Genomic DNA, 288358 nt, shown 5'->3' on the forward strand with positions numbered 1-288358 from the left:
TACCTCCACTGTAACCCGGCATGCTTTGCAGAGTGTTGGCATGTTGCCTTAGATTGCTCGATCACCAGATGTGTCTCCAACCGAGCACGTATGGGACATTATCAGAAGACAACTCCAACGTCATCCACAACCAGCATTAACCGTTTCTGTACTGACCGACAAAATGCAACATCCAAAAAACATCCGGCACCTTTACAACAAAATGGATGCACTTTTGCATGCTTGAATTCCACAATCGATTTAACCACACCGGTTATTACAGCACCAGCCTTTCACATCTGTAATAGCTTACCCCGCACTTGCATTAACCTGTGGTCTTGCAATGTTAATCACATAAGTATGTTGCCTAGACAAATGTATTCCGAAAGTGACATTACACTATATTAATTATTTCTTGGCGTCGGGATTTTTTGGTCAGTATATATTAACACATTTCAATGTCTGATGTCCCATAAGAATGTCAATACCATTTAGCTCCTATGTTGGAACTGGTGTTTGCAAAGGTTATGCAAAATATTTGCCCGTTGGATATTCTTGAGAACACTCTCTTATCTGTAGCAGCTGATATGAACATGCTCCAGCCATTTACGAGCCTGAAAAGTTTTCATTGGAGAACCATAGAAATACTACAAAAAATTGTGAGTTTAGTGACAGAGGTAGTGGAACTTCTGTTGACAACATGGTTTTCAGGGGCACGTATTTTAGTAGAAAAAGCTTAATCGGAAAATTGAATAAAACGTGAACCTTTGAACAGATAGGAGTTGAAATGAGTTGTCAAATGTCACACGGTGGCCTCCTTCCGTCACAAACATATCGGTATCTCAGCTGCTTCGATTAATGACTTGCATAGGGATAGTAGCTATCTCGGTAAAATGATTAGGACCATACCAATAGCACCTCTACTGGTAAAATAATTTACCACTTGACTTACACAACAATAGTATCTCAAGGCCACACAAGAGCAGATACCACGGTGTACGTAATACAACAGACAAATATTTTGTCCATTATAATTATCCGGGCTGTTATGCTGTGGTCGGTTGATGAATTGTGTGTCGATTCCCAACGTTTGGTCTCCGACTGCGGGAGACATCTTCAAGGGGGTCCGTACCTCGATGGGAGGTCCAACACACCCACTGGCTCGCTACTGCCTGCCGCTAAATTCCGTGTCCGCGCGCTCCCACGCCGCGGGGTGACGTCACGTGTTTTGAAAACGTCAGTACAATTGGCCGCTGTCGCCGTCGATCGCAGTTGCCATCACCCAGTAGTGGACGGGTGGTACACATCTTCTTTAACACCGGCATCCATATACCGCTTAATTTCACGCCCTCCTCCTTTCGGTTGAAATTATTTGGGTGTTTAGCGATTTTGATTGCCTCCCTGTAGAGCCTTTCGTAATATCCGTTTGTGGCCGCTAGTACTTGCGTCTCCTCGAAACGAATATTGTGGTTCCCTGCCTGGAAAGCATGCTCCGCAACAGCTGATCGTTCCGTTTCTCCTCTTCTACAATTTCCCTTGTGCTCTTCCAAACGTTTAGAAACCGTTCTTTTAGTGGTACCCGCATAAAAATCACCACAGCTGCATGGGATCCTATACACTCCAGCTTCTTCCAATGGCTTGCGAGCGTCCTTGGCAGGGTTAAGGTATTCCTGTATCTTCCTGGTGGGCTTGTAAATTACGGTAATATTCCGCTTCGTCAAGATCCTCCCTATTCTTTCCGTTACATTTTTAACAAACGGCAGGAAAACCTTAGATTTTGCAGTAGCCTATACGTCAGTATGATTTCTGCGTGGCTGCCTCAACGCACGTTTTATTTCGGCGGACGAATATCCGTTCTTCCTTAGTGCATTGTGGAGATGTTCCATCTCAGCGTCGAGCAACTCAGGTTCACAAATGTTTCTAGCTCTGTCCTCTAACGTCTTGATAACAACCCGCTTCTGTTGTGGGTGGTGGTTCGAATCCCGGTGCAAATAACGGTCCGTGTGCGTGGGTTTGCGGTATACTGAGTGGCCCAAACTACCATTTTCGTTTCTAAAAACAAGCACATCGAGGAAATGTAATTGGCCGTCTACCTCCTCCTCCATTATAAACTGAATTCTCGTGTTTATACTGTTCAGATGTTCGTGGAACCGGCTTAGTTCGTCCCTACCATGTCTCCACAGCACAAACGTGTCATCCACGTATCGGAACCATACATTTGGTTTTTTGCTGGCAGTACCTAAGGCCTGTTCTTCGAATTTCTCCATCAAGAAATTTTCAATTACGGGACTTAGGGGGCTTCCCATAGCCACGCCATCCGTTTGCTCATAAAACTGTTCATTCCACTTGAAATATGTGGTCGTCAAACCACATTTAAACAGTTCTGAAATGTCGGCAGGAAAAATTCGATCTATCTGTTCCAATACATCATTAAGTGGAACCATGGTAAACAGCGATACCACATCGAAGCTGACCAATATGTCCTCCGGCTGGACCACTATGCCATTCAATCTGCTGACGAAATGTGTCGAATTCTTTATATAAGAGCCCGAACGGCCTACATGTGGTTTTAACAGCGTAGTCAAAAACTTGGCTAACGAGTAGGTGGGCGAACCAATGGCACTTAGTATCGGTCTTAACGGCTCGTTTTCTTTATGAATTTTGGGGAATCTGTAAAGCCTCGGTGGTAGCGCAACCGAATTGCAGAGACCTTTCTGTACACTCTCTTCAATGGAGGACTTTTTTATTAACCGCGACACAGTTCTGAGAACGTTGTTAGTGGGGTCCTTATTCAGCTTCCTGTATGCTTGCGGATCCAGTAGATCAGTAATTTTACTCTGATAGTCGGCCACATCCATAACCACCGTTGCGATTCCTTTGTCAGCTGGGAGAACCAAAATACTATCGTCGTCATTCAGGAGGATGAGCACAAGGGAAATTGTAGAAGAGGAGAAACGGAACGATCAGCTGTTGCGGAGCATGCTTTCCAGGCAGGGAACCACAATATTCGTTTCGAGGAGACGCAAGTACTTGCGGCCACAAGCGGATATTACGAAAGGCTCTACAGGGAGGCAATCGAAATCGCTAAACACCCAAATAATTTCAACCGAAAGGAGGAGGGCGTGAAATTAAACGGTATATGGATGCCTGTGTTAAAGAAGATGTGTACCACCCGTCCACTACTGGGTGACGGCAACGGCGATGGACGGCGACGGACAGCGGCCAATTGAACTGACGTTTTCAAAACACGTGACGTTACGCCGCGGCGTGGGAGCGCGCGGACACGGAATTTAGCGGCAGTCAGTAGCGAGCTAGTGGGTGTGTTGGACCTTCCATCGAGCTACGGACCCCCTTGAAGATGTCTCCCGCAGTCGGAGACGAAACGTTGGGAATCGACACAGAATTCATCAACCGACCACGGCATAACAGCCCGGACAATTATAATGGACATGATATTTCCGGCCGTGAAAGTCTACATTGTAGTATCAGACAAATATTTTCTACTAGGCATTAAAATTCTGAGCTAAACAAATTTCATTTCGGGACTCCATTTGCTGCACAGGATCGTTTTAGCATCGTTTTAGGTGCGTCAAATGTTTATGTGTTCTGTTTTACTTGTTGCTTTTAGAAAATTCATTTAGCAAAACATTTGAACGTCTTTTCCTCAGCTTACAGAATGCATCGTGCAGTACACGTGAACAAAGCTGTTTAGGAACCGTGTAATCGCTAACTATGCCAAGACACAAAGGGAATGAAATGAGGCAGATGGTGTGCAGGGTGGTATTTGATGATGCTGACTAATTAGGGCTAACAATAATACAGTCCGGCTGGAAATTACAGCAGCGGAGCTCTGAGTAACAGACACGATACGTTGACGGGACCGCATTTCTGAGTTGCAAAGTGTTAGTCTAGTGCATTCGAGCACATTAATAGTTAGCGCCTGACACATTTCGTGATGTTATGTACGGTCGTCTAACGCGGACATAGTGTAAAGCACACATTCTCAGACGTCTGAGGCGACTGTATGTATTCTTCTGTTTGTACAAGAAGAGACCCCTGTGGCAGATTTACGTCTGATGTCACCTGTAAACGAGCCCTGTGCGTAGGTCGCAATGCCGCTGTCAAAGAGCTGATGAAAGACTTTCCCCGGTGACAGAGCTTGATTAATGGAACGAGTGGAGTACATGACGGGCTTAATTATCTCGCTCTGCGGGCTCTGCAATCGCGCGGGGGCGGAAGCGGAGGCGGCGGTGAAAGCGGCGGTATTCAGCTGTCGGTCGCCACCGACGGCGTGACGTAACGTGGCGCGGGGTGCTGTACCCTGTGTTCGGCGCTTTTCGCAGTCGCTGCCGTCCCGTGTCTGTCGGAGCGGGGTTTTTTTCCGCTCGCCTCACCGGCTCTCAATACCACCGACGTTTACATCTCACTGTGCAGCTCGCGAAATCGCGGACGCCGACGTGGGGCAGATTTAAGTAGAAGCGTGCAGTTTCGAGCGATTCATCATCTGCCACCAGAGCTGAATTGACACATTTTTCCGACTGTTTCATCGCTCTGTTTAACAAAAGCGAACAGTCAGGTGCAACTACATATACGGAAGTTTGATCGGTATATTTGTTTTAAAATTTTCTGTTGTTCAAAAGTCAAAAACAACTTGAAATGTGTCTAAGAACAGTCAAGAGTGCACATTAAACTCTCCCTCTTTCTCTCCGTCCGAAAATGCCTTGGAAGGCGCAGTGGCACCCACTGACCGCCATGTCATCCTCCGCCGACAGGCGTCACTGGTGGCTGATGTGGAGATGATGCGTGTGGTCAGCACACCGCTCTCCCGGCCATTGTCAGGTTTCGTAACCGGAGCCGCCATTTCTCAGTCAAGTAGCCCCTCAGTGGACCTCACAAGGGCTGAATGCACCCCACTTGACAACAGCGTCTAACAATACCACAACTTGCAAAGTAGGTTAGAAATCAGATTAATAATGTTTCCTACGCTGCATATGTTCGCTTTATCGGGCAACAACAAAGGTATTGACTGTGGGTGGTATCGTCAGAATGGAAATAATTAAGTCACTGTAAAAAAGTCATTTACTTTGGCACTTATCTTGAATGGATATCCACGTCGATTTCGTCGAAGTTGTTATGGCAAATCTTGTTGATTCTAGGGTGATTCCACTTTGACTGCTAGAAGGTCCATATCTGTATTGTATCAACATTTGAAGACCTAACAAATGCGTTTTTCAGGAAATTCCTAAAGATCATGGCCGTGCGGTTAAAGGCGCTGCAGTCTGGAACCGCAGGACCGCTACGGTCGCAGGTTCGAATCCTGCCTCCGGCATGGATGTTTGTGATGTCCTTAGGTTAGTTAGGTTTAACTAGTTCTAAGTTCTAGGGGACTAATGACCTCAGCAGTTGAGTCCCATAGTGCTCAGAGCCAACCTAAAGATCAAACAATCCCAGATCAGAACAATTGTATGGTAGAAATAATTTTTGACTTGGTGTTCATGATCCACATTTTTACTAAACTTCTTGTAAATTCACATGTAGTTCTTCTTAATTGTCACATCATCAACAAAATAGTGTTGTATCAATCTTCATATATTTAATTTTCACTTTAACCAAACACAAGACTTGACTGTTCTATTACAAAGCGAAATAACAACTTAACTTCTGCAAAGTGAAACAAAGACTACTGTGTGCGCATTAGAGCCAAAACGGTTACAAGTAAGCCAAAGATTATGACAGTCTCACAGAAATGAATACCCACAAGAACCTGTCACTGTAATATATCGATACATCGGAGTACCTATACTTTAATAAAACCAAATGTGAATATTGTCACAAAAATATATCTGTTACTTCATAGAAAAGTAGTACGATATTACTGGTATCGAGGCCGGTCGATGTTTCCGAGCGGTTCTAGGCGCTTCAGTATGGAACCGCACGACCACTACGGTCGCAGGTTCGAATCCTGCCTCTGGCATGGAAGTGTGTGATGTCCTTATGTTAGTTAGGTTTAAGTAGTTCTAAGTTCTAAGGGACTGATAACCTCAGATGTTAAGTCCCATAGTGCTCAGAGCCACTTGAACCACTGGCATCGAAAACTGGGGTTGGAGTGTCGTAATGGTCACGTAAATAAAGAACCATTACAAGGGCTCGTCAGACACAGACGGTCACCCATGCAAGTAATAGCCGAGCCCGAGAGCGCTTAACTTAGGTGATCTGACGGGAACCGCAGCACTGCAGCAGACCTTTGGCCACGTTGAACACAGGGTGCGCCAAAATTAAAAGACACGAACAACGCTTAGTATCGAGAATGAGATTTTCACTCTGCAACGGAGTGTACGCTGATATGAAAGTTCCTGGCAGATTAAAACTGTGTGCCGGACCGAGACTCGAACTCGGAACCTTTGCCTTTCGCGGGCAAATGCTCTACCATCTGAGCTACCCAAGGACGACTCACGCCCCGTCCTCACAGCTTTACTTCTGCCAGTACCTCGTCTACTACCTATCAAGCTTTAGAGAAGCTCTCCTGCGAACCGCTGCAGAGTGAAAATCTCATTCTGGAAACATCCCACAGGCTGTGGCTAAGCCATGTCTCCACAATATCCATTCTTCCAGGAGTGCTAGTTATGCAGGGTTCGCAGGAGAGTTTCTGTAAAGTTTGGAAGGTAGGAGACGAGGTAGTCGCAGAAGTAAAGCTGTGAGGACGGGGCGTGAATCGTGCATGGGTAGCTCAGCACTTGCCCGCGAAAGGCAAAGGTCCCGCGTTCGAGTCTCGGTCCGGCTCACAGTTTTAATCTGCCAGGAAGTTTCAACGCTCAGTATGTTGTGTGGGATCGCACACTGTTCGGTTTTCAAGAATGATCGCATACCCAGAAACGCGCGGCTTTCGAGCTAGGATGCGTCGAAGGCTGAAACGGATGTACGTTCCAGATTACCCAACGTAAGTAGCACATCGCGATATCTACATTAGAAACGGGCTTTGAACTACGTACTTCATATGTCAATGCACAGCGTATTTGGGGTTGCTGAGCCTCACGCACATGAGCCAATACGTGCGATTTTCTTTCAAGTATTTCAGTTCTCCATTGGACTCGAGCATTAAGGTACCCCACTGTACGTTTCAGCTGTGCCATACAGCATGTTTTTAATTTTGCCCCACACAAAAAATGAGTGTCAAATCTTAGGGGACTTAACTGCTGCCATCAGTCCCTAAGCTTACACACAGCCTAACCTAAATTATCCTAAGTCCCATGCCCGAGGGAGGACTCGAACCCCCGCCGGGACCAGCCGCACAGACCCCACACAAAATAACTGAGATGTGTCTACAATTATTTTGTAGACCCTGCTGGCCATACGACTGGTCCACCCTTACGAATCAATCGACTGGGATGTGCGACGTCGAGATGATTCCGCACATCGACATCAAAGTGTGGTAGTGCTCTGTCGTGTTGCAGCCACCTGTCCACACAAATACTTTGTGGTACTACATCGAGCGGGGCAGGCAAAACTTTTCTAATGAGACTCACCGCTCCTCTTAGTCTATTTTGCAGTACATGTGTCCCAATGATAAGGTGGCAAAGAACGCCAACCAGATATTATTACCACCCAAGTGTTGATGACTTTGAATCGTCTGAGAACGCGAATTATCGAAACATTTTTTGGAAATTTGTGGTAAGTTCCTATGGGACCAAACTTCTAAGGTCATCGGTACCGGCTCACACATATTTAATCTAATTTGAACTAACTTAGGCTAAAGACAATACACACACATCCATGCCAGAGGGAGGACTCGAACCTCCGACGGGGGTAGCCGCGTGAACCGTGGCAATGCGGCCTTCGACCGCACGGCTACCCCGCGAGTCGCGAATTTTCGTCCGTCCAAACATGCATCCTGAGCAAGTTTAATATAGCCTCCCAAGTAAATGTGCATTTGTCTGTGAATAGCACCAGACTGGGGAATTGTAATCGGAGTAGCCTTCCTCCCGCAACGCCTGGAATTCCTGCTGACGGTATGGATGGAACCGGTGTTCACGGACAACACATCACACGGCACTTTTATCCCCGTGCAGTGTTCGAGCTACCTGTCAAATGCTGGTGGCTGGTTCCTCTTCGAACATTGTCGGCACGTCCTCCTCCAACCGTCGTGTTCGATCTCAGCCTATCACGTTTTGACTTCTAAAAGTACATGTCGCACTGCTATCAACAATGTTACTGCTTCAGCAGGCCACACATGGTCCACAGTAGGATGCACCCAGGGGCTGTGTGGGAGAATGTAAGGCATGTGCAGGAATTTTATTAGACTCTAGTCGTCCATCTATAGTACATAGATGACTAAAGGGCGGCGTACCTTCCGTATCCACAGACCAAAATAATTCGAGACAAACGATGACAGCCTTCCTTTCTCAGTCTTAGACGCTCTCCAGTTCCCATTCCATGCGTTTCCGGTTATGGGCTCCTTCTTGAAAACCGATGAGCTTGCCATTTTTTTTTTTTTTTTTTGGGACACGCTATATACTGATCCAAATAAATTTGATGTCTATGAAGCGAAATATCAGAATGTTTGTCTGTTCGAAACGCATCACATAAAAACTGGTGAACTGTTTAAAATTAAGTGAATCTTTGGCATGAAAATTTTCTCTACTTTAATAGTCATGTGGACGTAAAATGTCGTACATATCCATCTTTTTCTTCGAAGCATTTACAAATTAAAGTTTCCCATCCATCCGCAGCTTTTACCTGTTTTTTAAGGCCAAAAGCAGGAATCACTGTAGGGATTTTGAAACAGTTTCCACTGAAAGACAGACTGATCCTCGAGGAAAATCTGTGTATATAAATTACAAATGTATTGTATAAATTGGCTGAACTATGATGAATGAAAACATCACGGAATAGCCTCCATAGTAGAGGGTGCCGTAGAGGGTTTAATGTCTCTGTGCCTGCTGTAATTAATGTAATCTTATCCTCACGATTCCTACATGAGTGATACGTAGACGGGTTGTAGTGCGTTACTGGAGACATCATTTGAAGCTGTTTCCTGGAACTTTTTAAGTAGACTTCCTGTGGGTAGATTACGTCTAAGAGTGTGCCAGTTCAGGTTCTTCAGCAGCACCTCTATGACATTTTCCCCACTAGTAAAACAAAGCTGTGATCATGCGTAACGCCCTTGTATTGCACGTTCAGATTCCCCGGTTACTCCTATTTGAGCAATATTGTAGAATTGGTCTCATGAGTGATTTATAAGCAATTTCCTTCGAAGCCTGACTGCATTTCCCCAGTATTCTATCAATAAACCTATGTTTTGGTTGGCAGGAGAGCCAACACCGTGTTACTAGAGGAGGCCGAAAGGCACGCGTTTTAGCTCACGCAGGCTGGTGTGAGGTCTGTAACAGGACAAGGAAATTAGAATTTAGAAAAAAGGACGTAGCTGGTGGAATACTTAACTGTAATCCAGTAATGGTGAACGTCGGTCTGGACGGTACATGATTCACAATATCAATAGTAACTGATAATGGCGCCTTGCTAGGTCGTAGCAAATGACGTAGCTGAAGGCTATGCTAAACTATCGTCTCGGCAAATGAGAGCGTATTTTGTCAGTGAACCATCGCTAACAAAGTCGGTTGTACAACTGGGGCGAGTGCTAGGAAGTCTCTCTAGACCTGCCGTGTGGCGGCGCTCGGTCTGCAATCACTGATAGTGGCGACACGCGGGTCCGACGTATACTAACGGACCGCGGCCGATTTAAAGGCTACCACGTAGCAAGTGTGGTGTCTGGCGGTGACACCACAGTCTACTACATACTTTACCCACGAATGAGACCACGTGATCAGTCCATTTCACATCCCTACAAAGCATTACTCGCAGGTATTTGTAAGAGCTGGCGGATTCCAACTGTGAGTAGCTGATATTATAGTGAATGGATACTACGTTTTCTCGTTTTGGGGAAAACACATCGTTACATTTCTGGACGTTTAACGCATGTTGATAACTTCCGAACCACTTTGAAGTCTTATCAAGTTGTGACCGAACATTTATCCAACTTCTTTCATTATAACTGCATCATCTACAAAAGCTGTGAGGATACTATTGATATTGTCCGCAAGGTCATTATCCGTAGCAGAACCAAAACATTTTCCGTAACACACGGCACCACGGGGGCTGTTTTATGCCCACCCCAAAAATGGAAAAACGTAGAATTCGTTATTGGTCGTTGACATACCTCAAGACATATCCCAAGACAAGTAGGTATGTAAGTAGGGTTCAGAACATGGAAGTATCTTTCAACACTATCTTAGCAATAGCAAAACACTTTCAGTAACGTAAACTACAAAAGGTGGTGAGGGGAGGTTGGAGGGTACTTCACGCAAACAATAAAAAAAGGAAAATAAAAATGCAAATTTCGTTAATTGTTGATGACTTTTACTCACAACATAATATTTAAAGAGATAGTGATTTGTGAGTGAGGTACTGAACCTGAAAATACTGAGTGAATTGGGGATGCGAAATCTACTCATAAGACTTACATTTTTGGCTTAACTTTAATTGAAAAATTTTTGAAGTCTGGTAGAAAATTCATTAAAAAATAAATATTTCTTTTTAAAAATCTTAAAATATAAGGTAACTTAGTAGATTACAATATTTTCAAAAGGTGGGCAAAAAGTACTACTCCCCTTTTCCCCCTTGGTAATGCGAGAGTTGATATACAAATTGAACACCGAAGGTCCCAACACAATACTCTGAGGCAGAGTCGAATTACTTCTACATTTGACGATCTGAGGTAACATGCAGTATCCTCCCCTCAAAATATCCTCAATCGAGACAAAAATTTCGCTCTCACCCCATACAATCGTGCTTCTGACAATAAGCGTAGTTGTGGTACTGAGTCAAATTCTTATCCGAGATCAAGGAATACCGCGTTTACCTGACGGCATTGACGCAAAGCTTTCAGCGTGTCACGTCAGGAAATTGTGAGATAGGTATCGTAGGATCGATATTTCCGGACTTCATGCTGGTTGGTGAGGAGGTCATTTTATTCAAGAAACCTCATTATGTTTGAGCTCAGAATGCTTTCCAAGATTCTACAGCAAACTGATACCAAGGATATTGGATGGTAGTTTTGTGGATCGCTTCTACTACCCCTCTTGTAAAAGGTTGTGACCTGTGGTTTCTTCTAATTACTGGGTACGGTTTTCTGTTCGAGGGACATACGTTTACAGTCAAAGGAAGGGCTAGGTCAGGCAAAAATTCACTATAGAACCTGACAGGAAGCCGTGGAGATTTTTTCAGTTTTAACGGTTTCAGCTGTTTCTCAGCACCACTGATACTATCACTTATTTTTGTCCATCTTTTTAGTGGTAAGAGAATTAAGTTGGAACAGTTTTCCTGAATTTTCCTTCGTAAGGAAACATCTGAAAGTGGAATTAAGCAGTTCACATTTTTTCTGCTATCCTCAGTTTCAGTAAAGAAAATTACCACTACACCAAGCAAGTCATCTATTTGCTAATAGTTAACGCTAACCATGCTAAAGCGGGGTACGTTGTTAGTTATTAAATGTAACATTTCTCAACGTCTTTCTTCGGTCTCAGTGTTCGGTGAATAAAACCTAGTGGAATACATGGTGCTGTTAAGGCGGTATTCCACGGTTCACACAGAGACTTTTGACCGGATTTACGCTCTTCTTACAGGATCTGCACCTGTTAAAATGCAATGTTACTTAGAAGCTTGCAGCAGGCCAGTCAGTGTCCACATGTGTTGCTTCCGAGATAACCTCTGTCCTACTGGCTGCTGTTCCCTGTGCGCGCGCACACAGCCCGCTCCTCCTGCCTTTCCACTTTGTGCCTCTACATTTCATTGCTCTGCTACAGAGAGTCTTTTACCCCCTTCACCCAACCTGCTCTTCCCACCTTATTGTGTCTCAGCGCTTGAATATCCCAAAAAATAAATCAGTTAAATAGTTTCATAAAATAAATCGTATGCTTATATCCACATGAGATTTTCTATTCCAAAATTTAATTACATTTTCATCAACAAAATTCATTAACAAAAGTAAAAAACAAAAAAAAAATGCTGTGTTTCAAACGGAAGTGTGTATTCTTCCAAACTACAAGTTTGAGAAGCTACAGAGTAAATCGAAACATTGCAGTGGTTGGAGAGATTACAAAAACGGGTCTGTTTTTCATTTTCCTCATTCTCTTCTTTAAATACAAATCCACTAACTCATGTTTGACGTCACGTTGTCCATGGCCTCTATTTTATAATACTTGTACGAGCATTGGTACCTGAACATCATATTGCTTTTTTATTGCCCAATTTTTCGCAGCGAAGACGTAGTGTTTCTTCCAGTTTATCTTCTGACTTCCATTTCTCTTACCATTATCAGCGGTAAGAACTGATATTTACCATTTCACACAGTATCAACGCTATGCAGTCATATTAATGTCACCATCTGTGAAAAGCCTGAGTGACTACCTTTTGCAGCGCGGACGGCTGCGAGACGTGCAGGTAGACAGGCAGTGACGTTCTGGAAAGCAGCGACGTGGGTGTGAGGCTGTGCATACCCTGGCACTGCCGCCAGCTGCCCTAGGTTTCTTGTAGATCGATTTTAAATCCGGTGTGTCGGGTGGCCAGAGGAGTTTGGCAGTCTCATACTGACGTTCTTCGAACCACGCATCCAGAGTGCGAGCTGTGTGACACGTTGCATTATCCTGTCGAAACATGAAAACGTGCCGAGAGAAAACATCCCACATGTAGCGGTGGACAAGTAACCCGAAGGGTAGTTTCGTACTTCTGTTCATCCATTTTGCCTTTAGAACGACGAAGTCAACCAGGAAATACCACGAAAGCATTCCCCACACCATAACGCTCCCTCCTCTGTCCTGGACACTTCCGACGATTGCTGTTGTAACTGGGCTTCAAACATTTTTGACGCTGTACATGGCAAGAGCCATTTTTCCGACGGGACTAAACGTGATTCATCTGCAAAGATCACCTGTCGCCACTCAGTGAACATCCATTTGCGGTACTGGTGTACAAATTCGTAGCTTCGTCGCCAGTAAACAGCAGTCGGCGTCGGTACATTAATAGGCGCCAGCCGTCGAGGCCCATACGCAGTAACGTTTGCTGAACAGTCGTTGAGGCCTCTGGGCGCTCAGTTGCTCAACAGTCGCACATCTATTGGCTCGTACCCATCTCCGCAGCCGTCGTTCATCGCTGTCATCTATGACCGGAGCTACACCACAGTTGCCTCGACACCGGTCTTGGATAGTGTCATTTTTCCATGCACAGGGTACCTTAACAACGTCGGCACTAGCACAGTTTACTTCGCCGTTTCGGAAATGCCTCCACCCTCATCCCAAAAGTCAATGACCATGCCCCCTTGAGTGTCAAATAAACCGCTCCGTTTCCGCTAACACAACGACTGCACCGTTCTCCGCGTTCTCTCCACACGCTTAATACACAACTGGCCATAAAAATTGCTACACCAAGAAGAAATGCAGATGATAAACGGGTATTCATTGGACAAATATATCGTACTAGAACCGACATGTGATTACATTTTCACGCGATTTGGTGCATAGATCCTGAGAAATCAGTACCGAGAACCACCACCTCCGGCCGTAATAACGGCCTTGATACGCCTGGGCATTGAGTCGAACAGAGCTTGGGTGGCGTGTACAGGTACAGCTGCCCATGCAGCTTCAACACGATACCACAGTTCATCAAGAGTAGTGACTGGCGTATTGTGACGAGCCAGTTGCTTGGCCACCATTGACCAGGTCTTTTCAGTTTGTGATAGATCTGAAGAATGTGCTGGCCAGGGTAGCAGTCGAACATTTTCTGTATCCAGAAAGGCCCGTACAGGACCTGCAACATGCAGTCGTGCATTATCCTGCTGAAAAGTAGGGTTTCGCAGGGATCGAATGAAGGGTAGAGCCACGGGTCGTAACAAATCTGAAATGTAACGTCCACTGTTCGAAATGCCGTCAATGCGAACAACAGGTGACCGAGACGTGTAACCAATCTCACCCCATACCATCAAGCCTGGTGATACGCCATTATGGCGATGACGAATACACGCTTCACCGCGATGTCACCAAACACGGATGCGACCATCATGATGCTACAAACAGAACCTGGATTCATCCGAATGACGTTTTGCGATTCATGCACCCAGGTTCGTCGTTGAGTACACCAACGCTGGCGTTCCTGTCTGTGATGCAGCGTCCAGGGTAACCGCAGGCATCGTCTCTGAGCTGATAGTTGCTGCAAACGTCGTCGAACTGTTCGTGCAGATGGTTGTTGTCTTGCAAACGTCCCCATCTGTTGACTCAGGGATCGAGATGTGGCTGCACGATCCGTTGCACCCATGCGGATAAGATGCCTGTCATCACGACTGTTAGTGATACGAGGCCGTTGGGATCCAGGACGGCGTTCCGTATTACCCTCCTGATCCCACCGACTCCGTATTCTTCTAACATTCATTGGATCTCGACCAACGCGAGCAGCAATGTCGCGATACGATAAGCCGCACTCGCGATAGGCTACAATCCGACCTTTATCAAAGTCGGAAACGTGATGGTACGCATTTCTCCACTTTGCACGAGGCATCACAACGTTTCACCAGGCAACGCCGGTCAACTGCTGTTTGTGTATGAGAAATCGGTTGGAAACTTTTTCCATTTCAGCACGTTGTAGGTGTCGCCACTGGTGCCAACCATGTCTGAATGCTCTGAAAAGCTAATCATTTGCATATCTCAGCATCTCCTTCCTGTCGGTTAAATTGCGCGTCTGTAGCACGTCATCTTCGTGGTTTAACAATTTTGATGGCCAGTAGTGTAATTGTACCGTATAAGTCACGGTTTTTGTGTGGCACGCTTATGGACATCCACGTCTTCAGAAATGCGTAACATGTATTACACTGTGCTGTAACGAACGGCGCAATCGATTTTCCTCACTTCCATAGCGTCCGTTCATCTGTCGCGCTTGTGACCCGAGAGGGCGGACTGAGTGAGCTGGGGACAGCCATGTACTACGGATAGTCGGCTGGAACGATTGTAACTATGAACATTTCCTGGAAGCATGTGCCGTGTCCATGGTCGGCGCCTGTGGCATTTTGCTGGCAGTCAGAACGGGTTGCACATGTATGCGGCGGGCGATGAAGGCGGATCCTCTTGGAGGTGGTAGGAGTCATCTGAAGAGACCATCTCCCGGAATCCAGTCTCGTGTCAGTGGTTAATGTTTGCAGCGCAACGTCGACAGTCAGCGCGGGGCGCGCATGGCTGTGGCACTGGCCGAAGCTGGAGGCACAGGCTTTCCTTGGAGATGGACGGGCAGTGAGTCAGCCATTTCCTGGAATGACACGAAAGACGACAATCTGGAGTGGAGAGAAGTCCAATGGCCTCAAGGCGCTGTTGTGCGGGATGAGACCAGACGAGACGACGGGCATCGTGGATCGGGCGGCCGTGTGGACAACAATTTTGTAGAGTAGTTGCTCTCTTTCCAGTTCTACGCACAGCACTGCAGTGGAGGCGATGGGGAAGTTTCGGCACATCATAACGGGAACAACCTAAGGCATTTCGGGCATAGTGGTGACGTCATGGTGACCCTTGTGCTCGGGTGATGCACCATGTTATTTTCGAACTTGTAAAACACTTCCTGAACGGAAATCAGTGAGTGCTGATTAATGTCTCGTTGGTGGTTATGGCACGCAGGGTATAGAACAGTATGTGGTTTTCAACAGAACGGGCCTAATTGTGTCAGTGCACACTAGAGGAGTGATTAAGCAACGGCACCACTAGCGGCGCAAATCCTGATGAGGCTAGAACCGTGCCGCCCAGAGTTGGCTAAATGGCTCTGAGCACTATGGGACTCAACTGCTGAGGTCATTAGTCCCCTAGAACTTAGAACTAGTTAAACCTAACTAACCTAAGGACATCACAAACATCCATGCCCGAGGCAGGATTCGAACCTGCGACCGTAGCGGTCTCGCGGTTCCAGACTGCAGCGCCTTTAACCGCACGGCCACTTCGGCCGGCCCGCCCAGAGTTGCCAGTAGGACTTGAGCCCTGCTGCAGCTCGCGTTGGTGCTGTTTGTAGATTTCCGCTCTCTCTTGGAGGCCAGACAGTATCGTTTAGTTGGCATGGTAGCTGTTTTTTCTCTTCTTCTCGTGTTGAATGGCGCCACTCCGTTTCGCAAGCGTTGCCTTTCCGATAGTGGCAGCAGCGGCGGTTATCGATATGTAGTAACTGTTGCCCTATCTCTGGGGCGAAGTTGTTGCTTTTCCGGTTCGTGTGAGTGGGCAGTTCGGTTGGGGACTCAGGAGAAGCCAGGTCCGCGCAGTACGAGAACACGCCGGGACCGTTGCCCGCACGCACGGACTGCCGGATGGAAGGGCAGTGGTCACGAGGGTGCACGACCTCGTCGTAAACCGGATCCAGCAGCCTTTAAGATGGTGCATTTCAATCCAAGTAGACAAACCACCACCATTATGATATCTCGCGATTCTCCAGTGACTTGGGTTCGTGTCGCTGCTCGTAGTGTCGCCGAGGCGAAGAGCAGCGAGTGGAGTGCTTGGGGAAGGCGGATCGGATTAGCTTTCCTCGACTTCTTATTGACATTTACAGCGTTCAACTTGTTATAATTTGTTATGATCAGCCCACGGTAATTTCTCTTGCCTGGTGGCCACTAACGCCCCAGTTACCTACCGCGGGCGTTAGTGTATGTAACGGCAGTGTACGTTTCCTCGCCCTGACGCTGCTGTCCGGTATGGCGTATAGCTTTGAAAGTTTTCTTGATTGTAAGCCGGTTGGTGATGGTTCTATTCTGGTGGTAGTGATTCCACCTGCACACCGCCGGTTCCGGCTTTGGCGTATTGTTCCATCGTTGCATTTGGTTTATCGGACGTCAGGTAGCTTCAGCATGATTATCATTAGTCATTCGTTAGACTGCCACTAGTCTGAATTACCATCTTATGAAGTGAATGCAACTCTTGGCTGCCTATCTTATCGCTCCCGAAAGTGTTTGTTGCCGGAACTTCTCAGAGGTCGATTCCTGGGGCACCATCTGTGGCCCCTTCGTTTTTGAAAGACATGTGTGTTCTAAAAGGAGGTCTCATGGCCACTAGCTCAGTGTAACGCTCCTTCAGTCCACGCCTTCTGCGCGTATAACCTGCCTCAGTACCCTTTAAGGAACTTATGTACTGGTCCTCGTGTTTATTTATTGTATTAATAATTACAATACCTTGTAATGCCTACATTAAAGGTTTTATATGTCTAGTTAACAGTTCTGGTAGCCTTCTGGAATAAATCTAGCAGTGTAGTGTTTAGTGGAGGTTAAGGGTTGTGTTACAAAGTTTACCATCATCTTATTTCACTCGTTTGGCGATCAGTTGCTTGCATTTTGATTAACCTTTGCTATTCTATTTGCTGTTTTACAGCAGGTTTCTAAATTTTTTATATTGTTACCGTTCCTGGCGTGTGAGGCCTCTAGCCGTGATTGTGGTCACTTGCCTTGAAGTTCTAATTCGGTATTTGTATTTTAGCAGTAAGCTTTAAAACCTTATTTACTACCATTCCTGCTGCGTTTGTGGCGACTTGCCTTTAATATGTGAATACCTGTAATTTGTAAGTTGCAGCGAGTTTTAAACAATTCTTAATTTACGGCTTTCTGCCCAGATTCAGGTGGCTTGCTTTTAAAACATTATGTGCTGTATCTGTATTTAATGCTGATTTGCTAAGTTGTAACTCACTGATAACACTATTATGTACACAGTTGTTTATTCCTTCATTAATAACGTGTGGGATTTTTATTTACTGTTGAGTCTGGGATTACTGGTTTAAAATAAATCGTGTGTAACTGTAAATGGCAACCAGTAGTAACTGATTACGTCCCCGTCCACAACCGTAACTGAATCCTGCCTTCCCTTGACTACCAGGTTTCAGGACTGTTGATATCTCGAAAAATATCGGGAATCCGACGTATCGATATTTAAAGGAATACCCTTAATCGCACTCGATGTCTGTATATTTAAGCATTAATTTGTTATTAGGTACTCTGTACATCAACAAGCTAGCAGCGTGCTTATGCCCCTTAGATAAATAATTGGAAGGAAAGTGGTGCACGTTTACGTTTGGCGATATTCACGTTGCCAACAATGGTAACTGCATGTACGTTTCACAATAAAAGGAGTCCGATGCGTCCGACGTTTGGTTTCGTTACATATCGGATTTGTCTGAACACTTCACGTCGAGTTCACTGTTTCTTCATTTCTATCGACGCCCACGACCTAACAGTTGTAGTACGAAAATCGTGTGGTGTACTTAAACTTTGAGTTCCTGTTGGTAGCGCCGAGCTCCGATTATGTCATAAATTCCCCTATCACGTCTCCGCCCACAGCAATGACCAATCTTGTCATTTATATTTATGTTCTTCATTTTAAAAAACTGTTTTTGAAGACAGCTGACGTGAAGATATAGCACACCTCATAGACCAGCCTTGTAATTTAGGTTTTTGTTCTTCATTTTCAGTAACAGTTTTTGAAGAATGATAACGTGAAGAAATAGAAGACAAGTAGCGTCATAAATTATCAAAAGTGAAAGAGAAAGACTGAACATGATTGAAAGCTCAAAAAGTTGTTAGACTCCATCACACAGTGAAAATAAAATTATCTTCTGCCACAATTTCAAAAGAACAATTTCAGATACTTACAGGAAATTGCGAAAAAAATATAACATAAAATAAGAATATCAGCCCTCGATACTGCCATTTCGATGACGCTTTATCGATACTTATAGAGATAATACGAGGTCAGTATATATCGATACAATCTAACAAGATATCGATATATCGATATTGCGTCATCAGACCTACATGAAATATAGCCTCAACGGCCGGGAGAGATAGTTCTGTCAGTTCCAACCTGGGCTACACGTCCTGCTCGTTTTCTAAAAATGGTTCAAATGGCTCTGAGCACTATGGGACTCAACATCTTAGGTCATAAGTCCCCTAGAACTTAGAACTACTTAAACCTAACTAACCTAAGGACATCACACACACCCATGCCCGAGGTAGGATTCGAACCTGCGACCGTAGCAGTCCCGCGGTTCCGGACTGCAGCGCCAGAACCGCACGGCCACCTGGCCGGCGCTCGTTGTCTATTTCGGCTTCCAGAATACGGAGTCGACGCTGACATCGCTCTGCCATTCTATTGACAGGCTTGGGTTTAGAGAGTGTGTTAATTTGTGTCCCAGGGACAAGTGGTGTTGCAACTTTATTCGGACATTTAAACTTCAAGATCGGGGCATGTCATTTCACACGGCTCTGTGCCTATGGCTGTTTTTTATCTATCAAGAGTTGTATTTCCCGTACTGTTCTATGGGTGTTTGTTTTAGTTGCAGCAGTCTAGAGCAATGCAGATGAGTTTGATTTTGTTATTTCATTGTGGGCTTGACTTTTTTCTGTGTTCTCTTTGTTACACAAGCACAGAATGTTACAAAATGAAATTTTACTGTTTCTTGCTACGGCTGTGAATCAGTTGTTTTTCAATGGTTTTTAGAATAGATTCTGCATTGAAGTCTTGTGACTGAACTAATTATTCGTTCATAAACATTAAGATTTTCTTTTGTATCGCCTTACGTGAAAGTGTTGTCATGCATCTGTGTGTAGCTTGGTGGTGTTGTTGGTAGATGATGTCTTAGCTGGTGTGTGTCGCTTGTAATAATTGGGCAAGAGTATAGTTAGAGGCTATGTCTTTGATCAGATATAAGCTAAGTATTATCTCACTTTGTAAGTCTTCAGTTGTGTGATCACGGTAAAGTACCTATAGTTTTAAATTTTTGTGTTGTTGTTTGATTACCCATCATAGGGCCAAACTGAATTTGTTCTACATTTCACGTTGTTTTGGTGTTGCAATAGGATATTTTCTGTTCGATTATTCTAGCATTTCGTAAGTTATTTTTGGCTACCGAGAATTATACTGTTTTGTTGTAAGTGGTTTCTGTTTTGTTAACTGAAATTTTTGACACTAAATAAATTATTGTTAAACTGAGCTCTACGTTTCCACAGTTCCCAGCCTGAACCCCAGTCCACTGAAATCATGGTTACGTATTATTTGTGGCATCCGCTTAATTCTTTCAAACTAAATCACTGTACAAGGTTACAGTAATTATTGGATTCGTATCTATCGTAGCCATATAATAACGCCAATTGTGGATGTCTTACTCACTACAAACCACACATGACCTCCTATAATGTATTTATTATGATGATATATCCCTGGATGTGTCTATAACAGATAAAAAGAAATGTATAAGGTATTACAAGCTAACCATATTTGTTAGTTTGTTTAGGAAGTTCTGGGTAGTCAAGGTCCAATACGTTTCACTGCGATATCGTTGGAAGCTGTAGTCGACAAAAAAAGTTCGTGGTATTTCAAGTTTACAAGGACAAAGTGGATGGCTACATGTGTTAGGCTCACTGATATACTTTACAATGTCCGAACTTGGCAACTTAAACCATGAAGCTTGAGTTTCAAAAGCTATTGAGACATCCGTCAGGACTGTATTCAAAGCTTTTACTGGGCAGACTCCCACTGTGAGTTTTACAGCTTACGTATTATACTGTAAAGTTTAAGTTATACAGAACGATTTTGAAATTTAATGAACTATTAGATTGTATTGTCACTACAAGGACAATTCTTATTCCGTGGTGCTTTCATGAAGTGAGACTAGAATATTCTAATAGCTCCAGTTGCAGGTTTACAATGAACAACTCTTAATGTCAAAACTGTTACAGTATCGATGCGTTTCGATCATTCCATCCAGGCCATGGCAGAGAAGGGACCAATGTGCAGCACAGTCAGCGCTGACGCTGTGTCTCAGCGTTGATAGTGGGGTGCTACACAGGCGACCAATCATCTCTCCCCGATGAAAGTAGATGAGATCTAGCTGTAGTGGGCACGGGATACTGTTCGCGTTTTGCAATACTAGTCCTCACACAAAGGAGAAAGATCCTAAATCCTCGCATGCGGGAGCCTGAATTCTGGTATTCCTCATATGTAGGGGACATACACCCTTCTCTGAATAAACCACTTGTGTGATAATTATACTTTGTTCCTGCCCCCAAATCCTTTTCCAATTTCGATGTCAACTGCCTAGCTTTACCCTTATCTACCCTGGTGCGCTGAGATGGATTCTGACGAGTAGCCTTTTAGCATAATGATGGCTAGTAAAAGGCTTTCTAACAAGGGGAGGCCGCCAATTGTGAAATTCGGATTCGATTCATACTGCGCATAATAAAAGCTCATGGCCAGAGGTGTAATGTGGCAAAGCACCAAGATGCACTTCTCAGCCGTTGTCGAAAAAATCGGCAGTTAAAAGTAACCGTTGGGGTGAAATACTCTCTACGATTATTACCTTCTACAGCGTTGTGGCGCAGCGGTAAGCGTTCGGGTTCGTAATCCGAAGGTCGCCGGATCGAATCTCACCCCATGCTACTTTTTTTTTATTATTTGTTTTTTTGTAATTCAAATGTATATATATTCATACACACACATACACACACACACACACACACAATTCCCGGCATTCAGTGGTAACAATTATGCATATAATAAGTTGTTGAAAGTCGTTTGTCGTGGAAAAATAAAACTTGAAATGAAACACAATATCACAAATAATATTCAAGTGGATACAATTTATTGATAAGTTCGATATACACTCGCACATAATTAACAATTAGTGACCAGAAGTAGCTGGAGTATCGCACGAACCAGAGTGATAGTTATCATAGAAACATGGAAAGCAGAAAACAGCACGACATCGAGCACATCTGATAAACGATGCGTTTTTACAAGAACAATTGTTTTTTAAATTATCTGTTGGGGAACACACCTGATTGACATTCTGAAAAATTGTTCTATCGTTCGTCAGGTTTGATGCATACCACGCGTATCGTATCATGCCGGCAAAAATCGGAGAAGACAATTGTCTTCTCCGACTTTTGCCGGCATATATATATATATATATATATATATATATATATATATATATATATATATATATATATATATATATATATATATTACAAAAAAGCAAATAATAAAAAAATTTGCACGGTGCGAGATTCGATCCGGCGTCCTTCGGATTAGGAACCCGAGCGCTTACCGCTGCGCCACGACGCTATAGCAAATTAATAAGCGTAGAGAGTATTTCACCGCAGCGGTTTCTTTTAACTCGATTTTCTCGACAACGGCTGAGAAGTGCATCTTGGTGCTTTGCCACATTACACCTCTGGCCATGAGCTTTTATGATGCACAGTATGAATCGAATCTGAATTTCACAATTGGCGGCCTCCCCTTGTAAGTAGCGTCTTCCACGTTTTTACGGTACAAAAGCCTGCTGGATAGGACTGACCCACTATTATTCCATACACGCCACTGTGACGGTTGTTTAGCCGGAAAACGGATAAGAAGCCTTCGAAATATTTATTTCAAATTTTATTTCATTTACAGCCTGAGAGAGTCACGACATGAAGCCTCGCTAGCTCCATTTTCATTGAAGCAGCCTTTGATGACAATTTTTGTTGATCGTTATTGTTTTATTTCCTTCTTAATTGCAGTGTATTTTTATGATATTTATTTTAAGAATTTACACTGAATCAAATAATGGTTAGGACTAGAGACCAGGGGAAATGCGCACATAGTGCAATTACTCAACTCTCGACGGAGTTATTGATAATAAGCATGTTGTGAATAAGGTCAATATGGAGAACTTACAGGACTTGCAGCACACAACAGTTCACATGTTGGAGACCCATCAATTAAAGGAAACATTTAATCATGCCCTAGTGGTAGCAGCCGTGTCTGGTGGGGACGAGAAGATACGAAAAAATCCCAAAATAACTACTTCAACTTCACGAGTACCTGGTATTAGAGGTTCCTTTGACCAGTTTTATACCACCATTTAGGGGAAGACGAATGAAAATTTCCACACGTTCTTACAGAATATTAAATATTTCGGTTGCATGTGAGCGTGGTCAGATGATTCCGAACTGAAAATTACCAGATTTACGTTGTGTGTAATGGCTGAAGCCAGTACTGAGTCAGTAGGTTCGTCTAGAAAGGCCTCCTTCTTCGAAATGTGTTGTTGGTGGAACGTTTCTCTCACATAAAAAGTGTTAGTTTGTATGAGATTAAATTATATACTACGAGGAAGAAGCTTATCTAAGATTCTGAATCATTTGCAGATAGAAATCGTGCCGTTTATCGCCGCACACCTATTTTGACAGAACGTGAAGAACATAAGACATCTTGCTTCAGGAGTCCGAGGTTTGCGCTATAGGAATCTTAAAACGAAACGCTCTTAGAATTAGAGGCGAAATAACGTTTGTGTACTGTCCCTCCTTTCAAAAAGTAGTATGACTAGCTCTATTGAGGAGAGGGGGAAAAGCTAACTTGTAACAAAGCGAGTTGCGGTCGCAGGTTGGAATCCTGCCTCGGGCATGGATGTGTGTGACGTCCTTAGGTTACTTAGGTTTAAGTAGTTTTAAGTTTTAGGGGACTGATGACCTCAGATGTTAAGTCCCATAGTGCTCGGAGCCATTTGAACAATTTGTTGTGCTGTCTGTAGGCCCACGGGCATGTTCTATTACGTGACTGTTACAGTACTTTCCAGTGCTCACTTTCCCGCCATCATTCAGTAGCGCCTGTGAAATGCAGGCCGAATCAAGTAATCGCGATTCAACTAGCTCTTCCGCTAGATAGGCGAGGTATGACTAATTAAATGATTATTGAGGTCTCTCAAACATCACCTCAGTGTTAGTGTACTTCTTTACAAAAAAGGGATTGTTTCGTCATTATTATTCATAGGTAACGCACAGATAGAAAATGGAGGTAGTTCTACTGTCTAACACTAAAATATTAACAAAGATCTGTCAGGTACGTATTACTGATGCAAATTTTGTAGCGGTAGTGCAGCGTTGGTGGGACGAAAAAGACGATACAGACTTAAGTACTGCAGAGGGAACACCCGAGAATTCTGAAAATGAAGAAATATATTACAGCAATCATTCAGAAAAACTTGATTTAGAAGTTCAATCAGTGTATTAAGAGGTATATCTGGATTCCGTGCAAAAAACCCAAAGGAGTCTTTATGGCAGGAACAAGTGGTCGAAGAATGTACGGAGTACAGCAGTTACAACTCCTTCACATAATATTATCAAAAAATTACCTCACCAACGCGGTCCAAAAATGGAAAGCATGAATCTCTTTTCATTTGGTGTAAACTGATGGATAATGGAAAGATGGGTGAAATGTCGAAATGGGCGAATAAAAAAACTAGTTGTTTATAAAAGTAATTTTTGAAACGAAAATCGGCATCAATTCACTGAATTAGGCTCAATGGAACTGACAGCGTTTATTGGTGTATTGTTCTATTCGGCAGCCGGCCGGGGTGGCCGAGCGCATCTAGGCGCTTTAGTCTGGAAACGCGCGACCGCTACGGTCGCAGGTTCGAATTCTGCTTCGGGCATCGATGTATTTGGTGTCCTTAGTTTAGTTAGGTTTAAGTAGTTCTAAGTTCTAGGGGACTGATGACCTCAGATGTTAAGTCCCATAGTGCTGAGAGCCATTTGAACCATTTTTTAAAAATGGTTCAAATGGCTCTGAGCACTATGGGACTCAACTGCTGTGGTCATCAGTCCCCTAGAACTTAGAACTACTTAAACCTAACTAACCTAAGGACATCACACACATCCATGCCCGAGGCAGGATTCGAACCTGCGACCGTAGCAGTCGCACGGTTCCGGACTGCGCGCCTAGAACCGCGAGACCACCGCGGCCGGCGAAACCATTTTCTATTCGGCAATGTTGAAATCAAATCTTGAAAATGCTAACTACATTGTAGCAACTGATGGTGAAATATACCGTTGTGTTACGTGCAAAATTAGATTTCTTGTACTACTGTGCAGCCGTTTCGACAATGCAACAGACAGAAGTGAGCAATTATTTAGTGGAAAGCTGGCGGCTCTCTCGTTTAAATACGAAAAATTTATATCTTAGTCCCAAAGCCCGTAAAATATAGGAGAAAGTGTTTCTCTAGATGAAATGGCGATGCCTTTCCGGGGCCGTTCTGATTTTGTTCTCTATATGCTACAAAAAACTGCCTGTTGCAGCATCAAAATTATAAGTATGTGCGACAGTAAAACTAATTACATCCGTAATGGGTTCGTACGTTGGAAAAAAGCTTCCAATGACAAAAATTTGCCTTCCAAAGAAAACAATTATTGGTACCAACTCAGTCTGTTGTCCGCTTGTGTAAACCAGTTTACGGCTCACATCGCCTTGTTATTGCTTAGAATTGGTTTACATTTATCGAGTTGGTTGATTATGTGATGGAAAATGAACTTGGGCATGTTGGAGCCGTGAAAGAGAAAGAACTACCGAAGAAATTCCTTCCGAACGAGAGCCGTTAAGTAGATGCTGAGTTACTTGGTTTCATAGGCACAAAGGTGTTATGTTACTACTCACCTAAAAAAAAAAATAATTCGGTGTGGTAGTCTCATCAGTGCACCATTCTGCTGAAACAGATGGGCATACATAGAAGTCTGAAATTACTGCCTACTGTATTTCCACAAAGGGTGGACAAGAAATGAGCAATTTATGCGACAGGCCAAAGGACAAGCAGTTTCCTATAGAATTTTAGATATGCCTTGAATAAGTACATATGTGCTTGCAACACTCAGTTTACCAAACCAACGGAAAGATAAGTTATTTCTAAAAATTCTAGCACGTTCTTTAACGTTGCCTCGGACGCAACGACGCGCTGTGAACAACAGGCTATCAGGGGAACTTAAGAGTTCTTGGATTCGGCGCATCTGAGGAACAAGCCCCAGCCGTTGAAGAAGGAGGCAAAAAAAAAAAAAAAAAAAAAAAAAAAAAAAAAAAAAAAAAAAAAACACGAAAATGCTACGCCTGCCTATCAAAACTGAAGAGGAAAACGGCTTATCCTGTAGCACGTGCCAAAAGCCTATTTGTCTGCAATGTGCTACATTTCATTGCAAAACCTTTGGATACTGTTGCGTTACTGCATCTCTTTTACTGTATGATCAAAAATCTAATTTACTCAGAATATCTTATAATTTATTCTTTCAGAGAGTGTAATATAAACAAATTTTATTCTTTACTGTAATCATAATGAGTCGTTACTTCTCGGCTCACTCTTAATACATTTTATGGAACATGACAAGCCAAGTTTATAACAAATACATTTTACAAATAAACAAATATTCCTTTTAGTTAACATGCATTTATATGAAGTAGTTATGTACGTAAAATTAAATAACACATCGTGCTGATGCTTATACGACGCCTGCAATAAAACGGTTACGGCAACCGCACTCACCTGCAGTAGGACAAGATCGGCACGTCGCCAGTTAAAGGTTAAAATGAAAGGCGGAAATGCGGTTCGCCCTCCGAGCAATCCGTCCAGTTTCCCTGGGACGCGCCAGAATCCAGCTAAGGGCCTGGATGTCGGTCTCTGAAAGAAACTCTCTAGGCTCCAGATAAAACTTTGAATTTTCGGAGAGCAAGGAGGACCGTCAAGGCTTGCCATTCGTATATAGAACATTTCATCTCAGCAGACGACAGTTTCCTGACGCATAGGCTTTGGGGTGTTGCTCTTTGCCCTTTCAAGAGCACGGCAGCCACTCCAGAATGAGACTCATCTGTTTGGACCACAAACGGACTCTGGGAATGGCCAAAACGGGTGAATTGCTAAAGGCTTCAAACGATGTCTGATGACTTTCGTCTCACCTAAAAACCACTCCCTTCTTTCGCAGATCATTAACAGGACCAGCCAACTGTGTAAAATTGGGCACAAATTTTCGAAACTAATGGTCATGACAATGAATCTGGCGACACCTTTCTTGTTCTTAGGTGCACGAAAGTAACACAAATCACTAGTACACTTCTGGTTAATCCTGCTGCCTTCCCCAGAAAGTTAGAGGCCCCAAATAGTAAATCTGACTGCGTACTAATGCAGATTTTGTCGGCTTCACGGTCAGTCCCGCCTCTCTAAGGCGGACCAGAACTGCCTCGAAGTGTTGCAGATGTTCCCAAAAGATCGCGCTGTAAATGGCCACACCATTCAAATAATTATAGACACACTTGAAGTTGAAAATACTCAGGATATAATCTAGAAGATGGAACAAGTCGCCAGCTCCTGTTGACAAACTAACGCGAACCTGGTGAATTCGTATACATTCTAATCAGTACAAAAGGCGGTAGTGTGATTGCAATCGTTGGTTGAAAGAATCTGATGGTATGCCTGGTTGAGACCAAGAACTGTAAAAAAATTTAGCTCCAGCAAACAAAGTGAAACAATTACGTAATCTGACAGCGGTATTGGGTCTAGAACTATATTTTCGTCGAGTAACCTGTTATCAACCACTTCACAAAGCTATCCTCTCTAGCCCTTAGGTACCAGAAATATGGGTGAAGCATACGGTTATGTGGAACTCCTGATGAACCTCTCATGCAGCATATCATCCTCAAAGTCATTCGGCAGAGAAACCCTATGCAGAGTTTGCCTCACTGGGATCTCATCAGTGAGGCTGATCTTATGCTCAATTTTACTGGTAACCCACAGTTTGTCTGTCGGCACTTCCAGAAAGTGACTAAGGACTTCCAAAAGCTGCTTTGCGTCGACCAGACGAAAATGATTGACTTGAAATTTTATGGGACACCGTAACACACTACAATTTCCCAACGTAATTCGACTGGAGAATAAGAGCAAGCTCTCAGCAGGACGAAACTCAAACTCAACAACTCTGGCCTGAAAAACCCCAGCTTCGTATAATTTCATAATCCTTAAGTGACTTCATCGATAAATTCTTGAGCACAACCAAGTTTTCTGCCACGAAAATTTCGAAACAGACAATTTCGTTCACAACTCCCCAACCAGAGGCAATGTCTGCACATTAAAATTCCGACATCCATTGGAGAAAGGGTGCAAGTAAGGCAGCTTAGAAACAGTCGTAAATTCCAATTTCCACCGATAGTCAAGGAGGAAAAAAGGGCTACCTGAACCAATAAGTGCACACACAGGCACTGAAGTTGGGCTCGCCACCACATGCTTCATACCTAGACAGCATTTAGGGAAACCACAACCTATACGGCTGTCCTGCCTGAACTGGCATCAACTGTTTCGCCTCACCCTGTATGGAACAGGGCACTGATGCACAAAGTGTCTGTCACCGTTGCATCGAAAACACACGTTGCTCCTATCCTTTCTCAAGAAGGCCGCTTTTGGTTGCCTGAAACCCACGCGGGCATCCTGATAATTACACTCAGTTCCTCTTCCCATCCGCCCCGCTGTTGATTTTTGTAAACCTCGGTCCTTCAAGAGCGGTAACCAAAGCATCTAATTCAACAAGGATGGACGATTCATTGAAGACTGTAATGCGCGAACAGTCCTCTGGTTTCATGACTTCCAGTGTGTTTTCAACCACTTGCAGCTCCGTATACTGCAATTCCAAGACTGAGACAGCAGTCGGAATGTCCTCAATATACCTCGTTAATCTCTCAGGGGGAGGCCTGAACCTCCCCAAAAGTGCATCAGCTCAATTTCGCGCGTAATGCAGGGGGATAGTTTCAATCTGATAAAACGTTTTCCGCAGATCCTTCGCAACCCCGTGTTCTTGCAAAATTTCAGATAATATGCGGCTCAAAACACCACCAATTAATGGGTACAACCGCCGAAGCACAATATTATGGGAGATTTCTAAGTCAGCGGCATGAAATTTAAATATATCTTATCCACAGAATGGATTTTTTTGAGCCATCAGTCTTCTGAATGGTTTGATGCGGCCCGTCACGAATTCCTCTCCTGTGCCAATCTCTTCATCTTAGAATAGCACTTGCAACCTACATCCTCAATTATTTGCTGCCTGGATTCCAATCCCTGTCTTCCTCTACAATTATTGCCCTCGACAGCTCCCTCTTGCACCATGGAAGTCATTCTCTGATATCTTGACATATGTCCTATCATCTTGTCCCTTCTCCTCCTCAGTTTTTTCAACATATTCCTTTCCACTCAAATTCTTCGTAGAACCTCCTCATTCCTTGCATTTTGATGTCTTGACATATGTCCTATCATCCTGTCCCTTATCCTTCTCAGTTTTTTTAACATATTCCTTTCCTCTACAATTCTCAGTAGAACCTCCTCATTCCCTGCATTATGAGTCCTAATTATTTTCAACATTCGCCTGTAGCACCATATCTCAAATACTTCGATTCTATTCTGTTCCGGTTTTCCCACAGTCCATGTTTCTCTACCATACAATGATGTGCTCCAAACGTACATTGTCTAAAGTTTTTTCCTCGAATTGACGCCTATATTGGAGTAGACTTCTCTTGGCCAGGAATGCCTTTTTTGCTAATGCTAGTCTGCTTTTGATGTCCCCCTTGCTCCGTCCGTTATGGATTATTTTGCTGCTCAGGTAGCAGAATTCCTTAACATTATCTACTTCGTGACCATCGATTCTGATGTTAAGTCTCGCTGTTGTCATCTTTGCTGATTCTCATTACTTTCGTCTTCCTTCGATTTACTCTCAGTCCATTATCCGTACTCACCAGGCTGTTCATTCCATTCAGCAGAGCATGTAACTCTTCTTCACTTTCACTGAGGATAGCAATGTCATCAGCGAATCGAGTAATTGATATCCTTTCACCTTGAATTTTAATTCCACTCATGAAACTTTCTTTTACTTCCATCATTGCTTCTTCGCTGTACAGATTGAGCAGTATGGGCGAAAGACTACATCCCTGTTTTAACCCCTTTTTAATGCGACATCTCCGTTCATGGTCGTCCATTTTTATTATTCCCTCTTGGCTCTTGTGGATATTGTTTGTTACCAGGCTCTTCCTACCCCTATTGTTCTCAGAATTTCGAACATCTTGCCGCATTTGACACTGTCGAACGCTATTTCCAAGTCGACAAATTCTATGAAAACATCTTCATTTTTCTTTAGTCTTGCTTCCAGTAACAATTGCATCGTCAGATTTTCCTCTCTGGTGCATTTAGCTTCCCTAATGGCGAACTGATCGTCATCTAACACATCCTCAACTTTCTTTTCCATTCTTTTGTATATTATCCTTTCCAGCATCTTGGATGCATGAGCTGTTAAGCTGATCGTGCAATAGTTCTCGCACTAGTCACCTCTTGCTGTTTTGGGGATTGTGTGGATGATATTTCTCAGAAAGTCAGATGTTATATCGCCAAACATGCATTCTACACACCAAGGTAAACAGTCGTTGTGTTGCCATTCTCCCAATGATTTTAGAAATTCCTCTTGCTGTCTTGGGGATTGTGTGGATGATATTTCTCAGAAAGTCAGATGGTATAGCTCCAGACTCATACATTCTACACACCAAGGTAAACAGTCGTTGTGTTGCCATTCTCCCAATGATTTTAGAAATTCTGATGGGGTGTTATCGATCCCTTGTGTCTAATTCGGTCTTAAGGTTCCAAATCTGTTTGAAATTGTGATTCCAATTCCGGATCCGTTATCTGTTCTAAATCTACCGTAGTCTCCTCCTCTATCACATCAGACAAATCTTCAGCCTCATAGATGCCTTCAATATACGCTTGAACCGCTTTTTCCCTTCCTTCTTTCGCATCACCACATCAGCCACTTGGCGTTGTGTCTTCTTGTATTCCAGCTTGATGTCGAACAGCTGTTAACTGAGCCCTCTGAAATAAAACTGCAGTCACTCTGCATCCACTCATCTTAAATAGTGTGATTTCGTGTACAACTGTAATTGTGCTGCATGATTCATGCAACCTACCAACGGAGTCAATAAGCTACTCCGTATTGCCGATTATTTCCAAATTCAATATTTTAATACTTAGCACAGGTCAGTCCTTAAATCGCCGCTAATTATTTACGCACCACACTATTTTCTATCGCGCGGGTACTCAAATCTGCTTGTTTCAATTAATTCGGCAAAGTCTGTCGCTCACAATGCGTCCGAGCGCGTCCTATACCAAAGTGTTATTTGTGTTCTCTCTGTGACTTTAGACTACGCTCGTAGACGTTACCACGTGACAGAATTGGATTAATGTACCAGTTACCCAATGTAGCACTTTTCCCTAGAAATAATACGGACAAATCACCAAGACGATTTATTGATTCACGGACACGTCTTCGTCCAAGAAAACAGAATAAAGCAAAAGCGCTCTCTCCTCTGTCCACGGAATAAGTGCGGCACTTACATCTCAATTTCCTCTGACGTGAAAATCCAAAACACTTCAATAAAGGTATCTACGCAATTAAAAGCCAGGCAAATGTCGAAATAAATATTCAACTGTGAATAGAATTATCCCCGTAATGAAATCACCGCGTTGCAAAAATTTAATTTCGAGAGCGTCCACTTTGCAAGCAAGAGCCAATTTGATGTTTTGGTACTTACCTCGAGTGCAATTCAACTCCTCCTCGATTTTTTTTTTTGTCATCAGTCTACTGACTGGTTTGATGCGGCCCGCCACGAATTCCTTTCCTGTGCTAACCTCTTCATCTCAGAGTAGCACTTGCAACCTACGTCCTCAATTATTTGCTTGACGTATTCCAATCTCTGTCTTCCTCTACAGTTTTTGCCCTCTACAGCTCCCTCTAGTACCATGGAAGTCATTCCCTCATGTCTTAGCAGATGTCCTATCATCCTGTCCCTTCTCCTTATCAGTGTTTTCCACATATTCCTTTCCTCTCCGATTCTGCGTAGAACCTCCTCATTCCTTACCTTATCAGTCCACCTAATTTTCAACATTCGTCCATAGCACCACATCTCAAATGCTTCGATTCTCTTCTGTTCCGGGTTTCCCACAGTCCATGTTTCACTACCATACAATGCTGTACACCAGACGTACATCCTCAGAAATTTCTTCCTCAAATTAAGGCCGGTATTTGATATTAGTAGACTTCTCTTGGCCAGAAATGCCTTTTTTGCCATAGCGAGTCTGCTTTTGATGTCCTCCTTGCTCCGTCCGTCATTGGTTATTTTACTGCCTAGGTAGCAGAATTCCTTAACTTCATTGACTTCGTGACCATCAATCCTGATGTTAAGTTTCACGCTGTTCTCATTTCTACTACTTCTCATTACCTTCGTCTTTCTCCGATTTACTCTCAAATCATACTGTGTACTCATTAGACTGTTCATTCCGTTCAACAGATCATTTAATTCTTCTTCACTTTCACTCAGGATAGCAATGTCATCAGCGAATCGTATCATTGATATCCTTTCACATTGTATTTTAATTCCACTCCTGAACCTTTCTTTTATTTCCATCATTGCTTCCTCGATGTACAGATTAAAGAGTAGGGGCGAAAGGCTACAGCCTTGTCTCACACCCTTCTTAATACGAGCACTTCGTTCTTGATCGTCCACTCTTATTATTCCCTCTTGGTTGTTGTACATATTGTATATGACCCGTCTCTCCCTATAGCTTACCCCTACTTTTTTTCAGAATCTCGAACAGCTTGCACCATTTTATATTGTCGAACGCTTTTTCCAGGTCGACAAATCCTATGAAAGTGTCTTGATTTTTCTTTAGCCTTGCTTCCATTATTAGCCGTAACGTCAGAATTGCCTCTCTCGTCCCTTTACTTTTCCTAAAGCCAAACTGATTGTCACCTAGCGCATTCTCAATTTTCTTTTCCATTCTTCTGTATATTATTCTTGTAAGCAGCTTCGATGCATAAGCTGTTAAGCTGATTGTGCAATAATTCTCGCACTTGTCAGCTCTTGCAGTCTTCCGAATTGTGTGGATGATGCTTTTCCGAAAGTCAGATGGTATGTCGCCAGACTCATATATTCTACACACCAACGTGAATAGTCGTTTTGTTGCCACTTCCCCCAATGATTTTAGAAATTCTGATGGAATGTTATCTATCCCTTCTGCCTTATTTGACCGTAAGCCCTCCAAAGCTCTTTTAAATTCCGATTCTAATACTGGATCCCCTATCTCTTCTAAATCGACTCCTGTTTCTTCTTCTATCACATCAGACAAATCTTCACCCTCATAGAGGCTTTGAATGTCTGCTTTCCACCTATCTGCTCTCTCCTCTGCATTTAACAGTGGAACTCCCGTTGCACTCTTTCTCGATATTCATGTTAAATGGAGACACTCAAACTTTTATTGATTAGGGGACGGCACACTCAGTCACGTTATCTGTAATGTTGCCATGTATATCGGTGACTGTGCAGATTTCTAAACGTGTACGAGTATGTTACTGTGTCGTTGTTTTCACTGCAGTCATGCAACGACTCATACGACAAACAATTTACAAACAGTTTACATGAAACAATAAATGGGTGAAATAAAGGCCTAACAAAAACTGCCTGTTTAGATGAAATTTACAAGGTCATTGAGTTAATTTTATTTTCACATCTTGATGCGAAGCACAACACAAACACTGATTGATATACTAAATACTGCACTATGTTGACAGATGCCCTATTGACTAGCTGTACTAGGCTGGGATTACACTTACTGTAAGCCTTTATTGAAATAAAATAGTGTCAATGGTGTTAATGAAACATATATATCCTTCGGCTTCATTTCCCCATCTAAAAACATTTCATTACAAAATATGTTAACGTTAGTAATTAACATTTTTGCTCTGACGTTCAGAAATACAGGAGTCCTTATATTTTTTTGTCAACTTATGTCTTTACTTATCCTTGAGATCTCAAAATTTGTCAGGGAAAAATGCTAAAAATGGTCTGGAAAACAGGGAAATATCATGGAAACTCAATTTTGGAAACAAGTGGCATCCCTGTCATCGCATATGTTTAAATCTTGAAGTACATGACAAAAACCCTTAAACAAATGTTTGCAATCAGAAGTCGTATGAAACACGTGATGAACAGTTTTCGATTGGGGTTGACTTTATCTCCACGTCGCAAGAAAGAAACAGTGTTTTTACGTTCGAGCCTACAGTGTCTGAAAATGGACCTCCCCGATGCCGATGATTATTCACGTAGTTTAAAAGAATGGGAGAAAAATATTTGCCATCAGAGACCGATGTTTTTAGTCTGACTGAAGTTGGCAACGAGTAATTCTGCGAATTTTTGGACAGAAGCAGTAAGCGGATCACGCACGAAGAAGAAATCAATACGAAGCTTTGAGCCAAGGGAAATATGTCCAGCGCGCGCGCGCATTGTGTGTGTGTGTGTGTCTGTGTGTGTCGTTCGTGGGAAACGTGACAGGCGGCCACAAACCGCGCAAAACCAGCGGCGTGCGCACCTTTCGTAAGTCGCCACACAAGAAATTCTCCGTTCAGCTGTCCTGTGTCCTGTGCTATTTGCTTGACACGTGCGGTTCAAAAATTACTTTCTCTTAAGATTTTGTGGCCCACCAGTGTTGAATCTGATGTTTTAATTTTCAACGGGAATCGACACTACTACTCATAAAGGAAAAATTAATTATTTAATTAACTTGCTTGCTCTTAGACTTTTTGTCTTTGTCACAGGTAAGACAGGTACTCGATTTAAATTTGCTTTTGATTCTTTTTCGTAGATGGATACATTAAAAAAAATTGTGTCTAAGATAAAAAGTCTGTGAAAAAAATTGTCTATACATGAATGTTTTCTTTGTGGTTGCTGTAAGGACAGAACGGGTTGAGTACAGGACGAGTTGGCGGTCGGAGGTTTCCGCTTCTGCGGTTCTCAGAGAACGCCAGGCAAGGTTGGAGAAAACTGCTACAACTCGTGATGAAGACTCCGTCTCTCTCTTGGCCACAAAAGTGCTGACAGTCACCGTAAGATTTTCTGGAAAACACTTTCAAAACGAGAAGGTTGAACAAAGTGGTCGCTTGGGGAACGTCCTGAACACACAAGCTGACGGCGAAATATTGCGCGTCTTTCTGCCAGTGATAATAGCAGACTCGCCCAGTATTGTTAATTTGCGAAGAAATCACTATGCACTGTATTGCAAAACACACTAAATTTTTTTTTTAAAGAAAGGTCCGGAGGTTCAACACCGAATGATAGTTCGTAAGTGACGTTCACCTTTTTCACAAATTCAGTTTTTATTATTGATAATCACGATTACATGTTGACCTCTGCACTTCACTTTACTTCTATACGCAAACTTATCTCCAACAAAAAAAACTCAATGTCCAATCGGCGTTACTTATTTGCAACAATTACAAGAAAACATAGATGCTCCTCTTTCTTTTCAGCAAAGAGCTTTGTCGTCAGAGTAAAGAGAGTTGTCGTATCTAATTCCGGAGCGTATCATCGCAAGTACTCGCAGCCGGAATGTTAAAATCACATTACGTAGCGACATTAGAATCGACGCTTTGGAGGGTGATTAATGCCAGGTAAGTTTTTGTTTATCTTAAACGGACGTCGGTGAAACCTTTAGGAAGCAAGTTCTCCTCCTCCTATTGCCAATAAGTGCTGAGAGAGAGAGCGAGTTCCTCTTCCTCTCCGCTGGAATCAGGATGTGGCTCGCCCATTATTGGCTTGTATCAATTGGGCAACAACACATTAAGGTTATTGTAATTAATTTGCATTAAAATACAGCTCAAAATACTGTATTTCAGGTAAAAGTAACATTAATAATTATAATAAATAGGCAATGAGCTCGAGAAGAAGGAAAGAGTATTCTGAGGAAGATTCTTGGTGGACACAAAAAATTTGGTGAAAAATGTGTAAAGATGAGCAATGAGAAGATCTACCAATTTATTAAACCAGTCACAACGGAAATGAGAAAGACAAGGCTGATGTTCTTTGGTCATCTGGTGAGAATGGATGATGGCAGATTAACGAAGAAAATGTCCAATATAACTTAACATAGGAAAACACCCAACTCTTGGTTGCAAGGAATAAAGAAAGACCTCGATAAACGTGAACTTACAGAAATGGCCGCAATGAATAGGGACTGATACAGAAAGGCAGTAACTGAATTCGAGGTTTTTTAAGAGGCTCCAAAACCGAAGACCAACAGGAAACTAACAGCTGAACATCTGGAAAAATGGCAGCAAGCAGAGGAGCAGCCCGAGAGAAGAGAAAGAAAAACAGTGAACATGAAATAAAATTTGTAACGCACCTTAGTTGGCCAATTCATTGAATAAATAAATAATACACTCCTGGAAATGGAAAAAAGAACACATTGACACCGGTGTGTCAGACCCACCATACTTGCTCCGGACACTGCGAGAGGGCTGTACAAGCAATGATCACACGCACGGCACAGCGGACACACCAGGAACCGCGGTGTTGGCCGTCGAATGGCGCTAGCTGCGCAGCATTTGTGCACCGCCGCCGTCAGTGTCAGCCAGTTTGCCGTGGCATACGGAGCTCCATCGCAGTCTTTAACACTGGTAGCAGGCCGCGACAGCGTGGACGTGAACCGTATGTGCAGTTGACGGACTTTGAGCGAGGGCGTATAGTGGGCATGCGGGAGGCCGGGTGGACGTACCGCCGAATTGCTCAACACGTGGGGCGTGAGGTCCACAGTACATCGATGTTGTCGCCAGTGGTCGGCGGAAGGTGCACGTGCCCGTCGACCTGGGACCGGACCGCAGCGACGCACGGATGCACGCCAAGACCGTAGGATCCTACGCAGTGCCGTAGGGGACCGCACCGCCACTTCCCAGCAAATTAGGGACACTGTTGCTCCTGGGGTATCGGCGAGGACCATTCGCAACCGTCTCCATGAAGCTGGGCTACGGTCCCGCACACCGTTAGGCCGTCTTCCGCTCACGCCCCAACATCGTGCAGCCCGCCTCCAGTGGTGTCGCGACAGGCGTGAATGGAGGGACGAATGGAGACGTGTCGTCTTCAGCGATGAGAGTCGCTTCTGCCTTGGTGCCAATGATGGTCGTATGCGTGTTTGGCGCCGTGCAGGTGAGCGCCACAATCAGGACTGCATACGACCGAGGCACACAGGGCCAACACCCGGCATCATGGTGTGGGGAGCGATCTCCTACACTGGCCGTACACCACTGGTGATCGTCGAGGGGACACTGAATAGTGCACGGTACATCCAAACCGTCATCGAACCCATCGTTCTACCATTCCAAGACCGGCACGGGAACTTGCTGTTCCAACAGGACAATGCACGTCCGCATGTATCCCGTGCCACCCAACGTGCTCTAGAAGGTGTAAGTCAACTACCCTGGCCAGCAAGATCTCCGGATCTGTCCCCCATTGAGCATGTTTGGGACTGGATGAAGCGTCGTCTCACGCGGTCTGCACGTCCAGCACGAACGCTGGTCCAACTGAGGCGCCAGGTGGAAATGGCATGGCAAGCCGTTGCACAGGACTACATCCAGCATCTCTACTATCGTCTTCATGGGAGAATAGCAGCCTGCATTGCTGCGAAAGGTGGATATACACTGTACTAGTGCCGACATTGTGCATGCTCTGTTGCCTGTGTCTATGTGCCTGTGGTTCTGTCAGTGTGATCATGTGATGTATCTGACCCCAGGAATGTGTCAATCAAGTTTCCCCTTCCTGGGACAATGAATTCACGGTGTTCTTATTTCAATTTCCAGGAGTGTAAATAGCAAACATTTCCAACCATTCTTCAAACTAACTGCCTTTCCGGTTTTTAGGCCATCGTCATGTGACTACTGAATGTCGCAAACACTTACAAACTGACGGGCGACTTAGATATTATTTGTAAAGATGATAGTGAAATAAAAAAAGTGTCCAGCAAAAATAGTTTTTGTAACTAAAAACCAAACACAAAATCTGTTATGTTCACATTAATTTAATAGTTGATCAAGGGTTAAACAAGACTCTGCATTTTTTATCTGGTATTTGCAACTAAACCCTACTTAAATAGATGGGAAAAGGAAGCTGAGTTTGATCTTTAACACCACGCTGGAATTGTGTGTCATATATTTGACGATATCCAACCCTTCCATTACGGTCACCTTTCTGCCTTTCTTAACAGAATGTAAACTTAAATTTCTACATCATATGAATGTTCTCCTGTTAAAAGATGACAGGTATACTTTAAGTCTTTCTTTTTCAATCTCCTTTGCCGGCCTGTGTGGCCGTGCGGTTCTAGGCGCTTCAGTCTGGAACCGCGTGACCGCTACGGTCTCAGGTTCGAATCCTGCCTCGGGCATGGATGTGTGTGATGTCCTTAGGTTAGTTAGGTTTAATTAATTGTAGGTTAGTTAAGCTTAAGTAGTTCTAAGTTCTAAGGGAATTAAGAACTTAGAAGTTAAGTCACATATTGCTCATAGCCATTAGAACCATTTATATTGCTGTGTTTTTGTCTTTGCCGTAATATTTTTATACTTCCTTCTTTTGTCGCTCATTTGAAGTGCTTCGTCCAGTACCCAAAGTTTCTTCACAGTTACCTTCCTTGCACCTGTGTTTATCTGTCCAATATGTGTGAGTACCCGTTTTAGATGTCTGCTCCTCTTTAACTACGCTACCTGCTACGGTGTTCCTTACCGTAGTGTGTTTATCTGTCCGGACACTGAAGGGTTTAAAAAAAGACGTTGGGCCGATGACTGCAGTGGGTCTGGAGAAAATGATTCGGAAATTCGGAAGGATGGTTTTTTTTGTGTGCAACGTGGTAGAGGGAGGAAACTAATAGACTCGACGACAGTGGAAGCAGTGACCACACCAATGCAAGAGGAGACGAGTGCTGGGGTGCAGACGTGTAATGCAAGGAGAATTGCCCGGACATTGGGCATACCGGTGAGCGTGGTGCGTAAAATCCTACAAAACATCCTTCTTTGCTATCAATCCAAAATTACCCATGTGGACGAGTTCCTTCCTGTTGACCTGCCAGCAAGAGAGACCTTTGCTTTAAAATTCCTTGCTCGCATTGAAGTGGACAATTATTGGCCGTGGAAGATTTTGTGGACAGACGAAGCCCACTGCCATCTCACAGGATATGTCAATACACAGAATTGTCGAATATGGGCAACCAGTGCCACTTCATCTTGAGAAGGTCACTGTATTGTGCGGGTTTACAGCATCATTTATCATAGGGACGTATTCTTTCGAATGGGCATGTACTTCCAGTCCTATTACCACTAGCATAGCTAATAAACGCTATGAGTGTCTTTTACCCAACCACATCATTCCAGCTCTCTAACAACGTGGATGCGTGGATGGGAACATTTTTGTGCAAGATGGTGCACCTCCGCAAATCCAGCTGAAGCGCCATTTCGAAAATGCTAAAATTATCAGCCGCCATTTCCCCTTCAGACTGGCGGTTCCGCTCACCTGATCTTAATCCGTGTGACTTATGGTTGTGGGGTTATCTGAAAGATGTCGTATTCAGTATTCCGATTGCAAACTTCGCTGCATTGAAGGGCACGCATTGCGCAACACATTCTGAACCTGACCCCGGAAACACTTCTGTCAGTTGTGGAACGTGTTGTTTCTTGATTCGATAGCAGGAAACAGTGGACAGCATATTGAACATGTTTTGCACCAGTTACACGGAAATTAATAATCCCATTTGATTTGATTGATGCTCTTTATGCGGTTTTTCGCCTCAGAAAAGTTAAAAACCGATGTGATTCATGCTTTTTATGCGGATTTTGGCCTCAGGACAATTAAAAACCGACTTTTCCCATCCGATGTGATATGACCTTGATGTGCTGGATGGACTTACGAAACTAACAGTATCACACCTGTATACCCATGCACACTGAATGGTACAGTTTGTACACTTTAGGCATTGTTGTACGATTCATTTGTCATTTGTAGTCGAACACTTTTTAATTATGATGCTTACAGCGTCATCTATTTCTACATTTTGTAAATTTTTATTTTTCTTCCACCACACGTTTTCCCCCTTCCCGGATAATATTACGTTGCAATTTGACGTCATTCTTACCAGTGGTGTTATTTCTACAGCAGTTTCAAAGTTTAATTTAATTATATCACCCTGTATGTCGCAACTATAGTTGTCGGCGTCCATTTTCTGTCTAATCTGTTGAGAAGAACAGAATCACTGAGCTGATCACAGTAGTTCACTCTGTGCCCTAACTTTCTGTTCACAATGAATCGTACCCCTTGAGAACAGGACTATATCATCTCAGTGTTAACTACGGTGCAAGTCGGACCTGTATCGGAACACTTACTCCGTAATTAACAAAACATGAAAGGAATGAAGTATTTAAAAATGATGCAGCATGATTTTTATATCTTTTATTTGAGTATAGGTGTCAGCCAACTAGTAGAATTTCTAGCACTCAAATATCAGTTTACCTTTTTGTTTGTAAAACACTGAAGTGAATAGGTACATCGTGTCTAATTTAGTGTCAGTTTGTACATACTAACGACAATTAAACGTTGAACATAATGTATTCTCTTCTTGTATTGAGTGACGTGCCCGAGTTTATTTTCAGGACCTCCTACTTTTATGTGATAGTGATCCAAGTGACTGGCATCTATCAGCAGCTGGACTACAGTCTTAAAGCAATAGATTATTCCTGCTGTAATTTTCCTTCCTCCTTGACTGCCACAGTCTCAGTTGCTCGTCCGGATCTGCCGCAGCACTGTGAAGTACGAGAAAGCCCGGCTGAGGGTCTGTAACACATAAAACAGTTCCCTTAAACGACCCACCAGTATCACTGTCACAAACTAACTAAACAAATATCACAAATTTATTCAAGGTAAACAGACGTAGGACAGGGATATCATAATCAAACTCAGTTTCTTTAGGATCCGTAGTTCGTCCACTGATTATCTTGTTACGTAAATGAAGCTTTACGGGTTTCTGATACTGAAAATGAACACTAAAACCTCAGGGGATAACAATACTTATGGCCTGTTTGGAATAAATCTAGGTTTTCAAATGGTTCAAATGTCTCTGAGCACTATGGGACTTAACTTCTGAGGTCATCAGTCCCCTAGAACTTAGAACTACTTAAACCAAACTAACCTGAGGACATCACACACATCCATGCCCGCGGCAGGATTCGAACCTGCGACCGTAGCGGTCGCGCGGTTCCAGACTGTAGCGCGTAGAACCGCTCGGCCACCTCGGCCGGCTAACTAGGTTTTAAATGACTCCATATACGCTAGTTTTGATCATGCAACAAATTTGATTTCCTGCGTGTATGAAAACAAATACCGTTTAACAGCAGCCGACTTGTTTGTTGCTCTGTCAAGCTATAGTTGCCTTTCTTATGCATTACTGCTGCGCGGACCCATATACGTTTACAATTCCAAAATTTTGTCTATTATAATGGCCTATTTCTGACATTATTTGTTATTTTCCCCCGTGCTATTAACTTCAGTTTTCTCTCTGAATTCGTAGTTTCTCTACCACAACCTCATTAAAAAATTTTAGTTGTTTTCAATTTCTTTCAGATAAATGGTAACAATGTTTTTTTTTCTTTTCGTACTGATAAGCGCCGTCATGCAGTAAATGACGTACGAACACCCACTAAAATAATTCACGACTGTGTCTTGGAACAAAAGTAAGCATTATTTGTTCTTGGTTTCTCCCATTTCCGAAGAAGACAGTATATATTACAAATACACAAGGGAAAATTAGCCCTGTATGAAATGAAAATGTTGTGCATCATGTCTCTACTTTCAACTTACTACTCGTAAGAAGGAATAATTGTACATATAGGAGTTCATTATAAAGTGACATTTGGAACAAAATTCGTTATCGATATCAAGAATACATTTATGTGACCCAACTATCTCAATGCATACACAAACAACTATGTAATTGTATGCCTTACTCCTACTAGTGAGGTGTCATAACATGGACTGCGTTCTGAAGCTTCCTTATCCATGATCCGCTGACGATCCGAAGATGATTATCAGTCGGTTCCAAGCGAACATAGCTCTCGCGATGATGTCCCACCAGTACTCAACAGCCTGTAGTAGACCAAGGAAAATAATGTTATGGCTGGCATATATCAGAGGCGGAGGGCAGTGTTACCGGCTGGTAGTCAATTTACCAGATGCTCATGTGATCCATATAAATCACTCACTGTTAAGCTCTTTCCTTGTGTGACGTGCCTCGCTTGGAAACCTAAAAAAGAGGCAACTCAGCAACCGCGTGCAGTTTGAGAAAGGGACCGTGGGCGACTAAATCCCAGCCTACACCACCCGACTGTCTGAAAAGACCATTAAAAAACGAGATGTAGGGCTCACAAAGCAGTATCAAGCCCGCGGAGTGTTTCTCAAATCATTCTTACTAAACTGAGAAGCAGAAAAAATAAACGAACGCATATCTTCAGATATATTGTAAGATGGCCAAACAGATGTTTCAAGCGCTCACTTTCAGCACATGTAGGAATTTCCCAAATGAGAATCATTGCAGTCTCTGTCGGCGGGTTGTCCGCCTCCTTCACTGAGTGGGGGCACTAGGTTCGATTCCCGTACTTCCAGGCATTTTTCTTCGGTTGCTTGACCAACAAGTAGCGGCACCAAGTCTTCTAAGCCGAGAAAGGTCAGGAGACCGTTGTGCTGAACCCAAACCTCAATACCGTATCCAAATGACGCCTAAGGCACAGGGTGACACGGCAGTCTTTCGATCCCGATTGCCGCTTTTGTGATCAGAACAATGGTACCTACCTCGTTATCGGCAGGTTGCCGAGGAGTTATGTTAGATCCAACGTCTACAATAATTTTAAACGCATGCGTGGCTAGGTCGTCAAAATGATAGTCTCTATGCTGCAAAGGTGTGATGTTTAGTCATTGGCACCTATGCTATCCCCTTTTCTATGAGATGTGTGGCGAGCATCGGTACGACTGTAGTTATGTATCCCAAATGGTGGATATGCTTCTGTATACCACGGCTACTCATCGGTTCTTGCTATAAACAGTTAATCTGACAATGGATACACTGCACAGGGTCGGCGTATCGGTTGCTACAATCCGCGACAACCGACATTAACCGCAGACGTCACGAACTCGTTGTCCACTACACTATTATCCGCCAGCAGAGATCTTCCTTCACTGTCCCGAAAAGTTGCGTATAAAAACTCCAAATTCTGATCGAACTTGGAGATACAACTGTAGAAATGCATACCACCAGCCGTTATATTTGAAAAACTTATTTAGGCTACTAGTTTCAGCGCCTCCGTAACGCCTTCTTCTTATGGCCCCCAAAGTATAAAGTAGGTTCAATAATACAATATAACTGCTACATCAGATACATATATGTAATCAATTATGAAATAATATAATATGATCTACAGTAGTTCACAGACATAGGGTACGAGAAAATCAGAGCTTTTAGGATATCTGTGGAATGCAGTGCTGACACTGTAACGGGGCGTAGCGAACCTACATATTCAACGTCCAAGATATGAAATCCATTTAGAAGCGAATCAAAAATAAGATACATCACAAAGAAAATGTAACAGGGATTGTAGGATTGGGTACAATGTGTGTGTCACATCAAAATAAATTATTTTTTGTGCTGAGAAGGAAATAGGAATGGATAATGTCATATACAAAAGTATGCCAAGCTATCTCGTGAAAATCGTACTAGCTGGTAGACACGCCAAATAGAGTGGAAACATGTTAACCGGCAGCGAGAAACAGCGGCCACTCGCTTGAAAGAACATCCCGATCGGTAAGAAACGTACGGAGTACTTGTCAAGTTATATAAGAAAGGAAATACGGCATATGAACTAGTAGGACAAGAATTCGTTCACCATTAGAATGAAGCAATACCATAAAAGGACGGATCGGTGTACCTTATTATTGAGAGTATCCACTGTCCAACGGAAAAGGACACCGTAAGTAGAAGTGATTATGAAAATTAAGTGGAAACTGGATTAAAATAAACGCTTCGTTATGAAAGAGGAAGAACGAAGCAATTGGTAGATAAATGCAACTATAAGAAGGAGGCTATATCAACCGAATAGCGAACGTGATTGTACGAGGTGCGGCTAGAAAAAAACCGGACTGATGCTGGAAAAAACATTTATTTACAATTACTTACAATTTCATGTTATCTCCTTCAATGTACTCTCCTCCTCGGTCTCTACACCGATCCATACGAATTTTCCATTGTTCATAGCAATGCTACAGATCATTTTCGGTAAGTCCATACATTACTTCCGTCGCTTTTTCTTTTACTGCTTCAACAGTCTCAAATCTAGTTCCTTTCAAAGCTGACTTGACTTTAGGGAAAAGAAAAAAGTCACAGGGGGCCAAATCAGGTGAGTAGGGTGGATGATCTACGATGGGAATGTTCTGTTTTGCCAAAAACGTCTTCACTGACAACGCACTGTGAGCTGGGGCATTGTCTTGGTGAAGGATCCATGACTTTTTTCTCCACAAATCGTTCCGTTTTCTCCGTACTCGCTCACTTAGGGTAGCCAGGACGCTAATGTAGTAATGCTAATTCACTGTTTGTCCCTCTGGTACCCAATCAATGTGCACAATCCCTTTGATGTCAAAAAAACAATCATCATTGTCTTGAATTTCGATTTTGACATTCGTGCTTTTTTTTGTCGTGGAGAACCAGGAGTTTTCCAATGCATCGATTGGCGTTTACTTTCGGGATCGTAAGTAAAAAACCACGATTCATCGCAAGTAATAACATTTTGTAAGAAGGTGGGATCACTTTCAATGTTTTCCAGGATGTCAGAACAAGTCATTCTTCGGCGTTCCTTCTGTTCAATTGTGAGACACTTTGGAACCATTTTTGAACACACTTTGTTCATGTTGAAACTTTCATGCAGAATCTGCCTAACACTTTCCTTGTCAACTCCTGTTAACTCAGACACTGCTCTGATTGTTAAACGGCGATCTTGTCGAACAAGTTTACCGATTTTTTCAATGTTTGCATCAGTTTTTGCTGACAATGGTCTGCCAGTGCAAGTGTCATCACTTGTGTCTTCGCGGCCATCTTTAAATCGTTTAAACCACTCAAACACTTGTGTTCGCGATAAACAATCATCGCAGTACACTTGTTGTAACATTACAAACGTTTCACTTGCAGATTTTCCTAGTTTGAAACAAAATTTGATGTTAACACGCTGTTCTTTCTGTACACTCAACATTTTCCGACGCACAGACAAAACGTCAACTACTTAAAACAGACGCCACGGGCAGACTGAGTGCAGGAGGCAGATGAAACTCGAGCAGTAGGCGGAGCGAGAGTCACGTGACAGGCCACGCGACTTTCAGCCTTATTGCATTCGTTTTATTGTTTCACCAGTACTAGTCCGGTTTTTTTCTAGCCACACCTCGTATGTAGCGTGAGAGTGAAGTCAGAATTAAGAAACATCATGTAAGAGATCTATGTAGGGTTTAACTGCAGAACAAGCACTCTGAACATATTAAAGGTATGTGAAATAAAATTATAATCATGGTTAGGTAGAAAGCTTATATTCACTAAAAATTACCTGAAATAAAATCATTTAACTATCGTGTAGACGACGAAGTGTCATTAAAAGTTCTCTAGTTGCACATAATTAATGTAGATATACGACAATTAAGGAATAAACTTACTAGAAAATGCTGTAAAATAACCGCTCGATTGGAAATACCTAAGATGTAAATTCCGGTTTAGTGTGTGCTAAGGTAGAGAAGGCGCAAAGATTGATATCATGTACATAGGTAAAATCTACACATCAAGCGTGTGACCTTACATTAGTAGAGGATAGAGATGTGTTCTGCCCGAAATATACACTTGTAAGTAGGCTGTTTATGTTTTCTTATTGCAACGTTACGTAGCGCTCTGTACGAAAATCACTGGCTGTGCTGTGTGCAGTCTGTGGCTAGTTTGCATTGTTGTCTGCCATTGTAGTGTTGGGCAGCGGCAGCTGGATGTTAACAGCGCGTAGCGTTGCGCAGTTGGAGGTGAGCCGCCAGCAGTGGTGGATGTGGGGAGAGAGATGGCGGAGTTTTGAAATTTTTAAAACTGTATGTCATGAACGGATATGTATATTGTGAGTTTTCAACATTATTAAGGTAAATACATTGTTTGTTCTCTATTAAAATCTTTCATTTGCTAACTATGCCTATCAGTAGTTAGTGCCTTCAGTAGTTTGAATCTTTTATTTAGCTGGCAGTAGTGGCGCTCGCTGTATTGCAGTAGTTCCAGTAACGAAGATTTTTGTGAGGTAAGTTATTTGTGGAAGGTATTGGTTAATGTTAGTCAGGGCCATTCTTTTGTAGGGATTTTTGAAAGATTGCGTCGCGCTAAAAATATTGTGTGTCAGTTTAAGCACAGTCTTGTATTATTGTTCAAAGGGGACGTTTCATATGTCGACCCTTAGCTGAGGATACCTCACTGGAATCTTCTGATTTTTTTCTTGTAGTTTGTGTAATTAGTGTAGCTTTTGTTTATTGCTAGCGCGTAATTATAGAGAGAATTTCCTTTGTAGTTGTAGTTTTTCATTGTTGTACACAGTTGTGGCATGCATGTAGATTTGCACCAAGTATTTCACAGCTGCGCTTGCAATTAACTAGATATTATTTTCAATGCTATGTTAATGTGTTTTGTTATTTTGCTCTTCAAATTGTGCTGTTCTGTGTTATCGTGTGAAATATTTTGACAATAATGGCGTGTGAAAAACGTAACACTAGGTTTCAAAGTAAACTGAGAAATAATAGTGACGACGAGCGTAGCTTATCAGCACCCCCGTGTAGTGAATTAACAGACATTCGAAGTAGTAATTTGGTAATTGTGCATAGGGAAATGGAGCGGGCGGCAAATAATGGTGTAGACAGTGAAACAGGTAGTGAACAGGGAAGCATTATCGATCGATCGGTCGGCAACAGCTCGCCTCAGGAATCCGAAATGACAGGACACAATTTCGCAAATACTGTAGATTCAGGTTTTGGGTCCTCACCGTTTTCTCAAATGAGTCAAGACACATTTTCTGCTTGTCAAAATGTGAATGTTGCCGGTGAAAATGCACTGCCAAAAAGCATAGAGAATCAGATTCCAGACACTAATACATTATTATTGCAATTAATGCAACAAATGGAACAAAATCAGAGACAAATGGGACAAAGTCTTCAAAAGTTAGACACAATGGAACAAAATCAGAGACAAACACAGCAAAAGCTTCAAAAGTTAAACACAATGGAACAAAATCAGAGACAAACACAGCAAAAGCTTCAAAAGTTAGACACCACACTTGAACAAACACGTGAAGATTTAACTACTGAGTTACATAACATTGAATCGAAATGTCAGAAAGTCTGTAATGACGTAAAAACACAGATTTGTGAGCATTTCCAACCTATTTTTTCGCGGCATGAAAATGCATTACAGAATCACGAAGCAGCTATAAAAGAACTCCAGACTATTGTTCATGAAAATCACGACACCTTGCAAGCTAAAATTGACTCAGTTGCATCTACCGATTCGGTTACGCAACTTGCAAAAACTCAGGAAAACTTAAAAGACACAGTAGATACGATTTCAACACAAATGGACACTCTGAAACTTGGTTCAGAAAAACACACAGAGGAAATAATTTCACTATCGGATAAAGTAGCCGAACTTTCAGATCAGTTCACTAATTTATCTACAAAGGTAGATGATGATCTGAATGACACAAGACGTGTAGCCTTCACGGACACTGAAGAGTATGAACAAAGTAGAAAATTCAAACAAAATCAAAATCAAATCAATACACAGTACAAAAGAGAAATCCGGGAAGTACAAGATCAGCTGACACAGGTAATACAAGAATTAGTATTTCAGAGGACACTCGCGCTCCAACATGGGAAGAGGGACTTAGAAATACGGAAAAGCCGCAAAATATTAACACAGGGCATTTCGGAAGTTATGAAAGAAATTGGCAATGTGCACCGAATTTTGAGATTGAACCGCCGACACGACGTAACAATGACCGATATGCGACTCGCCGACATGATGATTTTGACTATAAGCTCTTCATTACTACACGTAAATTCAAAACATTTAAGAATTCTGGCAACGACATTCATCCACAAGCATGGCTCCATCAATTCTCTCATTGTTTTCCTCCCAACTGGTCGTTAGAACACAGATTAGAATTTATGTGTGGCTACTTAGAGAATGAACCAGCTGTAAGAATGCGATCGGTCATTCACGATTGCCACAGTGAAGGAGAATTTTACCATGCCTTCCTCTCAGCATATTGGTCTCAAGCAACACAAGACCGAGTAAAACATGGCATCATAACGATGAAACATTTCGAACAATCTGAATTCTCCAGTCTTGTGAAAAATTTTGAAGACATGTTGCACAAGAATCAGTACCTGTCAAACCCATACAGCCCCTCAGAACTCATCCGCATTTGCTTAATCAAATTACCTGAACATTTACGACATATTATTTTAGCAGGACGTTGCAAAGACGACATTGAAGCTTTTCAGGGACTGTTACAAGAATTAGAAATTGACACAGACAGTCGCGGGATGCGAAAACAGGAAAACAGTCACTACAGGTCACATCCGTCACAATTCTGTGACGACAGAAACAATAACTGTACACGACAAGTCTATTCTTACAACGCAAATCGTGACCGAAACAAACACCACCCATATGACAACCACTGGCAGAGTAATAATAGTTACAGAGAAAGATCGCATTTCCGTAGTAATGACTATCACAGAGACAATCAGAGAAACAGATAATATGGGAACCAAAACAATTATTATCAAGGTAGGCAGAATAACTTCAGACGCAACAGTTCGGCGCACAGTTACGATTCAGGGAAAAATTATCCACCATGTGACGGACAAGGAAGAAACTACGGAATCTACCGACATGACGACAGACGATATATTCGTAACGACAGACCTGAATTGCATCAGAACTGGCGGGATTCAAACAGGGCAGGGCCTTCTCGTCAGAGTGAATTTGTAGAAGCTAGGTCTCCTAATCCCAATAACGGCGCGCGCCAACAAAGAGACAGACAATGACTCGCACAGCAGGCAGCCGCGTGCGCCCGCTGGCTCCGAGAAAAATAACATTAGACGCTAGCCTTGAGAAAAATTTTAGCATTCTTTACCGATGTATACAACATGATAATTGCTTTGAAGTTGAAACTCTGTGCACTAGGAAGAGTAAAGGTTTACACCACATTTCACATGTAAAACCGTTTATTGAAAGATAATCTGCTTTTTAACTTTGTCTTTGCCATAAAACTTTTCACTTCACATTTCTAGTATGCTTTGTCAGACTTAGAATCTGTTAACATACAACAATGTTTCCAATCAAGAACCAAGAGAACTTATTTAAACAGAACTTACGAATGCATTGTTATTGGGAACAGACGACACAGTGTTCTTGTGTGTGTACATTCTTGCTTGTTAGTTGCACGATTACGTAACAACTATAAGGCTCACATACTTAGAACATTTACCAGTACTGCTAATCAGATTTTAATGCAACATTTTGGTTTACTTGAAAATACATTCTGGATTTAAAGTACTTTCTGTGAGATACCTGATGACGCAGTGGTTAGTTTATGTGACAGCTACACGATTTTATCACGACGCAACTAATGAGTGACAATTTACAATGTTGCTTTTGCAGTGTTTCTGTTTTATATCTGCACAGTTTTTTCTGAATTATTCTGGAAAGTAAAACATGTTTTAGTAGTAACTTTTGTGGTATAGCTACAATGAGACAGCCTTTTTCGTAGCACAACAATACGTTACAGTACAGTACTTTCTTCATCATGGCAATAAGCGTAATAACTAAGATATCTATACGCAAAGCATTTCACTTTTGTTTATCATGAGGTAAGTACATTGATTTCTGCAGAACTTAGCTTTCGGAGGACGATAACTACGACACTTCCACAGAGATTATGTTGCAACAAGACGCACATTTAGCGCTACAGGACACGTATTTGAGTGATTAATTTTGCACTTAAATCATTTATTTTTAAAGATATTTGAAGTACAATGATACGAAGGTTTTCCGTGATACATTTCATTCCACTGCTGTAATCTGTAACACCTGAGGGTATAATTACATTAATCCTCAGGGGGGTACACGCTTACTTTGTGTACCATGTGTTTGGCAAGCACAAGGAGCCCTAGCTAATATGGTTTTTGCTTATACAACTTTACACATCGGTACCGTATTTCTCTAACACACAAATTACACAGCTATCTGATCATTTAACTGAGAGATAAACTTTTTTTTACTACATCAGTGACACATGTTTATGCAATCACACAGTTGGGTAACTTCACACTTACGAAATTGCATTTTGTCTGTACTTTGTGAACTGTTCATATTTTTTCGGACCCATTGTGATTTATGAGGACGAATATTTATATGTGTAATAAGGTAAGGAATAATGGGTAGTGGTTAGGGACTCTGGTTTGTGAAAAAGGTTGTTGGAAACCAAGAATCGTACTTTAAGAGTAATGAAATGTATGTAAATGCGTGAATGTATTACAATGCCGACGAAAATTTTTTGGACACTGTTATATTTATAGGATTTTGTTTCTACACATTTGTAACGCAAATTCTCGACCTTTGAAATTTTTATATGAGACTGTCACTGTAGCGGAAACTGCTGTCGTAAATATATCGGTAAGAAAGCTAAGTGACCTTGATGTAATGCATTGTGGCGCCCAGCTGGGCCAGCCGCCTGTAGAAAAAGCCATTAGGTGGAGAAAAAAAGAGGCCATTAACCTCGCTTCTGACATTCCTTTGTAGAAAGCTTCACAAATACGACACGCTCATTACTTGGAAACATATCGTACTTTCTGATATTTAGTGAAATGCCTAATGAAATGACAAGAAATAGTTTGTTTACACACCTGATTATGACTACTGTCTTTCTAGATGAGATATTTTTTTTTACTACTTATGAAATGCTACATGGCTATTGAACGATGTTCTTATGCTTTGCTTTGTACATAGTTGCTTATTTCATTTGATATCTAGTTTCTAGCTGCTCTGCAGCATTGGTTAAAATAAAATTTTATAGATGTACTAATATAAATATTTTCTGTCTACAGATCGAGTAAATAATGTTTTTTTTTTTTCAAAAGAATGAGGGAGCACAAAAAGACATTTACCTTCACAGGAACTGCATTCATAATTTTCTTTTCAAGTACTTGGTAATTTCTTTTGTAGAATAAATTGTGATGCATCACTCTAGTGTTAAGATGTGACATAGGTATTAGACATGGCCATTTTTAGTGTAATATTTTTTCTGCTTGAACTTTGTCATGTTTAGGTATAAGTTATTTCATCTTATGCTGCTGCTTGCCAGGTGTAGTGCTACTAAATTTCACTTTGCATTACTCTGTTAAGCCAGTTTACTACTGATTTATTTTTCTTGTTTGCTGCTCATTGCCTTATATTAGTTGTAATTTATGCTGCTTGCTTTGCCTTTTGTATTTTTTGTCATTGATGTTTGTGTTAATTATTTTGTGCTGCTGCATTGCCTCGTCCCTTTGTTTAGCATCTGAGCTCAGTAGATTTACGTTAGCTTAAGAGGTGGTAGCCTATAAGAGAATGAGTTGCGATGAATTTGAAGAAATGCACTGAGAGGCTATACGAGAAAAGTACAGAAAGCAGGTATAGATAGGACGTTTTGGAAATAATGAAGAACGAAGGGAGATCTCCGAGAAGGAAAGAAAGTGGTGTTTGCAAAATACTGCAGTAAAACAATGTCCTTTTGTGTTATCCCCCTATGTGTTTGTGTACCCTTGTGTATTTGTATTCTTCCTGTCTCTGTGTTCTGTTTCATAGAATTTTTTTCTCTTCTAATACTAAGCTACATTCACTATGATGAGGAATACTGTTATCATCAAATATAATTTGCATTAATAATATGTTATTTACTTTGTAAAGATGTTTAAACATTATTTGTTCTGGTTTGTTTTAATGCTCATGTGTGAAGTTGATGTTTTGAAAGTTATTCTGATCTTTTATGTATGTACTCATGTCATAATTCCTGTAACACTGATGTATATGTTATTTCGATTCTTTTGTAAAGCCTGTACTACAAATGTTATCTGTATTGTTATGTTTTTCAATGATGTATTTTGTACATTTGTTATTGTATTCTTATGTTATAAAATTGTAATTGACACCAGTTCATCAAATTAAGTAACTTGTAAGTTACATTTCACTGCACACGTTTCTGTTCGTCATAGTATATGGACAATATGTGAGAAGTAGGGACTGTTAGTGTTTGCACCTGTGTTAATAATTCAGCAAGGGACTGGATAACAGCATTGCTGGTTCTAAGGACAATTCCAAAAATTTTTTGAGTGCGCAAGTGGTGGTTATGGACTTGCTAAATTATCCGCAAGACTTTTCAATGGTGATTGTGCACCTGCACAGTCACAACAGATGGCTGCTGGCCATCTCTACAAGGACTACAGTGGGTCTGCTCCTCTGGTGGCCCACCAATACCACAATCTCTACCAGGACTACAGTGGGTCTGCTCTGTGATGACCTACCTACCAATACTCTTCAAAATTTCGACTGACTCTGCTGTGGGTTTGCTCTGTTGTGGACCAATACCTGTCTGCATGTCAAGAGTCAGCACTGTCTTTCCGTTGGAAGGACAACACTACTTCTTCAAGACTGCATGGAAATCCACTACTTCCGTGTGCATTTTCTTTTACTGCTCAGCCTTTGAGAAAAACACTGGAATTTTACTGTGATAAATGAACAGGACTGTCTTTATGGACTGTTAGAAAATTTTAGCTGTTGACCAACATTGTATCAATAAGTGTGTGCATTTGATATCTTTGTTATTGTAATTATAAAAAATGTTTTCAAATCTGGATTGGCCACTGCCCAAAACAATTTGTAAAATTTTTTGTGGGGAGCATGGGGGCTACGTAAGTAGGCTGTTAATGTTTCCTTATTGGCAACGTTACGTAGCGCTCTGTACGAAAATCACTGGCTGTGCTGTGTGCAGTCTGTGGCTAGTTTGCATTGTTGTCTGCCATTGTAGTGTTAGGCAGCGGCAGCTGGATGTTAACAGCGCGTAGCGTTGCGCAGTTGGAGGTGAGCCGCCAGCAGTGGTGGATGTGGGGAGAGAGATGGCGTAGTTTTGAAATTTTTAAAACTGTATGTCATGAACGGATATGTGTATTGTGAGTTTTCAACATTATTAAGGTAAATACATTGTTTGTTCTCTATTAAAATCTTTCATTTGCTAACTATGCCTATCAGTAGTTAGTGCCTTCAGTAGTTTTAATCTTTTATTTAGCTGGCAGTAGTGGCGCTCGCTGTATTGCAGTAGTTCCAGTAACGAAGATTTTTGTGAGGTAAGTGGTGAAAGGTATTGGTTAATGTTAGTCAGGGCCATTCTTTTGTAGGGATTTTTGAAAGTCAGATTGCGTTGCGCTAAAAATATTGTGTGTCAGTTTAAGCACAGTCTTGTATTATTGTTCAAAGGGGACGTTTCACACTGACGTGACAAAAGCAACGGGTACCTCCTATTCTCGAATTGGACCAACTTTTGTGGTGACTGCTCATGCCATGGACTCAACAAGTCATTGGAAACCCACTGCAAATATACTGAACAATGCTGCCTCTAAAGGGTAAACATTAATAATATCGAGAAACTGCAGGATCGGATTTCTGACTAGAAATGGAGGAAGGAAGGTAATACGAAAATGTGTTCGGAAATGCATCGTTGCCACAGTAGATGGCGATGGCAAATGAAAGTTTCTTTGTCCACATGTCGTACGTTCTTAGTGTGTGGTCGTCTGTGTGATTGACGCAGCAGACTGTAAGCAGCAGATTGGTCCAGTATTCGTGTCGGAAACAATCGAAGGAGATTGAAAAGGTCGAGAGGCGGCACGGCTATACCAAAACAGCTAACCTCACAAACATCAAGCTCATGACACTACATTTCAAGCCCTTTGGGGCGTTTGTATGATCATGGGTCCTTTGCGGCAAACGAAAGTGCAGGGAGGTAGACCTAGCAGACTGTGAGTACACAAAATTTGGAGACTGGGTTCTACAGGATACTGAGTGTCCCGCCAACATGGTGTATGCCAGAGAACGAGTATGCGTATCCTACATGACAACAGCTACTAGCATTCCAAATTTAAAAGAACGCAAAATCCCCAAGATTGGCAAAGTTTTGCAGAACATAGCGCGTTCTTTAATGCAAGATGGTATTAATAATTTCCGCAACGAAACTCTGCCTCGGAATCTAACATTAAACCCAAAGAGATTCTGGTCATACATAAAGCACACCAGTGACAAGACGCAGTCAGTCCCTTCACCGCGCGATAACAAAGGTTAAGTCACTGATGCCAGTGCCACTAAAGCAGAGTTATTAAATACGGTTTTCCGAAACTACTTCGCCAAAGAAGACGAAGTAAACAATCCGCTGAATTAAAGGCCCATATCACTAACGTCGATTTGCAGTAGGGTTTTTAAATATATACTGTGTCCGAACATTAAGAATTAACTAGAAGAAAACGACTTATTGACACACAGCCAGCATGGATTCAGAAAATATTGTTCTTGTGAAACACAATTAGCTCTTTATACTCATGAAGTAATGAGTTCTATCGGCAGGCGATGTCAAATTGATTCCATGTTTTAAGAACTTGCAGAAGGCTTTCGACACCGTTCCTCACAAGCGTCTTCTAATCAAACTGTGTGCCTATGGAATATCACCTCAGTTGTGCGACTGGATTCGTGATTTCCTATCAGAAAGGTCACAGTTCGTAGTAATAGACGGAAACATCCAGTAAAACTGAAGTAAAATGTGGCGTTTCCCAGGAAAGTGTTATAGGCTCTCGATTTCTCCTGGTCTACACTCATGCTAATAAATTAAGGATAATGCTGATACATGATGAAACAACGCTCTGGTGGGCGGTTTGCGGGTTTAAATTCCCTCGGGGTATGACCATGCGGTGCATTTGCCCAGCAGTCGTCGCACAGTGGCGCTGGCAGCAGTCCACATACGCATAAGTGCGTGGGTGCATGTCAGAATACGGTGCAGCGAGTAAGTGTGCAGATGTTTTCAGACGTGCTAATGGTGACTGTGTGTTGAAAAAGACTCGAAGAACACATATTGATGACGTTATGAGGGGTAGAATACTAGGACGACTGCAGGCTGGTCAAACACAGCAGGTCGTAACACAGGCCCTCCGTGTGCCACAAAGTGTGATCTCAAGATTATGGCAACGATTCCAGCAGACAGGAAATGTGTCCAGGCTCTACAATACGGGACGATGGTTCAAATGGCTCTGAGCACTATGGGACTTAACATCTGAGATCATCAGTCCCCTAGAACTTAGAACTACTTAAACCTAACTAACCTAAGGACATCACACACATCCACGCCCGAGGCAGGATTCGAACCTGCGACCGTAGCGGTCGCGCGGTTCCAGACTGTAGCGCCTAGAACCGCTCGGCCACACCGGCCGGCAGTACGGGACGTCCACAGTGTGCAATACCACAAGAAGACCGATATCTCACCATCAGTGCCAGCAGACGGCCACGGAGTACTGCAGGTAGCCTTACTCGGGACCTTACCACAGCCAGTGGAACTGTTGTCTCCAGACACACTGTCTACAGACGACTGAACAGACATGGTTTATTCTCCCAGAGACCTGCAAGTTGCGTTCCCCTGACCCCTGGTCACAGGAGAGCCCATAAAGCCCGGTGTCAAGAACACAGTAGATGGACATTGTAAGAGTGGTTCCAGGTTACGTTCACGGACGAGTCCAGGTAGAGTCTGAACAGTGGTTCTCGCCGGGTTTTCATCTGGCGTGAACCAAGAACCAGATACCAACTCCCTTAATGTCCTTGAAAGGGGGCCTGTAAGGAGATCGCGGTTTGATGGTGTGAGGTGGGATGATGATTGGTTTACATACACTACTGCTTGCTTTGACAGAGGAACTGTAACAGGTCAGGTGTATCGGGACGTCATTTTGCACCAGTATGTCCGCCTTTTCAGGGGTGCAGTGGGACCCACCTTCCTCCTTATGGATTATAACGCACGGCGCCACCGAGCTGCCATCGTGGACGAGTACCTTAAAACAGAATATATCAGGCGAATGGAGTGGCCTGCCTGTTCTCCAGACCTAAACCCCATCGAGCACGTCTGGGATGCTCTCGGTCGACGTATCGCTGCACGTCTTCTAGCCCCTGCGGCACTTCAGGATCTCCGACAGGCACTGGTGCAAGAATTGGAGACTATACCCCACCAGCTGCTCGACGACCTGATCCAGAGAATGCCAACCCGTTGTGCGGCCTGTGTACGTGTGCACGGTGATCATATCCCATATTGATGTCGGAATACAGTATATGCGCAGATACAGTGGCGTTTTGTAGCACATGTGTTTCGGGACGGTTTTCAACTTGTCACCAAAACCGTGGACCAGATCTGTGTCGTGTGTGTTCCCTATGTGCCTATGCTATTAGCGCCTGTTTTGGGTAGTGCCACGTTGTGTAGCACCACATTCTGCAATTATTCTCAATTTATGAGCATGAGTGTATATTAACGACTTAGGAGACAATCTGAGTAGTCCTCTTAGATTGTTTGCAAATGATGCTGTCATTTACAGCCAAAACGAATTGCAAAATGATTTAGGTAAGGTATGTGTATGGTGCGAAAAGTGGCAACTGACCCTTAATAAAGAAATAATTGTAAATTTTTGGTAAGGTCTCATGGGACCAAACTACTGAGGTCATCGGTCCCTAAGCTTACACACTATTTAATCTAACTGAAACTAACTTACGCTAAAGACGACACACACACACACACACACACACACACATGCCCGAGGAGGGGAACCTCCGACGGGGGGGCGCCGCGCAGGCCGTGGCAAGACGACCAAGACCGCGCGGTTACGTCGCGCGGCGTGAATGAAGTGAAGTGTAAAGTTATTCTCATGAGTACTAAAAGAAATCCACTAAATTTCGATTACGCGATAAGTCACACAAATCTGAAGGCTGTAAATTAAACTGAATACTTCGGGATTACATTTACAACGATCACATAGATAATGTGGGTAGAACACACCATAGACTGCGATTCACCAGCAGAACACTTTGAAGGTACAACAGGTCTACTAAAGCGACTGCTTATACCTCACTTGTCCGCCCTATCCTGAAGTACTGCTGTGCTGTGTGGGATCTGTATCACGTGGGACTGACTGATGACATCGAAAAAGTTCAAAGAGAGGTAGCTCGTTTTGTATTATCGCGAAATAGAGGAGATAGTGCCACAGACATGATACGTGAATTGGAGTGGCAATCATTAAAACAAAGGCGTTCTTTGTTGTGACGGGATCTTCTCCAGTTTTCTCCTCCGATTGCGTAAACATTCTATTGGCACCCACCTTCTTAGGGAGAAATGATCATCACTATAAAATAAGTGAAATCAGGATTGGCACAGAAATATTTAAGTGCTCGCTATCGAGCGCGTCGTTCGAGAGTGGAAAGGTACAGAGACAGCTTGAGGGTGGTTCACTGAACTTTCTGCCAGACACTTTATTGTGAATAACAGAGTAATCACGTTGATGAAGATGTAGACATGACCTGCAACGAGCGTACGGATTACTAGCACCGCACGTCCCTCTATTTTGTCGATGTCTCATGCACCAGACCATCTCAATTACGGCATTTTCGTCATGAGGCATCTTTACCGACGAAGCGACCCTTCACCAGAACTGGCATCATTAGTGTGCATAACTGGCATCTGTGGGCTACGGACAATCCTCAGGGAACGGTTCAGGCATCTCATTAGCATCGTATCAATGTGTGGGCTTGGATTCTTGGCGACCACATACTTGGACCAGTTATTATTCGTCAACCCCACGACGGAGGAACGTACCTGGACTTCCTGCAAAATACTCTGCCTTGACTGGTTGAGCATGTGCCATTGACCACACAGCAGGTTATATGGTTACTGCATGACGGAGCGGCACACCACTTCCGCATTACAGGTGGCCGACACGCAACAACATCTTCCCCGGTGGATAGAACACGGAGGCCGTGTAGTAGATCAACGGACTTCAACCTCATGGATTTTTATCTCTGCGCGTATCTGAAGAGTGTTGTAAATGCTGAACCAGTTCTTGATGTGTAGGCCCTTCACCAGCGTGTTCACACTTGTGGCGCTATTCGAAGACTGGCCGGAACGTGCGAAAGAGTGCGTCAATCCACGATACGACATGTGAACGCGTCAATTGCATCTCATGGAGATCACTTTCATCATCTGTTGTGACGTCGAGAGGACACAGCTCTGAACTGTGTTCCGGGACGAGTTGTTGTTGTTGCATGCACACAGTCTATTGGACTTATTTTCCTCGATTTCCAGTTAGGAGTCCGTCCCGTCCATGCAGTTTGTTAGTTGTATTAATGTTCACACTGCACAGCTGTTCATAATTGCGATTGTGTTTCCGGTGCAGGATTTTGAGAACAAACTGAACCCTCGACTATGTTCGATGAGATTCATGTTGGACGATCTGGATGTCCAAATCATTCGCTCTAATTATTCAGAATGTTCTTCAAAACAATCGCGAAAATTGTGACCCATTCCATCGTTATTTAGGAACACATGTTCGTAAGTGGCTGCGAAGGTTCTCTGTTGCCGTCCATTTAGAGAACTAAGTCCATTCCGTGTAAACATAAGCGACACCATTACGGAGCACTACCAGCTCGCACAGTGCCTTCATGATAACTTCGGTACATGAATTCATGGGGTCTGCTCTTACCAATTGAAATCGGGACTCATCTGATCCACCCACCGTTGTCCAGTCTGTTAGGATCCAATCTACAGGGTGTTTCAAAAATGACCGGTATATTTGAAACGGCAATAAAAACTAAACGAGCAGCGATAGAACTACACCGTTTGTTGCAATATGCTTGGGACAACAGTACATTTTCAGGCGGAAAAACTTTCGAAATTACAGTAGTTACACTTTTCAACAACAGATGGCGCTGCAAGTGATGTGAAAGATATAGAAGACAACGCAGTCTGTGGGTGCGCCATTCTGTACGTCGTCTTTCTGCTGTAAGCGTGTGCTGTTCACAACGTGCAAGTGTGCTGTAGACAACATGGTTTATTCCTTAGAACAGAGGATTTTTCTGGTGTTGGAATTCCACCGCCCAGAACACAGTGTTGTTGCAACAAGACGAAGTTTTCAACGGAGGTTTAATGTAACCAAAGGACCGAAAAGCGATACAATAAAGGATCTGTTTGAAAAATTTCAACGGACTGGGAACGTGACAGATGAACGTGCCGGAAAGGTAGGGCGACCGCGTACGGCAACCACAGAGGGCAACGCGCAGCTAGTGCAGCAGGTGATCCAACAGCGGCCTCGGGTTTCCGTTCGCCGTGTTGCAGCTGCGGTCCAAATGACGCCAACGTCCACGTATCGTCTCATGCGCCAGAGTTTACGCCTCTATCTATACAAAATTCTAACGCGGCAACCCCTCAGCGCCGCTACCATTGCTGCACGAGAGACATTCGCTAACGATATAGTGCACAGGATTGATGACGGCGATATGTATGTGGGCAGCATTTGGTTTACTGACGAAGCTTATTTTTACCTGGACGGCTTCGTCAATAAACAGAACTGGCGCATATGGGGAACCGAAAAGCCCCATGTTGCAGTACCATTGTCCCTGCATCCTCAAAAAGTACTGGTCTGGGCCGCCATTTCTTCCAAAGGAATCGTTGGCCCATTTTTCAGATCCGAAACGATTACTGCATCACGCTATCTGGACATTCTTCGTGAATTTGTGGCGGTACAAACTGCCTTAGACGACACTGCGAACACCTCGTGGTTTATGCAAGATGGTGCCCGGCCACATCGCACGGCCGACGTCTTTAATTTCCTGAATGAATACTTCGATGATCGTGTGATTGCTTTGGGCTATCCGAAACATACAGGAGGCGGCGTGGATTGGCCTCCCTATTCGCCAGACATGAACCCCTGTGACTTCTTTCTGTGGGGACACTTGAAAGACCAGGTGTACCGCCAGAATCCAGAAACAATTGAACAGCTGAAGCAGTACATCTCATCTGCATGCGAAGCCATTCCGCCAGACACGTTGTCAAAGGTTTCGGGTAATTTCATTCAGAGACTACGCCATATTATTGCTACGCATGGTGGATATGTGGAAAATATCGTACTATAGAGTTTCCCAGACCGCAGCGCCATCTGTTGTTGAAAATTGTAACTACTGTAATTTCGAAAGTTTGTCCGCCTGAAAATGTACTGTTGTCCCAAGCATATTGCAACAAACGGTGTATTTCTATCGCTGCTCGTTTAGTTTTTATTGCCGTTTCAAATATACCAGTCATTTTTGAAACACCCTTTATATGGTCACGAGGCCAGGAGAGGCGCTGCATGCGATGCCCTGTTGTTAGCGAAGACCAACTTTTCCACACTGTTCTAATCGAAGCGTTCGTCATACGCGCCACATTGAATTCTGCATTTATTTCGCACGTTGATGCGTATATGTCAGCACTGACAACTCAACGCCGCTGCTCTTGGTCGTTAAATGAAGGCTGTCGGTCACAGCGTTGTCCGTGATGAGAGGTAATGCCTGAAATGTGGTATTCTGAGCAGTCTGTTGACACTGTGGATCTTGGAATACTGATTTCCCTAACGATTGCAGGGATGTATTATTCCCAGCGCCTAGATCCAACTACCATCGAGTGTTCAAATTCCTTTTATTCTCGTCGTCCGTCCATAATCACGTCGGAAACCTTTTCACATAAACCACCTGTGTGCAAATGACAGTTCCGCTAATGCACTGCCCTTTCACACTTTGTGTATACAAACCTACCGCCACCTATATTTGTACGAGGCTCACTCCAAAAGAAATGCACAGTATTTTTTTTAAAAATACAGTTTTCATCTTCCCCCATGAACCATGTACCTTGCCGTTGGTGGGGAGGCTTGCGTGCCTCAGCGATACAGATGGCCGTACCGTAGGTGCAACCACAACGGAGGGGTATCTGTTGAGAGGCCAGACAAACATGTGGTTCCTGAAGAGGGGCAGCAGCCTTTTCGGTTGTTGCAGGGGCAACAGTCTGGATGATTGACTGATCTGGCCTTGTAACATTAACCAAAACGGCCTCTCTGGGCTGGTACTGCGAACGGCTGAAAGCAAGGGGAAACTACAGCCGTAATTATTCCCGAGGACATGCAGCTTTACATGCAGCTTTACTGTATGATTAAATGATGATGGCGTCCTCTTGGGTAAAATATTCCGGAGGTAAAATAGTCCCCCATTCGGATCTCCGGGCGGGGACTACTCAAGAGGACGTCGTTATCAGGAGAAAGAAAACAGGTGTTCTACGGATCGGAGCGTGGAATGTCAGATCCCTTAATCGGGCAGGTAGGTTAGAAAATTTAAAAACGGAAATGGATAGGTTAAAGTTAGATGTAGTGGGAATTAGTGAAGTTCGGTGGCAGGAGGAACAAGACTTTTGGTCAGGTGATTACAGGGTTATAAATACAAAATCAAATAGGGGTAATGCAGAAGTAGGTTTAATAATGAATAAAAAAATAGGAGTGCGGGTTAGCTACTACAAACAGCATAGTGAACGCATTATTGTGGCCAAGATAGACACAAAGCCCATGCCTACTACAGTAGTACAAGTTTATATGCCAACTAGCTCTGCAGATGATGAAGAAATTGATGAAATGTATGACGAGATAAAAGAAATTATTCAGGTAGTGAAGGGAGACGAAAATTTAATAGTCATGGGTGACTGAAATTCGTCAGTAGGAAAAGGGAGAGAAGGAAACATAGTAGGTGAATATGGATTGGGGGGAAGAAATGAAAGAGGAAGCCGCCTTGTAGAATTTTGCACAGAGCACAACTTAATCATAGCTAACACTTGGTTCAAGAATCATAAAAAAGGCTGTATACATGGAAGAAGCCTGGAGATACTGACAGGTTTTAGATAGATTATGCAATGGTAAGACAGAGATTTAGGAACCAGGTTTTAAATTGTAAGACATTTCCAGGGGCAGATGTGGATTCTGCCCACAATCTATTGGTTATGAACTGCAGATTGAAACTGAAGAAACTGCAAAAAGGTGGGAATTTAAGGAGATGGGACCTGGATAAACTGAAAGAACCAGAGGTTGTAGAGAGTTTCAGGGAGAGCATAAGGGAACATTTGACAGGAATGGGGGAAAGAAATACAGCAGAAGATGAATGGGTAGCTCTGAGGGATGAAGTAGTGAAGGCAGCAGACGATCAAGTAGGTAAAAAGACGAGGGCTAATAGAAATCCTTGGGTCACAGAAGAAATATTGAATTTAATTGATGAAAGGAGAAAATATAAAAATGCAGTAAATGAAGCAGGCAAAAGGGAATGCAAACGTCTCAAAAATGAGATGGACAGAAAGTGCAAAATGGGTAACCAGGGATGGCTAGAGGACAAATGTAAGGATGTAGAGGCTTGTCTCACTAGGGGTAAGATAGATACTGCCTACAGGAAAATTAAAGAGACCTTTGGAGAGAAGAGAACCACTTGTATGAATATCAAGAGCTCAGATGGAAACCCAGTTCCAAGCAAAGGAGGGAAGGCAGAAAGGTGGAAGGAGTATATAGAGGGTTTATACAAGGGCGATGTACTTGAGGACAATATTATGGAAATGGAAGAGGATGTAGATGAAGATGAAATGGGAGATAAGATACTGCGTGAAGAGACTGACAGAGCACTGAAAGACCTGAGTCGAAACAAGGCACCGGGAGTAGACAACATTCCATTAGAACTACTGATGGCCTTGGGAGAGCTAGTCATGATAAAACTCTACCATCTGGTGAGCACGATGTATGAGACAGGCGAAATACCCACAGACTTCAAGAAGAATATAATAATTCCAATACTAAAGAAAGCAGGTGTTGACAGATATGAAAATTACCGAACTATCAGTTTAATAAGTCACAGCTGCAAAATACTAACGCGAATTCTTTACAGACGAATGGAAAAACTAGTAGAAGCGGACCTCGGGGAAGATCAGTTTGGATTCCGTAGAAATGTTGGAACACGTGAGGCAATATTAACCTTACGACTTATCTTAGAAGAAAGATTAAGAAAAGGCAAACCTACGTTTCTAGCATTTGTAGACTTAGAGAAAGCTTTTGACAACGTTAACTGGAATACTCTCTTTCAAATTCTGAAGGTGGCAGGGGTAAAATACAGGGAGCGAAAGGCTATTTACAATTTGTACAGAAACCAGATAGCAGTTATAAGAGTCGAGGGGCATGAAAGGGAAGCAGTGGTTGGGAAAGGAGTGAGACAGGGTTGTAGCCTCTCCCCGATGTTATTCAATCTGTATATTGAGCAAGCAGTAAAGGAAACAAAAGAAAAATTCGGAGTAGGTATTAAAATTCATGGAGAAGAAGTAAAAACTTTGAGATTCGCCGATGACATTGTAATTCTGTCAGAGACAGCAAAGGACTTGGAAGAGCAGTTGAACGGAATGGACAGTGTCTTGAAAGGAGGATATAAGATGAACATCAACAAAAGCAAAACGAGGATAATGGAATGTAGTCAAATTAAATCGGGTGATGCTGAGGGGATTAGATTAGGAAATGAGACACTTAAAGTAGTAAAGGAGTTTTGCTATTTAGGGAGTAAAATAACTGATGATGGTCGAAGTAGAGAGGATATAAAATGTAGACTGGCAATGGCAAGGAAATCGTTTCTGAAGAAGAGAAATTTGTTAACATCGAGTATAGATTTCAGTGTCAGGAAGTCGTTTCTGAAAGTATTTGTATGGAATGTAGCCATGTATGGAAGTGAAACATGGACGATAACCAGTTTGGACAAGAATAGAATAGGAGCTTTTGAAATGTGGTGCTACAGAAGAATGCTGAAGATAAGGTGGGTAGATCACGTAACTAATGAGGAGGTATTGAATACGATTGGGGAGAAGAGAAGTTTGTGGCACAACTTGACTAGAGGAAGGGATCAGTTGGTAGGACATGTTTTGAGGCATCAAGGGATCACAAATTTAGCATTGGAGGGCAGCGTGGAGGGTAAAAATCGTAGAGGGAGACCAAGAGATGAATACACTAAGCAGATTCAGAAGGATGTAGGTTGCAGTAGGTACTGGGAGATGAAGAAGCTTGCACAGGATAGAGTAGCATGGAGAGCTGCAACAAACCAGTCTCAGGACTGAAGAACACAATAACAACAACAACAACAACAGTTTTCATTCTGCATGTGCGAAAGTTTTACAGTGTGTAGATACATCCTTCCGCCTTGTTTTCCAACTTAGTTCAGCCTGTTCCTGTGAGTGGCGCTGTCACAGCATGTCTTCAAGATGGCTGCAACACGACGTTCGTCAGAAGCAACGTGCTGTCATAGAACTCCTACGCCGTGAAAACGAGACAGTGGGAAACATCCACAAGAGGCTGAAAAAGATATATGGAGATGCTGCTGTCGATCGCTGTATAGTTAGTTGGTGGGCAAGCAGGTTACGTGATGAAAGCGGGCACGGCAATATTGAGTATTGTCCTCGCAGCGGCAGGCCTCGTACTGCAAAAACTCCAGATAATGTGCAGAGATTTAACGAAGTGCTGACTGCTGACAGACGCATCACAGTGAACGAATAGTCGCGCTACGTTGGGATATGGGAAGTTTTGCAGAATACTGAAAGTGTTGGCGTTAAAAAAGATTTGTGCCAGGTGGGTTCCCAGGATGTTGACAGTGGCTCACAAAGAAACAATAAAAACGGTATGCAGCGAAATTTTGGAACAGTACGAGAATGGTGGTGATTCATTTCTTGGAAGAATTGTGCCATGTGATGAAACATGGCTCCATAATTTTTCACCAGAGACGAAGAGGCAATCAATAGAGTGGCATTATGCAAATTCACGTAAGAAAAAAAAAAATCAAAACCACACCTTCTGCTGGAAAAGTTATGGCTACAGTGCTTTTCGATTCCAAAGGACTCTTCCTTGTGGACGTCATGCCAAGTGGAACCACCATAAATTCTGATACATATGTGACGACACTGAAGGAACTTCAAGCAGAATGTTTTGCTGTTGCACGACCACGCAAGGCCACATGTCAGTCAAAAAACCATGGAAGCTATCACAAAACTCGGATGGACAACACTGAAACACACGCGTTACAGTCCTGACCTGGCTCCATGTGACTATCATCTCTTTGGGAAACTTTCAGTTCCACGAAGAGAGTCTTTCACTCTTCGTGGAACAAGGTTTGAAGATGATTACTTCCTTGTGCACGCTGCCAAACAGTGGCTCCAAAAGGTTGGTCCAGAATTTTACCGTTCGGGTATACAGGCGCTGGTTCCAAGTTGGCGTAAGGCAGTTGAGAGGGATGGAAATTTTCTGGAGAAATGAAAATATTGTTCCTAAAGGATGTATCTACACACTGTAAAACTTTCAATGATGTAAAATAGAAGATGGATTTTTAAAAACATAGTGTGCATTTCTTTTGGAGCGACCCACGTATATATTGTTATCCCATTGTAGGTGATTCGTACTGTAGCGTATCAAGGAATCAGGGTGTCTGTAAGCGGTAAGTGAATATGGACGCAAACCATTAGGTCAACGATAATGAAAATGTGCTCTAATTGAGTTCGGTACGAGCAGGGGGGGGGGGGGGAGGGGATGGGAGGGGGCGCAGTGCTCCTTCTACAGGACAGTATGAATATTTAAAAAATACTAAAATATTGGTCTCCAACACATTTCGTGATTCTGGAACGACGGTAACATTAATGCAGGTATTGATCTTTCCTGATTACAAGATGGCAGTGACGTTTAAATTCCTATCACGGAGATGAAGGGTATCTTAAGGGCTTGTTTTGGTGGAGGCTGTAATAGTAGGAATTTTTTTTTTTTTTTTTTTTTTTTTTTTTAGGATGACAGGCGCAACTGTTAAGTAGCGAGTGGCGTGCCGGTAGTTACCTCGCTGAAGGTGACGAGGTTGAGGGCGACCAGCTTGCCGACGGTGACGCGTTGCGGCAGCCGGGAGCGCATCACGATGATGCCGAGGCTGCGCTTGGCGCTCTGCGGCGCCTCGAACCACCGGGACTCGTACACCGCCCGCGACACCGCCTCCTCCTGCAACAGGCGCCCGCCAGCACTGCCTACAGTCTCCACCTCACACTGGACCGTAGCCTCCGGCAGCCTTGCTGCACGGGTCAACCACGTCTGTCCCTGGACTGAAGCTGTCAATTATTGCGTGTTTTCAATACGTAGAAGTTAGTTGTGCACTTGGATGCAGATTATATTAGGGAGAGTCAAATGACAACTTTAAAAGGGTAACTGAAAATCGACATTTCACTTCACTATTTCGCGTGTTGGCGGTACTGATAACAACGATGTGAATAATTGGAGACGCTAGATTCACCTCGGTAACGTTTCTTTGTGACGTCACTATGACGCATACACGCCCACTTTGGACGGTCGGGCACGTCTATCGACTTCCGTTGTCGTATCGATTCTGCCCATGTTGAGAGTCTCGTGGAACCGGAATCCATCTTGTGTTAACACCACGGTAAGTTTTCACCGCAGTGAGCCTATAGTATCGCGATTTCACTTGGGGGTTAGCACCATCATCGTGTTGATACATGTCACCACAAAGAGGCTGTTTTTGTAATAGCAGTTTACAGATCTCAAATATTGTGACTAGTTGCTGTTTTAAGTTCCCATTTATTTTCAAGCATGATAGTAACATGTGGGTAGCCCGCCCGGTTAGCCGAGCGGTCTAACTTGTGTCGAGGTCCGGTGACCCGGCCAGTCTGCGGATGGGTTTTAGGCAGTTTTCCATCTGCCTTGGCGAAAGCGGGCTGGTTCCCCTGATTCCGCCTCAGCTACAATATGCCGGTGATTGCTGCGCAAACAAGTACACGTACGCGTACACCACCAATACTCTGCTACGGAAACATAGGAATTATACTCGTCTGGTGTGAGACGTTCCGTGGGGAGGTCCACCAGGGGCGGAACCACACAATAACCGTGAAAGAGTGGTTCGTTGTGGGGCGGCGGAGGAGTGAAGTGGACTGCGGTAGTCGTCGTGGAGTTCTGGACCACTGCGGCTGCGGCGGGGACGGAACCTCTCCGTCGTTTCTAGGCCCCCGGTTAACATACAAGACGATACAATACGATATTTTGTTAACAAAGTTGTGTTCTTTTCAGAAATGTTCTGCAAATACCTACCCATTGTGTGCGCCTCATTAATATTAAAAATTTGAAACTGTCTTCTTGGCTAAGTACCAGTTGACAATTCACATCGTCTCTCATTCTGTTTGACCAGTTTATTGACTTCGTTTCAGTTTATCTGTTTATTCATTTGAGGAGCCAATACGTAATGTAATTTTGTTTAGTTTCATATAAAAGTTACTAGAACTTTGCTCACCACAATAACGAATGTAGTACTACCGTAACACTCTTCCGAAACCGTTACGAGATAGTAAATACGGAGTATCATTGTGACTGTGATACTGGTAGCTCTTCATGCTCACGAATGAAAGCAACAAACCATAACTTCAGTTGGTGCATTCCTTACAATTTTGGAAGCTATTGTTGCCTTTTCTTTCTTTGAAAGTAAAAAAAAAATGGCTCTGAGCACTATGGGACTTAACATCTAAGGTCATCAGTCCCCTAGAACTTGGAACTACTTAAACCTAACTAACCTAAGGACATGACACACATCCATGCCCGAGGCAGGATTCGAACCTGCGACCGTAGCGGTCGCGCGGTTCCAGACTGTACTTTGAAAGTAAGAACCCGCCTACTTTATAGTCATTATTTACATACGGTAATTATATATTACAAAAAATAATTGACAATAACTTTCCTCGACAGTAAAAGTGTGGAGGTTGTGCGAAGTACGAGTACGTTCTAAGTCGTGCGAAAAATTATAATTCGCTGGGAGAAAAACTGACTTCTTCACCAGTAGCAGAATACATTTCGCTGCAGGTGTATAAGATGTTCTTGTTTGGAAAAAAAGTAACCTAACGTAATTTTATTGTATACTTTATACACAACTAAGGAAAAGTTACGTCCTTTTCTGTGGGCTTTGTTTTGAGTTACACTCTCTTTGTTTCACGATGCGATGACATATTTGGAAAATTTACTGGCATTTGCACCTTTAACGGTAAATTTGTTAATTATTGAGACTAACAACTCACTCTTGGGAGTTGGCTCTCTCATATCTAAATTACATCAAGTATTAAATACCATACCTTCCCTACATAAATTTGTATGTTATAGTATACCAACTGATGTACCAGCTAAACTTCTTTTCATAATCTGATACCCCGACCACCTCGCCACTGTAGACACTTGGTAACCGTTGCTCTCTTCTACATTTAAATGTCACAAACACTTCAACTGCCGTTATATTTTTACGCGTTCTCTAGAGACCCGAAATTTTTGAAGCAACGTGTATTCGCAGGGCATACATAGTGATTTTAAATCCTATTAAATATCGCTCCTCTCGCTTCATAGAACACAATACGACCACGAAAGACGATAGACGTTCCCAAATGGTCGGAACTGGGGATGTACAAGTCATAGTGCCGTCAAGGAGAAGTGTTACGGTGATGAATTTGGCGTCTCCCTGGAAAGAAAGCCTCAGAGGCGGCGTCATACTACAGAGAAGCGAAACGCGGCCACAATACCAGTTCAAAATGGCTGATCCGCTTGCGGCATGGGCAGTGAAGGTGCCAACCCTACTGAAATCATCGACGAATGAAAGTCCGCTGCCTCGATGAATGTCTATCACTGCAACAAGTTTATGAGTGAAAATGAAGCTGTAAGTTCGGAACTGGCGTAACTCAGATTCCGCGTCCGGCACACCACATTGTGACACCAGAGTATACTGAATTCAGTGTTCCGAAACTGTTTCACTGCGGAAAATCGTAACACGGTCCCTGACTTCAGCCGTCGCACAGACGCCAAAATGGAAAATATTGAAATAAACGATATCGGAATTGAAAAACAATGGCTATCACTTAGTAGCGGAAAAGCATCCGGACCAGACGAGATATCCGTAAGATTCTACAGTGGTTATGCTAAAGAACTTGCCCCCTTTCTATCAGCAATTTATCGTAGATCTCTGGAAGAACGTAAAGTACCTAGCGACTGGAAGAAAGCGCAGGTCGTTCCCATTTTCAAGAAGGGTCATAAATCAGATGCGAATAATTATAGGCCTGTTTCGCTTACGTCAATCTGTTGTAGAATAATGGAACATGTTTTGTGTTCTCGTATTATGACGTTCTTAGATAATACAAATCTCCTTCATCATAACCAACATGGATTCCGCAAACAGAGATCATGTGAAACTCAGCTCGCCCTATTTGTCCAAGAAATTCACAGTGCCGTAGACACTGGCGAGCAGATTGATGCCGTATTCCTGGACTTCAGGAAGGCATTTGATACGGTTCCGCACTTACGTTTAGTGACAAAAATACGAGCTTACGGAATATCGGACCAGGTTTGTGATTGGATTCAGGATTTCCTAGAAGAAAGAACACAACATGTCATTCTTAACGGTTCAAAATCTGCAGATGTAGAGGTAATTTCGGGAGTACCGCAAGGAAGCGTGATAGGACCTTTATTGTTTACAATATACATAAATGACTTAGTTGACAACATCGGTAGCTCCGTGAGGCTATTTGCAGATGACACGGTTGTCTACAAGAAAGTAGCAACATCAGAAGACTTGTACGTACTCCAGGAAGACCTGCAGAGGATTAATGAATGGTGCGACAGCTGGCAGCTTTCCCTAAACGTAGATAAATGTAATATAATGCGCATACATAGGGGCAGAAATCCATTCCAGTACGATTATGCCATAGGTGGTAAATCATTGGAAGCGGTAACGACCGTAAAATACTTAGGAGTTACTATCCGGAGCGATCTGAAGTGGAATGATCACATAAAACAAATAGTGGGAAAAGCAGGCGCCAGGTTGAGATTCATAGGAAGAATTCTAAGAAAATGTGACTCATCGACGAAAGAAGTAGCTTACAAAACGCTTGTTCGTCCGATTCTTGAGTATTGCTCATCAGTATGGGACCCTTACCAGGTTGGATTAATAGAAGAGATAGACATGATCCAGCGAAAAGCAGCGCGATTCGTCATGGGGACATTTAGTCAGCGCGAGAGCGTTACGGAGATGCTGAACAAGCTCCAGTGGCGGACACTTCAAGAAAGGCGTTACGCAATACGGAGAGGTTTATTATCGAAATTACGAGAGAGCACATTCCGGGAAGAGATGGGCAACATATTACTACCGCCCACATATATCTCGCGTAATGATCACAACGAAAAGATCCGAGAAATTAGAGCAAATACGGAGACTTACAAGCAGTCGTTCTTCCCACGCACAATTCGTGAATGGAACAGGGAAGGGGGGATCAGATAGTGGTACAATAAGTACCCTCCGCCACACACCGTAAGGTGGCTCGCGGAGTATAGATGTAGATGTAGATCTGAAACCATTGTGATGGAAAATCGTCGTTTGACGGTGGATGAATCAGCTGCACATTTGAACGATAATGGCTCAGGACCAGCACTTACAAGTTTGGCTGGTTCAAATGGCTCTGAGCACTATGGTACTTAACATCTGAGGTCATCAGTCCCCTAGAACATAGAACTACTTAAACCTAACTAACCTAAGGACGTCACACACATCCATGCCCGAGGCAGGATTCGAACCTGCGACCGTAGCAATCGCGCTGTTGCGGACTGAAGCGCCTAGAACCGCTCGACCACCACGGCCGGCACTTATGAAGTGCTTGAGTTTCCTAAAGCGTCTGCAAGATGGGTGGCATGACAGCTCAGTCCTGCATCTTCGATACTCAGCCACATGCAGCGCACGCATCAGACCTCGAACAGAGCGATCATCATATGGTTGGACCACTGACAGAGATGAGGAGGAAACAAATTTTGTAGCGATAAACAGATATAGCAGGCGATGACCTAGCAAAGTGTTGCACTGGGTAGCACACCAGACTGGCATTCGGGAGCACGATGGTCCAAACCCGCGTCCGGCTCTCCTGATTTAGGTTTCTCGTGACTTCCCTGAATCGCTTCTGGAAAACGCCTTCCTTAGTAAGGGCACTGTCGATTTCCGTCGCCATTCTTCCCTAATCCGATGGGGCCGATGACCTCGCAGTTTGGTCCTCTCCCGCCAAAACCAACCAACCATCGAGCGGGCGATGCACGAGTAACTGCGGAGACGATCTAAATACTTTTTTAAAATTTTTTTAAAGGGCAATCCTTCCACTTCATACGCACTAGAAGAAGTGTGTTAAACGACAAGGAGATTAAATCGAGAAATGATAAGCTTACCTCCCACTTTTGTTCAGCAAAAGAAATTAGAAACAATATTTAATGCTTTCATTCGACTTCCCTTGTAGTTTGTTCTACAAACGATTCCCTTACAGAAATTAGCAATATGGTCTCATCGACTACAAATTAACCTGTCCTAACGCCAGATTACTCTTTAAGCACCATATATGATGAAACACTGCGCTTTAGTACAGTAGTCACCTTATGTGAGAAGGGGTTACTTTGACACAAAATAGCACTAATTCTAGGAATATAGCCTCATATCCCTACCAATATCCTGGATAGTTATGTACTTTGTTGTTTTTACCAGAGAGTGGCGAGGAGCCATAAGGTGCTGTAACGCCGCTTGAAGCGGATTTTACGATGGTTTATCTGAAATTGTGATCACACAATCCCTGTGTCGTTGGATATGCAACATATTATTGGTGTTCTATTTTCTACGATTGTAACACACCCATATGCTTCTTTGCTCCCGACATTCGGCTCGTATACTTGGTGTAAATTCATCGCGAGGTGTGTGTTGCTTTCCTGTTGGAGCTTAGCCGCATCTTGTGACATTTCAAGTTACTGAAATACACCATTTCTTCACTAGTAACAAGAGTCTTTGACTGGAGTGATTGATATTTTTCGCAATGTGTTTCGTTTAGCAAGTTTTTGTGGTTTACAGCAGAAGGTTACAGTAACTGTACAGCAAAAGTATGAACGTTCTCCCTGACACGCAATGCCTGAATGCTCTAAAAATTTCCTGATCTGTTTCACTGTGGGTCAAAATTTACAGAAAATCTTATATACGAGTATAATACGATGGTCGATCAGTGGGTAATGCCCCAAATTTCTTTCTCAGAACATATTAATTGTTAAGAGTCAGATTTTGGTGACAATTTACATCAAAATGTCTTAAACATGTCCTATTTTTCTACGCAGTCTCCATCATGTTCTATGGCCGTACGCCAATGTTGCGGAAGAGCATGTATTCCCTGCTGGTAAAAGCTCTTGTCCTGTAGACGTAGCTATGGTTTTGCTGCATGACTGACTCTCCCGTCGTCTTCAAAATGTGTTCCCTGTAGAGAATATTTAAGCGACCCAAACAGATGGAAGTCTGAGGGTGCCAGATCTGGACTGTAGGGTGGATGAGGCAGTGATGTTCAGTCCAATTTGGCGATGTGGTTCCGGGTTCTCAGACGTGTGTGGGCGTGCATTATCGTGTTGGAGCAAGATTTCTGATGGATTCTTGTCCGACAGAACACGTAGGAAGCGCTTTTCGAGTTAACTCAGTCTCTTCACGTATGCCTCTGAATTGATGGTTGACCCCCTTGGCATCACATCAACGAGAGTGACGTCATCACAGTTCTAGAAGACTGTCACCTTGATTTTTTTGGCAGAGGGTGTTGTCTTGAATTTCTTCCTTCATGGTGAATGAGGATGATGCCACTCCCCTCCTTCGATACCACTGCATTTTTGCTTCCGGCGCAAAGTGGTGCACCCAGATTTCGCTCCCCGTAACGATACGTAAGTGAAAGACCTCTCCGTTGGTCTCAAAACTCTCCAACAATTCAGACGAAATGGCCTTTCTTTGAAGCTTTGGTCCGCTGTGAACATTCGTGGAACCTATCGTGAGCACTTGTTTGAAAATCGGAGAATCTCGATCGTTGCAGACGCACTACCAATGCTGACTGATAAATGCAGAGCCAGTTGTCGAGTTGATATGCACCGGTCGGCACGAATAAAGGCATCCGCACGATTCAGCAAGCCTGGAGCAGTAGCTGTGGCTGGACGTCCAAAATGTGGCCCAACATAGAGCTCCGTTTTATCATTTCCTGAGGCTCTAAATTTCTTTACCCACCGTCCAACTGTACTTCTATCAACTGCAGCATTGATATACACTGCCCACAAACGTTTATAGATCTTCACCATGTTTCTTTTTCTGCACACAAGAATTTAATAACAGCACGCTGCTTGTAACTTGAGTCGCATGTAGACGCCATTTTGACGCTGTACTACGGCTTTGCCATCTGCCAGAACGGTTCGAAACTTTGCCATGTGCCAGAAGGGTTCGAAACTTCACCAGCGCACAGAACAAATATCAAATGTAGATACAGGACATTTGTCCACGTACAATAATGGATTTTTATAAAAAAGGTGGGGCATTACTTATTGAACGACCCTCGTATATATATATATATATATATATATATATATATATATATATATATATATATATATATATTCAGTAGTTCTCTTGAACTTGCTGATTCGCCGATGTCAAGTGGTGCTCCATGAAATGACCGTTCATCTACGTTTCGTATTTTCTCCAGTGGAATTATACATCACGAAAACATTTCGAACTGCCGAGTGTTAAATGTTTCTCACTCCACACTACGTCAAATTAATCAACAGCGACAGTCTTCAAATATTGGATTTCATGGCATTTTCACGAACTCAGTACACAGCTGAAGAAATGTAAATGCAGAAATAAAATATTACCACTATTGAAAACATGTGGTGATATGGGAATGACCAACTTCCTGCGCGGTCTAGTGGGGGAAATCGTTGTAGTTTGAAGATAGTGTAGCCAGGAAACATAATTATTCCTCATCGGTGTTTCAGTCTAGTGCCCGATTTTAGACTCACACAGTAGAGACCGTCATAGAGTTGAGATTGTGTTTGGTGCACCATTTCTAAATATTTTTAGTTGTACACATTTCATTAATGGAGGGAACTCTGATATCACGGACCAGCTATCTGAAAGATTCGCCGGACGGCGTGGAAGTCGCTGACGGCCGCTAGATGGCAGTGCATCGCCGCTGCAGCGCTTTACGCGCAGCCACGCCCCCTTGCCGGCCTGTCGGTGACCTCGCCCGCCGTCTAAAGCTAGTACTGTGGCAGATGCGTCGTTATTCGTGATTCCACTGTGCCCTTGTACTGATATCGCAACACAGCGTTGATTTTGGTTTCTGGATACCCTACGTCATGGATTTTCGCTCTTCGTTTACTCGTTGGGCTTCTTATTCCGCAGTGCCTCTAAGTTGTCCCTCTTCTTGCTGTTGTCTTTCTGGTAACTTTCGGTGACTCGCTGTTGGCGGACCTTGAAGACTCGGACAGTTGTTACAGGTTCACGAGTCTGTACCGGTCTCCTCAGGTTCTGTTCACTATAGAAACACTGTCCTCTATCCTAGCCAAACAATACGGTGCGGCAGGCCGGGGTGGCCAAGCGGTTCTAGGTGTTGTGACTTAGCAAGACAGCCAAGTCACAGCGAGAGGAAGCCGAAAGGCACGCGTTAAGCTCACGCAGATTGGCGTGAGGTCTGGAACAGGACAATGTCTTGAGAATTGCAATAAAGTACGAAAATCTTGTATACTTAACTTTAATCCATAATCGGTGTACATCGCTCTTGTACAGATATAATCTCCATTTTACTATACACTGGTAATGGCGCCTTGCTAGGTGGTAGCCAATGACTTAGCTGAAGGCTATGCTAACTATCGTCTCGGCAAATGAGAGCGTATTTGTCAGTGTGGCTTCGCTAGCAAAGTCTGCTGTACAACTGGGGCGAGTGCCAGGACGTCTCTCTAGACCTGCCGTGTGGTGGCGCTCGGTCTGCAATTACTGACAGTGGCGACACGCGGGTCCGGCGTGTACTAATGGACCGCAGCCGATTTAAAGGCTACCACCTAGCAAGTGTGGTGTCTGGCGGTGACACCACACTAGGCGCTACAGTCTGGAACCGCGCGACCGCTACGGTCGCAGGGTCGAATCCTGCCTCGGGCATGGATGTGTGTCATGTCCTTAGGTTAGTTAGGTTTAAGTAGTTCCAAGTTCTAGGGGACTGATGACCTCAGAAGTTTAGTCCCATAGTGCTCAGAGCCATTTGAACCAATACGGTACGACATCGCAGTACGTGCGTTATTCCGAATTACTGTGCGATGTTCCTCCGGATATGCATGCATTTCCGAGGGAACAGGCACTGCGACGACTATATCCGTTATTAAATACGTTAAAGATATTCCGAGTTGCGAATATGGACAACCATCAGCTGCACCACGGAATGAAGACAACGAAAATTTGTCACGGGTCGGGACTCGAACTCTGATTCCTCACCTATCGCAAGCGATCGCCTTACTATTTGGCTATCCGTGCACGACTGACGTCGAGACCGAAACATCCACATGTCGTCAACCACGTGTCTACAACCTGTACTCGTACAACCATTTTGTATATTCCCGAACAGGTGAGACATTCTAGTTGATTGCGATACTGAATTGCCTACGTTATTCTGAATCACAATGCAATGTTCTTTTCGACACGCCTGCACATGCTTTTAAGTAGAATATCTCCCCTGTACGAGACTGTAAATAATGGATGTAGGAGTACAGTTTGTAGACACGTGGTTGATGGCATGTGGAAGCTTGGGTCTCGTCTTGAGTCGTGGTCAGATAGTCAAATGAAAAGGGGTAAGGCAACCGTACGCGATAAGCCGGAAATCTGGGTTCAAGTCCAAGTCTGCCACAAATTTTCATATCGTCATTCCATTATACAGCTGATGGTTGTCCACATTTGCACTGCTAAAACGTTTATTGTGCTAGCCAAACAATGTCTACCTGATAGGCAGCTTAAGCTCCGTACTGGAAACTTCTAATGTGCATCACATATTAAACGAGTTTGAGAGACGAGCGATATGCTAACGTGTTAACCATATCGCAGTGTGCAGTTTCCACCGACCGCCTTCCATCTACGGCCAACTGATATGATAAACACGTCCATGTTAGCGGAACGAAGCAGAACACAAGGCATTGTATATTTCCTAGAAGAAGGTCGTCGTAAATAACAAAATAAGGCTTACAGAACAATTAGTTTTGTTCATTAATAGGCCTATAGTTCTTCTCTCCTGAAGTATAACTTTCGAGCACTTCAAGCATGCCAAGATGCTCTCTCTCGTTTGTTACATGCCAACTCTCCGTGTTACTACCAGCACTACTGACTTTATGGATGTGTTTTGATAAACATATATGTAGTAGAGTTTTACTTTGTGTAAGTGAATGTCCGTTGCAGCCAGTTTCAAATGTTCGATCCGTCTGTCCAGTATAGTTACCTTAAACGCACCAGAGTGTAAATACTTATTCATTCCCTATGAAATGTTAATTCTTACCGCGTGTACCAAACTATTTTATGTGCTAAGGGCAACTTTTAAGTTCGGTCTAAGTAGGGACCTTCTAGTTGTATCAGAATTTGTGCCAAGGGATGCATACTGACAATATTACATTTCCTCCGTAATGGAGGTACGTGTCGTCTACGTTATAATTTGTTTTAATTGAATCAACTGTGGGTTCTTGATGAAACATTGTTAATTAACTACAGAAACACTGTTTCTTGCCTTGTTTCACAATTCATTATTAATGTAATTGCACAACCTAGGTTTCGGGTTATAAGCCCAATTTCAAATACATACTGATTCCCAAAGATGATAATACACAGCTGAACATGATGACAAGGCAAAGATGAAAATGGGCTCATAACTCGAAACCTAGGTTGTGCAATAACATTAATAATGAATTGTGAAACAAGGGTAAAACCAGTGTTCGTTTAGTTAATTTAGAATGCTTCACCAAGAACCCACAGTTGATTCAATTAAAATGGTTTTGAATGCAAGCCAAGCAACGTTAACCGTGGTGTGTAGAAGATTCCTAACCAAGAAGGCATGAGCATGTCAAAATATTTGGTTTAATAAACAGTGCCTAAAATACAAAATAACACCAAAGAACGCAACCATCGAGATCAAAAAAAGCTCAGCTTCAGCAAGACACGTGAAGAAGGCAGGACAAAACTATGGATTAAACAAGAAATGTCGAATTGGTTCAGAGTTCGTGATAATGTGAGTATGCACCTGAAATTAGTACATGTGCAGCTTACTCACTTGCTTCATCCATGCGAATTTATGTGGTTGGACAATACTGTTAGGGAAACAATTTCAGACATTATTTACAATACGTTTCAGCGTCAAAAGAAGAAGTTAGAACAGTTAGTATCGTTGCAGGAGAGAACCTTAACCCCAAAGATACCGATCCATTTTGCAGACAGAATTGTTAATTAATCGACATTAACCCTGTCTGAGCCAGAAGGAAAGCTATTATCAAAAAGCCATAAATACGCTCCAGACATGATAACAAAACCTCAAGTGTTAGACCATCTAAGGGTAGATCTGGACTATCCCTACAGAAAGGTATGGTAACGAAAGTACAGTGTGTGGAAGAAATCAAGCAGGCACAAAAAATCAACTACAATAACAAGCACAATATCGGAAGAACAACGAATTCTTAATCATGAAAGAAATTGAAACTGGGATTGTAAACAGTAATGTGATTGTGAATAGGGCAGATAAAGGAGGGACTGTTGTGCTGTTAAATAAAACAGATTACATAGGCAAAGTAGAAGATTTTTCCTAATCAGTGCAGCTAAAAAAACTACAGAGAGACCCGACAGCTAGTTACAATGGTCAGGCTAAGCAGGTAGTAAACAAGTGCTCCAATATATTTTCTGAATTTTCCTGTAAGAGCGTGCTGCAAATAAACCTTAGGGCACCATAGCTGTATGGTTTACCGAAGTTCCACAAACCAGAAGTGACAATTCGTCCAGTAGTATCTGCAATACATGCTCCAGCACACAAGAATGGTAGGAAAATCAACATCATCTTGAAGAAGAAGCTGAACTTCAAAGGGAAATACAGGATTGATAACAGTTTATTATTTAGTTAACAAGTTAACACATGTTAAGATTCCAACAAATGCAAAATTAGACTCTTTTGATGTGCATATCTTGTTCACATGTATTCCAGTGCAATACTGTATAGATATTGTGTAACATTCATTGTATTCACACAACATAAATCTAGAAGTGTAGCTGAGCATTGTTAGTACAGTAGAATGTTGTTTATATCAAAATTACTTTTGCTTTCAAAGGAGCTATTATCAGCAAACAGATGGTCTGGTAATAGGCTCACCTATATCCCCCTTACTAGCAGAAATGTTCATGGACAAGTGGGAGACTGATTTTCTGAAGAGAGAACCACTGGGAAAACATGTTGTGCATTGGTACAGATATGTAGATGACATTCTTTGTATGTGGAAAGGTTCCAACAGACAACTCATTATATTCGTGGAAGATATGAACCAGTGGCACGCTAACATAAAAGTCAGGATGGAGTTAGGGGGCCGAAACATAAATTTCCTGGACATTACCCTAAAGATAGAAGACAGTAACCATAAATTTATATTTACCGAAAAGATTCCTTCACTGACACTTTCATCCGGGCTTCCTCCCAACACCCTACAACCTACAAACTTGCAACATTCCATTACATGATCCACCGTCTCCTTTCTATCCCTATGTCCCAAGAAGACTCTGTCCAGGAACTTAACACAATAAAAACAATGGTCTTTAATAATGAATTTGATCCCAACACCATTGATAAAATTTTAGGTAAAAAGATGAAGAAGCAAGCCAGGTCCCTACTGTCCCCAATGAAAAACACGGACTAACAGGAAAATAAGTGGTGTAGATTACCTTTTATAGGTAAAACATCAAATAGAAGAAGTAACATCTTGAAGGCAAAGGGTTTCTCTTTGTTTTTCTATGTTCCTCATACAATAGGTGGTTTCCTGTTCAATGCAAAAGGCAAGCAACCAGCTGTCGCAAAAAATGGGGTTTATAAAAGCACATGCCGGGAGTGTCAGTCTTATTACATTGGACAGACGGGGATAGCAATCTGTACCAGGCTTAAGGAACACCACAGAAGATGGAGATTGAGGAAGCCTGATTCAGCCTTTGCAGAACATTGCCTGAACAATAATCGCAATTATGCCATAGATGTACAAGTCCTACACGTAGAGGAAAAGGGCCCAAACTCGACCAATGAGAAATTTTAGAAATTAAAAAACAGATGTGTATATCCCCACACCTATTATTAAACGAGAAAACCAATTCAATTATTCACCTCTTTTAGATGAGATCACAACCGCAGGATAGAAGCAAGACTTTGAACCCCAGTCCATCGTAGTTAAAATTATCTTAGCTGATGCATAACTTTAGTCCAGTCATTGTGGTATAATTGGTGAATGGGTAATAACGGATGCAATTTGTTAAAAAATGGTCGTTGATGTAAGTTACATTAAGCTATGGATCGAGACCTAAGAAGTTAAAATTATCTTTGCATTTTCATCATGTGTATCTATGTATTATAACTTTTGACAATCAGTAATGTACTTGAAAATAGGCTTATAACCCGAAACCTAGCTTGTGCAATAACATAATAAATTGTGAGACAAGGCTAAAAATAGTGTTTGTCTGGTTGTAATTTATTGTGTACACGTGTAACTGTAGAGTTGCCGTATATATTTCCTCTCGTAATCGGCTTCAAGGTATCAATTTCCTTATGATCCTTTACTGTGATGAAGGGACCCTTAACGTAGTATAGAATACTGAATGAATATAGTCTTACTTGTATCGACTAGGATGCATCGCCGCATGTCAGGTTCCTAAACGTCCCGAAATTCTATTTACTATTTACTTTTGAAATGATTAAGTGTACATTATTAAGGATATTTTCTTTCTTATTTTCTAAAGTAAATTATGTTTTATGATGCATGGTAGACATTTATGCATCGACCTGCCTGTTATATTCCTCATTCGCGTAAAATTTAATTATTGAGTCATCGACGGACTTCATCTACATCTACATCTACATCTACATTTATACTCCGCAAGCCACCCAACGGTGTGTGGCGGAGGGCACTTTACGTGCCACTGTCATTATCTCCCTTTCTTGTTCCAGTCGCGTATGGTTCGCGGGAAGAACGACTGTCTGAAAGCCTCCGTGCGCGCTCTAATCTCTCTAATTTTACAGTGATCTCCTCGGGAGGTATAAGTAGGGGGAAGCAATAAATTCGATACCTAATCCAGAAACGCACCCTCTCGAAACCTGGCGAGCAAGCTACACCGCGATGCAGAGCGCCTCTCTTGCAGAGTCTGCCACTTGAGTTTATTAAACATCTCCGTAACGCTATCACGGTTACCAAATAACCCTATGACGAAACGCGCCGCTCTTCTTTGGATCTTCTCTACCTCCTCCGTCAACCCGATCTGGTACGGATCCCACACTGATGAGCAATACTCAAGTATAGGTCGAACGAGTGTTTTGTAAGCCACCTCCTTTATTGATGGACTACATTTTCTAAGCACACTCCCAATGAATCTCAACCTGGTACCCGCCTTACCAACAATTAATTTTATATGATCATTCCACTTCAAATCGTTCCGCACGCATACTCCCAGATATTTTACAGAAGTAACTGCTACCAGTGTTTGTTCTGCTATCATATAATCATACAATAAAGGATCCTTCTTTCTATGTATTCGCAATACATTACATTTGTCTATGTTAAGGGACAGTTGCCACTCCCTGCACCAAGTGCCTATCCGCTGCAGATCTTCCTGCATTTCGCTACAATTTTCTAATGCTGCAACTTCTCTGTATACTACAGCATCATCCGCGAAAAGCCGCATGGAACTTCCGACACTATCTACTAGGTCATTTATATATATTGTGAAAAGCAATGGACCCATAACACTCCCCTGTGGCACGCCAGGGGTTACTTTAACGTCTGTAGACGTCTCTCCATTGATAACAACATGCTGTGTTCTGAAACTTCCTGGCAGATTAAAACTGTGTGGTCGACCGAGACTCGAACTCGGGACCTTTGCCTTTCGCGGGCAAGTGCTCTACCAACTGAGCTACCAAAGCACGACTCACGCCCGGTACTCACAGCTTTACTTCTGCCAGTACCTCGTCTCCTACCTTCCAAACTTTACAGAAGCTCTCCTGCGAACCTTGCAGAACTAGCACTCCTGAAAGAAAGGATATTGCGGAGACATGGCTTAGCCACAGCCTGGGGGATGTTTCCAGAATGAGATTTTCACTCTGCAGCGGAGTGTGCGCTGATATGAAACTTCCTGGCAGATTAAAACTGTGTGCTCGACCGAGACTCGAACTCGGGACCTTTGCCTTTCGCGGGCAAGTGCTAGAGCACTTGAGCGCGAAAGGCAAAGGTCCCGAGTTCGAGTCTCGGTCGAGCACACAGTTTTAATCTGCCATGAAGTTTCATATCAGCGCACACTCCGCTGCAGAGTGAAAATCTCATTCTGGATGCTGTGTTCTGTTTGCTAAAAACTCTTCAATCCAGCCACACAGCTGGTCTGATATTCCGTAGGCTCTTACTTTGTTTATCAGGCGACAGTGCGGAACTGTATCGAACGCCTTCCGGAAGTCAAGAAAAATAGCATCTACCTGGGAGCCTGTATCTAATATTTTCTGGGTCTCATGAACAAATAAAGCGAGTTGGGTCTCACACGATCGCTGTTTCCGGAATCCGTGTTGATTCTTACATAGTAGATTCTGGGTTTCCAAAAACGACATGATACTCGAGCAAAAAACATGTTCTAAAATTCTACAACAGATCGACGTCAGAGATATAGGTCTATAGTTTTGCGCATCTGCTCGATGACCCTTCTTGAAGACTGGGACCACCTGTGCTCATTTCCTATCATTTGGAACGCTCCGTTCCTCTAGAGACTTGCGGTACACGGCTGTTAGAAGGGGGGCAAGTTCTTTTCATGGCAAAGCATCTTAATTCATATATTTTAACGACAGCAGGTCACTGATGTCTGAAACTTGGTAGATCGACGTAGTACAATATTTATCTAAAACTTTCTGCCTACTCATCGTTCAGTGCGATCTCCACTGAACCTTGGCTAAGTGTTCTCTGGAGAAGATTTTACATTGAGCTACATGCATTACTGAGTTACAAGACGCACCTGCGAGCATTTCTTCTTTCGTAGTAAGTTACACACTTATTCCATGGGAAACTCTCATACTCGTTTCAACATAAACACTGGTCAGCCAGTACATTACGACCACAGACCTACTATCCATATAAGTCCGTCCAGAAGATAGCAGCGTCACCTGGCGAGGAATGACTGCTAGTCACACATATACACATGCGCGGAGCATCAGTGAGCGTGTTGTCGGTTTGTGGAATGGGAAAGGCGCGCGTTCTGTCTGAGTTTGACCGAAGGCAGATTGTGATGGCCTGCTGGCTCGGCCCGAGCATTTCGGAAACTCAACGACGTTTCGGGTGTTCGAAGAGTGCTGTGGTGAGTGTCTTCAAACCTGACGAAATCGAGGTGAAACCACATCCAGACCTCGTGAAGTCGGGCGGCCACCCCTCATTACAGATTTCGCACGTCGTAGTCTGGGCACACTCATAAGACAGGACAAGAGGCGAACCATGGCGGAACTAACTTCAGACTTTAACTCTGGGCTGAGTACAAATATGCCTGCACCGAACTCTCCTAGCGATGGGCCTCCGCAACCGACGACCCACACAAGTGTGTATGTTAACACCACGGCTACTGCGACTGAAATTGGCTAGTAACCATCGTCAGTGGACTTTGATGCAATGAGAAAGTGTTGCATGATCTGATGAATCGCGATATCTTCATCATGCCGATGGGCGAGAATCCATCGTCTTCCAGGGATACAGCTCCTTTACACCTGTGCTGCTGGACGGAGACAAGTTGGCGGTGGCGCCTTTATGCTCTGGGGAACATTCAGGTGGGCATCCAAGGGTCCAGTGAAGCTTGTGCTAGCCATCATGACGGCCGAGGAGTGTCGTACACTGGTTGCAGACCACGTACACTCCTTCATGTTGATCAGGTTTAATGTTTTTTATTCCAGTCTTTGATCGCAATATGGATTCCTTACACGATGACCGATTTCACTCCGTAATTACCATCCTGAGATCTATAATATACAAATATATACACCTAGTGAGCAGTGTGTCTTTCAACATAATACAGCAGTACGTATCACAATATTCTATCACACAACCATTGAGATATACAGAAAATACAGTAAAACGTACCTTTTTTACACCATCTCCTAAAGTGATAAGACCATAATGGCATCGTCAAATCATATAAATATAATCAGCATAGCATCGTCATATAGATCTAAAATAAGGTGTAGAATAGGCCGCATCGTCCACAGAGTCATTATTCCATCTGGCTACTGAAGTACACTAGCGACCAGAAATCTGTTTGCCTACATCATTCCTAGATGTCGCTACTGTCGGCTTAGATGTAGTCATCATTTATACAAAAACATAATCTGATAAAACACATTATGTAAAATACATGTGGCAAATTTTTAAAATTGATAACTACCATAGAAACTAAATTGTGATTCATTAAAAGACGAATACAGTTACCCATAAAAATTATTAAAAGGAATTATATGAATAGAACAGGACCGATACTTTTTATGGTGAATTTACGGCCAACAATTAATATGCGTATTATGTTGCCTGTAGCAACCTGTAAATTGCCTATGAAAGATAAAATGACTATATGACAGCTGAAAAAAGGACAGATCAATGATCAGCGCCCTCTGTTGGGACGGCCGCCATGGTGTTATTTAGGCGTGCACTGATCTTAAGAACTTACATACAACGTGATATATCTCCCACAGCAAACTTTTAAACAACATATTAACAGTCAATAAATATAATTATATAGTCTCGCTATACATTCCATGAATAGGTAGGACATAATCATTTACAGCATTAGAGCGACTAATGTATGGAAGTAAGACAAATTCCTACTGTTCTCGACATAAATCATCAGGTAAGGCTAGGTATAAATACACGAGGCATTATTTGGTTATCGTAGTACGTTATCAAATAAAGCAAAATAGGCGTTGGGCACAAAATCGCTTTATCCATTGAGAACCCTAGTGGGCTCATGCTTTTTCGCATTGTAAATCTCCAACTCCTCCAACCAGTCAAGAGCGCGACCCTTCTCTGCCCTGTGTAGGATACGCATACAACTCTCGATATTGCATAGGATGTGGCCGGTTTCTGCCAAATGCATTCCCACTGCAGTTTTGTTATGTGCCTGCAAATGCTCTCTGAATCCAATTTTAAAAGAACAACCAGTTTGACCGATGTAAAATTTGTCACAGCTACTACAAACGATCTTGTAACCCCCAGAACCGTCAAATTTATCGGAATCTTTACTCAAACTATGTTTTAGACGGAGTTTCAGGGTGTTGATAACTTGAAAACCACATGTAACTTAAGATTTATTCAAACACTTTTCTATTTGTTGGAACATTTTACCGTAAAATTTCATTGGAATAGTTTTCAGGTTATCTTTATTCTTTCTTTTTTCAGGATGATTGTAGGTCTGCCTACTATTTGCTTTCTGTTTTTTATCCAATTGTATGGGCGCATAACATCTTTAGGTGAGAAAACGTTGGCTACTGCAATTTGCCTTAATATACTAAGTTCTTGGGGAATTTCCTTGTCAGCCAATGGTAATCTAAGAAGTCGGTGGATCATAGAGGTGAAAAAGGCCCTTTTGTATCGTGCCGGAAGGCATGAACTGGCTCCGACAATAGTATCTGTACATGTAGGCTTTCTGAAAATCGAAAATTTACGTCTGTTATCAATCTTATTAATGGTAAGGTCTAAATAGTTAATAGAGCCTGCTTCTTCTATTTCTGTAGTAAACGCTAGTATTTGGTGCATGGGCCTATTGCTTGAGCAAATGCGGTAACCTCATTCTCGTCCCCCTCTAACAGTAACAAGATGCCATCGTCATAACGTTTATAATATATAGTCTTGTCTTTCAGTCGTGGAAACATAGCAAAGAACTTACATTCCAAGTAGTTCATGAAAATGTCTGCTAACGTCCCTGTGGTAGTGGTATTTTTCAACTTGATAATGCGCCATTTCAAAAGTCCAGGAGTGTGATAAAGTATTTCGTGGAACAAAATGGCAGGTTCCACTTTGATGTGCAGGCCCCCAATTCATCATATCTCAACCCGATCGCACTCGTATGGGATGTGACTGAGCGTGGTGTCAGAGATCATCACCCCTCTCACCGGAATTTACGGGAATTAGGTGACTTGTGTGTGCAGATGTGGTGCCAACTGCTCCAGCGACCTACTGAGGCCTCATTGCTACCATGTCACGACGTGTCAGACGTAAATTTAAGTACACTCCTGGAAATGGAAAAAAGAACACATTGACACCGGTGTGTCAGACCCACCATACTTGCTCCGGACACTGCGAGAGGGCTGTACAAGCAATGATCACACGCACGGCACAGCGGACACACCAGGAACCGCGGTGTTGGCCGTCGAATGGCGCTAGCTGCGCAGCATTTGTGCACCGCCGCCGTCAGTGTCAGCCAGTTTGCCGTGGCATACGGAGCTCCATCGCAGTCTTTAACACTGGTAGCATGCCGCGACAGCGTGGACGTGAACCGTATGTGCAGTTGACGGACTTTGAGCGAGGGCGTATAGTGGGCATGCGGGAGGCCGGGTGGACGTACCGCCGAATTGCTCAACACGTGGGGCGTGAGGTCTCCACAGTATATCGATGTTGTCGCCAGTGGTCGGCGGAAGGTGCACGTGCCTGTCGACCTGGGACCGGACCGCAGCGACGCACGGATGCACGCCAAGACCGTAGGATCCTACGCAGTGCCGTAGGGGACCGCACCGCCACTTCCCAGCAAATTAGGGACACTGTTGCTCCTGGGGTATCGGCGAGGACCACTCGCAACCGTCTCCATGAAGCTGGGCTACGGTCCCGCACACCGTTAGGCCGTCTTCCGCTCACGCCCCAACATCGTGCAGCCCGCCTCCAGTGGTGTCGCGACAGGCGTGAATGGAGGGACGAATGGAGACGTGTCGTCTTCAGCGATGAGAGTCGCTTCTGCCTTGGTGCCAATGATGGTCGTATGCGTGTTTGGCGCCGTGCAGGTGAGCGCCACAATCAGGACTGCATACGACCGAGGCACACAGGGCCAACACCCGGCATCATGGTGTGGGGAGCGATCTCCTACACTGGCCGTACACCACTGGTGATCGTCGATGGACACTGAATAGTGCACGGTACATCCAAACCGTCATCGGACCCATCGTTCTACCATTCCTAGACCGGCAAGGGAACTTGCTGTTCCAACAGGACAATGCACGTCCGCATGTATCCCGTGCCACCCAACGTGCTCTAGAAGGTGTAAGTCAACTACCCTGGCCAGCAAGATCTCCGGATCTGTCCCCCATTGAGCATGTTTGGGACTGGATGAAGCGTCGTCTCACGCGGTCTGCACGTCCAGCACGAACGCTGGTCCAACCGAGGCGCCAGGTGGAAATGGCATGACAAGCCGTTCCACAGGACTACATCCAGCATCTCTACGATCGTCTCCATGGGAGAATAGCAGCCTGCATTGCTGCGAAAGGTGGATATACACTGTACTAGTGCCGACATTGTGCATGCTCTGTTGCCTGTGTCTATGTGCCTGTGGTTCTGTCAGTGTGATCATGTGATGTATCTGACCCCAGGAATGTGTCAATAAAGTTTCCCCTTCCTGGGACAATGAATTCACGGTGTTCTTATTTCAATTTCCAGGAGTGTATATTTGAATGAGGACGAAATTGGCGCATTGACTCAATGAGAATTATGTCCGCCAGTCGAAGTGAATCTCTCACCATCTTCAAGCAGACACTGAAGAACATGGTTGGAACTGTACGTTCGTTAGCATGAATATTAAAATTTCAGGCCATACTACCAAGGAACTCTTCTACGGATTGAGAGGTAATATCCCGGTTTCTGTAAGACTGTGTAGCCTTACAGGTTTTGAATCGAAAATCTGTGGAAATTAACTATCGGATCCAACGATAAAAACGGAGAAAAACCTATTTGAATGGGTCAGAAAATGTACTTATTTTAGTGTTCAGTATAGGCTCGGTTTGAGGACCGACTGAAGAAAAAAAAAGTAACATACTTCATACAATCCGGACTTCCATATCATGTCTTGTCTCTTCATGGTCTTTTCTCTTTCAGAAACGCTTTATTTTTTAACTTCTCCTAGATATAACATTTTTAGTGATATTTTGATCGATCTCTTTTGTTTCCTCAGATTTTTTCCTTTTTTCTTTTGAAGGCCTTTTGTTTAAGTGTACCATATGGCCCATCATTTCTGCCTTCCTTCGCTCCATTTTTTATGCGAGTAGGAGTTGTGTCGTTTTCCACACCTGTTTCAGGTCTTGCCTTTTGTGTTCACAAACTCTTAGTTAGTTTACTCCGTATCCATATTGTTGTTTCTTCTAAATGGAATTGGTTTTCGTGCTTACAGTGCAGGCTGCAGTTCTATGTATGAGTGCGCTAGAGGCGCAAGCCATTTACTTATTAAGTAAACAAAGATAATTAAGCTTTCTAGGTGTTTATTTATATAGATTTAAATTTTTTCAAAGATGTTTCGTGTCTGTTGTGGACAGCATTTAAAAAATCTTGTAAGTCTTACACCAACTGTAAACTAAAGTAACGACTGTCACAAAATTTTTTTGTCTCTTCTGTTATGAAACAGCGTTACGATTTGAACGATATGGTTTCAAGCGTAGACAGTAGCAACTCAGTTAAAGGTTTAAAATGGTTTTTGAAAATTTTCTGGTATGAGTGTAATATGAGATGCATACGAGTATTAAACATTTATTGTACGTGTCGTTCATCTGTTTCAAAATCAGGTGAATCCAATATGAAGCAAAAATGTAAATACAGCCTTCCTGTCAAAATCGGAACCCCCTAAATCTGCGTTTAACATTCATGACAACCTCGCCTTAAGCTCTTGAAACTGCAAAAAGGGAAAGTATTAGGATCGTCTGTAATACGACAGTGACGAAGTGGATTATGCTTCCAACACTGGTTAAAGTGTTTTAATACCACTCCTGAATCAATTAATTTGTACAAAAAATTTAATGTACAATTGCAGGCCACCAGCAAGTTTTAGATTTTTTAGAGCTTTTTTGTCAGGCCCTAACAGAATATTTCTGTTACACCAATCCCTTCTGCGGTAAAGTTCCAGGGACATGTAGTTGACTGCCGTTAGTTGGTTCAAAATGGCTCTGAGCACTATGGGACTTAACATCTATGGTCATCAGTCCCCCAGAACTTAGAACTACTTAAACCTAACTAATCTAAGGACAGCACACAACACCCAGCCATCACGAGGCAGAGAAAATCCCTGACCCCGCCGGGAATCGAACCCGGGAACTCGGGCGTGGGAAGCGAGAACGCTACCGCACGACCACGAGATGCGGGCTGCCGTTAGTTCTTACTGCTTTGGACCTTAGATCAACTGCACGATTTATTCATAAGTAATGTGTATGGCGAAGTGTACATGCTATGTATAAATATTTTTTATAAGTTAGGCTACATTTCTGCCATTTAAAACTTGCGAAATAACACATTGACTCAAATTTAACGCAACTGGGCGTCATGCTCCAAACGAGACCCTCCTACATTTAAAAACAAATCAGTTATCCATCTACCACACGTGTAACTAGACTTTAACTGAAAATTTGTCTACATAAGAAATGATTTGACTGTAAATCGAAAATTTTGGTTTCCCCCTTGTCGTACGTTTTATATTAATGGGTAAATGGTTATAGACTTTTTTGTTGCTGCGTAATGAATACTTCTCCGTATCTCTTAACAGATTTTTTTTTTGTGGAATGTCAAGATTTTTTGTTTTATTTATATCGTGGCGCCTGATGATAATTATTCCTTCCTACGTAAACAAAGTAACAAAAAGAAGTACTTGCTAAATCACCTAAGCGAAGTATTCAAAAAGAGTTCATATCTTGGTATCTTTGTTTCTGAAACAAATAATAACGCAAAGTACACATTTTCTGAACTTTCTCGATAGAGAATTTCACTTATATATTACTTACAGCTCGTATTTCTTTTTTCTATATACACATACAGATTTTCGGAGCATTGTCCTGTACTCACTGACTCCAGTAGCTGGGTTATATTAATAAATGAGTAAGTGTATATTTACTACGCTTGAACAAGGTTTGAAGATGGTAACTCCCTTGTGCACGCTGGCAAATAGTGGTTCATACAGGTTGGTCCAGAATTTTACCGTGCGGCTATACAGGCGCTGGTTCCAAGATGGCGTAAGGCAGTTGACAGGGATGGAAATTATGTCCAGAAATGAAAATATTGTTCCTAAAGGCTGTATCTACACTCTGTAAAACTTTCGAACGTGTATAATAAAAGATGGATTTAAAACAAAATAGTGTGCATTTCCTTTGGAGTGACCCACGTATCTCTCCATTGCATGCTCTGTAACGTCCACTTCATCAGTGGTTTTCTCATTAAGAGCTGATAGTACATAGTGATTGCAATTCTTTCATTTCAGACCGATAGGAATCTCAGTTCTGAAAATCGTATTTAGATTTCCCAAACATCTCCAAGCCATTATTACCATCTCCTCGTTATCTGTTTATAGCTACACTACTTATGCGTTCCTTCATACATTAAGGGTTCGTCATTATTAAGTGAACCACTGGGAAAAGAATGGCAAATTTAGAGCTGCGAGTTGTAGTGTTAGAGTGAAATTTAGACATACCCCAAATTTAAGTGTTAGCTATAGAGTTTTCTTCGGACTTTTCATTTAAATACTGTATTAAGAAGCACTCATGAAATCCTGAGACGTAGGATGAGAATCGGAAATAGTATTGCAGAGTAGTGTGGCAGGAACACGAAAAGCGGTAGTAGTTAATAAACAGGGACCTGTAAGTTAGCTACCAAGCAATCCATAAAATTCGATTAGAGGTCGCAGCCAACAAGAGACGTACGTGCCGATATTGCAGAGCATAAGAGAGAAATGCTAGTCACGTTGGCTGAGCAAGCAGCTCGAGTAGACGAAGAACAGACGGCGTTGGCAGACAGCAGTGAGAAATGGAATGTTACTGGAAGGAGATACAAGATATAACAAGAAATAGTGAGCAAAACTCTTCTGCGGGCGAAGTGATTTGCTGGCGCTTGGTGGAGGATACTGCCAAATTACATCTCCAGATGGACGAACTCAATAGAAACATATGAATTCTCATACCAGAAGCCAGTATAAGGCACCGAAAACTTGCAACAAAAACTGTGCACTGAGACAGTGACCAAGCCAGAAAGATTTGTTTGAGGTGAGCTGTGGCCGTTAGAGCACACACTTACAGGCCACCTCAGAAGTAATATCGGAATGGGTTTTCGAGAGCATGTTGCGCTATCATTTTTCTTCTTCTCGTCTCATGTAAAGGACTGTCGTGGCCCATATTGTGTCATCCATCGCTCAGTTGTCTGTCCCACTTTGAGAAGCTTACTGTCATCCACGTGCTGTTTGTGGCTTATCCATTTATCCCGGCACTTTTCTGCTGTCTACAGAAAGCCGTGTAGAGTTGTCTCTAAGGATGACCACCTACGTCCTAATCTTTGGATTTCACTCTTTATGTAATGTATCAGTGAAGTAACTTACACAACCCTAAGAAATGCCGTTTCGGTTACCTTAACTCTTCTCCTATCTATAAACGTCGCATTCCGCGTTTCGCTTTAAGTGTTTACAGGGCTTTGCAAGACAATATTTGTGTGTGCGTAATGACTTTAATTCTCAGTATTCTCGTAATTGTTACACAACAGTTATGTGATTAATTTCCACTTCGTTTTGATACTGTAAATGATACACAAGGAAGTCAAAAGTTGACAGCTGAATGATGACACTATTAAAATCTAAATGATTAAAATTCGTAGAAGGAGGAGAAGATATTTACGTAAACCAACCAAATTCTAGACAAGACGAACCACGTCCACAACTAACATTCAAATACAACTCTGATGCTAATACCGGAAATGAGGTAAACGAAGTACAGTTTCAGTACCTGATATAATTACAAATTGTAGCTGTTTCACAAACGACGGAAAACGTATGGGAATGAACAGTAGGTCACAGTCCAACAGAAATCTTCCGCCTTCTCAACTTTCCACCACAAGTTGGGACTATAGTCACCAGTGGGGATATTCCCACTACTGTCGCTCGAAGAGGCATTTCTACGTATACTGACAATTCATACTACAACGAACTCATCCAACATATGATGCCCCTGTCGTATGATTCTGAAGTTCAGCTTACTCATTTCAATCACTCGTGTTATGGTTAAAGGAAACGCTCTGTTTTAGTCTCAAAATAGTGTTCATAATTGGATTATGCATAGAAAAGAGAAAGACTACCTCTGTGCCCGAAACAAATAGTGCGACTTTTTTCCTTTATTGAATTTCAATTCCCCCCGAAGGGGGCGGGCTGGCAGCAGCTTAGTATGCCGCTCTTCAGCCGACAGATTTTGTGACAAAGATCAAGAGAACAAATAATAACAAAACAGGCGATAAAATCGGAGACTTAGAGAGTAACAAGGCGAAAAGAAATCGTGGAACTTAAAACAACAACAGAGGGATGATGATGCTAATAAAAATACATACGAAGCAGACAGGGAAAACAATAGACAATTAAAAAACACGGCGACAGACTGGATTCTGTTCGCAAAAGACATAAAATTCACACCTAGCGACAGCATGGTTTCTGTTCGCAACACGAGAAAGACAAACAACACTGAATAGTCACTGGAACACTGCACTAAAAAGTTGGCAAATGTGACACCACAGTCGAGAGCAGGTGGGGGGAAACTGGACAGAAGATGGGAAAACAAAAGAAAGGCGGGAAAGGAGAGTAAAAGCGAAGGGGGGAACCGGGAAAGGAGCTGATGGAGGATGAGGACCCAGAAGAGGGGTGGGGGGCAGACGCGACAGGGAGTGGGGTAGGCAGAGGAGGGGAATACAAAAGGACTGGGGGGGAGAAGGGAGGTAGGGAGAGGTTTAGTGGGGAGAAAACAGGACGGAAGGGGGGGGGGAAGAGGGAGCCCAGGGAAAGGACAGAGGAAAGGAGGGGGAGTGAGGATCAGAGTTGATAGGAAGGATAAATGAAGGGAGAGAGGGCATCATCCGGGAGGGGGAGCTGACGGAAGCCACCTTGGGAAAGGAGATGGAGGGTGTAGAGATGGAGGGTAGGGGGGACACAACGGTGAAGACGTGGCAGGGGGCGGGGATGGGAGAGGAGAGGAGCAACCAGGGGGTGAGGGGGTTCAAGACGGCGGGAGGTGTAGAGGATGCGGATATGTTCGAGGAATAGGTAGCAGATGGGGGAAAGGAATGAGATCATAGAGGCTCCGCGTGGGGGACGGGAGGCGGATACGGAAGGCGAGGTGGAGTGCATGACGCTCAAGGATCTGGAGGGAATTATAGAATTTGGTGGGAGCAGATATCCAGGCGGGACTGGCATAACAGAGGATGGGACGTATTAAGGATTTGTAGGTGTGGAGGATGGTAGAGGGGTGCAAACCCCATGTCCGGCCAGAGAGGAGTTTGAGGAGTCGGAGGCGGTTGCGGGCTTTGGATTGGATGGAGCGGAGATGAGGTATCCAGGTGAGGTGACGGTCAATGGTGAGGCCAAGGTAGGTGAGGGTGGGGGTGATGCGGACAGGACGTGCGCAGACAGTAAGGGAGAAATCCAGGAGCCGGAAGGAGCAAGTGGTACGACCTACGATGATTGCCTGGGTCTTGGAAGGATTGAGTTTCAGGAGCCATTGGTTACACCATGCAGCAAAAAGGTCAAGGTGATTCTGGAGAAGGCGTTGGGACCGTTGGAGGGTAGGAGCGAGGGCGAGGAATGCGGTGTCATCAGCATATGGCAAGAGGTGTACTGGAGGGGGGGGGTTGGGGCAAATCGGCCGTGTACAGGAGGTAGAGGAGAGGGGAGAGGACAGAGCCCTGGGGCACACCGGCAGAGGGGTAGAAGGTGTGGGAATTGGCATGATGGATGATAACATAGGAGGGACGGTGGGAGAGGAAGGAGGCCACCAGACGGATGTAGTTGATAGGAAGGGCGTAGGTTTGGAGTTTAAACAGGAGACCGGGATGCCAGACACGGTCGTAGGCCTTTTCGAGGTCAAGTGAGACAAAAATGGCGGAGCGACGGGAGTTAAGCTGGAGGGAGAGGAGATGAGTGAGGTGGAGGAGTTGGTCATCAGCAGAGAAGGAAGGTCGAAAGCCACATTGGGTGTTTGGGAGGAGGTGGTTTTGGTGGAGGTGGAGATGGATGCGCCGGGAAAGGATTGATTCCAAGAGCTTGCTGAACACCGATGTGAGACAGATAGGACGATAGGAAGAGGCATCAGATGGAGGCTTATTGGGTTTGGAGAACATCAGGATACGGGAGGTTTTCCACAGGTCGGGATAGAAGCCAGTGGCAAGGATGACATTGTAGAGGGTGGCAAGGAGGGAAAGGAAGGAGGGAGGGCAGTGTTTGAGGTGGCGGTAGGTAACGCAGTCGTGGCCAGGAGCAGTGTTGTGTTTAGTGCGGAGTGTGAGGCTGATGTCCTGTGTAGTGATGGGAGTGTTAAGTGCAGAAGGTGGGGTGTGGCCCAAGTACTGGAAGCTAGGAGCAAGGGGAGGAACAGAGGTATTCGTACGGTCCATGACATCAGGGAAGAGGGAATAATCAAAGTGGGGACCATCTGGGATGGAAAAAACATCAGAGAGGTGGGAGGCAAAGTGGTTGGCCTTACTGAGGTTGTCAGGAAAGGGACGGTCATTAAGGAGGAGAGGGTACTGGGGGGTGGGGCGGTTCCCAGTAAGGCGGTGGAAAGCAGACCAATACTTGGAAGAGTTGATGGGGAGCGTGGTGTTGAGTTGTGTACATGTCTGGCGCCAGGCACGGAGTTTCTTCGCAACAAGCAGGTTGCGGATGTGTCGCTGTAATTGCCGGTGGCGGGTAAGTGTATCCCGGTCACGAGTGCGGAGAAAAGAGCGGTAGAGGCGGCGGGACTCTCGAAGGAGAAGGACGGCCTGTGGAGGCAGGGCGGGGCGGTGAGGGTGGATGGCTTTGGTGGGGATATGGGTGGCGACGGCGTCAGACAAGGTCTGGTGCAGGAAGGCAGTAGTGCGAGAGATGTCATCAGGAAACTGGAGGGTAAGGTCGTGGCCGTCAACCTGGGTGTGAATGGAATCCCGGTAGGCATCCCAGTCGGCACGGGAGTAATCATGGACAAGTTTAGGAGGGACGGCAGGGCGAGGAGCGTGGCGGGGATGGCGACCGTTAGAGATAGTGAGGAGGACAGGAGCATGGTCACTGCCAATGAGGTCAAGGACATCCACGGTGATGCGCTCAAGGAGGTTTGGAGAGGCAAGGACCACATCAGGAGTGGTGTTGGATTCGGGCCGTGTGTGCTGAGGCAGGGGAACCAGGTCTCCCTGGAGAGTGGTGAGAAACTTATGCCACCGCCGGAGGTCGGCAGGATCGCGGCTGTGGATATTGAGGTCGGCGGCAATCACGTAAGTGGAGAAGGTGCGGTCAATGTGGGCCAGGAAATCGTACGGGATGGGGGGCGAGGGCGGACATAAATGGTGGCACAGGTGATGCTAAGGGTGGGGAAGAAGAGGCTGAGGGTGAGATGCTCGGCAGGATTGTTAAGGAGAGGTTGGGGCCGGACAGGGAGGTGCTTGAGGTGGCCTATAGCAACTCCGCCACGTGCGAGAGGGTACGGGTTATCGGTGCGGTGTAGAGTGTAAGGAGCCGTGGAGACGGAGATACGGGGCTGAAGGAAGGTTTCATTTAGGATGAAGGCATCCACGTGGTGCTGACGTAGGGTGTGGAGGAAGAGGAGTTTGTGGGTGGGCAGGGAGCGAATGTTGTGGTAAAGGATACAGTACGGTTTTTGTACCATGGGAGTGGAGAGTTAGACAAGGGTGGTGAGGGGGGTGAAGGTGAAGTGGGCCTGGTTGTGGGAGTATGTGGCATAGGTGGTAATGGGCAGCGAGGGCGATTTGGGAAAGAGTGTGGGAGCGCTGGAAGGGGTGGATGTTTTGGAGCACAATGGTGGTGAAGCGGATGATGTCCTCAGCAGTAGGGGGAGGGCGGAGCGAGTTGTTGGGGTGGATGGGGTCATCAACAGGACGGACAGGCACGGTGAGCTCAGGGGTTACTGGTGGAGGTTTCGCTTTACACTTCGAGGAGTAGGTAGGATGTGGTACGTTGCAAGTGTTGCAGGAAGGGGGAGCGGTGAGGTTGGGGCAATGCTTGAGGAAGTGGGAAGCTTTGCAGTGGGGACAAGTAGGATGTTCTTGCAGGCAGAGGTAATGTGGTCGTTGTAGGTGAGACAGCGTTGGCAGCGGTAGGATTGGACTGGGGAACGGGAGGGGTCCACCTTATGGCGCTTATTGTAGATGAGGGCTCCCTCGGTGAGGAGGCGGTCAATGGAGGAGGAGGATTCGTGAATATCCGCATGAGAAAAGTTGGCCCGGCATCATTGAAGATGCGACGGGCCGAGCGGATTTCAATGTCGGGCCGGGAGTTGAGTTCCGCCAACACCTCAGCCTCCGTGATCACGGGGCTAAGCTTCGTGATCACAGCGGTGAAGGTTGGCGGACGCCGGGGAGGTTGAGGCTGACGGGGAGAGGACGGGGTGTGGTAGGGGGTGAGGGTTGCACGTTGGCCAAATTGGATACGGGGGATGTGGGAGAGGAGATCTGTGTGGAGGGAAGCACTGGGGGATTTTATGAGGACCGAGTCCTTGCGAGGAATCAGTTGGGAGATGGGAGCATTGGGGTAGTATTTCCGGATGGCGAGGGTGAGGGAGCGGGCATCAAGGAATTGAGGGTCAGGATTGGAGAGGACAAAGGTGTGGGTGGCAGGCGTGGCGGGGGCGGGGGTCGGAGCCGCGTCCATGGGGGTGGGTGGGTCACGGGGGTTGGGGGTTTTTTTGGAGGAGACTGCGGGGGAAGGGTCAACATTCGGGCGCTTTGAAGGTTTCGTGGGCACGACCGGGTGGAGAGGGGGCAGGGGTACGGGTTGCAGGGGGAGATGGCGGGGGGCAGGACCACCCTGAGCAGCGGATGACGCAGACGGAGGGGGCGTGGGTGTCACTGAGACTGTGGAACGTCGAGCAGAAATCCGTGTGGGCTTGGAGCATGTCGGAGGCGGTGCGGGGAGCGGCGGAAAGTCAGTAGCTGTCGATGGGGCGACAGTGATAGGGGAGGAGGAGTTGGGTGTGGTTACAGCCGAAAGTGGCGCAGGGGTGGGGTGGACAGGGAGAGAAGGAAGGACGGGAAGTGGGGTGGAGGAGGAACTCCATGTGATGGTGGTTGGAGCAGCGGAGGGAGAGGTGAAAATGATAGTGGTGGTGGTGGAGGGTTGGGACATGGTGGCGGCGCGCGAGAAGGGCGGCGGCGGCGACCAGACGGCGACGGCGGCGACCGGCAGGCGGCGGCGGCGACCAGACGGTGACGGCGGCGACCGGCAGGCGGCGGCGGCGGGCGGCGGCTGCTAGCAGCGGCAGGCGGCAGGCGGCGGCGGCGAGCCCCGGCAGGCGGCGACGGTGGCGGCGGCGAGGACCGGCAGGCGGCGACCAAATGGCGGCGGCGGCGGAGGCGGCGTGCACCGGCAGGCGGCGAGGAGGACCGGACGGCGAGCAGACGACACGGCAAGGAAACGGCGGGAATCTTCCACGTCGAAGTCGCACCCTGACAGTAGCCCAGGCAGTGAAACTCTTCGATGAAGACGAGAGGGAATCCAACCCTCGAATGGATAGTGCGAGTACGTCAGCGGCATTCTAGTGAATGATAATGTTGGAAACTAATGAGCTCGAGTGATCATATAATGCATGCTCTCATGACCCGTATTTACAGGGTGTTTCAAAAATGACCGGTATATTTGAAACGGCAATAAAAACTAAACGAGCAGCGATAGACATACACCGTTTGTTGCAATATGCTTGGGACAACAGTACATTTTCAGGCAGCCAACTTTCGAAATTACAGTAGTTACAATTTTCAACAACAGATGGCGCTGCGTTCTGGGAAACTCTATAGTACGATATTTTCCACATATCCACCATGCGTAGCAATAATATGGCGTAGTCTCTGAATGAAATTACCCGAAACCTTCGACAACGTGTCTGGCGGAATGGCTTCACATGCAGATGAGATGTACTGCTTCAGCTGTTCAATTGTTTCTGGATTCGGGCGGTACACCTGGCCTTTCAAGTGTTCCCACAGAAAGAAGTCACAGGGGTTCATGTCTGGCGAATAGGGAGGCCAATCCACGCCGCCTCCTGTATGTTTCGCATAGCCCAAAGCAATCACACGATCATCGAAATATTCATTCAGGAAATTAAAGACGTCGGCCGTGCGATGTGGCCGGGCACCATCTTGCATAAACCACGAGGTGTTCGCAGTGTCGTCTAAGGCAGTTTGTACCGCCACAAATTCATGAAGAATGTCCAGATAGCGTGATGCAGTAATCGTTTCGGATCTGAAAAATGGGCCAACGATTCCTTTGGAAGACATGGCGGCCAAGACCAGTACTTTTTGAGGATGCAGGGACGATGGGACTGCAACATGGGGCTTTTCGGTCCCCCATATGCGCCAGTTCTGTTTATTGACGAAGCCGTCCAGGTAAAAATAAGCTTCGTCAGTAAACCAAATACTGCCCACATGCATATCGCCGTCATCAATCCTGTGCACTATATCGTTAGCGAATGTCTCTCGTGCAGCAATGGTAGCGGCGCTGAGGGGTTGCCGCGTTTGAATTTTGTATGGATAGAGGAGTAAACTCTGGCGCATGAGACGATACGTGGACGTTGGCGTCATTTGGACCTCAGCTGCAACACGGCGAACGGAAACCCGAGGCCGCTGTTGGATCACCTGCTGCACTAGCTGCGTGTTGCCCTCTGTGGTTGCCGTACGCGGTCGCCCTACCTTTCCAGCACGTTCATCCGTCACGTTCCCAGTCCGTTGAAATTTTTCAAACAGATCCTTTATTATTTCGCTTTTCGGTCCTTTGGTTACATTAAACCTCCGTTGAAAACTTCGTCTTGTTGCAACAACACTGTGTTCTAGGCGGTGGAATTCCAACACCAGAAAAATCCTCTGTTCTAAGGAATAAACCATGTTGTCTACAGCACACTTGCACGTTGTGAACAGCACACGCTTACAGCAGAAAGACGACTTACAGAATGGCGCACCCACAGACTGCGTTGTCTTCTATATCTTTCACATCACTTGCAGCGCCATCTGTTGTTGAAAATTGTAACTACTGTGATTTCGAAAGTTTGTCCGCCTGAAAATGTACTGTTGTCCCAAGCATATTGCAACAAACGGTGTATTTCTATCGCTGCTCGTTTAGTTTTTATTGCCGTTTCAAATATACCGGTCATTTTTGAAACACCCTGTACATCCATGGCGACATACGTTCCTTGGGCCTTAGACCATTGTCTAACGCATGTTTTCCCCCTAACGTGTGTAGCTGGAACCATCCCCAGAGTTACACTGACATAATTCGTTATTTTTCAAAGGTTTAACTTGTTAAAAAAGAGTTTTTACGTTTTAATATTTTAAATGATTCGATTATTGTGAGAGAGGCCATATGGACAGTCACTTTAGCAGACATAAGTTGGCAAATATCCAGAGACGATTAGTATCTCAGAGCTTGGGGTACCGCATTCCCCAGTTGGTGAAGCGTTACATTAGACACATTTTTCTCACTATTGACTCACGATGATAGGTTACCGGTTACGTGACTGGCTCGTAGTCTTCTTGAGTAACAGAAGCCAGTGCGACACATTACATATATCCCTTCAAATGTTTGTTGCTTTCTTGGTTAACTGGAAGAATAGATATAATATGTTGTTCTTCGACTTCATATGCGCCTCAGGGGTAATTGGGAAGGAAACTTTTAGATTTAGAATCCGCTGTGTTGTCCTCGACGGTAAGTGTTCATCAGAGACAAGAGTGAGTACACTAGTGCCATGGTCTGACAGACAGAGGGAGAGATGGAAAGTATCGTCGTTGAGAGCCTGGAAGAGAATACGGACTGACTTATAGGAATTTCTATTTGGTGTGATGAACGGCAGCTCGCTTTACATGTACAGAAATTAAAGTTTGTGAATGCGAGTAGGGAAAACAATCCGCTAATGACTGAATACTGTATCTGTGATATGCTGCGTGACACGGCTACGTCGATTAAATATCCAGACGTAACGTTGCGAAGGAGTATGAAAAGGGACGACTACGCAAGGCCGGTAGGAGGAAAGGCGAATGGGCGGCTTGGTTTGTTGGGCGAAGTTTAGGAAAGCATAGCTCATCTATAAAGTAGACACAACACCATGTAAGTATAAAGGAGTACATCGAAGCAATTCAGAGGCGTGTTGTTAGATTTGTTAGCAGTAGCTTCCATGAAAGGACGAGTATTACGAAGATGCTTCGTGAGCTCAGATCGGAATCTCTGGAGAGAACACGACGTTCTTTATGTGAAATACTACTGATAAACCACATTTTCAACTGAATGCAGAACTATTCTACTGGCCCCAACGTTCGTTTCGGTATGGACCGTGAAGACAAGAGAACTTAGGACAAGAGGAAGCGGGTCTCGTACAGAGGAACACAGTCGTTATTTCTCCTTTCATTCGTGGGTGGAAGAGGAAAGGGGTAAAAGGTAGGAGTGACCATACGATGACTTGCGGATAATGGGTGTAGGTGTGGATGTAGTCTGACGTATCAGTAGTGACTGGATGGCTGGTGCATTTTTAGAGAGCATTTACCAAAATCACTTCCCAGAATTACTCCGCCAAATTTCTATTTTGTTCGTGAATGGTAACGTGTCTTACATTAGGACCGAGAGAGATGGCATAGTGGTAAGACAATGGAGTTGCGTAGAGAAGGACAGTGATTCATTCCCCCCTCTGCCGTATGGCGTTATGTTTTCCTAGCTTTCCATCAATCGCTTAATCACGGGTCACATTGTTTGAAATGGACACAGCTGACTTCGTTCTGCTGTCTACCTTTCGTTGAACTTATGCTTCTTCTCTAATGACCATGTCATCGTCGTGATGTTGTTTATTAATCTTCCTTCCTAATTAATCCCAGTAGGAAGGTTTTTCGAGACCGCGTACTGGACAGTTTTACAATTTCGCATTACTGGCCAGGATGGCGGGTCAAAGGGCACAGTAACATTCCAAGTTTTATTCCTCTCTGAAATGTCTAACGCTCAATATTTACAGCGTTTTCCTTGTCAGCAGAGTATTCATTCTTTTTGGAGCAACCTTAATGTCCCTTTATTGTGCCAATATTAGTTGTACAACAAAATGAAAAATCTCAGTTTCTTGGGTACTACATTTAGTAAAGTATCTCTGCTCCTCTGACGGGTTTTGTGTCACATGAGAAACGGACTGGCATAGAGCTAGGCCTCTATGAGATTGGAACTGGATTTAAAAAAAATTATTGTCGAAGATTCATTATGTAATCTTTTTTTCCTTTTTTCCATTTTCTCCGATTTTGCTCCCTGCGACACATGTCAAAGAACGGGTCGGTAGCAAAATTTGGCGAATTTGGCCTCTTTCGTATTATGCAAGTATTAAGTGTGACAGGCGGCTGCCTCTGCTTCGGGTCAAGAGGTAACGGCAGCTTTCATTCACAGAATTACAAACGACCAGAAAGTATGCAGAATACACGTCACAGCAGTCAATGAAACAATTCTACCTTTACGAACCATATTTGTATTTCTTTGCCCTCTTACTCAGAATGTCACAAATAAAATTCATTTATCAAGCTGTAATACCCGGAAACCGGCAGAAAAACCTATATACACTCCTGGAAATGGAAAAAAGAACACATTGACACCGGTGTGTCAGACCCACCATACTTGCTCCGGACACTGCGAGAGGGCTGTACAAGCAATAATCACACACACGGCACAGCGGACACACCAGGAACCGCGGTGTTGGCCGTCGAATGGCGCTAGCTGCGCAGCATTTGTGCACCGCCGCCGTCAGTGTCAGCCAGTTTGCCGTGGCATACGGAGCTCCATCGCAGTCTTTAACACTGGTAGCATGCCGCGACAGCGTGGACGTGAACCGTATGTGCAGTTGACGGACTTTGAGCGAGGGCGTATAGTGGGCATGCGGGAGGCCGGGTGGACTTACCGCCGAATTGCTCAACACGTGGGGCGTGAGGTCTCCACAGTACATCGATGTTGTCGCCAGTGGTCGGCGGAAGGTGCACGTGCCCGTCGACCTGGGATCGGACCGCAGCGACGCACGGATGCACGCCAAGAGCGTAGGATCCTACGCAGTGCCGTAGGGGACCGCACCGCCACTTCCCAGCAAATTAGGGACACTGTTGCTCCTGGGGTATCGGCGAGGACCATTCGCAACCGTCTCCATGAAGCTGGGCTACGGTCCCGCACACCGTTAGGCCGTCTTCCGCTCACGCCCCAACATCGTGCAGCCCGGCTCCAGTGGTGTCGCGACAGGCGTGAATGGAAGGACGAATGGAGACGTGTCGTCTTCAGCGATGAGAGTCGCTTATGCCTTGGTGTCAATGATGGTCGTATGCGTGTTTGGCGCCGTGCAGGTGAGCGCCACAATCAGGACTGCATACGACCGAGGCACACAGGGCCAACACCCGGCATCTTGGCGTGGGGAGTGATCTCCTACACTGGCCGTACACCACTGGTGATCGTCGAGGGGACACTGAATAGTGCACGGTACATCCAAACCCTCATCGAACCCATCGTTCTACCATTCCTAGACCGGCAAGGGAACTTGCTGTTCCAACAGGACAATGCACGTCCGCATGTATCCCGTGCCACCCAACGTGCTCTAGAAGGTGTAAGTCAACTACCCTGGCCAGCAAGATCTCCGGATCTGTCCCCCATTGAGCATATTTGGGCCTGGATGAAGCGTCGTCTCACGCGGTCTGCTCGTCCAACACGAACGCTGGTCCAACTGAGGCGCCAGGTGGAAATGGCATGGCAAGCCGTTCCACAGGACTACATCCAGCATCTCTACGATCGTCTCCATGGGAGAATAGCAGCCTGCATTGCTGCGAAAGGTGGATATACACTGTACTAGTGCCGACATTGTGCATGCTCTGTTGCCTGTGTCTATGTGCCTGTGGTTCTGTCAGTGTGATCATGTGATGTATCTGACCCCAGGAATGTGTCAATAAAGTTTCCCCTTCCTGGGACAATGAATTCACGGTGTTCTTATTTCAATTTCCAGGAGTGTATTACGTTTCATATAATGTGCCGCATCAGCTTAGTGGGCGAATACTTACGGCTTCCATCAGCTTGTCTCCACAGCGACAGAGCAGAAACAGCTGGAATATGGCCAGTACGAGGTACGTCATTAAGTTTGTGCCTTTTAAAGGGCTCGCCAGGTCTGCTGACTGGAATTAGAAAGCAAATGGAAAACAGTAACATGATAGAATTTGTCTGTGTACATTGAAAAACAAGAATAAATATTGTTATTTAAGATTTAGGCGTATTTAACGAGTATGAAGCACAAACAACTCCATTCAAAGATTACTTCACTAACTTTTAGAAATATCGCAGGAAATACTAATTAGAATCAGTACTTACTGCTGTGGCCTCGAAAGCAGAAAAGCTCAGTATGATGAGTTGTAGAACGAAGTTTACGAGCATAGACGTCCAGTGTAGGTCCTCTATGTCACCTACGATCCTGCAATATGAGCGGTCTCATACACGATTTGGTTACAACAAAAAAATTAATAAGTAGAATAGACGAAATTATTGACAACGCTGATACGGTGATAAATGTTACATCGAACAGTCATCATAGTGCAGTAAGTATCGCATAGAATATTTGAGACACTAAGCTAAATCATGAAGACAATATCATATATAAGGAAAACTTACTAGATGACTGCAGCAGACTAAATTAGATGTAAACCACCCATCGTTCCTGGCCTCCACTACACTTATATACTATCCCTAGAAATTGAAATAACTCGTAATAAGTCTCATGTTTCATTTCTTTCCTCATGGTTTGCTCTCAGTGGGATTTCATTCATTTATGAGTTTTCAAATGTCTTTAGATATTGATAAATCATGAGGATCCATCTCTGTGTAAGTTCAAAAAATTCAATAGCTTTTTCATTCTTGAAACAACTTAGAAATATTATTGTCAGAAGAAAAACGAAGAACATGCATGGTCTATAATTTCGTGATGAATCTCCAATACAGAGTGAAAACTGTATATTCTGATGCATCAAACGTTTTCTCGATGCAGATATAACCTTAATACTAATAAGAACAAAGAGTAAAATGTATTTACTAGCATCCTTTCATTATGTAAATTCCTTCAAGAGAAATTGCCGGTGAAGACATAAACTCTTTAATAAAATGTTAGAGAATCAATTTCAGTTATTTAAAATGAGCACCAAATTTGCTATAATCTTAAAATTGATTAATCACAAGACATACAATGATGGCTACTAACAATGCAGTCATTAATAAACATACATGGGATATAACCACAAAACATGATCGGTAATGACGCATATATCAAGTACACTGTTAGGCGTACGCGACTATACATGACTCTGAATATAAACTCACGATAAGAGTTTAACCCCAAGTGAACACCGGTGGCCTACTGCAGGTTTAGAATAAGTCTGCGATATAAAGGGAGGTTTATTTGATCGTGATATAAGAAGGTTTAAAAATAAAGCGAAAGAGCCTGCTGTGTGGAAAATTTGTAGAGCTCGGCCTGTCTGAACACCACTCAGCCACAGGGTTAGAGAAGGTGAATCTAAAAGATGACACTCTAGTGCTTACTCACGAAGAATATGTGAAAAAGAGTTGTTTCGCATATAAAGACGGAAAACAAGTTGAATAACACGGAAAGAAATATATTCTGTTAGAGACCAACCCGCAGAAGAGTGTGCTTGTGAATTAATACAGTAAAATAGATCACTCTCACTACAAAAGTGGCCCATCGTCAGCTGTCATATTTTTATATGGTTTTGGGTTAGGTATAAGACAGTAATCAAGCACATGTTTACATGTACAGATGTCATGGACAGAAGAATCCTCAAGGCGAAAAGGATGTTGAAAATCGCAATAAAATACAATTGGTATTTATAATCTTTGTTAAAAGCAAGAATTGCATAGTTTCACTACAACTTTCAAATATTATTTTCACCAGAAATTTCCTGTGTCGATGACATTCGTGCAATAGGTGATCAATAGTGGTCTTCCATTTAAACCGTTGGCAAATTAAAGAATAAATTAAACAGCAGCCTACAGTATTAGGAGATCGTTTCTAAAATTGATCAAACCCATAGAAAACAAAGAAGGAGAAATATTTACATTCTATTTCACTAGTAACTGTATATACATCTTCACTGAGAAATTTTGAAATGTTTATAAGATAACTGGATTTGTTGCTATGCTGTATGTTAGACAACCACAAGCTGCTAATAGTGTTTGGTGATTTCTGAAGGGATTCCACCAGGAAAATGATTTGAAAAACTTATCTCGATTTTGTAATTGGGTCTCTGTAAATAATGCTGCAGCACAGGTGGGTAAAGACAGTAGAACTCTTATTGGTAATGTATTCTTTAATGAACATCAAGGCAAGGAAGTAACTATATGGCCAGTAACAAATGTTCTGTAAGATATAATGCATAGTAATTTAGCATAAATAAGATAATATCTAACAGTTTTCCTCTAGGTGAAAATAAAAATTTGTAATAAATGTTTTAAGAACGTTCTACAAGAGGTGATCTGGGAAGAGAGTTATAGTGAACTAAATGATAAATTTACCCTGTTTCATGATGAACTCATAACATTATTTGAAAATAGCTTTACACATCAACTAATCAGCAAGGACATTAAATACCTATGAAAAATTATGGATTACCAAGAAGATTAATACATAGTGAGATGAGGAGGGACATGAACCTGCCTCAAGAACGAATGCAGATCCTGCAATAGTTGCATACCACAGAGACTACTCCAATCTGAAAAATTATTCAAAATCAAGGAACTTGCACATTATGTTAGAAACCAATAACTCCCATAGCAAATTTAAGTCTACATAAATGTCTTGAAACAAGAAACAGAGCAACAGACACATAACACGATAACTCCAAGGATTAAAAATGATCACATATGGTAGACACATTTAGTAATCATTTCTTAAATGCAATGTAAAATTTAATGACAGGCACTTCACGAGAAAAATCAAAACAAAGTGTTGAAAAAGCAACTCACATAAAATTCAATCATAATATTGTATCACCCATTTCTCCTTCTAGATGTAAGAAAAATATATATTCTCCCAAAACAAAATGTTCGTTTGACAGTTTTTCCAACAGAGCGCTATGGTTTTCTTCACATATAGTAAATACTGTCTCGTCCGAAATAGCTAATGCATAACTAATGGAGGATTGAAATATTTAATAGTAAGAGGTACCAGTTTCTCAAATGAAATAATTTTCCAAAAGTTTTTAGAAACTGATATATTCTAGATTAGGTATCTATATGAACCACAAAATAACAGTTTGGATTTCATAAGATTTGCTCAAATAAGAATTTCATTTGCACATACACTCACCAAACTGTACAAGCATTAAAAAACGAGTTAACTGGCATATTATATCACCTATCTAAGACATTTGACTTCGTTACTCACAGTATCACCACTGATAAACTCAGGTCTGATGGAACCAATGGTATAGTCTACCAATAAATAATGTCATAGATAAACAAAAGAATGCAAAAATTTGTAATTAGTAATTCAAATAATGGGAGTATGAGAGATTTATTTATTTGAGCAGAAATCATGTATAGGGAACCGCAATGAACAATATAATCTCCACTATTATTTTCATACATGTAAGTGACCTTCCATCTCATATACAACAAGGAGAAACAGTTCCTTGTGCAGATGACACCAGTGTTGCGATCAGTCCAACAGGAAACAGAAGAAATGGAAAATAGTGATCTTAAAGAAATTACTGAGTGATTCTCCCCAAGTGATCTCACTATTAATTTCAAAAAGTCACTAGTTCAGTGCAGTACATCTTGAGGTACTACAACAATAATAAATGTACAATAACTAAGGCAGAAACCAAAAAAATATCAAAGCCTACACATTCTTGAGAATTTAAAGATGAGGAACACATTTATGAACGTCAACGAGCTACAAATCTTAAGGAGAGACAAATCAGAAAATTAACATATTTTGTCAGTTTTCCTTCAGTAGCATTCATTGGAATAATGTTTTACAGCAACTTACCTTCCCCCCAAGAACCATTGACCTGGCCGTTGGTGGGGAGGCTTGCGTGCCTCAGCGATACAGATAGCCGTACTGTAGGTGCAACCACAATGGAGGGGTATCTGTTGAGAGGCCAGACAAACGTGTGGTTCCTGATGAGGGGAAGCAGCCTTTTCAGTAGTTGCAGGTGCTACAGTCTGGATGATTGACAGATATGGCCTTGTAACACTAGCCAAAACAGCCTTGCTGTGCTGGTACTGCGATTGGCTGAAAGCAAGGGGAAACTACGGCCGTAATTTTTCCCGAGGGCTTGCAGCTTTACTGTATGATTAAATGATGATGGCGTCCTCTTGGGTAAAATATTCCGAAGGTAAAATAGTCCCCCATTCGGATCTCCGGGCGGGGACTACTCAAGAGGACGTCGTTATCAGGAGAAAGAAAACTGGCGTTCTACGGATCGGAGAGTGGAATGTCAGATCCCTTAATCGGGCAGGTAGGTTAGAAAATTAAAAAATGGAAATGGATAGGTTAAAGTTAGATGTAGTGGGAATTAGTGAAGTTCGCTGGCAGGATGAACAAGACTTTTGGTCAGGTGAATACAGGGTTATAAATACAAAATCAAATAGGGGTAATGCAGGAGTAGGTTTAATAATGAATAAAAAAATAGGAGTGCGGGTTAGCTACTACAAACAGCATAGTGAACGCATTATTGTGGCCAAGATAGACACGAAGCCCACGCCTACTACAGTAGTACAATTTAAATACCAACTAGCTCTGCAGATGACAAAGAATTTGAAGAAATGTGTGATGAAATAAAAGAAATTATTCAGATAGTGAAGGGAGACGAAAATTTAATGGTCTTGGATGACTGGAATTCGGTAGTAGGAAAAGGGAAATAAGGAAACGTAGTAGGTGAATCTGGATTGGGGCTAAGAAATGAAAGAGGAAGCCGCCTGATAGAATTTTGCACAGAGCACAACTTAATCATAGCTAACACTTGGTTCAAGAATCATAAAAGATGGTTGTACACATGGAAGAAGCCTGGAGATACTTACAGGTTTCAGATAGATTACATAATGGTAAGACAGAGATTTAGGAACCAGGTTTTAAATTGTAAGACATTTCCAGGGGCAGATGTGGACTCTGATCACAATCTATTGGTTATGAACTGTAGATTAAAACTGAAGAAACTGCAAAAAGGTGGGAATTTAAGGAGATGGGACCTGGATAAATTGAAAGAGCCAGAGTGTATACAGAGTTTCAGGGAGAGCGTAAGGGAACAATTGACAGGAATGGGGGAAAGAAATACAGTAGAAGAATAATGGGTAGCGTTGAGAGATGAAGTAGTGAAGGCAGCAGTGGAGCTAGTAGGTAAAAAGACGAGGGCTAGTAGAAATCCTTGGGTAACAGAAGATATACTGAATTTAATTGATGAAAGGAGTAACTATAAAAATGCAGTAAATGAAGCAGGCAAAAAGGAATACAAACCTCTCAAAAACGAGATCGACAAGAAGTGCAAAATGGCTAAGCAGAGATGGCTAGAGAACAAATGTAAGGATGTAGAGGGTTATCTCACTAGGGGTAACATAGATACTGCCTACAGGAAAATTAAAGAGACCTTTGGAGAAAAGAGAACCACTTGTATGAATATCAAGAGCTCAGATGGAAACCCAGTTCCAAGCAAAGAAGGGAAAGCTGAAAGTTGGAGGGAGCATATAGAGGGCCTATACAAGGGCAAAGCACTTGGCGACGATATTAATGAAATGGAAGAGGATGTAGATGAAAATGAAATGGGAGATACGATACTGCGTGAAGAGTTTGACAGAGCACTGAAAGACCTGAATCGAAACAAGGCCCCGGGAGTAGACAACATTCCATTACAACTACTGACAGCGTTGGGAGAGCCAGTCCTGACAAAACTACCATCTGGTGAGCAAGATGTATGAGACAGGCAAAATACCCTCAGACTTCAAGAAGAACATAATAATTCCGATCCCAAAGAAAGCAGGTGTTGACAAATGTGAAAATTACCGAACAAACAGTTTAATAAGTCACGGATGCAAAATACTAACGCATATTCTCTACAGACGAATGGAAAAACTGGTAGAAGCTGACCTCGGGGAAGATCAGTTTGGATTCCGTACAAATATTGGAACACGTGAACCAATACTGAACCTACGACTTATCTTAGAAAATTGATTAAGGAAAGGCAAACCTACGTTTCTAGCATTTGTAGACTTAGAGAAAGCTTTTGTCAATGGTGACTGGAGTACTCTCTTTCAAATTATGAAGGTGGCAGGGGTACAATAAAGGGAGCGAAAGGCTATTTACAATTTGTACAGAAATCAGATGGCAGTTATAAGAGTCGAGGCGCACGAAAGGGAAGCAGTGGTTGGGAAGGGAGTGAGACAGGGTTGTAGCCTATCCCCGATGTTATTCAATCTGTATATTGAGCAAGCAGTGAAGGAAACAAAAGAAAAATTCGGAATAGGTATTAAAATCCATGGAGAAGAAATAAAAACTTTGAGGTTCGCCGATGACATTGTAATTCTGTCAGGGACAGCAAAGGACTTGGAAGAGCAGTTGAACGGAATGGACAGTGTCATGAAAGGAGGGTATAAGATCAACATTAACAAAAGCAAAACAAGGATAATGGAATGTAGTCGAATTAAGTCGGGTGATGCTGAGGGAATTAGATTACGAAATGAGACACTTAAAGTAGTAAAGGAGTTTTTCTATATGGATAGCAAAATAACTGATGATGGTCGAAGTAGAGAGGATATCAATTGTAGACTCGCAATGTCAAGGAAAGCGTTTCTGAAGAAGAGAAATTTGTTAACACCGAGTATTGATTTAAGTGTCAGGAAGTCGTTTCTGAAAATATTTGTATGGAGTGTAGCCATGTATGGAAGTGAAACATGAACAATAAAATGTTTGGACAAGAAGAGAATAGAAGCTTTCGAAATGTGGTGCTACACAAGAATGTTGAAGATTAGATGGGTAGATCACATAACTAATGAGAGGTACTGAATAGAATTGGGGAGAAGAGGAGTTTGTGGCACAACTTAACTAGAAGAAGGGATAGGTCGGTAGGACATGTTCTGAGGCATCAAGGGATCACCAATTTAGTATTGGAGAGTAGCGTGGAGGGTAAAAATCGTGGAGGGAGACCAAGAGATGAATACGCTAAACAGATTCAGAATGATGTAGGTTGCATTAGGTACTGGGAGATGAAGAAGCATGCACAGGATAGAGTAGCATGGATAGCTGCATCAAACCAGTCTCAGGACTGAAGACCACAACACAACAACACCTTTAAGAAAGAAAGCTTTTTGTGCTCAAAGGCCTGATGGCATAATAATATACTCACCCGTGATTGTCCTTTAGACTACTTTTATAGAAGTTAGGATACATTGACTAATGGTTCAAAGTGTACAGGACGTCCCAAGAATCTTGGTCTCTATTCAAGGTTATTACACGAACGACCAATCGAAGCAAAAATGCCTAGTAAACATGGGGTCTAAAAAGCATATCTTGAGAACTATGAACATTATATCTTCGATAGTGCGAAACAATTTTCTTCTACTGCAAGGTTTCTGCGTTCCATATTTTGGGAGGAGGTAGTAGGGCCAAAACAAGAAAAAATAATCTTGCAAAAGTGGGCCCTTAAGTGTATACCTTAAGAGCCATGAGCACTTTTATTATCTTCTCCATTGTGAAATACATTATTCCTAGTAAACGTGTGCTCATAGCTCACAAGGTATGCAAGGAGCTTGTTGTAGAAGGGACAGTTACGCAGTATCAGGGATGAAGAACTGTTCAAAGTTCTTAAGGTATGCATTTTAAAGCTCATGTTTACAAGACGATTTTGCTTCACATGTCTGTTCCTGTCATACCCTCGCGGACACTGTAATTATAAACCCCCAACCATGGAACTTTGTTCCAAAGGACACACTCCAGTTCAAAAGGAACAGATACAATACCTGAAGGAAAATTTACGTTGATTGTTTCCCATTATGGTAGTCGTTCCTACGAAGTCTGCAAATTGCTGCCATTAAAGTTTTCGATCACTCACACGGTCATATAAAATGTCAGACATATAGTTAAATTCGAGAACGACTCACCTTCAGAGGGCGTCATGTTTACAAGTAGAGATGAAATTAGCATACTTCGTCAAAATATAAGAGGTATTAGAGATAAAGTTAGTGAACTGCTCATAGATGTTGACTCTCAAATTATTGAAATATCGGAGCACCACTTAAATAATTTGTCAGTTCAGAGGCTTCCTTAACCAGAATACAGATTAGCTGGTAGTTTTTCATAGAGTTCTTTGGAAGGAGGCGGAGTGGAAATGTAAGTGAAAACAATATTCCATTTGAGTCCGTACATATATCGTGGTACTACACTGAACAGATATTTTGATGTTGTGCAGGGGCAGTTGAATTAAGTGAAATTAAACTTCTAATATTTTTTGTTTATAGGTCCCCTAACTCTGACTTTACAGCATTTCTGCTGAAGCTAGAGAGATTCTTAATTCACTTTGTAGGAAGTACCTGAAATTAGTTCTATGTAGTGACGTCAATATAAATATTGTATGTGATGGTGCAAGAAAAAGGATGTTGGTAGATCTCCTAAATTCATATGATCTGATGCAGAATATGTTTTTTACAACTAAGGTGGAGGGGAACACTAGCATAGCCATAGGCCACATTGTTATTGCTCGAACAGTACACGGGTGTACTGCCGATCCATATTGCCCAACGTGCAAAATATTTCGGAGATCAGACATGTTGCCATCGTCAAGTGCGCTGCCGAACTGAGCTGCTGAGGGCGGGCGGTCGTCTTAAATCCCCTCGCCTCGCGAGGCGTTCTCTCCGCGGTCTGCACCCGCTCTTCAGCGGTTGGTGAGACGCTGGCGTCGGCGTCTGTGGTGGCGTCGATGTAATTGCCTTGTCCGCCCTACTCGCCATTTCGTTTCGTTTAATGAGCGTCTTTTTAATTAGACTCACTGTTGGTTCCCATGCCCTGCCGAGGTTATAGCTGCAATCTCCTTTGATGTGTCCGTCCGTCCCTGGTATGAAATTCGATGGCCTCTCTAACGACGCTGACCCAGTTTTTAGATGTTATTCCAGGACCCTGGTATGTTGATAGTCCATTTCCTGAATATCGGACAAACAGTGGTCTGCGACCGCCGACTTGTTGGGGTACCCAAGTCGAGTGTGCCTCTGATGTTCTTGGCATCGATCATCGATGGTGCGCACTGTCTGTCCAGTATAAGTCTTCCCACGATGACTCGGAATCTGGCACATGCCGGCCTTCCGCAAACCGAGATCGTCTTTGACACTTTCCAATAATGCTCGCGTTTTATTTGGTGGGCAAAAGACAGTTACTACTCGGTGTTTCCTCAATATTCGTCCAATTTTCCCCGATAGTGCGCCAGCATACGGTATATAGGCAGTGGCTATCTCTTTCTCCGAGACTTCTTCCGTCTCCACACACTGTATTGTAGAGGTGGGGGGACAGCGCATCTGATCTGCCATTCCGAGTACCCGTTTTTCCGGAATACAGTTTTGAGGTGTTCCAGCTCTTGGGGCAGACTTTCTATGTCAGAGATGGTGCGCGCCCTGTGCACCAGTGTTCTTAGCACCCCATTCCTCTGCAGAGGTCGGTGGCAGCTGTTTTATTTTATTTTAAATTTTATTTTAAATCTTATTTTATTGTATTTATTATTTATTTATTTATTTTATTATATTATTTTTAAAAAAAGGTGAATCAATGAGTGTGAGAATGTGTTAACTGTAATATGTATGAGTGTGTGCAATGTATATATCGTGTGAATGTGTGAGCGAATGAGAAAAAAATTTAAAAAATAAAATAAAATAAAAAAGTCATCATCATCATCATCATCATCATTTAAGACTGATTGTGCCTTTCAGCGTTCAGTCTGGAGCATAGCCCTCCTTATAAAATTCCTCCATGATCCCCTATTCAGTGCTAACATTGGTGCCTCTTCTGATGTTAAACCTATTACTTCAAAATCATTCTTAACCGAATCCAGGTACCTTCTCCTTGGTCTGCCCCGACTCCTCCTACCCTCTACTGCTGAACCCATGAGTCTCTTGGGTAACCTTGCTTCTCCCATGCGTGTAACATGACCCCACCATCTAAGCCTATTCGCCCTGACTGCTACATCTATAGAGTTCATTCCCAGTTTTTCTTTGATTTCCTCATTGTGGACACACTCCTACCATTGTTCCCATCTACTAGTACCTGCAATCATCCTAGCTACTTTCATATCCGTAACCTCAACCTTATTGATAAGGTAACCTGAATCCACCCAGCTTTCGCTCCCATACAACAAAGTTGGTCGAAAGATTGAACGGTGCACAGATAACTTAGTCTTGGTACTGACTTCCTTCTTGCAGAAGAGAGTAGATCGTAGCTGAGCGCTCACTGCATTAGCCTTGCTACACCTCGCTTCCAGTTCTTTCACTATGTTGCCATCCTGTGAGAATATGCATCCTAAGTACTTGAAACCGTCCACCTGTTCTAACTTTGTTCCTCCTATTTGGCACTCAATCCGTTTATATTTCTTTCCCACTGACATTACTTTCGTTTTGGAGATGCTAATCTTCATACCATAGTCCTTACATTTATGATCTAGCTCTGAAATATTACTCTGCAAACTTTCAATCGAGTCTGCCATCACAACTAAGTCATCTGCATATGCAAGACTGCTTATTTTGTGTTCACATATCTTAATCTCACCCAGCCAGTCTATTGTTTTCAACATATGATCCATAAATAATATGAACAACAGTGGAGACAGGTTGCAGCCTTGTCTTACCCCTGAAACTACTCTGAACCATGAACTCAGTTTACCGTCAACTCTAACTGCTGCCTGACTATCCATGTAAAGATCTTTAATTGCTTGCAAAAGTTTGCCTCCTATTCCATAATCTCGTAGAACAGACAATAACTTCCTCCTAGGAACCCGGTCATATGCCTTTTCTAGATCTATAAAGCATAGATTCAATTCCCTGTTCCACTCATAACACTTCTCTATTATTTGTCTTAAGCTGAAGATCTGGTCCTGACAACCTCTAAGATGCCTAAACCCACACTGATTTTCATCCAATTGCTCCTCAACCAATACTCGCACTTTCCTTTCAACAATACCTGAGAAGATTTTACCCACAACGCTGATTAAAGAGATACCTCTGTAGTTGTTACAATCTTTTCTGTTTCCATGTTTAAAGATTGGTGTGATTACTGCTTTTGTCCAGTCTGATGGAACCTGTCCCGACTCCCAGGCCATTTCAATTATCCTGTGTAGCCATTTAAGACCTGACATTCCACTGTATTTGATGAATTCCGACTTAATTTCATCCACCCCAGCTGCTTTATTGCACCGCAATCTATAAAAAATAGAAAGAAAAAAAAGAAAAATAAAAAAAATTATCATCCAGTCAATGTCTTTTAAATCATTTAAAAGCAGAAAAAGCAAGACAACCAAAAAGCTGTTGTTTTAATGTCAATTTTTATTATTGAAGGCGTAGCCGCATGGCTTGAACTTCTATTTTCAGACTGGGCAATCCTTGATGCCCCAATATCATTTGCAGCGGCTCAGGAGCTCAGTTCGTCAGAGCACCTGACGATGGCGACATGTCTGATCGCCGAAATATTTTGCCCGTTAGACACTATGGACCGGCAGTACACCCGTAGACTTTTCGAGCAAGAAATACGCCGGGAGAAACTGAACAATCACATCATATTTTTATTCATTCTTCATTACTAGATGGGCATTCTGTTAGTAAAAGAGAGAATGGTCTTTCAGACCATGATGCACAAATTTTAACACTAAAAGGCTTTTGTACTCAAGCAAATGTCACATATAATTACAAACTGTGTAGGGTAGTGAATCCAAAGGCAATAGAGAGTTTTTTAAAACTCGTCAAGGAACAAGAGTGACAGGATGTTTATAGTGCCGATAACGTAAATGACAAATGTAATGCTTTCCTTAACACATTTCTCATACTGTTTGAGAGTTGCTTTCCATTATAAATTTCTAAAAGGTGTACTAGCAGTAAAAGGCAGCCTCGGTGGCTCATTAGTGGGGTAAGGATATCATGTAGAAGAAATCGGTGAATATATAAAAATGTTAGAAGTCATAACGAAGCTGCAGTTGCCCATTACAAACAGTATTGTAAGGTGCTTAAAATGCCGTTAGGAAGGCAACGAGTATGTGGTGCGCAAATAGAATAGCTCATTTACAGGATAAAGTTAAAACCATATGGTCAGTAGTGAAGGAAGTGTCTGGTCAGCAGCACAAGGTCGACGATATAAAGTCAGCTTGTAGCAAAAATATTTCTGTTACTGACAATTCAAAAATATGTACTGTATTTAACAATCGTTTTCTGTGCACTGCTGGTGAATTAAATAAAAATTTAATTTCTACAGGGAATCATGTAACTCTCTTGGAAAATGCCTTTCCGAGACTGACGTCTGAAATACTCCTCTGTGATACTTACAACCGGGAGACTGAGTCAATAATTAAATCACTGAACATTAAGGTTCAAAAATGGTTCAAGTGGCTCTGAGCACTATGGGACTCAACTGCTGTGGTCATAAGTCACCTAGAACTTAGAACTACTTAAACCTAACTAACCTAAGGACAGCACACAACACCCAGCCATCACGAGGCAGAGAAAATCCCTGACCCCGCCGGGAATCGAACCCGGGAACCCGGGCGTGGGAAGCGAGAACGCTACCGCACGACCACGAGATGCTGGCGAAGATTAAGGACTCTCATGGGATAATATAGACAGTTTTAGACCTGTTTCTATGCCACCAGTGTTTGCTGCAGTTATTGAAAATGTAGTGTATGTAAGAACAATTGATCATTTTATGTCTCATAATTTGCTCTCAAGTGTACAGCTCAGCTTTAGAAGTCGTTTAACAACTGAAAATGCTGTATTCTCTTTTTTCTGTGAGGTACTGGTTGGATTAAACAAAAGGTTTCGAACGCTAGGCATCTGTTTTTATTTAACTAAGGCGTTTGATTTTGTCGATCGGAAAATATTGTTCCAGAAGTTGGACCATCATGGTTTATGGGGAACAGCTCACAGTTGGTTCACCTGTTACTTTAATAACAGACAGCAGAAGCTCGTTATTCACAGTGATGAGAATGGCTGTGATGTGGGGTCTGAGTGGGGTACGATCAATGGGGGAGTGTCCCAGGGATCAGTGTTGGAGTCACTCCTGTTCCTTATTTATATAAATGATATGCCCTCTTGTATTACGGCTAACTCTAAAATATTTCTGTTTGCTAATGACATTAGCTTCGTAGTAAAGGATGTTGTGAGCAACACTGGATCGGTTTCAGACAGGGCAGTCCATGACCTAAGTTCATAGCTTGTAGAAAATAAAGTAATGCTAAATCATATTAAGATTTAGTTTTTACAGTTTCTAACACACATTTCAACAAAACCCGACGTTTTAATTTCATAGAATGACCATATGGTTAGTGAAAGTGAACAGTTCAAATTTGTAGGTGTTCATATAGATAATAAACTGTCATGGAAAGCCCACATTCAGGATCTTGTTCAAAGACATCTGATGTAAGGAAATATTATTATTATTAAGCATCAGATTGAGAAGGGGAAGCAACATATGCTTGCGTGGATCCCTTTCCCGTTTAGAATGTGCCTCCTACGATAGTGGAACAGTGAGACTTTGTGCGACCGATGTGTGATTTGAGAAGTAAAGTTTCCTAAGAAATTCCTGGACCTCACTCGCACTAAAAATGTACCTAAGGGCCAGTTTAAAACTAAGTTTGAAGAATATTAGAAGGGGGGAATATAAGTAGTATGTTAACGTCGGTCTCAACTGTTCTGTCCACACGACACGTTGGACACTGGTTGTTCTGTGAAAAAACTTGGCACATAGAAAGTAAATGATTAAGGTTGTCCAACTTCCAAAGCAAACACAAGTTTAGAGTAATTGACACTATAATTACGAGCTAGGATTTAACACACAGGTAACGTGTTGACACGTCAATAATAATGACAGAGCCTGAGTGGTTTGAAATGTTTAGAAGTCACGTAGAAATGTTCAATCTTTAACCGCTATACGTTTTCCACACATACTAGTCCCACATGCAACAAAATGACAGTATATCTCTGTAGGTTTTAACAAATTACAAATCTTATAATGACGTCTGTGTAATGGTGCGTCCGTATTACACAGGAGATAAAAAGGGAGTGATATCGTCCGGCAGTGGACGAAGGGTTGCGTGTTTGTTTTTTGTAATATTTAAATGTCTTCAGAGTCTGTCTTCAATATCCATGTTTTTACATGCGCTCTGAAATAGTCTATAGTTTCTGAGGCGCTTCAGTGGCGCTGGATTCATTTCTCCTTGTAAATCGTCAAAATACATCATTACAATAGTTAAATATTATTCATTGACAAATAAACGACTCTTGGCCTCTTCCCTCACTCAAATCAGTGTTTCATGTGACGAGATGTGGCCGTGTGAAAATACAACATCTCAGACTTATTGCTGCCATTTTTACTGTTCGAACGGTATCTGAAGTGAGTGATCGTTCGACACGAAAATTAGTCTACTTTGCTTGTTTTCACTCTCTTATGTCATACGGTATTATATTTTGGCATAATTCTTTCCATTCTAAAAGGATATTTTTGGATTAGAAACGGGCGGTTGGGGCAATAAGTGGTGTAAGTTCGCAAATCTCTTGTGGACCCCTGTTCACTTGTCTGGGTCAATATCTATATTCTTTCCTGTCGTTTCTGGTTAACAATATGAGCTTATTCCCAAGAATAAGCAGTTTTCACTCCGTTAATACTCGGCAGAAAACCGACCTGCATTTAAATCGGACATCCTCAACTCTTGTGCGGAAAGATGTGCAGTCTATTGCTGCATCGATTTTCAATAAACTACCACAAGAATTCAAAACTCTTAGCAGTAATCCACACGCTTGCTAATCGAAACTGAAGAGTTTCCTCGTGGGTCACTCTTTCTATTCTATTGAGAAATTCCTTGAAAACTTAAGCAGACTCTTATATTTTTGACTTCATTTACTGAAACTTGTTGCTTGACTTTCTTTTTGGGTTCATAAACATTTTATTTTTATCTCTTATTGCTTTTATGTTGTAATTTCATGTACTGACACGATCCATCACCTTGGAGATTTGCTCCTCAAGTTGGTCTTACAGAACCTGACGTGTAAATAAATAACTGAAAATATTTCTTCTACACAACTCCTTTAAGTCCTAAAAGGTACTCTATTTTTATATAAATGGTGGTGGGTTGGAACTACTTATTAACACTGCTTTAAAAAAAAGCCTTTGAAATTGTTGGTATTTACATATATTCATATATGAATTTAAAGTATGTATGTGAAATGACTTCTTCCACGTCATTATGATTAACTTTCTTCCTCTTCTTGCGGTTTATCTACGGTTGGCGCCCCTTCTACGCACCCCCTCTCCCTCCCCCGCCCTCTCCATCTTATCCTGTCTTCACTGCCCTGAACAATCATATTCCTTGCTCGCATTGTCTCCTCCACATCATTATTCCAGTTGCACCGTGGGTGATCCTTTTCTTCCGCTGGGATGATGTTTGTCGTGGTATTCTATTTGGTATCCTGTCCTCATTCATCATATTCACATTGACTTTTCTTCCGCTGTCAGAATGTCCATCGTGGTGTCCTATTTCTTCTCCGGTCTTCATTCATCCTATCCACTTGTCCCAATCACATAGGCTATTTTGTTGGATGTCGTCACATATATCCCCAATCATTTTCATCCTTTGTCAGATTACGTCATTTATTATCCTATCGATTCTAGTACAGCTTGCGCTTTGTCTAATCCCTCTCAGTAGCAAGCAGATTATTCTCATTATGTTTCGCTTGAGTCTCCGGCTTTTGCTCCGTACAAAACCACTCTCAGAACTGGAGTTTTATAGATTCTCCCCTTCGTTGTCCTACTTTTTATTGTTGCACAGAACAGAGCTCACTGCCCTAATCACAGCCCGTCCTTTATTAAATCTACAACTTAATAAAACTAGTTCATTAAATAATACCCCTTTATTAAATATTTCAGAAAAATATTTTGCCTGTTCGATACTTACAATTACTTCTGCATCGACCTCCAAATTATTTACTTGTTCTGCTCCAGTAGCCAATCACTCACACTTCTTCATGTTTCTCTTCAGCCCAACCTTACCGCATTCCTCTTTAAGCTTTCTTATCATACAGGTCACATCATATTCATCTTCTACTATTACGATCTGGTCGTTGCAAAATACAGGCTGAATATCTTGACAGCCCTTACTGTTACTCCCATAACCTGGTATTTTCTACTCAAGTCTGCAGGAGTGCTCCTAGATACAGCTTAAAGAGGTCTGGTGAAACGCCACATCCCTGCTACAGTCCCCTCATCTCGTATCTTTGTGGTCAGCTATTCCAAGTCCTTACTCTCTGTGTTGTGTTCATGAAATTTCATAACAGACTTTAGCAACCTTCGATCTAACTCTATCTCTTTCAACTTACCGCACAGTTTGTTGGTGAGTGCATTATCGCATGCTTTGTCTAAGTCAACCAATGCAAGGTGAATCTCCAGTCCATCATTTGTAGGTTCTTCCATAACAGTAACTGTACTAGCGATGTATGTAACGTAAAATTAGGTGAAGCCAGTGATCTACGCGCCATAAGCTAGCGTTAAGTTTCCATGCTGTGGTGGATCTGCGTATAAGTGGTTATGCAGTGCGTGACATCGACAGTCTCCGAGAATCCTGCGGCGTGTACACTCTCCACCAGCGTAACAGAGAGCCAGTAGTATTCGCTGCCCCATTCAGACTTACATAACCAAGCTGACATGGTGTTATGCATTAGCAAGGATGCTGCCCATGGAAAGCTACCACTCAGCATATGTTGCAAACTCATTCCTAGTACCAGCCATCGCTTGCAATGCTTTCGTTGACAATCCGTGTCGAAAGTAGCAAAATAACAGATGTTATTGTGTGAGGAAGCATTCTCAACTCCGCACTTGGTGCAGTACTGGAGAATCCATACCACAGCTTCGCCAATTGATATACGTACTCGTGTCATTCAAGCTGCCGGTTGTACCATAGTTAATACTTCATCGATCAAAGAACAATGAGGACTAGTGCAGATGAAATATGCAGAGCTTAACAAGAGCTAGGATCTTTGTAGGTGAGGTACCTATCGTTTGGATTATGAACACATTAACAGGTTCTGCACTGTTGAAAAGATGGCGGCAGTTGCTTGAGCAGTATGTCGTGGTGCTGGACGCAGTGACAAGAGTGTTTGTGAGTGACAGCAGTTAAGTGGGTAGCATTCCAGGGTACTGCACAGAGTGACTACAGTATCTGTGAGTGGAGTCAGTTACCCGAGCAGCATGTTACGGTAATCGGCGCTGTGAGCAGAGTGTTTATGAGTGGCAGCAGTTCTCTACCTGAGCAGCATATCATGGTGCTGGACGCAGTGAGCAGAGTGTTTGTGAATGACAGCAGTTAAGTGGGTAGCATTCCATGGTACTGCACAGAGTGACTACAGTATCAGTGAGTGGAGTTAGTTACCCGAGCAGCATGTTATGGTAATCGGCGCTGTGAGCAGAGTGTTTATGAGTGGCAGCAGTTCTCTACCTGAGCAACATATCATGGTGCTGGACGCAGTGAGCAGAGTGTTTGTGAATGACAGCAGTTAAGTGGGTAGCATTCCATGGTACTGCACAGAGTGACTACAGTATCTGTGAGTGGAGTCAGTTACCCGAGCAGCATGTTATGGTAATCGGCGCTGTGAGCAGAGTGTTTATGAGTGGCAGCAGTTCTCTACCTGAGCAGCATATCATGGTGCTGGACGCAGTGAGCAGAGTGTTTGTGAATGACAGCAGTTAAGTGGGTAGCATTCCATGGTACTGCACAGAGTGACTACAGTATCTGTGAATGGAGTCAGTTACCCGAGCAGCATGTTATGGTAATCGGCGCTGTGAGCAGAGTGTTTATGAGTGGCAGCAGTTCTCTACCTGAGCAACATATCATGGTGCTGGACGCAGTGAGCAGAGTGTTTGTGAATGACAGCAGTTAAGTGGGTAGCATTCCATGGTACTGCACAGAGTGACTACAGTATCTGTGAGTGGAGTCAGTTACCCGAGCAGCATGTTATGGTAATCGGCGCTGTGAGCAGAGTGTTTATGAGTGGCAGCAGTTCTCTACCTGAGCAGCATATCATGGTGCTGGACGCAGTGAGCAGAGTGTTTGTGAATGACAGCAGTTAAGTGGGTAGCATTCCATGGTACTGCACAGAGTGACTAGAGTATCTGTGAGTGGAGTCAGTTACTTGAGCAGCATGTTATGGTAATCGGCGTTGTGAGCAGAGTGTTTATGCGTGGCAGCAGTTCTCTACCTGAGCAGCATATCATGGTGCTGGACGCAGTGAGCAGAGTGTTTGTGAATGACAGCAGTTAAGTGGGTAGCATTCCATGGTACTGCACAGAGTGACTACAGTATCTGTGAGTGGAATCAGTTACCCGAGGAGCGTGTTATGGTAATCGGCGCTGTGAGCAGAGTGTTTATGAGTGGCAGCAGTTCTCTACCCGAGCAGCATATCATGGTGCTGGACGCAGTGAGCAGAGTGTTTGTGAATGACAGCAGTTAAGTGGGTAGCATTCCATGGTACTGCACAGAGTGACTACAGTATCTGTGAGTGGAGTCAGTTACCCGAGCAGCATGTTATGGTAATCGGCGCTGTGAGCAGAGTGTTTATGAGTGGCAGCAGTTCTCTACCCGAGCAGCATATCATGGTGCTGGACGCCGTGAGCAGAGTGTTTGTGAATGACAGCAGTTAATGGGGGTAGCATTCCATGGTACTGCACAGAGTGACTACAGTATCTGTGAGTGGAGTCAGTTACCCGAGCAGCATGTTATGGTGATCGGCGCTGTGGGCAGAGTGTTTACGAGTGGCAGCAGTTGCTTACCTGAGCAGCATGTCGTGGTACTGGACGCAGTGCGCCACCACCTTGTGCAGCTCTCTCTCCTGCGTGGTCCCTGCACGGCGCAGTGTCCTGGCGGCAGCGATCTCCCAGCAGTTTCGCAGCTTATCTCCCAGCTCCTGTGGGCACAGTTCCCTCGAGTTGAAAAAGTACATGAAAATATATTGTTCTATACAGCTCTTCAAAAGGTGTTTAATGTAGGTTAGCACTTCTGTAGCACAAAGATTTACTGACCACAGATATTAAAGAGATATGCTTTACCGACGTCGGGATACAACAGTGTGTACAACTTTACACTGTATGAACGTAATACGTCTCGTCGTTCTGAACTCTGTTACTTGTCCACATTGGTGCAATAAGTTTATGTTCTCACAAAAGCCTTTACTGTAGGAAGACGAGAGTAATATACATTAAGTTCAAGAACAAAGGTGGATCAATAAAAATGGAAGATTAAGAGAGATACGGATGGATTATAGAGGTGTTAGGTAGGGATGCGATTTTTCTTTTCTGTTCAGTTTGTATGTGGGATAAGCAAAGAAGGAAATAAAATAAAGGTCCAAAAATGGTTCAAATGGCTCTGACCACTATGTGACTTAACTTCTGAGGTCATCAGTCCCCTAGAACTTAGAACTACTTAAACCTAACTAACCTAAGGACATCACACACATACATCCCCGAGGCAGGATTCGAACCTGCGACCGTTGCGGTCGCGCGGTTCCAGACTGTAGCGCCTAGAACCGCTCGGATACCTCGGCTGGCAAAATAAAGCTACAGAAGTGGAATTAAAATGTAGGGTAGAAAGATTTAAATGACTGACTGTTTGATTAAATTTATTACATGTATAGACCAGAAGAAGGATTACAGGACATATTAAACATAATGAACCGTCTACTGAGCACAGAGTACCGGTTCAGAGTGAATAAAAAGGACATAAGTATCCAGGGGTAGCAGAAATGGGATAGCGACAAACGTAAGATGATTTTCGAGGACCGCATACTTGGCGAACGGGAGTAAATCTGCCTCCTTTGACCTAAATAAGACATGTTGGACGAAGCAAAGTCTAGGCAAGATGGAGACTAACAAAAAACAAACAGATCATTTCCATGGCATCACAAATCTTCTGGTATGAAACATAGACATTAATTAAAAATAAACAAATTTAAATTGTACCGTTGAGCTCAGCATAGTATGTAAGTGAATCAAGGAATATAGAAAAACCAGAAAAGAAGAAAATGGAATGGTTTCTGATGTAGTGTCGCAGAAGAAAGCTGCAGACTGGTATACTTGTAAAGTATGATGTCAGGGGGTTCTCGGCAGAATCGGCTTTGAAAAGACTGTATGGAAATTACTAATTAGAATGATAACTTCATACAACATTCGTTAACAAAAATGTTCAAATGTGTGTGAAATCTTATGGGACTTAACTGCTAAGGTCATCAGTCCCTAAGCTTGCACACTACTTAACCTAAATTATCCTAAGGACAAACACTCACACCCATGCCCGAGGGAGGACTCTAACTTCCGCCGGGACCATCCCATTTGTTAACACATATGAGAATAACCTCTATGCTGTTAGAGGGAACCTTTGGGGTTACACATTTAGAAGAAGACAGAGAATCGAATGTATGCAACAAATAATTCAAGATATATCGCTGTAAGTGTAATTCAGAAACAAAGTCATTGGCACCCACGACACCCATGAGAAAAAGTTTGAGTTCATGTTGGCTAATTCATATATTGGCAAATCAGGGTTGGGTACTAAACTAATTCGTAGTGCAACGAATGAGTATGGCACGTTTTTCTATATGAGAGTGCCTAATGAAAGTGATATGTAAGTTGAAATATGTGCAATATTTGCAAAGGAATGTTGGCGCAAAAGAGTTTTGTGTATAGTCAGAAGTAAGTCCTTATGACGTACAACATGGAATGATAAAACGATAAAATAATAAGAGTTCGTTATGGATACAGAGGGAAATTTTCGTGTACTGAGAGCAACAAAAGGAATGTGAGTTCAATTATGCTGTCCTATACACATGAGATTAGCAGATATGTACTCCCTCCGTCGGAGGTTCGAGTCCTCCGTCGGGCATGCGTGTGTGTGTTCTCCTTAGCGTAAGTTAGTTTAACTTAGATTACGTAGTGTGTAAGCTTAGGGACCAATGACTTCAGCAGTTTGGTCCAATAAGATCTTACCACAAGTTTCCAAATTTTCAAATATGTATTTATGTGATATTTTGTGTTCTTGTGTTTTTGTATGTGTTCTCCTTGTAAAACGAAGTGCATTCCTTTACATTTATTATACAACTTGAGGAGGAAATATGTACAGGAAATTTGAAATACTTCGTTGTATTAAGTATTATTTTATACTATCATTTACGTTTGTAGATTTATGTTTCATACATATTTTCTCAGGAAAGATTTGCCACATATTTACGTTCAGGTCGCCCGCATACTTACAAACTTCCACCGTATTACCAGAAGTAACCCTACACCACTCCGTAACGCGAAATTGAACATCAGATGCCACGAGAAACGGACTGCAGCGTGGCGGGTTATGAAAGTTTTCTCGTTCGTTGTACTGTTCACTGCAAAAATTCCACCTACCTCTGCATACGTATTTGCTGCGCTGACGACGCAAAAGCAGCGTTGAAGAAATCGCCGTCAGTACTTACGTTGCAAAGTCCGCATAAACTCTGGTAGCAAGCTATCCTATAAATTCTTATAATACTTTTAGGGCGGAAAGTGGTTGCTTTGTTGTCTCACAAGGGAACCTCCCCATCGCACCCCCCTTAGATTTAGTTATAAGTTGGCACAGTGGATAGGCCTTGAAAAACTGAACACAGATCAATCGAGAAAACAGGAAGAAGTTGTGTGGAACTATGAAAAAAATAAGCAAAATATACAAACTGAGTAGTCCCTGCGCAAGATAGGCAACATCAAGGATAATGTGAGCTCAGGAGCGCCGTGGTCCCGTGGTTAGCGTGAGCAGCTCTGGAACGAGAGCTACTTGGTTCAAGTCTTCCCTCGAGTAAAAAGTTTACTTTCTTTATTTTCGCAAAGCTATGATCTGTCTGTTCGTTCATTGACGTCTCTGTTCACTGTAATAAGTTTAGTGTCTGTGTTTTGCGACCGCACCGCAAAACCGTGCGATTAGTAGACGAAAGAACGTGCCTCTCCAATGGGAACCGAAAACGTTTGATCGCAAGGTTATAGGTTAACCGATTCCTCCACAGGAAAACACGTCCGATATATTCTATACGACACTGGTGACGGCATGTGCGTCAAATGACAGGAATATGTTGTCCACCCACCTAACATGTGCACTTGGCGAATGGGTAAAAAGATTCTTCTACCTTGCCCGATTTAGATTTTCTTGTGGATGTGATAATCACTCCCAAACAAGTGATGAAAATATAAGAGTTTATGTGACAAACTGCAACAAATGAATGCAACCGTTTCACAGTCGCACAGTTTTCCCTGTGCTCTGTCAAAACATATGTTTATAACGTTTTCAAATTTTATGTGTGTAGACCGTCAAATCCTGCATATGTCCAAGAAAATCTGAACATGTCCTGGAATTTTGGAGAGCGCAGTTGATTATGTGTGAGTGCCTGAACTTTGATAATAGTCTGAAAATAAGAAATTAAATTTTTCAATCGAGGGAAGACTTGAACTAAGGACCTCTTGTTACGCAGCTGCTCACGATAACCACGGGACCACTGTCCTCCTGAGCTCAAATCGTCCTAGATGTTGCATATCTTGCGCATGGACTACTCAGTTTGTATATTTTGCTTATTTTTTTCATAGTTCCACACAACTTCTTCCTGTTTTCTCGGTTGATCTGTGTTCACTTTTTCAAGGCCTATCCACTGTGCCAACTTATAACTAAATCTGAGGGGGGGGGGGGGGGTGATGGGGAGGTTCCCTTCTCAGTAAAATGCCAAAATTCTGAAAAGAATCTTTTATTCCATTTCAGTTCAAAATAAATACCTGTCATGAACCCACATGTAATTAGCGAACAACATCATTGTCCTAGTTTACAGCTCATGCAACCCAGTAAACATGCAAGGCAGCCAGAAATGTACTTGAGTCCAATAAGAAGAATTACGCGATTTTACAGTCAATACTCCGTTGCTATATCTGAGTTTCACATTCAGTCCTTTTCAGTGGATTTCTGTTAAAGAAATTGCTCCCCAAATATTCCACATACGGATACAAAACGTGCCACACAGAACTTTTACAAAGGCCGAAAGTTCACACGAGTTTATCTTTCGAACAAAACATTTGTAGAACTTCCAAACTTCACAGAACTGTCCGTAAATACAACTGCTTCTACAGCGACACAGTCTGGAGGCGAAAGTCCAGTAAGTTCTTCATGTTACACATTATGCAGACGGACACGTTCAACACGACCTGCCCGTACAAGAGATACCCAGCGACTACTCAGTGCTGCTCCTTCCACAGCCTATAACTGCCTGGCAGTGCACGGGAAGTGCTAAACTCTGATTGGTTGATCAAAATGTCCAGCCAATCAGAACAATCGTTCGAGATCATTCTCGCGCCAAAACTGTCCTTCGCCAATCACTATTCCCAGTTGCATTCACGTTATTTCAATATGCAAATATCAATATACTGTTGAACAAAACAAAATAAAAGGAAAACTAATCTGGGAATTTATTTAGAAAACTATTACTCTGCAAACGACTATTCTGGCTGGCTTGTTGCAAAAGCAATTACTGTTACACATATGTCATCAGCAATGATGGGAAAACACAACTTTACCACTATACAGTTACGTAATGTGGTACGTTATACAATATTTAATTTCTATGTATGTCCCACTTACACACTCTCACACATTCTCATTCATTCCACAACAACAAAACAAATACATATTAATAAAATAATAATCTTTTGTAGATTTTATATTTCGAAAACTAAAAGTAGTCTATGTTTTTAATATGAAAATCCAAATAAATTGACCTGAAATTTTGTGAACTCCAGTCATTATTTCAGATGATACTAGAAGACAGACTGTTATTATTCCTCACTGAGGTTTTTGTCTAAGTGTCGGTTTGGGGAGTTACGTAATTTTCTCTAACTCAGAAACTGACAGATAGAAGGCTGAAATTTTTATATCGTATCCTCTTGAATAACAAAAGGCAGTGTATCGGCTTTGAACAATATTAAATAATATTTAATATAGTTTATTTCGATTCTTAAGGGTTTCAATATTCAGTTGCTCGAAGTGCCACAGATACCGCTTCCCACGGCTAGCATAGTGGCAGTTTGGAATGAGTCATTGATAAGACATAAGTCGCTGCCTCCTTCACAGCCAATGGCTCCAATGCTACGGGACGTTCTGCAAAGTAGCTTACTGTAATAAAGTTAATCGCGTATTGGTTCGCGACACTACAGGATCCTCTGTATTAAGGGGAGGCGAGTATAGCGTTGCCTGTACAGAAGCAAGAACAGCAGAGTGCATCGTTCAGGAAAGCTCGTCGACATCTGACGTGGATGTCACCGGTGTAACAAACCCATCAGAAACATTTAAACTCTTCTAAAGTTGCCGAAATAGCCTTCTGTATCGTGAAGTGGAAACGCGGAGAAACGACCACAGCTAAAACAAGACTAGGCAGACCCGATGTACAGGCGGACAGTGACCGTCGAGCGTTGTGTAACACGGTTATCAGAAGTCGTATGAAATGAATTGAAGGGATCCCTCGTGAGTTTCAAAGTCTTACCATCAGTCAAGCATCCGCAATGTCAGTGCTTAAGAAGTTGAACAGAATGGAATCCAATGATAGAGCAGCTCCTCGTAAACCACTGTGTCGGGAGTCAGTGATAAGAGACTCCTGAGGTGGTGTAAGCAGCAACACCACCGGACAGTGGATGTCAGGTGACGAATGGTTGGTAGTGATGGATCATGCTGTAACCTGTGGCAATCTAATGGAACGGTTTGAGTGTGACACATTCCTTAAGAACGGTACCTCCGGTCATGCGTAGTGCCAACAATAAAGAACTGAGAACGCGGTATTGCGGTATGGAACTGTGTTCCTTCGTTAGATTATCGTCCCATCTTTACGGTTAGGGTAACGTTTCATTCTGAAAAATGTTGACATTACATGCACTGTGTACTGCTAACAGCAGAAGAACAGCTCGGAGACAGTGATGGTTTCAGTACGACAATGCAACCTGCTATAAACCAGCATCCCGGAGACAGGTGATTATGAACAATAACATTCCCGATGTGGACAGGTCTGGCAGGGTCCCGAACTGAACCAAATAGAAATTCTTTGGGACTAGGTAGAACATTGGCTTCGCGTCAGACCAGAGAGTCCCAGATCACTGCCTTCTTCGTTTTCGGCTCTTGAGGAAGCGTGAACGACCATTTCACCACAGACATTCATTCACCTAGATTATGTCCCTCAGAACATCAAGCCTCTATAAACGTAAAGCGTGGACACACTCATCATTAATGTCCACTGGCAGGTAACCCGAGCTCCAGCAGCAGCGTCTTTGATTAGTAATCAACCACGCCACTGCTCAAATTTTGAATAATAATCAGCATTGACGGCCGAAGACTCCCGGCAGAAGAAGTCACCCCCATTCTGCCAACGAACTTCTCAGAGAGGTCGGAGGAGCGACAGAGGTTGAGGACACTCTGTTTCTTTTTGGGTAGGGAATTGCCTTTAAGGCGAAAGAATCAGCAATAATCAGCAGCACGATTATGCAGAGGGAAATGGGAGCCACTGCCTTAAAGACACGTGATATGAATCCACGTATCATGTGTCCTGTAATTGAAAAAGTGTCAGAATGATCCCGATATTGGCAAAAGATGGTTCCTCATCTGGATGTCTGGGAGGGGACGGCCAACGGGGAGTTGACCAGGAGGTAATGCTTGAATAACAAATTAAAGGATCACGCTCTACGTGTCAGGGCGAGGAATATGAAAAGTTTTAACGTGGCAGGGACGCCTGAAAATGTGAAAAGGGAAATTCAAAGATTCAGTCTTGCACGCCTTGGTTCCCAGATCTCCTGCAGACAGACGTTGACTGTGGATATTGTATCACAGACACAGTCCCTTCGACTGTTCAGAGCTGTCACTGATCCCGCCCAAAGATGTAAACAACCATGCATTAGCAGCGCCAATTAGACTGACAGCCGATCAGTTCCAGTTATTCCAACAGGAAGGAGGTACACGACTCGTGTTGTCTGTACTTCTAACATGCCTAGACGGTCAATACCACGGTTCGGTCGCTTCCGCATTGGCGCTTTGTGCCAGGAAGGGCTCTAAACAAGGGAAGTGCCCAGGCGTCTCGGATGGAACCAAAGAGATGCTGTTCGGGCATGGAGGAGATACAGAGAGACAGGAACCATCGATGATGTGCCTCGCTCAGGCAGCCAAAGGGTTACTACTTCATTGGATGACCGTTACCTACGGATTATAGCTCGGAGGTTCCCTGACAACAACGCTACCATGTTGAATAATGCCTTACTTGCAGCCACAGGACGTTTTGTTATGACTCAAACAGTGCGCAATAGGCTGCATGATGCGCAACTTGACTCCGGAGGTCCATTTTCACAAACACGACACCACGCAGCGCGGTACAGATAGGCCGAACAACATACAGGAATGGACCGCTCAGGATTGGTATCACGTTCGCTTCACCGATGAGTGTCGCATATGCCTTCAACCAGACAATCGTCGGAGATGTGTTTGGAGGCAAGCCGGTCAGGCCGAACGACTTAGACACACTGCCCAGCGATAGCAGTAAGGTGGAGGTTCCCTGCTGTTTTTGGGGGCATGATGTGTGGTCGACGTACGCCGCTGGTGGTCATCGAAGGCGCCGTAACGGCTGTATGATACGTGAATGCCATCCTCCGACTGAAAGTGCAACCATATCGGCAGCATATTGGCGAGACATTCGTCTTCATGGACGACAGTTCGTGCTCCCATAGTACACATCTTGTGAATGTCTTCCTTCAGGATAACGACATCGCTCGACTAGAGTGGTCAGCAAGTTCTCCAGACATGAACCCTATCGAACATGCCTGGGATTGATTGAAAAGACCTGTTTATGGACGACGTGACCCACCAACCACTCTGAGGGATCTACGACGAATCTCCGTTGAGGACAATCTAGACCAACGTTGCCTTGATGAACTTGTGGATAATATGTCGCGACGAATACAGGCATGCATGACTACAAGAGGACGTGATACTGGGTATTAGAGGTACCGGTGTGTACAGCAATCTGAACCACCATTTCTGAAGGTCTCGATGTAAGGTGCAACAACATACAATGTGTGGGTTTCATGAGGAATAAAATGGGCTGAAATGATGTTTACGTTGATCTCTGTTCCAATTTTCTGTACAGGTTCCTGAACTCTCAGAACGTGGGTGATGCAAAACTATTTTTTGACATGTTTATGTTGATTTCTGGAGAGGAGATTTTCGTTTTCCAAAAGCTTCGTAACAAATGAGCATAATATATGTTGTATAATTATACAACATACTGATGTCAATGATACAGGCCTATGTGTATCTGTCCTACGACCGTTCTTGAAAACGGGAATGACCTGCTTTCTTTCCAGTTGCAAGGAACTTTCGTTGCTCTAGCGATATACGAGAAAACTCCTGCTATGAGGGAGTAATTTCTTTCCCATAACCTCTGCAGAACCTTACAGGTAACTCATCTGGTCCTGATGCCTTTCCACTATAAAACGATTGTTATTTTTTCGTGCGTTGTAATCAGTTATCACAATATTTGCCCTTTCGAATTTGTACGGTGATGGAAAGGAGGGTCCTCGTTACGATATGAACTGATGAAAGAATTTCGGAACGCCGATTTCAGTATTTGGCCTTCTCTTTGTTATCTTCCGTTTCGGTGCCATTACGGTCACAGAGTGAATCAATGGAGGATCTCGAACCGCTTAAGGTTTATGCTCAGACCGGTTGACATAGTTTTAATTTCAAAGTCATTCAACGTTTCTCTCATTTTTCTCCTGATGCTTACATTCGCTTAATTGAGGTTTTGACTTCTCCTGAATATGTCATGAAGCTCTCCCAGTTCCGTTCGACAGTCAATAATTGCAAAATCTTTCAGCGTTCGTGCAATGATTGTGTCTGAGTAATATAATTCCCCCTCTTCTGTTTCGAGGCAGCGACTTCAGTAAATCAGTCTTCATTTTGTCTTGCTCGATGTCGATGACAACATAGCTAATGGGGGACTGTATGAACGATTCTGATCTCTTTACTGACTTTATGTAAATCTACAAGAGTTCGACTATCTAAGTTGTAGTAATACCTTAGGGCGGGTAAATATCGTAACTGTAGAAGTACTTGTATGTTTTCTATGGTTTATGGCATTCTACCACACGTATAAACAGAAGCCAATGGGTGTCGGCACCATATATACGTTGCCTGGCAGTTGGTAAAACTGTAAATAGGACACGAAAGCATCAGTGAGTTTTGGCAGAGTAGAAGACGTCTATAGACTACGGTGAGGCTCATTGCTGTAAATCTGTAAGACAGGTAGCTACTGGAGATATAAAGTTAAAATGAATCTTACAGTTTCAACCTTCTACGAATAATGTATAGTTTTTAAAACTACAAGCTTTTGTTTATTATTTTAATGTAGATGAAAGATTTCGTGCCCAGATGCGAATGACAAAGCTGGAGACTATTTAGGAAAGCATGTACTTCGACGCCGTTCCCAAGGTGGCTTCCATCAACTCCCCCTCCCGCATGATGCCCTCTCTCCCTCCATTTATCCCTCCTATCAACTCTGATCCTCACTCCCCCTCCTTTCCTCTGTCCTTTTCCCGGGCTCCCTCTCCCTCCCCTTACATCCTCTTTCTTCCCCACCTCCCCTCTCTTTGTCCCCTTCTCCCCCCCCCCCCCCGTGTCCTTTTACATTTCCCCCCTCTCATTCCCTCTCGCGTCTGCCCTTCTCCCCCTTTATTAGTCCTCTCCCTCCTTGGTTCCCCCCCCCTTTTCGTTTGTTTTCCTCTCCTCCCTCCTTGTTTTTCCCCCTCCTGCAGGTCTCCCCCCCCCATCTGCCTTTGGCTCGGGAGTGTCATTTTTGTGCTGCCACTTTCGTGCAGTGTTCTCCAGTGAGTGTTCTACAGTGCGTGTTTTACAGTGAGTGTTCCGTGTTGTGTTTTTTGGGACTTGTTGCGAACGGCCATCATACTGTCACTGGGTGTGCCTTTTATCTCTTGCGAACAGAATCCAGACTGTTGCCGTGTTTTTTAATTGTGTGTCTACTATGTTACTTGTCTGATTCCTGTGTATTTTATCTACATTGCCAACCCCTTTTGCTTTCTGTTTTAACTTTCCGCATTTTTACGCCATTTTACACTTTAAATCACCATTTTATCGCCTGTTTTACCTTGTTTCTTTCTTCTTTCTTTATTTAAAAAACGTCTGTAGGCTGTAGAGCAGCGTAGTAAGCTGCTGCCAGCCCGCCCCCTTCAGGGAGAATTGAAAATCAACAAAGAAAAAAAAATCGACGCCGTACCTCGAACTGGCCGCAAGCGAGCAGCATAAGCGTGATGAACATGATGTCGGTGACCATGATGAGCATGCCGGCAAAGTAGATGGCCAGGCACTGGAAGGCGTACACGGCCCCGTACACCCGCCGCTCGCGCACGTCGAACGGGTACCAGGCGCCGCTGGGGAACTCCGCCGTCTCCGACATCCGGCTGCGGGCAGGCGTCACGGCACTGCACGACACGGCGCATCCAGCCAGCAACACGTCTTCTGATACATCACATCTAAGTTCTACAGTTGCCGGTAAAACACTCACAACAAAGACAATGATTTGGGAACGACTGGTTTTCTAAATACACTGGTGTCGATCAACAAACTGGCTCTATAATATGCTGGCAAGGGGACGGAGACTGATGGTATTTGCCAAACGTACACGTGTCACCGTTATCGATACTCAACCTCTGTCAGCAGGTAGGTCGCTATACCATGAGACTTGTAACGCAGGAAATGCATATCCTTCTATTTCCATCTATTGTACTATAAATTTTTTTCCTTATTTTGTTACCTGAATATATGACAATTCTGTGCCTTTATATATTGCAATTGTTTTACTATTTGCTATTTGTATATATATATATATATATATATATATATATATATATATATATGCATTTATGCCGATGTATAATTGGTTTGTTTTGTAAATATTATTTGTATTTTTACGGTGGGTCTTGCCGAGGGAAAACTATGCTATCGAACGAATACATCGATAGGTCGTGTGGAGAACCAAAGTGTTTAGGATCTTTGGTAGGGTTAACTCTGCCGCGTGGAGCGCGGGCAGAACAGAGAAGAGTCTGGCTGGGGTGGTGCAGTGGAGCAAGTGTGTTGTGTGAAGCTCCCGCGAGCTGCCGCGCTTTCGGGGTTTGGCAGCATGTAAATGCGCTCGACTTGCGATGATAGTTTCTGACATGGTGTCACGGACGGGAAGCATTAGCTGGCGCACATCAAGAGCCCGTTTCGTCTGGTGACCGTGTCGAGGAGGAGGCGCGCCAACATCCAGCTTCTGCAACAGCGACGGCCGACAATGAGTGACTGTCGCCACCTCCTCGATCGACGGCTTCAAACCTTCAATCAACCAACAAGGAAGACTGGAAGCACGTAAAGTTTTAGAACTGTATGGGAGACCTCAGCTTTTCAAACTTTTAAAATTGTTGCATCACAAAATTACAGCAACTTAGCAAGAACCTTTGTTGCTCATTGTCCCAATTGCATTGCCAAGCAGGGTCCCTTCCTTTTCCGAAATGAGCCCGAGTTTCGTTGAAATTCAAACGCCAGCATCATTAGATTTCACTGCTTTAATTTCAAAGTTCAGTTAAGGTATTCATAGCTGGCTACAATATTTAGATTACACAAGCACAAATTAAGAGTGCGAGTTTTGTTACCGTATTTTAGCTTACCTGTGACTGCAGCTCAGCTTGGTTCAAATGGCTCTGAGCACTATGGGACTCAACTGCTGAGGTCATTAGTCCCCTAGAACTTAGAACTAGTTAAACCTAACTAACCTAAGGACATCACAAACATCCATGCCCGTGGCAGGATTCGAACCTGCGACCGCAGCGGTCTTGCGGTTCCAGACTGCAGCGCCTTTAACCGCACGGCCACTTCGGCCGGCGCTCAGCTTGGTACGTACTAAATTTTACTATTGTTAATAGTCCAGAATCATTTAATTCAAGTTCAAAGTTAAATCTCTTATTTCTAAATTGCGTAGATTCAAGTAGCTTTAGAAATGATTGTTGAGGTAGTCCATGACTAACCGTATTTTACTGAATTTCGATGTGCTTCAGAAAGAAAGGTCACTATGAGTTTTAGTCACTAAATTAACTTTCAATTTTCCGGTTTTATTAATTCTTTTGCTAAATTAAGTGAGAGTGCAGCGAAATTTATTACTTCTGACAAACTTTCAGTTTTCACACTACACGTGTCAACCTTCAGTTGCCACGCTTCTAGTGCTAATTATATGTGTAATAACCTTTCTTTTTCAGTTACTATATTAATTGTCCATAGGACTGGCGACCGTAATTTCCCCCAAATCTCAAATATCTAATTACCGCTAGTTAATTGTTAACGTAACGACCGCACATTTACTTTCTTTATTAACTTTACCCTTTTTCAAAATTAATTTCCACCAGTTTTATTTGCATTTCTCCTTTCATTTAGATGTAGCCCTTTCCTCCCTCTTTACCGACAGATTAACTTCGGTGACGATTGCTTTTTCCCAAATTTCCATTAGGTACACGCGGTTTAATTTTTCACTGTCATTAAGGTCGATAAGTGAGGGGAGGTTACAGACTGTACTTGAAACATGTAGTTAACGCTAGAGGACCATTTATTCTAAAACGTTTGCAGTCAATACCTTTTTCAAGATAACTAAGCATTATGACTTCAGTAAGACAAATTATTGGAACGATTATAATGTTAAAATATTGACAGTTGTTATTAAATCCTCAATACAAATACAAATCTCAAGGATAATTTGTCTGGACATACACGTGACACAGCAACTGAGCAAATAGGGGCCAGAGGGTGGGAGAGGACTATTTCATAGAAAAACTCGATAGAGTCAGTTTTCCATGATGAAAGGACTTTGTCTATCACTCCTTGTTGTTTATGTGGCAGCGTGCTGACAGATGGCCGCTTTCATCTTTCGTGTTCTCAGCTTTACGGTCGACGCCGTGAGTGGAGTAGGTCATTCCTTCGTCGATGGCAGGTGAGATAATACGTTAGGCATAGCGATCTCAGCGGCGGCCGACGTGGTGTTGCTCTCCTCCGGCTCCTGGCGACTATGTTTGCGTTAAATGTATCGCAGAAATGGCGTAGCATGATATTAGGAGGCTGAGGCCAACAAAGGAAATTTATTGTTGCTTAACGATTTGCCCATTCGACGTGGATCTACAATGAGTATGTAAGAAGGTCACGACAAAAAATCGTTATGAACCGTAGTGGTCTGACACAGAATCGAAAGACTGAATCCATCACAGATTATCATTCCTCCAGAAGACAAAAATCGCTCTCTCTTGTGATTCCTGTGATTGTAATCGCTGAATATTCAGTTGAGCGGACAATTGTTAATTTTTACTATTTGTAGTATAACGGTAATATAACCGAGGAAGTCACACTTTTAACTGCTTAGAGTCATTAGCTGCTTTTTGCACGATGAAATATGTTGTCAAACTCCAAATCTCTCTCTCTCTCTCTCTCTCTCTCTCTGTTTCTCCCTCTCTCTGTCTCTCTCTCTCTCTCTCTCTTTGCCCCAACCTCTCTCTCTCTCCGTCCGATCAGACGTTGAAGGCCCCACGGTATCGACCGACCGCCGTGTCATCCTCGGAACACAGGTGTCACTGGAAGCGGATATCGAGGGGTATATGTCTGTGCCGTTTTCAGTTTTACGTGGGTGGTGCCGCTACTTCTCAGTCGAGTAGTTGCTCAATTAGTCTCAGAAGGGCTGTGTGCACTCCGCTTTCCAATAGCGCTCTGCAGACGCGGGCGGCCAGCCATCCAAGTGCTAGTTAAGTCCGACAGTGCTTAACTTGGGTGGTCTGACGGGAACCGGAGTCACAGCTGCGACAAGGTCCTTGGCTATGTTGTCTAAACTATTTCAAAGCATTTGGTATGCTGACAACTTAACTAAACAATAGCTAACAGCATCATCTACATTAGTACCATGTAAGCCATATTACGTTGTATAACGGATGGTACTTCTGGAACCACTAACCGATCCCCTCTTCCCTTTTCCAGTCACGGATGGCGCATTGAAACATCGATTATCGGTGAACCTCTGTATAAGCTCTAACTTCTCGAATTTTATCGTATTGATTATTTCGAGACTTATATGGCGGAAGCTATAATTTGTTGACTCCATCCTCAAGGCACTCTCTCGGAATTTCAATAGTAAACCTCTCTGCGATGCACAACGCTTCACTTGTAGTATCCGCCACTGGAGTTTGTTGAGTATTTCTGTAAAGCTCTCTCGCCGACTAAACGGTCCCGTGACGAAAGGCCTCACTTTTCGTTGGACTTTCTCTATTTCCTCATTTAGTTCAACTGTCGTCAAAGAATCAAAGAGGGCGCCCTAGATTGCATCTCCTTGCAGAACACCAGATGTGAAATTCGTTTCATTACATGGGTTCCTCTCAGTTAACTGTAGACTTTTCATTCGCAGACCTGAGGCGATTATCAGCAGGTCCGCAATTTCATTATGAACCGCTTGTAACGAACTGTCAAAAATGCCTTTTGAAAATCTATATTTCGTTAAATATTTTTTTCTAAAACTTCAAGTATTGGTGTGCAAACTTATATGTGGAGCGTTTAGCTACCGTTAAGGCACTCCTTTTCTAGTGAAAGTAATACCCGACACGTTTCCGTTAAGCAGTACCACGAAACGAGAACCATTAGGTGACGAATGTTGCTGGCAGGTTAAAAGTATGTGCCAGAACGAGACTCGAACCTGGGGCCCTCACTTTTCGCGTGCGTGTGTTCTACATTTTGAGCCATCCAAGCACCACTCACAACCCACTCTCACTGCATTACTTTGCCAGTACCTGATTTCCTACAGCCGGCCGAAGTGGCCGTGCGGTTCTAGGCTCTTCAGTCTGGAACCGCGTGAACGCTACGGTCGCAGGTTCGAATCCAGCCTCGGGCATGGATGTGTGTGATGTCCTTCGTCATTTAGGTTAGTTAGGTTTAAGTAGTTCTAAGTTCTAGGCGACTGATGACCACCGATGTTAAGTCCCATAGTGCTCAGAGCCATTTGAACCATTTTTTTGATCTCCTACATCCAGAATTTCATAGAAGTTCTGTATACCTTGCGGGACTGACATTTCTGGAAGAAAGGGTATTTCGGAGACACAGCTTAGTTACAACCTGGGAGATTGTTTCCTGAATGAATGATGACTCAGCAGCGGAGTGTGTGCTGATTCGAAAAGTTGTTTTACACTGTGCTAAAACAAGAAACATAATATCAGTGGTGAATTGAAGCAGACGGGTCTGGAAGAGCTTCGTACGGTTCCGGTACTCTCAATCCGACGAATTCAGGTTGCTGTGTGTAGAGTGCTTGCTGTATTGAGTTTGTATGTGGAGAGAGGGATGAGGCGGAGCGCTGCTGACCTGTGGTTGGTGCTGTTGATGCTGAACATGGTGTGCGTGGTCTGCTGGATGAGCAGCGGGTGGCCCAGCCAGAAGAGACAGACGACGGTGCCGTACACGAAGTAGACGAGCGTGTAGGCGCGCGACCGCCGCAGCCAGCGACGCATGCGCCCGGGAGCGCCTCGGCGGAAGCTCTCCCCCACCTGCCGGCAGACACCTTGCTCTCCCTCTACACTTACTACTACGACCTGATTAACTATTGTCTGGTGCTCCAGAATGTGCATCACCAATGAATACTTTTTTTCTCTAGTCAAACTGAGCCCCAAGGCTTCCTCCCTCTTAATTCTCTTCAATACCTCATTACGTACTTAGTCAACTTGTGTAGTAATAGTTTCGCTGTCTGTCTTTGCTTTATTATTGCTCGCGTAACAGCTAATATATGAGATAAAATATGTTGCTACGAAAAGAGTCCTGAAATACTTTTTAGGGTTGCTGTGCTGTGACTTTCTTCGGATCATTAATTTTCAACAAAACAATACATATTATGTTCTTATTATTCTGGATTTAGCTTTCTACTAAAGGAACATCGTTTCGTTACTGTTCAAAAATGGTTCAAATGGCTCTGAGCACTATGGGACTCAACTGCTGTGGTCATCAGTCCCCTAGAATTTAGAACTACTTAAACCTAACTAACCTAAGGACATCACACACATCCACGCCGGAGGCAGGATTCGAACCTGCGACCGTAGCAGTCGCACGGTTCCGGACTGCGCGCCTAGAACCGCGAGACCACCGCGGCCGGCCTTCGTTACTGTGACTCGCTGTAAATTTCAACATATCTTCCTCACTTTACAGTTATTGAAAAGGTTACTGAAAATTATTTCGTTATCAATACTGATGTTACAGTACGCAATGTTTGTTCAACATCAAAATTTTGCAGTGGATTTTTGTTAACAGTAAAACACCAATAAGTACCACGACTGACACGAGAACATGAGACTATTGTCAGAGAGAAAGATGTTTTTACTATAATGTTTGCCAGACCAGAACTACGGACAGCAAGATTTCTTTTATGTTACGAAGGTAAATTATCTTTTTGCACTGTTAATAATATATCATCCGCAGCCCGCTTCCACCTGTAATACACATCGTAAAATCTGCTGGTCTGCCCTGCAATTCCGAAAGCTGAGAGAAATAATTTTAGTTCACTATTACCTGTCCGCTGCTTTGCGGTATGATTGGTTTCATTTAATGGAGTTTGAATGCGCCGCGGCAGCGGCTCGTTCGTTCGTAGCGCAGCTCTGCACCGCGAATAATATTTAAATAGCTCAAAACGACACAGACATTATCTTAAAAAATCGGTACATAGTTCTATACAAGTATAAAACATGACACATAATGCTTTCTCGTTATTACATAAAGTTCACACAATCGTTGTCCACGCAATTACAATCATCCAGTTCAATTATTCTTTTCTCCTTCTTTACCACATACAATATGTGTTTTGCTAAGAGACACCGACTGCCGGCCAGGGTGGCCGAGCGGTTCTGGCGCTACAGTCTGGAACCGCACGACTGCTACGGTCGGAGGTTCGAATCCTGCCTCGGGCGTGGATGTGTGTGATGTCCTTAGGTTAGTTAGGTTTAAGTAGTTCTACGTTCTAGGGGACTGATGACCTCAGAAGTTAAGTCCCATAGTGCTCAGAGCCATTTGAACCATTTGCTAAGAGAAGTTACAGTAGCTTTCTTCTGTAGTAGCAGATTTTATAATCTTACATTCTCTACTTTTCTAATCTCTTTACCACTCACGTACTACTTCCATGTTACACTATATTACAAGTACTTCAAGTGCTGGCAGTGCGTAAAACTAGTGCTGTCTCTGACTAAAGAAGCAGTGTTACTTTCAGTGTTCTTACACGTCTCCATATCTCTCCGAAAACGGAAGCGAGGGTTGTTCAAGATCCAGACTATTGTACAGCCAGCTCTTTTCAGCTAAATAAGCAGCTATACCAAATAATCTGTCTACCCCACGAGACGTCGTGCTAAAAATAGTGCAACACCGCTTCTGTACTCGATAACAGCGTTAGGACGCCGAGGAACGTGAAGCGATAAGTCGAAATATAGCAATAATGTGGCTTAATGGGTACAACGTCTAATGATATTGTACTTTTTTTCTCTCTTTAAATGAACGTATTGTGTGCCATCTTCGCCAGGCTTGGCTTTCCAACTTCCATATCTTGTCTTAGGCTGTTACAACCTCAAAATCCTAAATTTGAGATGAGTTTCAACTACATTTTACTGGCTGCCCCAGTGAGATTATCATACGGTAAAACTTTCCAACTTTCACAGTGTATGTTTGCGTTCACCAGTCATTGTACTACATTGTACTACATCACATATTCTTGTTGAAATTAAATGTAATTATATGAAATGGGCTTTCTTTAATTAAAGTATTTCGCTATGGAAACATTACTGAAAGGCTCGATGAATAGGACCAGTAATAATGAAGAGTATTTGGGTTATCCCAGCCGTTCTATAATTGTTATAAATAACGTGACTGGTTCCTTGATTAGTCTGTCCCCTAGCATGAGTTAAAACTTATATTGCTTCGGATTGATATCTGTAAATGTATATCCACTATAGCTGTGCAGTAGATTTTGTAAAGAAGTGGGGTACATAGTTTTAGTATACTGAAACTTCCAAAGCTCTTTTAATTAGCGAAGTTGTATTGGGCAGTGATAGCTACCTAACAACGAAATACTACGAAATTACCAACACGACCACCACTTCCCACAGTTCATGTTCCTATTAAATCTTCTCTCCGTTTTAGTTCAGACTATGTGTAAGTTGTTTTGGCTGTTATGAGTCACACTCGGTTACGACTAACTACGTTGACAAAATTCGTAAATGGTATTATCACTTCCGGTATAGAAGGTTCGTTATAATATTATTTCAGCAAAAACTAGTCACCAATTTTAATGTTCTCCTGGAAACATTCTCAGTGATTTGTATCGTCGTCTTTTCTTCACTGGAGATCCAAACTCGCTGATACAGAATGACACACAACACTCCATAATTTAATTTAATTAAGTACGTGACATAGGCTGCGATGATGATTTTCGACGAAAAGTTAATTTTTACTGCATTTATGCAAGGCACAAATGGCATTCTCTATTTCACAACAGGAAAATCCAGACCATTCACATAATGTATATCCCTTGTGAGCCAAAACTTATGCTTCGTATATTCAGAGACTGACTGTGGCTCTCAGCTACACGTTCGGTGTGAACAAAAACTGGCGGCTAAAGATGATGATTTGTGGACGACACGCATCTCCCTGGCTAGGTACGACAACTAATACCGAAGGTCCTTCATGTAGGCTGTGCAGAGGACTGTGCGAAGGAGGGATGTTTGTGGCTCACCGCTAATCAAAGAAAGATCATTCGTCGAGTCTCACCGAGTATATGTTCCGTTGTAAATCAATGGCGGACCGATTTCTACAAAGATGAGCTCCATTTAAAGAAAGGGAACTAACATATTAGATGTTTTGATGTCTTACAAAACCTGAATCCATGAAATATTAGTGAAAGATGTGCCTACTGCTCAGAAAGAATTTCTGCGATGCACGGTTAAGTAGAGTGCATGCAACGTAACTCTACTCCTATGCAGATGTATAGGCACTGATACGTAGGTAAGGGATTGGCATGCCATTCGTATCTGTCGGCCGTACGTGCGGTAAATGCAGAAACACGAACTATTGCGCCATTATTACCAAATGCGTTCAAACAGGACCAAAGTGCGGTTACTCATTTCTTGGCTGCCGTAGGACAAACGGATAATGAACATTGTGTATGGGACACCACGTCTGTCGAAAACCATCGTTGGGAAGTGATGTGCCTTGCTCTGTGCTACTGCTTCATGATAACGCGAGTCCCCACATCGCAAATAGTGCAATGCACAAGTTAGGCCAACTCAAGTGGAACACACTCAAGCGCCCGACTAATAGTCCTGTTCTCTCCACATGCGGTGGGCACATCTTCGGTCTCATATAAAAGGCTTTGTGAGGTCTACGGTATCTGTCGGACGAGGATGTTCAGCTGGCAGTTACGGACTTACTTACTCAGCAGAACAGCTGGTTGAAGACGGTTGTGTTCAAGCACATGCATGGTGGCATCATTGCCGCAATGTTCACGGCGATTTTGCCTTCCTTCATGCTTGGCGTACCAATTATGGCTTTTACGGCCTTCTAACAGAAATTTTTTAATCGAACCTTCTAGATTCATAAGCCTACTTATTTTTGAAAGTTAAAAGTTACGTTTTCTGTGCAACAATAAGGTCACTTGCATGTCATACAGGTGCGGTAGGTAAATTTTTGACCGTGAAACAATGACTGATCGCCCTGGGATCGTGTTATAGGCGAATAATTTAAATGCCAAGTATTTCAGCTCGACGTCTCGATTTTAATCATGTAGATTATGTTTGTTTAGCTCTCTGTTTTATCACCAGAGCCCAAAACTCGTAGACTAACACACGGAGTTCTAGCAACTCCCCTACATATATGCTAGCTACGATAAAGGCAAATTTGACAGCGTCATGACAGTTACTTCCCGTCGAGATACATAAAAACCATTAATAGTAACAAAATGAATGTCTAGTTGCTCAGGTTACCACATTTCTCACATATGTGACCTTTGATACATAAAACAAGTTTCCCACGTTTCAAAATTATTCGAATGCATAGCTAATTTACATACAATCTTTTATGCAACTAAAGCATCTTGAAAACATTTAACCTAAGATTCATTTTGTCGGAAATCTGACTAAAGAGGTATTGATTCATAAGCCTTTTTATGTACTATGTGATGAAAAGAGCTCTTAGATTCTATAGTGGACTGAAACAAGTGAACTGTATTTTCTAGCTATTAAGAAACACAGTTATCTTAATGGCATGTATGGTTCTGATGCCTCTCCTCTTAGACGCCAAGCTAGTGCTAACACTGTAAGACAGAAAAATGTTTCCGTAAGGTATTACCTACATCTACTACGAAATAAGATTGTGTAGTGTGGTATGACGATATTCATAACATTGGTAATCTTCATGATATACAAGACTTTGGTTCATATAGCAACTTGACTAAGTAACTATCGCCTCACGTAGCTCAGTCCTTGATGATACTACATTGAAGACAATGTCTTGAAATTGATGAAACCGGAATCATATTTTTTCAGGAATTTAGTTTACATGGCTTCATAACATTGCTGGAGTGATAAAAATTGTGATGTACGTCGTATCAAGTGCGTTACTTTGTCTCTTCGGCATATAAAATAGATACTTACCACTGAGTCATGTCAGCTAGAATAACAAGTAGATAGTCTGAAATCTATATAAAATGAATAACGACACTTTTGAATGTTATTAAACCAAATAGCACTTTTTCCATTCTTAACCCATATAATACATTCTATTCGGTGAATTTCACTCATCTATGTGACACAATCCCGTCACAAAAAGGAGCGTAAACACGTTCCCTGTGTAAATTTTTATATCTTTTAAGTACCAGCAATTTTTACAATTAAAGGTATATGAAAGTTCCAGGCATATGGTGGCAATGGACGTAGCTTTCACTGCTGCGTATTAATCCAGTGTGATGGACTCGAATATTACTGCAAAGTGTCTTTGGCCGAGAAACTGAATTTTCGAGATACCGTACAAATGAACCGATAATTTTCAGTCCTCCTAACCGCAATAAATTGGAAACGCAATCCCCTCATTCGATAACTTGCCACGTTGTTCATAGGTACCGCATAAGTTCCCTAATTCGATTTATCCAGAGCTCATCACTTCTATAATCAGCGTAAATTCTACACACAAATCTCATATTTCCATTCAGCGTTCAATCAACAGATTCTCATTTCTAATACACATTCGTCGCACTCGCGAATACTTTTCCATCTTAAGCCGAAGCAAGCTTGCAGCATTGAAACAATATTTTGTTCAATTCCACTGTAATTTAAAGCCTGCAAATTCTGAAGAACTCCATTAACGCCGGCCGCTGGTGGCCGAGCGGTTCTGGCGCTACAGTCTGGAACCGCGCGACCGCTACGGTCGCAGGTTCGAATCCTGCCTCGGGCATGGATGTGTGAGTTGTCCTTAGGTTAGTTAGGTTTAAGTAGTTCTAAGTTCTAGGGGACTTATGACCTCAGCAGTTGAGTCCCATAGTGCTCAGAGCCAATAGCCAAACTCCATTAACCAGGTGTATATTATAAGACAAACCTTAAGATACGTCTTCAAGATCAGTTGTTGAGAAAGCACATGCCTAATATAGAAACGGATGCTTATTTTCGAGGATGTGTACATACCACTGAGAGGGTATGAGACACCAGCATATAGTGAAGCATTTTAGATTGATTCACGACAGTCGCAAGGTACGTTCAAACGCATTACGAGGTGCATTCAAGTTCTAAGGCCTCCGATTTTTTTCTCCGGATTGGAAAGAGATAGAAACATGCGCATTGTTTTAAAATGAGGCCGCGTTCATTGTCAATACGTCCCAGAGATGGCACCACCGTACGGCAGATGGAATTTTACCGCCAGCGGCGAGAATGAGAACTGTTTTAAATGCTTAAAATGGCGACGTTTTCCTTACTTTAACAGTGTGCAATCATTCGTTTTCTGAATTTGCGTGGTGTGAAACCAATTGAAATTCATCGACAGTTGAAGGAGACATGTGGTGATGGAGTTATGGATGTGTCGAAAGTGTGTTCTTGGGTGCGACAGTTTAATGAAGGCAGAACATCGTGTGACAACAAACCGAAACAACCTCGGGCTTGCACAAGCCGGTCTGACGATATGATCGAGAAAGTGGAGAGAATTGTTTTGGGGGATCACCGAATGACTGTTGAACAGATCGCCTCCAGAGTTGGCATTTCTGTGGGTTCTGTGCACATAATCCTGCATGACGACATGAAAATGCGAAAAGTGTCATCCAGTTGGGTGCGACGAAAGCTGACGGACGACCACATGGCTGCCCGTGTGGCATGTTGCCAAGCAATGTTGACGCACAATGACAGCATGAATGGGACTTTCTTTTCGTCGGTTGTGACAATGGATGAGTCGTGGATGCCATTTTTCAATCCAGAAACAAAGCACCAGTCAGCTCAATGGAAGCACACAGATTCACCGCCACCAAAAAATTTCGGGTAACCGCCAGCTCTGAAAAAATGATGGTGTCCATGTTCTGGGACAGCGAGGGTGTAATTCTTACTCATTGCGTTCCAAAGGGCACTACGGTAACAGGTGCATCCTACGAAAATATTTTGAAGAACAAATTCCTTCCTGCACTGCAACAAAAACGTCCGCGAAGAGCTGCGCTTGTGCTGTTTCACCAAGACAACGCACCCGCACATCGAGCTAACGTTACGCAACAGTTTCTTCGTGATAACAACTTTGAAGTGATTCCTCATACTCCCTTTGGCTTTTTCCAACAATGAAAGACACTCTCCGTGGCCGCACATTTACCAGCCGTGCTGCTATTGTCTCAGCGATTTTCCAGTGGTCAAAACAGACTCCTAAAGAAGCCATCGCCGCTGCCATGGATTCATGGCGTCAGCGTTGTAAAAATGTGTACGTCTGCAGGGCGATTACGTCGAGAAGTAACGCCAGTTTCATCGATTTCGGGTGAGTAGTTTATTAGTAAAAAAATCGGAGGCCTTAGAACTTGAATGCACCTCGTACTAACAACAACAGTTTCATATAAAATGGATAAATCAGTGACATACTAGGTGGACAGAAATAGGTACAGAAAAGTATTAATGGACTTGAGAAACGTACTATGTTTTAGTGGTGCAACGAGTGGGAGAGTAAATAAGCAACCTGCATTAAAAATTTGAGCTGTTTCGTCAATATCTATTTAATTTCGGTCCTTTAATAGCCTTCCTGACACACAAGTAGCATTATCACATTTCAAAAAAGTACGAAACAAAAACGGACGATATAAGAATCTAAGTTTACACAGGGCCAGTTGCATGTAGTTTGCCAACTATAGTATTACACCAATGATTCTTTGATTCTTGTTCACATGGGGCCTAGTATAGGCTGACAACAAAATATGTGCCTGAGATGAAACATATTTGGTCCACTTGCGACAGCATGCGCTACCTAATGTGTCACAACGACGTACATAAAATTAAGATTTTTCCAGGCCTCATACTTCGTGTTCTGTTAGGTCAGGTGTTTTGGGTAGTCCTTGGGCAGGGGACCATTTGTATATCCAGCAGAATGATCGTCTTACCGTAACGATCCTACTGTATAGAGTCAAAATTTGGAAGGCACATACTTCTTCCAGCTTCTACAAATACAGCAAATATGAGGTCTACTATACGCCTTAACGGGCAACATTTATTTCGTGGGAGGTTCCTAAAAGAACTGAAAAGCAAGGTTTTTGGTCACGAAAACCGATCTACGATTCCAAGGTGGCTATGCACAGCAAAAGGGTGAACTTTTTTGGATACATTACTAAGATCCCGATCGCAAACTATCTTGAAAATTTTCTTGGTATCTCTGTGTGCATTCGGCATCCAAAATTTCTAAGTTAACCGACTTCTACAGGAAAACAAGGCACATAATATCTGGTGTGAGGCGAAAACCTATTATATAAAGTGACGTACCACGCAGAAATATGCTGTAAAGTCACTTCTCCATCAGCAGAAGGATTCTGGGAACACCATGTACTTAAGCACATGTAAAATGTTTGTGTACGTAAAATATGGCCTTAGATGTAAATTTAGTTTTGGAATACTTTAGATTGATTGAATTATACTATTCAAATTCCACTTACAAGTAAAGTTCTTTTTATATTAATTACATGCCCTGATGTAGCAGGAAAAGAAAGGAACGAACCGAAAAATATTCGTATCATAGCACAGAAAAGTATGCTCCAGTTTTAAAAGTCTCTGATTTAAAAGTCAGGTACTTTCTTCAGCACCTTCGAATATTCACCACAAATTCTGCAATTCCAACATATTCGCGTTTTATTCTTTTTCTTTCCTGAGAGAGAAGGATATAGTAGTGGTGGAACAGAAATTTAGAAGTAATATGTACTTACTGGAAGATAATACCCAGAGATTGTGGTGTATAAAGAGCGAAGGGGACAATGACATTGAAAGAGAAAGGGTGGGACACAGTGGTAGTGAAACATATTTGACAATGAGGAAACAATCCTAGGAACAGAGTGAAGGAGACATTACCAGTGAGAGCGAAATAATGAGAAGGAGACAGTGGAAGGAGAGGAGAGCCAGTAATAATGAGATACAGAGTCTCTGACAATGACAGTGAGGAACCGAGATATAGTGACAGTGAGAAGATATAGTAACAGTGGGAAGGAATGAATGAGACAGAGGCAGTAACAGAGAGCAAGGGACAGACAGTGACAGCGAGAGGAGACAGTAGTAGTAGAATACAACGAAGGAGATTGTGGCTCTGATACAGGAGACAGTGACAGTTACAGAAATTTAAAGACACAGTGAAGATGATTTGGGCTGAATGAGCGAGTGAGAAAGGACAAATGGGCGTGAATGATTACGCGCGATTTTCAGCGATGCGGTAATTGGCGTTAACGAGTTAACGTTAGGAGAGCTTCTCTGACAAGGACAATGAGGAAGAGAGAGGGAGTGGCAGTGAGAAGATACGATTGCAATGGGGAAGAATGATTTGGATAGAATAGAATCAGTAATGGAGTGCTAGATACAGACAGTGGCATTGAGAGGAGACAGTTAGTAGTAGAACATAACGAAGAAGACAGTGGCTTTGAACCGGAGATAGTGACAGAGAGGCCCAAAGAGATAATGATAATGCCTTGGGCTGAACGAGTGAGTGGAAATGGGCATATGAGCGATTTACAGCAGTGGGAGTGACTGAGTTAAAATTAGGGAAGGTTGAGGGACTACGAGGTGAGTTGCATTGTAAAAAGTATGCGAATTTGTTTGAATGCCAAAATATTTAAGAGAAACTTTAAAGGTGCTGAGGGAGCTAAAATGACGCTGCTGGTACGCCACTTTTCAGTCAGAGTCCTTTAATAAAGAGAAACATAGTAGCTTTTTTTGTGTTGTGATAGATGATTCACATGGAAAAGTTCCTGAAGGGATTGTGGTTCCGCGATGGGAATTAACAGATTTTGCGTGTGCATTGGTAGTTGGAGCTAGACACATGGGACATTCAATTTCGTAATTCGTTAGGGAATACAGTATACCAAGATCTACAGTGTCAAGAGTATTTTGAGAACACCACATTTCAGGCATTACCTCTTACTACGGACAACACAGTGGTTGATGGCAGTAGTAGGGTAAAGCTGATATGAGGACAATTTCGATATAAAATTGTTACATAATTGATATGCTAATTAATTACATTCATCAATGAATTTGCCCCTCCCTCTGATTATATCATGGGTTTTCCCCAGCCAGCATATGTCCCCTTCAGTAACCCCTCTGGGAAGTCCCCTCCCCTCCTGTCCTCCTCCTTCCCCTCCTGCCTCCACTGACCATGAAAGAAATGGCATTAAAAATCGCTCAGTCCATGTCACACAGCTGGACAGCAAGCATCTCACAACACTAACACACTGTCAATCAAATTCTCTTACACAATTCAAGACATTAGAACATTGTTTAAGCAATTTGTGGGGTGGATTTCACATTGTTTATTCAATTTATTCAAACACTTTATTGGCACTGTCAAGGATTGGAAATTGGGAGCAGAGCGTCTCTGTGTGGTCGCAATATCGATGTTTATTTGAAGGAGCTAAGGCAGTATGGAATATTATTTATTTAAACAATTAGTGGGTGAATGTCTCACTACCAGTCTTGGTGGGAATGTCATGGTATCCTTGGACTGGGAGGACTGTGGTTGGTGAGAAAAAAAAATAATGAAATCATTAGTCCAATCCTACATTGTGGAATACTTTAATTACACTTTCTTGCTAAATATGTCTTATACTTACGCATCGGCCACACGGAGTGGCCACGTAGTTAGAGACGTCATGTCACGGACTGCACAACCCCTCCTGCCGAGTCCTCCCTTAGGAATGGGTGTGTGTGTTGTCCTTAGCTTAAGTTAGTTTAGGTAGAGTGTAAGTCTAGGGACCGATGACCTCAGTAGTTTGGTCCCTTAGGCATTCGCACTCATTTACTCACTTTTCATCATCAGGCCATTACAAATATGTTATAGCACAAATCATGTCTGACCAATTCGACAATGCTTGAGCATCACACACATTAATACAAGCACATGTACACACACACACACATATCTTCATATTGCAAAGAAAATAGAAAATCAGGTAATTAAATCCCAACCAAAAATACATCGACAGGTCACATTTGAGAAACTGATCCACTCACTATCGCACTAAATATATGTGTCAGAGCACATTTAACGCTGCCAGAGATGTGCATCAGAGCCACGTGTCACCGTTCATTGACTACGTGAGTAACAGGAACAGTAGCTGCACTGGCCAGCAAACTGCGTATTTCCACACAAACCACTTGCGAGTTAACCCCTTCTCAAGTGGCTACTTCTTGTTGAACAAAGCATCAGGTTGTAGCAGCCGCTTGATATTTGGTACTTGGTAAACCACCTCTGATCTCTCTCAACTGGCTACTTCCTTTCTGTGTGTGAACCAAAGTCTCCAGACATGCAGACAGAGGGTTTCATTCTCCTCAGAATACTGTGTTCCTATGGGCTTTTATGCTCGGGAAATGGGAGAGCTCCTGCCATTGCTATATCAAAAATGGCGGGAAATAGTCCATTTGCACTAACCTTACAAATTAATTGATGAAAAATTACAAGAGCCAAATAGATTGCTTAAAGTACTCACCACCACCTTACGATGATCCTTCCTCATAATGAAACATATTTTCAACATTTGAGAGCCACATGCAAAAATTATGCAAATGGAGGAAATAAATATATGCCACAAATTATTCGCAGGGCCAATACATCCGACGTCTTCTATGCACTGACGTTAACGAACACAAGCAATCTCCTCCTCCACAACGTTGACACAAAACGTATCTGGCGAAATAAATCTTCTGATCGCACACACTCGCCATCATGGGTCACAACCTGCCAGCCAACTGCCAGAGAGCGACGGCTGTGCTGGCGACAGTGGCAGCTGTGGAGCTCCTCTCCAGGTATCCACACACCAGCCACATGAAATGCTCTGGGGCTAGAGAGACTGTTACCATAGCCGTATAGCTGCCTACCAATTACTTACATAAAGGGGGAATAATCGTCCAATGTAAACTCTCGCCATACTTCTTCACACAGAACACAAACGTTCGCTTCAGTCGCCGCTCTACCAGCATACTGACTAGTTCACTATTGAGCCATTCAGGTGGCGCCGCCACTGAGACTTGTCCCTGTCACAAGAGACGACAGGTCAGACCATTTTTTGTATCCACCAATTGGTTGAGGCCAAACTGCGGCTTCCAGTCAATCGTTTTCTGTGTATACTGCAAGACAAGCACATGGGGCTTGGATGTATAGTTGTAACGGCTGTTCTACCCCCAAAAACAGATTCGACAATTTAAAAGACCCAAAGTGTTGTCTCATCAGGTAAAAAAGTCTTTTCTTATCAACTAACCCTGTTACATCCTACATCTCAGGCCTTGAGAATTACACTCATTTTTGGCTCATGACAGAGCGATCAGAATATGATGTACCAGCAGGTTAACACTAAGTATCACTTTATTGATTCGGTAATACAGCTGATTTTATTACGATGGCCGTGTGCCCCTGACTATGCGGGAGACTGAAATTTTGTTAAAAGATCTCGCTGCAACGAAAAAACGCTTGATTATATCTCCTACTCGTGAAGCATATGGTGATACACTCGCCTTCGCTTCCACACGCCTGGCGGCACATCATTGATATAAAATTTTACACTATTTAATTAAGCAGATCATGAGACCCCTTTCGTGTGGGGAGTAATTTTTTTTTTCTTGCAGTCAGATGACACTCGCCAGGTAACTCAAATGGGGATCCCTGGAGGAAGGCGATGTTCTTTTCGAAGGACACTATTGTCAAACGACATTTGAAGAGACTGCAGTAGTATTCTACCTCCGCCAACATACATTTCGCAAAAGGACGACAAAAACAAGATACGGGAAATGAACGCCCGTACAGAGGTATACCGACAGTCTTCGTTTCCCTTGCTCTAATGGTGAGTGGTATAGGAAAGGAAATGACTAGTAGTGGTACAGGGTACCCTCCGTGACCCTCCGTACAGTGGATGAAAGGTACAGTGTCCGAAGATTTGGCGGTCAGGACAACTACCAGCTAGAACACCGGAACAGCGATCCTACTGCTGACTGCAGTATGCACCACCAGTATGAGGAATCAGCGCTCTTGGTCTCTTCGAAAATGGAACACCGATACTTCTGTTACCTCGTCACTGTAGAAGATGAGAATTAATGTCATCACCTTCGAACATTTATTTGGAAAGCTCCACAATGCCGCAAATTCCTCCTCTTTCCATATGTTGCCATGTCTTCGATATTTTTGTCAATAAGGAACACCATCTCTGCCTTTTCTTTATTTTTTTTTTTCAACCATCCTGTGTGTTGTGGTAGCAGATTAGCTTACATCATGCGATATCCAGTTCTCAGTGAAAGCCAACGGGTCGAAACGTGTTAATGTTGCTTTAGCACCTGACGAAGACCTTGAAGTCATGGTGGAGAAACAAAGTGTGTGGCTGTGTGTGCAGACGCAGTCATACAATTATTTGATGTATTACAGCAAAAAAACAATGTATCAAACTGCTCATGAAACAACAGCATAATCATCTGTGGTGACTGATAGTGTGGGTATATGGTCTTCGTCCATACAGGCGACAAAACCTGACAGACGTCGGCAGAAGCGCTCTCGATCACTGGCCACCTGCTAGAATACAAAAGTACATGCATATTAAATGGTATCACCACATCCGGTCGATGTCCACACGCAGACTGTATTTGTTTTCGTTATATTGGAAGAGAGAGACGTGGTAAAATCTTAAGATTTCTGTACTAGGTGACACATTAACAAAGTTTTATAGTTCGTAGTTTCACTCCCTTGGATGACACTAAAATAAAAAGGAGAAAGAGAGAGAGAGAGACAGTTGGACAGTGCTGTAAACACCATTTCACTGCTGTATTTCTGTTGTGGTAATCATAGGAAGACCCTAAAGTGGATTAGGACATATGCAGAAGGATATTTATAGACAGTCATTCGATACCAATGAATTGTATGTGTTATGCTTTTGAGTTTCTTAGTGCTGTCCAAGTATACCCAGCATGGTTGTGAATGCCCTCCTGTATGTTAGTGGGCTACTTTTCTCCTTTTGGTAGTGCAGCAGCACCAACGTTTAAGATAGAAAAGTTAGATTCGGTGCAATATTTCTGAGTGCACAAGTTACAGCCAGGCATGGGCCGGTTGACAGTAAGTTGCGCTGACCAGTGGTTGCGAAGTAGACTGGAGGCTACAGAGCCGTCGAACAGCTGAAAAGAGAAAATGCAGCGGTTTGCCTGGCGCAAGTTACAGGCAGAAGGGACCCACTGGCGCAACCTAGGTGTTATGAGTACGTGACATGGAGCGGCGTGTTAGCAAATCAGGGGTGCACAGCTGCGTATAAATAGGTGCCAGTTTTTTAATGAGGGGGATTCAAGTGTGGCAGCTTTCCTGGATGGCGGGGCGTGTCACACCACTGGCTACACGCAACAGCAGATGGGGCGCCAGCGTTCCAGTCGACAACGGGTTGCTAGTTCGACCCTCTGAGGCCAACGTGGGGTCCTTAGCAGCCAGAGGCGGGCCACTCGACGGATAGCTACTGCGGGCATTCTTGTTGGCTCCCAACACATTCCAGAGGCATCCCGAGGCGAGAGCTACAGATTTGGCTGTCGGATCACAGACTCTGGTTGGTGTTGCGATCTTAACCACAACTGTGAAGAAGCACGCAGTGGCTCCCAGTAAGCAGCGCTGAGGCAACGGGAATGAAGGCCGCCGAGTCAGCTGCCAGTGCATCCTGACGCCGCAAAAACTCTGTAGCTGTGCACTGTCGGCACGCCGCAACACATTGCAGGGGTCGCTGAGGTAGCACTTCTGTGCCAACCTGTTTTGCAGACAGCGAAGTGGAGTCCTCGGCATCGCGGGACCCTGTGATGTAGACAGAGAGGAATGTGGCACTGTAGCTGGGAATAAAAATTATCACTTTAAGGTCACAGCCAAGTTTTAATACGGCGCATCCTGACAGTCTCCATCCACACCCTACATTCCTCCACCGCATTCCAACATCTACATTTGGCAATGACAGCAACAGTAGCTCTCTATTTAGTCAGTGACGAGTGAAGGACTAGACAGTCTTGTAACTAATGGAACAGTGATTCTGGAATGTGATGAGTTTTCGACAGAATTAGCCTGTGTGATATGGTGGGGAACATGTCTTACTTATCTAAATCAGGTGGTTTAAGATGATATGTATTGAAAACTGCAGGATTCGCGAGAATACTCTTATGAAAAGGGCTGGAGGGTTGGGATCTATACCATTTCTTGTAAGTACTTTGGACAAACTCATTAGATCCTCTCACATATGTCTCGGGAAGTGAATACTCGTGTATGATCTGATTTCTTCTGTCTTTGAAAATATCTAGTATAAAAATAAGGAATGTACATTTCGCCTGAGACTATCGGGGTTATGGACTACAACATATGCATTTCGGATTGGTGAAGCGGATTCTTTAAACCAGGGTGACTATGTTGGGGTGGTATGGCATTTAGAACTATACGTCCCAGCCATACGTGCTTGTATCGCAGTGTCCGCAGATGACCGGAAGCCATGGCTTACCCTCACGTGAGCAGTGGGTACAAATAATGTTCCAAACTGTTGGCTGTTGCTCGCTGCGACAGGGGAAGGTCCTGGAGGCAGCGCCCTCTGGATGGCTGAAAATGGACAAGTTAGTATTCTGGTAGACCACCGACAGAAGCGGACGTGTGTGTTGTGTGAGGAGATTGAGCATGGGATGTGTTTTTGCTGGACGATTATTCCCCCACGTTGATCGGTTGACAGCTGACCAGCCAGGATGACAGTCTCTCTGGCCCCGAAGTGTCTCATACGGGCGGCGTGTTCGTATGTGGAGATCATTCTGCAACCACTGGCATGGCTGGCGTGGCCGCGGCTCTCTGGCAGCTGTCAGATGGCGGGTCTTTGCGAGCGTGAGCAGTCGGATGGTTTTTTTTAGTTGTGGTGGCTATGGGACTGTGTAAATTAGCCTGTGCCGAGCGTATGGAGATTTCGAGGGCCACCTCACTGCCCATTCATAAGATACTCTAGTGAGACTCTTTCTATGGCTTCTCCGCCTTCTTTGTTTAAAGTCATAGTCCTGTGACTGGTTTCTCCTTGACGGAAGGTCTGCTGTGTTTGCTGTTTATGGGGGTTCGTTCAAAAGAACTAAAGTTTACCTCTATGGAAACAACTCTTTTTCAATGTAGACGTTAGTCGCCACTGTTTGTGAAATGTGTAGAAGCTGCGTGGTCAATGTTACAGATCTAGTGGAGTTACGTTAATCAGAACCGCCTGTTTAAATTGGTCATATTTCGAGTGTCTTACTGTGGACAATGTAGATGGCTGAACTGTGTGTTGTTCTTTAATTTAAATACAGTTATTTGTAAGTGCTTAGTGCCTTTTAACCGCAATCACTTTGTTTAAGTATTTGTAAAGCATTTTATTGAGGTTGTTATTTGATCCGCCCTGAGAATTTCTATGGCAAATTCTGCTAAAATAAGAATGCACTTTTCCACTGAAGCCGTTGGTGGCAGCCCGGTGAACAAAGTTTGACATCTGGCATTCGGTTACTTAGCTATTTCAAGTAGTACATTTTACTTTGGTAAGAGCTGCCCAATTCGTTACTCATGGTTAGCGTCAGAATTTTCTTCCACTTCAAAATAGTGTTTAAAGACTATTCCTGCTGCAATATTAGTACAAGTAGCTTTTTGCCAGTAATTTTTGGGACATGTAAGCTTTATTAGTTTTCTCATTCCTGTAACAAGAGTGCTACCTAGCTGTCGAGTGCTTTGTTGCTTATCAACGTATTCGCTGATTGAGCAGAAGCTTGTTTTCCATTTGTTCATGTTTGGCTCTTAAATGGTAATATAATGAAATTTGTGCCGCCCTTTGTAAATCAGTGAACTCTTAATAGTTCTCTAATTGTAATTCACGTTGTGTGGGACTTGCTCCATCCACCAGCACATTCATGACTGGGCAGTTCAGAAGCATACCTTGTCCATCAGGTTATCCTGCATATCACGAGGCTAAATTTCATCTATACAACTTCTCCTGGTTCTGGATTTATGTCACCAATTGGTGTTAGCTTGTGCGGCTACTATTAATTGCTACCAAATCTGCTGCTATTATTTAAGATTTTATACTTAAAAGCCAATTGAAATTTTTTGTAAATATTAAAGTTTTGATTATTAATATGCAGCTTGGCTGACTTCAGATACCTGTTAATGTTTGAAAGATTTCTTAGTTTCATTGTTGTTTAGAAGATCTTTTGCTAACATCATTTCGTCATTAATATTAGACAAGTTTTTATATTTCTTACTTGGTTTTAAAACTGTTTTACTGACGACACAATGTTGTTGACTTTTATTTAAATAAAGTATCTTGGTTCTTACGAAGCCCTGCCGATCAACAGCGTATTAAGCTGCTTTAGGGCAATTGCGCCCATTTCACAAACGTTGTGGTGGAGGAGTGATCTTGAGCCCTCAAACATCAGTGCATACAAGACATTGGATATATTTAGCACCATGATCTCTTTGTGGCGTAAATTTGATTACTTCATTTGTACATTGTTTCCACGAGATTCTCAAGCGTTCAGAATATGTTTTATCATTAGGAAGGGTCATCATAAGGTGGTAGTGAGTGTTTTAAGCAATCTGTTTGTCTCCTGTAATTTTTCAACAATTAATTTGGTAGGGCAGTGCAAAGGGATTATTCCCTCTGTTCCCAGCATTAGCCAGTAGGAATATTTCCAGCAAGGATGAAATTCTATGTCTCCATGTTTGGAGACGCTGGTTCACACACACATACACACACACACACACACACACACACACACACACACACACAGGAAGCAGCCACTGTGGTGGAGGTGGTTTTACAGGTATCAAATATCAAAAGGTTGCCACTACCTGATGCTTTGTTCGACAGGAAGTAGCCGCTTGAGAGGGTCTGATGCACATACAATCATCCAGACCTATCCCAGCCAACATGCACGGGAATATACGGTGTGCTACCTGGTACAGATGTGGTTCCTCGTACTCATGAGTTCAGTGGATGGTAACATGTGGCTCCAATGTGCATCTTTAGCAGTGTTAGACGAGCTATGTATATCTATTTAGTGTAATAGTGGGTGGGTCAGTGTTCTCAAATGGGACGATTCGATGTATTCATGATCAGAGTTTACCTACCTTTATTTTCGTAGTCCGAAGAGTATGTAGTGCTGAAGTGTTGTTGAAGACTTCATATGTGATTAGTACTATAAAATACTTCTAATTACCTGTTTTAGATGTGTGATTCTCAGAAATATTTAATGGAAAGAGCAATTACAGAATCTAACATCTGTGATCAGAATACCAATTTAATTACTATCTGCTCACCAATGAATATGCACCCAGTGGAAGCAAACAAATACATGCCCACCGACTCTGGTGGTGAGACATCGTCCCACAAATTGCTAAAATAATATTCCACACTGCTTTGGCTCCTGCAAGTAAACATCGATACTGGGAGCACACAAAGGCATTCCTGGCCATATTGACAATGCATGGTAGTGCAAACGAAATGTTTAACTAAATTAAATGTACAATTGGAAATCCACCCCACAAACTGTTTAAACGGTATTCCAATGCCCTCAGCTGTTTAATGGAACGTAATTGACAAAATATGACTGGTGTGAGATCCTCCCAGTCCTGCAGCTCATCACTGACTGAGTGATTTATCCCGCCATTTTCTTTTCCCCTGTGGGGAGGGGGAGGGGAGGGGAGGGGAGAGGAGTTGGAGGGATGGAGATTTCGTAGAGGGGTGGCAGGAGGGGACATTTACCGGCTACGGAAAACCAATGACGTCATGAGGGGGAGGGGGTAATAAATATCTCAATTTAAATAGATAGCATATCTATATGATATGAAAAGTGTCCTCATATTGGCTTCATCCTACTACATCTATCTACATTTACATCGATACGCCGCAATCCACCTAATGGAGGGAACTCTATACCACTACTAGTCACTTCCTTTCCTATTCCTCTCCTCCATATTAGGCCTAATAACTCATATCTTATCTTCGTGGTCCTTTCGTGTAATGTGTGTTGGAAGCCACAGAATCGTTCTGCAGCTAGCCGCAAATGCCGGTTCCCCAAGTTTTTTCAGTAGTGTTCCTCGAAAAGAATGTCCCCTTCCCTCTGGGGATTCCCATTTGTGTTCCTGAAACATCTCCGTAAAACGTGCGTGCTCTTTGCAACCTACCAGTAACACATATAGCAGCTCACCTCTGAATTGCTTCGATGTCTTTCTTTAATCCGATCTACTGCGGGCCCCACAGTACTCAAAAATACGCTGCGTTAGCGCCCTATATGCCGTCTCCTCTACAGATGAATCACATTTTCCTTGAATTCTCTCACGAAACCGAAATCGACCAGTCGCCTTTCCTAAAAAATCGTCTCAAGGTCGCTCCATTTAATATCGGTTTTTTAACGTTACGCCCACAAATCTAAACGATGTGACTGTGTGAAGCAGGACACTACTAATGCTGTATCCGAACATTACTGGTTTGTTTTTCCTATTCATCCGCATTAGCTTTCATTTTTCTTCATTCAGAGCTAGTTGGCATTCATCAAACGAACAAGAAATTTTGTCTATGTCATAATGTATCTTCCTACAGTACTCAGTCAACTTGGACACCTTACCGTTCACCACATGCATCATGAGAAAGAAATCGCAGATTGCTGCCCACCCTGTCCGCCGAATCGAGAGAGAGAGAGAGAGAGAGAAAGAGAATAGTAGCGGGCCTAACACACTTCCCTGGGGTGCTCCTGACTATTCACTTCTGATGAACAGTCGCCGTCGAGGGCAACAAATTGGGTTCTGTAACTTAAACATTTTTCGAGCCACTCACATATCTATTGACCTATTCCGTATGCTCGTACCTTCTTTAATAGCTTGCAATAAGGCGCCATATAAACAGCTTTCCTGTAGTTTAGAAATGAGAAATCTGCCTGTTCTCCTTCATCCATAGTTCACAGTATATCATGTGGGAAAACGGAAAACTGAGTTTCGCACGAGCGATGCTTTCTAAAACGATGCTGATTCGTGGATTTAAGTTGATGGATGTGAAGAAAATTTGTTATATTCGAACTTAGAATGTATTCGTCAACTCTGCAGCAGACTGGTGCCTGGGAAATTGGTCTCTAATTTTGTGCGTCCGTTCTTTTGCCTTTCTTACACATGGAGTTATCTACGCTTCTTTCCAGTCAATTTGGACTTTGTGCTGGACTAGAGATTCACAATAAATCCAAGCTAAGGTAGAGACCAATGTCAAAGAGTACTCTTTGAAAAACCCAATTGGGATTCCATCCGGATCTCGTGATTTGTTTTTAACGCCTTCAACTGTTTCCCTACGCTAGAGATGCTTATTACTACATCGTCCATACGGGAGTCTCTCCGATGGTCAAATGACGGTATGGTTGTACGATTCTCCTGCGTGAACGATTTCTTGGACGTGAAATTTAAAACTTCGGCTTTCGTTTTGGTATCTTCAGCTACCACACCAGGGTGATGAAAAAGAGATCGGATGGAAGCCTTAGACCCACTCAGCGATTTTACAGAGGACCAGAATTTTCTCGTGTTCTCTGCCAGATCTGTTGCTAAGTTTTGACGGTGGTAGTAGCTGCATGCTTCGCGCATGGATCTTTTCAGAGACTGACGAATCCCTACTAACCCTTGCTTGATATTAGGCCTACTGACGTCCTTCATTTAACGACCGAGAGAAGCGGCGTTTGCTGTGAATTGTCAGAGCTAACAGAGAAGTAACACTTATCGAAATAACCGCAGAAATCAATGTGGGACGCATGAAGAATGTATTTGATAGAACACTGCAGAAAAATATGGCGTTGATGGGCTATGGTAGCAGACGACCGAGGCGAGTTGTTGAGCCTATGCCACATCGAGCTACTGCTCTATGTCGGGCTAAAGCAGGTTCGATACGATGATAGGAGGTATCCCATGACTCTTGTTTCCTCAGTGTGTATCCCTCCGGACACAGTAACAGAATATTTTTCTCTGTAACTACTGTCACCAACAACTACACGTGTTATGTGACGTACCATTTACATGTCATTAAATGATTATCCCTGAATGGTAAAATAATGAATACGGTAACTTGGTATGCACTAAAGATGCAGTGAAAGTGATTTCGGAAGAATAATCGGTAAGTCACGTGACAGTACCTACAAACCCAAAATTTCAATAGTATATCCACAGGGATGTATAACAGCAATATAGTGGCTAAAATATTTTCATTTAAACAGTAAGTTCAAGCGGCGTACTCCCTAACTTGAGCCTGAACGCACTGCTGATTCATCTACACTAATGCTGCCGGTGAAACATATTCCATTCGTTGCCGCCTGCACTGGAGATTCTTATTCAGACAGTTCCTTTGTAATAATTATCGGCCAGTTTCTTCACTGTAATATACCTCGCTGTCATTGAAAATACGCGATTCTTGGAAATGCAAGATTACACGGACAAGCCAAAATGCCCATCTCAACGTAGGATGTGTGGTAGCCTTGCGGGCAGGTGATGCGTTAGCAAAAGTACACTCCTGGAAATTGAAATAAGAACACCGTGAATTCATTGTCCCAGGAAGGGGAAACTTTATTGACACATTCCTGGGGTCAGATACATCACATGATCACACTGACAGAACCACAGGCACATAGACACAGGCAACAGAACATGCACAATGTCGGCACTAGTACAGTGTATATCCACCTTTCGCAGCAATGCAGGCTGCTATTCTCCCATGGAGACGATCGTACAGATGCTGGATGTAGTCCTGTGGAACGGCTTGCCATGCCATTTCCACCTGGCGCCTCAGTTGGACCAGCGTTCGTGCTGGACGTGCAGACCGCGTGAGACGACGCTTCATCCAGTCCCAAACGTGCTCAATGGGGGACAGATCCGGAGATCTTGCTGGCCAGGGTAGTTGACTTACACCTTCTAGAGCACGTTGGGTGGCACGGGATACATGCGGACGTGCATTGTCCTGTTGGAACAGCAAGTTCCCTTGCCGGTCTAGGAATGGTAGAACGATGGGTTCGATGGCGGTTTGGATGTACCGTGCACTATTCAGTGTCCCCTCGACGATCACCAGTGGTGTACGGCCAGTGTAGGAGATCGCTCCCCACACCATGATGCCGGGTGTTGGCCCTGTGTGCCTCGGTCGTATGCAGTCCTGATTGTGGCGCTCACCTGCACGGCGCCAAACACGCATACGACCATCATTGGCACCAAGGCAGAAGCGACTCTCATCGCTGAAGACGACACGTCTCCATTCGTCCCTCCATTCACGCCTGTCGCGACACCACTGGAGGCGGGCTGCACGATGTTGGGGCGCGAGCGGAAGACGGCCTAACGGTGTGTGGGACCGTAGCCCAGCTTCATGGAGACGGTTGCGAATGGTCCTCGCCGATACCCCAGGAGCAACAGTGTCCCTAATTTGCTGGGAAGTGGCGGTGCGGTCCCCTACGGCACTGCGTAGGATCCTACGGTCTTGGCGTGCATCCGTGCGTCGCTGCGGTCCGGTCCCAGGTCAACGGGCACGTGCACCTTCCGCCGACCACTGGCGACAACATCGATGTACTGTGGAGACCTCACGCCCCACGTGTTGAGCAATTCGGCGGTACGTCCACCCGGCCTCCCGCATGCCCACTATATGCCCTCGCTCAAAGTCCGTCAACTGCACACACGGTTCACGTCCACGCTGTAGCGGCATGCTACCAGTGTTAAAGACTGCGATGGAGCTCCGTATGCCACGGCAAACTGGCTGACACTGACGGCGGCGGTGCACAAATGCTGCGCAGCTAGCGCCATTCGACGGCCAACACCGCGGTTCCTGGTGTGTCCGCTGTGCCGTGCGTGTGATCATTGCTTGTACAGCCCTCTCGCAGTGTCCGGAGCAAGTATGGTGGGTCTGACACACCGGTGTCAATGTGTTCTTTTTTCCATTTCCAGGAGTGTATGTAAGCGAAGCAGACACGGACGGGGATCACCCAAGCGAAGTTATGGGCTGCAAATACGGAAATCTATCGAGATAAGCCACTTTGATAAAGGGCAGAGTATTATCACGGAGGCCTAAGGTGTGAACAAGGATCTCGAAAACGGCGAGGCTGGTCGAATGCTCACGCGCTACTGATTGGCTCTGAGTACTATGGGACTTAACTTCTTAGGTCATCAGTCCCCTAGAACTTAAAACTACTTAAACCTAACGAATCTAAGGACATCACACACATCCATGGCCGAGGCAGGATTCGAACCTGCGACCGTAGCGGTCGCGCGGTTCCAAACTGAAGCGCCTTGAACCGCTCAGCCACTTCGGCCGGCTCACGCGCTACTGTCATGAGCATATAGGGAAAGAGGTAGAAGGATAGTGAAACTACTAGTAGGTGCTAAATAGTTAGTCGTCCACGACTCTTCACATAACGTGGGTTCCAGAGGCTTGTCTGATCTATAAAACAGAATAGATGGTGGTCTGTGACATATATGCCGAAAGAGCACGCCGTTCGTCGTACGTTGTTGAACATGGAGTTCCGCAACAGACCATCCCCCATATGTTCACATGGTGACCTAACGACATACCAAAATACGATTCAGTGGGCACCAGACCATCTGGATTCAACCCTTCTGGTGATGACGTTTTTGTTACACTAGGTTGATGGATAGTCGTCTCCACAAACACAATCATCTAGGTGAATGGCGGCTCGAAACTTGCAGCACCTTGGTGACAGCAGTGTTTATGCTATGGGAGACATTCTGTTGCGCTTGTATAAGACGTGTTATAGTAATCGGAGGGATGTTCTCAGCTGCGAACCGTCTTCGCCGACTGCTTTGTCATCTTTCAGCAGTGTAATTGTCCTTGCCTCGGAGCCAGAAACGTGGTTAGTGGCTTGAGGAGCTTTATAGTGAACTCACGTTGATGTTCCGGCGACCGAACTCACGTTGATGTTCCGGCGACCAAATTCTTCTGATGTAAATCCTATGGAACGCATTTGGATCGCTATCTGGCGCCATCACCACGTAGCAAATCAGCGGCCCGTTATTTACCCGAATTACATACCTGTGCCTAGACATCTAATGTCACGTACCTCCACAAACCTACGGATCCATGATACGCAGAATCATTTATATATTTTGTTGTGAAGAATGAAAAACAAGCTATCGAGCAGGATGTCATGTTTTAGCTCATCAGTGTATAATGGTGCAATGAGAATCCACAATACAAGTAGTGAACAACCAAGTCTTTGAAATTTTAACAATTTTTCAGACTTACCGATAAACATACATCTTAAACGCAGTCTTTCTCTCTCGTAAGAATCACTTGGTTTATGATATTGAACCTAATATTCCTAAAGAGAGTCTAGTTTGTAAGTTAACTTTTAAAGGTGCTTTGAATGCAGTCGACAATGAAACCGGAAAAATTAACTGCTACCTTCCATTGCAAAAGCGGCAACCGCAAAATACTGGGAGATTCGGCCGCCAGATAGCGAAACTGTCACATCCACGGCTCCGAGAAATGCGGAGCACAAAGAGACGCCAGCACGCGAAACAATTAGCGCGGTGTCATCTTCACCGGTTTAGCCGCAGAGAGGGCGCAGCGGTTTCAGCGAGGTGGTGGGAACACGGTGTCTGGCGGCGAGGCGGGAAAACGCGTGCCGCAGTGTGTGCCGGAGTGCTTCGTCAGCACAGCGACGAACGAGTAAGTGTCTGATCACGTCTGCCATTCACTCCGGTTGCCAGTGTAGAAAAATATGTGTGGAGATGGTATATGTTCGACCATGCAGCGCTCTAGAGAGAAATGATAATTAAATGAAGACCATACGCTGTAGACAGACGTTGATATACATCAAAGGGGACAGTTGAAAATGTGTGCCATGACGAGGACTCGAACCTGGGATCACCTGCTTACATGGCAAACGCCCTATCCATCTGAGCCGCCGTGGGCACAGTGGATAGTGTGACTGCAAGAATTTATCCTTTGCAATCTCCCCGTGAGACCCACACTACCAGCTTAATGTCCACAAACTACACTCGTAGTCTGTGTCTGCCGCGAGTAATGAGAATAGTGGGCAGGGACACTACGAATGTAGTGTGTGAACATTAAGTTGGGAATGTGGGTCTTACGGGGAGCGTGCAAGGGATAAATCCCTGCAGTCGCACTATCAGCTGTGCCCTCGGTGGCTCAGATGGACAACGCGTCTGCCATGTAAGCAGGAGAGCCAGGTTTCGAGTCACGGTCGGGGCACCGCCTGTCGACAGCGTATGGTCTTGATTTAATTACCATTTCAGTGTAGAAAAATTTGGACGAATAGAGTTCATCTCCTTGTCAACGTCGATAACAGTGGATACCTTATTGCACTGTGTGTGCTGTTGAGAAGAACGATGCAATCTTCCTTCGGACATGCATGCATGTCCATGGGTCATACACTAATAGCCAAAGCGGCTAAGGCGACCGGTAACGTAAAGCGGGAAATCCAGGATCGAGTCCCGGCCCGGTACAAATTTTCATAGTCGTCATTCCTTTAAACAGCTGATGATTGTTCATATTCGCATTCGTATTTGAATGCGCCCTAGAAACTTGTCTGGAGAGATGTTGTTGTTGTTGTTGTGGTCTTCAGTCCAGAGACTGGTTTGTTGCAGCTCTCCATGCTACTCCATCTCGTGCAAGCTTCTTCATCTCCCAGTACCTACTGCAACCCACATCCTTCTGAATCTGTTTAATGTATTCATCTCTTAGTCTCCCTCTTTGATTTTTACCCTCCACGGTGCCCTTCAATACTGTATTGGTGATCCCTTGATGCCTCAGAATATGCCCTACCAGCCGATCCCTTATTCTAGTCAAGTGGTGCCTCTAATTTCTCTTCTCTCCAATTCTATTCAACACCTCCTCATTAGTTATATGATCTATCCATCAAATCTTCAGCATTCTTCTGTAGCACCACATTTCGAAAGCTTCTATTCTCTTCTTATCTCAACTATTTATCGTCCACGTTTCACTTCCATACATGGCTACACTCCATACAAATACTTTCAGAAACGTCTTCCTGACACTTAAATCTATACTCGATATTAACAAATTTCTCTTCTTCAGAAACGCTTTCCTTGTTATAGCCGGTCTACATTTTATATATTCTCTACTTCGACCATCATCAGTTGTTTTGCTCCCCAAACAGCAAAACTCCTTTACTACTTTAAGTGTCTCATTTCCTAATCTAATTCCCTCAGCATCACCCGACTTAATTCGACTACATTCCATTACCCTCGTTTTGCTTTTGTTGATGTTCATCTTATATCCTCCTTTCAAGACACTGACCATTCCGTTCAGCTGCTCTTCCAGGTCCTTTGCTGTCTCTGACAGAATTACAATGTCATCGGCTAACCTCAAAGTTTTAATTTCTTCTCCATGGATTTTAATTCCTACTTGAAATTCTTTTTTTGTTTCCTTTACTGCTTGCTCAGTATACAGATTGAATAACATCGGGGAAAAGCTACAGCTCTGTCTCACTCCCTTCCCAACCACTGCCTGCCTTTCATGCCCTGCGACTCTTATAACTGCTATCTGGTTTCCGCACAAATTATAAATAGCCTATTTTACCCATGCCACCTTCAGAATTTGAAAGAGAATATTCCAGTCAACAGTGTAAAAAGCTTTCTCTAAGTCTACAAATGCTAGAAACGTAGGTTTGCCTTTCCTTAATCTACGTTCTAAGATATGTCGTTGGGTCAGTATCGTCCCACATGTTCCAGTATTTCTACGGAATCCAAACTGATCTTCCCCCAGGATCGGCTTCTACCAGTTTTACCATTCGTCTGTAAAGAAGTAGCGTTACTATTTTGCAGCCGTGACTTATTAAACTGATAGTTCGGTAATTTTCACATCTGTCAACACCTGCTTTCTTTGGGATTGGAATTACTATATTCTTCTTGGAGTCTGAGGGTGTTTCGCCTGTCTCGTACATCTTGCTCACTAGATGGTAGAGTTTTGTTTGGCCTGGCTCTCCCAAGGCTGTCAGTAGTTATAATGAAATGTTGTCTACTCCCATCTTGCGACTAAGGTCTTTCAGTGCTCCGTCAAGCTCGTCAAGGAGTATCATATCTCCTATTTCATCTTCATCTACATTCTCTTCCATTTCTATAATATTGTCCTTAAGAACATTGCCCTTGTATAGACCCTCTATGTACTCCTTCCACCTTCGTGGTTTCCCTTCTTTGCTTAGAATTGGGTTTCCATCTGAGCTCTTGATATTCATGCAAGTGGTTCTCTTTTCTCAAAAGATCTCTTTAATTTTCCTATAGGCAGTATCAAACTTACCTCTAGTGATATGCGCCTCTACATCCTTACATTTGTCCTCTACCTATCCCTGCTTAGCCATTTTGCACTTCCTGTCGATCTCATTTTTCAGAGGTTTTATTCATTTTTGCCTGCTTCATTTACTGCATTTTTGTTTTTTCTCCTATAATCAATTAAATTCAGTATCTCTTCTGTTACCCAAGGATTTCTGTTATCCCTCGTCTTTTTACCTACGTGATCCCCTGCTACCTTCACTATTTCATCTCTCAAAGATACCCATTCTTCTTCTACTGTATTTCTTTCCCCTATTGTTGTCAATCATTCCCTAATGCTCTCCCTGAAGCTATCTATAACCTCAGGTTCTTTCTGTTTATGCAGGTCCCATCTCCTAAAATTCCCACATTTTTGCAGTTTCTTCAGTTTTAATCTACAGTTCGTCATCAATAGATTGTGGTCAGAGTCCACATCTGCCCCTGGAAGTGTCTAACAATTTCAAACCTGGTTCCTGAATCTCTGTCTTTCCATTATATAATCTATCTGAGACCTTCCAGTATCTCCAGGCTTCTTCAATTTATACAACCTTCTTTCATCATTCTCGAATTAAGTGTTAACTATGATTAAGTTACGCTCTGTGCGGCTTTCATTCCTTACTCCCATTCCATATTCACCTAATACGTTTCCTTCTCTTCCTTTTCATACTATCGAGTTCCAGTCACCCGTGACTATTAAATTTTCGTCTCCGTTCACTATCTGAATAATTTATTTTATCTCATCATACATTTCATCAATCTCTTCGTCATCTGCGGAGCTAGTTGGCATTTAAATTTGTACTACTGTGGGAGGCGTTGGCTTCGTGTCTATCTTGGCCACAATAATGCGTTCACTATGCTGTTTGTAGTAGCTTACCCGCATTCCTATTTTCCTATTCATTATTAAACCTACTCGTTCATTACTCCTATTTGATTTTGTATTTATAACCCTGTATTCACCTGACCAGAAGTCTTGCTCCTCCTGCCACCGAACTTCACTAATTCGCACTATATCTAACTTTAACCTATGCATTTCCCTTTTTAAATTTTCTAACTTACCTGCTCGATTGAGGGATCTGACATTCCACCCTCCAATGCGTAGAACGCCAGCGTTCTTTCTCCTGATAACAACGTCCTCTTGAGTAGTCCCCGCCCGGAGATCCGAATGGGGGACTATTTTACCTCCGGAATATTTTACCCAAGTGGATGCCATCATCATTTAACAATACAGTAAGTCCTCACGCTCTCGGTAATAATTGCGACCATAGTTTCCCCTTGCTCCCAGAAATTCGCAGCACCAGCAGAGCAAGGCCGTTTTGGTTAGTGTTACAAGGCCAGATCAGTCAATCATCCATACTGTTGCCCCTGCAACTACTGAAAAGGCTCTGCCCCTCTTCAGGAACCAAACGTTTGTGTGGCCTCTCAACAGATACCCCTCCGTTGTGGTTGCACCTACGGTACGGTTACCTGTATCGTTGAGGCACACGGGACTCCCCACCAACGGCAAGTTCCGTGGTTCATAGGGGGGGGGGGGGGGTATGTCTGGAGAGATATGGAACGTTATTCCAACCGCGAACATCAGACTCAGCATCACCCCAGTATTTGGTTAAAGTGATGTCGGTAAACATCAAATAAACATCCAGATCCAAAGAGGGCATTAACGTTGCGTCCCCTCTATGCTCAAATAAGGAATGTAGTGTTGTTGATAAGTACTGCGACGTGTTATTAATTCCAAAATGACAATAATGAGTCATTTGTAAATTACTATGAAGCCAAAAGTCCAGAAGTCAATCTGCGATGGATGTATGGAGCTACTATAGACACACAACTAGGAAGACCAGAAATGAAACAGAAGCACTGTCTTCCCTAATGTAAAGATTACGCTTGCTGCACTTGCGGAAAGTATTGGCACTTGTCGATATAGTAATTGTATATTCATATGGTAAGGCGAAAACTGTCATAATGGGGAAGAGCACTTTTAATACCACACTATTTTAACAGGCATAGTTCTACAGCAGAGCGTATGTGTTAGCCTTCCTCTGACATTTGAAGTGACTTACCCAGTGAAACGAATGGGAACTACCGTGTGATACTGGCTCGGAACCCCGTTACAACTCGGCGTTTGTCATGTAAGCAAACCAGTACCAGAAGTGAGAGAAGCGATAAGTGGGAGAACGAAATACTAGGAACAAGGAAGACTGGGCCCTAGGAATTCACATTTTAAACTTCCATTTTGTATTCAAACAAGCATGTTTTTACTTTTTCCTCAATTTTGCGGTCATCGGTCTTTTAGTTGCTTTCATGCCACCCACCAACCCTTCCTCTCTTCCACTAACCTCTTCGTCTCAGCGTAGCACGTACAAACAATATACTCTATTATTGAATGTAGTTGAGTCTCCACCTTCCCGTACACATTATGCTCCTTAATTCGTCCTCTGTTGGCTTGGAAGTCATTCCCCGATTCCTAACGCACGTAACCTCTTATGTCCATTTTCATCTGTCCCTAGTCCTAGAGTTTCCCATACACTCATTCCCTCCTGCATCCGTACCTCGTCAGAACACTTAGTTTTCTGCATCCTTCTGTAAAACCATATCTTAGAAACACTTTAGGTTTCTACTTTTCAAGTATTCTCACTATCCATTATTCATTTCCATTAAATACTTTGCTCCAGATGTGCAACTGTCGGAATGTATTCTTCAAACAAGCACATATGTTTGATAGTCGACGTGCAAGTGGTCCTATACTCGGGGAATGACTAGCAGAGGCAGGAATCCTGCATTGCCGTTCTAGATAAGTTGCTAGTAGGGTAGTTTTCCGTCACCTTTTTCTGATCTTTTATGAACAGTCCAGTAGGTATTTGTGTTGTACGAATGTTTGTGTTCACTGTTTATATTGTATAGTCTCGAGTTTCTGCTGTTATGGATGAAGGGAAAGGAGAGGGTGGAGCACGTTGCCCATGCACTTCTCTCCAATTGCGCAAAGAGAACCGAGGAGCTTAACGTCAGTGTATGTCAGATGGATCACTGTCAGCAGTGTCAAATGCACTTGTGTGACAGCTGACGGATATGTCTGGAATTTAATGGCGCAAAGACTGGTGATCAGGAACCTTACGCCACCACCTATCCTTATCTTGCTGGCCAAATGCTTTTATTGAAAATTTCATCCACCATCAGGATTCGAACAGGCATACCTCCAAGTCGAGCGGTATTGCACAAGGGTGCGTTATCGGCCTCGAATGCGGAGGCGGGTATGTTTGATATCTTTAAGTTGCGTTCGCCTGCTTATTATATCCTCCTTGCTTCGTTCCTGATGAGTTACTTTACCTCGAAGGTAGCAGAATTCCTAAACATCGTCTACTACGTGCTTGAGGGTTATCAGTAACCTAATTAAGCTATTCCAAAATACTTCCACCGTTCTTTTGCTTTCTCCAAGTCCACTTTTCCACTTTCTGTGTGACCGCTACGATCGCATGTTCGCATCCTGCCTCGTGCATGGATGTATGTGATGTCCTTAGGTTAGTTAGGTTTAATTAGTTCTAAGTTCTAGGCGAATGATGACGACAGAAGTTAAGTCGCATAGTGCTCAGAGCCATTTGAACCATTTTGAACCACTTTCTGTGATCATGAGACGGTACATTCTATTCAAAACGTCATACGCGAATCTTATCATTGATATCCTTTCACCCAGGATTTTGATTAAATTTTTAAATTTTTCTCTCAAAAGGAGCATTGCTTCATCTCTGTAAAAATTGAACAATAGGGGAGAAATATTGCAACCGTGCATTACGACGTTTTTAATCCGAGCACTTCTCTTTTAGCCTTCCGTTCTTATTTTCCCTCCTGGTTCTCCTACTTGAAACGATAACTTATCGCAGTTTCAGCAGTAATTTTTTCCCCTGTAGCATTCCATGTTGCTTTTGTTTAAGTTACTATTTCTTTGTATTAACTGATAAATTAGTACTCTGATCAGATCCCAAGAGGTTTCCTGTCCATCTTTGTTGGAAGCATTGTAATCGGTGACATTTCTTGTACTCATACCGTAGACGTAGCGTGGACTTCCACGCCATTGTGGTTGTTTATAATATTTAGACAGAATACTTACAATTGAGCACACGATTTAACGAGGCACTCGTATACCATTATCCAAGTTCCATCCATCTCTTTTGACGATTGTCTTCTATTTACATTCCAACAGCAACGATGTAATTGATCTTAATGCACGTAAGCGGGGTTAGGGCTCCCTGTTGACTAAACACTGTCTGTTCAGAACTGCGTCTAGGTTCGTAAGTTACAAGCGAATGAGCAACGCATGACGGGCAATTCTTGATCGTCAGAGCTAGTCACTATTCTGTTGTATTGAGAGTTCATATGTAGCAAAGTAAAAATTGTGAAGTTGTGTAAGCATCCGACTCTATTTTAGTTTAATTACCTCTCTGAGAGATAATAACGGGTGCGAAAGAATGGTTGAGCATTCTTCGTAGTTCCACGTTATAAGCATGGGCATTCTTCCAAAGATTACCATTAAATTCCTTATGCGTCACTGATACTCTTTTCTACGGACTGTACTAATCTGTTACGAGCCTAGGAGCGTGTCATAGATATTTTTCATGACAGCTGCCATGCCTCCTTAACAAGGATCTTTCATGACGAAGCAGTAATTCTGAACTGGTCGCCTCTGAGTGTGGTATTCCGCTTCTTTCACAGATTTCCACATTCTCCCATAATTTCCGCAACAGACCTAACGAGTAAGTCTGTGATTCGTCTTCTCTAATACTGACTTCGCTGGCTCATCACATTCCGCATTTACAGCACATGACGCGTTCCGGTTATTTATCGCTCATCACGTTATCGCATTTCATCAAGTTATTATGTTTGTTGTTAATATTATACTTTAAAAGCAAGTTGTACTAAATCACAGGAAGTAGGAATGTCATGAGTGGAAAATGTGACAGACCCGGTTACCAGATCATTTACACGTATCAATGTTTTATCATTGATGTCTCTATCGTATTATCTCCGAAATTATCAGCTGTAATTTATATTTCCGTCAAATATTCGTCGACGAGTATCATGTACTAGGTTCAGTCCACCCAAATTCTTCGGCGAAATAAATAATTTATAAATATGCTCTCAATGATAGAATTTATATATCACTCGAGCATGTGTTTTAGTTTCGAATGTCTTTCGGACATTTATGAAGACATAATCTAGTTGTTCTGTTGTGACTAATGTTTTCCAATTTTAGAATGCGAAAAGGACGAGCTGTGTCTCTCGTGAATGGTGTTTCCGATACGAACGCTTACTGTTTGCGAGAGGCATTTCACAGGAACGTCATTGTGCTTCAGCTTAGAATAAGTTCAAAGGTCCTCCGACAGACGAACGTTGGGTATATGGTCTTTTATGCTCTGCGTCTATTCATACCGGTTTTTCACAGGAACGGCCTCTGATGTCTTCCATTCACAGTGCTACGGATTCTGCATACATAGGTGCAAAGAAGCATTCAAATGTAACGCGTATGCTGCAGAAAGAGAACGTTTAAAGGCGAAAACATACGCACTAAAAGAAACCTATTCTACTTTCTTAACACACATTTATTTCATTCAGAATATCGCATCCATTTACTTAAATTATACATAAACACATTTTCGTGATAGAAACAGAAATATGTTCTCCCAATACTTGGACGTAAGTTCTCAAATAAACAAAACACAGCGCTCTGGTACTTCGTTACCGTGCCTTTCCTATGAATAACTGCTGCCTAACTTCTTGGCATTGAGTGTACGTGCTTGTTGGTTAAGTTCTAATCAATATTATTCCATTCCTGCAGAATACTGTCTTTCAGTCTTCTTTTACTTGTGATGTGGCGTTTCCTAATCCTACCTTCTAATTCTTGCCAGATGGTCTCGATCGGGAACAAGACAGGTGAATCATGTAATGTTTTGAGTATATGTGGTGTGTTGTATACGATCAGCGGCTGGAAATTAAAATTATTTCCCAGATTTAGTTTTTGAGTGCGTCTGCGCTGATGTTTTTGTAGTATATTCTTATTAAACATACTTGCTTATGTTGCCACCAACGAAACCAGGCCCACCCACACCACTTGACGCCATATATCCCCATACAATCACGTTGCCACTCCCATCTTTGCCGTAGCTTCCATATTTTTAGGATTCCTCTCAGTATTCTTCAGCTTTCACACGTTTATTCGTCCATCACTGCGGTATACACTGAATTACCTTTCATCTGACCATAAGACACGAACCCAGAACTCATTTTTCTTCGTTACATATTCACTGGTAAGTACTAAATACTTGTTATTGACTCCGTTACTAACACAAGGTTTTTTCCTGGAATTATGCCCACTAATGTTCAGAGATCTACGAACTATTCTTTCATGAACCGCCTTCCGCCCAAGAATGAGACGTGCTTATACATATGATCTAGTTTCTGTTGCTGTTATTCTGGAATTTTGCTTCAACATTTTCATCATTTGCCTTTTATATCTAAAAGTAAATTTTGGCCTAGTACCTGTCCTAGGCTGATTTAGTGTGGTATCACTCGCGTTATAGCGTCGGATGATACAGTACACAGTGGACGGATTCCTGTGTACAGCTTCTACAATGTCCTAGTGTGTCTTACTTTACTCATGCGTACACTAGGTGGTTGTTCCCTTCGATAGGGTCGTAATTTTTCGCTCCACGCGGACTGTAGCCATTAGCAGCTGAACGAGCTTGCGTACTGTACGGCAGCAGACACGAATGAGGAGTTCCGCAGGTACAAACGACAACATTTCCACCATTTACTGTATTTACTGCTGTATCATACAGCGCCCTTGAATACGTGGCTCATAAGGTGAAATAAAGTTGTTACAGGGAATCATATCTCTATAATATACACTAATATACACACATTATTATCATTTGTGAACTTTTATGTGTATGAAACAAAGGATAAGGCATCACTGGATCACAAAATAACAAATATTTCCACCATCTGTGTCGATTAATTCAATATTTATAACTGCGTAAACCCCCATCCACAACCCCTCAACACCCCCCCATATACAGTGTGAGTCACCTAACGTTACCGCTGGATATATTTCGTAAACCACATCAACTACTGACGAACCGATTCCACAGACCGAACGTGAGGAGAGGGGCGAGTGTAATTGGTTAATACAAACCATAAAAAAAATGCACGGAAGTATGTCTTTTAACACAAACCTACGTTTTTTTTAAAATGGAACCCCGTTAGTTTTGTTAGCACATCTGAACATATAAACAAATACGTAATCAGTGCCGTTTGTTGCATTGTAAAATGTTAATTACATCCGGAGATATTGTAACTTAAAGTTGACGCTTGAAACCTCCGACGTTTAGTTGCGTGTTGTAACAAACACGGGCCACGGTCGGCGAGCAGCATCTGTAGGGCCAGCCCGTTCTCCTGATCTTACACCTCTGGACTTCTTTCTGTGGGGTACGTTAAAGGAGAATGTGTACCGTGATGTGCCTACACCCCCAGAGGATATGAAACAACGTATTGTGCCAGCCTGCGGCGACATTACACCAGATGTACTGTGGCGTGTACGACATTCATTACGCCAGAGATTGCAATTGTGTGCAGCAAATGATGGCCACCACATTGAACATCTATTGGCCTGACATGTCGGTACACACTCTATTCCACTCCGTAATTGAAAACGGAAACCATGTGTGTACGTATACCTCACCCCTCATGGTAATGTACCTGTGCGTCAGTGAAAAAGACCAATGAAAAGGTGTTAGCATGTGGACGTAATGTGCTGTTCCAGTCTCTTCTGTACCTAAGGTCCATCACCGTTCCCTTTGGATCCCTACGTAATTCGGTGCTCTCCGATACACACGATCGAACAGCGGAGGAGTGGTACTCAAGCGTCAACTTTAGGTTACAATATCTCCGGATGTAATTAACATTTTACAATGAAACAAACGGCACTGATTACGTATTTGTTTATATGTTCAGATGTACTAACAAAACTAACGGGGTTCCATTTAAAAAAACGTAGGTTTGTGTTAAAAAACATACTTCCGTGCATTTTTTTATGGTTTGTATTAACCAATTACACTAGCCCCTCTCCTCACGTTCGGTCTGTGGAATCGATTCGTCAGTATTTGATGTGGTTTACGAAATATATCCAGAGGTAATGTTAGGTGACTCACCATATATATATATATATATATATATATATATATATATATATATATACACTCCTGGAAATGGAAAAAAGAACACATTGACACCGGTGTGTCAGACCCACCATACTTGCTCCGGACACTGCGAGAGGGCTGTACAAGCAATGATCACACGCACGGCACAGCGGACACACCAGGAACCGCGGTGTTGGCCGTCGAATGGCGCTAACTGCGCAGCATTTGTGCACCGACGCCGTCAGTGGCAGCCAGTTTGCCGTGGCATACGGAGCTCCATCGCAGTCTTTAACACTGGTAGCATGCCGCGACAGCGTGGACGTGAACCGTATGTGCAGTTGACGGACTTTGAGCGAGGGCGTATAGTGGCCATGCGGGAGGCCGGGTGGACGTACCGCCGAATTGCTCAACACGTGGGGCGTGAGGTCTCCACAGTACATTGATGTTGTCGCCAGTGGTCGGCGGAAGGTGCACGTGCCCGTCGACCTGGGACCGGACCGCAGCGACGCACGGATGCACGCCAAGACCGTAGGATCCTACGCAGTGCCATAGGGGACCGCACCGCCACTTCCCAGCAAATTAGGGACACTGTTGCTCCTGGGGTATCGGCGAGGACCATTCGCAACCGTCTCCATGAAGCTGAGCTACGGTCCCGCACACCGTTAGGCCGTCTTCCGCTCACGCCCCAACATAGTGCAGCCCGCCTCCAGTGGTGTCGCGACAGGCGTGAATGGAGGGACGAATGGAGACGTGACGTCTTCAGCGATGAGAGTCGCTTCTGCCTTGGTGCCAATGATGGTCGTATGCGTGTTTGGCGCCGTGCAGGTGAGCGCCACAATCAGGACTGCATACGACCGAGGCACACAGGGCCAACACCCGGCATCATGGTGTGGGGAGCGATCTCCTACACTGGCCGTACACCACTGGTGATCGTCGAGGGGACACTGAATAGTGCACGGTACATCCAAACCGTCATCGAACCCATCGTTCTACCATTCCTAGACCGGCAAGGGAACTTGCTGTTCCAACAGGACAATGCACGTCCGCATGTATCCCGTGCCACCCAACGTGCTCTAGAAGGTGTAAGTCAACTACCCTGGCCAGCAAGATCTCCGGATCTGTCCCCCATTGAGCATGTTTGGGACTGGATGAAGCGTCGTCTCACGCGGTCTGCACGTTCAGCACGAACGCTGGTCCAACTGAGGCGCCAGGTGGAAATGGCATGGCAAGCAGTTCCACAGGACTACATCCAGCATCTCTACGATCGTCTCCATGGGAGAATAGCAGCCTGCATTGCTGCGAAAGGTGGATATACACTGTACTAGTGCCGACATTGTGCATGCTCTGTTGCCTGTGTCTATGTGCCTGTGGTTCTGTCAGTGTGATGATTTGATGTATCTGACCCCAGGAATGTGTCAATAAAGTTTCCCCTTCCTGGGACAATGAATTCACGGTGTTCTTATTTCAATTTCCACGAGTATATATATATATATTCAATGCAACTCTCAACGCTTTCAAACACCATGCCCAAAATGTTCATATTCACTTGCTCACTAAGGGCAAACCATTAGCTCTCTCTACAACGAAAATGAAAGGAGTTTTTTGTACTGTTGCTGTGCTGCGATAAGTGTCTGCACCAGTGGTTGGACTTAAGAGTTTTAAAGTAAGAGATGTAGCTGTGTACAAGATCTTTCGCATTTCTGAGTTTGCCAACAAGGACTAAATGGAGTTCACTTATCAACCGGAAGGTCCTCTCGTTTTTCATACAAAAAGGACCAGCTCATTTTTTCTGTAGGATTAATAGTGAGTACATAGTGAGAGAGACAATATGAAAGTCTCCCAAGTAGTTTTTGAAGGCCTTGTGAGTCACAGTAAACCCATTGGTAGGGGCAACTGAATCACGCTCTGCACTCAGTGTGCGTGCGCGCGCGCGCTCGTGTGTGTGTGTGTGTGTGTGTGTGTGTGTGTGTGTGTGTGTGTATTTCAGTATCAGTTATTTCAGCGCAGCATCCTTCCAAGTGGATACGATTTTAGATATAGGATTACTGTATTTCATTTTGTAGTCTTCAGTTCCAATTTCAGACGCACGAGATTCTGGGTGGAAATTATTGACCTCTTTATTGAATGTGAAGGGACTAACAATTTCTGCCATCTTCTGACACATAATTTGCAAAGTTATAACTTCTGTAGACTTAATACATAGCCCATCTTAGGAATGTCCAGTTACCATTAAATTTTCGTAAGTACTATGTCTACATTTTCTTACGCAGGGAAAGTGTAAAACTTGGGTTCCAGCAACAGTCTTTCTGTAGTACTTTAAACACAGGTTGTTCTTTAAATTTTATTATTATTTTGCTCATATATCTATATTTATGTGAAACGCCGTCTAAGATGTGCTACAATCTTAGCCCTCTCTGTCCTATGTGGATTAGACGTTCACATTCCGTCTTTAAAGCGGGTTTTTACATATTATTTATCAGCATTCGTTGCTTTATTACCACAATCGTCGCGAAAGCTTGTTTGCTTGATAGCACCCAAAAAAAGATCAAGTCTCTTCCTAGCAATACAGGGCTTCATAGAAGTAGGGCTATTGTCTGATAACTTCTGATCAGTGCTCCGAAAGACTCTGATCAGCGCCGGATGATATGAGCGATTTTCCTTCATTCCGTGCAAGAGAATGTACACCATCTATGAATAATTTTACGACTGACTACACCATCTATGAATAATTTTACGACTGAGGTCCTGAAGGTGATGACAGAAGCATCCTCCCAACGACAAGTAATCAGCGTCTATCATTGTCATTTATTCTCATTCCTATGTATCCATTCCTGATCTGGGTAGACTAAATGTTTCTGAATTTTACTGTAAACACTCCAACTCCAGGTGAGCCTTCACAATACCTATCCTTTATAATTCTCATACGGTGTTTCTATCGGCAGCAGACCAAAAGGCCGCAATCTGTCCTTAGCAGAATAGTGTGAATTAATGCCGATTATGAGACCCAATTAACTGAGGGTAGCTGCACTCTCAATGACACCAGTCTCCAGGATAATCTAAAAGCAGTCTCAGTTCATCACGCAGAGACATCGTAGGAATTTCGTAATTGATTACGACCTGTGTATTCGATTTCTCCTGAGATGACTTCTTTCAATTTCCAGAAAAATTTGTCTTTCATCACTCACTATACGCTGGATTTTTTTCCCTTGGAGGTCCATAAGTCCCCTCTTTTGGCTGCCTTAATGAAGGAACAACCGCTGTTCGACCAGGTGTGGCAAGGTTTGCTGCCTCTACCTTATCATCATCGTTCGGAGCAAAAGTGATATGTTTCTTAACAGACAATGTATACAACAACTTTTTCTTCCGTAAAGGTTACTGATATCCTGCATCACCTGAAGAACCTGAGGACTGTCTTCCACACCGAATTCAGGCCATTATCGAGGCTAGAGGCAGTGTTACACGATATTAGCATGATGTCACCTGTGAGTGACATATATTTTGTTATATGCGTTTTCAGTCTTTCTCGGCGTATTCCACTAATGAATTCTGTGGTGTCACCGCCAGACACCACACTTGCTAGGTGGTAGCTTTAAATCGGCCGCTGTCCATTAGTACATGTCGGACCCGCATGTCGCCACTGTCAGTGATCGCAGACCGAGCGCCACCACACGGCAGGTCTCGAGAGACCTACTAGCACTCGCCCCAGTTGTACGGACGACTTAGCTAGCGATGCACACTGACGAAGCCTCGCTCATTTGCAGAGCAGATAGTTAGAATAGCCTTCAGCTAAGTCAATGGCTACGACCTAGCAAGGCTCCATTAGCCTTACATAGCTTGTATCTAAAGAGTCTCACTTGTATCGTCAAGAGCGATGTACCACAAGGATGGATTAAAGTTAAGTATTCCAGGAGCTACGTACTTTTCTTTATAGCATTCATTACGTATCCTGTTTCAGACCTCACGCCATCCTTCGTGAGCTTATAGCGTGCATTTCGGTCTCCTCAAATCCCACTGTGTCGGTACTTCTGCCGACACATCAAATTCATCTCGGGTTATCAGCCGGTTGGTGGCGTCGTCTTGTCGCAACGTTTCAATGAGTTTGGTACCCTTCATCTTCAGGCGAAGTCACTTCGCCTGAAGGTGATGGGTACCAAACTCATTGAAACGTTGCGACAAGAAGACGCCACCACTCGGCTGATAACCCGAGAAGAATTCATCAACCATATATTTCGTTCTGTCTCGTAGTATTCAGAGGCCGACAAGGAGTAATTTATGTACATTCAATTTTCAGACGTGGCCATCTGTGCCGTGAGTACAAACTTTCCGTAAGTTTTGGTATTTTTCCACTTTTTACCTCTCTGGTGGAATCTCTGGTTGAGTAGAATCTTTGCCAGAGAGACTTGCGGCACGTATTTGACTCGCAAGGTGGAGAGTGATGGGCAGCGACGGAAGTCTCGAGTTCACAGCAAAGCGAGGAAAGTGGCGAGCCAGACCCTGTTTTGCGAGCAGCCCGTGTATGTGCTGGAAAACGACTTGATCGCACCTCGTGTGATAGCGCGGCCTAGTTGTAGTTGAGAGCTGTTGTTAGAAAGCTGTAATTTGGAAAGGCGCACCCCTTTTGCATGCAAGAGCGCTTCAGTTGCACAAAACTGGTATTGCCCGAAGGAGATCGGCGGTTAAAGCAACGTTTCGAGCTCTGTACTGCCTTCACTATTATGTCGCTGCACCCTGGTTGCATTTACGCACGAGTACTGGATAACTCCACATGAAGCTCAGTTACCTTGTTGTTGAGAATTTACCATTCTGTGCGTTTTAGTTTCGTCATGCAAAATTGTAATTGAGTTTGCCTTTGACACGTGCCACTATTTCCACTTTTCTTGACTGGTCATTTGTCTATTTTAACTGTTCATGTCTCAAGATTGTCACTGTGTTTGCTCTGGTGGGCGCCATTATTTTGCGTGCTTTATGGGAGCAGTGGTAACTGATTTAGGTTACAGATCTTATCAAGCTCATTTAATGGTGTGTGTAATGTATTTCCAGGAAGTGCGTGCAAGACTGATATGTGAAATAAAATAAGATTATAAGATTACGGCTCTGTAAACCCATTGAATTATCATCGGGTGAATTTTAATCCTGACCATTTGATCTTGAGTTAAGTAATTACATTTTCAAACTGAACAGTTCGCATCTCTTAATTTGACGTGTATCTGAAAGAGCTTCGCACCTACATTTGTTTTGAAATTGTTCGGTACTTCTCTCCAGTAAGTGTACAAATCATAAATTGAGGCACGAGAAAAACTGGTGTATTCAAACCTGTGATAAGGGGGGCCCCCTGTAATTTGCTGTTATGTATTTGAAGTGCTTTTGTGAAATTGGATTTATCTGGCTATTATTTTTAGGTTTGAATTGCTGTCAGTTTGTTATTATAAATTTGTTTAAGGGGTACGACACGTATTTTTCAGATATCATTGAGGATTTTAATTTTCCATCACAAGCAGTTCTCGAGTTTGAGTTGAAACTTTTAATTGATGTTATAATTGGTTTGAGCTCAAATTTTACACTACTGTATCACCGGTATTTTATCCTTGATACTGGATCAGTGTAAATATTAACAATTAAGAGTAAGCCTTGTAATGGCTATCGTTTAAAAGAAGAAGAAAATATAAAAGGGATAGGACAATATGTTTTCAATAACCGTTGAGTAAGAATTGTTTGTTAATAAATTTGTTTTAAAGGATGTCTGAATTAATGTTAGCCCGGTACTTTTCCACTCCTTCATAGCTCCTACCGTATCATCATCTTTACTCTGATTCAAAGAAAATAGTTAAAAACTAAGCATTTCTTTTAATGTATGTAGTTCTCTGTTATTGGCCTTCCCTTCACCGAAGGAACCACACCTCAATAAATTATATTGTTGTTGATTAGCGAATCAAGCTCTCTATATTATTTAATATAGGCTATGTTTTTACCATTCCTTCGGCTACTGCCATGTATATATTAAAATTTACAGCTTGTTAAAAACTATTATCGATACTGACATTGCAATTTCATTTAAAAAATCTGTTTCAGTCTGACGATGACACTAGCTGCAACAGCGTTATACGAGGTGCATTCAAGTTCTAAGGCCTCCGATTTTTTTAAATTAACTACTCACCCGAAATAGATGAAACTGGCGTTATTTCTCGACGTAATCGACCTGCAGGCGTACACATTTTTCACAACGCTGACGCCATGATTCCATGGCAGCGGCGAAGGCTTCTTTAGGAGTCTGTTTTGACCACTGGAAAATCGCTGAGGCAATAGCAGCACGGCTAGTGAATGTGCGGCCACAGAGTGTGTCTTTCATTGTTGGAAAAAGCCAAAAGTCACTAGGAGCCAGGTCAGGTGAGTAGGGAGCATGAGGAATCACTACAAAGCTGTTATCACGAAGAAACTGTTGCGTAACGTTAGCTCGATGTGCGGGTGCGTTGTCTTGGTGAAACAGCACATGCGCAGCCCTTCCCGGACGTTTTTGTTGCAGTGCAGGAAGGAATTTGATCTTCAAAACATTTTCGTAGGATGCACCTGTTACCGTAGTGCCCTTTGGAACGCAATGGGTAAGGATTACACCCTCGCTGTACCAGAACATTGACACCATCATTTTTTCAGCACTGGCGGTTACCCGAAATTTTTTTGGTGGCGGAGAATCTGTGTGCTTCCATTGAGCTGACTGGCGCTTTGTTTCTGGATTGAAAAATGGCATCCACGTCTCATCCATTGTCACAACCGACGAAAAGAAAGTCCCATTCATGCTATCATTGCGCGTCAACATTGCTTGGCAACATGCCACACGGGCAGCCATGTGATCGTCCGGCAGCATTCGTGGCACCCACCTGGATGACACTTTTTGCATTTTCAGGTCGTCATGCAGGATTGTGTGCACAGAACCCACAGAAATGCCAACCCTGGAGGCGATCTGTTCAACAGTCATTCGGTGATCCCCCAAAACAATTCTCTCCACTTTCTCGATCATGTCGTCAGACCGGCTTGTGCGAGCCCGAGGTTGTTTCGGTTTGTTGTCACATGATGTTCTGCCTTCATTAAACTGTCGCACCCATGAACGCACTTTCGACACATCCATAACTCCATCACCACATGTCTCCTTCAACTGTCGATGAATTTCAATTGGTTTCACACCACGCAAATTCAGAAAACGAATGATTGCACGCTGTTCAAGTAAGGAAAACGTCGCCGTTTTAAGTATTTAAAACAGTTCTCATTCTAGCCGCTGGCGGTAAAATACCATCTGCCGTACGGTGCTGCCATCTCTGGGACGTATTGACAATGAACGCGGCCTCATTTTAAAACAATGCGCATGTTTCTCTTTCCAATCCGGAGAAAAAAAATCGGAGGCCTTAGAACTTGAATGCACCTCGTACATACAGTTATTCACTGTTTGTGCGAACGCCTGACAGTAGTGAAGGCACCAGTGAAGGATCCAGAAGACGTGTTCGTATGTCAGTGTATTTTCGTGCACGTAGCCACCGACTGCGGGTACGCAAACGGTTAGAATGACAGTTCTGTGAGAGACATAAAACTGCCACCAAAGTGCATTAGTGTAAATCGTTTTCAGTATTAATAGATGACCTGCTACGGTATAAAAGAGACGTCACGGAGTCAAGTGTCGATTGATCACTGTGGAGGGCACGGAGATGTCACATGTCACACAGCGTGATAAGCGGCTGGCAGACTTTGAAAAGGCTCTGAGCCAGTTGGTCGAATCGTGCAATTTCCCTGTTTGTGGGCAAATTGGATGCGACAGCCGCCCGTTGTTACACTGTATGGGAATTTGAGGGAAGGCATAATTTTCGTCGAGGTTAGGGTCGACAATGTCTGACCACTATCAGTGAAGTCCGCTGTGTGGCGCACCAAAGCGCATCGAAGTGCCTTCAGATATGCGCCTGCCATCTCGGAATGAACTACTTGACACATTCTATGTCATTCAGGACCATGTGTCAGACAAAAGCAGCAGCTGGGATAGTGAATTACCGCCCCATGCACAGGCTGCCGTGAACAGCATAACGGGAACCGCTCAGTGTGACCGGGAAGAATGGTCCGCAGATGAATGGTGTCACACCGTGGTCGGTGACGATTCGCGACTCTGCACTCACTACCTCAAATGATCATCAACGACGAGTAAGGCGGCGACCTAAGGAAAACATTTGAGACGGCGCCCCATTGTAGGCAGCTGACGAAGCTACGAGCACATGGAATAAGTGGACATATAAGTGAGTGGCTCGAAAGACTTCTTAAGTAATAGAACCCAGTGGTCTTCCTCGACGGCGAGTGTTCATCAGAGAAACAGGTATCGTCAGGAGTGCCCAGGGAAGTGTAATAGGACCACTGTTCTACTGTATAGACATAAATGTTTTGGCGGACATGGTAGGCAGAAATCTGCGATTGTTTGGCTTATGATGCTGTGATGTACGGTGTGGTGTCGAAGTTGAGTGACCGTAGTAAGATACAAGAAGACTTAGATAAAACACCCAGTTGGTGTGACGAAAGGCAGTTAGAAAAAATGCAAGTTAATGGGGATCAGTTGGAAGAACAAACGTATAATATTCGGATGCAATATTACTTGTGCCCTGTTTGACACAGTCGAGTTATATAAATGCCTGGACGTATGAAATAAAATGAGCAAATGAGAACTGTGGTTGGGAAGGCGAATGGTCGACTTCGGTTTATGGGGAGAATTTTAGGAAAGAATGCTTTGACACGTGAAGGAGACCGCATATGTATCACTGGCGCGACCTATTCTTGAGTACAGCCAGCCGTTGTGGCCGAGCGGTTCTAGGCGCTTCAGTCCGGAACCACGAGACTGCTACGGTCACAGGTTCGAATCCTGCCTCGGGAATCGATCTGTGTTATGTCCTTAGGTTAGTTTGGATTAAGTAGTTCTGTTATAGGGGACTGATGACCTCAGATTTTAAGTCCCATAGTGCTCAGAGCCATTTGAACCATTTTCTTTTTTTTATTCTTGAGTACTGCTTCAGTGTTTGGGATTCGTACCAGGTCGGATTGAAGAAGTATATCGAAGTAGTTCAGAGGCGGGCTGCTAGATTTGCTACCGGTAGGTTCAAGCAACACGTCAGTGTTACAGAGATGCATCCCTAGAGGAGAGCGACTATCTTTTCGAGAACCACTGTTCAGATAGTATAGAGAACCGGCATTTGAAGCTGACTGCCAAATGATTGTACTGCCGCCGGCGTACATTGCGCGGAAGAATCACGAAGACATACGGAGGCACAGAGATAATCGTTTTTCCATCATTCTGTTCGCGAGTGCAACCGTAAAGGAAATGGTTAGAAGTGGTACAGAGTACCCTAACTCACGCACCGTGAGGTAGTTTGCGAAATATCTTTGTAGATATAGATGTAGGTCTCATTATTCTAATGTTTTGGTGAGGTTACTCCTGGTCGTACGAAGTGGCGACCGAAAGGGTATGACTTCAGACCACAGCTGTTAGTGACCGAGGAAACTCTGACTTCACAACGCTACACCACGGACGACCTCATTCCTAGGGTGTTATCTCTGACGTGACACTAACGCAGAGCCATTTCTTCTGCAGGACACACGTGTGTGCCTATGAACTGTGTGAGTGATGCTGATCTCCCGTGGTGGGTGAGATCTCCAGCTCAAGCCCTGACAAGAACTTGCACGGCACCACTGCGAACGTCAACACCGTCCCAGTGCCAGTATGCTGAATAACAAGGACAGCAGTAGGCCAGCTTGCCTCATGAGAGGATACAAACGCTTCTAAACAAAATATGCATGCCTGTAGGACACAACAGAGGCAACGTCAAAGTGATAACTGCGCTCATACTGCCTAGTTCTTGTTGATCCGGTTTTGTAATCATCTACGTAACACAAAGCATGAAGTTTCTTTCCATTTCCTCTCCAACTTTTCTATTTTGTCAAGCGGATTTATTCACAAAATATCCACAATTGATTGCTGTCACTTTCAGGCAGTTTATTTTCTATATTGATAACATGATCGTTGCAGGTCTACCTCCTATAGTCTGGAAATCAGGAACCTTTAGAAATTTCATTTGGGACAAGTGGATAATTACGGTATAGCAATGGGCGTCCAGATGTGTTAGCCCTACAGACATGCGAGACAGCGAGTGACCTTGGAGACGAGCCGCCAGTAGGCGTCCCTGCGGAGCGTGAAGTACGAGAGCCGGTACCAGGAGCCGCCCACCAGACTGGAGACGGGCAGGTTCTTGCCCAGCTGCTGCACGTCCGTGATGTTGAGGCCGATGTCGGCCAGCTCGCACAGCAGGTGCATCAGCAGGCACGACCACACCAGCGGCTGGATCGTGGCCCACAACGGCTGGCCTGCGAAACCAGTCACCGCTTAAGCGGCAGACAGCTGCGAAAGAGCGTTAGGCATGCAAGCACCGCGCATTCGTATTCATTCCTATTCAATTTTTGTAATACTTGAGATATCTAGCACTGTTGGCTGCAGGAAAAATCGTCATAGTGTAACAAATAACAAGAAAGTCCAGAAACTTCCAAAAATTTTACTACAATATTGTCAGATTGAAAGTAATATGGGAAACAGTATTACATTCAAGTAATAATAACAGTAATAATACAAATCATAATCATATTGAAACACTAAACCGTACAAAATGCAAGGAAAAAGAAATCAAGGGGGAATGTCGGATCATTTTGTAATTAGAACAGGAGTCAGGAAAGATGATGATCTCTTAGCAAAGCCCTAGTACTGCGTTTTAGAGAAAGCGGTACAAGAGAGGAGAAAACTAAAATTGGGGCTTAAAACTGACGAACCAATGAAATTAGAAAGAAAAAAAATATTACGACATTCTCCTTACCTTCTGCAGATGGACTGGCGATTATACAACTGCCCACTTAAACAACATAAAAATAAATTGAAATTGCTAAGGAAACGGTAGAGAGAGTAGTCCTCCAAATGTAAGTGAAAAATCAGTACTCGTCTAGCAACAAAGTGGGGCCCAAAATTCGTAATACTAAATACGAGAAATATCGAGAGTTTTGCACTTCAAATATTTAGGTGAAACCCTTAAGGAAACTGGGAAGGGAAACACAGGTCACGAAACTCTATGTCTCTAAATAGGAAGCAGCATTCAGCCTCACAAAAGACGTCTCTTACAAGAAATTTATCTTAAGATATAAAACAAAGTCACTACATCACAGTCCGCAGCTCGTGGCCGTGCGGTAGCGTTCTCGCTTCCCACGCCCGGGTTACCGGGTTCGATTCCCGGCGGGGTCAGGGATTTTCTCTGCCTCGTGATGGCTGGGTGTTGTGTGTGATGTCCTTAGGTTAGTTAGGTTTAAGTAGTTGTATGTTCTAGGGGACTGATGACCATAGCTGTTAAGTCCCATAGTGCTCAGAGCCATTTGAATCACTACATCACAGTCACCAAGCCCGAGTGTCTTTATGCAACTGAAACTATTTTGAACGGAAAGAGAAACACTGAATAAGTCCAAAAGGAACCTTTTAAATCCAAATTATACTGTAAACGCAACAGTCAGAAATTGAGAAGTACACCAACGTATATTTGGATATGGTAAAAAGAAAAACAGGCTAAATGGTTTCTCTTCTTTTTCTTGTGCTTTCCACACGAATTGTCACAGGCTCGGGACGGTTATTAACGGAGGTAGGATGCTAAATTTAAGGGGTGCCCGAATGCCCTAAAGCCACCCCCTCTTAACCCCTTGGGAAGGAATTTGTGTACGCCAACTGTCTGCACGCTGCGTTATTCATGCGACATTGAGAGATACTTTGTAATTGTTTCCTAATCGTGTAACTAAGGCGGGCCGGCCGCTGGTAGCCGAGCGGTTCTCGGCGCTTCAGTCTGGAACCGCGCGACCGCTACGGTCGCAGGTTCGAATCCTGCCTAGGGCATGGATGTGTGTGATGTCCTTAGGTTAGTTAGGTTTAAGTAGTTCTAAGTTCTAGGGGACATGACCTGAGATGTTAAGTCCCATAGTGCTCAGAGCCATTTGAACAATTTTTTGGACCAAGGCGGGACCTAGTTACTTGCCCGGTATTCTCGTAGTTTAATGTGGAAAACCACCTAAACACCACATCCAGGCTGACCGACACACCAGCCGTCGTCGTTAATTCGCAGCGCCGGGCGGAATCGGTCTGGGCTGGCGTATCTACCCGTCTCTTAAGCGCCGTTTTAACATGGACAGCTATCCATGCGAGTGCAGGACGAAATTCATTAGATAATACATGAATGGAAAAAGTCAGATTAACTGTTGAGATTGTGTAATTCTGCGGAACATGCTGTGAAGCTAAAATCGAATACTAAGCATTTTTATGCGGAAAATTCATGAATGGACATTTCGCATGGCGGAAAACCTGGGGACGCTGCTACAACTTGATCTGGTGAGCGACATGGATCCCATTTTGAGAGAAAAAAAGGAAATAAGTTCACAAAGAAATGCTTAGACAATAATCAGAAAATATGCCATGTTGTCAATCACAAGTTCCAGAAAGGTCCAACTTGACGAATATGAATAATAATCTGATAATAATGTGGAATGAATTTCCATTCGGCAGCAGAGTGGGCACTAAGCCGAAACTCACTAAACGATGTGTACTGTGAGCCGGACTATTGCTGCAACCCAGAAACTTTGCATTCGCAGCCAATACCTCTACTTTTAAGTCACGCACGTATGACCTTCCTTTACGAGCTCGACACGTAGGATAAAAGATACTCGCGCAAGCGAAGATGCTAGAGTGGTTCGTGTCTTGCGCCTGGATATCACAGTAGGTACAACAATTCCCCGCGATAGACAATGGTTCTGGGTTCGAGGCCCCGTCAGGCGCTGAGTTATTATCGGACTGTGTGTTACAGCACCATTGATAACTAGTTGACAGATGCTTTAATCTATGTAAAGTGAAAACAGTAGTGGCTGTAATGGGCAAAAATTTATAATTCTCCAAGAAAAGGAAAAAAAAGCACTCCGTCGTGAGACCACGAGTGGCCTACCAGGACCATCCGACCGCCGTGTCATCCTCAATTGAGGATGCGGATAAGAGGGGCGTGGGTCAGCACACAGCTCTCCCTCTCGTTATGATGGTATTCTTGACCGAAGCCGCTACTAATCGGTCGAGTAGCTCCTCAATTGGCATCCCGAGGCTGAGTGCAACCCCTTCAAGAAAAGAAAGTCAACGAAAATAAATTATAGGCAGGCAGGGTCCAGTGGGAGCTGTAATTACCATATGCCAGTGAAACATGGTAGACATTCTAATGCGTTAATGCGGGACCGAGTTACGCTAGAAAAAAATGGTTCCAAATTTTGCTACCAAATGGTCCTCATACTGAATACAGTGTCTAAGTGGCAGGTAATAATAACTTCGACGTTATGCATTTCCCACTCCTTTCACTTTTACCGCCCGCATCTCGTTCCTAATCCATTACACATGGAAAAATTTCTAAACGTCTTTCCTGCATTATCAGCGCCAGATACGCACTTGGCGGCCCAAAATTGGAACTAATTTTTTTTTCCAGCGTACATGAATTCCACATTAACGCATGAGAATATCTACCGAGTTTCGCTGTCATATGGCAATCGCAATCGTCACTAAATCTCTGTAAGTAGCTGCATTTTAATTATAACCACCCGGAATTTGAACTGAGAGCGCTGATAGTAAATGACGTTACAAAAGCTGTGGGAGAGTAGGAAAGAAAGAGGAACGTACCGAACACAAAGAATGAAGAGAAGGGAAAACATTGGGGCATGATTGACTGTGATACGGTAAGATAAAATACATAAGACAGGAGTAATTTACAGCGTTTGATTTTGTGTTTGACTGTGACCGTTATCCTTATAAGTTACTTTTTGGGGAAAGTTACGAGTGAGCTGGTGCGTTCCTGACGCCAGTTTCCACCGATTGTAATTTTGATTTTTGAGTCGACTTCGATGCTTATTTGTCTTCTTCACATCTCTGGTGGCGGGATTTAACAGCAGGGCGTGCGCTCTGCGAGAGGCGGGTGCGGGTATCCGCGGCGTGCGGGGGAGTGACGTCACACTGTGTATGTATGTAGCACGCCGAGAGGCCGAGTCGGCGTCACGAAGGAGCGTGGCCAGCCGCTACGACGTGTTTAATAGTACAAGGCAGATCCATTGCCCATGGTGAAGGGGTTTTCCTAGAGGTTGTAAGGACAAGTTCCTTTGAGTCTGTTACAATTGGAGTCGTCGAGCTGCTTCGGTGGGTTGTGTGCATCTTAACTGAATAATCCAATGTACTAAAACCATTAGGGACTGTTCTAGCTGCTTATCACTCAGTTCGGTGTCATGACTTGATATCTAGACGGCAGTTAAGGAAGTGTAGCTACGCCCAACAAACAGACACGACGCATGGCTGCATACGTAGCTAGAAGTGCAACAAGTAGTGCGTAAGTCGGTGTACGGCTTTCCTAGCCACGCCGGGATGTTTCTCCCATTCTACCTTGTAGTTCATTATTGCAGTCTGGCGTTTATATGTGCACCGAGATAATTGTGTGTCTTTTTAACGTCTAGGCCATTATTTTATTGGTGGTTTTAAGCAAGTGGTTCATTAAATTGTAAGGGCGGTGACTGGCCAAGAAACTCATGGAGGTTAATTGTGGTTGCATTTAGTTGTGACGTATATCACTTAAAGTTATTGGTAACCTGTTCTCTAGATAAGATTGCGTATCTCATGCCTCTGAATATTGTGTGCCGCTGATGTGATTTATGTTGCAGATCGTTGGCAGTGGCCGACGCTAGCAATCACTGAGCCGGGTACCACGGTGGCAGCGTGATATTTAAGGGCCCCCCCCCCTCCCGCCCCTTTCATATCGCGTTACGTTGTTACTGTTTTGTGATTACATCTTTCCGGTGAAGGGTTACGGTGTCTGAAGTTTAAATTGCAGTGCAAAGTTGAGTACATTTCTATTTCATTTTCTGTCCCGTGGATCTATTGTTTTGGTTAAAATCCTTTGATGTGCTCGCGTCTATCTGATTCATACGCAGAATTGAAGCGGCCTCATGTTAGGGGCTATTTGTCACATTATTATGTTCCAGTAGCAACGGTTTTGTGAATATTTTTCATGAATCTACGTGGTTAACCAAACTTAAAAACATTGTTTGGTGAAATTAATGCACCTCCTTAGTCATGGAAGTGGTTTTTGTTTTTACTAGTAAAGCTTTTATGAATATTATTTTATTTAAGGAAAGTTGGCTAGCCAAATGTTGCAAGATATGTGATTTGGACTTAATGTACTTTCTTTGCGGTTGGAAGTAATTAGAGTTCTGATGAAATCGTGCGGACATCTAAGTAATGAAATTTTTCTGAGTTGGTTCACATAGCCACATTAAATTTTTCAAGTTTTATGGGCATAGTTCTAATTAAAGAAATTTGTTCATGTCACTTGTTAAAGTTATGTGGCTTTATAAGGCAATCGCCTTTGTATTACTGTTATGATTGGGATTTGATAAAAGCGTTATCATTCTAATAAAGAATTTGTGGCAACTACAAAGGATTACTCCTGTGATTTCGGTGTGTCTTTGGGATCCGTATCCGGCCACATGCTTCCTCATCTTTTCATAACTGTTCTTCTTCATAATGGCTTCATGGAACACAGGAGGATGGCACATTCAGTAACATAGGGTTTCGTCTGAGTGCTGCCTCTGCCACATCGCTGCCGTGGTACCGTGCGCTTCTTTAACTGTTTGTCCTGCTTTTGAAACGAGGAGGGTGTGTCCTGGATGATCTGACTAGCTTCTCTGCTTGGTACATTTGCTGGATAGTTTGCAAAAGACTCAACGAACTGAGGAAGATAAGATACTTCCAATAAGATTCAAGTGTCATCAACGTAGGACCTTCATGCCGAGGATCATCGTGGACATCTTCTAATCAAACACTCTGATTCAGTGAAATTTTCGAGTTTTAGCCAAACATCAACGTTGCAGCGAACTCAGTCGGCTTTTTAGGAATTCTCAGTGTATAACAAAGAAAAATTAGAATGTCATGTTAAAACACAAGAATATGTAAATCGTTAAAGAATCTTTGTTGTACTCTCCTCAGTGCATTTGAGTTGTTGTATGAAAAATTATTTTCCTGACTATTCTATTTCACTGCTTTCTCCAACATTATGGAAGAATTTTAAGAATGGTGGAGCTGTTTTATACCCCTAGCTGCTTCCCCTGGGTCCCAGACTTCTTTTAGACGGTGAAGAATTGTCTATTTGAAGTTGGTTGTGCATTGATGGTAAATGCCGGATGCACAGGGATTTACTTGACTTTCAGTTGAAACTGCATGGAAAAATGGGGGCCCGCATCTCGTGGTCGTGCGGTAGCGTTCTCGCTTCCCACGCCCGGGTTCCCGGGTTCGATTCCCGGCGGGGTCAGGGATTTTCTCTGCCTCGTGATGGCTGGGTGTTGTGTGCTGTCCTTAGGTTAGTTAAGTTTAAGTAGTTCTAAGTTATAGGGGACTTATGACCACAGCAGTTGAGTCCCATAGTGCTCAGAGCCATTTCTTGAAAAATGGGGCAACAAACTATCAGAGTCGGCTCCACGGAGCTAGATGTAAGAGTTGCTCTACAGCTGCTGTGTGCTGGTTCAGCATGTTGACAAAGGTAGTTTTGAGCGATATCTAAAATGATTCTCTCGTCTGGCAGCCACGTCCGGACGTTTGTAGAACTGCAGAACTTAGGAATTGTGTGCACACCAGATTCTTCTTTTTACATTTAAAGTATCATATAACTTCACTGCTCTAAACTGAATTTAGCAGACCTGTGAGCATTTCCGTCGGATAAGAGCTGTAGTAATATCACTGAAATGTCAATATGGAAAACAGTGGCATTGAAATAATTGTCGTACACTGAAATTGCAAAAAATGGCTTTGGGTTGGATCCACATAGGACTTTGTATGTTAAAGACATCGTATTTATGTTTTGTACCCAGCTACCTGGTGTTAGTTGTAGCTGTAATAGACGGTTTTCTACATCACACACAGCTATGCCAGGTGCAGAATTCGAACCTGAGACCGTAACAGCAGCGTGGTTCCGGACTGAAGCGCTTAGAACCGCTCGGCCACAATGGCCGGCTGTAACTTTCAGTCCGTGGAGTAGTGTACGGGTCTTATTCCAACGCGGGTACGACACGTGGTTCCAGTGGTCAAGAAAGTACAATATTTGGATCAATCTAAGTTCCGTATTCTAAATGAACCGGTAGTGTCCTAAGATAGAAGTCTTTGATGAAGATGCATCTAAAGCGACGTTGATCAGCTTAGTAATGTAATCTACCAGTCGCGGATGCAGCCTATTCACTCTGGCTGTACGGCTATCGATTTGGTCTGCTGATCGCCTATTTTCACAGCTTCCTTTCTGGGTCTACTATATACCGAAAATGTGTCCAGATTGGAAAGCGGTATACTCTCAATTATTGTCGAGTCATAATATTGTCTTCGAGGAAAGACTTGGAGAAAAAAATGCATCGACGACCAGTTTTACTCGACTACAGTGAAATGGAAAATTTGACGGTTTTCAACGAGCGCCCTAATTTGTGCATCATAGGATGGATCGACGTCCGCAACTTTGACGAATAACATCAGTGATTTAAGAATGTTTTGAAAAATAATCGGTGGTAGCACTTTTTTCATGCGTTGCTTCAGGACCATTAATCCATGTAGAATGCGCGATTGATAAATTACTCCTTGGAAATACGGGTATTATTGAGGAAAGAAGATCTGATCGGTCGCGATTTGGAAAACACTGTGAAAAACTTTTTTTTTCAACAGTTACCTACACTTCCCTGTTTCTTCTCAACTTAGGCGTCGTTCTGACTTTGAAATGTGTCGTAGAGGTGTACTAAATTTACAACACTCTCGTCATACAAGGCAGCAGCCTGTGCTTTCCACCAGTTCTCCACGCTGGTCCACAGCTAGTTGTCTGAGCCAGAAAATTGTCCTCATAGCCAGCGTCTCATGTGAACAGAGATGAAACTCAGGGAGAGCCACTTAGGGGCTGTATTGTAGGTGATCATACACTTTCCATTGAAAACGCTGCATGAGCATCTGCATTGACGATAATTGCCATGAAAATGTAAACATCTCCTGGTCTGTAATACATGAGGCGACGTCTCTCTCCTGACACTCATACTTGGCGGGACACAGCATCTGCTGGCATTTATGTTTACTGGACGTCAGCCCCAACTAAGAGAGTACCTGACACTACACACCATCGAACTTCCTTTGACACATCGGATGAAATGTCTGGAAGTGATACTGAACCGGAAACTCAGCTTCAACGACGTCGTTCAGGGTAATTGCAACAGCATCATACACTTGTTTCATCAATTATACCCACTATTGTCGAGTCAACATCTGAAAGTGACGGGCAAGCTCTGCATCTACCGAGCAACGAACCTGCCAACAATGTTATATGGATGCTTCTCTTAGCGTATCACCAGTGACAGCTACCTCAAACCGCTGAAAAGTATACAAAACCGATTCCTACGGTTAATGCTTGGAGCACTTTGATGGGCAAGGATCAGGGTCTCAGTGACGAATTGCACATGGAATTGCACATAGTGCCTAATATCCTTTCAAGTGGAAATGAAGAGATAATTACCCCTACACCCTTTACACTAAAAAAGTCCAGCAACAAGGTGGTAGTTCTTCTGCGAAACATACAACAACAACAACAAAATCACTGAAGATTATTCTGTCCCATCTTGGCGTGGTGGTACACGATCCTTCTATTGGTTCTATTTAAAAAACAGTTGTAGGTTGCAGTATGTTCATTACTAACTTCAGAACGACACGTTTCGCTCAGGTAGGGCATCATCAGCTTAACTGGAAAATATAAAGGGACGACGATATTGCAATATATCCGGCGTGGTCCTATTCTGGACTACTAAAAAGCAAAATAAGCTTCGAAAACCGACCGAATAAAACTGTATAGAGAAACGTAATTACCTCACGTAAAAGATCAGAAACTGTCTTCCCAAAATCATTCTTCAAAAAGGCATGATACCGCATAAAACATACTAAGAAACAACTTATATGGAAAAATATTTAAAAACAGTGCAATAAAATCACTGGGATCAGGCATTAGTAGAGAGTGAAGGAGAAACCGAAAAGTGCATATTCCCTCTTGGAGGAGACGACAGGCTTAGCAGCGCAGTACAGGACTTTGCGAGCAAACAGTGAACAGCCCACACTCTACAACGACCCGAGAGGCTAGTCAGTTTTCATATGGAGTACACGTACGGAATATACGAGCTCATGCAAGATATTCGACTATTTGAAATGACAGTTGACATGCGGTGCTGCCGTGAGGTTTACATTGTGATAACGGCGTAAAATTCAAATTGTAATGGATGAATTAGAAAATCAATAAAACCTAAAAGATGATAAGGAAATATACCGTACACATTGTAGAACATGCTAGACCGGAAACTGTGCACTGACACATAGGAAACCATTATGGTCAAATGCATTGTACGACAATAATGAAATACAATACGTAGAGCAATAAAATGAAGATTAGACTACAAATCTGTAGCTAAAAGATAATAATGCCAAAAAGGTGAAATACAACTGCATGCTCGTGACAAGCGACCGAGGCCCTGGTAATGAACAGTTAAAAACTAATAAATTGTTCAAACAAATTTCAGGCTTCCAGCCGGTCGTCGTTCAATACTTCGCAACCCCCATGTCCGGCCGGAGAGGAGTTTCAGGAGTCGGAGGCGGTCGTGGGATTTGGATTGGATGCAGCGGAGATGAGGGATCCAGGTGAGGTGACGGTCAATGGTGAGGCCAAGGTAGGTGAGGGTGTCGAAAACGTCCTCCGTCCCGCAATATATAGCGTACTGTAACTATTCTGCGCATGCGTCGAAAACTTGATAGTTGAACCACACTGCCCGCCGGCAGCGCCCTCGCTGGTGGAATTGCGGAACTCAGTCGCCCTCTGCGTTGCTGTTTGCCACGGCGGTCGACGCAATCTGTCGTCTTAGATTTGAGCAAATCGTGGAGATTATGGGATTCCATGCACTGTCCTTTTTACAAAAGTTCCTCTTGCAGATTCTTTGACACTGATTGGTAAGATGTTTCCTGTTGATATCACTGCTTTGTTCAGGCACGCTCTTTCCTCAACTAATTTTATGTTTAATCAGGAATATTTTGAACAGACTGACGGTGGCGTCATGGGTAGTCCCTGTCTCCTTTGGTGACCAACCTTCTTATGGAGGATTTTGAAGAGAGAGCGCTTGAATCAGCTGCCCTGAAGCCAACAGTTTTTTGGCGGTATGTGGATGACACTTTCATAGTGTGGCCTCATGGAGAAGATAAATTAATGGAGTTTCTACATCACCTCAACTCCATTCATAGCAACATCCTGTTCACCATGGAAATAGAGAAAGATGCTTGTTTGCCTTTCTTGGATGTCCTGGTTCGAAGGAAGAATGATGGTTCTCTAGGGCATTCAGTTTACCGGAAACCCACTCATACTGATTTGCACCTGCAAGCATCGAGTTGCCATCACCCATCGCAAACCATGAGTTTGCTTAAAGCACTTGTTCATAGTGCTCATACTGTCTCAGATCTATAGCTTACCTCAAGAACTCGCCCATCTAAAGGCAGTATTCAGCGAAAATGGGTATTCCATCCGGCAGATTAACAGGGCACTAACAGTTAAAACTAAGAAGCAGGAAGTGAATAAAGAGGAGAACATGCCGGCACAATCTTCAGCTTTTCTTCCTTTCGTTGGCAACACTTCGTTTAAAATAGCGAGAATCCTCCGAAAATTTCAGGTAAAAGTGGTTTTCCGCCCACCATCGAAGATTTCGGACCTTGTGGGATCAGTTAAGGACAACCTGTTACTACGAAAAGCCGGAATTTACAAGATACCATGCCAATGTGATATGGCTTACATAGGTCAAACCACACGGACCGTGAAAGAACGCTGCACTGAACATCAACGTTACACCCGCCTTTTGCAGCCAAGCAAGTCCGCTATTGCTGAACATTGTATTTCTACTGGACATTCAATGGAGTATGAGAAAACAATGATTTTTTCCACAGCAACGTCTTTCAGGAACTCCATTATTAAAGAATCCGTAGAAATACGACTGGCGGAAAGTCTGTTAAACTGTGACAGCGGCTACCAGCTGGACAGTGCATGGAATCCCATCATCTCCACGATTTGCTCAAATCGAAGACGACAGAGTGCGTCGACGGCCGTGGCAAACAGCAACGCAGAGGGCGACTGAGTTCCGCTATTCCACCAGCGAGGGCGCTGCCGGCGGGCAGTGTGGTTCAACTATCAAGTTTTCGACGCATGCGCACAATAGTCACTGTACGCTATATATTGCGGAACGGAGGACGTTTTCGCTTCCCCCTTACCCAGTGTGGCTTCCGACCCTCCCTCTCTGCTGACGACCAACTCCTCCACCTTGTTCACCTTCTGTCCCTCCAGCTCAACTCCCGTCGCTCCGCCATTTTTGTTTCCCTTGACCTCCAAAATGCCTATGACCGTGTATGGCATCCCGGTCTCCTCTTTAAACTCCAAACCTACGCCCTGCCTATCAATTTTGTCCGTCTGGTCGCTTCCTTCCTCTCGCACCGTCCTTCCTATGTCACCCTCCACAACACCAACTCCCGTATCTTTTATCCCACGGCTGGCGTCCCCCAGGTTTCTGTCCTCTCCCCTCTCCTTTATCTCTTGTATACAGCTGATATGCCCAAGCCACCCCCACCAGTCCACCTTCTCCAGTATGCTGATGAAACCGCCTTCCTGGCTCTCTATCCTACCCTTGAACGGTCTCAACGTACCCTCCAAACCCACCTTAACCAGTTCACCACTTGGTGTAACCAGTGGTTCCTCCGTCTCAACCCCTCCGAAACCCAGACAATCATCATAGGCAGCACCACTCGCTCCTTTCGCCTCCATGATTTCTACCTCACCCTTTATGGTCGTCCTATCCAACTCACCCCCACCCTGAAATACGTTGGCCTCACCCTTGACCGACACCTCACCTAGACCCCTCATCTCCTGACCATCCAGCAGAAAGCCCATTCCCGCCTCCACCTTCTGAAACTCCTGTCTGGCCGGACATGGGGATTGCATCCTTCTACCATCCTCCACACCTACAAATCCCTCATCCGTCCTATCCTTTGTTTCTATTTAGTATTATTGGATATTTGAACATTGATTAATTGTGTTCATGCTAGATGTAGTTTGATTGACCTGCCCCAGTTGCATTTATCTGTATAAGTACAGTAAGAAACTAGCCACAGAAGTACTCTTGTGTGAACGGAATTACATATAGTGACAGTAGAAGGGAGCAGCGTTGCCTGGATCTCCGCCCCCACCCGCTTTTACAAGGCCCTCCAAATCCTTGAACGCCATGCACTCCGCCTTGCCTTCCGTATCCGCCTTCCTTCCCCCACACGGCTCCTGTATGAACTGGTCCCCTTCCCCCACCTCCTCCTGTTCCTCCAACATCTCCGCATCCTTTACATTGTTCGCAGGCTTGATCCCCCCCCACCCTCTGGTTCCCTCCTTCCTCTCCAACCCCCACCCGTTGCCGCACCTCTATCGCTGTATCCCTCCCTCTCTCCACCTCCACACCCTCCATCTCCTTCATCAGGGCAATTTCCAACGCCTCCCCCTCTCGGATGACGAACTTCGCTGTGACATCTACACTTCCTTCCAACTATAACCTGGCCTTGTTCCCCCCCCCCCTCCCCAGGGCCCCCTTTTCCTCTTTCCTCCTTCTCCCAGAGCGGGTTTTCCTCCATCCCCCATTCCCCTGAGACCCTACACCCCATACTTGCCTCTCTCCTTCCCACATCCCTCCCTACCTGGCCCTCTTCCGCGCGCCCCCCACTCACCTCCCCCATCTCTTCCCCTCCCTCCCTTCTTCAGGTCTCCCTCATCTCCTAGCGCCTGGCAGATCCTCTGTATTGCTCTTCATCAGTGTGCCACATCAGTGTTGTTTAGTGCTGTTTCTCGTGTGCGTCAAGAGGTGTGCTTTTAATTGTGTCCTGCCTTGAGGTTCGCCGTCAGTGTTACGTTATGTGCTATGCCATCCGTCGCTACCTTTATGCTCCAGTCATACTGTGCCTTGTGTTCTTTTAACCGTCGCAGTGTGTGGCTTTTTGTGTGTGCTACTTTTAAACAGTTTTTTTTATCTCCATTTTACAGTCACCCCGTTTTTTGTCTATTGTCTTCCATGATGTTCCCCTTTTTTATATCTATGTTCACCTTATTCTCTCCTTTGCTGTTTTTAAATGTCTTCTATTGTTTTGTTCTATGTCTTTCGGCTGAAGAGCAGCGCCTATGCTGCTGCCAGCCCGCCCCGATGGGGAATTGAAATACAATAAAGGAAAAAAAAAAAAAAAAAACGTTTTCGACAGTCTGCGACGGCTCACCTGAATATGAGTGGCAAGTGCCCAGTTTTAAATATCGTGCGAAGTATTGAACGACGACCGGCTGCAAGCCCGAAATTTGTTTGAACAGTCAATTCGCCGGGAAAATTTTAAAATTCACAACTAATAAATTGTTTATAAATGGGAAACATGCAATAATAGAAAACATGATTCTTGCTTCGTAACTGATCATTGAGTAATGTATCCTTCTTAGCGCGTGAATGTTTCACAATTTCGATCTCCTCAAGCAGACTAAGGCTCTTACATTTGGAAGCGTGGTGCAAAACCCGTAAGTTTCCGACCATACGTGGCTGATGGCCACTGGATTACATTGCTTAGCGAAGGCCAAATTATGCTTAACCTGTTCCTTCTTAGTGAGTAAATGCTCCTGAAACGTAATTTTGGAAGCCTCTCCCGACTGGCCTTTATCAGCTGCTTGATATTCACAGCACTCGATCATATATAAGCTAGAGGCAACATATTTACCTTTCTGTGGACGCCTATTGTGAATTCATAGAGCCGGCCAGTGCTTTAGTCTGGAACCGCGCAACCGCTACGGTCGCAGGTTCGAATCCTGGCTCGGGCATGGTTGTGTGTAATGTCTTTAGGTTAGTTGGGTTTAAGTAGTTCTAAGTTCTATGGGACTGATGACCTCCGATGTTAAGTCCCATAGTGCTCAGAGCCATTCGAACCATTTTGAATATATTGATACTGGATTTTATTGTATGTGGTATGCACTGTTCTTATATTCTGACCACGAAAGCGTTTAGCTATGGCATAGGACACATTACCTAAAAATCGAAACTTTGCTGACCTTTTATTTTGAGGCGCAGGACCGAGGGTGCTTTCTCGGTCGCGTGGCGATGTCTACTGCACGTATAATTTGTCAGTGTTGGAGGGGCTGTAGCCATTACTTTCAGATGACCTGACGACGACCTATCCGAGCGTAAACGTCGTTCTTAATAAAGCACATTCTGCAACCTACGACTGTTATTTAAACAGTAGAAATAATCACTGTTTGCTAGGCATCTTCAAGCGGCCACTGCGCGCTCAGAACCGGCATACTCAAGACACTGCCCAAAAGATTTGTGCAAAGCTTCATCGGATTCCGCGGCCCAGAGTGGCTGCGCGGTAAGAGGCGCCATGTGACGGATTGCGTGGGCCCTCACGCCGGATGTTCGAGTCCCTCGGTCATGGGTGTGTATGTCGTTATTATAAGTTGGTTGAAGTTAGCTTAAGTAGTGCTTAAGTCTAGGAATCGATGACCTCAGCAGTTTGATCCCTTACGAATTGACACGCACACATTCACATACACACCACACATACACACCACACACACACACACACACACACACACACACACACACACACACACACACACACACACACACACACACACACACACATCGGATTCCTTCTGTGGCTTCCATTTTGCACCCGACCGAACCTTACTTTCCAAACAGCCTGCGTGACGTCCATTTGAGTAATTAATATATTAAGTTATTAACGAATGGGGATACGATGTAATGTGATGAAAGAGAACGATCGCAACCCGGAAGTCCTTCCATGGCCCACGCTCTCCGTGGATCTTCCACAAACTGAAAATATATTTTTGATGTTTTCTAACATTCTGCGTGGTGTCTGTTTGTTCTAAGTCGTGTCTCCCTACCACTTTCGCGCAACGACGCTCTGAGCGTGTTTTTTAGGGAACTGAAAAGTTTGAACCTGGGACCTCTAGATTTCAGAAGAGTTCAGTGAGACTAGTGATGATATAATTAAATACTTAACGATTTCAGCGTCAGCTCCACTGCACTCCCTGTAAAAGAATCTTAAGACTAACTAAATTTAGTGGAAGGGGTTCAAGGCTTTTCTATTTTTAGTTAGCTGGTAAAATAACGCCGAAAAATCAGTTACGTTTACCATTGGAATTTTTATTCTACTCACAAAACATTATTTATAAATTGTACTATTGATAAAGAGAAATATTTTAATACAGGATGATAAAAACCAACTGCATTCAACAAAAATGTGAACGAATATTCCCTGAATGGGTTTCCAAGATCTTTAATGGATCGAAGGATGACATATGCCATGTTGTTGTTGTGGTCTTCAGTCCTGAGACTGGTTTGATGCACCTCTCCATGCTACTCTATCCTGTGCAAGCTTCTTCATCTCCCAGTACCTACTGCAACCTACATCCTTCTGAATCTGCTTAGTGTATTCATCTCTTGGTCTACCTCTACGATTTTTACCCTCCACGCTGCCCTCCAATGCTAAATTTGTGATCCCTTGATGCCTCAAAACATGTCCTACCAACCGAACCCTTCTTCTAGTCAAGTTGTGCCACAAACTTCTCTTCTCCCCAATCCTATTCAATACCTCCTCATTAGTTACGTGATCTACCCACCTTATCTTCATCATTCTTCTGTAGCACCACATTTCGAAAGCTTCTATTCTCTTCTTGTCCAAACTGGTTATCGTCCACGTTTCACTTCCATACATGGCTACACTCCATACAAATACTTTCAGAAACGACTTCCTGACACTTAAATCTATACTCGATGTTAACAAATTTCTCTTCTTCAGAAACGATTTCCTTGCCATTGCCAGTCTACATTTTATATCCTCTCTACTTCGACCATCATCAGTTATTTTACTCCCTAAATAGCAAAACTCCTTTACTACTTTAAGTGTCTTATTTCCTAATCTAATCCCCTCAGCATCATCCGATTTAATTTGACTACATTCCATTATCCTCGTTTTGCTTTTGTTGATGTTCATCTTATATCCTCCTTTCAAGACACTGTCCATTCCGTTCATCTGCTCTTCCAAGTCCTTTGCTGTCTCTGACAGAATTACAATGTCATCGGCGAACCTCAAAGTTTTTACTTCTTCTCCATGAATTTTAATACCTACTCCGAATTTTTCTTTTGTTTCCTTTACTGCTTGCTCAATATACAGATTGAATAACATCGGGGAGAGGCTACAACCCTGTCTCACTCCTTTCCCAATCACTGCTTCCCTTTCATGCCCCTCGACTCTTATAACTGCCATCTGGTTTCTGTACAAATTGTAAATAGCCTTTCGCTCCCTGTATTTTGCCCCTGCCACCTTCAGAATTTGAAAGAGAGTATTCCAGTTAAAGTTGTCTAAAGCTTTCTCTAAGTCTACAAATGCTAGAAACGTAGCTTTGCCTTTTCTTAATCTTTCTTCTAAGATAAGTCGTAAGGTTAGTATTGCCTCACGTGTTCCAACATTTCTACGGAATCCAAACTGATCTTCCCCGAGGTCCGCTTCTACCAGTTTTTCCATTCGTCTGTAAAGAATTCGCGTTAGTATTTTGCAGCTGTGACCTATTAAACTGATAGTTCTGTAATTTTCACATCTGTCAACACCTGCTTTCTTTGGGATTGGAATTATTATATTCTTCTTGAAGTCTGTGGGTATTTCGCCTGTCTCATACATCTTGCTCACCAGATGGTAGAGTTTTGTCATGACTGGCTCTCCCAAGGCAATCAGCAGTTCTAATGGAATGTTGTCTACTCCCGGGGCCTTGTTTCGATTCAGGTCTTTCTGTGCTCTGTCGAACTCTGCACGCAGTATCTTATCTCCCATTTCATCTTCATCTACATCCTCTTCCATTTCCATAATATTGTCCTCAAGTACATCGCCCTTGTATAAACCCTCTATATACTCCTTCCACCTTTCTGCCTTCCCTTCTTTGCTTAGAACTGGGTTGCCATCTGAGCTCTTGATATTCATATAAGTGGTTCTCTTCTCTCCAAAGGTCTCTTTAATTTTCCTGTAGGCAGTATCTATCTTACCCCTAGTGAGACAAGCCTCTACATCCTTACATTTGTCCTCTAGCCATCTCTGCTTAGCCATTTTGCACTTCCTGTCGATCTCATTTTTGAGACGTTTCTATTCCTTTTTGCCTGCTTCATTTACTGCATTTTTATATTTTCTCCTTTCATCAATTAATTTCAATATTTGTTCTGTTACCCAAGGATAGCTATTAGCCCTCGTCTTTTTATCTACTTGATCCTCTGCTGCCTTCACTACTTCATCCCTCAAAGCTACCCATTCTTCTTCTACTGTATTTCTTCCCCCCATTCCTCTCAATAGTTCCCTTATGCTCTCCCTGAAACTCTCTACAACCTCTGGTTCTTTCAGTTTATCCAGGTCCCATCTCCTTAAATTCCCACCTTTTTGCAGTTTCTTCTGTTTCAATCTGCAGGTCATAACCATTAGATTGTGGTCAGAATCCACATCTGCCCCTGGAAATGTCTTACAATTTAAAACCTGGTTCCTAAATCTCTGTCTTACCATTATATAATATATCTGATACCTTTTAGTATCTCCAGGATTCTTCCAGATATACAACCTTCTTTTATGATTCTTGAACCAAGTGTTAGCTATGATTAAGTTATGCTCTGTGCAAAATTCTACAAGGCGGCTTCCTCTTTCGTTTCTTCCCCCCAATCCATATTCACCTACTATGTTTCCTTCTCTACCTTTTCCTACTGACGAATTCCAGTCGCCCATGACTATTAAATTTTCTTCTCCCTACACTACCTGAATAATTTCTTTTATCTCGTCATACAAGTCATCAATTTCTTCATCATCTGCAGAGCTAGTTGGCATATAAACTTGTACTACTGTAGTAGGCATGGGCTTTGTGTCTATCTTGGCCACAATAATGCGTTCACTATGCTGTTTGTAGTAGCTAACCCGCACTCCTATTCTTTTATTCATTATTAAACCTACTCCTGCATTACCCCTATTTGATTTTGTATTTATAACCCTGTAATCACCTGACCAAAAGTCTTGTTCCTCCTGCCACCGAACGTCACTAATTCCCACTATATCTAACCTTAACCTATCCATTTCCCTTTTTAAATTTTCTAACCTACCTGCCCGATTAAGGGATCTGACATTCCACGCTACGATCCGTAGAACGCCAGTTTTCTTTCTCCTGATAACGACGTCCTCTTGAGTAATCCCCGCCCGGAGATCCGAATGGGGGACTATTTTACCTCCAGAATATTTTACCCAAGAGGACGCCATCATCATTTACTCATACAGTAAAACTGCATGTCCTCGGGAAAAATTACGGCTGTAGTTTCCCCTTGCTTTCAGCCGTTCGCAGTACCAGCACAGCAAGGCCGGTTTGGTTAATGTTACAAGGCCAGATCAGTCAATCATCCAGACTATTGCCCCTGCAACTACTGAAAAGGCTGCTGCCCCTATTCAGGAACCACATGTTTTTTCTGGCCTCTCAACAGATACCCCTCCGTTGTGGTTGCACCTACGGTACGGCCATCTGTATCGCTGAGGCACGCAAGCCTCCCCACCAACGGCAAGGTCCATGGTTCATGGGGGGACATATGCCATCTATAATCTAGGTTTAAATTAAGTTTCATATAAGAGATAACTATCAAAAATTGTCTATAGTGACCCTCAATTATCTTTAATTACTTATTTAACTTGTCGTAAATTACAGTGGCTGATGTGGCTTCTCAATAATTATATAACAGAAATATCATTACGTTTCAGATTTTAACATCAAGTAGGAAATGTGAATACCACGAAGTTTAATTGACGATCAACACTAGTATTACGTAAAAAAGGGATGTAACAGATGAGACTTCTGCAGTTCTGAGTGAAGCCTTATGTGCTCTTATGCAGCATCGTGTGCATTCATTACCTTGTTGGTGGTTAGGCAGCGTCAGGGATTGCCGACGTCACAGCTCCACACACCTCGCTGTCTCGGAAGCAACTCTCTCGAACTTATCCTTACTACTGTTTACCAAAGTTGGTTTAAGAAAAAGGTATTTGGCTGTGTTTTCAACTGACCAATCAGCGTCTCAATGTTAACCTTAAGCTCCGCCTACAAAAATTCTGTCTATCCAATGAGAAACGTTATACTTTTTGTGGTGGGGCAATGTTCTTAACGTTTGCTACGTAACAGAGACGCGTATAGTCTCATGCTAAAACTTGCTGTTGGTGTGGCCCTTTTCGTGTTATCATAAGATCTATACTGCTCTTCTGGAGGGCTCTATCTTTTAACATGGGCTGGGGGATGGACCTCTTGGCGGTGTGCTGGCAATGCGGGTGTCCCATTGTCCCGCTCTTATCGTAGGGGCTTCTAGCCTACACGGCTCTGCTCTCGGCTTCTGTTCTCGTTTCTCCCCTCGGAACTGCGTCTGTTTCATAGTGGGAAGGTATGACAATGCATTTAGACGTTCTTGTGTTAGTCTGTGGTATTCCATTTGCTCACTCGTTGATCGTATTACTTTGGTTAATTTAATGTCAGGATTTTTTCGGAGCTTTTAACATTTTTTAAATGTTAAGGATAATAAGTTGCCGTCTCTTCATCTAAGAATAGATTATGAATGCAGCTAGCCGCTATCTCTGTGTAATGTCTTGTCTGTATAGACGTGTATCTGTTGCCTTTAAGATCCCCTCACCTTTACACATAAATCTATACAGTAAAGTAAGGGCCTCCCATTTCTTGGCTGATCCGTGATAAGACAGGCGAAAAGTTAGACTAATGGAGGATTATTATTATTATCTCTATTTTCATTCGCTCTCTCTCTCTTTCCCTCCTTTATCTACGTACAGTTTTTAGTATAATATTTCATTACGTGAAATCAGCCAAACAGAATCTTTGGTGGAGTCCTTCGTCTTGGTAATCAGCGGCTGGCTTGCTGTAAGAGATCTTTACATTTATTATTACTGTTAAACACTGCATTCACTCGGGAGAATCAATCCTTTGGACAATTTGTTCCTTTTACGAAAGATTGCGAATTCCAGATGTGTACGAAGCCTTTTTGGACGATTTAACACAGACTCAGTGATTGCAGGCTCTCTTCGACACAGCTGAGGCTTCCCCACTAATTACAGGGCCAACGTGATCATTAAATGATTCAGAAAAACTCATTCGTTCATTCACTCCAGAACAAAAAAGTCACAAACCTTACTTATGAAGGAAATTCTGTATTAAATCTATCTTCATTACATGTCCAGATCTTCGGTGATTCCACGCCTTACTTATTTTCCATTTACAGTCTCTTTCTCTTCAAACAAACCGCTAGCGGCACAAATGTTAATAGGCTCGCTTTAGCGAGAAGAAAAGCAGAATATGTATCTCTCAGAAACACGTCAATCCCTCACAAGATACTCCAGAAGCTGACCTAGTTACCACTCTAACAACCATGGAGAATGCATATATGCATCTCTGTTATTTCAAAGAATAAACGCACTAGAAAATACTTTGGCGTCGTCGAGCTGTCGCCGCATATATTGCGAGAAAATCAGATCAGATAACTTTTCCAAAGTGAATGAATGTGGATGGTTTGATTGAAAATGATTAATTGGTGTGTGGTAGAGGGTATTTTCTATGGGGACATTACAAGCTATGTGACATTCTGCCGGATTTGCTATCATGTCAGGGTTTTCATGGAAAGTGTTGGATTTGCCTGACACCTTACAGTTTTTGGGAACACTTTGATCGTTATGTTAGCCATGTCAAAATTTTCTTACAGATGGGAGAAGAAGGTTTCATAATCAGCGAAGTTCCTTTTCTTTTTTACCCTGTAGTGGAAGTTCATCGGGTCTGTTTATTGCAGAACGAAAGAAAGCCTTTTCGTGTTCAGGATGACTTAGGATGCGGCAAGAATAGTTACGTCGGAAGATGTAGGTTTACTATAGATCTGAGGACGCTTTTGACATTGGCGGCACTTCCAGTTCAGGTTCCGCGCTCTGGAACCTCTCGGGGACAGAGCTCACCTGGTCGTGGCAGCAGCCCGACGAGCCGGCACAGCCAGACGTTGAAGCCCAGGTAGTGGCGCGGCGTCGTGACGTCGCCGCGTAGCGTCTGCAGCAGCCCGGGCGCCCGCTGCCCCCGCGCCCGCTGCGGCGCGCCTCCCGCCTCCGCCGCCGCCTCCGCCGCCCCCGCTGCGTCCGCCACCTGTCGCAAAGCACGGCGCCTCACTGGCCACATTCCGCGTGCCTGAACACTGCTGCGCCGCGCCGCGCATTTTCTGCGGGAATGCCCCGCGTGTGCCAGCTTTATGGACGAGGCTCTGGGGACGCAGAACGTCGCCCAGAAAGAAGCACCCTTCACGCACTTGGCTGGGCTCCAGCGCGCGGCCGTGACAAATTTACTTCGCAGAGAGCTTTGCCACACTCCTCAATAAGTCAGACAATGCACTCAAGCTACTCATACAGACATTAGATTCTCTACTGTTGAAAATGTGAGTGCATGTGAACTCTCTAGATTTCATTTTTTTTTCAATTTTTTCTTTATCATCTGAATACCTGGTGCATTACGCAGTTATCAATCAAATTTCTCAAACTCGACTACTTCTGCTTTTAAAAATTGAGTTATTTCTACATCAGAGGAAGTATATTTGTGTCACGAACGTACGCAATAAACTGACAATTCCTTGAAATTGCCAGTATATATGTATTAATTCCCACTAAGCATTAAATTCATGTATGCATTAATATATGCATTAAATTCATATATAATTCTTACATACTCCTCTCAGAATATGCTGATACAACAGCTCCATATTTAGCAATTACAGACAACCGCTCGCTCACAGAAAGATCCGTACCTAAAGACTGGAAAATTGCTCAACTCACACCAATACTCAAACAGGAAAATAGGAGTAATCCGTTGAATTACAGCTGCATATCAGTAACGTCGATTTACAGTAGCGTTTTGGAACATATACTGTATTTTAACATTATGAAGTACCTCTAAGGAAACGATTTGTTGACACATGGTCAGCACGGATTCAGAAAATATCATTCTTGCGAAACACAACTAGCTCTTTATACTCATGAAGTAATGAGTGCTATCGACAGGGGATGTCAGATTGATTTCATATTTTTAGATTTCCAGAAGGCTTTCGACATCGTTCCTCACAAGCTTCTAACCAAACTGCGTACCTATGGAATATCTCCTCAGTTGTGCAACTGGATTCATGATTTCCTGTCAGAAATGTCACAGTTCGTAATAACAGACGGAAAGTCATCGAGTGACACAGAAGTAATATCCGGCGGTCCCCAAGGAAGTGTCATAGGTCCTCTATTGTTCCTGATCTATATTAACGATGTACGAGACAATCTGAGTAGCCCTCCTAGATTGTTTACAGATTTTACAGATGTTGCAGTCATTTACCGTCTTGTAAAGTCATCAGATGACCAAAACGAATTGCAATAAGATTTAGATAAGACTTCTATATGGTGCGAAAAGTGGCAATCGACCCTGAATAAAGAAAAGTATGAAGTTACTCACATGAGTACTAAAAGAAATTCACTAAATTTAGATTACACGATAAGTAACACAAATCTTATGGCTGTAAATTCAACTAAATACTTGGGGATCACAATTACAAATAACCTAAATGGGAATGATCACATAGAAAATGTTGTGGGTAGAGCGAACCAAAGACTGCGATTTCTTGGCAGAAGTCTTAGAAGGTGAAGCAGGTCTACTAAAGAGACTGTTTGCACCACGCTTGTCCGACATATTCTGGAGTACTGCTGTGCGGTGTGGGATCCGCATCAGGTGGGACAGACGGACGACATCGAAAAAGTACAAAGAAGGGCGGCTCGTTTTGTATTATCGCGAAATAGGGGAGATAGTGTCACAGACATGATATGTGAATTCGAGTGGCAATCATTAAAACAAAGGCGTTTTTCGTTGCGATGGGATCTTATCATGCAGTTTCAATCACCAGTTTTCTCCTCCGATTGCGAAAACATTCTGTTGGCACCCACCCACATAGAGAGAAATAGTCATCACGATAAAGTAAGAGAAATAATGGCTCGCACACAAAAATTTAAGTGCTCGTTTTTCCCGCGCGATATTCGAGAGTGGAACGGTAGAGAGACAGCTTGAAGGTTGTTCACTGAACCCTCTGCCTGGCACTTTATTGTGAATAGCAGAGTAATCATGTAGATGATGTGTAGATGTTGTCTTTCATTCAGTTGCAACAAAAACTTTACACTCGTTCAACGGGGAACGAGTCATCAACACGACCAATATTAGTAAGGTGAATAAAATATCACCCAACTCCACTAAATTCCATCAGGACACCGGCAAATTTGCAACAGAAAGGGCAGCTAGATTCTATATAACCACCAATATTCTGAGGAGTAAAAAAGAAGTATTTAAGTCCCTAGACCAGGAAAAAGAATAAGTGATGAGTCTAAGAACTATCAGTTGACTAACTTTTGTTTTGCTTATGACATTTCCCGATTGGCTGGGGATGAAACGTCAGGGTATGTCTTAACATATCGACCAAGGCCTCTTGGCTCGAAGTTTTAAGTAAAATAACATATCTAAATTCAAAAAATATCTTTAACTTTGTAAACAACATTTTTTTAGACAGTTAAAGGCGCCTTATACTAGTACATAAAGTGCTTTATTAGATTACTCACGTCGTCCCAAACTAAGCCCAAGTTATCTGTGAAAACCCAATGAAAATTCGTCTATTTATTTCGTGTGTTGAAGCAGACACGACTGTTTTACAGTTTGACTATTCGTAAGGATTTTAAAACCTCTTCGAGAGATTGTGTACCTGTAATTTGGCGCCTCCCAGTACAAGCACACATCCACATATTTTATTTCAACCGACGTTTTCTGATACGAGTGACGTACTCATAACTCCCAGTGAATCCAGACGTATACTTAAATTAAGACATGCATACTGAGCTTACTGAGCAATCAGATTCCATTTCCGTGGTAGGGCTACGGTTATGAAAGAGTTATTACCTTTGCGGAAATCATTAGCTGATTCATTAACTAAAACAGGCAAATGATTTAAAATTCAATTTGAGACTAAGTGTCCATTCACTACGGTATTTTTTAAGGTCATTAGTTCATTAAGATATAAACAGTTTTTGAGGTTGCTGAGCAGCAGTCATACAAGGCAAAGGTCCCCTGTTCGAGTCTCGGTCCGGCACACAGTTTTAATCTGCCAGGAAGTTTCATATCAGCGCACACTCCGCTGTAGAGTGAAAATTTGATTCTAGTCCTACAATAATTTTTAGATGCATACACCGCCACTTGACTGTATTGTTTATTTAATTACGATCTGGGTTTCGGACTTTTATGCCATTTTCAAGTGACTGAGTTTATGTCATTGACATCCTGCAATATATGTTAATGACAAACTCAATCACTTAGAAATGGCATAAAGGTGCGAAATCTGGGTCATAATTAAATAAACAACAATAGGTCAAATAGTAGTGTGTTTATTTAAAAATCATTAGGAAATTCATCACAGTATGTACCAGCGCCATAGCGCAAAAAGCGAGCGACGTAATTTGACAGTCGAAAATCATGTTTAGTCTTACTAAGGAAATTGGCACAAACAACGTTTCTTTTGTCGTGCAGTTTGCTTCTACATTCTGATTTACCAAGCTGTTAACTTATAAGTAATATTACGTAGGAAGTTGATAGCCATTTTTTTTTCTTTTCTCAAGCTACACGTTGCTAGGAATATATCCCTGCTCATAATATAATTTCTTATCTGCATTGTTTAGGATTATAAGAAGAATTTAGCAAGGTTACATAAGAAAGTAGGCGGTATATTCCTAACATTATATTACTCTTTAGAATTATAATCTCGGGTATCCTTGCACATAACACATCTTATTAGCTGACTGAGATTGTTGCTTCTGTAAGCAGCAATCATGTGAGTGTAATTTCTAAGTTCTAAACAACACATTCTTTGTTTCACTCATGTTTTAACATCAATGCTTAGTTTTATACGTTCGGCAGGAAACAGACATCCCCGTCGTTCTTTAATGTGATAAAATTTGCGTAAGTGTGATTCTTTTGCTGTTGTGTGTGCCAATGAAGTTAGAACACCTACATATTTCTTCGTCTCTTCGTTTTCAAATAACCTGCTTGCGAATCAGTATGGTTACGCATGCCGTTGGTGCGAAATGGATACGAGCTACTTTATAAAAAGTAAAATATGAGGCACACAAGTTTAAAGGGACAGCTAACGATATCTTCTTGTTCTTCCGTCGGGGTGGCTGCGTGGAAATTACGTGACGTTTCAATGAGTGTCACTCCAATCATCTTTTGGTGAAGTGATGAGTGTGACAGACTGAAACGTCGCGGAACTTCAACGACGCCACCCAGATGGGGGCCCGAGAAGATTTGATTACCTCTGCTGGAAAACTGTATACCAAACTTTCGTTAATCGACGTAGCGCTGATAAAAAAGTTAGTAGCAGCCTGCAGCCACCTCGTCGGGGTGGCTGCGTGGAAATTCCGTGACGTTTCAATGAGTGTCACTCTTATCACTTTTGGTGAAGTGATGAGTGTGACAGACTGAAACGTTGCGGAACTTCAACAACGCCATCCAGATGGAGGCCCGAGAAGATTTCATTACCTCTGCTGGAAAACTGTATCCCAAACTTTCCTTAATCGACGTTGCGCTGATAAAAAAGTTAATAGCAGCCTGCAGGCTGTCATTTCTGGAAAAGTAGTTCAATGTTACGTTTCCGCTCACGAAGTATGAAGTCCAATAATAAGAACTTGTCAGAAAACAATTCGTGGAACTCCAAGAGTATGAAACTAAAGCATAAGGGAAACAAACATGAAAATATAGCCAAGCGCGGGTCGCCGGGAGGAAGTTGGCGGCCCGATTTCCTCCGCTGTGCGGCGCTGGAGTTGTCCGCGCCCCCTGGCTGACTGGCCGGCAATCTTTGCCGGCGCGCCGCGCAGAAGTCTGGAGGGAAGCCGTAGCGCGCCGCCGGCTCTGATTGCAGCCGCCAATATTCCTCTGCAGTTCCTGCAGAGTTGGAGGAGGTCGTCCGGCTGCCGCTGCCTGGCTTCCGACGGTCGCCGCAACGCAGCCAGCCCCGGCCGTCTCCGTTACTCGCTCACCGTGTCGGCAGTAGCAGGCAGGGTATGCGGTCGCTTCCAGCGGCGCCACAGTGGAATCCGATTTGTATTAATTAGCAGCGACGAGGCTGCTGCAGAGCCAAGTGGGGGAAGCCAGCCTGTTTGGTATCTGACAGCTGACACTACTCAACGTCCGTGGAATGTCACTTCTGGACGATGTTACCCGAACACTGTATCCTTAATTATGTCTCAACGAAAGTGGTTTGATTCGAAATCACTACAGACAAAAATACATAGAAAAAGCCGTGCAACGTTTTTTGAAATGATTCGTCTAAAAGAAGAAAATGAAGCGGGATGCGGAAATATCTTACGTGGCCTCGAATGAGGCGCAAAGTCATTTATAGCCAAAAAGGCCCTGCAAATGTTTCTCTGATCTACTTTACTTCTAACTTTTAGAAAACTCATTTCCCTGTTTTTTCCGGTTTATTTATTTTCAAATTTTGATCAGAAAGCATGAAATATGGTATAACTCATTATCGATAAGTATTCTATTATTATTAAATGTATATAGATCAAGAGAAATCAGAGAAGTTTCTATTTGTACTATTTGGTATTAACTTTATTTGTTCAACATGAAAGAGAGATAAAATTTCGACACAAACATAACGTTTTATTCCCCTTGTAGAGGTCAAATTTTTAATGCTTCTTGCATTTCAGTTTAGTAGCAACTATTGGAGAAATATTTTAAATTTCCGACAAATTACTGATTTAGTTTGTAAGTACCCTGATACCTCTTAAATCTTTTTGTTCGCTGGTTAGTTTCTTTCATACGACATTTGTCCATTTCACACAACTCGTTTGCTATGAAAATTACGAAGAATAACCATTGTATAATTTTTGCCTCAGATAAGTCTTTACATTTTTCTTAATTACCGTGGCTATTTTTAAGGAACTAAATATTTCTTTGCGAAATCAGATCTGGCCCTGGTCAGTTCGCTGCCACATTTTTCCTCTTCCCACTCTTAGTTTTGGCTCTTAAAATTCAGACGAAAAGCCTGTGTGTAATTTCTAGGGTGTTTTGTTCCCCGTCCACTCAAACATTCGACAAAAAATTTTAAGAGTACATTTCCGACAAAATGTTGTGTGTGTGGAGTTGACTGAAAGTCTCTACTAAAGAAACCATGAAAGGGTCCTGTAGCCACCTTTCATTAGTCCGGTAGCCAATTTTCATAACCATTTCTCTTTCTTTTCCTTGTTTCTCTTTTCTCTTTACTCTCATAGTGGCGTGATTGAATGAATGTGGTTCTGTGTCACGTTGCTAGACGGTGGCGTAGTCTGCTGCAGAAAGTCTGCGATAGTCGTACAGATTCAGCAGCAGTTGTACAGAAAAGCCAACTCGCATAGTGGTCAAGTAGGCAAAGAGGTTTTCGCTACTTGTGAGAAATCCACCTGCGTTAGGTTGGTGGCGGAAATGGTATCTTTGGGTTTTCCGGGCCACGCGGAGCGCGGAAGAGGCTGGAGAAGAAGCGGGAGGCAGTCTGCCGCCGGTACGGGAAGCGTCCACAGCTGTGCTCCAGTCGAAGAAGGGTGAGTTAGACTGCACCTAAGCCACTCACCTCATAGCTTTCCCGTTAGCACATCCAACGCGTTTCCTTATGCACAGGTCCAGTGATTAGTTTCCTCTTTTATTTTAAAACAACCTTCGATTAGTTGTATGGTTAGATTCGGTGGCGACCCTAATCTTCTCACGTTAACTTCCCAAGCAATAAGTATTTACATTCCCAATAATAACGTAATAACCCGTAGTATCAGGTTAGTTACACATGGCTTACCCTGCTCACAGATGTCGGTAAACCAGAGATCTTCTGATACGCAGTGAGGATTAGTTATTTTCGGTTGGATGTGGGAATTGGTGTATTGTCTTTCTGTAATACAGAATTTACGTGAATTTATGATATAGGTGCGCATCTTCTTACATGTTTTATCTTGTATATGTATTACTGTATAGACATTGTGATTTAGTATTCAATTGTGTTACAAGTGTGGGTTGATTCTTGTCCTGTGGCGTGTATCGGTGTCATATAGTAAATCTTGGGTGCTTTGTGGGGACTGTGAGTCCATTAGGAGACTTTGGCATTCTTCTTGTAGTATTTTGGAGCACGGAGTAACTATCCTTACGATGGAGACGCGCAGCTGTTCAGGGAGCCACGATCGGAAAAACCTGCCAGCCAATAACCCTGAACAAGGACGAGGTCAAAGCGTCGAGTCCGACCAGGAACGAAACGCGGAGAACGCAAGTACAAGTGATGTCCATCCTGAGCCCACTGTAGTGATTTCGAATCATTCGATAGATGCAAATTCATTACAGACTATGCTACGACAATTACTAGACAGTAATAGGAGACATATCGAGGAAGTGAATAAAAAACAAGCGGAAGAAAATAGGAGACACATCGAGGAAGTGAATAAAAAACAAGCAGAAGAAAATAGGAGCCATATTGAGGAAGCAAATAAAAGATTGACTAGTGAAATAGTACAGGGTGTTGGGGAGAAACTGGCGATCATTGACCAACGCATCTCCGCCTTAGAAGAGGGGCAGCAAGTCATTAGCAAGCAGGTGATGGAGTAAGAAGAAAGGTTCGCTGGGAATATACGTATGCTAGCAGAACAATGCCAGAGTGAACAAGCGGCTCTTGAGTCCCGAGTAGGACACAACTCCGCCAGGGATCTCCGCGCGTTAGCAGAACAATGCCAGAGTGACCACGCGGCTCTTGTGTCCCAAACAGAGGACACTGCGGCTAAGTGCCCGGTCCACCTTAGCGCGCAGGTAGAAACCCTCAGCCAGGCGATAATAGCTCTCGAGCGAGAGCTAGGGCTTACGCAAACACAAGACACGGCCTACCGAGAGATGCGAGAAGAAATAGCCAGGATCTCAGACGCAGTGGCGCGTAAGTCTGACAGTAATAGGGAAACGATTACCTCGTCATCAGCGGATGCAGACGAAATACGGTCGATAACGAAATGTCCGCGTGGACAGTGTGGAATAGAAATGCAACAAAGAGGGGTTACAGAGGGAATATGTGAGCGCATGGCCCGTTTAGAACTTCACTAAAAGTGTTAAAGGCCCATGAAGTTGAAAGAAATAAACGAAAGGGCCATTATTCCGACGATGATTCCGGGAACGATGGCGAATTTGATCATCGTTATGATCGCGGTTCTCGTACCAGGTGGGAACGGCGCGGATCCCCTCAGGAACGTTCGCCAAGGGAAACTCACGAATTTGACTTTAAACATTTTCTGACGGTGAGGAAGTTTGAAGTCTTCCGTAACTCGGCTACGGTATTTCACAAGAACGTGTGGGTCACATTACTGCTTTGCTTGGTCATCGGAAGATCTTTGCACGATGGGTACCCCCGATGCTGACTCCTGAAATGAATGCGCGCAGACCTGAGATATTCCAGGAACATCTCTCGCATTACGATAATGAAGGTGACGCCTTTCTCCATTCAATTGTGACAGCAGATAATGAAAGACGATCTGCGGGGACATCACTATGCTTCTGATGAAGACGTTGAGAGAACAGAGGGACTGTGGTTGTGGGAACAGGGTGTCGACTTCTTCCGTGACGGCTTCAGAAAAATTGTTCATCGTTAGCAGAAATGTATCCAATTGGTTTATCATTATATGGAAAAGCGAATATTGGTAATTAAAGATCACATTTTAAGGATTATTCCTGAATTTATTATTAAAATATTCCCATCCTAACACAGTTAACGAAGGTGGAGGCATTACTTTTCATTCAACCCTCATACTCGTACATAGGGATGAACATAGCGAGTTGAGTTCCAGAGATCTTTGTGTGCAGAAACCTTGTTGATTATTATAGAGATTTCCATCCCTCAAAACATTTTATTTCACAATAACACTATTTTTTTTATTTCTTAATTCTTATTCTTTAATCCTCCTCCTCCGTAGCAGTGTCGTCAACGAGGCTAATTGCTATCCGGGAGACCTGGGTTCGAGTCTCGGTACTACCAGGGACTTTTACTTGGTGCGAGGACTTGTACAAGGAGCATTAAGCCTCGCGAGGACAACTGAGGAGGTGCTCAACCCGTCAGTAGTGGTTCCAAGGTCAAGAAACCTGACAACGACAGGAAGAACGGTGTGGTGATGATACACCCCTCCACACCACATCCGATGACGCCATTGGCAGAGGATAACAGGACGGTCAAATGCGTGTGACTTCCTAAGGTACCAAACCGTGGAGGTTACCGTTCCCTAGACTTACAGACTACTTAAACTAACTTATACTAAGAACGACACACACACCCATGCCCGAGAGAGGACACGAACCTCCGGCGGGAGAGGCCGCGCAATCCGTGACATGGCGACTCAAAACAAGCGAACACTCCCCGTGGCTGACTGGACGGTCGACATGACCAGATTGGCGCCTTCTAGGACTAGAATAGGATACTTTGCGTTTTCTATTCTGTAATTTTAATGTATGAAAACCACGAAAGCTGCGTCAAAACGCTTTATTTATTTATTTATTTACACCCCTAGTTCTGTAAGACCAAATTGAGGATCAAATGTCCAAGGTCATGGAACGTGTCAGTACATAAAATTACACCATAAAAGTAATAACAGATAAAATAAAATGTTTATGAGCCCAAAAAAGTCAAGCCATGAGTTTCACTTTAATTGTGAACATTTTATGTTAGGCTTTACCGTGACTGTTGTTGACATTAAATGAAACAAAAACTTTAATGTTACCAGTCACCGTTTTATTTGTCTCCACGACGCATTTAAAACGTTTAAATCTCCATCATCAGGAGGATTTACATTAGTTAGTATGAGATTTGGGTGTGTGTTGTGTTAAGAATTTTTGGAGGAACTTGAAGCACTGTCTAGTGGAAAAACGAGACACTATTTCAGATCATGGTTTTGGGTTTCTTCTGACAAGAAATTAAACTTATATCTAACAATAATCGTAAAATAAGTAAAATAGAGTACCTCCAGCGGTTGCACGGTCCTTTCCCTGTCATAACACATCAAATGTGTACTATCGTATTTGTAAACAAATATATCGTCTGGAAAATGGTAGGTGCAAGGTTCGTATAGCAGAAGAGAAGACATTATCGCAAAGTAGAGAGAATATACATCGTAACAACATTATTACAGAATAATTTTTAAAAATTATTTGGGGGTGTTTGTTTTTATGTGTCGAATACATGTGTTAGAATAAATACTTCAGGTGGCATATAAATCCGATTTTGACACGTTAAAACAGCTTAAACTTCATTCTCGTTTATACAATCAGGTGAAGTGTTAAAATGGCTTAAACTTCATACTTGGTTCAAATGGTTCAAATGGCTCTGAGCACTATGGGACTCAACTGCTGAGGTCATTAGTCCCCTAGAACTTAGAACTAGTTAAACCTAACTAACCTAAGGACATCACAAACATCCATGCCCGAGGCAGGATTCGAACCTGCGACCGTAGCGGTCTTGCGGTTCCAGACTGCAGCGCCTTTAACCGCACGGCCACTTCGGCCGGCTAAACTTCATACTTGTTTATAACAATCAGGTGAAATGTTACAGACTTTAAGTGCAAAAATCATATTGGCTACAGCGGTAAAATTATACATAAATAACAATTTTGATTGTGATTAATAGCTAGATAAGAAAGGCTGAAGGAGAGGAAGAGAAAGAGAAAGTGAGAGGGAGAGAGAGGGTGGAAATAGTGATTGTATGAGAGCAAACTTTACATGCCAAGGGATCTTTATATCTGTTAAATGTATTGGCTACCTAATGGTTGGGGTAATACATTAGTTAATGCTTTCAAATATGCAGATGGATGTACAATTTGTGCCAGTAGTTGATGTACATATAGTATCAATCTGACAAGGGGTACAAGCTGTTGGTGTGATGAAATATCTGTAAATGAGGTCAATCTCTTGTGCTCTTGGCGGCTGTCATGGTAACGTGACTTAATATTTATGGTAAATATTGAGATGTATGTGTGTGTGTGTGTGTGTGTGTGTTTGTAAATTTAACGATGTAAGCAGTTGCTGAAAACGGAGATGATACTATTGTAAATTGTAATTTTTCTCATTTAAGATGGATTCAGGTTGTTTTGCTTGGTGTTTGTATATGTGGACTGTTTCAAGGATGTCTAGTTTTCTGCCTTTTGGTTGCATGTGTAGGATGCTGTGTTTTTTTTTTGTTTTTGTTTTTTAGTGCTGCCACGTATTCTTTGAATCTAATCTGAAATGATCTGCCAGTCGGGCCTATGTAGAAGCAGTCACAGTACAAATACTCAATTTTGTACACACCTGTGTGATGAAGTGAGTTTCGTGTGCTGATGTTGTGGGTAAGTTCCGTCCAATCTTGTATGTTGTGGCGTAGATGCTTATGCCATATTGTTTGAAAACATTGGCAATCTGATATGAAATGTTACCTAGGAAGGGGTTTGTATGGAAGATGTTATTTTCTTTTCGTTTTTTGTGATGTGTTTGCTTTGCCATTATTGAGTGTTTTAGGATGTCTACTATGGAGCTGTTATAACCATTTGCAATAGCTGTTCGTTTTATTTCTTTCAATTTCTTGATCACATTTGTCTTCAGAGAGTGGTAGTTGGATAGGTCTATTGATCATGTACCGGTATGCTGCCATTTTGTGTGCTGTGGGGTGACAAGAGGAGTTGTGGATTGTAGTATGTGTTGTGTTAGGCTTCCGATAAATTTCAAACTGAAGTCTGTTATTCTTTATTCTAATGGTAAGGTTTAAGAAATTTATAGTGGTTCAACTCACTAATGTCATCTTTAGTGCCTTTGATTAAAATGATGGTATCATCTACAAACCTGTTGTAGAAGATGATATTTTGAGGAGGTGGTGATTGGAATTCAGGATTTTGTTTTCTAGGTTACTTATAAATATTTCCCCTAGCAATCAGGAAAGATTTGAGCCCATTCTGCCTCCAGCTTTTAATATCTATTAATCCCGATCAAAATTGTTATTTATGTATAATTTTTACTGCTGTAGCCAGTATGATTATTGTACTTAAAGTCTGTAACATGTCACCTCATTGTTATTTTTAACTTGTCAAAATCGGATTTATATGCCACCTGAAGTATTGATTCCAACACATGTAGTTGACACGTCAAAACAAACACCTCCAAATCATTTAAGAAAATAATTCTGTAATAATGTTGTTACGGTGTATATTCTTTGTACTTTGCGATAATCTCTTCTGCTATACGAACCTTGCACCCAGCAGTTTCCAGGCGCCATATTTGTTTACATATATAACAGGACACATGTGATGTGTTATGACAGCGAAGGGCTCTGTGGCCAGTGGAGGTACTCTGTTTTACTTATTTTATGCTTACTGTTGCATATTAGTTTAATTTTTTGTCAGAAGAAACCCAAAAGCATGTTCTGAAATAGTGTCTCGTTTTTCCACTAGACAGTGCCACAAGTTCCTCCAAAAATCGTAACACACACACACAAATGTCATACTAACTAATGTAAATCCACCTTTGGAACGCAATATTACACAGGAATCAACAGAACAGAAGGAGTGACCCACGAGGAAACTCTTCAGATTCGATTCGAAAGCGCGTGGATTACTGCTAAGATTTTTGAATTGTTGTGTCACCTTACTGAAAATTGATGCATCGGTATACTGCACACATTTCTGAGCGAGAGTTAAGGAAGTGCGACGTTAATGCAGATTGTATTTCTGCCTGGTATTAACTGAGTGAAAGCTGCTAATTCTTGCGAGTAATCTCATGTTGTCAAGAAGAAACGACAGCAAAGAACTTACATACATTGACAGGCCAATGTCAGAATACCCAGACTAATGAAAAGGTGTCGACAAGAGGTTCGCGAAATTATATCACTTACTGTCCGAGCTGCTCATTTCTGAGCCAAAAAATTCTTAGAGAATGGAAAGGGATACCCCAAAGTATAATACCATACGACATAAGTGAGTGAAAATAAACGAAGTAAACTAATTTTCGTTTCGAACGATCACTTACATCAGATACCGTTCGAATAGTACAAATGGCAGCATTAAGTCTTTGATCAAGATCCTGAATGTTGGCTTTCCACGACAGTTTACTATCTACCTGAGCACCTAGAAATTTGAACTGTTCAGTTTCGCTGATCATAAGCCCATTCTGTGAATTTAAAACGTCAGATTTTGTTGAACTGTGTTCAGAAACTGTAAAAACTGAGTCTTATCTTGAATTAGGCTTTAGTTTATTTTCTAAAAGCCACGAATTTATTGTAATCCCTGTGACACAGTACTCGTTAAAGCCTGTGCTGTGGTAAGTGAGCGGGATTCACCTTATGAGAAAGGATTTACGTATAGATATCGACCGCGTGTTACTGAATGGTGGCAAATAAGACTTACATCCACTCTGTAATAACAGTGGTACGTCAAGTAAGTTCGAAATGCAAATGCACGTCAGGATGGATCAAAAGCAACCCAGAAGATGCCACGAATTAGATAATAATACGGTCGCCAGCCTAATTAGACATTAACTGAGTTTCTTCCATATACAAGTTGGTATTATTCATGCAAAACACTAAGTTGTAACACTGCATAATACAGTCGAGTTTTTGTACTAGAAAATCTATTGAACTGATAGTTTCACGTCCTGTACTGATATGGATGAATTCATAACACTACACTAAAATGTATAATACAAAACTTTATACTGTCTACTAATCTGATTAAAATCGGGCATAGGTTACTCTAGAAATTGCACTTTCGTGCCACACACAAAATGTCAATTTTGATAAAGATAAAACACATAAATTTTGACTTTCCTATTGACTTTAACTTTTGCTGGTCAAACCAATTTAGAACACTTTAGAATTCAAATGAATGAGGTGGGGACCCTGAAGCTGTTATGGTCACTGTATTCAAAAAATTTTATTACTGAGTTTATTATTTTTTCAAGGTTTCCAGTATAAAAGTTAGTACTCTTTTCATCCTGTTTACTGCTCGTTTAAATGCCTTCATATCTGTCTCGAAATAACAAACTTCATTACTATATCAATACTAAAGTTATCTTTCGACTTCGTTAGACCTTCGCTGTTCATTTACGAGTTCATTAACAAAACATTTCTTTAAACACCATTCTAAGATAGCTATTTCTGCAAATAATTATTATTAACACAATTTTCAATTTTCATTTCGGGACACTCGGATTGCACAACGTTTGGAAAGAACCCTGTCTAGGTTAGTTGTGAGGGTAATTAAATGATGGAAAAGTTCTGGTAAAATTTAGGTTATTATTGCACCAAATGCACACAGTTCACTCTCTGATCCACACGAATACATTACTAAAAGTTTCAACCTGCTAGTCTCGACGCGGCGGTTGGCGGACGGCACGATGGCGAGGCACAGAGCACACATACAACCACAGCTATGGCTCTTGACGTATCGGCACTTTAATTCTTCTTAGCGTCGCAATACTTTTCCATTTAGTGCCTATGGAATTTTGCCATGCTGTGTGGGCTTTGGAACAGCATACCCGATCCTCAGTGAAGCTATGTCTTCCAGTAGAGCCACCTCGCTCCAGGAGGTGTTGCTCAAACCAGTGCCAAACTCCAACTACTACTACTGAGCCCGTTGTGCCGTGCAGTGCCCGCGTGCATTTTCCCGCGCTCGCCTGCCGTCCACCTTTTACTGCTCCCTGACAGACCGGATATTCACCCAAGGTTTTGCATTCTACATATCCAAACACACTGAATACGTATGGACCAGGACGCACAGTTACAATTTTAACCATCTTACAACAGTTCCTCCATTTGTTATATTTCGATTCTATTACATTATTACTTGACATTTAACATAAACATTAATATTCACATTAAAACTTGTTTACAGTTTTCTTAACACAATGGCATGAAACAAAAAGAAATGAAATAAGAACATCAATTACACAAGTTTCTCGTAAATCAGAAGAAAGGAAGTACTTGTATGTACAATAGTACAGAGTCGTTGTTACATTATGAACTACCATGTTTGAAACAGGGCCAATGTTGTACACTACAACCTTTTGCTACTAAGCTAGTGCCATCAGGAAATAGAAATATTTCAGAATTACCTGTAATGCTAGAGGGCACATCATTTATATAAATGAGGAACAGGAGTTGGCCTCAACACTGATCCCTGGGGCGCCCCCGTTTAACCGCACCACACATAGACCCCACATCGCAGCCATTCTCAATTCTGTGAATAATGACCAATTGCTGTTAACGTAGAAGGTGGACCAATTGCTAGCTTCTCCCCGCATTCCATAACGGTCATCCCTCTGGAGCAATATTTTGTGATCAACACAATCAAACGCCTCCGTTAAAGAAAAAAAAATGCCTAGCGTTCGAAATCTTTTCTTTTATGCATCCATAACCTCACAGAGAAAATAGAATATAGGATTTTCAGTTGTTAAACGACTTATAAAATCGAACTGTACATTTAATAACAAATTTTGTGTGAATAAAACGATCAATTATCCTTACATACCCAGCCTTTTGAATAACTAACACTGATGGCATAGAAATAGGTATAAAATTGAATACATTATCCCTTTCTCTCCTTCTATAAAGCGGCTTTACTACTGAGTACTTAAATCGTTCAGAAAACTGACCATTCTTAAAGGAAAAATTACAAATATGGCTAAGTATAGGGCTAACATATGATGCACTGTACTTTATTGCCCTGCTAGGCACTCCATCATATCCACGAGAGTCCTTAGTATTCAGTAGTTTAGACTCAATCTCCCTCTTCGTTCACTGACAGCGGAAACACATGTCCGCTTAGATATCGACCAGTAAACATCCCATCCCTGGACGAACGTCCATCTGTTCAAAAAATGGCTATGAGCACTATGGGACTTCATTTCTGAGGCTGTAAAATTTTTTGACAATACAGACAGTACTAAAGTAGTAATAAAGTAAAATGTCGTTACTGATGCTACAGTTTTGCTGTATGAATAGATAAAATATAATGAGCGATAAACTTTTTTCCTTTCATGGGTTTGCGTGCGGTCTTAGAGAGAAAATATTTCGTGAAAGCTCGAAAGTGTGTGTGAAACTTACTCGAAGAAGCAAAGGGCTGTCCTTATGAAATACTCGGTATATATAGTCTGGGTAATTTGCGCGCACAGTTTCTGGTTGTACTACTTCTTGTGATTGACCTGTAACGTAAGATCAGGCCTATAGCTTACACAGATTATGACAGAACTTTAAATTTTTACATTCTGTCAAGAACTGTATGAAATTTTGTTAGTACACACACAAGATGTTTATAAGGCCACGACAGTGTTTACTAACAAAAATATAATATTATTAGATCGCTGAACAAAGTTTCAAAAAATTTTAACTGAATAAAATGTTAAATATCTAATTTTTATTGGCCATGGTAGCCGTTAGAGAACCTGCCCCGGGTTGGTTGCAAAGTGACGGATAAGGGGCAGTCAGGAGACAAATGAAAATGAAATACGTAAACCGTTAAATATTTCAACAGTAATCGTCGTTACTGTTAGTAAATTTATGCCGCTGTGAGAAGAGATGGTGAATGCATTTATGGAATGATATTTGCGGTCGCCTATGAAACAATTTACATCTGCACTGAAGAGCCAAAGATGCTGGTACACTAGCTAACATGGCATGGTCCCCTCACGAGCACGCCGAAGTGCCGCAACATGACGTGGCATGGACTCGACTAATGTCTGAAGTAGAGCTGTAGGAAACTGGCACCATCAATCCTGCAGGGCTGTTCATAAAACCGTAAGACTACGTGGGGTTGTAGGTCTCTTCTGAACAACACGTTGCAAGGCATCCCAGATACACTCAATAATGTTCATGTGTGGCGTGTCTGGTGGCCAGCGGAAGTGTGTTGCTGGAGCCACTCTGTAGCAATTATGGACGTTTAGGATGTCACATTGTGCTGGAATTGCCCGAGTCCGTCGGAATGCACAATGGACATGAATGGATGGAGGTTATCGCACAGGATGCTTAGGTACGGGTCACCTGTCACAATCGTATCTACACGTATCAGGGGTCCCATAGCACTCCAGCTGCACACGGCGCCCTCGACTACAGAGCCTCCACTAGATTGAACAGTGCCCTTCAGAAATCCAGGGTCCATGGATTCATGAAGTTGTTTCCATACCCGTACACGTCCATTCGCTCGATTCCATTTGAAACGAGACTCATACGACCAGGCAACATGTTTCCAGTCATCAACAGTCCAATGTCGGTGACGATGGGCCCAGGTGAGGCGTAAAGCTTTGTGTCGTGCAGTCATTAAAGGTATACGAGTGGACGTTCCGCTCCGAAAGCCCACATCGATGATGTTTCGTTGAATGGTTCGCATGCTGACACTTGTTGATGGCCCAGTACTGGAACCTGGGGCAGTTTGCGGCAGGGTTGCACTTCTGTTACGTTAAATGATTCCCTTCAGTCGTCGTTGGTTCCGTTCTTGCACGATCTTTTTCCAGCCTCACCGATGTCGGAAATCTGATGTTTTAAGGGGCTCCGGAACGCCCTATACTTGCAATGTTAAAATAACGCTTATAAATTACATCTTTCCTCACAAAGTATTTGAGGTAGGAAGCTGAACTTTTTACAGATTATTTATTGGAATATGGGCTACAACTTAACACAGGGATTTTACAAAATTTTAGTTCTTTTATTAAAGATGATTTTTTTTCAATTGTAATGAAAATTCACAACATTTTTTTGCAATTTTTTATTTATATATTGAAAAATATACAGTTTTTTGGAAAAAGGCTGTGTCAAATTATGCAGAAGGTACTGTGTAACATTTACTGAAAGTTTGAAACAAATATGTTTGGAAGATCCTTAGAAAACATGTAATTAGTATGAGAAAATAAAAGTTTTGGGAATCGAGCAACAAAGATTGGATTAACTTTTTAGTGCATTCCAGGTCCATAGGATGGATTATCTTCATCCTCTGCAAACTCCTCCTCCAGCTTCCTCTTGTTCCTCCTCCTGTTTACTCTTGCTTGTATTTCTAGACTCTTTACAGCCCTGTCTGCAGCCCGAAGGCTTTCCTTGTCTAAAGCAAGCATCGCTCGTACCATGTTAGAACCTATCTTCATTCCCATATTTCTAAATACCTTGCACCTTACAATGTTGCCATCAGTGAAAGTCGCAACAGCATCATACACACCAAAGTGAAGTGTTTCTATTCCAACAAATACAGTCTTGGGGATTCTCGACCATATAACACTATTTACACTTTCATTGGGGTTTTGAGTTTTTCCGTGAATACACTTTTTCAACAGTTCAGGTGCTGCTAAGTCTCTGAAAATAGGGTTTATCACCTCCATTATTGCATGAGGCAGACTATGCTTATGAGTGTACACTTCACCAGTTAGCAATCCTTTGTTATATTTACACCAACTGTCTTCTTCTTTGGGACACAAGCTATGTTGGGGATTTTCATCGTCTTTATTGTTTACAGTAATAACACATACCTGTGGCTTTCCAACATTTCATCTTTTCTTAAAAGCCTTCAGAGGATTTCTAATAACTTTACTTTTACTCATTATTATACTTCAACAAAACAGAGACTCAAGAAACAGAATTAATTACGAATATTTTCGAGATAACGACAGAGTAAATAAACATGAAACAATCGACAATCACACCAGCGATGTATATTGAACCATCACAGGTTAGCCACAACACATACTTTATCTCACATCACTAAAATGTACCTGATGAACACGGACGTTAATAATAACACCATTTAACAGCAGTTTAACAGCGCCCCAGTGGGTCACGCCCATGTAGAACACACTTCAAAAAAAATTTAAAAATAGTTGTAGTCTTCGGAATTGAATAAATTATATATCTATTAAAAGGTAATAGTCTGCAGATTCAGAAAACGCAAAAAAGTAAAAATTGAACTTTTCATGATTTTGAGCCTTTCCGGAGCCCCTTAACGGATTCCTGATATTGACAGTACACTCGTGAAATGGTCGTACAGGAAACTCCCACTTCATCACTACCTCGAAGACGTTATGTCCCATCACTTGTGCGCCGACTTTAACACCACGTTCAAACTCACTTAAATCTTGATAACCTGCCATTCTAGCAGCTGTAACCGATCTGACAACTGCGCAGATATTTTTCTTATATAGACGTTGCCGACCGCAGCGCCGTATTCTGCCTGTATACATATCTCTGTATTTGAATACGCATGCCTACGCCAGTTTCTTTGGCGCTTCATTGTACATGTATATTCAACCCTGTGCTGCTAGGAGACCTTTACTTTCCTATTCCACCTGCAGGTACTACGCATTACCCCTAATTTCTCGTATCTTACCTTCGTTATCCTTAGGCGAAATGCATGTTGCCGGCAGTAGAAAGGACTTGCTGTCAGCTTCAAACACCGGTTCTTCAAATTTTCTCGATAGTATTCCTCGAAAATAACGTCGCTTTCACTCCACGGATTTTCTTTTGAGTTCCTGAAGCACCACCGTAACACCTGCGTGTAGTTCGAATCAGTCGGTAACATATCAAGCAGCCCCCTCCTGAATCACTTCGACGTCTGCCCTCAATCAGATCTGGTTGGGTTCCCAAACACTAGACGTGTACTCAAGAGCAGCTAGCACAGCGTCATATATGCGGTCACCTTTACGGACGAAATACACTTTCCAAAAATTCTCCCTACACACCGATGTCGACCATTCGCCTTCCCAAGCACAATCCTCACTTGCTCATTCCATTTTGTATTGCTTTGCAAGGTTACTACTACACATTTAAACGGCGTGTCTGCGTCAAGCAGGCCACTATCAATGTTTAATCCAAACATTACGGGATTATTTTTTATACTGATTCGCATTAACATACGTTTTTATACATTTAGAGCTAGCTGCCATTCATCACACCAAGTTGAAGTTTTGTATACGTCGTCTTGTATCACCCCTCGGTCACTCATCTTCGATAGCTTTCCGTACACTACAGCATCTTCATCGATCAACAGCTAATTACTGCCAACCCTGCCTGCCAAAACATTTATGTATACAGAAAATAATAAGTGTCCCATCACACTTTCTTGGTACACTCCTGACGATACCCTTGTCTCTGATGAACAATCGCCGTCGAGGTCAACAACTGGGTTCTATTACTTGAGAAGCCCTCGAGCAACTCAGATATCTGGAAAACCATTCCGTATACTCAGATCATCGTTAACAGTGGGACGTGGCAAACTGTGTCAAATGCATTTCGGAAATCTACAAATATTGAATCCACCTGTAGTCCTTCATCCATAGTGAGCAGTATATCGTGTGAGTAATGTGTAAGCAGAATTTCACACTAGGAATGCTTTCTAAATCCTTGCTGATTCGTGCACATAAGCTTTTCGGTTTCTGGAATTTTTTTATTTTCGAACTCAGATTATACACTCCTGGAAATTGAAATAAGAACACCGTGAATTCATTGTCCCAGGAAGGGGAAACTTTATTGACACATTCCTGGGGTCAGATACATCACATGATCACACTGACAGAACCACAGGCACATAGACACAGGCAACAGAGCATGCACAATGTCGGCACTAGTACAGTGTATATCCACCTTTCGCAGCAATGCAGGCTGCTATTCTCCCATGGAGACGATCGTAGAGATGCTGGATGTAGTCCTGTGGAACGGCTTGCCATGCCATTTCCACCTGGCGCCTCAGTTGGACCAGCGTTCGTGCTGGACGTGCAGACCGCGTGAGACGACGCTTCATCCAGTCCCAAACATGCTCAATGGGGGACAGATCCGGAGATCTTGCTGGCCAGGGTAGTTGACTTACACCTTCTAGAGCACGTTGGGTGGCACGGGATACATGTGGACGTGCATTGTCCTGTTGGAACAGCAAGTTCCCTTGCCGGTCTAGGAATGGTAGAACGATGGGTTCGATGACGGTTTGGATGTACCGTGCACTATTCAGTGTCCCCTCGACGATCACCAGTGGTGTACGGCCAGTGTAGGAGATCGCTCCCCACACCATGATGCCGGGTGTTGGCCCTGTGTGCCTCGGTCGTATGCAGTCCTGATTGTGGCGCTCACCTGCACGGCGCCAAACACGCATACGACCATCATTGGCACCAAGGCAGAAGCGACTCTCATCGCTGAAGACGACAAGTCTCCATTCGTCCCTCCATTCACGCCTGTCGCGACACCACTGGAGGCGGGCTGCACGATGTTGGGGCGTGAGCGGAAGACGGCCTAACGGTGTGCGGGACCGTAGCACAGCTTCATGGAGACGGTTGCGAATGGTCCTCGCCGATACCCCAGGAGCAACAGTGTCCCTAATTTGCTGGGAAGTGGCGGTGCGGTCCCGTACGGCACTGCGTAGGATCCTACGGTCTTGGCGTGCATCCGTGCGTCGCTGCGGTCCGGTCCCAGTTCGACGGGCACGTGCACCTTCCGCCGACCACTGGCGAAAACATCGATGTACTGTGGAGACCTCACGCCCCACGTGTTGAGCAATTCGGCGGTACGTCCACCCGGCCTCCCGCATGCCCACTATACGCCCTCGCTCAAAGTCCGTCAACTGCACATACGGTTCACGTCCACGCTGTCGCGGCATGCTACCAGTGTTAAAGACTGCGATGGAGCTCCGTATGCCACGGCAAACTGGCTGACACTGACGGCGGCGGTGCACAAATGCTGCGCAGCTAGCGCCATTCGACGGCCAACACCGCGGTTCCTGGTGTGTCCGCTGTGCCGTGCGTGTGATCATTGCTTGTACAGCCCTCTCGCAGTGTCCGGAGCAAGTATGGTGGGTCTGACACACCGGTGTCAATGTGTTCTTTTTTCCATTTCCAGGAGTGTATTCTAGAATTCTCCAGCAAAACAATGCTAAGGATATTGATACACAATTTTACGGTTCCTTTTTTTTTTACCCTTAGCTTTATTCCAGTCGCCTTGAACTTCGCATTGGGCGAGAGAGTCACGATTACAAGCTAAGTAAGGGGCCAGTGCTTTAGAGTACTGTTTATCAAACCGAACTGGTATTCAATCCAGAAATTACGACATACTTGTTTTGAAGTCCTTGAGGTATTTTCTACGCCAAGGATGCTTATTACTTGCCCATCCATATGGGACTTTGTTCGATGATGAAACGACGATATGGTTCTACGATTTCGTACGCGCGGAATTTAAACTTCGGGTTTTGCTTTGTCACCTTCAGCTGCCACACCAGACTGGTTAATGAGTGTCGGTGTGGAACCCTTCGCGATTTTACATATGACCAGAGTTTTCTCGTACGCACTAATATGTGCTACATTTTGCCTGATGTCATTTGCACCTTCTCGTTTCAACGGAGAATACTACAGCCTTTGCTTCTAAAGCATTTTTAGAATTTCGTTGCTAAGCCACGGTGGGTCTTTTCCGTCCTTGATGCACATACTTGTTCCGAGCACTATTTACAGCGTCATTAAGCTATTCCCCTGTGTCGAACATACTGGAACTAAACGACTGAAATTAATTTGTCTAAGTGAGATGCTTAATGTGCTTCTTCACTCTTTGTAGCAGTAATACTCACCCAACCTTATTGACTGATTTATTAACTTTCGTAGCCGCGGTGGCCGTGATGACATCATGATGACTAATCCTCGTCTGTATACAGACGTCATCGATAAAGCCCGGCTGTTTGTAGCTACAAGGTACATTTCCTTTGCGTGTGAGCTACCGACCTACCTCCTCAAGAAAGTTTTCGGAAAACGTGTTCAAAAGTACTTCGTAACTTTCTCTGCCTGCATCCCCTGCAATGAATCCACAGACGTCCCAGTCTATACTCGGTATGTTAGTCTCGTTATTATACCCAGAAGCAAATCGACACCATGAAATCCTTTCCTCCAGGCTCCAAAAATATAAAAATCGTGTAGGGAAAGGTGTGGAATGTGTGGAGGACGAGTAATGGTTTCCCAACGGAAGTTCTATAACGTAGTGGAAACAATCTTGCTAACAAGTGGGGCTGCCACCGCGAAGAGATTCACTCCCGAGTACAATCATGATTCGGTGGCAACACATTTTTCCGTGAAGGGATTGAGCGTCTTGTTTCACAGCGGAAAACATACGTTGTAGGTTGTGGCCGTTACTTTTGTAATGATTAACAGTTTACTTACTTTTCTTCCATCGGTTTCGTTTTCACTTGCTTGCCCCTTATAAATTCTAGACACGTGACCCTCGTCTCCACAGACTGTTGCATAAGAGGATCTTTATTCGACCACTCTTGTTCTGCAATACTACATGGCATATTTGGAAAAATAAACGATCTGGACGGCGATGTAACAAAGCGCCATCTACTGGCAGCCGTACACTGCTCGTCTGGAGGAAAGGTGACGCAGAAGCAGACAGCAGATATACCACACGACCTCACCTGGTAGCGCTCGCCACCGCTGCCACCCGCTGCGACGCCCATGCCGGCCCCCGAGGCACTGCCGCCCCCTTGCCGCCCCCGGTCCGCCGTCGCTCAGCTGCAATTATTCATGAGCGCCCGTGCAGGCGGAGGCATCCAGCAAGGCCAGCCCAGCCACGCCCCCCTTACTCCGCCCCCGGCCTTACTTCTTCGCCGCACGCCAGATTTCCCACAGTGCTGTTGCAGAAGTTGTTCTTCTTAGTCTGGCTTCGCACGCCTGCTAATGCAATATGCAGCCGGCGGGAAAATTTTACGGTCTCTCTCTCTCTCCGAAGGCTCAAGTAACTGAATTAAATCCATTCCCAGTAAGAAGTATCTGACAATAAAAGTTAGTGCGAAAGCCTGATAGCTGTGCTTTCCGAATTAGCATACAAAAGAAAGGCATTACGTCGTATTCCTGTAGATTTTTTTCAGCTGTCTACATGTTGACACAAGAACATTTCCGAAAACTTCTTTAAAATCTCTAACCCGAATTTACAGATATTAAGCTAATCTCGAAAATAGTGGCAAAAGGTGTATTCTAAGTTTTATTATGACTCGACCACTCCTAAGTTACGTAACACAGTAATATTAACTTTCTATTTCAAAATGAATTTCCTATCGTTAGGAGATATAAATGAAAGAATTATTTTTCACTGCAACTTGATGTAGTTATTTCAGGCATAGCATTATTAAATGTGATACGTGAAATGTACCGTAACTACTAATACATTAAATAAATTTTGACAGAGTGGCTGTATCAAGTTGAATATAAATGTAAACTCTTATTCCAGTTATGACCCTTCTATCCATCACTCTATACAATATAAAGGAAGTTAAACTGTTGTGCCTACTTATTTTTCAATGTCGAGATCGCTACTCGCTTGGCACAGGTTGGATACAATGTTGAACAATAACAGTAAGTTAGATCACCAAAATAATTCATATTTCATGGACTATTTACGTGAAATATTTCTGAGCACAGGGTAGGGGAAAGACTGCAGAAGCAAAATGTGAATGATTTTCCTTTAAAGTCAAATGAATATTACACTAGAACAGTTAAGGAAGCACACGACGACGAAGAAGACGGCCTTGAAGTGGCAGTGAGTGGAAAATGTTTGGACAGTTGGGGGGGAGGGGGGGGGGGCAGTAGGCTGTGGAGAAGATTTGGGACTTGCCATCTGTAAAAAAAAAAAAAATTAGCTAAATACGTCGAAGGTGACATTTTACATTGTTGGGAGCTTTGAGTATCTCAGCAACTGAATAGCAACGTTCTTTTAAGACTATGTTCTTTGGTGTGACGGAAAGACTCACTAGGAAAAGTGCAAGAACTGTTATGTTAATAAGACCACAAAAAAGATACGTGTTAGGCAGACGGAACTCTATAAAAATGACGGTATTGTGGAACATCGGTGGTAGCATTTCGTAAACCTTAGCTTGACAGTGTAAGGAACAAAAATATTGGGGAGGGGCTGGTAACATTCGGTGATTATAATATGTAGAGCAGACTGCGATGACTGCTGTGTATATCAGGTAAACGATGGATGCCATCATTAGACCAACTGAAATGTCGATAAATCAAATAGTAAAGTAAAGAACGAAATAATTAATGTGCCGCCAGCTTGTTTTATATATCTGCAAATATTTAGAACTTAAATCTTACTGGTAAAAATAACATTATTATGATGAACGTATACGACAGAAAACAGTAGGACAAACTGCGTACATAAACATCTTAAACCTAAATTTCTTAACTAATTTGCTGCCGGCCGCTGTGGTCTAGCGGTTCTGGCGCTGCAGTCCGGAACCGCGGGACTGCTACGGTCGCAGGTTCGAATCCTGCCTCGGGCATGGGTGTGTGTGATGTCCTTAGGTTAGTTAGGTTTAAGTAGTTCTAAGTTCTAGGGGACTTATGACCTAAGATGTTGAGTCCCATAGTGCTCAGAGCCATTTGACCCATTTTGAACTAATTTGCTTGTATGTGGTCTTCGTTATTCTTTGACAGCTACTAACCGAAAATATCAGCACAACATTATGAATAACTCTTCTGGGTTATTTATCCGACGAAAAAAAGAAGTAATGGAATCAGTGATGCTATTTTCTCATATTTAAGAAAAGAAACTGTGTTCACAAACATGTCATGAATACATTTACCAAAATCTATACCAAAAGGAACCTTCAACGTCAAGAAAGTTTGCTATATAATAATAAACAACTTTTTCTTGGGCTGTATGACAAAGACGTCGATAAACATACTTCTGATGAAATTCTGTGCTCTTTGCATATTTGTCTGATGGTGACACTGATGTGTTATTAAATCTATTTTCCATAGCTTACTAGCACCATTTCCGTCGAACTTACGTTGAACGAGTCAGTTCAGTGGCTATATTTAATTTTTCATAATATAGATATTTACAATCACGTTAAACCCACTGTCCTACGATATTATTGAACACATCTCTTTTAAATCTAGAAGACATTTATTTTCTTTATCATTTGACTTTAATACACCACAGCACGATCTAACCTATATTTCATTTTTTTCTGAACATACACTCTGCATGTGTAAGCGTAAAGCTTTTTCATATCGAAACTCTTACACTCCTATGAAATAAATTATTTATATACCCTCTATATAATTTTGTACTTCGTTTCGCTACTTTTCCAGCGTCTGTTTCAAATTTCGCTAGAAAATCGCTTGAGAATAAAAGCGGAAAGCGGTCGTGGAATTAAATAAAGATCCACTTAGCAACTGAAGAAGTTAAATATAAAAAAAAACAGCGGTGACGTATTACGGTTTGACACAACTGACACTAGGAGTGACGATGACTTAAACAACAGAAGTTAACATCCTGTCTTCCACATTACATATGCTATAGACAACTTGTCTGTACAACAGACGTTGACAAGGCGGAACGATTTCAGCGACGATTCAGAATTTCTCTGCTATCTATCCTGCAATTTATGTTAATAGCAAATGGTGAGGTGTTTGTGATTGGATATGGAACATCTTTCTGAATCATACTGAGAGATAATTTATCTTCCTATGTAGCACCTATCGAATTAATGGTGTTTTCAGAGAGTAACGGTTATTAATGAACAATTTCATTTATCATGAAAGTGTAGTTAGGACCCGTGGTTCCTTGCGTTAGAACCGTCAAGATGTCTTTAAGTTCAAAAATGGTTCAAATGGCTCTGAGCACTATGGGACTTAACTTCTGAGGTCATCAGTCCCCTAGAAATTAGAACTACTTAAACCTAACTAACCTAAGGACATAACACACATCCATGCCCGAGGCAGGATTCGAACCTGCGACCGTAGCAGTCGCACGGGTCCGGACTGCGCGCCTAGAACCGCGAGACCACCGCGGCCGGCGCAGATTCTTCACTTTTAATCTAAAGTTCATAACCAATAGGTTGTAGTCAGAGTCCACATCTGCCCCTGGAAATGTATTACAATTTAAAACCTCGTTCCTGAATCTCTGTCTTACCATTACATAATCTATCTGAAACGTTCTAGTATCTCCAGGGTTCTTCCCTGTATACAGTCTTCTTTCATGATTCTTGAACCAAGTGTTAGCTATGATTAAGTTATGCTCTGCAAAAAATTCTACCAGGCGGCTTTCTCTTTCATTTCTTAGCCCCAATCCATATTAACCTACTATGTTTCTTTCTCTCCGTTTTCCTATTCTCAAATCCCAGTCACCCATGACTATTAAATTTTCGTCTCCCCTCACTACCTGAATAATTTCTTTTATCTGACCTTACATTTCATCAATTTCTTCGTCATCTGTGGAGCTAATTCAAATGGTTCAAATGGCTCTGAGCACTATGGGACTCAACCGCTGAGGTCAAAAGTCCCCTAGAACTTAGAACTACTTAAACCTAACTAACCTAAGGACATCACACACATCCATGCCCGAGGCAGGATTCGAACCTGCGACCGTAGCGGTCGTGCGGTTCCAGACTGTAGCGCCAGAACCGCTCGGCCACCAGCGGCCGGCGCTGTGGAGCTAATTGGCACATAAACTTGTACTAGTGTGGTAGGCGTGGGCTTCGTATCTACCTTGGCCACAATAATGCGTTCACTATGCTGTTTGTAGAAGCTTACCCGCATTCCTATTTTCCTATTCATTATTAAACCTACTGCTGCATTACCCCTATTTGATTTTGAATTTATAACCCTGTATTCACCTGACCAGAAATCTTGTTTCTTCTGCCCACTAGATCTAATTTTAACCTATCCATTTCCCTTTTTAAATTTTCTAACCGACCGTAGAACGCCAGTTTTCTATCTCCTGGTAACAACGTCCTCCCGATTAGTCCCCCCCCCCCCTTCCGGAGATCCGAATGGGGGACTATGTTACCTCCGGAATATTTTACCCAAGAGGATGCCATCATTATGTAACCATAGAGTAAAGCTGCACGCCCTCGGAAAGAATTATGGCTGTAGTTTCCCCTTGCTTTCAGCCCTTCGCAGTACCAACACAGCAAGGCCGTTTTGGTTAGTGTCACAAGGCCAGGTCAGTCAATCATCCAGACTGTTGCCCCTGCAACTACTCAAAAGACTGCTGCCCCTCTTCAGAAACCACACGTTTGTCTGACCTCCCAACAGATACCCCTCCGTTGCGGTTATACCTACGGTACGGCTATCTGTATCGCTGAGGCACGCAAGCCTCCCCACCAACGGCAAGGTCCGTGGTTCATGGGTGGTGGGACATTAAATGTTAAGTGTTCTTTATCACATTCACTTCAGAAAACGCTTTTTAATCATCACTAAAACTGGTGAACTTGTACCTGTAGACTAAACACTTTTGAAAATTAATCACAGAGCAACAAGAAACTTCTTTTACACAATTCAAATTAACATCTGTTATAGTTCCGTATCATGATACCTTGTAAACAGGAAGTGACGCTTTCACGCACACACACACACACACACACACACACACACAGCTTCCTACAAGGGCCACGTGAAAAAAAAGTAATCAGTTTGTACCACTGGCTTCTAAATCAAATGCTTCCGTGTTCTTCACTGTTGCATGATATATCATCCACAAGGTGCCGCTGTTTAATAATTCAGGTTCATCCTCACTGGTAGTAGGTAATCTTAACGGGAGATACATTTTCCCTCCTTTCGATGAACAAGCTCTGTCGCTTATGTCGATATAATTTCAGTGCTTATTGTATTTATGCTGTTGCAAGATGCTTCAAATTTTGCAACTAGCAAGGACAAGAATCATGCTTTCTTGTATTGCTGCAAATAATTGACAAGCAGTATATAAATTTTATTAACGGGAGTAATATTTACGGCATGCCATGTTTATTTTTATCGCCCATTAAGAAGGAAGTATAGAACGATGACTACGATGGCGAGGATGGCTATTTCTTTTACGGTACTGGAACAAAATCCCACTCGCAGTGGACATGCTGATTTTATTACACGACATCAAGCTGAGTGAACAACATCCAACAGGATAAAAATGGATTAGCGAACATCAGTCAGAAAGTCCTGTCTTCCCGATACTAGCATCATATTTCAACTACTACAGTTCTAAAGAACATGATCCAGGGGGCATGCGTGCTTCAGTATACACATAATCAAGGGAACTCCGTTTCTAAAATGCGTGTTGCATCCCTACATTTCAAACAACAGGAAACAAAAATGTATGTTCACGGAACTGAAACGCAAGTGTTGCCTCTCTGCATCTCCCTGTTTCATAGGTTACATTTCGCGACAATAATCACAATCTTATACTAGAATGAACCACCACTGCGTAAGTGTCACAGCCAAGCCGTAGGACCTCAATTTCCCAAATAGCTGGCGCAGGTGCACTCGTAATTTTGGATCTATAGTTCCGCCTATATGTCCGTTTATTCTCTGAAATCGAATGCTATCCACCTCGATCTTGACCCGAGATCCAATGTGCGTTGCTCAGTATGCAAAATCGCTAGAAATAAATATATGAACCGTTTCTGAATCTGATTTTTGTGAATGTCTCTTAACTGATGGAATTGAAATTAATATCTTCTAGGATGTTAGGCCCCTTCATATCTCCTCAAACGATCGACGTTTCGATCCCTCCGTTGGGATCTTCTTCAGGATCTTGTGATATCCACTGTAGATTGAGCACTGAGAGAGACCAGTATCGCTTCCTCTTATAAAGGGGAGTTTTTCCGCGCTAGATCTGGAGAACTGGGATTATTGGGTAAAAAACCTTGGACTACCGTTGGTGGACTATCGTCAGTGGATTGTAAGAGAAGTATACCCGCGCTAATGCTGAAGTCGGGGATTGTTGGCTAAAACTCATGTGGCTACCGGTGATGGGCCATCGTCGTTGCTGGGAAAGGGATTTTTCCCTCACTTACGTTGAGAAGAGCTATTTGTTTAAATATCTTCTGCTGTTATTGGTGCGCTACGTAATTGGTAGGAGGGAGTATTCTCATGTGCAACTCCCCATTCGTCAGTTGAGTCTTTCACATTATTGTTTTCGACAATCTGCGTAAACTTTGAGCAATAATCGTTTGCGAATTTCCGTTTCATCAGGTATTATTTCATTACCATGAAAATTATTTCCCACCAATTTGCAAGCTAGGAAGAAAATTAATTGCCCCAAAAATTCTTTCGGATACTTCCAGCTGTGAACGTCAAGAGTATTTTCGTGCTCACCCATATCAGTACGTATGTCTCTCAATACTGAGTCACCACTGCCTGTATATAACGCATGCTTAATGATATGGGTATATTTTAGGCCTCCTTTGAACTTAATGGTTTGTAGAGAAATAACTTTCCTTATGATCGTTGGTGGCGTTTAGAAATCGACCAGAATTAGAGGATCTCGTTATAGGGGGATTAATTTTAAACAATGGATTTTATTATCTTCTCGTTCCCTCGTATCCTACATTACGAATCAGTTAACCATCTCGTTTAACAGTTATTTTTGAATTACCAATCTCCCAATATTCCTACATGGCCATCGACTCCACCATTCACCACCTGGATCTTTCACAAATACACAATATTCCAAAAAGTGGTTGGTGATCAAAATTGCGTGTGTATCCACTGTATGACAGTGTAAGGTGAGAAGCGATTTCTGCTGCAAGTTAAGATTAACTGTTATTTATTATATGAAAATGTTAAAAAAAATCGTATCAATTTATTTTAACATTTTTTCTTTTCTTTCTTCTTTTTGTGTGCTCTGTAATGTACTATAATGGTGTTGCCTCGATAAATTAAGTGCTGCATAGAGATAGGTAAGTGCTGTTGTGCATCAATCAGCCAGATGGAATTTAATGGTTATGGTAGCACGTAATTTTGTTATTTATGGAGTAAGAACGTTATGCCATGTGTGTGTGTGTGTGTGTGTGTGTGTGTGTGTGTGTGTGTGTGTGTGTGCGTGCGAAAGAGAGAAAGGGAGAGAGAGAGAGGGTGGGGGGGGGGGGAGGGGAGAGAGAGAGCAGCACCTGTGAGGCAAAAGGTACGTTGTCTGCAACTGTCATTTCCCCATCCATTGTTTGCAGGGGTAATGGTAGTCACCCAGTCAGCTGACAATCATTGTCATCACCAAAAGTATATGTACTATTTCGACCCGGAAATATTGTATGTCTTTGAACATAAGCCGATTCTTAAGTGATTCCGTTGAAGATTATCTGACAGCTACATTGTGAATGGCTGCCCCATTTTAATTTACACTTAAGGACTATGCAGTTATTGGCTGCAGAAGGAAGGGGAGGGCAAAAATGGAGGTGATAGTGAGATAGAGTACATTTCATATCTAGACTAGTTCCAACAAATTGGATTTCTAAATTTCCTGCCATCGCCCTATTGCATTTTAAAATTTCCCTCGTACGACATCTTGAGCTTGTAAAATTTTCCGCCAACACACCACCTTCCCCTTTTTAAATTTTCTCCAAGCGCCATCTTGTATTTTTTATCTTCCCACCAGCATCTTCTTAGGTTTTTCAGCTGCTGTTGCAGAATGACTAGTGGCGGAGACCTGAAGTAAGTGTTTGAGTGCCCATGGTGGCACTGCTCATTGCATTTTGTGTGTGTCGAAAACTAACAACATTTGCGAAGACAGAATGCTGCTGAACATGACTCTTTGAACAATATTGGTAATATATCCCTTGCTGTAGAAATAGGAGGACAGTTATGACAAAAATCTCTACGGTTCTTACAACTACTGCTCTACCCTTTGTGTTTTCTCATAGTATCTGCTGTTACAGATAATGAAATTAAGTTTAACTAATCATCGTGTTTACAGACTCGGTTTTAAACCAGCAGCATCAGTTTACCGTGACACGTTCAGTTGCTTGTTGCCGTATTTACTGACGTTTCTGAGTGAACTTTATTTTCAAGAGTTTATTTGACAAATTGTTTTGTGATAGTAATTGCCTCTATTTCGGTAAACTTTGAAGATATGGTGTAAGTACTGGCTATATTTGTGTTCCTGACTACTTATAATCTCTTACTTCCGTATTTCTGTCATTAAATCGTCAGTTAACTAATACGGCAGTTACAATTGCAGCAGTTAGTATATCATTACACCTATCGTTTTGTACTGTAGCGTTAGGCTCTTAATGTACACACACAGACAACCAACGTCTCAATATACAAACGCACAGATACTGAAAACCACTTCCCGACGTTGTGATGACGGTGTTAGTTGCAAGCACATCGTGTGTAAAACTTGCCATTCCTCATTGTCACTTTGACCTTTATTAGCCTTTAATTCTTCCTCCATCCCCCCTTGCCCCCTCAAAAAAAAATGGTTCAATTGGCTCTGAGCACTATGGGACTCAACTGCTGAGGTCATTAGTCCCCTAGAACTTAGAACTAAAACCTAACTAACCTAAGGACATCACAAACATCTATGCCCGAGGCAGGATTCGAACCTGCGACCGTAGTGGTCTTGCGGTTCCAGACCGCAGCGCCTTTAACCTTGCCCCCTCCACCATACATTCAAATATTCAGCCAATAAAAACTATTATATACGAATTAAAGAACTAGTTGATACATTTAGTTGACTGAAGTTCTTAACTAAGGGAATCAGGATATTAAGCGGGCGCCTCTGCCCAGGAATAGTTAAATTACTGCTTGATGCAACACAGTAGGTACACTTATTGGAATACTGTTGGTGGGTGTAGTAAGTTCATTGAGATTAGTTCAGTATAGGAAAAACCGCACACGGCACCACTAAAAAACTCTTGGCAACATTGTCACCTCTTACACTGATCACTGTCTAGCAGTCGTCGCTACCCCCGTTGACGCCCTTACCTTGCTGGCTGTCTAAATTAAACATATTACATTTGTCTCTGTAAATTCACACTGATGTTCTTGATGAAATTCCACTGTTCTTTCCTTTCGTATTATTGTTAAAGTCTTCGTAGCATATAGAAGAGATTCGGTATAGTGACAGGAGCATGAAGTTCTTTTTAATTGTACATAATCCTCAAAGAAGACGCTAAAGCTGTTGTTCTGAAGACGTAGGTTCCTGTCACTTGTAGAAAGCACCGCAGCGTTCATGGGAGATGATGATGTGGCGGGTGATTGTAATTCGTGGTCGTGTCGATACTGTGGTCCTTAGAGAGAGACTGTTTACTCTACTGCATAGCATATTGGTTCGTGCAACCATTACTACCTTTCCGTCACCATGTTATACTGAAATGAAATAAAACACGGAGGTTTTTACTACTCGATAGACAACACCTGGGACTGGAGAATGGTCAGTAATATAGCCGTCAGTAATTAAACAGAACACTGTATATCCCACTGGGAAATTACAGCAACATTCATAATTGATGTGAGTTTGAAGCTGACGGCTTTATCTGTGTGACTGGACGTGCAGCAGTTAATTACTGTAACTCGATACAGTTTGAGACATTCGGTTTTTGAAAAATACTGTCACATGAAAATTACTCTCACATTGAATGAATATGTATTAGGTGTTTAAACGTTTTGATACACTAACTGAGTCAAGAATCTCGCGATATTAGCCTCCTCAGGCAGGTTTTCTTCGCTGATGATACACAAAATGTATCAATAACCAACGAAGGACGCATGGAATGTGACTGCAGCAATCCACAGATTTTCGTCAACACCTTTGCGTGTAATGAGACTGAGGACTATCGCTGTATTAATACCAGAGATAAATGACACGCGTAAGTCAGAAAACTGTTCCAGAGACACTTAAGAAATCTGCTCAGAGGCAAGAACAGATGTCGTAGTATATTTCGCAGTTCAGATATGATTCTGCATTATATTCGGAAAAAAAAATTGGGACACGCCCACCAATCGTTAGTTATCAAAATGGATACATGTGTTCTGATATTGCCTGCGGCTATTTATCATGTAGGATCGAAGAATATGTATTAAATTATGATATAAAATCGGAATGAAGTACTGAAAAGACCTAGAATTCTTAAACGGTGCTTTTACTGGGTGTGGTACGGGTAACACGGAGTTTATAAGTGGTGTTCATGTTTCGAAGAAGACAGTAAATCCGTTGAAGATGATGAGGTCACGAATGCCACAGTGCAACAGCATTCGAAGATATCGTAGAAAAAGTGAAGGGAATAATTCTGAACCAATGTCGAACCACAGACACAGAAATATCTGATAGCGGTGGCATAAAAGTTGACTCACGCTACGATACTTTTTCCAGTGTTTCACTTACAAAATGTGAGACACCAATATTTGTTCAAAAATTGTTCAATTTTGAACAAACATAGTGTCGAACACAAATTTATCAGGTGCTATATGAAGTCAAAAACGATGGAGAATTACTTGAACGTGTGATAAGAAGTGGCAGCATTGACTTGGAATAAATAAATTTCACTAGCGCACCGTCGGAATTGTGTGCCTTGGTCTAGGATTAAATACACGCAGCAACTAGTCCAGAAGGCTAGGTTGCAACAAGCGTGAGTAGCAACTGATATCTAGGCGAATAGGACCTCAGTTTTTCTCTTCTTCCTCCGCAAACTCACAAATGTCGCTGGTGTATCAGCATCTGCCTGACACGACGAAGCTCATGGCAGCGCCGCGCGGACATACACACACGCAGAAGTTCAGCTCCATCACGCCACTCCAACGGCCACCGAAAGCGAAACAGCGATGTACATGGTAGCTCAGCGTGTACAAGAACATGCAGACGTATCAGGCACGATCGCGTCGGACCAACGGCCACTCAACGTTAAGGGCCGTCATCAGCAGGCGGAGGTTTCAGGCAGGAGTGCAAGAAGTATTAGCAACTGTTCTTGTGGGACTCTGGATGCTTTCTAGGCATATCCGACGCTGTTAAACAGTCCCCCAGCAAATGTTGAACTGATCATGTAGGAAGATGACTTTAGAGCCCGAGGAAGTCTATGGGGAAGGTAAATTATACAAGCAGCATGTACAGGGTGTTTCAAAAATGACCGGTATATTTGAAACGGCAATAAAAACTAAACGAGCAGCGATAGAAATACACCGTTTGTTGCAATATACTTGGGACAACAGTACATTTTCAGGCGGACCAACTTTCGAAATTACAGTAGTTACAATTTTCAACAACAGATGGCGCTGCAAGTGATGTGAAAGATATAGAAGACAACGCAGTCTGTGGGTGCGCCATTCTATACGTCGTCTTTCTGCTGTAAGCGTGTGCTGTTCACAACGTGCAAGTGTGCTGTAGACAACATGGTTTATTCCTTAGAACAGAGGATTTTTCTGGTGTTGGAATTCCACCGCCTAGAACACAGTGTTGTTGCAACAAGACGAAGTTTTCAACGGAGGTTTAATGTAACCAAAGGACCGAAAAGCGATACAATAAAGGATCTGTTTGAAAAATTGCAACGGACTGGGAACGTGACGGATGAACGTGCTGGAAAGGTAGGGCGACCGCGTACGGCAACCACAGAGGGCAACGCGCAGCTAGTGCAGCAGGTGATCCAACAGCGGCCTCGGGTTTCCGTTCGCCGTGTTGCGGCTGCGGTCCAAATGACGCCAACGTCCACGTATCGTCTCATGCGCCAGAGTTTACACCTCTATCCATACAAAATTCAAACGCGGCAGCCCCTCAGCGCCGCTACCATTGCTGCACGAGAGACATTCGCTAACGATATAGTGCACAGGATTGATGACGGCGATATGCATGTGGGCAGCATTTGGTTTACTGACGAAGCTTATTTTTACCTGGACGGCTTCGTCAGTAAACAGAACTGGCGCATATGGGGAATCGAAAAGCCCCATGTTGCAGTCCCATCGTCCCTGCATCCTCAAAACGTACTGGTCTGGGCCGCCATTTCTTCCAAAGGAATCATTGGCCCATTTTTCAGATCCGAAACGATTACTGCATCACGCTATCTGGACATTCTTCGTGAATTTGTGGCGGTACAAACTGCCTTAGACGACACTGCGAACACCTCGTGGTTTATGCAAGATGGTGACCGGCCACATCGCACGGCCGACGTCTTTAATTTCCTGAATGAATATTTCGATGATCGTGTGATTGCTTTGGGCTATCCGAAACATACAGGAGGCGGCGTGGATTGGCCTCCCTATTCGCCAGACATGAACCCCTGTGACTTCTTTCTGTGGGGACACTTGAGAGACAAGGTGTACCGCTAGAATCCAGAAACAATTGAAGAGCTGAAGCAGTACATCTCATCTGCATGTGAAGCCATTCCGCCAGACACGTTGTCAAAGGTTTCGGGTAATTTCATTCAGAGACTACGCCATATTATTGCTACGCATGGTGGATATGTGGGAAATATCGTACTATAGAGTTTCCCAGACCGCAGCGCCATCTGTTGTTGAAAATTATAACTACTGTAATTTCGAAAGTTTGTCTGCCTGAAAATGTACTGTTGTCCCAAGCATATTGCAACAAACGGTGTATTTCTATCGCTGCTCGTTTAGTTTTTATTGCCGTTTCAAATATACCGGTCATTTTTGAAACACCCTGTATGTACTTATATGCAGGAACTGGCAGCGATAGAAAGTCAAAATAAGGGAATGTACAGTAAACTTTCGGGTGCAACAGTTAATTTCAGACACTGAAATGTCAAAATGAACGATTAAAAAGTCAGAGTGAAGGGATATAGAAAAAATGGCTCTGAACACTATTCGACTTAACATCGGAGGTCATCAGTCCCCTAGAACTTAGAACCACTTAAACCTAACTAACCTAAGTACAGCACACATATCCACGCACGATGCAGGATTCGAACCTGCGACCACAGCGGTCGCGCGGCTCCAGACTGAAGCGCCTACAACCGCTAGGCAACACAAGGGCGGCAAGGGACATAGAGTCCATCTCATTATTTAAAACGTCAAGATCAGGAGATTATGAAAAAGTAATATGAAAAGGATTCGTTAGAGGGAATTAATACTCAAGTTAATAACGTTGAAAATAAACTACATGATCGGATAATGGTCGTAGAGAAAGAAAATGGGAGGGAGGAGGAGGGTTTTTCAAATGGAGTGTGGGTACAAAAGGAAGGAAACAAAATAGCATCTTGATAAAATGTCCAAAGATGTGGGTTAGGTAGTATAGTGCCAGGCAGAGATGAAAACAACACTGGACACTAAGCAATGGCACAGGTAAGTGAGTAAGAGATAACTTCTGTAAAAACTACGTTAAGTAACTTAGTGATGAACCAACGGGGCAATACCAATACAGTTCATGCTAAGCCGAAAGCTAAAGTAATGTAGCTGCGAAAAGAAGTATCACGTAGTGGACTTTTTTGCCTCATGTAAAGACTGTTTTGTCGAAGGAATGACCGACGAAGCAAGAAAAAAGTTCGTCGAGTGACGGCTTGACTGGAGCGGCGAACCAGAACTCTGTGTGATTTTGCAACTACGTAGTATTTGAAGCGCAATTATTAAGTAAGTGCTTGGGGTTAGGAATACAGTACCAGTTGCGAAATGTGTTCCTAAATAGCCATTCTGTCACAGCAGTAGTGGAAGCAAATACGAGTTTTGTCAGGTCTCACTGCAGAAATTCGAGCATTTCTATAAGCCTCTAGGAACGCTGAAAAGATATCCTCGCTGAAGAATCACTTACGAGAATATCTGCAGGGGGATTTTACGCATATCCCCACTGAGTCGATCGAAGAGCTCCTTGATGTCGTGGAACGCGTGGGTAATGCAGTGTGCCACAGAAATAAAATAACGTTTCGCAAAAGACTAATGGGAACAGTTGGGCAGAGAGGGACTGGAAGGAAGAGCCAGATCCCTATAGCGAACATCTCCAGCGTTACTTCAGTAATTATTATCAATCGGCGGTCCCAAAGATCAGTAGTCGATGAGAACTGAGCACGACGTTAGACTTAAGGGTAGTGGGCAACTAAGTGATACCTAATTGAGGCCGCAGCTGGGAAAGTGTTCTCCCGACAACAGTCCGAGAAGGGAGAAGGGCTAATTTGGCGAAGAAAAGCACCAGCAAAGAAATGCGAAAAGCTGACAACAGGACCCAACAAAAAGCAAATTAGGGGCAGAAATTTGCAATGGAGGCGTAATGGACACAGAGGAATCGTGGAAATGATGGTGAAAGCTGGAGCACAGAAGCGACAAAACTTGGGAGAGACTAAAAATGTAGGCAGATATAGAATCGTCTGTTAAGTCTCTAAGATAGTGATGAATGTGATTTGGTTGGTTTGGCGGAGTTAGAGCTATACAATCAGACTACCAAATTGGTAGCAATAACGATTGGCGAATGAAATGTTCATTTTAATTGTGTGACATGGAGAGAGGTTGTTCCAGGGTCGAGAATTGTAATTTGTAGTGCACAAGACGTGGAACCTGTGGCAGCAAATACAAAGGTTGACCAAGTAATGGAGCTGCAGACGAAAATGTGTACAACACATTGCAGCAGGGGATGGCGTTGCGGATTCAGCGAGTGACACTCTGGTATCTGTTCGCCATGACTTAGATGTAAAGACTGCAGGCTGCCGTGCAAAATTAAAGCGTTTGTTACAATAGACGAGAAAGAGTAGTTCGTTATTGACGTCGATATTCAGATTGTTCGCCTTAGCAAAGATGAATCTATCTAAGACACTGCCGATTACATTGTGGGGACAAAAATGCAGAGAATACTGGTACCACCAGGAGGGCAACAGAAAATTTTAGAGCTGCTAGGAAGCCAAGTAGTGAGAGAGAAATTCAGATTAATTTTAGAGGAGCTTAAAATACTATTTTCTACAAGGATCGTGGGATTGAGTCCCTTAATTATGTCTTTGTAAATATCAAGTGTTGTCGACAGTTTTAGCGAAACTGCAAGAGATCATCCTACCAAAACAGAAAGGGAAAAGAACCAGGAAGTGAAAGTTCCGCCCACAGTAAATGTTACAGTTAACGACTGTGAGGTGGACGGCTTGGCAGACACAGCTAGTTGTGTATGGTGCACATTAATTCTTTTTCAGTCGTACCAGGAATAAGAAGAGTGAAATTTATTCTGTGACAATTGTCAAAATCTAAACAAAAAATGCAAGCAGAAGCTGTAGCAGATGAGTAAAGAGTGACATTATTCTTTAAGTTACGATTAACAGGCTGATGTACGTATATAGATGGTTTCCCCCGCCAAATTTGTGTACCAGTATTTTAATAGGTGCAGAAATAAAAGAAATTATTCAGATAGTGAAAGGAGACAAAAATTTAATAGTCATGGGTGAATGGAATTCGCAGTAGGAAAAAGGAGAGAAGGAAACGTAGTAGGTGAATATGGATTGGGGGTAAGAAACGAAAGAGGAAGCCGCCTGGTTGAATTTTGCACAGAGCACAACTTAACCATAGCTAACACTTGGTTCAAGAATCATAAAAGAAGGTTGTACACATGGAAGAAGCCTGGAGATACTAAAAGGTATCACATAGATTAAATAATGGTAAGACAGAGATTTAGGAACCAGGTTTTAAATTGTAAGACATTTCCAGGGGCAGATGTGGACTCTGACCACAATCTATCTGTTATTCAATCTGTATATTGAGCAAGCAGTGAAGGAAACAAAAGAAAAATTCGGAGTAGGTATTAAAATCCAAGGAAAAGAAATAAAAACTTTCAGGTTCGTCGATGACATTGTAATTCTGTCAGAGAAAGCAAAGGACTTTTAGAGCAGTTGAACGGAATGGATAGTGTCTTGAAAGGAGGATATAAGATGAACATCAACAAAAGCAAAACGAGGATAATGGAATGTAGTCGAATTAAGTCAGGTGATGCTGAGGGAATTAGATTAGGATTCAAAAATGGTTCAAATGACTCTGAGCACTATGGGACTTAACATCTATGGACATCAGTCCCCTAGAACTTGCTACTTAAACCTAACTAACCTAAGGACAGCACACAGCACCCAGTCATCGCGAGGCACAGAAAATCCCTGCCCCGCCGGGAATCGAACTCGGGAACCCGGGCGTGGGAAGCGAGAACGCTACCGCACGACCACCAGCTGCGGACTTAGATTAGGAAATGAGACACTTAAAGTGGTAAAGGAGTTTTGCTATTTGGGGAGCAAAATAACTGATGATTGTGGAAGTAGAGATGATATGAAATGTAGACTGGCAATGGCGAGGGAAGCGTTTCTGAAGAAGAGAAATTTGTTAACATCGAGTATTGATTTAAGTGTCAGGAAGTCGTTTCTCAAAGTATTGGTATGGAGTGTAGCCATGTATGGAAGTGAAGCATGGACGGTAAATATTTTGGACAAGAAGAGAGTAGAATCTCTCGAAATGTGGTGCTACAGAAGAATGCTGAAGATTAGATGGGTAGATCACATAACTAATGAGGAAGTGGTGAATAGGATTGGGGAGAAGATAAGTTTGTGGTACAACTTGACTAGAAGAAGGGATCGGTTGGTAGGACATGTTCTGAGGCATCAAGGGATTACCAGTTTAGTACTGGAGGGCAGTGTGGAGGGTAAAAATCGTAGAGGGAGACCAAGAGACGAATACACTAAGCGGATTCAGAAGGATGTAGGTTGCAGTAGGTACTGGGAGATGAAGAAGCTTGCACAGGATAGAGTAGCATGGAGAGCTGCGTCATACCAGTCTCAGGACTGAAGACCATAACAATAACAACAACAACAACAGATTTCCTGACACAGAAGGCGGCAAACGTCACCTACGAGCATCAGTTTATGGAGTTGACTGTGTGGTTTGTGTTCTTTCGTTGTTAAGACAAAGGTCACGACAGAAAAAGTAATAACTGTTACTGCATGTTTTGTTCTCTGCACGGTGGTTACGAGTATATTATTCGATTGCCTGGTGATTTCTTCGTTGCACTAGTTTGCTCTACCAAAGATGGGAATGCAATTGGATCTTTATTGGAGTGGCTTATGTGCAGTTTTCGTTTCACTGCTAGTGAATGGTCTGGCTGGTATGAGAGAACGGTGATCCAGCAACGCTGTCTGCTCTGAGACCCCCGCCCGATAAGGAAGATGTGCACAAGAGAGAGACGTGGACACAGGCGATTGAGAGCCCATCATGTGCTACGTTGTATGAGTGAAATGACAATTTAGATCTTCGTAATTTGAGTAGAATCCAGTGATGTATAACAGCGACAAGCAATCTACTAGTTGACGTTATCATCAGACTGAAAAGAGGTGCTTAGTGCCCAGAAAAGTTGTTTTTGTAAACTGTTTGTTGATTTGTGTAATCAGCCCAATCACTACAGCGCAATGAACGTATTTAGACTGTATCGAATTATCTGTGTAATTAATAATTATTTCAAAAATAAATTGTTACACTTATGTACACTCAGCTACAGACTATATTAAATGTATTGTGAACATACGTTTTGTACGATAACACGTTGTTCTGTTAAGACCGTCACACTCACAGATTTTATACATGTTTTGTTGGGATGTGGAGTTTTCATGCTACATATGTTACCTTAATCCTTGCGTGAAAGCTGGCGTTATTGCAGCATGACCGTGAGAAAAGAGATCTGGGTTTGCATGTTTGATTCGCGGGCGACCGCCCGTTTGCGCGCAACACTGCGGCCGCTGGGCTGCGCGATAGCTGACGTTCGACACGAGGGCCAGGTAGGCGTGCGGACTCAGTCACAATACAGGACCCACGTACGGCACATTAGCCTCTGCCAAATTCACGAGGGACTGGACGTGACATCGCAACAGTGGCTACAGTTCGCCCAGAGATTATACAATGGTAGGAGTTGGAGGGGAGTGGTAAGGTGCCAAGACACTTTACAGACGCACCTTAAAAACTGATTTATTGTTACTCTGTTCTCAACTTTAAAACACTTGAACACAGATGATAAGTTCAGAAAATCTTAAACAAACTCTGATAACCAATATTAGCCAACACTATTAACTTTACAGCTTTGACTGCTGACAGTGAAGTAATACTGACAATAAACAAAATGTACAAAGAAATGCAAAAATCTACATGACTTTTCCTCCTTAAAATACATAATTTCAACTCACAATTTAACCATCAACTGGCTCCAGAAATCATTCACGACAATCAATTAAACAGCAGATACGATCCTTGCGAATCTATTGACAACCAAGGTACAAACAGCAATAATTAACTTCTGGAGGGTGGGGATGGTGTGGGGGAGGGGTTATGCACCACAATGTCGGTATTAGTTTTGTAAATGGTAGGTCCTTCAGTACACTTGGTGGCCTTCCTCTTTACAATAGTCCGTCTCTTGGCCCTTCCGCTTATAATAACTTATGATACGTGCAACATAAACCTATTACGACCAATCAGAGACAGGAAGTCACAACGCTTAATTAAGATGCTTAATGACGGCAACAAACATGCGTAGCCCCCTGCCCTCCCCCCCGATTTCCACCCCCCCCCCCTCCACACACACACAAAAACACACATGCACATAAACGCCAAACGCCACAAATCCATTTAATTTCCACCTTTAGATTTAACTGTCAGAGAATTAAGCCAATAGGTGATTGCTCCCTCTCATACCAACATTACAATTTCAATGACTTCCAGACACTTCAGGTAACAAGTAACTATTTGACCCATTTCTAGCAAACAGCTTAAACCAGTTACACCCATTTCACAAACACCTAGTAAGTTTACGAGAGGATTCCAGAGGATTCACTAATCCATTAGGAGCCGATACAGGATGAGGAACAAATGGCTCAATGACTGTAGCGGAATTTTCTTTCTTCCACTGTAGTCTGTGGGCTTTCAAATAACTTGTGATGTTATGTGTTGAGTGGTGGCCGTCAACTACATACCCTCCGACTCAGAGTTGAAACATCCAAAGCTTTGGCTGGTTTCGTTGTCTAGGGGCTGGGATACGAAGTTGCCACATTACATGCCAAATACTGCTGAGTCTACTCTATACGATAAGAATACACACATGAATCGAATGGTCGAAGGTTCGTATCACTCAACAATTGCGGACTTTGGATTAATATAGAAATTTATAAATGAAAGATTGCAGTAAAATAAAATCTGCAGGTACTATGCTAACGACTTTAAAGGATGAGTACGATAGTAGAAGTACTTTTGAGAATGTGGTATATTTCGGCAAAACACGTATTGGTGTATATGGTCCAGCAATCAAATAAAACATAAGGTGAATAACAGGGAAATGATAGATTCCTCCTGCCTGTAATTAATTATGAACGACAGCATAGCTCGCAAGATATTCACATACTACGTCTTCACTGCAGAATCCACGGAAATCTCACAAGTACACAAGTCGGCACTCCGAAGTATTTCTATCTCTCGCAATCACGCGCAAACTGCTCCACTGCAAGTCTTTCCCGTCGCAGTACGTAGCGCCTTCAAGTCCAGCAGATTCCGTGTCCTGTCCCATACTTCCTGTCCTCTATGGAAACGATGCTCCTCCCCAACACCAATACGTCTCTCTTAGTAACGAGCGCTGTGATTGGCTAGAGCGCTCCCTCCATGTCTCCAAGCCAACCTACACTCACAAACATATTGAAACACTTTGGAAATACCGGATTTACATTTAAATAACTTGAGATTAAATAAATATTCCTATGGCTGGACCATAAACACCCTCTAACATAATCATTAAATACATAAACAAATTAAATAAACATATATCAAAGGAGTAGCAACAAAAGGTAGGCCAGTAACCTAATGTCTCTGTGATTTCTAAAGCACAGTAAATATTTAACCAATTTCTTCATGAATAGTATATATCGGATATAAACAAAGACATAGTTGAATAAATATATTTATAAACATGGTGCTACCGTTTCTTCGTGCAAGTGTGGAGCACTTATGGCCTGATGTAATCGGCCTCTTTGACCTCCAATAGCTCGTGTACTATTTACGTTACATGCCTGTAATTCGTACCAATTTAGGTTTACACTAATAGCTTTCTAAAGACACGTAGGTCTACGAAATCGGATGAACCGTTTAGATTTTGATAATTCGTAGCTGGGTGTTACTTGTATAATTTATCGTCCTATACTAAACTTTAAACTAATAAATATATTGAAAATCAGGTTACACCATCAGAATCGTCTTGCAAATAGTGGTAATGTACATGTTTCTTTTTAGGTACAACGAATCATCTGGCTGCTATTAATTTCTATACGAACAGTGAAATATCTGCCATTCAGGTTTCACAAAGTCCGCCATCTTTGGCACTTCCAGCATGTCTCTTTCATCGATACAGCGTCACAAGGGAATTTCCAGCCACGCGGCTGGACCATGTGCTGGGGCCACCCCTCTCGTACGGCTAACGGCTAACGTTCAGCATCGCGTGTTTGCTGTTAGGCCCCGGGTGGCCGGTGCAGCCAGTGCTGCCACGCCAACTCCGAACTTAGGATATTTTCAGGGCGTCACAATTCGCCCGTTAGCTCACAAGTCTATCAAAATTTTCTGCAAAACTGTCGTCCCACTCTACGGACTCTTCATTTTCTTCACCTAGACAACGTTCAGCATAATTTTCAACTGAATAAGGTATATGGGGGGATACTTGTTCACTTTCTGACAAGTCTCTTGTCATAACTGCAATTGTTTCGTCTAAGTCTGAAATCTTCTATGTCACTGACATCAGGCTACTCCGGAAGAGAAAGTATATCTTCAGTGGGTAGCTACAAAAGCGATAAAGAGACATTATCAGTTTAACTATCATAGATTCCATTGTTTCGTGAAAAGAAATAATTTGGGATTCATCCACAACTATAATGCGTATTGGCCAAATTGTAACATGCATTTTCAGCCCTTGTTACAGCACAGTACAGATTATTTATTTCATTTCCAGACAATATTTACGATCTGTGGTATGGCAACTTGAAATATTACGTACAAATATTGCATCAAACAGCATTAATGTGAATACAGTGAATGCAACGATGTTACGTGACGTGACATGGCTGTTCACAGCAGCGGTCCGGTGACGAAACTACCTATGTGCACTTTGTCCGCACCATTGATTTACACGAACGTTACCAGAGATCACTAGGGAGGCGTTATTAGATGTCCTAAGCCAAGCATTAAGAAGAAACGAAGCAACTTGTAGTCTGTGCAACACTTCAAACTCAATGTGAAGTATACGTCACGCAGGGCACTTGAGTGTTTACGCGAAATATATTTCAAGTCCGTTAAAACGACACCAGTACATGGTACTACTTTAAATATAAACATCATACTAAATTATAGCGAACTAAAGTTATTTCGTAGGCCGGTATTACACTATCGTCAAATTTCTTTGACAAAGATCTTTGACGCGGTGCTGATAATAGGGTATTACACGGTCGTCATATTTTTCATCAAATTTCAAGATAGCAGGCAACAACTTCTTTTCATGCTCGGCAGTTGCTAGTACCACAATTGCACTGTGTGTCTATTTGAACAAAAGCCGCAGAAAAAAGGAAACATTCTTAGATGAAGCCAGAGGTATTACGTCGAGATAGTAAAAGTATTCTGCAAAATTGGTTACGGGAGCTGCTAGTGCAGGACGTAGATTCTTACTTACGAATGGATGAGAGTGTATTTCCGTATTTGCTCGGTAAAGTGGCTTCTCATGTTACAAAAGAGAATACTACCTTGATAAATGTTATGTGTGCGGAAGACAGGCAAACTGTGACACTGGGATTTCTTGATACAGGAGAGAGCTATTCTAGTTGTTGAAACTGCACTCGAATATCACATTGCACATTAACCAAAATAATTCCAGAAACGTGTGAAGCGATTTATAAATCACTGAAGGGCGAATATGTGAATGTAAAAAAAAATTAGTACACTGTATGGGCAATAAGAGCTATTTTTATTTTTTAATAATTTAATTTATGGAATTAGTCTTCCAACGACTACAAAATTAATAAAAAGTACGAAAAATGAAGTGCTCTTTACCTTATGGCATCTAGAGTTCAAGAATAAACAAAGTATAATGGAAAGCGAAGAAAGAATATTTTATTTTCTAGTGTGACCTCACCATCTTTTTGGCTTGCTGAGAAACTGCCTGAATGTTTCCAGATGTAGAGGTGGATGGCTGTGATTGTGGACATGAAGTCGCCTGTAGGATATTCTACTTGCCCATCATGCACAATTAATAGCATGCATTGCGCCACTTGCTCAGCACCACGCTTGTTCTTGGCAAGTTCATTCAAAAAAATTAAAAAGGAGTCGAAGGAGCATACCTACTTTGTAGCCATATTTACAAACACACGACAGAAATGCTAAATAGCTGTAGCGACGCCAGCTATCCAAGCGGTTACATTTCACATTGCAGTGATCAGAGGATGAGCGACTTTTATGATCAAATCTACGGCGAGGCCCTAGATTTGATCATATTTATTTGACGACAGGCGAGTTTGACAAAATTCCTTACTACACCATCAAATTTCTTTGACACAGTTATTTGACGTATCAGCTTTGACAAAGAAATATGTTAGTGTAATACCGGCCTTAAAGGGCGAACTAAACTTGAACAGTAAAACATGCACCAATGACTAATGTCTGATAATTTAGACCAACCAATAGTTTCACAACATATTTGCGCAGCAGTGGAATCAGGTCGCAGAGCAGTATGTAATAGCATGACTGTAGTCGTACGTCTACTGTTATAGCGCTTGTAACTCCATCTCACGTAAAAGGTAGATTATTATAATTTTACTGAGATATAATGATTCATGAGAGGAGTAATTATTTCACCCTGAACCCAGTTATTGTATGGAGATCTGTGTTGAAAATTTCCTTTCAGAGACAAAACGTAGACTAAGATTCTTCAGATTCAGCACGCAGTTCGACGACCGGCAGACACATCGAGTACATCTTCAACTTTTGTAGTCCTGTCTTCCTCAGTTGCGTGTAATATTACGGTGTATTGATAATTTTTACTTATGGACCGTCTGACAGCAACTGAATAAAACAGAATTTTAGTGCCACACGCGTTTCGCCTTTATTTTCTGCAAGGCATCAGTGGCAGGTTGCGTGGACAATTTCTTGCATATTACGCTCCTGTAAGAAATTGTCCACGCAACCTGCCACTGATGATGCCTTGCAGAAAATAAAAGCGAAACGCGTATGGCACTAAAATTGTGTTTTATTCAGTTGCAGTCAGACGGTCCATAATTAAAAATAATCACTATACCGTAATACATGGAGTACAGTTTGAATCGATAATAATTATAATAATAATAAAATAATTGTAGTAGTTAAATTAATAATAATAATAATAAAAGCAGTTCATTTATTAAGTTTGGTCCAATTCTCCTTTCTATGGAAGCCTGTCAGTCTAAGTGGAAATTTATGACCGTATAGAACTTGCAGGTACGAGCTTCCACATTCCAAAGAAATGTCTCGTAGGCATGCACAAATATTAAAAAATGTGAAACCATAAGACGGAGAATAATTTAACCAATACACACCTTGTTTATGCTGCCGAGAAAGTAGATTATCGGCTCATTATTCTCCCACAAGATCAGAATATGCGTTTCAAATAAAGATGGCGGTGTCGCAACACCGCCTTCTCTCTTAAGCCATAATACATTCGTCCATCCTCATTAAGATCAGAACGCAGACTATTTCTTTTCACAATAGTTAACATCGAACCAAAGCTCTGTTAATTCAAGGAATAGAGAGAGCATCAGCGATAATGCTGATTTCTGGCAGTCAGTTGCGCGTGACTACGCTTCAAATAATATCGTTTCGCATATGGCACACTGCTATGTTCTGTGGCACCTTCTGATATACGAAACATATTTGAAGCCTCGGAACTAACTGCAGAGCGAGCTGATCACTTGGAGTCGAGTACAGCACGACCACGCCGGCCCCGCACAATCGTAGTGGGCAACACGTCACCCACTACACCGCCCATTCGCTCCCCCATCCTGCCAGCAGCCGCGCGACCACCCACCTGGCGGAGCATCATCGCACCACCGGAGAATCAAACTCACAGGAATCTGTAGCAACCGACACGCCGCGAGCGGTTAAATAGTCCTCCAGTTAACACCCTCAGACCAGTGTCTCGTATCGGAAGAGTAAACTACGGACGACCATCGATAATCAGAGGCACTACTGTGGCCGCGGAGCCAGGGCGCGTGGCTCAAGACTAGTCACCACTCCATACGCTTGCGCGCCTAGAGCGAAATCCACTAAAATTGCAGCAGAACACATACACCCACTTCGAGATCTCAATGAGACGATTATTTTTATACGCAGGTGACTGTATAAGTGATATGTTTAAACAGTTGCTGAGAGAAGAAGCTATCTCTTAAAATAAACTTGTGTGTTAATAAACCGCGTCAGCTATATTTAGTTCTTCATTATTGGATCACATCCGGTTTTGTGGCAGTAAAAGCCAGAAAACCCGTATTGGTCCAATAATAAAATAAAATAATAAATATATAATAAACGACTAAATACAGCTGAAGCGTTTTATTAATACCCAAGACGATCTCTTATAGCTGTGGTTGCCCTACCTCGCATGTTGTCAGCAGTACCTAAGAAGACTTTTTTTCACTCACTTCAAAAGTAATTCTACTAAATAAAGTATAGAAGGGATGGACATCCATGTGTAAACACTTAACGAGACGAGCCTAGTGAGCCATTCACATATACAGAGTGTTACAAAAAGTTACGGCAAAACTTTCAGGAAACATTCCTCACACACAAATAAAGAAAAGATCTTATGTGGACATGTGTCCGGAAACGCTTAGTTTCCATGTTAGAGCTCATTTTAGTTTCGTCAGTATGTACTGTACTTCCTCGACGCACCGCCATGATTTCACACGGGATACTCTACCTGTGCTGCTAGAACATGTGCCTTTACAAGTACGACACAACATGTGGTTTATGCACGATGGAGCTTCTGCACATTTCAGTCAAAATATTCGTACGCTTCTCAACAACAGATTCGGTGACCGATGGATTGGTAGAGGCGGACCAATTCCATGGCCTCCACGCTCTCCTGACCTCAACCTTCTTGACTTACATTTATGGGGGCATTTCAAAGCTCTTGTCTACGCAACCCCGGTACCAAATGTAGAGACTCTTCGTGCTCGTATTTTGGACGGCTGTGATACAATACGCCATTCTCCAGGGCTGCATCAGCGCATCAGGCATTCCATGCGACAGAGGGTGGATGCATGTATCCTCGCTAACGGAGGACATTTTGAACATTTCCTGCAACAAAGTGTTTGAAGTCACGCTGGTACGTTCCGTTGCTGTGTGTTTCCATTCCATGATTAATGTGATTTGAAGAGAAGTAATAAAATGAGCTCTAACATGGAAAGTAAGCGTTTCCGGACACATGTCCACTTAACATTTTTCTTTCTTTATGTGTGAGGCATGTTTCCTGAAAGTTAGGCCGTACCTTTTTGTAACACCCTGTATATGATTGTGTGGAAGTAGGCGATGAGTAGTGTCTGAGTAAAACGGAAGACTAATCCAGAATATTTTGCCAACGGAGAGAGCATCATGCATGACACTTTTTCAATTACCGGCCATATATCCTGTGAATATACATTATGTACCGTTGGCTACTGTTGATTCTTCGGTCGCCCGCATCTCGTGGTCGTGCGGTAGCGTTCTCGCTTCCCACGCCCGGGTTCCCGGGTTCGATTCACGGCGGGGTCAGGGATTTTCTCTGCCTCGTGATGGCTGGGTGTTGTGTGCTGTCCTTAGGTTAGTTAGGTTTAAGTAGTTCTAAGTTCTAGGGGACTTATGACCACAGCAGTTGAGTCCCATAGTGCTCAGAGCCATTTGATTCTTCGGTCTCTTAGGGTCAGGTTCCCATTCCAAGGGAAAGAGAATGCCTTGAACCTCTGTCCGCTCCTCCATCCTTTTTGACAAGGCCGTTGCAAGAACAAGTATGACTTATTATGTGGGGGGTATTCGTCCGCAGCTCGTGGTCTTGCGGTAGCGTCCTCGTATCCCGCGCATGGGGCCCCGGGTTCGATTATCGGCGGTGTCAGGGATTTTCCCGGCTTCGAGATGACTGGGTGTTGTAGTGTCGTCTTCATCATCATTATTCATCCGCATTACGGTCGGGGGAAGGCAATGGCACACCAACTCCGCTAGGACCTTGCCTAATAGGTGGTACGGGTCTCCCGCATCGTCCCCTATGCTCCACGGAGTATGGGACCTCCTCATCACCATTTGTCAGCCATTTCTGTCAATGTTTATCCAGCCGTACGTACTTTAGTCGAAGACGCGCTTCAGCCTGTTTTTCTTGCAGTTACGTAACAGCCTGCTTAGCCTATCGCCAGGGGGCACGCTAGCGGTCTGCCGCCCCGAATTAGCTCGGTCTCAGTTATAGCCGACCGATAACATGAGGATACGGGGTCGATCGTTGCTCACGTTCGTGGGTATAACCTATTTCACACTACAAGTGGCCCCTGGGTGGTGTTAAACGAGCAACAGTGTCATAGGTGATATACAATATGTCCGGAAACATAACTAATAGCCGGCCGGGGTGGTCGAGCGGTTCTAGGCGCTACAGTGTGGAACCTCGCGACCGCTACGTTCGCAGGTTCGAGTCCTGCCTCGGGCATGGATGTGTGTGATGTCCTTAGGTTAGTTAGGTTTAAGCAGTTCTAAGTTCTAGGGTACTGATGTCCTTAGAAGTTAAGTCCCATAGTGCTCAGAGCCATTTGAACCAAACCTAATAACCGTCCATTTCCGGATCATCCAATTAGAGACGAGATACACCTACTTCGCATTATGCAGCTTAATATTGAAGGCATAAGCTCTGCCAAATGTGAGTATCTACAGGAACAATTGCATGAACTTATCATTGATGTTGTCAAAAAACACATAGCAAAGTTCAGCAAGATCTTCAGCATAGAGGACGAATACCTCGTTATACACTGGTCCAAGCTATCCACCATCCACAATAAGGAATAGCCACTTGCGTGAAGTCAGGCCTAAACGGAGTGCATGTAATAGATTCTACAGAAGTATACCACATCTACACAATAGTAATCCAGATAAATGACTTAAAATTGTCAGCCTGATGTACCCTTCCCCTTACTAACTGGCCTTTCCTGCTTGCGATATAAAATATGACCGTGGACAACGTGTATACCTAGTGGAATTTTTCGAATTGGAAGGCTATCTTTCCCAAAGAAGAACACTACTGACCATTGAAATTGCTTCACCACGAAGATGACGTGCTACAGACGCGAAATTTAACCGACAGGAAGAATATGCTGTGATATGCAAATGATTAGCTTTTCAGAGCATTCACACAAGGTTCGCGCGTGGCGACACCTACAACGTGCTGACACGAGGAAAGTTTCCAATCGATTTCTCATACACAAACAGCAGTTGACCGGCGTTGCCTGGTGAAACGTTGTTGTGATGCCTCGTGCAAGGAGGAGAAATGCGTACCATCACGTTTCCGACTTTGATAAAGGTCGGATTGTGGCCTATCGCGATTGCGGTTTATCGTATCGCGACATTGCTGCTCGTGTTGGTCGAGATCCAATGACTGTTAGTAGTATATGGAATCGGTGGTTTCCGGAGGGTAATACGGAACGTCGTGCTGGATCCCAACGGCCTCGTATCACTAGCAGTCGAGAAGACAGGCATCTTATCCGCATGGCTCTAACGGATCGTGCAGCCACGTCTCGATCACTGAGTCAACAGATGGGGACGTTTGGAAGACAACAACCATCTGCACAAACAGTTCGACGACGTTTGCAGCAGCACGTACTATCAGCTCGGAGACCATGGCTGCCGTTACCCTTGACGCTGCATCACAGACAGGAGCGCCTGCAATGGTGTACTCAACGACGAACCTGGGCGCACGAATGGGAAAACGTCATTTTTTCGGATGAATTCAGATTCTGCTTACAGCATCGTGATGGTCGCATCCGTGTTTGGCGACATCGCGGTAAACGCACATTGGATGCGTGTATTCGTCATCGCCATACTGGCGTATCACCCGGCATGATGGTACGGGATGCCATTGGTTACACGTCTCGGTCACCTGTTGTTCGCATTGACGGCACTTTGAACGGTGGACGTTACATTTCACATGTGTTACGACCAGTGTCTCCATCCTTCATTTGATCCCTGCGAAACCCTACATTTCAGCAGGATAATGCACGACCGCAATTTGCAGGTCCTGTACGGGCCTTTCTGGATACAGAATATGTTCGACTGTAGCCCCGGTCAGCACATTCTCCAGATCTCTCACCAATTGAAAACGTCTGGTCAATTGGGGCCGAGCAACTGGCTCGCCACAATACGCCAGTCACTACTCTTTATGAACTGTGGTATCGCGTTGAAGTTGCATGGGCAGCTGTACCCGTACACGCCATCCAAGCTCTGTTTAACTCAAGGCCGTTATTACGGCCAGAGCTGGTTTTTCTGAGTGCTAATTTCTCAGGATCTATGCACCCAACAATGCGTGAAAATGACCAATTAATACCCGTTTATCATCTGCATTTCTTCTTGGTGTAGCAATTTTAATGGCCAGTAGTGTAGTATGGTGCCGAGCGCAATGTATGAGTTCATACAAATCACAGGAGGCGGCCTCTGCTTTGCTTTCTGTATACTGTCTGTTTTGTGCCCAGCCGGCGTGCGCATCCATACGCGATAGAGGCCGTCAACGCTGGTAGTGCTGGCTTGTGTGGACAGCAACCTGTCAGAGCCACTGCTGTTTTCCCCGGTCGCACACGCGACATGGCATGAAGGTGCAGAACAGCTTCAGTAGATTGTAAGGAGTACAGCCAGTGTGTTTTGGAGTATTGTTGGTAGTCTAGTGATCTTGAGTATTAATGGAGTCACAGTGTTATACTCAAAGACGCCTTAAGTGTAGTCTGCTGTAATAACTTCAGTCGGAAGTTGTGAGCGTTGAATTACGGATTGCCGGCCGTGGTGGTCTAGCGGTTCTAGGCGCTCAGTCCGGAACCGCGCGACTGCTACGGTCGCAGGTTCGAATCCTGCCTCGGGCATGGATGTGTGTGATGTCCTTAGGTTGGTTAGGTTTAACTAGTTCTAAGTTCTAGGGGACTAATGACCTCAGAAGTTGAGTCCCATAGTGCTCAGAGCCATTTGAACCAATTACGGATTGTTGTGGCTATTGCACGCGGCGCTATGCTAAATGAGTATTGTTTGTTGCATGCAAAGTGTGCTACGGTGAATGCCGTGCCATAAAGCAAGCCGGTTTTTAGTGGTACGTATACTGCACGCGATTCTACAAACAAACAAAAAATAGTTTAAAATATTGTTACAACTGTGGATACGTTCCGTACTCTGTGGTTTTTGTGTTCATTCAGGACAGATCTTGTTATTAAACACACACACACATACACACACACACACACACACACACACACACATTGTTATATGACATCCGCGATTTTCCAATGTTTGACATAATGTAGTTAAATTATTTGAAAACAAACTTCTGGTCAATACATCGTAACGAAAGCCAACACGAACTATTTGAACAACAAAATCTCAACATGATGTGAAAATAAAATACGAATTGATCACCATTAAGTTTAAATAATGTCCTTGATTATGATGTACGCTACTGTTGGTCAATGTGGTCGCAAAATATTTCTGTTGGATTTCATTTGCTAACGATTTTCAGCGAGGCTATTGCCATCATTTATGGAATTATTCATTCTAAAACATGCTAAATTGGTATCGTTACAAACATTGCATAAACGTTATTTTATGTGTACTGTTTGGTTCTACATAGCGTATTGTGTGACATTTTTATAATACATTTTTATTTTTTAGTAACTGCATTGTTTGTATCCTTGTTGCAGTATTTTCGGCATGGTTTCTACGTTTATTGTCGTTTCATCGGCATACAGCATGTCATCTGCAACGGTATGAGCGGCTGTTATGACCATATACGAAGAAGTTAACTTACATATGTAAGTGTTATACCACTGGACTTGTGGTTATGTTGTGGACACAGTTTAGAACACTACAGGCTGCTACCAAATTAACAGTGCACCGATAATGTTGCTCCTGTGAAAGGATTCTTACTTGACCGCGATCGTATGTTTTGGAAGGTATCGGACTGTGTTTATTTCTCTAAAGGTTTCTTTTGAAAGGAAGCAACAGCAGAACAAAATGGAATCGAAACAATGTTCCATTAGTAAAAAAGTAAACTACAACTACGCAAAAGGAGTCGGTCGCAAGCCTAACTAGGCATATGTGTACCAAGAGCTAGCATGATTCATGAAGTTAACTACTAGGGTTGACTTTACTTGATACTGAAATTATGTTATGCAAATAAGATACGAAGCAGCAGCTCAGTATGTCAAGCAATATAACAGTAGTTAGGTGTGAACAGCACAAAACGACTATTAACCGTTTTTGCAAAAATTGTCTCTCAGTAACACTTATTGTCTGTATATTAAATTAGAAAGCTAATGATTATTGTAGGTAACTAATTTCTAATGGTGGAGCAATACTAACTCGGATAAGAGGTTCTTTTATCAGCTTAGTTATTGGAAAATACTGTCCCTGACATGGCTATCAGCTAATGACAGTCCTCAATCATATTACTGTTTGTATTCTGAAAGTGCATTCCTTTCTTGTATAAGTTAGTTGAAATGAAACGTTTGTTACTTGGATCTAGTAAGGTCTGAATAGTAGTAGCCAGTTTCTTATTATAGAACATCAAATATTAGACAGCTAGCAAGTGCACTTATTAAATGCTGTAACTGCAATATGAAACTTAAACCTCGCTCAACAATTAAAATGGGAACCCAAAAGCTATTTTATCACTAGACGCAATTCAAGACTGAACATTTTAGTCACAACACAATATGAGAAACACTATTAAATATATACACAATAAATTATGAACACTGTTACTTACAAACATATACAGTAGTTATCCTTATTCTGACCCTTCACAGTCTACTAGCCAGTAACTGCTATCAATCATCACGGTTTTTGCCGGTAACTGTAATACTATACTGAGAATTCAATGAGGATGATTTTTAAACTGAATACTTCAGATCTTTACTTCACAATTGAACTTGGGCAAACTTCAACTATCGTTTTTTGAAAAATACGTTCAGTACTTCAAAACCTATTCTCACCGGATAATTATGAAATTTACTGCTCTACAAAGCTTATTACCTGTATTGAAACTTCGTTGGAACAATTTTTTAGCTCAATACTGGTCAATAGTCGGAAATATCTTAGCATTTGGGGTAGGACCATGTGTACGTAAAAGACTAAGGATACAATGCGAGTGCTCAACATTGAAAAAGAACCACGTAAGTGCGCCAGGCAATTACACGGCGCTCAACTGACAGTCTGAGATGAGGATGGTGGTGGTGTCGATCTGCTGTGGCTCTCCAAAAAGGGCGGCGGAAGTATCCGTGGCTACTGCTGTGAAACTAATTCCGAAAAATCTCTTCTAAGTGTCGGATTTTCGTAGTACGAATGTAACCAAAGGATGCCACGAATAATAAGCCGAATTAATTCCGCATCCGACGCTATAGTGTATAATCTTCCTGTTCTTCTTGCCTAGTTCATTTCACAACATTCGAAAACTTTGCCTGCTAGCCGGCAACTAACTCTTGTCACAGAGGAACCTTACAGTTGAATCGCCAGATCCATAAATAGTAAATAGTCAATAAAAAATTTACATGGTTGTACAGAAGTCACATCAAATAAAACCCTATAAAGAAGTTAGGTAAGACAATTATACATAATATGTATAGTAATGTTACTAGTTTTGGTGGGTGCTATTTTGTACCATAATCTGTCATGTACTAACATTACCTGTTCTGCTGTGTTAGTTGCTCTAAAAACACAGAATAACATAACTTAATATTTTGGCGTTAGTTCTAAACATTACGGCAACTTGGTGGTTCGAGTATCCGAGAGAAACTTTTGATAGCTGTAGCTGGAGTACTGTTGACTTCTCTCCCCCACTTTGGTATCTGTGTGCGACAGGAGAATGGCGACGTTTGGTGTGCGTGTGTGTTTGATATTTCTGTTCTGTGTCCAGTGTATGTTCTCTTTAGGTAGCAAAGAGTGTGTTGCTAAAATGCTGTGTTTTCATTTATTACGCTTTGTCTTCCACTATACCCTGTTGTGCGTAGTGATACTCTTTTATTACTAGTTTATGGTTGAAACTATTGCTGCGTTACAGCATGTGTAGACGAGTTTCCATATTTGTGGAGTGGTGGGTTTTATTTTTTAAGTGTTCTGCGCTAAGTGGAACGCGAGTTGTCACTTTTCAATGCATTTGTGTGTACCTTGTTCGAGAGTTAGTGAGTTAACGAGCATTTTGCTCTCATTTAAATATATGGCTGAAAGTGTCAGCCTTCGGGCATAGTGAAACGAACCCTGTCGTCTAGGACCGTGCACCACAAAGAGCGCAGATTCGCCACGAGATGGGGAAATTCACAGACGTCTATTGTGCTGAATCAGGCCTAAGCGCTGTAGTGTGCGAGTGAGACAGACAAGAATCTACGTCATCCGTCATAGGGAAACCTGGTAGAAGCCGAGGAGACGTAGCAGTGTTAAATATGGCGGACCTAAGCTTGTGCATAAAGGGAAACATTTATGAAAACTATTTGATTCTGTAGTAGTGCAGGGAATGAAGCCATAGTAATTTAAATCGGCCATCCTCCATAAATTTTCATGATGATCTCAATAAAATTAGAACATTGATCATATCTACAATAGTTTAGGATTTACTGTTAAATTGAAATTAACAAGTTTTGTATCAAAGACTTGAATGCTAAGATCTGAACGCCTTGGTCGGTCTTCACGATCGACATTTCATACAGAAGCGCATATTAAAATGACAAACGTTGTAAATATCAACTCTGTAACTTCGTTTGTTTAAAAGATATAGTAAATTTAAATTATCAGTGTTTACAGTTAAGCATCAGATCATCATTTCCTTCATACAAAACACAATGAACGATGACTGCATGACACCTTATTGAATCATTAGGTAATAGAATATTTGTTGTAAAATTTAGTTCGTAATAGTTACTTTAGTTCTTTATTTATTTAGCAGAAAGAACATTGGTGCTAGACTACTGGCCGTGGTATTCAGAGCTAAGAAGGAAATTGTATTGGTTGTATGTAAAAGAATTTAACGTTTATTATGTAATTGATATTATTGTTACTTTATTTAGAATGTGAAAGTGGTCAAGCTTTGATTATTTAAATATGTAAAAATGTAAAATAATGTAGAATAAACTGTAGCCATTCCGATGGACGGCTACAGAAAAGGGAACTGCCCTAGTTAGTTGACAGAGGATATTTGATGCGTGGGAAACGCGGCCGGGGACGGGCAGAGGGACAGTGCTGGTGTGGACGTGAAAGACGACAGTCGGTCTTCAGGCAGCTAGGAAGCGAAACGACTTAGAAAATTTCGCGTTGTGTGGTACCGCGAGACTAAATCTCTGAGCGGTGAGCAGCCGCGCGCCTGGTCTCAACTCTAACTTTTCGCGTAGTTAATGAGGTGGAGTATAGGACTTGTGATTTACGATGAGATTGTGAATGATCGAGCTGTGTCAATTGGACATGCACTCGAGTGTAATAGTAATTGTAATTTCTGATTAAACTTTATTCTAAGCAAATCGCAACTGTGTAGCCTACATCATTTATGGGTCGTTAATTTAGATCCCGATATTATTGTTACTGTCGTTATATGTTATATTAACGTTGTATGTTTATACAATTTTGCAAACTTGCCATCAGCCAGACAATTTAACCAAAAGTTCACAAATTTCTAATTTGGGGCGTGTAATTCGACACCTGCGATTCAACCCCTAGACGAGTTTGATCCAAGACATTTCGACGAAGAGGAATTGCATGTGATCCCGAGCATCTTTGAGATGTTACCCCGCAAGTTTCTGCTGGTATGTCCTAAGTTGTGATTCATACGAAATGCTATGAGTGGAACAAACACAGGAAACTCGCTGAAAAAACGATAGCGAACTAGAAAACCAAGCACTGGTTAGAAACCAAAAAGCTATTGTAAAACTGTTCAAACAGCAAATTATCTGGAACCACGCAGTATACACGTAGTAGCATTTTTTGTAATGATAATAAAGATGCTAATTATGAGAAATAAAGAAACCAACTGATGATGGCGATATCTTCGCAGAAATTAGTTTGGAGCAGGAAAGGAAAACAAAACTGATTTCCATCAAGGCGGACTATCAATCGCATAATATTTTATCCAGGCAAGGGGCAGCAGAAGAATTTTTAAGAAACTGTGAGGAACTATCATACGACAGTCAAAAATTTTATGTTTCGTAATGGAAAAACTATTCTGGAGGTGAAAACAACATGCACAAAAAATTTAAAAATGGAGCAAATGATGCAGGTGAAAGGAAATACAAACGTCTAATAAATTAGATTCATATTAAATACAAAATGGTCAAGCAGTAATGGCTAGAGGACAGATGTAAGAATTTAGAAGCATACTACATTAGGGGTTAGATAGATACCATCTTCAGGAAAATTAAAGAGGCGCGTGGAGAAAAGAGCAGCAGCTGTGTGAGTATCAAGAGCTGAGATGGAAGACCAGTCCTAACTAAAGAAGGGAAAGGTGAAAGGAGAAAGAAGTACATAGAGGGTCCGAACAAGGGAGATCATTTTGAAAGCAACATTATAGGAAGGGAAGAGTACTGATTGGAGATATGACACTTCGAGAAGACTTTCACAAATCACTAAAAGACTTAAGTCCTAGGTAGTAAACAACATTCTGTCTGAACTATTAACAGCCTTGAGAGAGCCAGCCGTGAGAAAGTTATTCCATCTGGTGAACAAGATGTATGAGACAGGCGAAATACACGCCGACTTGAAGAAAATTATAATAATTACAATTTCAAGGAAATCAGGCTCTGACAGGTGCGTAAGTTACTGAGCTATCACTTTAGTAAATTGTGTTTCCAAAACACTAACGCAAATTCTTTACAGAAGAATGGCAAAGCTGATAGAACCCGAGGGGAAGTTCTGTCTGGATTTCGAAAAAATGCAGGAACAAGCGAAGCGACACCGATCCAACGTCTTGCGTTAGAGTATTCGTTATGGAAAGGGAAAACTAAGTTTATAGCATTTGTAGACTTAGAGAAATCTTTTGAAAAAGTTGACTGGATTATTCTCTTTGAAATTCGAAAGGAAGCAGGGATGAAATACAGAGAGCAAAAGGATATTTACAACTTGTACAAAAACCAGATGGAAGTTATAAGAGTCGACGTGATAAACGGGAAGCAGTGGTTGAGAAGGGGTTGTAGCCGACTCCCGATGTTGTTCCATCTGTGCACTGAGTAAGCAGTAAAGGAATTCTGTCAGAAGCAACAAAGGACCTGGAAGAGCCGTTAAACAAAATGGACAGTATCTTTAAATGAGGATATGAAATCATCATCAACAAAAGAAAGACAAGGATAACGGAATGTAGTCAAGTTAAATCAGGTGATTCTGAGGGAATTAGATTAGGAAATGAGACACTTAAAACAGTAGGTGAGTTTGACTAGGAAAGCACTTCTGAAGAAGAGAAATTTTGTAAACATCGAATATAGATTGATGTGTCAAGAAGTCTTTTCTGTAAGTGGTTGTATGGACCATGTGCCTGAACTGTTGTTGGTGTTGTAGGTGTTGGTTTACTGTCAGTTTTGATGAGAACAATCTTATCGCTGAACTGTTAACAGTTATTCGTACGTAGCAGCATATACAGTATATGTCCTGTTATACCTTTGGATTCTGAAATTTCAACGTGTAGTATTTCATTAATAAACTTGACAAGGTTATTAGAATAGTGAACTTAATTTTTCGCAGACGATGCCAGATAGCTCTTTACTCCGTGCAGCATTGAAAAGAGGATGGAAACTTCTAAAGATACCATACATGCACACAAAAACCACTATCAGGAAAATTCCTTCGTATCATTTGAAAACGTCACAAATGACGATGCATTTGCTAAGCTATATTTGCAGTGTTAGTAATCTTATAAGTAATATTCACTCAATGTAGCAATGATTTTTTATATTCACATATCAAAGAAGTTTTGCATCACCCTGGTTCCCAGAGCTCCTGAAGATAAACATTGACTGTGGACATTGCATCACAGACACAGTCCCTTTGACTGTTCAGAGGAGTCACTAACCCCCCCCCCCCCCCAAAGATGTAAGACAACCATGTATGAGCAGCAGAGGGAGTCTGACTGCCGATCAGTTCCAGTCATTCCACCAGGAAGGAAGTACAATGCTCGTCTGTAAGTAAACCATGCCTAGACGGTCAGTACCGCGGTTCGACCGCGTCCGCATTGTTACTTTGTGCCATGAAGAGCACTCAACAAGGGGAGTGTCCAGGCGTCTCGCTGTGAACCAAAGCGATGTTGTTCACACATGGAGGAGATACAGAGAGACAGAAACTGTCTTTGACATGCCTTGCTCAGGCAGCCCAGGGCTACTACTGCAGTGGATGACCGCCTGCTACCTACGGATTATGGCTCGGAGGAACCCTGACAGCAACGCCACCATGATGAATAAATCTTTTCGTGCAACTACAGGACGTCGTGTTACGACTCAGACTGTGCGAAATAGGATGCATGATGTGCAACTTCACTCCCGACGTCCATGGTGACATCCATCTTTGCAACCGCGACACCATGCAGCGCGGTACACATAGGCCCAACAACATGCTGAATGGACTGCTCAGGATTGGCATCAAGTTCTCATCACCGATGATTGTCGCATTTTCCTTCAACCAGACAATAGTCGGAGACGTGTTTGGAGGCTACCCGGTCAGGCTGAACGCCTTAGACACACTGTCCAGCTGTTTTGAGGTGGCAGTATGTGGGACGGACGTACGCCGTTTTTGATTATGGAAGGCGCCGTAACGGCTGCACGAAACGTGCATCCCATCCTCCTACCAATAGAGCAATCATATCGGTAGCATACTGGCGGGGCATTCGTCTTCATGGACGACAATTCGTGCTCCCAACGTGCACATCTTGTGAATGTTTTCTTACAGCATAACGACATGGCTCGATTAGAGTGGCCAGCATGTTCTCCCGACAAGAACCCTATCCAACATGCCTGGGCTTGATTGGAAAGCGCTGTTTATGGATGACGTGACCCACCAATCACACTTAGGGATCTACGTCGAATCGCCGTTGAGGCGTGGGACAATCTGTGCCAACAGTGCCTTGATGAACTTGTGGATAGTATGCCACGACGAATACACGCATGCATCAGTGCAAGAGGACGTGCTACTAAAATTAGAGGTACCGGTGTGTACAGCAATATGAACCACCATCTCTGAAGGTCTCGCTGTATGGTGGTACAACACGTAATGTGTGGTTTTCGTTAGCAATAAAACGGGCGGAAATTATGTTTATGTTGTCCTCTATTCCAATTTTCTGTACAGGTTCCGGAATTCTCGGAAACGAGATGATGCAAAATTTCATTTGATGTGTATTTAAGTGCACTGTAATTACACATTGTATATCAGCTGATTATTCAAGGCAGTGCCCTAAAAAGGTAAAATGGAGTAGCATCGCTACACGTGATGGTAGAAGAATAAGGTGGCAGTGGGATTGTAGACGGAAATCAACAGGGAGCCCGAGTTAGTTTAGAGAGTAATCCAATGTCTATTTCAGAACGGAGATTTCTGAGCGAAAGTATGGCCACATGATATTTATGTTGTTTTGTGTTCTACATTTTACTTACTGAGAGAGAGCACAGACATAGAAGGAAACTAACAGTAATCGGAAGTGTTTTTAATTTCACTTGCGGAGCAGTTTTCTATTAGAAAATTTAACATTCATTATTTATTTACAATTAAATGACATTAGAGCTGACATTATAATAATTTGTAATGGAGTAGGTTTATTGAAGTAATCAGAAACCCAGCTGCACAGTGGAAATATTTATTCCCTTTACCAATTTCAGGCACTTAGCGGCCGTCTTCAGAAGGCTGTAACTATTACTTGCGAGTGGCTTCCTTATACCTCTTTATACAGCCATTATGAACCACATGACATCAGAAACTTGATCCATGCATCTTGTTTTTGACACTCGCAATTAATGAGATGTGAAGAAAGTTACACAGTGGCTGAAACCGGTTAAGGAAATAAATATTTCTGTGTGCAAGTGGGTCGGTGATTATTTCAAAAAATGGCTCTGAGCGCTATGGGACTCAACTGCTGTGGTTATCAGTCCCCTAGAACTTAGAACTACTTAAACCTAACTAACCTAAGGACATTACACACATCCAAGCCCGAGGCAGGATTCGAACCTGCGACCGTAGCAGTCCCACGGTTCCGGACTGCGCGCCTAGAACCGCGAGACCACCGCGGCCGGCCAATTATTTCAGTAAATACAAATATAGTAATTGAAGACAAATAAATACTAAACATGTGTGACTATACGAGAACCGTGATAGTAATGAGAATTGTAAGTACCTCATATACGTTCTGAAGATGGTTGTACTGGATCATTTTGGACAATTTTTCATTATTGTCGTACGTCAATTCGGGCCATCTGGTTGAATCTTGCCACTACTTTCCTTTGGTTTAAGCAGCGGCAAATACAGTTACCGCATTTTGTCCACTCTACTGGTGATGCACACTCATAGTTCTGAATAAAAAGATGCTGAATTTGAATGTACATGTAACGTAAATCGGATTTTGATACACTTAGCTGGAGGAGTATAACAGTTCATTCGTGTTTTCTGCAGGGAGTTTCGGGCCGACCACCGAACTAGGTGGCTTATTAGTTTTCATACTGTACTCGCATTCGGGAGGGCAACGGTTCATATCCCCGTCCGGCCACTCAGGTTTAGAATTTCTGTTTTTTTCACTAAACCGATCCAAGCAAATTCTTGGATGCTTCGTTTGAAAGGGCAAAACGATCTATTCTCAGTCCATTCCTAATCCGAATTTGTGCTCAGTCCTTTACGACCTCATTTATAAGCGGACGCTTTACGCCAGTCTTGCTCTCCTGTTTTTGGACAGATAGGAAGATTACTATTCAATGTTCCACAGCACTATATAGTATAGCCAACCGTTTTATTGAACGATAAGTTAGTTTGAAATATGTAACTGAAGCAGAAAAATACTTCGGAACTAGCATGATTTCAATAGGTGACAGTGAGGATTCTCATTTAAGCTTAATCGTTAGACACGACACAAAAGTAAGGTAGAGATTTCAAAATAACGAAATTAATAACCCTTTTACAAGACATGCTACTTGAGATGGGGTATTGAAACATAATATATCTCGTGTGCATATAAAACACTACGTTCACAACGCGTGTTGCTGAAAACCGGAGAAAGAAGACGAATCGTGACGCCGTAAGTGTGAAAGCACTTGTTTTCTTCTAGCGAATGTCTTATTGAAAACTGGTCGTCAGAAATGTTACTCGATGAAGTTCTACCTCGAAAGTTACCATGTGACTAAAAAGCTGTTTTCAGGGCACCGACCGCAATCTGCTGTTGAGCAATCATTTGCTGGATCCTTACTTTGTATTACAAGATTGAGCTATACGAGGGAGTTTCTGCTTCGACCTCGCTTCGTTAATTAGGAAGGTATTATCGCAGAATATGGCGTATTTGACAGTGTCGGATATTGTCCCGCTGCAGAGGCAGGATACGCGGAGCAATGTACCTGACACATCTGGCGCGCATCCCCCGGCCGCACCGGAGAAATTCAGTGGAGAGCATGGAGGATAGAGGAGCGGGGCAGAGGAAAGTCGCTCCTTTACGAGGAGGGGTTGGGGACTCACCATCGCCGGCAGGCGTCGCAGCTGGCAGGACAATTTCCTGCGCACAACGGCCGAGGATTCCTCCGCCAGCTCCCGTGTAGCTCCAGCAGAAGCCGAGGGAGAACCGGTGTTTTATTAACGTCGACAGACGTCGAGATTAAATTTGCAAAGCGTGAGACGATTGGAAGATAAACGGAGCTACACGGCAGTGCCCAAACACAAATACTGGCGCCAGCGACTGCGGTGTGCATAATGCATCTCAGGTTAGGGGCGGGGCGTGCCTTGGGGTAGATAAGGCGTGGGAGGGTGTGGCGTAGTGGGGGAGAGGCAAGGTGGGCAGCAGCCTAACTCACCACTTACAGCAAACACAAAACTTTTAATGAATTCAGCGTCCCGCCTCGGTCGTTGTCGAACAGAATGGAGCCAAGAACCTGGGAAAAGTAATGTGGAAATGGTAAGCGAGAGGAACGTAAACGCCGAATTGGCGGCGGAAACTCACTGCTAAAGGCAGAACGTTGGTATCCATGACTGCAGGCAACTACCGCTCTGACACTTCTGCGCAGAAACGAAGCAATGCTAGTAAGAAAATATAAGATCTGTCGTCGCGGAAACTCACATTTTGGAATAGCAGGACTAGTCATAAGCTACAACGACTCAATCGGAACCAAAACTTGTCAACAATCTCTCTCCTCTTATGGAAGTTAACTAATGAACTCCCTTGAGTAACACTAAACGCTGTAAGACATTAATGGCTTCTTATTACTCAAAAAAATACGTAATATATAACTGACAAGTATGTACGCTGTAAAGTTGAGTAGTACATAACTTTAAATGACAGGCTGACTTCTTGTTGTTGTTGTGGTCGTCATCCCGAAGACTGGTTTGACACAGCTCTCCATGCTATTCCATACTGTGCAACCTTCTTCATCTCCCAGTAACTACTGGAACCTACACCCTTCTGAATCTGCTTACTGAGTTCATCCCTTGGCCTCCCTCTACAAGTTTTATCCCCCACACTTACCTCCGTTACTGACTTCGTAATCCCTTGATGTGTCAAAATGTGTCCTATCAACTGATCACTTCTTTTAGTCAAGCTGTGGTCAGTTCTATTCAGCACTTCCTCATTGGTTGCGTGATCTACCGTTTTAATCGTCACCATTATTCTGCAGCACAACATTTCAAAATCTTCTATTCTCTTCTTATCTAAACTCTTTGGCGTGCTTGTTTCATATGGGAAGATTTCAGTTTGATTACATCATGGCGAAGTGGAGATTCTGTAATCAGATTCTGGATTGCAAGGCGTGTCCAGGACCAGAGAGAGACTCAATTCAACAGTGTAGCAATGGTGAAGTGTAGATTGAAGTTTGAGAGACTAGATGGAAAGAAACCATGTGCAGAGAAGTGGGATACGGAAATACTTAGGAATAAACAGATACGCTTGAAGTCTCTGAGGCTATAGGGGTGCAGTAGTGAATAGCTCATTAGGCAGTTCAGTTGAAGAGGAATGGTCATCTCTAAAAAGTGCAGTTACAGAAATTGTACAGAAAAAAAAGATTTTAAGAACGTAACTATGAGGAAGCCTTGGGTAACAGAAGAAATAGTTCAGTTGATAGACGATAGATGAAAGCACAAGAACGTTCAGGGAAATTCAGGAATACAGAAATACACGTCACGTAGGACTGAAAGAAAGAGGAAGGTAAGGCGAAATGGCTACGTAAAAATTGTGAGGAAATCATGAAAGATATGACTGCCGGAAGGACTAGCTCAGCATACAGCAAAGTGAAAACAACTTTAGGGGAAGTTAAAATGGCTCTGAGCACTATGGGACTTAACTGCTGAGGTCATCAATCCCCTAGAACTTAGAACTACGTAAACCTAACTAACCTAAGGACATCACACACATCCATGCCCGAGGCAGGATTCGAACTGCGACCGTAGTGGTGGCGCGCTTCCCGACTGTAGCGCCTAGAACCGCTCGGCCACTCCGGCCGACGGTGAAGTTAAAAGCTAGGGCGATAACATTAACAGTGCAATAGAAAATCAACTGTTAAATCAAGAGTAGACATCGTATGGATGTAAAGAGTACATTGAAGACCGCTATGAGGGGCAGGACTTCTCTGACGCCGTGACAGAAAAAGAAACAGGAGTAGATATGGAAGAGATACGGGATCTAATACTAGAGTCAGAAATTAAAAGATCTTTGGAGGAGCTAAGATCAAATAAGGCAGAACAGAAAGATTGCATTCCATAGGAATTTATAAAACTATTGGGGGGATTGGCAAGACAACTATTCACGTTAGTGTGTAGAACGTATGAGATTGGCGACGTACCATCAGACTTTCAGAGAAACAGCATTCACACAATCGCGAAGATTGCAAGAGCCGACAAGAGCGAGATTTATCGCATAATCATCTTAACAGTTCGTGCATCCAAGTTGCAGACAGGAATAATATTCAGAACAATGGAAAAGCTGTTGAGGAGGATCCTTTTGTCAGGAAGAGTTCCATCGTCAATTTTCGAAAAGTTGTTACCTCCATTTAACTTTATAATGTCTTCATTCAGATGAATCTTTAAACTGGTGTCAGGATTTTGGGTTCTCCCGATAGCATGCCTTCTTGCGTTACACATTGCAGGCTAAGCTTACTGTATTTGCGATGAAATGCAAACCTTTGTCTTTCAAATCTTTAAGTTCTTCTTGAAAAATTTAGGAAAGAAGCACGTCTTTTCACTCATGGATTCTTTTCCTGCAGTTCCTTAATTTTTGACGTCTGCCTCGTAGGTTGGTAAGAATTTTCAAGTTCACATTTTGCACAAAATGCTCCGCACTGGCTGTAAAATACATTTATTGAAAGTTATTTAAATTGAAGAAACATCCTCAGGTGGCAGAATATTCCCCTACCTGCTGCTGGTGAATCACATTCCTGCTTGTAGCATAGTTCTACGCGATCCTCATCATTTTAACTACGACTACTGCTTTCAGTGCGGTAAGTATTAGCAGTTTGATGTAAACGATGGAGAGTAGCTCAAAGGCAGTTACCTGTCCACTCTGAGTTGTTAAATACAATCTCTGTCAGCCGACGATACGAGGTGACTAATGGTCAAAACAAATGTATTTTGGGAGAACGACTGGCGTAAATCTTCAGTGGTGGAGGCCTGTGCTCGGAAAATCCATGGTGATGCAATTATTTGCAAACAAGCTACTATATCAGAGTGTGTGTGTGTGAGAGAGAGAGAGAGAGAGAGAGAAATAAATAAAGAAAAAAGAAATGCAAAAGTATCTACTCAGATACTGATAAGATTTGAAAGTGGCCAAAAACTTGGTTACTAGTTTTACATGTTCAAAAATATAACACTGTATGGAACACAAAACGCAGAAACAGAAAATTAGTATGAGTACAGAACCACTGCGTAATAGCTGTAATCAGCAGTCTGGTCCAAATACCAAGGTGCAACAGTTCCTATGGATAAGAAATGGAGTGACCACATAGGCTCAACGGTGGTTACGGACGGTGGCACTTTCCGGTTCATCAGCAGGATACTGGTACAATGCAAATTTGAAAGATGACTGCTTACAAATTGCATATCTGTTGCAACTACCGAATATACTCAAGTGATTGGTACTCATACCAAGTAGGCATTTAACGTATTCAAAAATATAAGTATGCACAAGTAGTAACAGATTTGTTTCACTCGCAGAAGAGTGTAATGGAAATTTTTACAAAGGTGTGTTGGCAGACACAGATATACGCCAGTATCCCGCGAAAGCCTATTTATAAAATTTCTAGAACAAGTATAACGATTTAGAGAAATTACTAATTGAGTCGTGCGTGGCTCGTGTTCCCGCCATCATGTATTCTACGCTCTGTTTTTAACGTTCTTCCACATCACTACGTTAATTTAAATTACTACTGTCACAGAGTTTCTGCTTTGCCCGACCGTGAGCGGTGTTAGCAGCGCGTATCGATATATCCCCCCTCGTAGTGTCTTTGCTCACCATCCTCCACACCTATAAGTCCCTCATCCGCCCTATCCTTTGTTTTGCCCATCCGGCTTGGATCTCCGCCCCCCCTACCTTTTATAAATCCCTCCAAATCCTTGAACGTCATGCTCTCCGCCTCGCCTATCGCATCCGTCTCCACTCCCCCGCGCGGATCCTGTACGATCTCATCCCCTTCCCCCACCTCCTCCTTTTCCTTGAAAGGATACGGATCCTGTACACCTCCCGCAAACTCGATCCTCCTCACCCACTCGTCTCCCCGATTCTCTCCCACCCTCGCCCGCTGCCGCGCTTGTATTCGCACGTCCCACCCGGTCTCCATCTCTCCACCCTCCTTACCCTCTCCCAAGGTGGCTTCCGCCAGCTCCCCCTCCCTGATGATGCCCTCCTCCCCTCCATTTACCCCTCCTACCAACTTTGATCCTCCCTCCCTCTTCCTGTCTCTGTTCCCTTGGGCACCCTCCATCCCTCCTCCCCTTCTCCTCACTCCTCCCCCGGGCCACCCCTCCCCTGTCCTTCTCCTCCCATCTCCTCAGCCATTGGCATCTCTGTTCTCCCCTCTCCACCCTCTCCGCCCGCCCTCACCCTTCTTCCCCTCTTGGCAGGTCCCCGGACTCGCACACGCTACGTGGACTTTCGCGCGCCGGAGATCATCGCCATCTGTGTCTCGTGTGTGTGACGTCGTTTGTGTTTTTAGTGTCCGCCGTCACGCTTCTACGTTCACTTGTGCCATCGGATTCATCAGTGTTCTGTGCGCCGTGCCAACGTGTTTTCAGTGTCTTTCTCGTCGAGTGTGAACGGCTCCGTGTTTTTTGTGTGTCTGTGCCTACTATTTTTTGCCCGTCACTATGTTCATTTTAATTCTCCATTATTGTACTGTGATTGTCAACTATATGGCTGAAGAGCGGCGTAGCATGCCGCTGCCAGCCTACCTGATTGTTCAGGTGTTAAAATAACAATAAAGTAAAAAAAAAAGTCTTTGCTCAACTGCTATTACTTCCCAGTCGTTGAATGTCGTAAGCCAGTTCGGATCGCGAGTTCGGATCTGCCAGTCAGTTGGAACGCGTCTGGAGCGCAGAACGGACCTGCCAGTCGGGAGATGCAATGCGGCACTAGTGCAGTCGGGTTGGAACAGCAGTGAGGTCTGCGTCGACATGGCTCGCCCGACCATTGCCGCCACACCATCACTTGAGCCGGACCACGGCCTTTGTGGATTGTCGTTCGGTCGTCCTACCGGACGACGCGCTTCGGCTCACCGATCGTTCATGAGTCGGCTGTGTGTCTTCGTGCGTGGTAAGTTACTGTTGGTTATCGTTCAGGTCTTCGTCCAAGTGTTTGTCAGGTTGCGTGTGTAGTTAGCGTTATTTCCACTGACGACTATTTTAGATGTTTTTGGCATTCTGAGGGGAGTCGGTCGGTTGCTGCGGAAGTTATCTCCGCTCGGTGCTGTCGGCTGAGACCGCTGGCGGTCCCTGCGCGGTGTCGGAGCGTGTGTGGAGCTGTCCGATCGCTACGAGCTTCATGGTTCACCGACCCAGGACGTCAAAGTTGAGTAGTGGTTTCAAGTAACCAAGCCACATCCATTCATGTTGTTTGGTTCGTTTCGGTGGTTCGCTGCTGGAGACGTTTTCCTGTGAGAAACACCAAATATTTGTATTGCTGAAATTTAGCCGCCATGCGGCGGAATCAACTATATCGGTTGACTAAAATTCAAGTGTACCAGCGGAATTTTCTGCCTTGTGGCCGTTAGTGTTCCGGTTACCTCCCCTGGCCACTAACGTAATGTCAGGCAGTATCCTTTCCTGACCTGCCGTCGCTGTCCAACACCGTGTGTAGTTTTCACGGCTTAATGCATATACATATTTGATTGTCGATTGCCCCCCCCCCCCCTTTCCCGTTAACATTTTGTGTTTGAATTCTGATATACCGATTGGTGGTAAGCAAGTCGTTTGTGGGTCGGTCTGTGGCTGTCCCTTGGTTGGGTTCCGACGGATCAATTGTAATTGGGCTCACCACCTGTCTCACATAACTGAATGAGGGCAGACCGGCCCCCTGGAGGCTTCTGAGTGTTGTTGTCTTTACTGTATTTCTCACCGATGTTTAAATCTTTTTTTGTAATCTATTATAGCCAATGACAAAAAATTCTTGGTTTTACTGTGTGTTATGTAAGTAATTTTGAATTCCGGGAAGTGGATATTTGCTGGAGGTTACTTCCGTTGTGTTGTCTTTTCTTTTAGTCCGGTTTCAGCTACTTAAAACTTGGGGCTTATAGTTATATTTATTTAAAATTTTGGAAAATTAATTGTGGGACTTCGACCTTGGAACCTTAATCTTAAAATTAAGTTTCAAGCTTAAACGTTGCAGCCTTCTGCCTTTGAAGAGTTATGGTAATTTATTTTACAATCTCGAAAACTTTATTGTGGACCTTCAGCCGTTTGTGTTGTATCTTGTTTATATTTGTCTATCCACCTTTGCCTTGAGACTTTCAGCCTAGCTGTGATTAAAAATATATTTGAATTATAGTGATTAAAATTCTTCTGGGTATTATGCCGCGTCATTGCTATAAACTAACTACAACAATAAACTAAAACCGACGTTTCGGCCGAATTGCAACGGCCTTCCTCAGGGCACGACTGGTTTTGCATGGGTATAGGTGCTTCTATTTATTACAGACTATCGATATCTGACGTCACTATTGTAAAACTTTTAATTGGCCCTCTAATATGATTGGCTAGTCACGACGTCAGGGAAGATGGAAGGAAAGAGGCTATTCGTGGATGTCCATGTCGTGAACGATTGGTAGCTGTCCGCCAATCAGCATTCGGCTTCTAGTCGGCAAGTTTTCCTCCTGGTGTGCTCGGAAGTGGACTGACAGTTGCTCTACCGCTGTTTGTGAGATACGTCCGTGTCCCGTGTAGCTCCTGCGCCGCGACCGCTCGCGGCCCGTTGGAGTGGGATGGCCGGCAGCCAGGACGCCGGGAGCTTGTAGCCATCCTCTCTGTTGATGTTGTCAGGCTGCTTAGTAATCACGATCGCCTCCCGTGTTTTGCGTTCTCGCATCCACGATTCTTTCCCCAGTTGTCGCGCTTCCTGGAACCTGATCGGTTGTCCACAGTCACGGTGGTGTTCCGCTATCGCCGATTTATTATGTTGTTGTAATCATACATAGCGTTCGTGTTCTGATACTCGTAAGCTGACAGGTCTCCCTGTTTCTCCTATGTAAGCAGCTCCACACTCACACCGCAGTTCGTAAACACCTGCAGTGTTAAGATTGTTGACTACATCCTTGGTGGAACCTATCATTTCGTGGATTCTGTGCCTACTTCGAAAATTTTCGTTTGAAACCTCGTCGGCGGAGGACGTTACCTAGCCGTTCACTGACGCCTTTTGCATATGGTACCTGTACCAGTGGAAGCTTCTCTTCTTTGCCTGCTTCTCGTATTCTGCTCCATTTGGTTTTAGCTACCTTTCTTATGATGTCATCATAGCCGTTGGCACGAAACGTGTGTTGTAGCTCCTTTAATTCTTCTTTGATGTTATTTTTATCGCTTATCCGGTAGGCTCGGGCAGTTAAAGTATGGAGAACCGAATACTTTTTAGCTGGGTGGTGGTGGCTCTCCGCGTGCAGGTACCTATTAGTGTGCGTTGGTTTCCGGTACACTTTGTGTGTACTTTCACATCCAGAAATGGCAAGGTACCATTGTTTTCAGTCTCGTCTGTGAACTTTACATTTTTGTGCCGGTTATTTAAGTGATGGAGGGAGTTTCCCAGTTCCGCTTCACCGAGAGGTCAGATAACGAATGGGTTGTCCACATGTCGTAGCCAACAACTGGGACGTAACGTAGTAGAAGCTAGGGCCGTTTCCTCAAAGGCTTCCAGGAAGATGTCAGCAGACACAGGGGAGAGCGGGAAACCCATTGCCACTCCATCTAACTGTTCGTGTCCTGAGGAAGGGCGTTGCAATTCGACAGAAACGTTGGTTTTTGGTTTATTATTGTTGTTAGTTTTTAGCAATGACGCGGCATAATGCCCAGAAGAATTTTAACCACTATCACACCGGCCGCGGACGCCTAAGTTCTTATATTTTAATTATTTTATTCGCTATTTTAACTGCATTTTTATCTTGTTGATTTTTAAGATTACTTATTTGGAGGCCTTCATGCGTGAAAGAATTTAGAAACTCATAGTTGTAAAAGTTCGGCTATGTGCCGCTTTGGTTGTAAATGTGTTACTAAATTACAAGTTTAAGGTGAAACTGACCCCAACCTTATTTGGCCCTTTCCACAATCCTAATCAACTGTTCAGCCCAGCGGGTTCAGCGGGCGTTTCACTAATCTTCCTATATGTCAGTCCCGTAGTGATCGTGAAGGAAATATGTCTGTTATTACAGTGCAAACAAATGCATTTAAGGATTCATCCTTAAGGGACTGGAACGGTATGAACCATTAAAATGGGGTTCGAAAACAAGGTACCCCTGGGCATGCGCGTAACACTTCGTTTGCATGATGTCAGTAGATGTAGTTGTAGAGAGGTCCTCTTCCACCGACAGCCGAACGTGTCAGTTTTACACCACGCACACAAACACCCACACACACACACACACACACACACACACACACACGGAGCCATGCTTTTCCCTTAAAAACATGCGAGCCGCAGGCCATACATCAGCGGCTGTCAGCAAGTGCAGACCACGTGACGGGCGGGCGGTTCGCCTGCGGTCAGTCAGCCGGCCTGAACTGAACTGAAGGGGCTCAGAACCGTCCACTCCAGCATTGGTTCCTGTCATTTATCTCTCTTTTTGCCACTGACAATGGCTTGATGTTATTAAGACCTACAGCAATAAATCTTCTGGCATTTATCGTGATGACGCTCTCCGGAATGGAGCCCTACAACGTAGAGTACGGCATAAATTTGGTAAAACGCACTAATGATATTTCAGTTCCCTTTCTTCTCATTAGTAAACATCAATATTTAAGAGTATCGTTCTCTGGAAGACATGGCATCACTATAAAATGCAAAGAAATGCGAGCGGTTCGTATCGTCTTATGTATACGTCTGTTAATAACACGGCTTTCTCCACTGTCGAAATACGTTTTGACTTCGCTTAATCTAGAACTCTTTACAGATTTTATTCACCTCCATACGGTAATCGAACATGTCAGTTTTGGCCCATGAAAAATACAAGGTATTACGAAAGCAAAGATATTACACCCCAATAGTTTTTGTTGTGAATAACTTTTTGTCAGTCGTACTTCATGGTCAATGAATTGGAAACGAGGCTCCTCAGGGTTCACTTTATCTCTAATCGTCTTTTGAATTACCTAAAACGACACAAGATTTTGCTGAAATCTTGTAATTGTGTGTGGAAAACAGTTTAACAGCAGTTACTGAAGACAAATGTCTGTAAAGGAAAATGTCTCTCACATTACAACAACCCTCTCGCCGGAGGTTAGAGTCCTCCCTCGGACGTGTGTGTGTGTGTGTGTGTGTGTGTGTGTGTGTGTGTGTTGCTGTTGTTCTTACCATAAGTTAGTTTAAGTTAGTTTACGTAGTGTGTAGGCCTACGGACCGATGAACTCTGCAGTTTGGTCCTATAGAAATTCACACCCAGATGAACATCTTTGAACATTAGTACAATTCGTCAGATTTTTATCCTCATGTGGCGTAACAAATTATAGGATTGTAAATTGTTGTGTGTTGTGACCTAAAGTACACACTGATAAGCCACACCATTACGATCAGTGTTCACCAACATACGAAGGTTGGAACTTTAATAGTGGCAACTATTTATTTACAGCTCGTACAAAATAGATACGTATTTTAAAGTTTTACTCACGTCAAAAGCACTAACCAGCATTGTGTATAGCCCCTTGCCAGCGATGTGGAAGTCGTAGCATACTCTTAGTAGTGTCAGTTGTGTTGACAGTTCGGGCGGCGCGGTCTATTGCCCGACGAATTTGTAGCAGTTCTGAAGCAAATGCCGTGAAGTGTTTCCTTCACTTTAGAAATCGAACTCACCAGGGCTTAAGTCAGGGGAGTGCTGTAGGTGGGGTAGAATTTATCAGCCCCATCAGTCAAACAAATCAGTAACAGCTTGCACTGTACGTGCTTGAGCATTGTCCTGCAGAAAGTGTCATCACTTCTGTCCGTATGCTGTTCATTTTTGGAACACGACCTACGACCAAAATGGTTCAAATGGCTCTGAGCACTATGGGACTTAACTTCTGAGGTCATCAGTCCCCTAGAACTTAGCACTACTTAAACCTAACAAATCTAAGGACATCACACACATCCATGCCCGAGGCAGAATTCGAACCTGCGACCAGCTTAGCGCCGACGAGTGTGTGAAACATAGACATCAATTTAAGGAAGAATATCCTGAGAATGTAAGTTTGCAGCACAGAGCTGTATGGTAGTGAAACATTGACTATAGAAAAACCTGAACAGAAGATAAACGAACGTTTGACATACGGTACTGCAGAAGAATGTAGAAAATAAGTGTACTACTAAGGTAAGGAATGAGGGAGTTCTTTAGAGAATCGGTGCGGAAATTAATATATGGAAATCACTGACAAGAAGTAGGGACAGGGGGTATGGCATGTGTAAAAAGATCAGGAAATAAATTCTTTGGCAGTAGAGGAAGACAGAGATTGCAACACTTCCAGCAAATCACCGAGGACGTGTGTTGCAAGTGATAATCTGAGATGATGAGGTTGGCACAAACTACAGAGGTCATCGGTCTGTAGCATTACACACTACTTAAACTAACTTACGCTAAGGACAAAACACACACCCATGCCCGAGGTGGGACCAAAACCTCCGACAGGGAGAGCAATGCGAACCTTGGCAAGGCGCCTCATACCGTGAGGCTACCTCCCGTGGTCGGTTGGCACAGGAGAGGAATTCATGATACCCAGAATCACACCAGTCAGAAGACTGATAACAAAAAAGTTATCACCATTACTTGAATGCAAGAGGTATTACAGATGTATATCGTGTACCATATGTAACGGAAATTCTGGAAGACTTCGGCCAGTCCAAGTATTTATTGACAGTGGATTTGAGAAGTTGCTGTGACCAGTTGGAAGTGGTTCTCTAAAACTGTCCAAAGGCCACCTTTACTGTTTCTTGGGCCCATTATCGATACTGTTGGATACAGTTTGATCTTAAAATGAGCAGCTATCTTACAGACTTCACTGTATTTCCGACTGAAAAGCATGTGCAGCAGCTGTAGGATGCTACCAAGAGACTACCAACTGTATGACTAAGACTAAGTATAATCAGTATCACTTCTGAACAGCACAATTGAAGTGAATAATTTAGGTCACGTGATTAGTCAGGAGGATGTCGGTACTAATTTATATTTGATTTCGGTACTCCGTGTTTCAGTGCCACCACAGACATCAAAACAGTATGAGCCATTTCTTGGGCCATATAATTATTATAGGAAATTCATTACGGAATTCGCTGAAATTTCTCCGCCATTGAATCGGTTGTTGAGAAAAAGATGTGAAATTACAAAGGTCCTCTGACGTGAAATCGCTTTTCAGAGCTTCGAACACGCATTAACGACGAATATGGTAATAGTGTTAAAGATTTTAGTGAGGGATTTATTTTAGTTTGTGATGCAAGTAATATTGTGATTCGATGTGTTGTTAACCAAAATATTGATGTCAAAGAGCACTAAGTGATGTATGCGTTTAGACTGGTAGTGGATGGGTGCCAGGAGGTGCCGTATTGAAACTCGGCCGGGTTTTTCAAATGGTTTATTCATTTCCACTACAGAGCTTTGTTCACCTCAGTCCGTGTCACAGGCCCCGCATTGCTGAGGAAGTACCCCCAGCGGCCAGTGCAATGCAACGCCGTGTCGTGCCGGCCTTGTTCGCCAGCTGTAGAGTTCAGTTTACGTCAGGATGGCTGCACAAGCAGCCAACTCAGTGGCCACCGCCCCCGTTCACTCTGCGCTGCTCCGCTGGGAGCTGTAGGCCGGCGCCGCTGTTGCTTCTTCGTCGGCTGGCGTAACTGGAAATGTGGTGGCAACGATCGTCCGTGCTATCCAGCGTCCTAATTTGCGGTCCGCACCTCGAGAAGTCTCCGGCGTGTGTCGGGAACCGAGACGACTGTCGTCGGCCTCAGAGGGTGGAACCAAGGACCCTCCGTGGACTGGGACACTGTCGCCCCATCTGTTGTTGCATGTAGCCCAGTGGTGGTGTAATCTCCCCACGGAAAATTACCCTCTACCACGCAATAATTAATAATGGTCAATCAAATCATCCACATTTATTTACGTTTGAAAAGTATCTGATCAGATTTTCTAGTAATATATGCGCCGACAGCTCGTCGACGCCAAGGTATTTTTCTAGTACGTTTATTCTTTGGAATAAGAGAGATACAGATATGTATTCTCCATGGTTATTATAGAGGGATAAAGGAACAGCTTCGGAAGTATCGGTTGGAAGATTGTCGGGTTGTTAAGAGACATATTTACTCTTCCTCTCGCTAAAGCGAGCTATTAACGTTTGTGCCACTAGCGTGATAGGTAAAGAGAAATAAAAAACTGTAGAAGCAATTACATAAGACTTGGAATCCACAGAAAACAGAACATGTACTGGAGATGGATGGAATATACAATTTTCCTCAGAAATAAGGTTTGTGACCATTTTATTCTAGAGTGAATGACGAATGAGTTCTTTGTCTGAATCATTGATGATTGTCTTGGCCCTGTAATTAGTGGGGAAGTTTCAGCTGTGACGAAGAGAGCCTGAATTTCCGAGTTTTTTGTAAATCGTCCAAAAAGGCTTCGTCCACATCTGAAATTCTATATCTGTCGTAAACTGAACGAATTGTTCAAACGATCGATTTTCCCAACTGAATGCAGCGCTTAATAATAATAACAAATGTAAATATCTTTTCCAGCAAGCCAGCCGCTGAATATTAAGACGAAGGGCTCCACCAGAGATTCTACTAGGCTGATTTCACGTAAATAATATATTTAAACTGTACACAGATAAAGGACAGAGAGAGAGAGAGAGAGAGAGAGAGAGACAGACAGAGAAAGCGAATGAAATTCAAGAAAATACTCAGAATCCTCCATTAGCATAATTGTAAATCTGTCTTATCACGGATCAGCCTAATTATAAAACAGGAAGCCCTAACTTTATTGTACCGATTTATGTGTGAGAGTGAAGGAGTAACAAAGGCGACAGATACACCTCTGTACAGACAAAACATTACACCAAGTTAGCGGCAAGCTGCATTCACATACTTTCTTCATTTACAGTAGTAGAATTCATTATAGTGGGACACGCGCCGCCGTCGAGGAGAGCTGCCACACTTGAATGAATGTCGTTAGAAAACACCTATTTATACTCTGCTGCACGCCTCTGTTTCGCTAACGCATCGCTCCAAGTCACGTATGCACCACATCCCGGTTGCGCCAGTGGGCCCCTTCTCCCTGTAACTTGCGACATGCAAACCGCTGCGTTTACGTTTTTCAGTGGTTCGATGGCCACTGTGGCCTCCATTCCACTTCGCAACCACTGGTCAGAGTAACTTACTGCAATCCGACGAGCACCAGGCTATAACTTGTGGGCTCCGAAATATTGCACCAAATCCAACTTCCCTGTCTTAAACTGTTGTGCCACTACAGACTGCTGAATAAGGCAGAGTGGAATCATTCTGCCACAGAAAATGAGATGTTGGCTGTTGTTTGTATTGTGACACATTCTGTTGTTAACTTGTATCACATAATGTTCATAGGAGTAAGAGATGGCACTGGGATATTGTGGTTGCTAGGACTGAAGAATACAGTGAGCAGATTAACACAGTAGGCTTTGAAGTTGAGCGAATTTGAATATGAGTGATACACCTTGCTAAACGAACAGGACAGGTAGTCTAAATTGTGGAAAGGGCCAAAATAAGAGGCTGTCAGTTACACTCGAACATACAACTTTATTTATTTGACCAAACATTACAAGATCCAAGAAAATAAAAAAAACAGAGCATAATATTTTGGAACTTAATAACCAGCTTAATAACCGAAAAAATCTCATGCTTTAAGGGCAAGACCTCTTTAATTTAAAATCGGCTGAATGTCAATAACTTAAATCTCAAGAAAATTAAACTTTTTAAAAAAAGTCAAGGGCCTTACTTAAAACGTCTTTAAAGGCTCAAACAATCTTATGCCTTAAGGGCTAAACAACCTTAATTTAAGAATCGGTTGGATCCATACAAATACAAATAAGAAAAGGCTGTACATCCAATGGCTCTCAGAGGTTTCCGAGGGTAGGCCTGGAATTCAAACACGAACGCTCGCTTAGGTGAGACAGGCTGTCGGCGCAACCATTCTCGATCCAACAACAACCCAACTGACAGACAGTCAATGGACCCACCGGCACGATAACACCCGCTCCTCCTGACCAGCACCCAACACGGAGCTCAATGGAACAACATAGAGGGTATTGGCGTCCACAGCCAATTATTTGTTGAGCTGTCAAACTACACACCATGCTGGACAGCTAGAACAGAATGAGGAAAATACACTGTCTGAGTTTACGTCAACGGCCAGGGTAGGTAACTGGAACGTTAACGACCACAAGGCAGAAGATTCCGCTGGTGCACTTCAATTCAAAATAACCAATTAGAGTTAAACTCCACCGTAGGGTGGCTAAAATTTGCGAACTTGAAAACACACGTTGTTGCTCACAGGAATGTCCCAACAGCCGACAATGAAATCCAAACGACACAATGTGAATACTCGTGACCTGCAGGTACATTAAGTCAAAACTCAACTTTCGTGTCCAGGATCAGTGAGCCACGGACCTCATAGCAATGGGAACAGCACCACACAGTCCGACCGAGCGTGGACGCCTCCAGCTGCCTCGGCCAAACTACGCGCCGTGAAGATTTTCTTGCTGCTCCACCCCAACAGACCAATTGCCCAGGCCCGAAAATAGTGAAAAGATTAAAATATACGTCGGGGAGTTCAGGTGTGTCGCCAGTAGTCAACGAGCACTGGCTGTCGACGCCTCACTGGTGCTCCATCCCTAACTTCACTGCTGCTGTGTCCCGACTGCACTGCTGGTCCATCTCCAACTGGCTGCCAGACACAACCCAGAAATACTACCGGTCACTCCAGAGATGGTACAACAGCGCACTTATCGATATGTGCTGCTGCTGCCACTGATGGGGAAGTAAGACAGGAAGTTAGTGACACCAGTAAATGAAATAAGAAAACGATGGGGCAGTACCGTAATAGAAGATGACAAACAATAAATAGCATGAATACGAGCTGTGCACGGGTCAATGAGGTGGCACAGAAACCTGGAAAACAGCATGGTAATGCTGATAGTTCGAATAGGAAGACCTAAGTTTTGCAAGCATTGGGTAGAAACATTGCCGAATATGGACAGTCTAATGCAGGTGATCCTGACTGCCAGCTATTCAGGTCAGAGCTGGAATTAGGAATATATGAAGGCTTGCTGTGCACAGCAATGAAAGACAAACCTCATGTGTACAACCTGTAGCATCTAGGGATGAAATATTGCAGCAGCACATGACCATGTTTCAGCAGATAATAGCACATGAAGAGCGACTGGCTAAGGAATGGTTGAAGTCTTAACGGAAGATAAAGAAACAGGGCGTGATACAATATGTCAAGAATTGTACACTTGTTCACAAAATGCCATCCACAGTCACCGGTGAACCACATTATATGGGTTACAAGAACCATACGAACATTTCTCAATTTTAGGGACTGATACTCTGGGCCCATTTAATCGTACATACAAAAAGTAACGGTTACAGATTGAATATGACAGATCATTTTCTCGCGTTTTGTCACAATCGTTGCTATTATTGACCAACAAGTGGGTACAGTAACATATGCTCAGGGCATTTATTTTATGTCTGAGTTAACGAAATAGCTATCTAGTTGATACAAATTTGAGAACTACAACCTAGTCCTTTCCATCATGAGCATGAGGGCAGAACAGAATGTGTGTATCACGTTGTTTCAAAGATGCCGAGTCATTACGTGAACACCCATCTCCCATTCATCGTGTCAGGATAAAACTCTAAAATAGATAAGGGAACTAGACTCTCAAACATGGTCCACAACTCCCTGCGTTATTTGATTCAGTGAAACCTATGTATGGAAGGAACGGTGATTCAGCAAAGAAATTTCCAAAAATATTACGTGATGATTGGCAGAGAGTGAAAAACCGAATACAAAAACTCCAATCGTCAAGAGGAGCAGGACAACGAATGATTCAAATGGCTCTGAGCACTATTGGACTTAACAGCTGAGGTCATCAGTCCCCTAGAACTTAGAACTACTTAAACCTAACTAATCTAAGGACATCACACACATCCATGCCCGAGGCAGGATTCGAACCTGCGACCGTAGCGATCGCGCGGTTCCAGACTGAAGCGCCTTGAACCGCTCGGCCACCCGGGCCGGCAGCGGGACAACATGCAGGTAAGTTCTCGCAGTACCGAAGTGACGAATCCCTATGCAATCAAGGATAAGACAAAAAGATTCTTGACCTGCTACCACATACAGTAGGTGATACTAACGATCACCTGTCAATGTCAAGTTGCAATTACCAATGAAAATACTGTTGTACACAAGGGACGTGTGAAGCATGTGCTAACAAGTGAAGTTCTAACCTAATAAATAAAGTGGTACAGTATAGTGACGAATCCCTATGCAATCAAGGATAAGACAAAAAGATTCTTTACCTGCTACCACATACAGTAGGTGATACTAACGATCACCTGTCAATGTCAAGTTGCAATTACCAATGAAAATACTGTTGTACACAAGGGACGTGTGAAGCATGTGCTAACAAGTGAAGTTCTAACCTAATAAATAAAGTGGTACAGTATAGTCTCTGGTTGAAAGTAAAAAACTTGCATTTGTGAAACAGACTGCAATATTAAGTGTATTACGTTACATTCAATAGAAGTGAATGCTTAGAGGAATACGATCGAAGCCCTATCTGTTGCAATTGAGGTGATAATCGAAAATGTGATACTGAGTTTTAAAACTTTTTCAAGACACTTTTAACTTGACTGAGGTCGCAAGCTGCTGAATCTCTAACTGTTCGCTTCCATTCAAAAAGTCCGTCAAGTGTAGTAGCAGCAGCAAAGTTACTGCTTCAATAATCTAATCACTAAGGATGAATTCTGGTATATCACCATGCCCCGAGACCAAAGCATATGGAGCAAACGAGTGGATTCACCACAGCTGAAGGAGAAGACCCAGTCACCATCGGCCAAGGTGATGGTGTTTGTGGAGACTGCCGAAGTGCGATGCCAACAGATCATGCGTGTAGGTTGCAGTCGCCACAGAAACGCGTTAACAAAATCTCCAGAGAGGACAGAGAAAGCTTTCGAGATGAAGCACAGCAGGAAGCAGTCCTAGGATGTGATTTCGCTCCACGGAAACGCCCCGTCTATTTCTGCGCAGGATATAGTTTCACGTCCTGCTTCTCTAGACTATTACATTTTGTACAATTCAGTTCCCACCTCCCATTATCATGAACGACAGTAACTTCTTCCTCCTTCCTCCGTTGCAGAAATCAGTGTAGGCAGGCGTTTCCATAAAGTCAACGAGGTTATTTTCAAGTTTGAACGTTTCTTGAGGAGTCAAATCGAAAATTAGTAAAACTAAAGTGTCCGCCAAGTCGTCCGGCATTAGAAAAGTGTGTATCATTGACGGATGACTAATTAGAGGAGCACTAACATCATCACCAAGTCATAAACGAGGCTAGACATTTTCGGCGGGATACTTTAAACTTTACGTATTCGACACTCTTCGTAAAGGGCTGTAATTATGCAAATCGATATAATTTGCATCCAGGACCAACCAACGCCTGGAGACCCGTACCTAACAGTCTTCATACTGATAAATAGAACAACAAAAGTACCAGAATAATCCCGAATTAATGCAACAAAAAACATCCATTATCCTGAAGTTTAACTGCCATTGTGTTTAATGTGGGCTAAGATGCTGTCTCATAAAGCTCCAGTGGCATCACAATGCTTTGGTTATATTTTTCTGCCAGAAGTTTTAATGATACGGATTTTGGATCTGAATGTGTGATGTACGCAGCTGGTCTTTATCTGGGTTTTCAGTTGAATGGTGGACTAAACAGCTGCGGAAATGAGAAGGAAACGGCCACAGGGCGAATTCCACGACAACGAGAAGTGACGGCTGCTACGATTCTAGGCCTAACAGCATCTGCAAGAAGTTTTAATGAAGCAAACCAATGTCTGTTCCGCTGCGGACGTAGAGCCATGCGACGGGAGAAAAAGAACTTCTGTGAGACTGTTATCGTGTCCCTTATTTTCACTGGCAGTTCCTGCGCTACGGAACAAGACTATAATGTCACCGTTGTTTGACAAATGACAAAGGCAAGTTATGCCTTCATTTCTTGCGCTTACCTATGACGTTATACTTCCAAGTTCAGCGTATCCAAGTTCCAGAGCACTGATAACAAATGGAGCGACATTTCCGTCGGTTACACTATATACTTCTCGTCTTTTCTATCCTGATCAAGATAAGATAGAGAAAGGGGGTGAGGCTTTGTCACAACATTTAACACCATAATTAATATTGTAAATATTTTGCACTGATTAATTCTGTTCAATGTCGTGTTACTCACTGTGTAATGTCTTTGATCTAATGAAGAGGAAAGTTGTGTAAAATGTTTTCCCTTTACTATTTACATTCTTTGTAATAATTAGAGGGAAATGATATTCAATTATGTGGCTTTTGTGTTGACATGTTAATGTATTTAAATATAAAGCTTTTTTAAACGATGTTTATTTACATCTAAGTACAAGCTGGTTCATACCTAGGGACTTGCATTGTATAAAATGAAAAGCAACAGTACTTCCCACCTGCAACGGAAGTGAGTTGGCGCGCTAGGAAAAGGTGAATGTGGCGCTCAGTCTGGGCGCCAAGTGAGAGAGCCCAGTCAGTCGGCAGCTAGCTGGATTAATATGGAAAGGTCTGGGATGTGTGTATGACTCTAAAATGGTGCTCTATTATTGGAAAAGGCTTTAAAGTTGCTAATTTCGTTGCTAAGAAGAAAGTAATAGAGCCAAATACATCCAGAGGAAAGACCATGTAGCCACCATGTACTCGCCACCAATATTGCGCCGTCACTTCAGCAAAATCTAAGAGGTCAGATTTATATCTACGTATGAACCAGTACTATTAATTTGCAATAATAAGGCAAATTATGTTAAACAGTGTGTCAGACCCCTGAATTGGTTCCTCTCATCATACCTCTGAGGACCATTCCACATAATTACTAACATGCGAGTATCCTGTAAATGAAAAACGATTGAAAATAAGTGATTGTTGGTGTTGCTTAATTCTGAAAGCAACAAGATGTGTAGAAATACCGTGGGTTTCATTGAAATCAAGAGAGGTAATTAGTATTGCGTTTATGAAAACCTCCATAATGTCTGATTTGCTTTAATTCAAAGTATTTGTGCTTCAAAGGTTAACTGCATTTAATCCTGTCAGTGAAAATTACTAGTTATGCTAATGATAAAAGGAAGTACGTTATTTTGAGGTTAGTTAGAGTAAAATGCATTTAAAGTCATACTTAAGGACCTTTTTGAAAGATCACCTGCATTAACTGTTTTCAAAGTCCTGCAAGGTGAGTGAAATGTGTGAAAGAGTAATACGTAAATTTGCCTCTTAAAAATCGTCTAAGAGAAGTGTGTTTAGTTTACTTTAGTGTAATGGTCAGTTGAGAATCCCCACTGTAGTGTTGTTTAATATGAAGAAACATTATTGAACAGTGAATTTACTAATTGCATTATGAAGTAACTCTAGAGTTTTGTGTGCTTTCTGTCAGAAAAATAGGAAAGACAGTTCGAGGACTCCCACTTAAGTCTTTGCCTATGAAAAATAGTTACTGTTATTGCTTTTATTCAAAAAACACAAATAAAATTGCTTCATAGAGAGTGTAAGAATCCTGTTGCAAGTGACTTATAATTATCTTTGTACTATATGAAAAGTAACCATTGAAACAGGACTATGTCCATGGCCAATTTTGGTTTAATAGTGTCTTTCACAACATTTGATAATGAGATAACGTATATATGACACAGTATTACAGTTGAGAATAGATAGTGTCAATAGTTCCTGTGAGAACTTGCACATATTATTTATAACTGCTGGTATTCACCGTACCAACTTCTCTGATTATAGTAGAGTTCCATTGCACTTCACTGGGAAAGAAGTAATGGTAGCTATCCTTTGTCAAAATTCAATACCGATTGTTTAAAAGTAATGTTCATATTACTATCCCTATTTAGGCTGGCGACCGTATTTTATTTCATTTAAGTAAACTTTGCTGCCTAAGATAATTCCCAAATTTCAATCTTTAGCTTTCTGGTTTCTACTGTTACATTAAATTCAGGTTCGGTAATCCAGACCCATTAGGCAACTCACGGTCAATTTACTCAAATCCTCCCACAGGGTAACATTTGCTGCTTTGGAATACCATATTTGGTAATATGCATTATGCTGGTATAACAAACAGTGCAATATAGTGGTGTATTTGCCTTTTCCCGCTACAGTATTATCTATTGGGCAGTAAGTGTTATAAACTGATTCTTAAAATCCAAGAA

At 43.0% G+C, this 288358-nt stretch overlaps 1 protein-coding gene and 1 non-coding gene across 2 annotated transcripts; both read right to left on the reverse strand.

Annotated features, from left to right (window-relative positions):
- Nucleotides 1-40416: 40416 nt before the first annotated feature.
- Nucleotides 40417-204152, reverse strand: LOC126199225 (odorant receptor 67c-like). The gene is made up of 9 exons (XM_049936016.1): nucleotides 204057-204152; nucleotides 182997-183205; nucleotides 136983-137164; nucleotides 131848-132031; nucleotides 121307-121440; nucleotides 102625-102724; nucleotides 102321-102431; nucleotides 65817-65972; nucleotides 40417-40544 (listed from the first exon to the last, which is right to left on the reverse strand). The coding sequence occupies exons 2-9, from the start codon at nucleotides 183153-183155 to the stop codon at nucleotides 40485-40487; spliced, it is 1086 nt and encodes a 361-aa protein (XP_049791973.1). The 5' UTR covers nucleotides 183156-183205; nucleotides 204057-204152; the 3' UTR covers nucleotides 40417-40484.
- Nucleotides 204153-284075: 79923 nt separating this feature from the next.
- On the reverse strand, nucleotides 284076-284159 carry Trnas-gga (transfer RNA serine (anticodon GGA)). The gene is given in 2 exon segments: nucleotides 284076-284110; nucleotides 284120-284159. It is a non-coding gene; the product is annotated as a tRNA-Ser (tRNA).
- Nucleotides 284160-288358: the final 4199 nt, after the last annotated feature.

The sequence above is a fragment of the Schistocerca nitens genome, chromosome 8, assembly GCF_023898315.1.
Source record: "Schistocerca nitens isolate TAMUIC-IGC-003100 chromosome 8, iqSchNite1.1, whole genome shotgun sequence".
NCBI lineage: Eukaryota > Metazoa > Arthropoda > Insecta > Orthoptera > Acrididae > Schistocerca > Schistocerca nitens.

Excerpts from the sequence above, each read along its gene's own strand:
- LOC126199225 (XM_049936016.1), bottom strand. The coding sequence starts at position 183,155 with ATGCACCTGCTGTGCGAGCTGGCCGACATCGGCCTCAACATCACGGAC. Across the intron at positions 137,165-182,996 it reads ACTGGCGGCTCGTCTCCAAG|GTGGGGGAGAGCTTCCGCCG; the intron begins GTCACTCGCTGT and ends GTCTGCCGGCAG. Across the intron at positions 132,032-136,982 it reads ATCAACAGCACCAACCACAG|CCGGATGTCGGAGACGGCGG; the intron begins GTCAGCAGCGCT and ends GCCTGCCCGCAG.